The sequence below is a fragment of the Plecotus auritus genome, assembly GCF_963455305.1.
Source record: "Plecotus auritus genome assembly, chromosome: 5".
NCBI lineage: Eukaryota > Metazoa > Chordata > Mammalia > Chiroptera > Vespertilionidae > Plecotus > Plecotus auritus.
The window spans coordinates 121,091,648-121,339,007 of NC_137776.1; the positions used below are offsets into that span (position 1 = coordinate 121,091,648).

General features: G+C 43.4%; 24 protein-coding genes and 2 pseudogenes across 26 annotated transcripts; 1 reads left to right on the top strand and 25 right to left on the bottom strand.

Moving 5' to 3' along the window:
- Positions 1 to 43,897: 43,897 nt before the first annotated feature.
- On the top strand, positions 43,898 to 44,479 carry IFNE (interferon epsilon; the record flags this gene model as incomplete). The annotated part of the gene is made up of 1 exon (XM_080669654.1): positions 43,898 to 44,479. The coding sequence occupies one exon, from the start codon at positions 43,898 to 43,900 to the stop codon at positions 44,477 to 44,479; it is 582 nt and encodes a 193-aa protein (XP_080525780.1).
- A 30,621-nt stretch (positions 44,480 to 75,100) lies between these two features.
- Positions 75,101 to 75,718, bottom strand: LOC308248179 (interferon omega-2-like; the record flags this gene model as incomplete). Its single annotated transcript, XM_080668223.1, is given in 2 exon segments — positions 75,101 to 75,496; positions 75,498 to 75,718. Coding segments are annotated over 2 exon segments (588 nt in total). The 5' UTR covers positions 75,690 to 75,718.
- Positions 75,719 to 76,752: 1,034 nt separating this feature from the next.
- On the bottom strand, positions 76,753 to 77,454 carry LOC308248742 (interferon omega-2-like; the record flags this gene model as incomplete). The annotated part of the gene is made up of 1 exon (XM_080669030.1): positions 76,753 to 77,454. Exon 1 carries the CDS (start codon positions 77,338 to 77,340, stop codon positions 76,753 to 76,755), a length of 588 nt encoding a protein of 195 aa, XP_080525156.1. The 5' UTR covers positions 77,341 to 77,454.
- A 15,273-nt stretch (positions 77,455 to 92,727) lies between these two features.
- Positions 92,728 to 93,429, bottom strand: LOC308248178 (interferon omega-2-like; the record flags this gene model as incomplete). The annotated part of the gene is made up of 1 exon (XM_080668222.1): positions 92,728 to 93,429. The coding sequence occupies exon 1, from the start codon at positions 93,313 to 93,315 to the stop codon at positions 92,728 to 92,730; it is 588 nt and encodes a 195-aa protein (XP_080524348.1). The 5' UTR covers positions 93,316 to 93,429.
- Positions 93,430 to 96,951: 3,522 nt separating this feature from the next.
- On the bottom strand, positions 96,952 to 97,653 carry LOC308248186 (interferon omega-2-like; the record flags this gene model as incomplete). The annotated part of the gene is made up of 1 exon (XM_080668232.1): positions 96,952 to 97,653. Exon 1 carries the CDS (start codon positions 97,537 to 97,539, stop codon positions 96,952 to 96,954), a length of 588 nt encoding a protein of 195 aa, XP_080524358.1. The 5' UTR covers positions 97,540 to 97,653.
- A 23,182-nt stretch (positions 97,654 to 120,835) lies between these two features.
- On the bottom strand, positions 120,836 to 121,348 carry LOC308248702 (interferon omega-1-like; annotated as a pseudogene). The gene has a single exon. The product of its transcript is annotated as an interferon omega-1-like (transcript).
- Positions 121,349 to 125,982: 4,634 nt separating this feature from the next.
- Positions 125,983 to 126,498, bottom strand: LOC308248207 (interferon omega-1-like; the record flags this gene model as incomplete). Its single annotated transcript, XM_080668251.1, has 1 exon — positions 125,983 to 126,498. The coding sequence occupies one exon, from the start codon at positions 126,496 to 126,498 to the stop codon at positions 125,983 to 125,985; it is 516 nt and encodes a 171-aa protein (XP_080524377.1).
- Positions 126,499 to 134,636: 8,138 nt separating this feature from the next.
- Positions 134,637 to 135,152, bottom strand: LOC308248166 (interferon omega-1-like; the record flags this gene model as incomplete). The annotated part of the gene is made up of 1 exon (XM_080668198.1): positions 134,637 to 135,152. One exon carries the CDS (start codon positions 135,150 to 135,152, stop codon positions 134,637 to 134,639), a length of 516 nt encoding a protein of 171 aa, XP_080524324.1.
- Positions 135,153 to 143,090: 7,938 nt separating this feature from the next.
- LOC308248703 (interferon omega-2-like) lies at positions 143,091 to 143,844 on the bottom strand (the record flags this gene model as incomplete). Its single annotated transcript, XM_080668977.1, has 1 exon — positions 143,091 to 143,844. Exon 1 carries the CDS (start codon positions 143,676 to 143,678, stop codon positions 143,091 to 143,093), a length of 588 nt encoding a protein of 195 aa, XP_080525103.1. The 5' UTR covers positions 143,679 to 143,844.
- Positions 143,845 to 147,738: 3,894 nt separating this feature from the next.
- LOC308248701 (interferon omega-1-like) lies at positions 147,739 to 149,069 on the bottom strand. Its single transcript, XM_080668976.1, has one exon. The coding sequence runs from the start codon at positions 148,362 to 148,364 to the stop codon at positions 147,840 to 147,842; it is 525 nt and encodes a 174-aa protein (XP_080525102.1). The 5' UTR covers positions 148,365 to 149,069; the 3' UTR covers positions 147,739 to 147,839.
- A 2,274-nt stretch (positions 149,070 to 151,343) lies between these two features.
- LOC308248740 (interferon omega-2-like) lies at positions 151,344 to 155,240 on the bottom strand. Its single transcript, XM_080669026.1, has one exon. It carries the CDS (start codon positions 155,223 to 155,225, stop codon positions 154,638 to 154,640), a length of 588 nt encoding a protein of 195 aa, XP_080525152.1. The 5' UTR covers positions 155,226 to 155,240; the 3' UTR covers positions 151,344 to 154,637.
- A 4,029-nt stretch (positions 155,241 to 159,269) lies between these two features.
- On the bottom strand, positions 159,270 to 160,600 carry LOC308248766 (interferon omega-1-like). The gene has a single exon (XM_080669055.1). It carries the CDS (start codon positions 159,893 to 159,895, stop codon positions 159,371 to 159,373), a length of 525 nt encoding a protein of 174 aa, XP_080525181.1. The 5' UTR covers positions 159,896 to 160,600; the 3' UTR covers positions 159,270 to 159,370.
- Positions 160,601 to 166,164: 5,564 nt separating this feature from the next.
- LOC308248510 (interferon omega-2-like) lies at positions 166,165 to 166,767 on the bottom strand (the record flags this gene model as incomplete). The annotated part of the gene is made up of 1 exon (XM_080668623.1): positions 166,165 to 166,767. The coding sequence occupies exon 1, from the start codon at positions 166,750 to 166,752 to the stop codon at positions 166,165 to 166,167; it is 588 nt and encodes a 195-aa protein (XP_080524749.1). The 5' UTR covers positions 166,753 to 166,767.
- Positions 166,768 to 170,884: 4,117 nt separating this feature from the next.
- Positions 170,885 to 172,130, bottom strand: LOC308249717 (interferon omega-1-like). The gene has a single exon (XM_080671466.1). The coding sequence runs from the start codon at positions 171,423 to 171,425 to the stop codon at positions 170,901 to 170,903; it is 525 nt and encodes a 174-aa protein (XP_080527592.1). The 5' UTR covers positions 171,426 to 172,130; the 3' UTR covers positions 170,885 to 170,900.
- Positions 172,131 to 177,696: 5,566 nt separating this feature from the next.
- On the bottom strand, positions 177,697 to 179,285 carry LOC308248308 (interferon omega-2-like; annotated as a pseudogene). The gene is made up of 2 exons: positions 179,281 to 179,285; positions 177,697 to 178,379 (listed from the first exon to the last, which is right to left on the bottom strand). The product of its transcript is annotated as an interferon omega-2-like (transcript).
- Positions 179,286 to 182,168: 2,883 nt separating this feature from the next.
- On the bottom strand, positions 182,169 to 182,684 carry LOC308248956 (interferon omega-1-like; the record flags this gene model as incomplete). The annotated part of the gene is made up of 1 exon (XM_080669452.1): positions 182,169 to 182,684. The coding sequence occupies one exon, from the start codon at positions 182,682 to 182,684 to the stop codon at positions 182,169 to 182,171; it is 516 nt and encodes a 171-aa protein (XP_080525578.1).
- A 7,188-nt stretch (positions 182,685 to 189,872) lies between these two features.
- Positions 189,873 to 190,574, bottom strand: LOC308247998 (interferon omega-2-like; the record flags this gene model as incomplete). The annotated part of the gene is made up of 1 exon (XM_080667905.1): positions 189,873 to 190,574. The coding sequence occupies exon 1, from the start codon at positions 190,458 to 190,460 to the stop codon at positions 189,873 to 189,875; it is 588 nt and encodes a 195-aa protein (XP_080524031.1). The 5' UTR covers positions 190,461 to 190,574.
- Positions 190,575 to 194,263: 3,689 nt separating this feature from the next.
- LOC308248157 (interferon omega-1-like) lies at positions 194,264 to 194,779 on the bottom strand (the record flags this gene model as incomplete). The annotated part of the gene is made up of 1 exon (XM_080668182.1): positions 194,264 to 194,779. The coding sequence occupies one exon, from the start codon at positions 194,777 to 194,779 to the stop codon at positions 194,264 to 194,266; it is 516 nt and encodes a 171-aa protein (XP_080524308.1).
- Positions 194,780 to 202,135: 7,356 nt separating this feature from the next.
- LOC308249278 (interferon omega-2-like) lies at positions 202,136 to 202,868 on the bottom strand. The gene has a single exon (XM_080670382.1). The coding sequence runs from the start codon at positions 202,851 to 202,853 to the stop codon at positions 202,266 to 202,268; it is 588 nt and encodes a 195-aa protein (XP_080526508.1). The 5' UTR covers positions 202,854 to 202,868; the 3' UTR covers positions 202,136 to 202,265.
- Positions 202,869 to 206,879: 4,011 nt separating this feature from the next.
- Positions 206,880 to 207,395, bottom strand: LOC308249276 (interferon omega-1-like; the record flags this gene model as incomplete). Its single annotated transcript, XM_080670380.1, has 1 exon — positions 206,880 to 207,395. One exon carries the CDS (start codon positions 207,393 to 207,395, stop codon positions 206,880 to 206,882), a length of 516 nt encoding a protein of 171 aa, XP_080526506.1.
- Positions 207,396 to 212,903: 5,508 nt separating this feature from the next.
- On the bottom strand, positions 212,904 to 215,484 carry LOC308249277 (interferon omega-2-like). Its single transcript, XM_080670381.1, has one exon. It carries the CDS (start codon positions 215,467 to 215,469, stop codon positions 214,882 to 214,884), a length of 588 nt encoding a protein of 195 aa, XP_080526507.1. The 5' UTR covers positions 215,470 to 215,484; the 3' UTR covers positions 212,904 to 214,881.
- A 4,176-nt stretch (positions 215,485 to 219,660) lies between these two features.
- LOC308249275 (interferon omega-1-like) lies at positions 219,661 to 220,884 on the bottom strand. Its single transcript, XM_080670379.1, has one exon. It carries the CDS (start codon positions 220,284 to 220,286, stop codon positions 219,762 to 219,764), a length of 525 nt encoding a protein of 174 aa, XP_080526505.1. The 5' UTR covers positions 220,287 to 220,884; the 3' UTR covers positions 219,661 to 219,761.
- Positions 220,885 to 226,546: 5,662 nt separating this feature from the next.
- On the bottom strand, positions 226,547 to 227,248 carry LOC308247956 (interferon omega-2-like; the record flags this gene model as incomplete). Its single annotated transcript, XM_080667832.1, has 1 exon — positions 226,547 to 227,248. The coding sequence occupies exon 1, from the start codon at positions 227,132 to 227,134 to the stop codon at positions 226,547 to 226,549; it is 588 nt and encodes a 195-aa protein (XP_080523958.1). The 5' UTR covers positions 227,135 to 227,248.
- A 3,923-nt stretch (positions 227,249 to 231,171) lies between these two features.
- LOC308247957 (interferon omega-1-like) lies at positions 231,172 to 232,411 on the bottom strand. Its single transcript, XM_080667833.1, has one exon. It carries the CDS (start codon positions 231,795 to 231,797, stop codon positions 231,273 to 231,275), a length of 525 nt encoding a protein of 174 aa, XP_080523959.1. The 5' UTR covers positions 231,798 to 232,411; the 3' UTR covers positions 231,172 to 231,272.
- Positions 232,412 to 238,069: 5,658 nt separating this feature from the next.
- Positions 238,070 to 238,771, bottom strand: LOC308248187 (interferon omega-2-like; the record flags this gene model as incomplete). The annotated part of the gene is made up of 1 exon (XM_080668233.1): positions 238,070 to 238,771. The coding sequence occupies exon 1, from the start codon at positions 238,655 to 238,657 to the stop codon at positions 238,070 to 238,072; it is 588 nt and encodes a 195-aa protein (XP_080524359.1). The 5' UTR covers positions 238,658 to 238,771.
- A 3,764-nt stretch (positions 238,772 to 242,535) lies between these two features.
- LOC308248624 (interferon omega-1-like) lies at positions 242,536 to 243,051 on the bottom strand (the record flags this gene model as incomplete). Its single annotated transcript, XM_080668757.1, has 1 exon — positions 242,536 to 243,051. The coding sequence occupies one exon, from the start codon at positions 243,049 to 243,051 to the stop codon at positions 242,536 to 242,538; it is 516 nt and encodes a 171-aa protein (XP_080524883.1).
- Positions 243,052 to 247,360: the final 4,309 nt, after the last annotated feature.

Consider the following 247,360-nt stretch of genomic DNA (forward strand, 5'->3'; position numbering starts at 1 on the left):
TGAATTTGGTATTGTAGTTTAAGAGGTCTCACAGACTATTTTTACTTCTCTGAATTGGTTATGTAAGGCAATTAGACTATCCAGTCTAGTCCAATAAAGATTCCAGCCTGGCTGGCATGGCTGAGTGGTGGAGCATCGACCTATGAACCAGGAGTTCACAGTTCAATTCCCCGTCAGGGCACATGTCTGGGTTGTGGGATGGATCCCCAGTGAGGGGTGTGTAGGAGGCAGCCAATCAATGATTCTTTCTCATCATTGATATTTCTCTCTCCCTCTCCCTTCCTCTCTGAAATCAATTTAAAAAAACATTAAAAGCCAAAACCGGTTTGGCTCAGTGGATAGAGCGTCGGCCTGCAGACTGAAGGGTCCCAGGTTCGATTCCGGTCAAGGGCACGTACCTTGGTTGCGGGCACATCCCCAGTAGGAGGTGTGCAGGAGGCAGCTGATCGATGTTTCTCTCTCATCGATGTTTCTAACTCTCTATCCCTTTCCCTTCCTCTCTATAAAAAATCAATAAAATATATTTTTAAAAAAAACAACATTAAAAAAAAAAAAAAGATTCTATCCCAGCTTTCACATCCTAAGATTCTGTTACCCTTCCCTTCAATTGAATTGTGATCTACAATATCCCTGTTAACTTTTCCTCTAGTTTACTATCTTGAAGACTTTTAAGCTTTCAGATGGTTTGGGTGGTAGCTATTTGTCCCTATGATTAGAACTTTTAACAAAAATAGCTATTCGTCCTCGACTCTTCCAGTCTTCACCTCTTAAAAACCCTTGTCTATATACAATAGTACTCCCCTTATCCATGGGGTATATGTTCCAAGAACCCCAGTGGATTCCTGAAACCATGGATAGTACCAGACCCTTATATATAGTATGTTTTTTCCTGTACTTACATATCTGTGATAAACTTTAATTTATAAATTAGACACAGTAAGAGATTAACAACAGTAACTTATAGTAAAATAGAATGGCTTCTCTTTGGCATATCTGAATTGCCAGCATCACTACTCTTGCGCTTTAGGGTAATTATTAAATAAAATAAGGGTTACTGGAACACAAGCACTGTGCTACCACAAGAGTATAGGTCTGATCACTGAGATGCTACTAAATGGCTAGCAGGCAGGTAGCATATGCAGTGTGGATATGCTGGACAAAGGGATGATCCACATCCCAGGTGGGGCAGAGCAGGATGGCAAGAAATTTCATCATGCTCCCCAGAACATGTGCAATTTCAAATTTGTGAATTATTTATTTCTAGAATTTTCCACATAGTATTTTTGGAGCACAAAAACCATGGAAAGGGAAACTGCAGGTAAGGCGAGACTACTGTCTCTCAATAATTGCTGATAACAGGACTTCCTTTTCAAGAAGTAACCCAGAAAGTGCCAAGTGACAAGCTATACTTGCATATTGGTCAAAACAGGTACCTGGTATGCATGCACTTTATAAAAACTCCTGGAAAATGCACTAGGCGAATGGGCACTTTAAAAAGTGGGCAGTTCCTTGGCTTACTGGGAAGGACCAACCCAGCACTGACTTTGCTTGTCCAGACAACATATGCCGCACCATGACTTCTCTCACCATTCCATGGATTTTCTGCTCTCCATCTATGAATGACTTCGTGCATATTTTCTTTTCTGCCGGCTCCTCTGTAGATTGGCACTAACATGTCCAACCATTCGTAGCTTTGCTGGACATTTTATGAAAATGCTCCGATGGGTTTGTTAGGAGTTTAAAAGAGGTGGGAATAGTGACTTTATGGGAAGGTTTTTAAATTGCCATCCTGCATATTGTAGAACACTATCACCACACTTAAAATTCCCACAGCCACTAATTGAGGAAGAAAGCAAACGTTATTCCAATAACACAGAATATAGCAATTTTATCATCTTCCTGGATTTCAAGATATTTTTATTAATTTCAAATCTGCAGTGTTTTAAATTATTGAAATATATGAATTATCTTTTAATATTTACTAATTCAGAAGCATGATCTTTATGAGTCTTAAAGGAGTAAATGCTTTTTAAAATTGTATTCATTTAGCTCTGTTCTACCTTTGAACTCTTAGTATTATTTCTCGCAGATCGTTACAAGCAATGTGCTTTTCACTAAATTTTTGAACATTTGGTAATAGTTTTAGGAAATGCCTGATAGTTACAGACAAAAGCTAAATAAATGCTAATTTGCAAAAATGAATATTGTTTTTTAAATATACCTAAGAATATAAAATGTTTTCATTTACTTTAAAGCAGTTGGTCATCCTTTAAAATATTCTCAAAAAGCCCTGGCCACTGAAGCTCAGTTGGCTGGGTCTGGTTCCATGCACCTAAAGGTTGCTGTTTCATTTCCAATCTGGGCACATGCCCAGGTTTCTGGCTCAATCTGTGCAGGAGGTAGCCCATCAGAGTTTCACTCTTGCCTTTAATGTTTCTCTCTCCCTTCCTCTCTCTCTCAACATCAATTAAAAATCTTTTTTAAAAATTGTGACATTCATCATCAAAGTGAGAGAAAAGTTAAACAATTCAGTTCTGCTTTTGCCAGTAGGCATTTTATGCTAATCAAGTTCATTGAACCGCTGTCAGGTGTTTGACAAGCTGAATTCGGTGAGCCATCTTCTCAGGGAGTAAACCCTTCTAAAAAATTTTCTAGAGTTGAGTCTCCTGATGTGCGCTGTCTCAACAGTGTTCCTCACTTGCTCCACAAGGGCCCTGACCTCCATAAACAACCGCCATGTACTCAACGTGATAAATGTAGTAGATGTGCTGTATGGAAGGCCACAGGGTGGGAAAACTTAATATGCAGGGGTACTGGCTGGTGGGAGGGCATCCAAAATGAGCCTCACCTACAAGGAAATCATTTGAGTTCTTCTGGATTCTTAGATGTAGGTTCTCACTAATGGCTCTACTAGGAGTTTGTATTTTGAGAGATCATTTTTTTAAAGGTACTTTATTAAAGTGTTAATTATATAATCGGTTACATTGTCACGGCCAATCGGCAAATCTGAATTACAGTGTTTGACAGTTGGATACACCTAAATAGGCTGATTTCCAGGGCATGGTTAGTGAGGTAGCAGGGACGCAGTGCTGAGGCTGAGTGGAGGGTGTCTGGGATTTAACCCACCTCTCCTGGTTTGGCTGTTAGGAATTGTGGCCACAATCACAGGGCTCTGAGCGTCGGTGCTGGGACTTAAAACTGGTCGGTTTCCTTCTAGCTGCTTTTTGGTGCAGGGCTTCCTTCATGCTCAAAATAGTGCTTTTTAAGTGTGCTTAATTCGTGCCTAAAAGTTGTGCAGAGTAAAATGTGGTGTGAAAAGTGCTGCTTTATTCTTGGCCTGACTTTGCACTTACTTTAAAGAAAATACAAACGACATGCTTATGACGGCATGCCTCCTGCCTTTGGGGGATATTGAATCAGGCATGGATTAAAAATAATAATAAAGATGCAGAGGGAAAAATTATAGAATGGTAGCTCCTGTGATGTTATTTTTAAAAAATAATTATTACTCTTGACACTTACATGTGCTATCTTCAAAGTGCTTGGCAAATGTTAATTAACTTTTTAGAACTTTAAAGGAACTCAAAGCAACTTGCTTTTTCAGAGAGAATATGCCATTGGAGTCAGGTGGTATAAGATAGAGCTATAATAGAATTATTAAAAGATTCTTAGGTGGATGCCAGACCCGCAAAGAACAGAGATCTAAGAGTAAGGCAATGTACACCTAAGATAGTAGTTTGGTTCATGCTGAAGAAAAACTGAATTTATTGCCCTGACCAAATAAATTAGTGCCCAAGTAAAACCCCTCAATAGTAAGAAATGGACTGGGTTTAATTTGATTTCTGCACTATTGAGGAGGCTGTCGAGAAGCACTTGACATTATATCTACATTGAACTTCTGTAGGTTTTGGCCCATGTCGACATAGTAAAGAATTACCTTTTCATACAAGAGAAGTAGCCAAGAAAACAAGCCCATATTAACCTAGTTTAATAAAAATAAGTGTCCTAAAATGGTTAGCACTAAAAGATATTTTCAAAACATTGAATACAACTATTTAACAATAGTTATAAGTTCTTCCAGATTCCAGAGTTAGAACACCCTGCTATTTTAAAATCATTTAATTCCCATATTGGACTTCTTAAAGATTTGCTTTTATTGAAGGTTTCACTTTGAAGGTGATTATTCCAACATGGCTCACATTAGTTCCTGATTACTCGCTCCCCAGACAGCTTACATTTATGACGTGTGACACACACATGCACACGCTCCACAGGCAGGTATCAGCAGAGTTAATATTTAACTGTGGAGATGAGGAAGTACTCTGGTGAGTAATTCCAAAACCCTGGACACCAGTAATTCATCTTAATCCTTTCTATGTAACGAGGGCAACTGATAGAACACATGATTAAAAACGATTTGTATCAACATAAGAATAATATAAACAAAGCAATGAACTACTCATGAGAGGGTAATGCCAGGGATGGCTAAAGTAGCCCTTATCTGAGCCTCAATTTTCTTCTTTGGAATATGATCTGAGTTTATAAAAACAAAACAAACCCTAACCGGTTTGGCTCAGTGGAGAGAGCGTCAGCTGTGGACTGAGGAGTCCCGGGTTCGATTCCGGTCAAGGGCATGTACCTTGGTTGCGGGCACATCCCCACAGTGGGAGATGTGCGGGAGGCAGCGGATCAATGTTTCTCTCTCATCGATGTTTCTAACTCTCTATCCCTCTCCCTTCCTCTCTGTAAAAAATCAATAAAATATATTTTAAAACAAAACAAAACAAAAACTAGCTGAATTCTTGTCACGTAGTATATTTGTCATAAATGCTTACTCCCCTCAAATTCACAATCATTGCCATTTTTTATTTTAGGAGAAAGAGAGCAGAGCTAATTCTCTTTAGTTCCTGGCGGTTTCATGCCTGAGGTCATTAGCATGGACTGTTTCCTAGAAAAGTTTCATCCTGCCTTATCTGGTTTGGGGACTTCTGTTTAGTCTTCAGAGTCTTGCCTAGTCATTTGATCCTCTGTGAAGCTGTCCATGACCTTCCAGACAAAATTTATCTAGCTTTCTCTGTATTTTTTGAAACTATATATTTCTGTTCTTGCCTGTATCAGAATGATGTGTTCTTTTTTAACCTGTCCACCTTCTCCACCAACATTGTTAGCTTATCGGTGCTGCACTGTTTCAGGTTCATCTCTCTCTTCTTTATTACCTGGTATATAAAAGTTAAGCAATTAATCTTTGTTGGGATGAAATGAAGTGAAAACTCTCATCATAATCACTATAAAGTCTTTAAGATTCAGTTTAAAATGTAATATAGCAACTTGTCTTTTTGCTGTGCTCCATTTTTCAATGGGTCAGTTTCCCAGGGTGGAGAGTTAATTTATTTAAAAGGGTAAGCCCAGAAGAAAGCTGGCACACATATTGAAAATCGGTCTCCAGAAAAATGATGTTTTAGGGCCTCCCATGTAGGCTGTGCTCTGGGCTTGAGTTGATTGCATTTACTTTGCAGGTAATCTGAATGGACTCCTGCGGGAGTACAGTCTGGGACTGTGGTGGGAGGGACTTCTGACTATTGCCTCTATCCTCTTGTATCTACGGAATAGAGCCTTCTCCTGTCACGATCAATCTACCATGGCAGCTTCCCCTCATTTTTTCTCGATTCAGCATTACTGGTTCACCAGGTTGTTAGCAATAATAAGCTGACCATGATGTAACATCCATCTTTCTCTTATGTCTGTGGTTCTCTTTGCTAACTGCACATTATAATCATCTGGGGAGCTTTTATAAACATACCAATGCTCAGGCCTTAACTCTGGAGATTCTCATTTATTCTCTGTGCTGTGGAGTCCAGGCATCAGGAGTTTTTAAAAGTTCAAAGGATTCTGGTGAACAGCAAGGACTGAGAAGGTGTGTTCTGCCTGACACTCAGCAAGCACTAGAATCCCCAGAAAAGAGTTCACTTAGCTCCAACTTCAGGCAGCCCCTTATACTCAGCAGTTCTGATTATCCCTCTGGTCACTGATCATGAAATTTGGAGAAAATGAAAGTAAGCTTATCTGGAAGAAAATTGAGTCTGATTTCATGACCTGGGAATTGTGACTAAATCGCTCATAATTATGCATTTTAAAGACATATTGTAAATCAGAAATTTTATAATCTATACTAATAAAAGGGTAATATGCTAATTAGACCAGACATCTTCCAGACGTCCTTCTGGACAAAGCCACAGTGGTAGGGGCCTAGGCAGAGGCGGTTAGGGGCGATCAGGCCGGCAGGGGGGAGCAGTTAGGGGGCGATCAGGCCGATAGGGGGGAGCACTTAGAGGGCAATCAGGCTGGCAGGGGAGGGCAGTTAGGGGTGATCAGGCCAGCAGGCAGAGGTGGTTAAGGGCAATCAGGCTGGCAGGGGGGACAGTTAGGGGCATCAGGCCAGCAGGCAGAGGTGGTTAGGGGTGGGCAGGCAGGCAGGTGAGTGGATAGGAGCCAGCGGTCCTGGATTGTGAGAGGGATGTCCGACTGCCGGTTTAGGCCCGATCCCAGTGGGGTCCTAGATTGGAGAGGGTGCAGGCTGGGCTGAGGGACACCCCCCCACACCATACATGAGTTTCGTGCACCGGGCCTCTAGTCTATATATATAAAACCCTAATGTGCAAATAGACAGAACGGCAGGACAACCAACCAACCAGTTGCTATGATGTGCGTTGACCACAAGGGGGCACACGTGAAACATGCGGGCATTGGCAGCAGGCAGCAGAGTGCGGAACATGGCGGGCATCAGCCGCGACAGGTTGGTGGAGCAGGTGAGTGAGGGCGCCAGACCAAGGTAGGGCATCAGTTGCTGTCATCGGGGTGAGCCTCTGGTGGTTACTGAAAATTCTTTGCTCCTGCGTGCCGCCATCCCGCTGGGCACTCGCACCCGCTGCTGGCGCCTGGCGCTGGCCCTGATCGCTCAGCGCCATCAGCGGGTGCAAGCGGCGGCTGCCGGCCCCGAATGCCCCTGATGGCTTTTCCACCTCCCCCTGCTCCTGAGGGGCAATCGGGGCCGGCAGCCGCCTCTCACACCAGCTGCTGGCAATGGCCCTGCTCACACTGCTGCTGGTGCCAGCCCCAATCATTCTGCGTTGTCAGAGGGTGCGAGCAGGGCCGGTGCCATCAGCACATGGGAGCGGCAGCGGTGGGAGTGGGGCTGCTAGCAGACAGGGGACCGGGGGCTGTGGCAGGAGGGGCCAGGTGGGGGCACAGAGAATGAGCTGAGACACGCCCCTGTACCCACTGCAGCCTCACGGCCCACAGCTCCTTTCAAGGTGCATGAATTCATGTACTGAGCCCCTAGTAAAACTATAATCTTACCTAATAATAGACAAACATGTAAATTGACTGTACCTCCGCTACACCACCAGCCAATCAGGAGTGCTATGCAAATTAACCCAACAAAGATGGCAGTTAATTTGCGTACACAGGCGCCAAGTGACGGGAGCGGGTGGGATGCAGGCGTTCTGCCCCACCCCCATCTCTCAGGGCCTCTGGGCAGTGTGGGAAGGTGGGGCTGGAGTGGAAAGAGGTGGCTCCCAGAGCAGAAAGAGGTGGCTCCAAGGCCTGAGCGGAAAGGGGCTGGGCTGGAGTGGAAAGGCGGTGCCGGCAGCCAGGGAAAGGAAAACCCATTCTAGCACAAATCTTCGTGCATCGGGCTTTTAGTAAGAAATAAGTATCAGTGCTTACAAAATATGATTGGAGACAAAAAGTTCCATTTCCCAACATTCATCTGTTGATATCCCATCATACACTGTAATAGTTATTATATATATTTTTGCATATATGAAAAATAAATGTAGTTCTTAAAATTTAAATTTATTGGGGTATATATACATTTTTAATTAGAGTCGGTCATATTTTTATGTTTTTGAAATGGCTGGGAAGAATTAACTTAAGAATTATCTTAAGTGCCTAGCCAGTTTGTCTCAGTGGATAGAGCGTCGGCCTGCAGACTGAAAGGTCCCAGGTTCGATTCTGGTCAAGGCATGTACCTTGGTTGCGGGCACATCCCCAGTGGGAGGTGTGCAGGAGGCAGCGGATCAATGTTTCTTTCTCATCGATGTTTCTAGCTCTCTATCCCTCTCCCTTCCTCTCCGTAAAAGAATCAATAAAATATATTTTTTTAAAAAAAATTATCTTAAGTTACAGTAAATTTTTAGTAGGAATTGTTGGCATGATTTAAAAGAATAATATTTGTAAAAACTATACATTTTTCCCTTGGCATAAATAAACATTGTGAAGATTTAAATGGAAAACTATAATTTATTATATGAAGACATTTCCATTATTTGTTACCTAATGTTTCAAATGAAGAGCAACGAGTTGTGTTTTTTTGTATTTTACTGACATTGTATGAAATCTGCACATGCTTGGTTGTAATCTAATCATTCCTATATGTCTAAAATGTACCTTATCACCTATTTGCTTCTTCCAAGTACAGTCCAGCCCATTTCTTGGCTTCAGGTCTTTGCAATGCCGTAAATGGAAGAGTTGGCATTTTCTTCTGAATATCAAACATGATAGAACCCAAGTTGCCTAGTTAGAACATCCTCCATTCATTTTTAAACATCCAACACAAGTTACATCTATAGCAGACAAAGCTAATTATAAGTTAGTAAGGAAAAGATTTTTCATGTATTTCTGTCTTAAACCTGTAACATGTTTATTTGCCTTAGAATGCCATGGACTAATTAAATCTTAATTCGTGGCTGTCATGAGGAAATGAAATCACTGCGATTTGGAGCTGCTTGCATTTCAGAGTGAACATTCTCAGGCTGACACCAGTAATCAAGACCTAGGGCTTTTTAGTAAAAGATTTCGCCTAGCAGTACAAACAGAAGCATAAGCAAATGTACATGGATCGTCAGTATAATAGGAAATGAGGATGGATATATGTAGTAATATTCTCTAGTTCTATGAAAAACAAAAATCCCAAGGGCAGGGGCTTCCTTACCATCTGAGGGGATAAGAACTTTTTCCTTGTGGTCATATCAGATTACCAAATACTGGTAGGAGGAGTAGCATGAAGGCTCGTGATGACAGTTTGAGTGTGGTTGCTGCTGTTGCCCAGAGAGCAGCCGTTCACTACACTGCCAAGTTCATTACTCTGCACTTGCCTCCTCTTCACTGAAGCTGGGCTTCCGTCTTTGGGTCTCCAGGCTTTCTTTTGGTCTCCTTGTTTCTGCTCTTCTGTTTCTTGACTTTATTTGAGATGCTTGTGGACCTTTAATGGGAAAATGATTTATGCACTTTCAGAAGAATTTCCAGAGTACCTCAAGTTGTTTAAAGGAATCATCTAAAAATACACACATTTGCCCTAGCTGGTTTGGCTCAGTGGATAGAGCGTTGGCCTGCGCACTGAAGGGTCCCAGGTTTGATTCCAGCCAAGGGCACATGGCTGGGTTGCGGGCTCGATCCCCAGTAGGGGATGTGCTGGAGGCAGCCGATCAATGATTCTCGTCATTGATGTTTCTCTCTCTCTCCCTCTCCCTTTCTCTCTGAAATTAATAAAGAAATATTTTAAAAAATAAAAATAAAAATACACACATTTACTCTCATTCTTATCTAACATCTATTAATATTTATCTTTCCCTGGTAGGTATTAAAATTAAGTAATTTTAGCCCTAGTTGAGACTTCAGAGATACATTTAGTGAAAGGGTTTCACAACTGGAAAAGGTGCAGAGGGAAAACATGGTATTATTTGCTTTTAAATAAAGATGAACTCCTTATGAATCAGATTTGGGTGATAAAGCATCAATTCAGTATATTGTCTTTAATGTACATTAGGGAGAGTGTTATAGATGTAGGAAATAGCACTTGCAAAGTGCTAGAGACTTAGCATTCTAAGGGGATGCCACTTAGAGGTGATGGAAATATTTGGGAGCCCTTGGTTTTTGGATTTTTTGGAGATTCCCCGGCAATATATACATACTATCTGTCTGACTTTGGCGGTAGTTGGCTCACAGGAAACCATCTAGCCTGATAATAAAAATGTTTTACATTTTAATGATATGTTTATGCAGCATTCCAAAGATCACTGACAAAAAAAGGAAAACAGAGTCATTGATAGTCTTGTTGTGAGTCAACACGGGGGATCATTCCTTAAAGTTCAGAATGCTTCCTCTTAAATGGAACCTTTAGGAATCACAAAGCAGAATGATCATTGATAGAGTTTTTCAGGAGCAGGAGGTAAGGTAGGAACAAAGTGGAACTGGGAGGTGTCTTGCATGTTGGGGCCATGGTGAGGAGATGAATCTAGCCCCAAAGAGGGAGCCCCATTGGCGAGTAGAAGATAAAGCTGGTGTGGTTGGACGTTAGCATGGCACAGAGTACAGACTCTGAGGGGAGACGCGTTGAAGTCTGACTAACGCTTCCTAGCAGGGTGATTATAAACTAATCACCCAACCTTTCTGAGGTTTAGTTTCCTCACGTGTAAACGGGAGAGAGCTTTCCTCCGTGACACTTCAGTGTGGAGTTAGGATTTCATAAAAGAATACATGTCAAGTGCTTGACACTTAATAGATTCTGAATTCATCCTCCCTTTGGTTTAGGGTTTGGAAGATCTCTAGAATGTGAATTCAATGGGAAAGTCGGCCATTATAAAGATTTTATTTTTTTAAGGTGTTTACTGTGCCAGATCTTTAAGGGTGGTGGCTCTCCGGGGATGAAAGGGATCCCTGTGTTTGGGCTTTGAAAGGCACCATCTATTACTGATAAGTCACTGAGCTCCTCCTTTGACTCACAAAGGCCCACATTCTTTACTAGTACATTTGCACACATGAAAATACCGCTCACCCACCATCAGAAAGCACTGATGGGTTTGCACAGATCTATCCCAGGCTCTCAGCTCTGGCCCCTCTGCAGCCAAGAGCACACATTACTTAGGTGTGACGCGCTAGGATTGGGGGTAGGGGAATGGGACATTCTCTGCCTCGAAGCCTGGGGAAAGTAGAATGACTCATTCTCAAATAAAATAATGATCCAGTTGTAAAATAAACATTTTAATTTCATACAGGACGTGTTTTTAAGGGCTTGATTAAGGACTAAAATCTTTAGGAAAGGAGACCAGTTATCAATCTAAGCCAATGTTTCCATCGTGACACAGATTGCAGTGTGAAGGCTATAGCCATGTTCAAGAGGGTAATTGAATCATGACCGTAAACAATTGGATTTTTAAAAATAATTGCATTAGATGAAATTCTAGGGATGTGGAGTTTAGGATGAGTGTGAGGGAGTGAAGTAAATGCTCGTACTTTGTATGGAATGTTCTAAAGTCGAGGTCAGTTTTTAGGTCTCTGGAAAATGTGCAAAGCAGGAAAGGATTCATCCTTCGTCTCTAAAACTGATTTTAAATGTGGCAATACTCTCTTTTCCTCCTTAAGCTTAATTTCCTTTGAAGGTAGCAGGGCTGTATTTTGCTCTCTAACAAAGATCCAGCACAGCCTCCCTTCAGAACATTGTGACCACAAAGGGCAAATGAACTTTACCAGTGCAACAAGGCATAATTTAGTATTCAAGAAACATTAATCTTCAAGTAAATCGATGCTACAGATTCTTTAAATTGAAGTTCCAGATGGTGGTTTTAAACTAGGATTAACTCTAATCAGGAGTCTACATTTTTTAAATATTTCTCCTCTTACAGAATTCCCTATCTCAGTGAAAGTTACCTCTGCCCATCCAGGAGCACAAACCCAAACCTAGATTTTTAATTGGTTCCTTCATTTCCTTGGGCCAAGCATGTCATACTCAAAGGCATGTGGCCCGGGGGCCACGAGTTTGACAGGCTTGCCTTAGGCCCTCAAGTCCTCAGGTTTTCTCCTGTCTGCCTCCCGGGTTTATCTTGAATCCGGGTACTTTTCTCTTCTAATCCAAGCTGCCACCACCTCTGCCTGGACATTCTTGGTGGCTCCTAGCTGGTCTCTGTGCAGCCAGAGTGGCCTTATCAAACACTTGCTTCCTTACAGCACTTCAGCAGCTTCCCACTGATTTTGGTAAAAAAATAATAATAATAACTCAAATCCTTACAATTCCCTCATTCGGCAAATACTGCTTGGTCATTCTGCTGTAAACCTTTTATCACATCATGCAGAAATAAGTGAGACTTAACCTCCTACCCTCAAGAAGCCTCCCAGTCTAGCCAAACAGGGGTTGATCAAAGTTTACTTACTCATTCATTTTCACTGAAATCCTGTAATTGACCAGCAGCACACATGCCAGAATGAACTGAAGTGCCATTTGACACTTTGTTGTGCCTTTATTGAAATGGGTGGCTTGAACAAACATGCCTACTTGATGCCATAATGATCTGGTCAGCCTAAATCCAGAGCACACAGTGTTCATCGTTATGCTTATGACAGTTATCTTTCTATCATAATACTGCATAGCAAACAAATACTTTTTGACTCAAAGGAGTTCAGCAGTAAGTGTTTATTTGCTTGCACACTGAAATGGTCAGCTAAGCAGCTCTGTTCATTTGGTTGGGCTTGCTTGCATGTCAGGGTTGGCTGGGTGTTGGCTGATCTAGGCTGCCTTGGCTGGGATGACCAGGAAGACTTTGCTCTGCTATATGTATCTTATTTTTCAGTAAAGTAGCTTGAATATGTTCTCATAGTGATGGCTAAGGTTCAAGAGAGAGCAGGCAAGCCTAATCTCACAAGTGCTTTTTAAAGTCTCCAGAGTCAGAACATGGAGACAGGGAGAATTGAAGCCATAGTTTTAATCCATCACAATGCTGTGTTTTCTTATTATAGTACTAGAGGCCCGATGCATGAAGATTCATGCAAGAATGGGCCTTCCTTCCCCTGGCTGCCGGCACCGCTTTTGCTCTGGCCCGGAGCCACCTTTCCGCCTTCCCATGCTGCCCAGAGGCCCCAGCTGCTTGGCGCCTGTGTATGCAAATTAACCCTCCATCTTTGTTGGATTAATTTGCATACTCCTGATTGGCTGGTGGGCGTCGCAAAGGTACGGTCAATTTGCATCTTTCTCTTTTATTACTGTAGACTAGAGGCCCGATGCCTCGGCCCTCACAGCCCCAGCTTTGTCCAGAAGGCCGTCCAGACGTCATCTGGATGGTCGTTCTGCTGTTCAGTCTAATTAGCATATTAGTTCTTTATGATATAGGATGTGCATAACTTTATCCATAGAACTTACCAAATTAAGTGGAACTGTATAATGTGGTAAGGGTTTAACCCTGCACCCCCTGCAGTGCCCAATTTGGGAAACCCAGTGTGGACAGAGACCTGGTCTTCAGCATAATGCTTGACATATAAAGATACCCAACACATGTTAAACTAACAAAATTATTAGTAGTAGTTTTGGTTACCTTGGGCTGTTTACTTGAGGTAATTAAACTTTCTCAGCCTCAGCTTAAACCTGTATAAATAGGGGATAATAATACCTATCACTTTCCTGAGAGTTAAATGGGTGGGTGGGGGGGAATGTAAAAGTATATACTGTTGGCTCAAAAAAGAAAATTGCTTCTCCCCTCTTCCCCCACCTTTTTTTCTCACTTGGCTTATATACATTTGAGAAAATAGTAAAATGGTTTGATCTCGGCCTGTTTTAGGTAACAAGTTGTAGGATAGAGATACCCCTATTAAAAATACCTTCTTTATCTTGCCCTTGGTGTGTTACTAAGTGATTAGAGCACCAGAGTGTCACGGGTTCCATTCCTGGTCTAGGGCATGTACCTGGGTTGCAGGTTTGATCCCCGGCCCTGGTTAGGGCGCATGTGGGTGGCAACCAATCAATGTGTCTCTCTCACATTGATGTTTCTCTCTCTCTCTCTCTCTCTCTCTCTCTCTCTCTCTCTCTCTCTCTCCCCCCCCCCCTTTCGTCCCTCCCTCCCTTCTCTCTCTCCCCCCCCCCTTTCCACTCTCTCTAAAAATCAATGGAAAAAATATCCTCAGGTGAGGATTTTAAAAAATCTTCCTTATCTTCTAATTTTGTATAACATTCATCTTCTAAAAAACCCATTTGCACTTCGTCTTAAATTCCTATAACGCAGGGCTAGATTTCTTCTTTCTTTCTATAGAGAACATAGGCAAAGAAGAAAGGGCGTTTAGAATGAATAGAGGAATGTAATTTGGGGAAATGGGGCTCTTTGAGGGAGAACAAGCTTGGTGTAGGTACCACAGTGTATGGGGACGGGGGTTGGACAGGCAGGGAGTATGAGGTCTTCCAGCAGGAAGGACAGGGACTACTGGGGAAGGCAAGGAATAAAAACTTAACCCTTTTGTTTATTTCCTCTTTGCTTTAGTGATTGCAGCCTGGGGCAGTTTCTAATGCCTGATACAGATATTTAGTACTTTATTAATGTTCCTAAACTAAAATATATCATTTTTATTGTTATATATTTTTATGTATAGTTTTATTATATTTAGTTTGTATATAGTTATATAATTATATAAGTATACATATAATTATATGTATAATTTTACTCCTTTCTTTCTTGCACTCCACCCCACCCTCCCCCCATGTAGGCAGACACACATCTGGCTTCTATCAGTTAGGGAGTAAGTAGCTTTAAGCACATCCTGTCAAATTGTCTGTTCCCAAAAGCAGTACCAACACATTCAGTGAATGTTATTTTTTCCCTACAGTTATGTTCTTGATTGGACCACAAATTTTTCCATAATACTGTATTTGAAAAATAGGACATTCTAGCTCTTTATACATAATCAGCCCCCTACCTCCAGCCTCTTTTAGAAAACTTTTCTTTTAATGAAGCGTTAAGTAGATTGTATTCCAGCGCTGGAAAAACACATTGAGGATTAGTTACACCATTTTTTCAGTTGTTGTGATTGAGTTCTCATTCTTTATGTCTGTGTACTAATTGGGGCTGGTATAGCTACCTCCTCTCCCCCACATGTCTGGGATATGCTGCCAGAATAATTCTAGATCAGATATTCACAAAATGAAATAATACTATTCACAACATTAATTTAAAGTTAGTTAAATGATTTGAAGAATTCTAGACTTCAAACTCTTAATTGTACTACTAAAGATTTGAGATATAAAAATTTTCATTATTCTTCTTTTAAAAAAATTAAAAATAGATCCTACATTTTCTTCAGGACATTTTATTGACAGTATTTTACAAAATTTAACACTCGCTACTAAAGGCCGTAGTAATATTTTTTTCTGGTTTCCAGTTGTAGCATAATTCATCGTTAGGCTGTATTTTGCAAGAACTTTGTTTGAGGGGTATGTGGTGAGGAGGTGCATTTTATCAGGGACCTGATAGGAACCGTGGTTCACTAGATGCATGAGAAAAATTCAAAAAAGGACCCAAGTTTCAATAACAACAGCTTCTTTAATAGGGAAGGGGCATGGTCTTCTTCTAGACTTTGAAATGATAACTTGAGAAATTTTTTAATAACTTACAAAATAAGTTTCTTTATTTTAAAAAATATGCAAGTATATTGGAAGAGGAAAGTAGTGTGTGAGTTAGTTGTATTATCCTGTCTTTTCCCATTAGTGATTCTCTTACCAAATAGCCCCGATGACTTCTCATGTACCTGCTACATTTGACTGGTCAATGAGATCACTGTTAGCATTGCTGGTTTTTCTTGCATGTGCAAATGAATCTGAACAAAATCACAAGAAATTACTGTTTTCAGATATGAAGTGTGTACCTTCTAAAATGATGCAACCTATCCTCAGTGGGGCAAAAGTAGGTTTATGGTTGTAAGTATGCAAAACACAGAGTTTATTCTTATGTTATTACTTATTAATTATTGTGTTATTTTTCATACAAACAACTGTACACCTACTTTTGCCTCAGCCTGTACTAGTATATATCTGCCTCTCAATTGTAAATATTAGGAATATTTTAAAAGTGAACTTTTGGGGGAAATTTGATTCAACTAAATCTTCTTGATTCAATGATGTATTTTGTTACTTAATCTGTATTGTATTTGCCATTAATTTTGATCCAATGTTTTGTACATGGTGAACCAAAAATTCTTAAATACCTTGACATTAATAGATCGTGTCATCAAGTTAAATTGTATTCTAAGAAGTCAGTATAGTACCTCTTCCAACAGTCATCTCACCCCAGGATAAGACTTGACAGGGTTTTGTGCAATAGAACCCTCATAACCCCCTCCCTCCCACCAGACACTTTTACCACACACTGTACATGTATAAGTGAATGACCAGTTCCAGACTAGGGAAACTGAACTTTTGTTTCTGGCAAGTGCAATTGATATTCGTCATATTTAAGTGTATGTGCCTCTTTTTTTATCTGTACCTTGGTAGCATTAGGTAACTAAATGTTTTGTCTTTATCTTTTCATTTATTTTTTGTGAATTATATTTGTTAGTATTTTTATTAGAAACATAATGTAAAGAAAACAAATTTAGTTTATAATCTTATCCAATTATTTTTAAAATAATACACCATTATTTAAAATAACAAATCACTCATGTGATACCTTCAAGAAGAAGTGTATATGCCCAGTGATTCCACTTCTGGGAATTTATCCTAAGAATTCCGAAACACTAATTTGAAAGAATATATAGCCAAGATTTGGAAACAGTCCGAATGCCTTTATCCACTCATCTACTGATGGGCATTTGGACTGTTTCCAAATCTTGGCTATTGTAAATAACGAGCAATGAACGTAGGGGTGCATAGGAGGTGAGTGGGCAGCGCCAGGTCAAGGCGGATGCAAGAGGGGGCCCGATCACGCCACAGACAGCAACCAGTGGTGGTGGCAGGGGGCAGAGCCGCTGCCCAGATCCTAGGTGCTGAGGGAGCTGGGTGGGGGGCCTGACCCCAATCGATCACCCCACAGGCGGGATGGTGGAACAGGTGAGAGGGTGGCGTAGGCAGGGCTGCGAGGCTGGGGACGCAAGCTGGGGCCTGATCGCTGCAGTCCACCCTGAGGGATCCCACCCATGCACAAATTTGTGCACCAGGCCTCTAGTAGTCTTATTGTTTAAATACATCAGAGCGGCAGAAATTGGCCAATAGTGTGATTACAGTAAAAATAAAACGATTCAGATTCCCTGGGATGGTGGTGGACTTTAAGGTGGTAATCGCCTATAATTAACTGTCATCAACTTTAGACTTCACTGACTTAAACGTTTCGTCAGAATTTTCCCCCTGTTGTTTCACAAGCAGTCAGTAAACATTCTCAAGGTTCATATTAAATCAAAGACCATGAAAAAAAGGAGAGCCACAGCCTTCTGTGCTTAACTACATCTTCCCAGTTGGATGCTCTAGGAATGCTGTGTTGTAATGTTCAGAAACAAGTTTGCATTTTCAATTAATGAGTGTGTTTTTCCCTCCCTCAGGTGGAAGGGAAGATGTTGGAAAAGTTGAGCACCGAAGAGGCATGGTGTTGCTCCTGTAACTTGGAACTGGAGAGGAGGCAAGATGCTGGCATAGCTGTTGAACTGAGAACCTGCTATGCCAACATATTGCCATCTCTCTTGTCTGACAGCAGCCAGGGCCACCTGCATGTCGCTCCTCCACATATTGCTATGGATAAGTGCCTTTCCTCGGATGTGGGTTTCTCAGACACTTTGCCCTGCTCACTTCCCTGACCTCTCTCCCACTGTGCGCCGAGTCACTCTGTTTTACCCACACCAGCCTTTCTGGCTTTTCCTTGGATACACCCACTGTGTTTCTGCCTCTAAGCTTGCCTGCCTCTTTCTTCTTTTTTGGATTTCAGTGAGGACGTCACCTCATCCGTGAAGCCTTCCTTGACCACACTGTCTAAAATAGCTGTCACAGCCCTAACCAGTTTGGCTCAGTGGATAGAGCGTCAACCTGCAGATTCAAGGGTCCCAGGTTCGATTCCGGACAAGGGCATGTACCTTTGTTGTGAGCACATCCCCAGTAGGGGGTGTGCAGGAGGCAGCTGATTGATGTTTCTCTCTCATCGATGTTTATAACTCTCTCTCCCTCTCCCTTCCTCTCTGTAAAAAATCAATAAAATATATTTTAAAAAATGCTGTCTCATACCCCAGTCACCCTTCACACCAGAGCCTTGCTTTATTTTTTCAAAATATTGGTTACTGCCTGAAACACATTTGTTGAGTTGCTTAGTTGTTTTCTCTCCCACATTAGAATGTAAGCTCCTTGAGAGTTAGGGACCTTGTTTGTCTTGTCCAACCACTTTATTACCAGAGCCCGACACATAGTAGGCACTCAATATGTATTTTTGAAGCTCCATCCTGACTTTTGTCATAAAAGAAAGATGTCAAATAATTACATTTTTCTCATTGCAAATGGCTTTGGTGAAATCCTGATGCACAATAACTGTAAAGAAAGAAACAGATGTTTTATTCTGGGTCTGCAAACTAACTCCTTAAAGCAGTCACAAAATATATGCCATTGGGCCCACAGATTCATGGAAGCCAGCATGTCATAGTGGGAAAGGTATGGGTTCAAAATAAAGCTGAGGGTTGAATCTCACCACTGGTGTTGCCTAGCTGTGTTCTTGTACAAGTCAGTTAACCTTGAGCTATGGTTTTCTCAATGGTAAAGTGAGGATAATACTAACCCATCAGGATTCTTGAGACAAAGAAATAAGATATTTTAGCCAGATGATTCTTACTTCATGTCTAAAATGGGTGGGAGTGGGGGGCGATGGGAGAGATTAACCTGGGAATTGATATGAGTACTAGAGGCCTGGTGCACAAAATTCATGCACGGGGGGGGGGGGGGGGGTTGTCCCTCAGCCCGGCCTGTACCCTCTCCAAGCTGGGACATCCCTCTCACAATCTGGGTCCGCTGGCTCCTAACCACTCACCTGCCTGCCTGATTGCCCCTAACTGCTTCTGCCTGCCAACCTGATTGACGCTTAACTGCTCCCCTGCTGGCCTGATCGCCCCCAACTGCCCTCCCCTGCCAGCCTGATTGCCCACAACTGCCCTCCCCTGCCATGACCTGCCTCCTCCGCCAGGACCTGCCTCCACGCAAGGCAGCGGAAGCACCAGGACCGGCCTCATTTGCGCCACACAGAGCCACGAGACCCCCAGGCCTCATGGCGCAGAGCGGCTGCTGGGCCCTGCCTCCACTGTGCGCATGGCCATTTTGTGGCAACATCGCGCGAGGGTGTGATGCCACCTAGGATTTTATTATATAGGGTGTGCATAGACCATGGCCACAGATAATAGTGTGGTAAAGGCCTGGGAGGGGGCGGTGTAGGGTGGAGGGGGTCAATGGAAGAAAAAACAAAGAGGACATCTAATACTTTCAACAATAAAGATAATTTTTAAAAAATGAAACAAAATAAAATGTTAGGGTCTATAAAATTCCTGATTTATGTATGTATAGTAGTAGACACCCAACAACTTATAATTATTTTACTACCATGAAAAATAATGAATTTCTTCTTAGTTAGAAACAGGTAATCTGACATGGAACGTGTAGAAGTGCTGCCAGAATCATAGTGCATGTAGGATCTGTGTTCAGACAGAGATTGTGAGAGGCCAAGGAGTTAATTGTCCATCATTTCAAATTCTTATCCCTTGGTTGGTTCTTCCTTACCTTCCTTTTTTTTTTTTTTTTCCTGGAGTTACTCATTGTCTATAGATCTCTTTTAAAAGAAACTTTTACAGATTCACTTTACAGAGTGAGAATATTTAGTAAATACTATTTGATCATGTTTTTAAGTATTGAAGCTTTAGGAAATAGTATTGCTTAAATAAACAACTTTATTTTCATTTTGATGCCTTTCTGAGAAACAAAATGACAGTCACTATTCTTGACTCATTATTTATTGTAACATCCAGAAAGTGTTCATTATACCTATGTAATGCCCTTTAGGGTATATTAATCTGAGCTGCTAATTTAACAAAAATATGTAGCACAGAGGTATGGCACTTTTAGTTTTCAAGGTTTATACCTGAGAATGCTTAGTTATAGACATAATTTAAAACTCAATATGATCATTAAGTACCTTAAGGAATATTATGCTACTTTTCTAATCTGAATTATCTACAGGTCAATTGTCTCAATCTTGATGGCTTGAGGATTCATCAGTTCTTTCAATTCTTGAAGTTATCAGCTAGAAATAAATATGCAGAACATCAGCCCTGGAGGGTCATTACATAAGATAACATTGCTCTCGAAGACTTTTAAGGAGCCACGCAGTAGCAATAGCTAAAAATTAGAATCCACATTGCCTTAGTTCTCTCTCTGCCAGGAAAAATAACTGGTGCCGAATCAATAGGCCAAGACATAGAGCTTATTATAAGAACTGCTATTAATACCTATAACTTTGTTCTAAAAACTTGTTTCATGAGTTTTTGGGGGCTTCTTTTGCCTTTTTCAGAGTTTCATCTACCCTCATCTACGTTAATTGATGGGTGTATCCACTGCCCCTTGACTTCAATGCAGTTGATGAACTGGATACCTAATGGAAATTAATGCTGAGCTCACTTAGCTCAGTCCTCCATGGCTTAATGAGTTTTACTGTAATTTGCTAAATACTGGAACCTTTTGGATTCCAAGTGATCATGGGAAAGGAAAGACAAAACTTAGAGGACATAGAAACATCAAAATGAGAGGTTAAGAAATTGATACTCTAAAGTATCCAATAACATTTCTAAGTCAATGGTTTTCACACTTGTGTTGCATCACCAATCTCCTGGAGAGCTTGTTTACAAAACAAACAAAAAAACAGATCCCTTAGACATTGTTACTTAATAGGTCTTGATTGAGACTTAAGAATCTTCACTTTTAACAAGCACCTATTTTGATGCAGTTTGACAATGGACTACAGTCTGAGAACGCTTTCAGCCGTGGCCGTTCGGCTGTTCTATCCGGCCCGCAGAGCCGAAAGAGCGGAGGGTTCTCTTGCTCTCCCCTCCGCTCCTTTACTTTGAATTTATATTAGTTCACACAAACACTCCATCCATGCTTTTGTTCCGGCCCTCCGGTCCAGTTTAAGAACCCATTGTGGCCCTCGAGTCAAAAAGTTTGCCCACCCCTGTTACTGGTAAGTTGGAGGGCAGGATTTTAAAGATCGTGTACAGTTCCCAATATGGGACTTGGGCATGGTCTTGAAAGCAGCCTGCTTTCCCACTGCATCTGTGTGGATGGAAAACTGGAGCAGCGTTTTGTAATTGTGCTTTATACTCTGAGGTTTCTTACATAAACAGCCCCTATGACTACACACAGGAGCACACGGGTTGCCCATGTGCTTCTGCAGAGCTGGTTTTCGCTTCAATCATCTGCTCTCCTCTGGTTCGCATTACAATTCCCAAGATGTTTTATTTTCTTTTCTGATTAACTTGATATTGACCCAAATCCTTTACTTCTAAATATACATTCTTCTCTAGGATTTCTGTCAAATTGTAAATGATATATGAGCTCCTTGAGGCTAGAGACTAGGTCTAATTATGCAGAAGAGGAATTTCCAACATGTATAGGATTCCTATGGTGGTAAATTGTTCTGTAAATCAACGGATCACATTTTAATTGATCTATTTCTAAGTTTAGATTTGTGTGGATTTCTTAAAAAATTGGGACATCTTTTCCTTTCTGAAACAGTATGGTTGAAATAGAAGGAGCTCCAGGGTGAAATGCAGAGAAGATCGAGGCTCTAGTCCCAGTCCTGTCACTTTCTGACTCTGTACGTGACTTTGGGCAGATCATTTAATCTCTTCCCTTATTGGTGATTTGGGGTAATAGTAAGAGACTATATGATATATTAGAAAGAAAGCAAAATACAGCTGTGGAAACTAAGCTGGAAGATAATCTACAAAAAAGAAAATGGAGATTTTTAGTAGTAATTTTACTTAAAATTTTTCAGTGTTTTACTGCTTTGTGTTGCTATTGTGTAATTTAAATATGACCCCAAAAAATGAGTTCTGGATAAAGGCAGAGCTTTGTTCTCATCCAGCCTGAGCCTATTTGCTCACTAATTCCAGTGAAAGAAGAAGAAATGTGATATTCTAGTTAATTTTAAGTTGAGAAAAGGTCCAGCTTTTCCTTTGCTGTTTAGAAGGTTAGAAACAGGTCATAGGCCTTCAAATAGTGATGATAACAATTCTGTGACTCATATACCTGCTTTCTAGCTCATTGGCTTATTATGAGATTCAAATTCGATAAGATATATGAAGCTGCTTTGAAAATGGTAAGAAGCTATGTGTAGTCCTAAGATGTTTACCCCTCCCAACCCCCCCTTCCTCCCTTTAGCCCTCAAGTTTGCTTTTGAAATGATTTAATAAAATTAAAATATGTTATTCTAAACTTGTCTGTAAAGTTTAAATTCCTAGGGTTCTAATTATTTGCCATTACATTTGTAGCAGCTAGACTGACAGACCCTGTATGGATGAAACTGATATTCCATCAACACGTGTCTCGAAACCACATTTAAACCAAAGGACTACTTTTAGTTCCACTGAAGCTTAGGTGATGTTTTTATTGCCGTATAAACATTTTATGTACTTACTGAATGTGTATTAGAAAAATATACAGCAGGGGAAAGCTTTGTGGAATGTGTTAGATGTTTTCTAAAGTTTCTTTCATACATCATTCAAATGGAGAAGTCTGTACAGTATATTACACTTGGATGAAGAAAGTTTCAGTTTTAAGTGAGGATTAATGGACTGTATCCATGCATTGCTTATATGGTCATATATTGCATTGCTGTCAAGAATTACTAATATTTCCCAATGTCTTTCCATCTTAGGTCTTTGAAAGCAAAGCTTAGTTGGTAAATGATGAAGTCCATTTATAAGTCGATTAGCCAATCTGAGCAAGCATTTGAGAATAGGCATGTGTCCCTTTTTTGGAGGTAAGAGTCCTCAGTGCCAAACTGTGGAGTTTCCATTGACAGAGCAGGCATATAATCTGTACATATGCAACAAAAGCAGATACTCTTTCTTAAATAGTCTAAAGGACTTTAAAAGTCTCAGCTTATGTCAAAATGACAGCAGGTGCATTTGCCATACAATGCCTATGCAATACCACGAGTAAAGCAAATTAGAAAAATGTCAGCCAAGATAATTTGCCAAATTTGGAATTCAAAATCTAGAAGCCCACAAAGATCTGTACTGAGGAGAATCCTCAAGCATGCATGAGGAAACCAAACTGGAATGGCATTACAGGAAGATGAGGTAGTTACTGGGAAGTGGCCACCTTCATAGTTTGCATACTTTGGAAATACGTTCCAATTGCTTAACTTTCCAGAAAAAAATGAGTGGTTTAACTTGCTGATTACAGATTAATTACCTGACCATTGAAAGAATTTACAGCCCTAACCGGTTTGGCTCAGTGGATAGAGCGTCAGCCTGTGGACTCTAGGGTCCCAGGTTTGATTCCAGTCAAGGGCATGTACCTTGGTTGCGGGCACATACCCAGTAGGGAGTGTACAGGAGGCAGCTGATCGATGTTTCTAACTATCCCTCTGCCTTCCTCTCTGTAAAAAAATCAATAAAATATATTTTTAAAAAAATTTTATAGAAGAGTGCTCATGGAATTTGTGTGGCCATGAATCAGCTCTGCCCAGGTCTTCTCACCTGCCTTTCCACCTGCAAACCTTTCCTGATTTCTACAACTGTATTAGGGACTCATATACTGGACTTTGGAGACTAGTCATAAAAAAATTAGGTTGGGTCTATTGCTGGCTTGTGTGTGTGTGAGAGAGAGACTGTGTATGTGTGTGTGTGTGAGAGAGAGAGAGAGGAGGTTATCTTGAGGAGATCAAGGTCTAATCTACTTAAAAGAAGTATCAGCTCTTGAGAATGAAAAAGGGGGAAATGAAGGAAGTGAATGTAACTGGTGGCGAGGCCACAAACTGAAAAAAAAGACAAAACCCACCTTTCAAAATTAAAGTGATTAGAGTATTTAGATGAATGTTTCCCTAAATTTAATGCATTCAAAATAAATGTATAGTACTTATAATTATTTTGAATTATATGACTTCTTTGCATCATACTTTCACTAAGTATAAAAGCTCTGTTGGGCGGAAACCAGTTTGGCTCAGTGGATAGAGCGTTGGCCTGTGGACTGAAAGGGCCCGGGTTCGATTCCGGTCAAGGGCATGTACCTTGGTTGCAGGCACATCCCCAGTGGGAGGTGTGCAGGAGGCAGCTGATCGATGTTTCTCTCTCATCGATGTTTCTAGCTCTCTATCCCTCTCCCTTCCTCTCTGTAAAATATCAATAAAATATATATATAAAAAAAAGCTCTGTTGGTCTTTTGAGAATTACAGAAATCCTTTACTCAACTTTCTATGTCCTGGCCTTGATTTTTTTCCAGTTATTTATTACATCATTCAGTATTAAGTACATACCATGTACTGGGTACAGAGTACCGTCCTATGGCTTGCAGTTTAAGAAGATAAGCCATTGCAAGTTTGAGTGTGATAGGGAAGTACATTTTTGCATGAGGAAACATAACAAGGGGACCTGATTTAAACGGAATAGTAAAGGAAAACCATTCCTGGAAAGAGGTGTTTTAAGTTTAGTCAGATCCTCCTACAAGTGCTTCGTGAGGAGAAAAGGCATGTCTCACTTCTTTGTATATCTTCACAGTTCCTAGTATAGAACCTTGCACATATGACGCATTTGATGAATACACCCAGAACATGATGGTTACTAATGTTCTGCTTTATGTACGAAGTTACTTCCAAGGGGTCAGCTTTTATTAAGGTGTAAACACACACAGACAGATGAAGTGCAATTGCTATGCTCCCTTTTGCTAAGTGAGGGCTCATTTTCTGCTTGGGCTTTCCAGGAATGCTTTTCTTCTATAGCTTCTGTGATTAGTTTCTATTGATTTGAAGAATCAGAGACTCACTCAGGTCACCTCAAGAAGAAGGGGCATAGTGTAAGAATTCATGCTGGGGAGATGTAAGGAACCAAAGCAGCCCTAGCCGGGTTTGATTACAGTCAAGGGCACATGCCCAGGTTGCAGACTCAATCCCCAGTAGGGTCATGCAGGAGGCAGCCAATCAATGATTCTCTCTCATCATTGATGTTTCTATCTCTTCCTCTCCCTTCTTCTATATCAATAAAAATATATTCAAAACAAACAAACAAACAAAAAAAAAAAAAAAAAAAAAAGCTCTCCAAGGCTCTGCCCACTCTCCTCTGGTCATTTCACATATGTCTGTTGTTCACTGCTTCCCACTCCCCTCTGAGAGTCTACTTTGGTTCCTTCTTTGGTTTACTTTTCTATTCTTACTCATTTTTTCTTTTACTCAGAACCTTGGCTTAAAAGGGCTCTTGTGGGTACCATCACCTGTTTTAATGGACTCAGCATCACTACCTTTCAGCTTCACCTCCACTATTGATTGTACCATGTGTCCCAATTGTAGTTCCCAAGAGTGAGCACCTGATGGGCCCCTCTCTCCTTTTGTGCAAAACCACGTGATAAGGTCCTTGCTTCATGTGTCACTTTGATCCAATCACCTCTCACCTGCTATACAACATGGCTGCCTCAGTCATAGGAATTGGGGACGGGGTTCCCCTTCATAAGTGTTTAGGGCAGTCTCTGCCTACACTCACCAAGTGCCATCAGTGGATATCATGTATATATCCACATACACTTACAAAAATATAATTATTTTTCTATCCAATATCTAACCAAACTTCCACGAACACTATAATAATTTTTTGATTAAAAAATATAACTCCAATTCTTGTTTTCCCCTTCTCTTTTTCCTCTTTTTTTATAATGTTCTTTGTCCTTTAAGCCACTCATTTATAGGATTTTCTCACATGTGCATAAGATTTCCATATGATGATGTTCCAGAAAGTCTTAAACCTTAGAGATTCCTTGTCCCTCCTCTGCTTCAGCTTTTCATAACAGAGCCCACATAGATTCCCAATGTCTGGTGTTTGCCCTCTCTTATACATCCCCTTATATTGTTTCCAAGAATTTTGGATAACCTGTTTTGAGAACACATGATACTGGGTCTCTTCTTTTCATGTCCTATTTTGATTCATGTTCTTTTAACACTTTCCCTACAAATGAATTTGGTGTTCAGTGATATGTTGAGTGATTGAGTTAGTGAAGTCCTGAGGGGGTGGGGAGGCCGTTCTAGATTAAAGGAATCGAGTCTAATATCTTGTGAAATTTCCAAGATCTTTCAACTTTGACTTAATTCCAAAATTATGTAATAGCAAACATTTATGAAATGAAGCTAAGCCTATAGCACAAATACCCCTGGTTTCTACTTTAATCTCATTTTATACTTTTCTTCATGTGCTCCCAAAAACATCCTTTTGTGGTTGTAGCCAGGATCAGGGGTAAGCATTCTTTCTCTTTGGCCTTCTTTAATTTTAAAACATTAGTGGACTGAGTTTTTAAAATAGTAATCAGGCAGTGTGCTGATATGCAGTCTTTCGTGGCATTTCTCTTGCCTTTAGCTAATATTTGTAATTCCTTGCTAATGTGTTTTGGTATGTGCGTTTATTCTCCCGCGCTTCTTAAGAGATGGCAAAATTACAAGAGAATCTGAAAGCTAACAACATATTCTTTCAGGAAGGCCAAGCGGAGTGATAATTTAGACAAACAGTGCAATGTGTAACATTCAAAACCAATCTCCAAGGATTCAAATGAGGCATATGTAGATTTCACTCCTGTCACTGATAGGCACTCAGTAAATATTTGTTAAAATGACTGACAGAATTTTCTCTTAAGTAAAGTGTATGGTCATTTCAAACGCTCACCACCTAGATTTTAAAGGAGTAACAAGTACATAAAAACCAATTTCTTTTTTGGTGGAACATAGAAAGTAATTAATGGCAGCACCGCCTTCCAGAAAAGTCTCTAAATTTACTAGGTAGCACTTGCTGAAACCACCCTTTGAAAAGGCTGCCAGAGAATCCCACATGCAGTGTCCTCTTCCACACTCCACTTCCAGCGTCCTCTTTTTTGGGGGGCTCAAAAGCACACCTGGACTCCTTTATTTATTTAAGCTTAAATTTACTTATTTGCCAGTAGATCAGCTTATTGTTTTTTAACATCTTTAAAGGCAAGAACATCTAGGAGTCATAGTGTTATTAAAAGAACACCATAAATTATTGCTAGGACAACCTTAATTACATGTTATAGGCAAATCAAATACCACCTTGAGAAGTCAAGATAAATGATTGCCCACACTAATGGTTTAAGACCAGTTTATGAGGAAAACGCTTACAATTGAGAAAGCTCTAGTAACGTACTGTATATGCACTGGGAAATGATTGCTATTATTTGATTTTAACAGTAGATCCTCTAGCAGCTCAGCCGTGGGCAAACTACAGCCCGAGGGCCAGATCTGGCCCGTTCGGCTGTTCTATCCAGCCCGCGGAGCCGAAAGAGCAGAGGGTTCTCTTGCTCTCCCCTCCGCTCCTTTACTTTGAATTTATATTAGTGCCGGAAACCAATCATTGTCTCACTAATTAGAAAGGTGTGGACAAGGAACCTTGGAAGGCTGGTCAACCTTGAAGCTCTGAAAGGTCAGAGCCAACCACTCCCTATCTAATTGAGACAATGGTAATTGAGGCAACTTCCCCATCTTGTAATCATGTAAATCCTTACTGATATGATAATCCGCTTATTACCTGCTTAAGGGCTATGGGTGTTTCCCAAAGCTGCTTAAGGGTAATGGGTGTATCCCATAGCCTCAATAAAACCCCCCTGGGGCTTGACAGGGGACATCAGGCCGGCAGGGCTTGACAGGGGACCTCAAGGTGCACTTCCCGTCCTGGTGCTGGGCTAAGGGACCTCAGGCTGCTCCCTCCGCCCCAGCGCCAGGCTGGGGGACCTCAGGCCATGCCCCCCACCAGGTGGGGCTTGACAGGAGACTTCAGGCCAAACCCCCCACCCCAGCACCAGGCTGGGGGACCTCAGGCTGCACCCCCTGCCCCAGCACCGAGCCAGGGGACCTGAGGCTGCGCCCCCCCTGCCTGGCAGGGCTTGACAGGGGACCTCAAGGTGCACCCCCAGTGCTGGGTTGGGGGAACTCAGGCCGCTCCCCCCGCCCAGGGCGGACCTGAGGCTGCACCCCCCTGCCAATGGGACTTGACAGGGGACCTGAGGCTGTTCCCCCCTCCCAGTGCTGGGCCGGGGGACATGAGGCAGTGCCCCCCCCCCAGCCTGGCAGGGTTTGACGGGGGACCTCAGGCCATGCCCCCCACCCAGTGGAGCTTGACAGGGGATCTCAGGTCATGTCCCACACCTGGTGGAGCTTGACAGGGGACCTCAAGGCACACACCCCCACTTCAGTCTGGGCTGGGGGACCTCAGGCCATGCCCCCCCCATCCTGGCACTGGGCCAGGGGACCTGAGGCTACGTACCCTGCCTGGTGGGGCTTGACAAGGGTGGGACTAGCCAGGTCTGGATCTATCCCAATGAGGAGGGAGGGCGGCCAGGTCTGGGTCTCACAAGATTTTGAGGTGCATGTGGGTGGGCAGGGACTTGACTCTGGGTCCCGTGGTGTGCCTCAGACTCTGACAGGAGGAAGGTTTTCATATACATTTTACTAATTTTCTTTCATCTTTGACACTGCTATTATAGAGAAGGGGCAAATAGCAATATTAAATTGTTTCCTCTAATTAATCCCCTTTTAATGTGCATGAATTTTGTGCACCGGGCCACTAGTATCTTGATAAATTCCAAAGTGCCTTATACCTATTGCCTGATCTTTAAGACCCTCAGCTTCCTACCAACTTCCTCCCCCACCATACATATTTTTTTCTTTCCATATCAGTGTGTGATTTTCTAATTATGGCTGAATAAACATTAATTAGGGATAGAAAAGTTCAATTTTGCTAAAATCTAAAATTAAGCATGATAGTGTTCCGGCTCCTACTCTCCTTTAAAAAAAAAAAATCACTGTTCTTCTTCAACGGTCTGAGGTGGTAATGTGAACGCACAAAGGATATAGCCATGAATATGATTTAAAATTATACATTTTTTAAAGTCCACACTGTGAATATAAAATGTTATCTTCTTTGTCTCTAAAATTCCAACAAATAACCTCCAAGTTTTGTAGTCCTACAATACTGTATATTGAGCTTTCAATCTCAAGCAACAACTGCCTGGCAACATTGTATCATGTCTATCCCCCTCCCTCTACGATATAAATTGCTTGCTTTAAAAATGATATTTTTTGCTTTGTACATAAATATGCATGCTGATGGTTCAAAGGGAAATAATTCTGAGGGCCTCAGAACTGATGTAACTAACCCATCCTGAAAGTATCAGTACACCACCACCAGGGAGTCCATTCATTTCAGGGTGATCTTAATCTGTTCTGACCTTCAGGATGGGTGAGATCAGTAGGAAGAGGCTCAGTTTATATTCCCAAGGCTAATGAATGGCTTCATTATATGACCTGACTGTATCTACTGCACAGTCACAGTGACAAAGAGGACATTTGTTTCTGTGTTGAAAGATTGAAACACACACATACACACAAAACCACCACCACCAACAACAACAACAAAAAACCCACCTTTATTTCTGCCCCAAAGAGAACTGTCACCACCACACAGGATGCTTCTCAAAGACACTGTCATCATTCCAGCTTGCTCCACCCATGCCCCAGTTGCTACCTGTAGTTGGGTGTGAGTTACCATTTCCAAGCCATCTTCTGTCGAATCTCCAGAGGGACCACGCTGGGCAACAGTCTCCATTTCCGTCTTTAGAAATGACCTCCCTCATCTTGCATTCACACGTGACCCAAGGCAGCATGGCTTGAGTTTCCTGGCTTCCTAGGTCTGTCAGAGTGAAGTGTGACACTGATCCATGGGGTCAAGCTGAGTTGCCCTCAGGAAGTTGATCATGAAGTTAAATGGACCCAATGGTAAAAGTGTAATTAAGCCCAGAAAAATTGAAATTAAGTAAATCTGTTCAATAGTCCTCCCTTTTTGTGTTGCAGGCATCGATTTTCAGTTTTTATAAAGAACGTTACAAATCTACTGCACCATTAATAATACATTTTTAAATACCAATAGCTTGTCTTAGTTTTTAGTTTATTTAGAAAGGCAGCTTATTTATTTGAGACAACAGATCTTACCTTCGCCCACAAGAGCATTTTTACCTGGAATTCAGGTGAACTTGGACTCCTGGCATTGCAGTCTCGGGGCCATTTGGATGTTCTCCCACCTCACTGGTCTTCTGATAATATTCGCACCAACGGGAGCATTTCCTGGAGCCACTAGACCATAGCCTCCTTATCCTTCCAGTCCTGGTTGTTGACTGTGCCAAGAGAAATGCGTGACCAGGTAGTCAGACTATGTTACTCAGCAAACTCATTAATCTCCGAGCCAGGTCAGACACTAGTCTTCGTATCTGCTTTCTGGTGGTTATACAAGGCAGCAGTATTGATTTTAGACAACTCTGTCACTTGATAATTGCTTAGAGCCTTGAAAAATGTAGGCCAGATTTAGAAGGCAAAGGACAAAGGTTTCATCTTTTTAATATTTTAGAGTCTTCCAGTTTATTATTTGTCTTTGCTCTACCAGGAAGTGAAGCCACCCAAGTTCTTCTCAAAACTCAGAGATGAGTGAATCCCAAATGTGGCAAAGCCTCATGAGGCAACAGTGACTTCTCTGGTGTTTGTCTCTTTTAATCCCTCAAATGTTTCTTCAGGGAAGGAAGAAGTGACAAAGCCACACTGAGAGTTGACATCAGAGGCCCCTAGGATGGAATCTTAGTTTAATTCCCATCTGAGGAGGATTTCATAATATCAAATAAAATAAATATGAATTGGAGGCAAAAAGGGACTCCAAAATGACAGGACACAAATATTAAATTGCTAGTACTAGGCAATTTACCTGTGTTACTTTATTGAATCCTTATGACTATTCTGCAAGGTTATGATTAACATGCCTGTACAAAACATGGACACTTACTAAGGTTAACTCCCCAAGACTGTATACCTAGTATGCTGGTTTTCACAGCCAGTACTATCTCAGGGTAAAACACAGACTCTTTCAAATGCATCATTTTGTTCCAGGGTTAACAGACAGCATTCATTACAATGTGAAGTTGACTGGCACATTTCATAAAATATGTATTTTGGCAGATCATTTCCATAATGATTTCCATCTAGAATTCTTGCTAACTTTTTTAGGTCAAAAGCATAGTATCCATTAAGAGTTTGTATATCATTCTGGGAGAAAAATGTTCACTCACATCATCTGGCCCATTTAGCTTATTCACGTAAAAGCATTGGACACTGTTAGACTATCCTTCTTTCCTGAAAACTGGTTTTCCTTTTACTGATCTAAACACTCTTTGTTCTAATGCTGCAGGGTCTTATCCGCATCTGCAAGGGGTTCAGGAATCTGGAGAAGGTGCTGCAGCCTAAATTAATAAAGAGACTAGAAATATAATATAAATTTGTAATCCATCGGGGAGCCAGAGGAGCTTAGCTGTAGGAACCAAGTTCTCCGAATCTCCGGACCCCTCGCTCTTTATTAACACAAATTGTCCTAAGGCAAAGCAGATATACACATCAAAGGCAAGGTTTAGTATACAGTAGGCATTGTAGTTTGGGGGAACTGCCTTTGGCTGTTCAGGTGTTTGGCCAGCAGGAGGCAATAACATGTAGATTAAAATGCCCTCAGCTGTCTGGCAACAGGCCATCATTTATGTATCTTTTTCAGGTTTGGGGAAATGCCTTCGGCCATTCCAGTAGGTAATAACATATGATTCAGCCCTGCTGAAGCCTCAAGGTTCCATCAACCTTTTGATGAAACTTCTTGCATTTATGACATGCTGGAATTAGCCTCCGGCCTTGTTCCCCTTGGTGGTTTTCTCTTCTACTCATTTCCTAAATTCCGCTGCTCCTCAGGGATTGATCCTAGGCTGTTTGCTCTTCTCTCTCTGTACATGGAAGTTCTACAGCCAGGGGTCAATAAATAGTGAGGAAAGATGCTCCCAAGATGGTCTTATTCTGATCTCTTTTTATATTATGCTATATCACTTGCTTATATTTTACTATGAATCCCTTTTCATCCTCCTAATCCAGTTAAAACCCATTCCAGACATGTTTATCTCTGGCTCAGTGAATAGGTCTAAAGCAGTGATAGGAAGATAATGAGCCATCAATAAAAATATGTTGAATGAATCAATATAATGAGGCTTCATGGACATTTACTGAAAAGCCATTGGTGGAAGATAGGTTTCATCTTATTTCCAGCTGTGATTGATTAATAGGGGTCTGATTGGAGATCTGTGTTGAAAATACCCAGGGATCGATCAGTGGGAAAGAGTGCTGTAATCTATGAATGCTGGCATGCCTAACACAAACAACATAATAAAATCATTTATTGAGCATGGACCATGCGCCATACACTGTGGTAAGCACATTAACTGGGTTATCTCAATTAGATCTCTCACCAGCTCCTTGAGATAACCATTATTACCCTTGACTTTATACAATGCAGCTAAGACACAGACACGTTGATAGTTAGCCCAAGACCACACAGCAAGCAAATGGTAGCGTTAGGATTTAAATCTAATCTGTCACACTTTAGAGGCCATGGGTTAAGCATCATGCAATACTCATAATAGGGAGGGGTGGCCTTTTCCCCCTACGTTTTTACTATTCTTGACCTAAATTAGACTATGAAGATAAGAAGAAAGAATGATGATAATATGTAGGAAGAAGGATATTCTGCCTTAGGAAGCCTAAGTTAGCACATCTCAAAAATGGGTTTACTGAATTTTTTAAAAAATTTACACACACGCACACTTTTTTTTCCTTTTGAAATAATCTCAAAAGTTGATGGTACATGAGAAAGAACCTTGTTTTAAAACCATTTCAGAGTAAATTGCCAATTGGATGCTCTAATACTCAAATATTTGAATATGTGTTTCCTACAAACAGGTCCCTTTCTCCCACACAATCACACCACCATCATCAAAACTGAAAAGTTACCATGGTCTTCCTTTAACGTTCACAACCTTTAATATTACAGAGCAATTGTTTTATAGCATGTTGGTCAACTTGGGTTTAAGTAATGGTTCCTCATGATGAGATTCAGCGTGTTGACATTTTCCAGGAACGTTGTGTTTTTTGAGGTGCATTTTATCTGCTGATCACTGATTTCAATGTGTCCCATTATTGATGAGGTCCACTTTGATTTCTTGAACAAGATTGTGACTGGACTTACACACTCTGTAAAGTTACTCTTTTGCTCTTTAAAACTAATAATTATTTAGGAAACTTTATGAGGTAAAGGAAATTTTAATTAACTTGACGGTAGTAATTATTTCACAATGTACATGTATATCAAAACATCACATACTATACCTTAAATATATACAGCTTTTATAATTAGACTAGAGGCCTGGTGCACGAATTTGTGCATGGGTGGGGTCTGGCGGGAGGCCCCCATTGGACCAGGGGAGGGGCTGTGGGCAGCTGGCCATGGCCCCCCCCCCCCCCCCCATCAGGGTGATGAACTCCTTTAGCTTTTTCTTGTCTGTGAAGCTCTTTATCTGGCTTTCAATTCCAAATGAGCTTTGCTGGGTAGAGAAGGGCGTGGCAAGAAATATTCAAAGTGAGGAAGAGCAAGGACCTGCAGCCAGGGTGACCTTCCTTCTGAAAGGATGCAGCTGCTCTGGGCCGAGGGTTCAGTCTCGTGAAACCCGGGTCAGTCTTTGCATCAGGCAAGTGGAATCGCTGAGGCCTATTTGAGAGTGGCCAAGGCTGGGAGCCTGATCTCAGAATAGTTAAAAACACGTTCATGAAGGGATGTTATGGGTTCTCTCTCATCAAAAAGCCCACGCGTGTCTGTGCTACACCAACAGGGTTGCTTTAACGCTGAAGCCTCCATCCCCAAGCCCACCCGCCTCCAGGAGCTGGCGGGTGGTTGAAAGTGGCCTTAGATGAGGCCGGTGCCAGGCAACCTGGCAGGTGTCAGAGGCTCAGCCATCTGAGCCCCAGCCGCGGGGAGACCGGCTCTGACATCACCTCAGCGCGGAGGATTTGACGGCAGCGGCAGCGGCTTCAGAGCTTATTGCTATTTTCTTTTATTTTTATCTCCTTTTCCCTTTAAACCTCTCCAGGTTGGGTGCCTTAGAGAGAGGAGCAGCCTTTGCAGGCTCCTCGGTGGAGAGCACGCCTTCGATCTGGGTTCACATGCAGCCAGAGTCCTATTGAGAAACACATGTAGGTCTTGCATTATTTGCGCTATTACCGATAAAGAGGGTTTTAGATTCTGGCACGTAAATATGTTTCCTGCTTATCAATGAGGGCAGGAGGCTTGCACAGCCACAGGCACAGCCACAGTTCTTCCCTCCCTCACAGGGCTCCATCCAAGGGCTACAATGCAGGCGCTTCACACACGGAGGGGGCCGGGGAGCAGAGTCGGGCAGCCCTGCTTTTCCCAGACCTTCTGTCTCAGTCCCGATCTTCCCGCTCCGGGTCTGTAGCGTCTTCCTTTTGAGGCGGATTCAGGCATCTGGGGGACATGATGTCTATCACACGCTGTTTCTCCGTGTGGGTGGTCAGCACGGGGTGTTCCTGAATCAAGCTTCCTTCAGCATTGTGGTTGGGGGTGGGGGAGAGGCAGCATGAAGGTGCAAACACAACCTGTGGGGACTCCTCGCTGAGCGCCTTCTGTACATCTTCCGTATACCTGGTGGGTGTCTCCCCTCAGAAGGGGTGTGGACAGCTCAGTGGGGTGCTCCCTGAGTCTGCGACCAGCAGGTGGGGGGGGGGGGGTTGTAAGGGGAGGGGCTGCGGGAGGTTGCGGGGGATGTTGGGGCAGATCAGGCTGCTTGGCTGCCACAGTGCATAGCCACCAGTCATTCCAGTGGTTCCACTGTAATGGTCACTGGGCTTTTATATAGAGAGACTAGAAGCCCGGTGCACGAAATTCATGCACAGGGGTGTGTGTCCCTCAGCCCAGCCTGCAGTCTCTCCAATCTGGGACCCCTCGAGGGATGTCCGGTGGGATCGGGCCTAAACGGGCAGTCAGACATCCCTCTCACAATCCAGGACTGCTGGCTCCCAACTGCTCGCCTGCCTGCCTTCCTGATTGCCCCTAACCACTTCTGCCTGCCAGCCTGATCACCCCCTAACCACTCCCCTGCCAGCTGATTGATGCCTAACTGCTCCCCTGCCAGCCTGTTTGCCCCTAACTGCCCTCTCCTGCAGGCATGGTCACCCCTAACTGCCCTCCCCTGCAGGCCTTGTCCCCCCCCCCCAACTGCTCTCCCCTGCAGGCCTGGGTCCCCCCCAACTGCCCTCCCCTGTAGGCCTGGTCACCCCCTAACTGCCCTGCCCTGCAAGCCTGGTCCCCCCCCACAACTGCCCTCCCCTGCAGGCCTGGTCACCCCTAACTGCCCTCCCCTGCAGGCCTGGTCACCCCTAACTGCTCTCCCCTGTAGGCCTGGGTCCCTCCCAACTGCCTTTCCCTGCAGGCCTGGTTGCCCCCAACTTCCCTCCTCTGCTGGCTTGGTCACCCCTAACTGCCCTCCCCTGCAGGCTTGATCGCCCCCAACTGCCCTCCCTTGCAGGCCTGGTCCCTCCCAACTGCCCTCCCCTGCTGGCCATCTTGTGGTGGCCATCTTGTGTCCACATGGGGGCAGGATCTTTGACCACATGGGGGCAGCCATCTTGTGTGTTGGAGTGATGGTCAATCTGCATATTACTCTTTTATTAGATAGAATAGAGGCCTGGTGCACAGGTGGGGGCCAGCTGGTTTGCCCTGAAGGGTGTCCCGGATCAGGGTGGGGGTTCCCTTGGGGCATGGGGCGGCCTGGGCGAGGGGCCTGTGGTGGTTTGCAGGCTGGCCACTCCCCCTGGCGACCCAAGCAGAGGCCCTGGTATCTGGGGTTTATTTATCTTCTACAATTAAAACTTTGTAGCCTGGAGCAGAGCCAAGCCTTCTGCTTGCTCCATGGCGGCAGCCATTTCTATTGGGATTTATGTATCTTCTATAATTGAAACTTTGTAGCCTTAAGTGGAGGCCTGGGCCAGCCAGGGTGTGTGGAAAGCTTGGCTTCCTCCATCACCGGGGGCAACCTTAGCCTCCTGCTCTTTCCAGCTCCGTGGCTGCCACCATTTCTGTTTGGGTTTATGTATCTTCTATCATTGAAACTTTGTAGCCTTGCGTGGAGGCCTAGGCCGGCAAGGGCAGGTGGAAAGCTTGGCTTCCTCCATTGCCAGGAAAATCCAAGCCTCGCTCCTACTCTCTGTGGCCCTAGCCATCTTGGTTGGGTTTATTTGCATATCTGCTCCTGATTGGCTTGTGGGCGTGGCTTGTGGGTGTAGCAGAGTGATGGTTAATTTGCATATTACTCTTTTATTAGATAGGATAATAAACATTTCAAGTATTTTATAGGGCAGGACTTTGAAACTTTGTCCACAGGAAACTTTGCTCTTCTTACCCCACTCAGGCTGTGACACTTCATAGCAGCTGCTCAGCGCCCACCCCGTCCCCTTGACTTCCCCCGACATACTCTACTCACTCTTCCCAGGCTCCAACATCCCAAGCCAGATTCTCTTCTTACAGATGTTGCTTAATTCTCCCTGAACTCTTTGAACTGTCCTGGGTCCCTGCTTCTCCCAGCACAATGCTTACTGTTTTCTGTCTACCTGTTGGCTTTAGAACTAAATTTTTCAGGAAGGAAAGGGCAAGAAGAGATTAAATACCCTTAAAAATCACTCCCAACTCCAGTATTTTATGATAGATAAATTAATATGTTTAAATATTGCAAGTCTATGCTCACAAAATGCAGGTAGAGACATGTTAAGCTCATTGGGGACATGAAAATTCCTGAATCATCACTGAGGCCAGAGAATTCAGTATATGTTTCCTCATAGCCCCCAGAAGAGAGAGGGGCAGTAATAGTGGATAGTCAGAAAGCAACACATGTCCATTAGCATACTCAAGGCAAAAAGGAAAATATTCAAAAACACTAACCAGCAAGTAGCATAATAGAAGTTAGAGTGATTAGTAATCTTGGGCATTATGGGAACAATTCATTTGGTCAATAATGTGTTGCTGACCACACATTATTAGACCACTAGAGGCCATGAACTTTTCTATTTCTCTTGCCAACAGTACAAGTTGATACCAGTTCTAGCTAATTGATGTAATACTGCCCTCCTTTGGTTGAATTTAAAGTGTCTTCCTTACTAATTAACTATTTTGGTATATTTTTAACACAGAAAGGTGATCAGGATTTTAATTGCAGCCTTACATTTTTTTAGAGTGACATTTGTTAAATAAATAATTTGTGGAAAAGTGAATAAATACAACATACATTTATGTAATAAATGTAAAAGTCACTGGCAAAGCCATTTTTGTCACAACTACTCCTCTCCTATTATAGCATGAAAGTTTTATATACAATACGTAAATCAATGGGTACAGTTGTGTTCCAATAAAACTTTATTTATAAAAACAGGCAGCCGACTGGATTTGACCTATAGGCTGTAGTTTGCAAACTCCTACTTTAGATCATTAATGTTGAGAGAACTTCTACTCCCAGCCATGATAGATGATCATCATCCTTCCCCCTTTAAACAACTAGAAAATGGAATAAAATATATGAAACAATAGTTTTCTGATGCTGGGAAGCAGGTAGCATAGGATAATAATCCTTGAGAAAAGGGAAATAAATATCATGAGCCCTCAAATTGCTCCAGCTTACTGTGTGGAGAAAGCTTTTAGGCTACAGTAGGAAGAGTGAAAATACAAACAAAACAGTGGTCTCGTTGAATAAATCAGAGATTGCATTCAGAGTTGTAACTAGATATTTAAGGCCAAATACTGGAGAGGAAAGGAGAGAAGAGAAAGAGAGAGGGTTGGGGTGAGGGGAGATCTGTAGAAGGAACTGCCAGAGTCAGTAGCAATTTTGTGTCTATAAATTAGCCGAGACTGGAAAAGAATACCCTGCAAAGAGCAGGCCAACTATCCCCAGGGCTGACACAGGGCTGGAAATATTTTTATTTCCACCACCCCAAAGTACAAAAACTTCCTAATATAGACAGCATTGAGGAGAGTCCTTACAAGGATATTCCCTTGGCAGTGGGATGACATTGTCCTAGACTATGAAGTCTACTCTATCCATTCTAACAAAACTTAAAAGCCAGCACCAACAGAACCAAACATATTCCAGGAAACTTAATTAAATCCTAAAACAAAGCCCTACCACATACAAAGGACTTAACAAATCTAATACCCAGTAAAATAAAACTTACAATGTTCAGAATCTAAGCAAAATCTAATAAGCAAAGGAGTAGGAAAATAGGACCCATAAGCAGTAGCAAAAATAATCAAGAAACCAGACCCCAAAATGGCACAAATGATAGAATTAGCAGACAAGGAGGTTAAAACACATTAACATGCCCCATAAGCTCCATGCAGTAGAAGAAACAATGAAATGATGAAGAAAGAAATGAAAGATGTCAAAAGGAACAAATTTAACTTCTAGAAGATAAAAAATATAATACCTGAAGTGATAACTATATTGGATAGGATTAAGATTAGATAAGACATTGTAGAAGAAAATGTCAATGAACTTGAAGACATAGCATCAGTGACCTGTGTAATAATACTGAGAGGTTTTACATGTTTATTTTAGAATCTTAGAAGAAGATGAAAAAGATTGAAAAAATGAGGTCTAAAACTTCTACAAATTTGATGAAAATTATAAAACCGGATTCAATAAATTTAAGGAACTAGTAGAAGATACAAGAAGAAAATCACACAAAGGCATATCATAATTAAATCACTGAAAAATAATGATAGAAAATCCTAAAAGTAGTCAGAGAAAAAGAAGACACATATGCACAGAGAAATAAAATTAAGAATGACAGCAGTCTTCTCTTCAGAAACAATGCAAGCCAGTGGAGCAACATCTTTACAGTACTGGAAAAAAATGAAAATATATTTCAAATGTGAAGGCAAAATACTTTTTGAGATAAAAACCAAGAGAATTATTTGCCACCATACCTTAGATACAAGACATATTAAAGGAAGTGGAAATATAGTGTTGCAATATCCTTACACTATATGTGGTATATAATATTATTTGAAAGTAAACTGTAATATGTGAAAAAAGATATATGTTTTTAAAACCTAGAGAAACTGCTGTAAAGATAAAACAAAGCAGTATAGCTAATAAATCAATAATGGAGCTAAAATGTAATAACTTTAAAAATCAATCCAAAAGGGAAAAAAAGCAAAAAGAATATATGGGCAATTAGAAAACAAATAGCAAAATGGTAAATGTAAACCAAGCCATCTTGATAATCACATTAAAATAATAGTGTAACCACTTCAACACATAGCAAAGACTTTCAGATTGGAGGAAAAAAAAAACAAGATCCAAATATATGCTATATACAAGAAACTCACTTTCAATATAAAAGGCATGTATAGGTTGAAAGTAAAAGGATACAATAAGATAGATCATGCAAACACTAATAAAAAGCATGAATATATAATATGAGACAAGTTGATTTCAGACTAAGGAATATTAGCAGAGATAAAAAGGGACATTTTAAAATAAAGAGATCAGTTCATTAAGAGAACATAATAATCCAAATTGTGATGTACCTAATAACAGAGTTTTAAAATGCATGAAGCAGCCGAAACCGGTTTGGCTCAGTGGATACAGCGTCGGCCTGCGGACTGAAGGGTCCCGGGTTCGATTCCGGTCAGGGGCATGTACCTTGGCTGCGGGCGCATCCCCAGTGGGGGGTGTGCAGGAGGCAGCTGATCGATGTTTCTCTCTCATCGATGTTTCTGGCTTTCTATCCCTCTCCCTTCCTCTCTGTAAAAATATCAATAAAATATATTTAAAAAAAAAATGCATGAAGCAAAAACTGATAGAACTGAAAAAGGAGACAGACAAATCCAAAATTATAGTTGGCAATTTCAGTGCTTCTCTCTTGGTGGCTGATAGAACAAATAGGCAGAAATCCAGAAAGAATATAGAAAATTTCAACAACAAAGTTGACCTAGTTAATCTACCTATATAAAACCCTAGTAAGCAAATCGACCAAACGGCAGAACGACCAGCAGAACGTGCACTGACCACCAGGGGGAAGATGCTCAATGCAGGAGCTGCCCCCAGCCCGCAGGCCCTGACCGGCAGTGGCAGCAGGGGGCAGGGCCGGCAAGTGGGTGGTGCCAGGCCAGCCAGGGCAGGTGCAAGCAGGACCCCTCCCCCATCGCCCCGCCAGTCACCCCACAGATCGGCGCTGATTGTCGGCCAGCCTAGGGACCCTACCCATGCATGAATTTTGTGCACCGGGCCTCAGGTATTTATATAATAGTCCAATCCACAAAAACAGAATATAATTCTTTTGAGTTTACATGGAACAGTAACCATGATAGACCATATTCTGAGCCATAAAATGTTTCAATAAATGTAAACTATATTCTTTGACATACTACATTCAATTCAGAAAATAATAATAGAAAGATATCTGGAAAAATTCCCGAGTATTTGGAAATTAACACAATTTTACATTATTACAAATTGAATGAAAATGATGTGAAATCTCTTAACTGTAGATTAGAGATTATTTTTATTTATCCTTATAGTGTTTTCCTGAAGCTCTGCACTAAAGCTTTATAGATTTATGTTGAGACCAGATCAAAATTCTGTTGCCAAATAGATTAAGCAGAGTTTTATTGAAACAAGTATTACTCTTTTTGTATGTTAAAAATGACCATAGGTCTTTTCAGAGGGAGGGAGGAAGGGAGGGAGAGAGGAAAGAAGGGAGAGAAATAGAGAGGGAGTGAGAGAGGGAAGGAGGGAGAAAGAGATTTCAAAAATATTTTTTTTTTTTAATATACTTTATTGATATTTTACAGAGAGGAAGGGAAAGGGATAGAGAGCTAGAAACATCGATGAGAGAGGAACATCGATCAGCTGCCTCCTGCACACTCCCCACTGGGGATGTGCCCGCAACCAAGGTACATGCCCTTGACCGGAATCGAACCCGGGACCCTTCAGTCCGCAGGCCGATGCTCTATCCACTGAGCCAAACCGGTTTCGGCAAGATTTCAAAAATATTATTGGAGTTGCTTCCACAATAAAAACTATTCAGACATAAAGAGATCATGCCCTTTCAGAAGCCCAGAGCAACTCAACTTATCCTCAAAAGAGCCACAAGAAGATAACAATGTCTAAGTTTTATTCATATCTTTTAACTGTAAAAATATTTTACTGGCCCTGACCGGTTTGGCTCAGTGGATAGAGCGTCGGCCTGCGGACTCAAGGGTCCTGGGTTCAATTCCGGTTGCGGGCACATCCCCAGTGGGAGGTGTGCAGGAGGCAGCTGATCCATGTTTCTCTCTCATCAATGTTTCTCTCTGTCCCTCTCCCTTCCTCTCTGTAAAAAAATCAATAAAATATATTTAAAAAATATATTTTTACTGTAACTATCTCTAAATCCCCAGGAATAATATGACTGGTTTAGTCATTTGTTAACTGGAAGTGATTATACACTAGTTATATATTAATTTAAGCACAATAGTAGATTTTTATAATCTTTTTATCTCCTAATCCTCTAAAATGTTTTTTAAGTTCGAGTTTAGAGATGGAAAAAACTGAGGCAGAAAGAGATTAAGTAAGCAACTTGCACAAAATCACACAACAGTAAATGGTAGAGAGACTACTCCAATCTAGGTCTTTGACTTCAATACCCAAATTCCAGAATTTAGGTGATAAAAGAGATTTCCTTCTTTTTCTCCATCCATTCCTTAAACATTTTAGCTTCTCTAGCAGCCAGTGAAAAGAACAGAGCCCTTTGTCTGAATGACTTTGTAAAGTTAGTGCTTCCCTCGGTGGAGTGAAAACATGAATGAGGTATTTGTCAGCCTTTGTCCCAAATAGAGGAAAACTATGTGCAGATGCCAAATAACCAGTAACTCTGGTAGAATTATTAGGTAATTTTTGATCAAGTGAAAAGTTTAAAAACTTCTCAAAGAGGATATGCTTTATAGAACAATATCCAGTGTGGAGCATGCATGGCTTAGATGTTAAGTTTGAAGTCATGGGCATATGATGTGACCTACCTTTGAACAACTCTGTTCAATTAGGTGTGAAGTTTTCTTTTCTTTCCAACTCACACTCCTTGGCATGTGAGTTAAAATCTATTTACCTTGTTAACTTACATAAGACATTCCTATAATTTGACTCTCATGGATCTCTGAGTTCAAACTCCATAGCACCCAAAGTGTTAGAAACCTTTTGATGAATGCAATTGGACTTTTGTACAAGAAAAGACTCTTCCATGGAGCATGCTGGCTCGGTGTATTTCAACTTATTAATACCGGACTGGGTGACAAGAACTTAGAGCTGAGCTTGTAGTTAATGAGACCGTACATGATTTCAGAGTGTCTCTTTTCAGCACTTAGGATTCGCCCACCAACTGCCTGCAGAGAAATGGTCAAAGATAAGATGTTACATGTTGTATTACTTTGTGGTAGAACACAGTGATTCACTCCAAGTCAACACATGTATATTAAACTCCTACTATAGTTGCATAGACAGAAAAAGGATGACTGTTTATTCCACAGTCTTAAGAGGTTTTAATGTTGGAATGTTGTAAGACAGGTAAATTAACAGCCATATATAAGACAGCACAAGAAAGGTATCTTAAAGGGGAAACAAAGGGCTGTGAGGATCCGGGGGGGGGGGGGGGGGATACTATATCTCCTTGGTGGGAGATACAGACCCTAAAGGTGAATTAGCCCTTAGTCCTTAGACAGATAGACAGACTAGGATTGAAGAAGGCAAATTGGAAAGATAGATTGGGTGCTTATTTAGGAGGACTTAGAATATGGAACTGGGTATTTGTAGTTCAAGAGACATTATTGATGTAATGGCACTTATTTACCATAGTTCTTGGTACCCCAGGGAATATACATTAACCAAGTGCCCCCAATGTCTTCTCACACATAATTTTGTCATTTATAATGGTTATGTAGCATTTCGTTATATGGATTTATCAACAGTTACTTAACCATTCCCCTATTGTTGGACCTATTGGCTGTCTCTAATATTCCACAACTGCAGTAATTACTTAATGACCTTCTTTTGCTCATTTATTTTTTATCTTTCACATTACTCCCATAGACTAGACGCAGGGGTGGGCAAACGTTTTGACTCGAGGGCCACAATGCGTTCTTAAACTGGACCGAAGGGCCGGAACAAAAGCATGGATGGAGTGTTTGTGTGAACTAATATAAATTCAAAGTAAAGGAGCGGAGGGGAGAGCAAGAGAACCGGATAGAACAGCCGGATCCGGCCCGCGGGCCGTAGTTTGCCCACGGCTGGCACTAGAGTCTTCGATATTAAACTGCTTGGATAAGATATAAAACAACTTACGATAGCTGGAACATATTTTAAGATTAATTTGCTCAAGCATTGGTGCAAATTTTTATTTCTACTTGAGGTTTTAAATTTAGTAGTCTGCGTGAATTTTAGTTTTTGCTCCCACATGCCATATAGATGCTGCTAAGCCTCTGATAAATATTACTCTGGGAAAAACTACCCCTTAAAAATATTACTCTCAGTAAAAGAAGTTTAACAAGCTTAACTAAATATTTAGAAAGCACATTGTGTTGAGTGAAACTTGGTATGTAATAAATAATGGGAGTATTAGAAGGTCTTACTGGATGACTAGTCAGTAATTGTCTCAAGGAAAGCATACAATGAAACAAGTTCTTTTGGTTACTTCCTCAAACAGCCAACACAATGGGGAAAGTGGAGGAAGTGTCCCAAGAACACTATGAATAGGGAACCAAAAAGCTTTGGGTGTAAACTTGGAGAAATGCAGCTTTAGAAAAGAAAACCAACAATGGAAAACACCTTCCAGGACACTCTGAGAGGCATGAAAGGCAAACATTCACTAGAGTTTGGAGCTTTACTAAGTCTGCAGAGAGACAAGTGGCATATTTGACCTTCACCATGATTAGCAAGCACTTCTGCGAAAGTGTGTTGGTGCTGCTGACCTCTTCCACTATCTTCTCCCTAGAACTGAAACTCATTCTCTTCCAACAGAGAAGAGTGAACAGAGAAAGTTTAAAACTCTTGAATAAATTGCGACCCTCATCCATTCAGCAGTGTCTACCACACAGGAAGGACTTCCTGCTTCCCCAGAAGGCTGTGAATCCTCACCAGGACGAGAAAGGATACGCACTGATCATTCTACATGAGATGCTTCAGCAGATCTTCAGCCTCTTCCAGGCAAATATTTCTCTGGAAAGTTGGAAGGAAAGCCACATGGAGAAGTTCCTCATTGAGCTTCATCAACAGCTAGAATACCTAGAAATGATCATGGGGCTGCAAACAGATCAGAAAAGTAGCACTGTAGATAGTGAGAACCTTAGGTTGCTGGTTAAAATGTACTTCCGAAGGATCCGGGATTACCTGGAAAACCAGGAATACAGCAGCTGTGCCTGGACCATTGTCCAGGTGGAAGTCAACCGGTGTCTATTCTTTGTGTTCCCACTCACAGGAAAACTGAGCAAACAAGAAATGGACCCTTGAATCATGTGGAGCCAGAAGCAACTGCAAGCTTTAAAAGCAAAAGGGTAGGTGGTGGGGGTGGGGGTGTGGGTGTGTGTGTGAAGGGCTTCTCCAACCATTTATTAGTTCTTTTTGTCATGAAATGGTAGCATAGTTTTGGTTTTGTGTGTCCACATATATATTTATCTATACCTTAAGATTATGGATATTGACAATTGTTTTTATTTTGTAATGTCACTTTATTTTTTCTATCCATCTTAAATTTTTATGAGTTGAAATAGATTCATTAAGATTCATAAATGGTTCTTCTAATGGGCATATTTTCATAAAAGTTGGCTTGGTAGATACAATGAAATATGTTTTTACTGTACTCATACTTGTCTAGACATAGAACATTATTCCAATGATTTTTCTTATTTGCCAGAAATTGATAGAAAAAATGAGAAATACTAGGAATAATTTACATTACAATGTTTGAAAATATCATTATACACTGAATAATTGTTACAGGTGACACAATAGAAATATAACTGAAATATATGAACACACAGCTTGCAGAGAAAAAAAAAACATGAAAAGAGGTTCGACCTCACTCATAATGATGAAAGTACAAATTAAAAGTGAATAACATGACATTCATAACCTACCAAGTAGGTAAAAGCCAAAAGTTCGATTAAAAAAAAAAAAAAATTCTTGGAGAGACTTTGGGGAGGAATGCTCTTAAATTTGTCCAGAGCACTGGAAATTGGTATGATCACTGTGGAGGCATTTGGTGATACCTATCAAAATTTCAGATGCATGTAATCTGTGATCCATCAATTCCAGGTCTGGAAATATATCCTATAAAAACACTTGTACAGCCAAAACCGGTTTGGCTCAGTGGATAGAGCATCAGCCTGTGGACTGAAGGGTCCCAGGTTCGATTCTGGTCAAGGGCATGTACCTTGGTTGGGGGCACATCCCCAGTAGGAGGTGTGCAGGAGGCAGCTGATTGATGTTTCTCTCTCATCGATGTTTCTAACTCTCTATCCCTCTCCCTTCCTCTCTGTAAAAAATCAATAAAATATAAAAAAATACACTTGTACATATGTGAAATGGTTTACATATAATATTATTCATTGCAGCATTACTTATAATATCAAAACATAGGAAACCACCTAAATTCTTCTAAATAGAGCAACCCTCTTTGCTTGATAAAATGTAGTCAAGCAAAGAGGGTTGCTCTTTCTGTAAAAAAGTCAAAAATAAAGTAAAAAAGTAAAAAAAAAAATTAGGCAAGATGCAGAAGTGTGTATAAAATGCTATATTTGAGATTACAGTTAAAAATAAATTTTATATTTGACCTTACTTGTGTATGAATAAAGAATGTATAAGAAATAAATTACAATGATTACTTGTATTGGGGGGAGGAGGAATGACTAAGGGAGGGAGACAGGGTGGAAGAGGATGTACAGCATGTTTCTATATTTTAATTTTTCATTATGTGAATTTTACCAACTAAAATAAGAAATTGAAATGTACCTAACAAGTCATAGGTACCAGAAATATGGTTGGAGTCTTGGGGAAAGGAAGTGCTGGGTGCAAGCTGGAAGAAACTGGACTGAGCCAGCCTGCCCCTGGTTGGGGTTTCTGGAAGGAGGAGGGCTGGTCAGACAGAAGAGCACCAATCAGAGGGAGAGGTCCCTGCTCCAGGGAGGGGCTGCTGCTGAAGGAGTCCAGCTCTCCAGCCAGCAGCTCCCAGAAATCATTATGGAACAAATGGGGCCAGAGAAACTGACGTCCACCGAGTCTTGGGGACTTTGCTACTGGTAGTCATAGTGACTTTTGCCCAGTGTGAGAAGCAGAGCCATGGCCCCCAAATCTGGAGCTAGTTCTCTTACTTTGCCTTGTTCTGCTTCGGATTCATTGTATAATTTGAGATAAAAGTTATTACTGAATGTAAAACTTGCTGGGGAACAAAATATATTCCATTTCTGTTTAATTAGTGTAATTGAGTAAATGTAGTAGCTCTTGGCTGATGCTTCCAAATTTGGCTTAAAAGGGAGGGCGAGGAACCAAATAGGATCCTAAGAGTGAGGCTGGGCCCTCTGCTCTAGTGAAGGGGGCAGGGAGCAGAGGCTGGCACTCAGGAGGAAGTCTTTGTCAACTTCATATTTCACCCCAAGGGCCGACGTATTTACCTTCAAGTTTACACTTGAAGGAGGTAGGGAAGTGGAAAGAACAGAAATATTTTCCAACACTCAACTGCAAACACAGGTCATTTGCGTCTGATGACTGTTGAATATTTGTTGTTGCTTTCTTTAAGCCAGGAAATTTTTCAAAACAAAATACTTCATTTAACATGTTACTTCTCAAATTAACCTTGCATGGTAGTCACATTATTATCTTTTTTTCTCAGGTGAGGAGAAGAAGACATTCAAGATTAAGTAACTAACAGAGCAAACTACAGAGCTAGCAAATGCCTGAGCAAAAATTCCCTCCCAAGTCCACATGACTCGCAAGCCAGCCCTGTGTTCTCGATGCCACAAACCTGACCGACATCACACAGTATCACTACGAAATAATGGTAACACTAATGATAATAATTTGCTCCTGTCTTTTCTTAGTCAAGTTTACACTCTCGCTGTAGTCTTGGATTAAAGAAAGGACATTTTCTCCCCGTGGACATTTTTTTTCCTAATAATTTAGGAGAACAGAATGGAGGAGCCCCCAAGTGGAAACGTATAGCAGTGTTATACTCATTTTGAAGCCAAAACCACTACTTTACATGCTCATGTGTTTCCAAACATTTAGCTTTAATAAGCTGACATCTTGCTTATATAACTATCTTAACTGCTTCATACAAAATAAAAAGTGCTTGCTTTTAAATATGTGCCCTTTTAAAACTTTAAAACCAGAATTCTAAACATAGAGATATTAAGGAAAGAGAAATACTTTAATAGACTCCCTACTAGTAGTAGGACGTGGGTGGGTGCAGAGTGAAGGTAAGTTCGTTTGTACTCAGAGGCTGCGCCATCTGAGTTATCCTTGTTACATCTACATGTACTTGGCGAAATAGGTTATCAAATCAATAAACAGGTTACAGAAGAAATGCAGTATCACCATGTTTCCCATAAATAAAACATGCAATAAAAATATCCGAAAAGAAAAGCATTAAAATATTCACAGTAGAATTTCCATTCTCTAATACTTTTTAGATTAAAATTTCCCCATGAATATAAAATCTTCGAGAACCAGAAAAAAATTATTTTATTTTTGAAATTTAAAGGAAGAACAAAAAATATGGCCCCTTATAGAGATTTGGCGTAGAGTGCTTGTCACCTGCAGTCAATTAAACCCCGCCTCCAGCATGCACCAGAATTATCTGAGGGTGTGTTAGAACACAGGGACTAGCTTAGCGCCCAGTGTTTCTGATCCAGCTGGTCTGTGGTGGGGCCTAAGTATTTGCATTTCGAACAATTTCTCGATGATGCCGATGATGCTGGTTTGTGACTACACATTATAAACTACACCCCTATTTATTGAAAGCCTCAGTAGACTTTAAATAGATGAGGACATGGTCCCCTTGAGGTTACTCATAACTGGAGAGAGGCAAGCATCCTAGGTAGGAGAGAATTGATAAGAATCGTTCTTTCCTATACCTCTTCACAGCAGCAGATTCAATGGTCTTTTTCCTTCTTAAAGAAGCTGTATGTAGAAACCGTCATATCCCAAGTGCACCCTATAACATTAACTGCCTTTTACAAAAAATGGTCCATACCAAGGTTTTTTCTGTACTAGTAAGGGTTTCTGGTCCTCTTGCCCCTGCTTGAGTGAAATCACTGACAACTGATTGGACAAAGACTATGTTGTGGATACAAAGAAACCAAACCTCTGAGAGACAGAGGATTACAAGGTGAAATATGGCAAGCTGATCCAGTCATCTCCTCTATTGAGAACTACAGATGTGTGGTATATAGGGATTTTAGGGTCATTCTTGGAATTGTTGAAATTAGTCATTTAGCCCAAGTTTTCTCCCCCATCCTGGGGTCCAATGACTGGTTGGTATGGAGGTATAAGGGCTAAGACTTCTCACTCCACCTCTGAAGGGTCATCCAGCTTCAGAGCATCCCCCCATATCCTGTAATAGGCCGGGGCCACTTTGTAACTGCACCGCAGTTCAACTTCCCCTCTGCTTAGTCCTTCCACCTCTTCTTCCCAGAAGTGTTGATCCCACAGCACTCCCTAGTAATCTCCTTGCATGTAATTTCTGTCTCAGAGTCTTCTTTCTTGGTTCCTGACTTCCAATAGCATAGCATACAGACCTTCCATTTTAGAGCCATTGAAAATCCAGCGCATATGCTATTTCCTTGGTCAAGTACATATTCGCTTCCTATTACATGTTATTATGTCATTCTTGCTTCATGACTCAAAGTTTTTCCCTTCCCCAAAAGCCCTTCTATTCTGATTTGTCTGAATCTATTTGTCCCTCCAGAGCACAAAATACATTGTACTAATCTTTCTTTCAACTAGAGTATGACCAACTTCATGGTAGGGAAATGGTTTCTTAATTCTTTAGCACTTTCTTCAACACATAACAGGGACCATCTAAATACTGAATGAAGACATTTAAAATGCAGCATTAAAAGGAAAGGGGTATGTCAGTACCATATTGTCATGGTTAGTTATACATGTGAGGAGACTCTGTGTAGAGATGAGGAAGTCATGTTTACTATATGTGTCTATTAAGAAGTTAAGTTCCTATTTTTGTTTCTCAGTTTCTCTACTCTTCTTGAATGAGCCATTTGGATAAGCTACTTTATGGGGTAAAACATCAAATGTCTTTCTCTGATGAAAGGGCGGTTTTTATTTTTGTATAGTAAGGGCACAATATAATAAGGACATGATATGTAGAGCAGAAGTCCAGGTGGGAGTCTTTCTTCGGACTATTCTGGCCATCTTAAAAAATGCTTTTCTCATGGGCCTTTGGTCCTTGTCAGCCTGATGATGGTCAGTCTGCTTTAAATTGCCAAGTAATATAGAAACCACTGGCACCAACTTGAGTGATGCCAATGAGATCTACTTTTGGTTGTTTATTAAAAACTTAATATATTGGGCCATAGCTGGTTTGGCTCAGTGGACAAAGCGTCGGCCTGCAGACTGAAGGGTCTCTGGTTCGATTCCGGTCAAGGGCATTGGCTCAGTAGACAGAGCATCAGCCTGCAGACTAAAGGGTCCCTGGTTCGATTTCGGTCAAGGGTACATGCCCGCGTTGCAAGCTTGATCCCCAGGAGGAAGCCTATGATTGATATTTCTCTCATCATTGATGTTTCTATATCTCTCTCCCTTCCTCTCTGAAATCAGTAAAAAAATACATATTTTTAAAAACTTAATATATTGGAAAAAATATGAAAACAATACATGCAGATAGTGTAAATGGTTCAATTGTACAAAGTGCAACATTGTTCCTATTGTTCTATTCAAAAGCCTTGTTATTGTCCAAAATGGGTGGCCCCTGGATTGGTTTTTCTACCAGTTATTAGTGAAACGATGACACTTTTCCTCATTTCTTTGGATTGTATACTTGAAACATTATGGGTAAGCAGAAGACGGGAAGCATGTAGTGAGTATTTAATGACCAGATTAATGGGACTCTTAGGAGTGTGGGAACCTGTTCAACCAAGTTTTTGTCACTGAAGCTGGACAGGTGGACCTCTTGGGAAGGGTGGAGCAATGTTTGACTAAAACGAAGGGCAAGGTTCTCTTGACCCATAAATCATGTGTGAGTGTCCCCGCTACGTCCCGCATGGTTCAGGGTTCAGGTTCAGGGTTCGGGTTCTGAGGAGGCCGCACACAAATGAAAGAGACTAGATAAGAAAATATAAATTTGGGAATTGGGGGCCAGGCAGGAGCCCGGCTCAAGAGGAAAGACTCCGCTTTGCTCTGGCCTTGCTATCCCTTTTATTCAGGTTTTGGGATACACCCATAGCCCTTAGGCAGGCAATTCCAATAAAAGCCAATCAGCAAGGATGTACATAAAACTAAAAGGTGGAAGTTGCTTCAGCTACCATTGTCTCAACTCAACAGTGGGTGCCAAGGTCTGACCTTTCAGAGCTCAAGGTCTCCAGCCTTCCGGGTTCCTTGTCAACACCTCTCTGCTAGTGAAGACAATGGGCGGCTTCCAACATCTCCCCCGTTTCTTTTCTTTAGTAAATCTTGCATGGTGAATGCGGCCTGAAGGGTTCGAGTCCTCTTAAGACTCTTCATTCCACATCTGCAGACAAGAAATAAACATATTAGAACAAAAATGAGATTAGCAATTGTGGTTATGCTGAGAGGCAAATGCAAGGACATCCAGTGGAAGGGATTAAATTCTTTCACGTCCTTTTTAAATTGCTGCCAGACATTCAAAGAATTAGTTTATAAGTTTGCTTGGGATAATTGTAATTCTAAAATATCAAGAGTTGTGTTACCTTTGTCTCCAAGCACCAAGAAGATGATTTTTTATTGATTCCCAAGGGTGCAAGGTACTATTATAGGTAACGGGGGTAACACAAATCTGGGAACAATTATAGTGACATTATAAGGATATTCTTTGCTCTCTAGGCCATGGATTTTATCACCCATCCACAAGACTGTAGACCTTAATGCCGTCAATTCAATTTCAAACTGGCTGTCAATTCCTTTTTGTATAGACAAAGTCTTAGTTACATGGTCTGTACCTCTCCCTGGAGCAAGGAGTGATGGTAGATGCATTTGGGCTTTTGCCTCCCCTTCCTTTGGTGTCCATGCTAGCCAGAAGCCTCTCTTTAATTTTACACACAAAGGAGCAGTGGTTTGGTTCTGTGTCATACAAAAGGGAAGCTGGGTGGTGACACCTGTGTAATTATACTTTGCCCATATACTTCCTTGTCCCACCCCTGGTCCTCCTGGATGACCAAAGTGTTTGGTATTATTGGTGACTACATTAGGCAGGGGATCAGCCCACGTAAGGGGTCTTACCCATGGAGGATCAGGAACATAAGTCCAAAATACTTCCCCATTTGCCCCAGGTAATATTACTGCACAGCTGATTACTGCTAGCATGGCAAGAAAGACGTTCTCAGGCATTCTTGGGGTTCTGGTTGCCTCACAAATTCGCTCAGCTTTCTGTACCGTCTTCTTTACCATGCCCCAGGTGACCTTCAGGCTGTTTGTTGTCCGGCTCATCCTTCTCCTGATCCTCATCTTCAGTGGATTGCTTGGAGTCGCTGCTCTCTGTGGCTGAGGTAGTTGATTGTCTGCAGCTGCATGGTGTGGCTCCAGGTGCAAGGTCCTTATTAATCTGGCTAGTTCCTCTCTTGGGTCCATGTTGCAGTTTAATATTTCTAGCAGGAATCCATATGGGTTTGGAAAAATTCTCTGGAAATATACAAGCATACCCTCTGCCAAAGGTTAATAATGGATCAGTTCCCTCCCATAAACCAGATTCGGGATCTTTCCATTTCACTAGACCATTTTCCTTTGTTCTATTCTGACACCAGTGTAGCTCCATAGGTGTCTTGCCATCAGCATCACAAGTGAAAAAATTTAAAGTGATTAAGGCTTGGTGCAGCCTACCCGCAGGTGATTTCTCCATCATCCCCCCTTTTTGTTTTTCAAGTTGGGATTTTAGCCGCTGATGCTGTCGTTCAATAATGGCCTGTCCTTGGGAATTATATGATATTCCTGTAATATGCTGAATTTTCCACCTTTTAAAAAATTCCTGGAAATGACAGCTTGTGTAAGCAGGCCCATTATCAGTTTTAATAATTTTTGGAACTCCCATGACGGCAAAAGCAGCTAGGCAATGATTAATAACCTGTTTTGCCGTTTCTCCTGTAGATGCAGTAGCCCATATGACTTTTGAAAAAGTATCTACAGAGACATGTAATGCCCCAAGGCGTCCAAAGGAAGTATAATGTGTTACATCCATTTGCCAGATATGGTCTCTTAGCAAATCTCTAGGGTTGACTCCTGTGTTAGGCCTTTGAGGTAGATGTAACATGCAAGTGGGACATTCCTTAATAATCTGTTTTGCCTGTTGCTGAATGATTGAGAATTGTTTAGACAACATTTTGGCAGGCTGATGTAAAAGCTGATGAGATTCTAAGGCTTCTTTTAATAAAGCAACCAATTGATCAGCATGTGCATTTCCTTTTGTAAAAGGACCAGGTAATACACTATGAGCCCTGATGTGAGTGATATAAAAAGGATATTATCTCTGTTGTACAATCTGCTGAACTTGTTTAAATAGTAAAAATAAACTTTGGTCACTGAGCCATTTCAACCGGGCAGTTTCAATTCTATTCACTAGGTTCACAGCGTAAAAAGAATCAGACACAATATTAAGAGGCTCTTGGAAATCCTGCAATGCAGCCTTAATAGCTTCTAGTTCGATTCTTTGTACAGAAGTATGACTGGTCAGTATGACTTGGTCTGAATTCATTGTATGTTAGGCAGCTTTCCCATTAGATCAGTGGTCGGCAAACTGCAGCTCGGGAGCCACATGTGGCTCTTTGGCCCCTTGAGTGTGGCTCTTCCACAAAATACCACGGCCTGGGCGAGTCTATTTTGAAGAAGTGGCGTTAGAAGAAGTTTAAGTTTAAAAAATTTGGCTCTCAAAAGAAATTTCTATCGTTGTACTGTTGATATTTGGCTCTGTTGACTAATGAGTTTGCCAACCACTGCATGAGATGATCCATTAGTAAAAACAGTTAAAGCTCCAGGAATAGGTTCCTGCCTAGTATTTTTTGGTATAATGATGGAGGTATTATATAAAAATTGTAGTAATTTATCTTTTAATAGGTGACAACTAAGTTCCCCTGAATATCCACTTAACCCAATTTGCCAATTTATATCAGTCTGAAATAACATTTCTAATTGCTTTCCAGTGAGTGGGAGGTAGATACACTGGGGCTCTTCCCCTCTAAGCTGTTTACAACACTTTCTAATTTGAAATATTAACTGAGCCAATAGTTCTACATATGTAACCACAGTTTTAGAGGATTGATGCCCTAGGTGGACCCATTCAATAATGGCAGGAGAGTTTTTATTTTGAAAGATGACTTCAGTGGGACTATTTGCTGTAGGGTTAATTTGTCCCAATACAGTTAATTCAGGCTGTACCCGTGCTACTTGGGCTGAGGAAATTGCCTGCTCAATTCTTAGCAACTCATTCCTAGCTTCATCTGTTAATGTTCGGAGAGAGGAAAGATTTGAGTCACCTCTAAGTATATTAAATAAATTTGTCATTTCTCCTGTAGAGATCATCAGATAAGGTCTTAACCAGTTAATGTCCCCTAATAATTTCTGAAAGTCATTTAAAGTTTTAAGACAGTCTTTTCTTATTTCCACCTTCTGAGGCCTAATGCATTGGTTTTCAATTATGGTTCCCCCAGATATTGGAAATGCGTTTCTTTATGTACCTTTTCTGGAGCAATTCTTAAGCCCCATTTAGGGAGTTCCTTTTCTAATTGGGAAAACATGGCCAAAGTCTGCTCTTCCCATGGACTTGCTAAGAGCAAGTCATCCATGTAATGAATCAGGGGTCCTCAAACTTTTTAAACAGGGGGCCAGTTCACTGTCCCTCAGACCATTGGAGGGCTGGACTATAGTTTAAAAAAAAAAAAACCTATGAACAAATTCCTATGCGCACTGCGGGCCCGGGACGAGTCGGCTGCTAAGCAGGACAGGCAGCAGCACCCGGCGGGCCGGATAAATGTCCTCGGCGGGCTGCATGTGGCCCACGGGCCATAGTTTGAGGACCCCTGACTTAATTTCTCCTTGGTTAATGGCCACTGATCCACCCATACAGGTCTATCATCTTTCCATTGTATAGGATCAGCATGAGGGTGAGGAGACTGAGCAGTGACCGCTCCTAAAAAAGTTGATATCATAATCCTCGTCTTCCTGGGTTTCCTTTGGCTTGGATGGGCTCTTTAATTCCCTGATCATTTTTTCCTAAGCCTTGACCAGTCTGATATCCCATCTGAGTCATTAACTGCTGTCCTTTGCCGGTAATAATACATGCCTGTAAACCTTCTAAGACATCCCAGCCCTATAAGTTGACTGCAGTTCCAGAGACGATGTAGGGCTGAAACCATCCTGTCTGTCCTTCCTCATCTTACCACCTTAACACTGCAGCACTACGTTGTGTGTTATCAGGAACTCCCACTCCCGCTAACTGAGCCCATAGCTTCTGCCGTGGACCAACTTGGAGGCCAGAATTCTTTGCTGATAACACTGACATCCGCTCCAGTGTCCACTAGACCCCTAAATTGTTTTCCCTCTGTTCTTAAATTAATCATAGGATGGGTTTTGCTAATATCATGTATCCAATAGAGATGTCCGAGCTTCCAAATCCTTGCATTCCTCTTTTCCTATTTATAGCCTCACCTTGCTGAACATAAGGTAGAAGTAGTATCTGAGCAATTCTTTGTCCTGGAATAATTTGCATAACATGATTACATTCTAGTATAACTTTAATTTCTCCCTCATAATCTGAATCAATGACTCCAGGCAGAACAGTTAGTCCTTTTAGAGTGTTTCCACTCCTCCCTAAGATTAATCCCAAAGTTCCCGGTGGCACAGGTCCCCAAATTCCTGTAGGAATAGCTTGCCGAGCAATATCGGGGGTCAAAGTGACCGCTATAGTGCTGTTAAGATCCAGGCCTGCGCTTCCTGGAGTTGCTTGGATGAGGGAATCCACTGTGGGCCTTGCAGGGCAGATTTCCCCTATTGATGACGGGGCTAGGGGGCGCCCCTCTGGCCATTTCCCTGCGGTTGACCATGCCCTATGTCTTGTTCTAGCGGCTGCCCATTTCTATGAAATTTCGATCTACACAGACTGGCCCAATGGTTCCCTTTCTGACATCTAGGACACCGAGAGATTAAATCTGGATGCTGAGTGTTCACGCCTCTCCCTAAAGCGCTACCTTGTGTCCTTCTCGATTGCCTACATTCCTTTTGGAAATGTCCTGTTTTTCCACACTTATAACACCTCTTATTTCCCACTGTTACTGCAGCAGCGAGTAAATTTGCTTGAAAAGCGCCTGATCCCACATTCTGACACGCTCGAATCATTTCTGTAATGGTACTATTTCTTCTCAGAGGTGACAGGCATTTCTTACAGTCAGCATTGGCATTTTCATAAGCTAATTGTTGAATTAAAATATCTCCTGCTGTCTCATGTTGAATCTGTCGTCTCACTGCTCTAGTGAGACGAGCCACAAAATGAGAAAATGACTCTGTAGGTCCCTGCATACATTTACTAAAAGCTCCCTGAGGGCCCCCTTTTGCTGGTAAAGCCCACCAAGATCTCCTTCTACAAAGGCTAATTTGCTCATATGCCCTGTTGCACAGAATGTAGCTGATTTTGTACATCCATATACTGTCCCAGTCCTGCCAGCATTTCATAGGTTATTTGAGCATTCGGCCCTCCGTTTGCGTGGACTTGCTCTCGACATTTCTCCAAATATTCTCCCTTCCAGTAAATAATCTCCTCCATCCAGAGTTGCACAAGCCAGAGAATACCAATCATACGGAGCTAAGAATGCTTCAGAAATATTATTCATAATTTCTCCTGTAAAAGGAGCCTTTGGACCGTTTTGAACAACGCTTTTTCACAAAGCTTTTATTATTTTAAAATCAATTTTTTCATGGTGTCTTATTATCTGATTTGGGAGCTGTGGGTCAGCTACTTGTATAACAGGAAAAGCAAGCTTTTCTTCCACCGACATGTCCTTCATTCCTTCTCTGATGGCTCTCTGTATAGATGATTCTATTGACGTCAAATTAAATGTTTCAGGATTAGAATATGGAGGTGGAGGGGGCCATAAAGGCCATTCCTCCAATTTTTCTTCCTGCTCCTCTCTAGGAGCGGAGGGAGCCAGGGGAGGAGACTCCTCCTCAGCCTCTCTAAAAGGCTCTAGCAAATGCAATATTGTGTTCCCCATGGAGAAACAGTTTGGAGGCAAGTTTTTTCCCTGCTGCTGAGCTTTTGTCAAGTTTTGACCAACTTTTTGCCAAACATTCCAGATCTAATGTACCTTCTTCAGGAAACCAAGGGTTATGTTCTATAACATCAAACAAAAACTGTAAGAGAAGACCTTCTAAAACTTTAATTCCTTAAGCATGCAAGCCAAAAGTTTATAATAAAGTTTACTTTATAACCTAATTCTGCCCCATTAGCCTGGCTGAAAAAGATGTTCCCACTTACAGATCGCAACTTCTGCAGCTGATCATGGGCTTTGCGTGCAGTGAATTTCCCTCACCTATATGGTGAATTCTTCCCCACCTTTTCGGTGAATTCTTCCCTTTTTCGCTCTAGGCGAAATATCATCCCCTCCAGAGGTCCAACATCGAAGGTGCCAGTTGCGAGTGTCCCCCCCACGTCCCGCATGGTTCAGGGTTCAGGTTCAGGGTTCGGGTTCTGAGGAGGCCGCACACAAATGAAAGAGACTAAACAAGAAAATATAAATTTGGGAATTGGGGGCCAGGTGGGAGCCCAGCTCAAGAGGAAAGACTCCGCTTTGCTCTGGCCTTACTATTCCTTTTATTCAGGTTTTGGGATACACCCATAGCCCTTAGGCAGGCAATTCCAATAAAAGCCAATCAGCAAGGATGTACATAAAACTAAAAGGTGAAAGTTGCTTCAGCTACCATTGTCTCAACTCAACAGTGGGTGCAGAGCTCTGACCTTTCAGAGCTCAAGGTCTCCAGCCTTCTGGGTTCCTTGTCAACACCTCTCTGCTAGTGAAGACAATGGGTGGCTTCCAACAATCGTAACTTTTTCTGCATACGAGAGCTAAGTGTACATTGTTCTAGTGAATTTAGTCTAAGTTCCGTTTCAATATAAGCCTTATACTAAATAAGGTATAGGTTTCTGGGAAGACATTCAATTATTTCAAATAGAAATTCATGTCAGATGAACAAGGTGGTCATCAGTCTGATCAAAATGGAGTCGATTTAAGAGAATTAAGAATTGAATTCTTAGTTGGTATATTATTCAGTATAGCAGGCATATTTCTAGTAACATCTTCTAATCTATTCTTACTCCTTGGGAGAAGCTGTAGCTTTCTTGCTTATCTTTGAAAATACATATTTCACTATCAATGAGAAGGTGTCCAATTTGAACAAACACTTCACAAAAGAGGATATCCAAATGATCTGTAAACCTTAAAACAATGTGTTCAACATCATTACTGCTCATAGGTTGCAAATTAAAGACAAAATGTTATACTGCAACACACACACCATAATGGCTAAAACTAAAGAGATTAAGTTAAAAAATTAAGATGACTGACATACAATTCTTGATAATGGGACTGTAAAGTTTTTAAAATTTAGAAAAGTGTTTGGCAGTACTTATAAAGAGAAACAAGTAAACTTACCCTGGGACCAAGTCAGTTCACTCCTGGGTATATGTCCAACAGAAATATTGCTTAGGGAGGTGAAACCAAGATGGCGGCATAGGTAAACACCTCAACTGCTGCCTTGCACAACAATTTCAAAACTACAACTAAAAGACAAAACGGACACCATCCAGAACCACAGGAAAGCTGGCTGAGTGGAAATACTACAACTAGAAGGAAAGAGGAAAGCACATTGAGACTCAGAGGAGCTGCAAAAGGCTGAGGTACAGAGACACGTGCACGCGGAGAGGATGGGCGGCTGAATGCATGGGCGGCGGAGTGCGCGGCTGGCTTTCTAGAGCGGGAGGGAGTTGGAAGCTCCTGACTGCGCTGAACTCCAGTCCCAGGCAAGACTCTGGGAAACCAGATTCATTCGGGGGGGATCTGGACTGTCAGGAAAAGAGAAAGCACACTGAGACTCGGGAGCTGCGGAAGGCAGATGTCTGGAGGCGCGCGCGTGCAGAGAAGACGGACTGCTGAATGCACGGGCGGCTGAGTGCACGGCTAGCTTTCTAAAGCGGGAGGGAGATGGAAGCTGCCGACAGCACTGAACTCCAGTTCTGGGCAAGTTTCTGGGAACCCCGACTCATTTGGTGAGAAACTGGACTGTCTGACTTCGGGCAGAACTCGAGGGCGGCTTTCTCTCAGAGGTGCTTGCAGTGATTACCGAGGGACACTGAGACCCAGGGGCCTCTTAGGGCAGGGTGGACAGGAAGCCAAGGCTGTCAGCTCTACCCTGAAACTCCGCCCCATCCAATCTGAGCACAGAGGCTTTTGCAATTTTGCAAGTCTTGTCCCGTAAGGGTGTCTCCAGCACAAAAGTTCTCCCAGCGTAGACACAGCTGATCCTCAGAGCCAATTGGCCTGGAGGTCAATTCCTCCCAGTGATACCAACAACAATCAAGACTTAGCTACAACAAGGCTGAGCACACAGTCCACAAGGGGTGCACCAAGAGTGTCCACCTCAAGTAACTGGGGAGACTGAGCCACTGTGCCCTATAGGACACCTATCACACAGAGCTACTCCACCAACTCAGGGAAGCAGCAAAAATGCGGAGACAAAAAAACAGATCACAAATGAAAGAAATGGAGGAAAGCGAATGACTGGATATAGAGTTCAAAACCATGGTTATAAGGTTTTTCAAGAATTTCCTAGAAAAGGCCGATAAATTTAGCAAGACCCTCGAGGATTTGAAAAAGGATCAACTAGAAATTAAACATACACTGACTGAAATAAAGAATATTATACGAGACCCAACAGCAGACTAGAGGATAGCAAGAATCAAGTCAAAGATTTGAAATACAAAGAAGCAAAAAACACCCAACTGGAAAAGCAAAAAGAAAAAAGAATCCAAAAATTTGAAGATAGTGTAAGGAACCTCTGGGACAACCTCAAGCGTACCAACATTTGAATTATGGGGGTGCCAGAAGAGAGAGAGCAAGATACTGAAAACCTATTTGCAGAAATAGTGAGAGAAAACTTCCCCCACCTGGTGAAAGAAATAGACTCACAAGTCCAGAAAGCGCAGAGAACACCAAACAAAAGGAATCCAAAGAGGACCACACCAAGACACATCATAATTAAAATGCCAAGAGCAAAAGACAAAGAGAGAATATTAAAAGCAGCAAGAGAGAAACAGTTAGTTACCTACAAGGGAGCACCCATACGACTGTCAGCTGTTTTCTCAACAGGAACTATCAGGCCAGACAGGAGTGGCAAGAAATATTCAAAGTGATGAGTAGCAAGAACCTACAACCAATATTACTCTACCCAGCAAAGCTATCATTCAGAATTGAAGGTCAGATAAAGAGCTTCACAGATAAGAAAAAGCTAAAGGAGTTCATCACCGCCAACCCACTATTATATGAAATGCTGAAAGGTAATTCTTTAAGAAGAGGAAAAAGAATAAAAAGGTAAAGATAAAAATTATGAACAACAAATACATGTCTATCAAGAAGTGAATCTAAAAATCAAGTGAATAAAAAATCTGATGAACAGCCGAAACTGGTTTGGCTCAGTGGATAGAGCATCGGCCTGCAGACTGAAGGGTCCCGGGTTCGATTCTGGTCAAGGGCATGTACCTTGGTTGCGGGAACATCCCCAGTGGGAGCTGTGCAGGAGGCAGCTGGTCGATGTTTCTCTCTCATCAATGTTTCTACCTCTCTATCCCTCTCCCTTCCTCTCTGTAAAATATCAATAAAATATATATTTTTTAAAAATCTGATGAACAGAATAAACCGGTGAATATAACAGAATCAGGGGCATAGAAAGGGAGTGGACTGACAATTCTCGGGGGGAAAGGGGTGTTTGCAGGAAGAGACTGAACAAAGTCGTACACCTATGGATGAGGACGGTGGGGGGGGTGGTGTAAGGGCAGAGGGTGGGTGGGAACCGGGTGGAGGGGAGTTATGGGGAGAAAAAGAGGAACAATTGTAATAATCTGAACAATGAAGATTTATTAAATTTTTAAAATATAAATAAAGTTTAAAACATTAAAAATAAAAAAAGAAATATTGCTTAGGTCACCCATAGAAATGTCCCAGTGTAGTCACTGAAGCTTTAAGCGTAGTAGCCCCCACAGTTGCCAAAGAAACAAAGCAAAAGTACAATAATGCTAGAATTGACACTAGATTCTATTCAAATTGCAATAGTACATAGCAATTAAAATAATGAACTATTGATACATAAAATGATATGGATGGTTTCCCAGACATAACACTGAATGAAAATGCTAGATTTAAATGTACCTGAAAAGGAGAAACCAAGATGGCGGCATAGATAAACACCTGAAATTGCTGCCTCACACAACCACTTCAAAACTACAACTAAAAGACAAAACGAACATCATCCAGAACCACAGGAAGGCTGGCTGAGTGGAAATTCTACAACTAGAAGGAAAGAGAAAAGCACACTGAGACTCAGAGGAGCTGCAGAAGTAAAGTGCAGAGGTACGGAGCCTCGTGTGCGTAGAAAGGGCTGGCAACTGAGGACACGGTTGTCTTTTTCAATCGGGAGGGAGACACAAGCTCCTGAATGCTCTGAACTCCAGTTCCAGGTGAGACTCTGGGGACCCAGACTCATATGGGAAGAAACTGGACTGTCTGACTTCAGGCAGAACTCGAGGGCTGCTTTCTCTCAGAGGTGCTTGCAGCGATTACTGAGGAACACTGAGGCCCAGGGGCCTCTTAGGGCAGGGCTGAAGATCAGCCATAGCTGTTTGCTCCACCCTGTTGATTCCCTGAGACCCTGCCCCACCCAAGCTGTGCACAGAGGTTTTGCATATGAATGGCCTGGCCCTTTGCAAACTAAAATTGCCTAACAACTGCAGCTGGGTCAGAGAGACCCAAACATCCAAAAGAAGGCCCAAGGCCCCACAGCAGCTTGCATGCTTCACAAATGGGCCTCATCTGGGCACCTCCAAACCCCAAACAAAGAAGAGGAATCTGCAGATCTCTCCATAGCTCTTGCTGGGTGGCCTCAGGCAGAGGCTAAATTTGCACCTCCTTGGAGATCCAAGAGCCAGTGTACCCAGTGGTCAGAGTGGGACCATCCAGATTACAACTCCTCAGATCCATAGGGACACACTCAAGGGGCAGACTCAGTGAGCACCAAAGCCCCACTGAAGCAAGTCTTGCCCCATAAGGGTGTCTCCAGCACAAAAGTTCTCCCAGCGTAGACACAGCTGATCCTCACAGCCAATTGGCCTGGAGGTCAATTCCTTCCAGTGATACCAACAACAATCAAGGATTAACTACAACAAGACTTTGCACACAGCCCACAAAGGGGTACACCAAGAGTGTCCACCTCAGGTAACTGGGGAGGCTGAGCCACTGTGCCCTATAGCACACAGAGCCACTCTATCAACTCAGGGAAGCAGCCAAAATGCAGAGACAAAGAAACAGGTCACAAATGACAGAAATGGAGGAAAGCAAACTACTGGATAAAGAGTTCAAAACCACGGTTATAAGGTTTATCAAGAATCTTCTAGAAACCACCGATAAATTTAGTGAGACCCTCGAGGATGTGAAAAAGGACCAACTAGAAATTAAGCATGCACTGACTGAAATAAAGAATAATATACAGAGATCCAACAGCAGACTAGAGGATAGCAAGAATCAAGTCAAAGATTTGAAATACAAAGAAGCAAAAAACACCCAACTGGAATAGCAAAAAGAAAAAAGAATCCAAAAATATGAAGATAGTGTAAGGAGCCTCTGGGACAACTTCAAGCGTACCAACATCAGAATTATGGGGGTGCCAGAAGAAGGGAGAGAGCAAGATATTAAAAACCTATTTGAAGAAATAATGACTGAAAACTTACCCCACCTGGTGAAAAAAATAGACTTACAAGTCCAGGAAGCGCACAGAACCCCAAACAAAAGGAATCCAAAGAGGACCACACCAAGACACATCATAATTAAAATGCCAAGAGCAAAAGACAAAGAGAGAATATTAAAAGCAGCAAGAGAGAAACAGTTAGTTACCTACAAGGGAGCACCCATACAACTGTCAGCTGATTTCTCAACAGGAACTATGCAGGCCAGACAGGAGTGGCAAGAAATATTCAAAGTGATGAATAGCAAGAACCTATAACCAAGATTACTCTACCCAGCAAAGCTATCATTCAGAATTGAAGGGCAGATAAAGAGCTTCACAGATAAGAAAAAGCTAAAGGAGTTCATCACCACCAAACCAGTATTATATGAAATGCTGAAAGGTATTCTTAAAGAAGAGGAAGAAGAAAAAAGTAAAGATAAAAATTATGAACAACAAATACATATCTATCAAGAAGTGAATCTAAAAATCAAGTGAATAAAAAATCTGATGAACAGAATAAACTGGTGAATATAATAGAATCAGGGGCATAGAAAGGGAGTGGACTGACAATTCTTGGGGGAAAAGGGGTGTGGGGGGTGCAGGAAGAGACTGGACAAAAATCGTACACCTATGGATGAGGACAGTGGGGGGGGAGGTGTAAGGGCAGAGGGTAGGGTGGGAACCAGGTGGAGGGGAGCTATGGGGGGAAAAAAGAGGAACAACTGTAATAATCTGAACAATAAAGATTTATTTAAAAAAATGAAGTAACACAAAACAAAAAACCAAAATAATAATAATAATAATAATAATAATAATAATAATAAAATGTACGTGAAAAGTGTTTTCATTTTTACAAAGTTCTCATGTATAGATTGGCTAGAAACCAATCTGGAGTGGTAGAGGACATAAGAGTTTTTAGATTTATGGTGGGGTGGGGGGATGTTGTTAAGAGGGAATAGAGAGAGGCTTTTACCTTAAGGAACCACATTATCTACATAATAAATTCAATTCCTCTTGTTTGTCTTATAGCTTATTAATTTGCTATTATTCCACCACAATATTAAAAACTAGAGGAGAAAATAGGTATTGTTGCATTTTTCCTAACATTTAGAAAGGATATTCTGTTTTATCATTTCTTGTTTAAAAAGAAGCATGTTTGATATGATTCACGTGAATGTGTATATTTCTTTTTAATTTGGAGCCTTAAAAGAAATGATATATATTATTTCTTTTTTTCTTTTTTATTTTGCAAACATCACATCAAGCCTGGCCAGTGTGGCTCAGTGGTTGAGCGTTGATCCATGCACGAAGAGGTCACGGGTTCGATTCCCAGATCCCCAGTAGGAGGCGTGCAGGAGGCCGCTAATTGATGTTTCTCATCATTGATGTTTCTATCTATTCCTCTCCCTTCTGCTCTCTCTAAAATTAATAAAACATTAAAAAACCACAAATATCACATCAAAATATTTGCAATGACAGTGTCTTTTTCCACATTAAATACTGATGAATAGATTCTTCTGAATTGTTTCCAACAGTTGGATCAAAAATCATGTTACTGATCACATTATCCACTGTGGTAACTAGCTTAGAAACAATTTGTACAAAAATGTTCCTAGTATCATTCTATATATGTGTTGTTGTTGTTTAATATATTTTATTGATTTTTTACAGAGAGGAAGGGAGAGGGATAGAGAGTTAGATACATCAATGAGAGAGAAACATCAATCAGCTGCCTCCTGCACACCTCCTACTGGGATGTGCCTGCAACCAAGGCACATGCCCTTGACCGGAATCGAACCTGGTACCCTTGAGTCCACAGGCCAATGCTCTATCCACTGAGCCAAACCGGTTAGGGCTATATATGTGTTTTTTAATGAATATTTTCTTTTTTAAATATTTTTTTTTCTTGATTTTAGAAAGGAAGAGATAGAAACATCAATGAGAATCACTGATTGGCTGCCTCCTGCGCCCCCTACTGGGGATCCAGCCCACAACTTGGGCATGTGCTCTTGGCCAGAATTGAACCCAGGACCTTTCAGTCCACAGGCTGATGCTCTATCCACTGAGCCAAACCAGCTAGGGCCAAATGTCATTCTATTTAAACAACCAATAGGAAAATCTGGAATAGGAAATAATGCAAAATAAAGGGCAAAAGGCAAGCTTCAAAATTGTGATGTCAGCCTAATACAAGTACTATGTTGTCATTTATGATCTAATCTAATTGCATCAGGCCATTCAATATAAGGAATTTATGGGAATTTTTGAATTTGTTTATCTCCTGATTATAGTAGCTTAGCTTTGTCCTCTGGTGTCTCTTTGCTAAGAAGCATATTTGAATGGCTGAGTGTCGGGAAAAAAAAGATACCAGAAAGCCTTAGCTGTGTTCATTACAGATGAACATAACATGGCATTATGTTAATTATCCAAACACAGGAAGACATGAATACCATGTTATTTTATTTGCTCACTGTTGACACACCGAGAAAATGTATTCTGGTAACTAATGTTATTCTGCCATCTAGTGGTGGTTCACATTGCAATCCCCTGTTTTGATACATTCTAATAAAATAGCTTTAAGGTAGCCCTAGCTGGTTTGGCTCAGTGTCAGCGCGTAAACTGCAGGATTCCAGGTTTAATTCCCATCGAGGGCACATGCCTGAGTTGTGGGCTCAACCCCCAGTAGGGGGTGTGCAATCTCCCTCTCCCTTCCTCTCTGTAATCAATAAAAACATATTTAAAAAAAAAAAAGAAAAATGTGATTTGGGGATCAAGTCAAGAACCCTGTAAAAATAATAAAGAAATAAAATAGCATTAAGGTAAAATCTTTATAAAATGTTCCCCTTAAGAAGAGGCCAAAAGTAAATAAAACAGCATCGAAAACTTAATGTATAGACATCATCAAGTAATCAGAATTATTTTTATCCCATTATATTTATACTACAGGCCTCCCTCCCTTCCCCCAGCTGGCCCTGCCCCCTGGTCTAACTCCAGGATGAACTCCTGGTCGAGGGGAAATTTGCATACGACACTTTTATTATATAGGATTTCAGATTTCCATTGTTTAGCCCATTACATCATTCAAAAGCTTTCAAAACTGCAACACTTGGAGAAACCAAAATGGCGGCATAAGTAAGCACCTAAACTGCTGCCTCGCACAACAATTTCAAAACTACAACTAAAAGACAGAACGGACACCATCCAGAACCACAGGAAAGCTGGCTGAGTGGAAATTCTACAACTAGAAGGAAAAAGAAAAGCTCACAGAGAATTGGAGGTACGGCAAAGGGTCTTTGTGCGTGCAGAGAGGAAGGGCGGTTGAGAGCCTGGCTGACTTTCTCTGGCGGGAAGGGGAAGGAAGCCCCCGACTGCACTGAACCCCAGTTCCGACTGCACTGAACCCCAGTTCTGGGCGAAACCCCGTGGACCCAGGCTCATACAGGGGGAGTATGGACTGTCAGATAGAGAGAAAGGCACCCGGAGACCCAGAGGAGACCTGGGGGAGCCCCGGCGGGCAGGGGTCTGGAGGCACGCATGCCAGTGCGCACAAAGACTGCGGAGGTGGCCACAGGCTTTCCCTAGCAGAAGGGAGTTGGATGCTCCTGACTGCACTGAACCCCAGTTCTGACTGCACTGAACCCCAGTTCCAGGCAAGCCCCTGGGGACCCACACTCTTACGGGGGGGAATCTGGACTCTCGGGCGGAGGCTCGGGAGCCGGGGAAGGCAGAGTTCTGGAGGCGCGCACGCGCGCGTAAGGGCAAGGCTGACAGGAAGCCAAGACTGTCTGCTCCGCCCTGAGACTCCACCACATCCAAGCTGAGCACAGAGGCTTTTGCAATTTGGCAAGTCTAATCCTATAAGGCTGTCTCCAGCACCAAACTTCTCCCAGCATAGACACAGCTGATCCTTACAGCCAACTGGCCTGGAGGTCAATTCCTCCCAGTGATACCAACAACAATCAAGACTTAACTACAACAAGGCTGTGCACACAGTCTACAAAGGGGTGCACCAAGAGTATCCACCTCAGGTTAACTGGGGAGGCTGACCCACTGAGCCATATAGGAAACCTAGCACACAAAGCTACCCTACCAACTCAGGGAAGCAGTGAAAATGCGGCAACAAAGAAACAGATCACAAACGAAAGAAATGGAGGAAAACAAACGACTGGATATAGAATTCAAAACCACGATTATAAGGCTTTTCAAGAATATCCTAGAAAAGGCCGATAAATATAACGAGACCCTCGAAGATATGAAAAAGGACCAACTAGAAATTAAACATACACTGACTGAAATAAAAAATATTATACAGAGACCCAACAACAGACTAGCAGGGGTGGGCAAACTTTTTGACTCGAGGGCCACAATGGGTTCTTAAACTGGACCAGAGGGCCGGAACAAAAGCATGGATGAAGTGTTTGTGTGAACTAATATAAATTCAAAATAAAGGAGCGGAGGGGAGAGCAAGAGAACCAGATAGAACAGCCAGATCCGGCCCATGGGCCGTAGTTTGCCCACGGCTGGACTAGAGGAACACAAGAATCAAGTCAAAGAATTGAAATACAAAGAAGCAAAAAACACTCAACTGAAAAAGAAAAAAAAAAAAAACACAAAAAGTTGAAGATAGTGTAAGAAGCCTCTGGGACAACTTCAAGCGTACCAACATCAGAATTATGGGGGTGCCAGAAGAAGAGAGAGAGCAAGATACTGAAAACCTATTTGAAGAAATAATGACCGAAAACTTCCCCCACCTGGTGAAAGAAATAGACTTACAAGTCCAGGAAGCGCACAGAACCCCAAACAGAAGGAATCCAAAGAGGACCACACCAAGACACATCATAATTAAAATGCCAAGAGCAAAAGACAAAGAGAGAATATTAAAAGCAGCAAGAGAAAAACAGTTAGTTACCTACAAGGGAGCACCCATACGATTCTCAGCTGATTTCTCAACAGAAACTATGCAGGCCAGTCGGGAGTGGCAAGAAATTTTCAAAGTGATGAATAGCAAGAACCTACAACCAAGATTACTCTACCCAGCAAAGCTGTCATTCAGAATTGAAGGTCAGATAAAGAACTTCACAGATAAGAAAAAGCTAAAGGAGTTCATCACCACCAAACCAGTATTATATGAAATGCTGAAAGGTATTCTTAAAGAAGAGGAAGAAGAAAAAAGTAAAGATAAAAATTATGAACAACAAATACGTATCTATCAACAAGTGAACCTAAAAATCAAGTGAATTAAAAACCTGAGGAACAGAATAATCTGGTGAATATAATAGAATCAGGGGCATAGAAAGGGAGTGGACTGATAATTCTCAGGGGGAAAGGGGGGTTCAGGAAGAGACTGGACAAAAATCATACACCTATGGATGAGGACAGTGTGGGGGAGGTAAGGGCAGAAGGTGGGGTGGGAACCGGGTGGAGGGGAACTATGGGGGGGGGGGAAGGAAAAACAATTGTAATAATCTGAATAAAGATTTATTAAAAAAAAAACTGCAACACTTCAACTCGATTTTAAGTAATGACAACCAATGTTAGAGTTCAACAATGGCTTCCCATGCCATTTTCTGGGCAGAGTTCCTTATCTTCAGGCCACAATAGAGTCATGTTTTTCAAAGGCAGAAAAATTGGAACATGTGGTATATCCAGACATAAATAAAGGTGAAAAATTCTTAATGTTCTAAGTGCTTTTTATACACTATTTCTGTGTAGAGTCTAACAGGGATCCTCAAACTTTTTAAACAGGGGGCCAGTTCACTGTCCCTCAGACGGTTGGAGGGCCGGACTATAGTTAAAAAAAAAAAACTATGAACAAATTCCTATGCGCACTGCGGCCCGGGACGAGTCGGCTGCTAAGCAGGACAGGCAGCGGCACCCAGCAGGCCGGATAAATGTCCTCGGCGGGCCGCATGTGGCCCGCGGGCCACAGTTTGAGGACGCCTGTCTAGGATTTTTGCTGGTGTAGTCCAGTAGTTTTCACCTAATTCAGGCAAATACACATACACCCACACAAACACAAGAACAAAAGCACATAAACCTGAACACCCTGCTACATAGACCACACACATCCAACCACCTGTGTATGACTGATAAAGAATGGCTTCTTGACAAGCTATCCCAAATTCTCACAGTATTCACACATGTTTAACTGCATCCCCAATTCTACAGCCCACTCTCTCTGCAGGATGTTCTCCTACACTAAGAATTCTCCTACTTAGGATGAGTGTGGCTATAAACGCATGTGCTATTTAATGGTGCTCCCTATTCAGCTTGTCTGAATATAGTTCCATCTTTCTTTTGGAGATATAACTAAAGGAACCCATTTTAATATTGCTTCTTATTTAAACGGGGTCGATATAGAGCAAATGAGAGCTCCCAAGGTCTGACTCGAACCCAGCTGTTATATTATGCATAACCTTTCCTAGTTCTTGTCCATAAAAGCATGTTCAGCTCTTTATATCCCCAAACCTGTTACTACAAAAGTGGGGGCTTATCCTTCTTGGATTTATTTCAGCCAAGGGCCAGTCAACAGCTTTGGGGTATGGACAAAGAGGCTGAGAGGGGGGATTCTAATTACTATTGACTAGTTGATACTCTATTATATAAGGTTTCTTAACCTCATGTAATTGAAATTTTATAATTTTTTTTTCTGGGCAGACTTAAAAAATTAATGTGTTACCAAAATGTGTTGTTCTGTTCTTCTATGGTCTTTGGATCTCAAACTTCTCATATCTTTGCATCTGTTCACAGAACAGGCTGATGTAGGTTCTTTCATTATCCTCATTTTATAGAAAAGAAAACAGAGCCACAGAGAGATTAAATCATTTTTCCCAAGGTCATAGCCTCCTTTGGAATCCAGACCCTCTGACTCCACATCCTTTACATACTCCACAAGGACCAGAGAGATTGCTGAGAATCTGAGCACACTCTCTCCAGGGCAGTCTTAAATAATAAGTGCTTTCTCCCCAATTCCCATTTGTCCCAGTAATGACAAGTACCATTCCCTTGTGACAGACAATTAATGATACAATTAATTTCATCATCACTTTCCTCATACTGATTATAAACCAATCTTGTTGTCCTAAGTTTCACTAACAGTGTTTTCTAAAAATTGAATTTGAGTGGTGTATATATGTTGTTGAAAGGAGTTTTTAGGGGTGAAATAGACAGGTTTAGGAAATTTTGGAAAATTGAGGGGTCCATGGAAAAAGCACAGGGCTACAGAATAGCAGAAGATACATTTCCATAGAATAAGGGGGCTGGGAGCTGCAGAAGGCACATTTCCATCAAGTAAGGGGGCTGGGAACTGCAGAAAGATGTACATTTACAGAATAAAGGGAAGGAAGCCCCTCATTCAAAAGAGAAGAAGAAAGCGCAGAAGGGATAGGAAAACAATGAGGGCGGAGGAGAGGAGAGCCTCAGGTGTCCCACGTGAGGGTGACCTTTGAGCTCAGGAGTTACTATGGTGGCCAAATCAGAAGGGGATAGTAATCAATCAGAGGGGATATCAAGGCACAAAGGTCTGCAGCCTTTATAAACCGTGGGAAAAAGGGACTCAGTGGGACTCTTTCCCCAAACCCACGTGGGAGTCTGTGCTTGGTTCTCAATAAATTTCCACCTTGGCTATACCATCTTCTGTCCGTGGTTTCATTCTTTGACTCCACCGGACAAAGAGCCCGAGAAACCATCCTGCCCAGGGGAACACCGCACGTTCCAGTCCAGTTTTCCCGTATCATTGTGTTATACGAAGTGTTTCTTTTCAGCCTTCATTGAGTTTCCAGTCTCAGGCTCTGATTGCCTCCTCCAACAACCAGCCCTCCTGCAACTTGCCTTCAGCTGTAGCTGGGAGTATAATAGCTCACCAAGCCCTTCCACAGGACCCACCAGCAGACCTCCAACTTGGCAAATCAACACATATGTAACTTAAATGAAACAAACTTGACGTCTTCTATTTTAATTGGCAACCAAGAGCCCAATATACCAGAATTTGCTGAGTTTCTTACATTGCAAATTCTTGAGCTGCTGCTGGCTCTTACGGCGTTTTCATTGTGTTTGAGTCTTTGTTTAGCGAGCAAATGAACATCATCTGACTGGTGCAATCTCCTAGTGGAATCAGAATGTAAAAGCACCTGGATTCTTTATCAGCTTGTGTAGCATAGCTGTGTGGGCAATGTTGGTGCTGCAGCAGCCTTTATTTACTCCTAGAGGCCCAGTGCACGGATTCATGCACATTGAAAGGAAATTAATTAGAAGAAGTATTTTAATATCGCTATTTGCCTTTTCCCTATAATAAAAGTGTCAACCAAATTCACGATTGACAATGACAGATGGAAACACATGTGTGTGATTGGTGCCAGCAAGAGCTTTATATGTACCAAGCATGCGTGAGTCAACTTAGCCTTTTATAGATATAGAATAAACTTGCTTAATTAGACCTACTTTCTGATTTAGCTAAACTTTTTCCAGTCCAGTGAAGCACCCCAACTTCTCTTTCAGGTAATTGTCAGGAACACAGCAGTAAATATCAACACAAAGCAGATTATTATTATAGATCACGCAGGGAGAACAAAGGGTAAAATATGTAACTGCAGCAGTGTTTGACTATATTCTGCACAGTGAGAAAACCTGAAGTCATTTTCAAGGTCCACCATTTCTTACTTCTTTTCAGTCAGGTCAAGTTTCTAAGCTTTCTAAATCTCTGTTTTCCAGCTAATTAAAAGAAAATAGGATTCTACCAAGTCCAGGACTTCTGTGAGGATCAAATGAGATGAGGCATGGGAAGATGCTTCACAGACATTTGGTTAAAGTGTAAATGTTTCCACCTGGCTATAAAGCAAGTCGTGTTCCTGGGCTGAAGAAACTGCAAGGAGGCTAGTTGCTAGGGAGAGGAAGCCAGATGTTGCTATGTGACATCATTATTTGGTGCCCACAGCCACCATTTCCGGGCTGGGCTGGGCTGTGGGGTGCATCTTGCGCCATGGAAATCTTGGCAGTGCTGGCTGCGATTTGGTGGGCTGTCATTCTGGGGTGGTAGCAGGGCCTGTGTCCCACTTGGGGGAAGCCAAGTGTTGCTTTTTCGGCATCAGGTATGCACTGCCGTTTCTCTGTAAATGGCCAGTGCGCATCACAGCAGCTCCTGCGTAGAGCGTCTGCTCCCTGGTGGTCAGTGCACATTATAGCGACTGGTCATACAGGCAGAGGACACTTAGTATATTAGCCTTTTATATATATAGATGTTTCTGTGCCTGGCTGGATATCAGGTGTGCCTTGACCTCTGAAGAGGAGGGCGTGGCAGGTGGGGAGGGTCCAAGTGTGGCCATGTTCATACTCTCACTCCTGCATCCAGCAAAACTCAGCTGCCTCTCGCTGACACTGCATCGTGATCCCCTGCATAAGCTCATCACCACCATAGTCACAATCCCATCTCCCCTCATTCTCTCCCCCAGGTGACCACATGTATCTGAGGTGGCTAAAGTCCAGAGCCTGGGCAGAACTTGTGCATGGCCAGCCAACAGCTCAGAACATCAGAGCTCACTCATCCCAGCCCTGGTTTGCCAGCTGCACTTCTCAGTTCTCCAATACTTTGGAACATACAAATTAATAACAAAATGAACAAAAAGTAAAATACATATACATATACATGTATTGCAACTGCCCAAAGGGTAGATCAATCCCAAATCCTACATTATGAGGTATGGATGATTCCTTAAATTTCACATTATGGATGTCTGTCAACATTTTTAAATTTAAATTTATGCAATCACTAAACTCTCTCTTGCTCCATGTACATTTTTGTGGCTAATGTAATTTTTCCTGCATGTTACTTAATGATTGTTCTTTGCCTTTGGTTTTGGGAGAAAGATTCTCTGATCCAGTTTCTTTCATTCATTTTTATTGGATATCTCATTCTTTTTATAAATAGCTATTTGGGGTTCCATAAATGTTTATGATTTTCATGAAGCCAATGCTCTTGACCTTAGAACAACTCTAAAGTTCAACAGGAAAAAATGAAACAATAATATTAAAAATAGAAAGAAATTCTTGATCTTAGCTACCTCAGCTTTAAATGAGTTTTAAAATATCTATAGTAAAAGAAGTATGAGCAATGAGTAAAGTTCAGTAATCATATTAATAAAGCAAACAATCTAAAAAATAGTTCTATTATCAGAATTAATTAGATTTATGGTAAAAGTGTACATGTTGTCAATAAGGAAGGAATTAACATTTCAATATAACATTCTAGGAAAATTGTCCAACACTCTTAACAGGAATGATTTATATGACATACTGAATTTAATATAAAAATGGATTAACAAGAAGGGATATGAATATGTGTAAAATCAAAAGAGAAATGTGACTAGAAGGAGGCTTAGTTCTATGTCCTAAGGCCTTGGCAAACTATACAAGGAATGGCCAACTTTTTATATACAAGTGAAATTAAAATCAAGTGTACATCAAAAGAATATGGCTAAATAGAAAATGTTTGTCAAAGGTTAGAAATTTAAAAAGTACAAATAATATAAATGACCAACATAAAACTAGAGTAAATGAAGGAACAGATAAAAGAAAATGAGTCTTGATTGTAAAATTTGATTGGGGGGAAAAAACTACAACTAGCAAACAAATGGATGACCATCGAAATTCACTACAGCCCTAGCCAGTTTGGCTCAGTATTTAAAGTGTTGGCCTGTGAACTGAAGGGTCACAGGTTCAATTCCAGTCAAGGACATGAACTTCCATTGCAGGCTTGATCAACAGCCTGTGTGGGAGGCAACCAGTTTCTCTCTCTCTCTGTCTCCCTATTCCATGCTCTCTAAAAGAATCAATGGAAAAAATATCCTCAGGTGAGGATTAACAAACAAAAAAAGAAATTCTATGAAGTGATATTAATTAGAACAATGATAAATTACTTGTTAGCCAAATAAGCAATTATTTTATTTTTTAAAAAATATATTTTATTAACCTTTTTACAGAGAGGAAGGGAGAGGGATAGAGAGCCAGAAACATCGATGAGAGAGAAACATTGATCAGCTGCCTCCTGCACACCTCCCACTGGGGATGCGCCCGCAACCAAGGTACATGCCCTTGACCGGAATCGAACCCAGGACCCTTCAGTCCACAGGCTGACGCTCTATCCACTGAGCCAAACCGATTTCAGCCAAATAAGCAATTATTAAATAAAATACCTAAATAAGCAATAGTTTAAATCAAATATGTCAAATATTAAAAACGTTTTTAAGTTTGTGCCAATTCATTTATTCTTGAAAATGATTCTGAGAAAAAAATAGGAAGAAAAATACACATGGGCATGTTACCCACATTCTCCTCCATGTACCATTTATTTCCTTTTTTTAAAATATATTTTATTGATTTTTTTTTTTTTTTTTTTTTTTTTTTTTTACAGAGAGGAAGGGAGAGGGATAGAGAGTTAGAAACATTAATGAGAGAGAAACATTGATCAGCTGCCTCCTGCACACTCCCTACTGGGTATATGCCCGCAACCAAGGTACATGCCCTTGACCGGAATCGAACCTGGGACCCTTCAGTCCACAGGCCGACACTCTATCCACTGAGCCAAACTGGTTAGGGCAGGTACCATCTATTTCACTCCTCCACTGCACAAACAGGCTTACAAAGATAATTTTCTATGCACAATGTCTCCAATTCTCATTGTGTTTCTTTGTTGACCTTAGTCCCAGCTGGATTCTGTCCCACTAATTCTACTAAACCAGACTATCCTAAGGTCACCACTGGCATCTGTTCTCAGGTCCACTGGGATAGTTCAGCCACACATGCCCTACAAGCACCATTCTGCCTTTTAAACACACTTCTTCCCTTTAGTAGTATCTCTCCCACTCTTCCCTACTTATCCTTCTGACTACACTATCCACTCTGCCTTAGTGTCCTTTGCAGACTATCCTCTGCCCAGCCCCTAACTTGTTGGGGGTCTTCAGGACTAGGTTTAGCTCTTCTTCTCATTGTCCGCTCCATAAGTGACCACATTCTGATGTTCTCATTACCAGATAAGCAATAAGGAATTCAACATAATCCCTCATCATGGCATTTTTGTGAACTTTAGACCCATATTCCCAACTACCAATAAGACTTCTGCACTTATATATCTCCCAGGCTCGTTAGAAAGGACATCTAATATTAATTCTCCTTTTCAACCTCATTTGTGCCTAAAATTTCTGGTGTGAGAACATAATTTTCTTTTCCTTCACAGTGTTTAATACAATAGAGATAAAATAAACATTAGTACTATTTTATGTCTCCTTTCCTGTAACACAAATTTTCAACAACAGAAACTATACATATTTATTTTGTTAACCTGTATTTCTTGACTGTAATTACATATGTCATTTAGGTACACAACTTATATGCATAGAATCTGAATAGAATGAATGAGTAAATAAATTTTAATATCATTTGCACAGTGAGGATTTTGATTTTGATTTTACAATAAACAAATTCAAGAAGTTTTCTTTGATAAGAATTTAATAAATAAAACAAAATGCAAACTAAAAAACATGAAAAGGTAGGTATGTTTTATAAATTTAAATATAATGTAATTATATTTTACTTTTGGATATTATAAATACGATAGGTGCAAGAAAAAATAGATTAAATAAACAAACAAAGATAGGTACATAGAGAAATAGATAGATGATAGATAGATGATAGATAGATAGATAGATAGATAGATAGATAAACAAGCAGTGGGACAGTAACCTCCTAGGGACTGATAAGACTTGAACTGAATTTTTAAACATATTCTTGCTCAAAAGTACTGATGAAAGATTTTCTGAATAAAACTTAATAAAATCTGTGACTAAAGTAGACATAAGAGCCTTTTGACATGACCCAAGACATATGTGCAAAGGTGGTCTGGCACATTCATCATTGAGAATCATTTCAAGGTGACCTCACATCTCCATCGTTATTTCTTAGCCTTTCTTGCAAGGTAATAGTTGAGGAGAAGGATCTCATGTTTTCCACTCTGACAACTTCCCAGGGGCAGTCACTGTATTTCTTCTCCTTCAGGTAGAGACGGATGCCCTGGAAGTACCTCTTCAAGGCCAGGGTAGGGCCCTGCATGGCCAGGGCAGATCCCTCCTCTCCCATCTCCCGCGCCCAGCAGGTGTCCAGGTCTTCCAGCTGCCAATGGAGTCCTGTGCGCAGTTGGTCCATGAGGGTCATGTTCCAGGAGACAGAGGAATTCTCTGTGGGCAAGAGGTTGAAGATCTGCTGGAGCATCTCATGGAGGACAGAGATGGCCTGGGCCTTCTGGACCTGGCTGCCATCCACCTTTGCCCCGGGGGAATCTGAAGTCTTTTCTGTCCTTCAGACAGAAGAGAGGGGAGATTGTGCTCATTTGGCTCAGAAGCACTAAGTTCTCCCTGCTGAGCAGGACGTGGTCCTGAGGCAGGTCACAGCCCAGAGCTCCACCGGGGCCAGAGCTAAACACCACCAGGGCCATGAGTAGAGATAGCAGGAGGGCCATGGGCAAATGAGGGTGCTGCTGGCCTGGCTGAGCTGGGCGTCTTGGACAAAGTGAAAGAACAGGGCTGGCTAAGAGATTTTTCACACAATATGTCAAAACAAAATGAACAAAACTAAAAATTATATACGTGTATTTATGTATAGACTAGAGGCCCGATGCACAAAATACGTGCAAAAGTAGACCTTCCTTCCCCCCAGCTACCGGCACCAGCTTCTCTCTGGCACAAGGGACCCGGGCTTCCCTCGCTTTGCTCTTTTTCTTTGGCTTTTACACTAAGTAGAATCCTTGAAGCTGAAACACAACAGAACCAGAGCACCTGGGGGAATGGGCAGTTAGGTGGGGGAGCCAAGGGATGGTATAAAGGAATGAATGCCTTCAGTAAAGCAGGACCGGGGAGAGGAGAGGAAGAGTATAGCTGCCAGGATATAGGCCAACAAATACCGTGTATCTTTCCTACTCCACTCTAGATGACTCCTCTTGGATTTTTCTACCCACTTCTCCATGGAATATAAATCAGTTTTCAACTCAGGTATAAGTACTGAATGTCTTCCATATTTTCCACGATGCTTCTCAGTTCCATGCTTTTCCAGCTTTTGATAGGCATTTTCTGACTAATGGTGGAGCTGTTCTATAGGACTTAATAGACAGATCTTATTCTAAGATAGATTTATATAGAACAAAATAAGGATTTAGGTTTTCAGAATCAAAGAGCTCAGATTTTTTTAATAAGAATTTAATAAAGCAAAATGCAAACTGATTGACAAAAGAGTAAACATGTTTTGTAAATATTAATATATGTTGAGATCAAATATTCGATATATAAATACATAAATATAATAATAAATAATAAATAAACAATAAATAAATAACATCAGGGCAGGTATTTTTTAGGGACTGATATCCCAGGAGCTAAATTTCATAACATTTTCATGCTTAATAATCTGAGAAAAGATTTGCTGAATAAAACTTAAATTCTGTGACTAAAGCAGAAATAAGAGCCTTTTGACTTGACCCAAGACATACGTGCAAACGTGATGTGGCACATTAATCAATGAGAATTGTTTCAAGGTGACCCCAGGTCTCCATCCTTATTTCTTAGTCTTTCTTGCAAGGTTATTATTGAGGAGAAGGATCTCATGATTTCCACTCTGACAACTTCCCAGGCGCAGTCACTGTATTTCTTCTCCTTCAGGTAGAGACAGATGCCCTGGAAGTACCTCTTCAAGGCCAGAGTAGGGCCCTGCATGGCCAGGGCAGATCCCTCCTCTCCCATCTCCCACGCCAAACAGGTGTCCAGGTCTTCCAGCTGCCGATGGAGTCCTGTGCGCAGTTGGTCCACGAGGGTCATGTTCCAGGTGACAGAGGAGTTCTCTGTGGGCAAGAGGTCGAAGATCTGCTGGAGCATCTCGTGGAGGACAGAGATGGCCTGGGCCTTCTGGACCTGGCTGCCATCCACCGTTGCCCAGGGGAATCTGAAGTCCTTTCTGTCCTTCAGACAGAAGACAGAGGAGGTTGTGCTCATTTGGCTCAGAAGCACTAAGTTCTCCCTGCTGAGCAGGACGTGGTCCTGAGGCAGGTCACAGCCCAGAGCTCCACCGGGGCCAGAGCTGAACAGCACCAGGGCCGTGAGTAGAGAGAGCAGGAGGGCCATGGGCAAATGAGGGTGCTGCTGGCCTGGCTGAGCTGGGCGTCTGTTGAACAACCTTGGGCCTCAGGTTCTCTGATGACCTTCTTTCCAAGGAGGGCCCTTAAATAGGGAACACAACAATTTTCATTTTCTAAATACTTCTTCCCACTTTTACTTCCTATATTGCTTTCATTTATGTGTTCTCTAGGTGGTCTAAGAAGATGTCATCAATCTATTATTAGTTTGCTATTTTGTTTTTAAGTATGTTTTTGTTGATTTTAGAGAGGAAGGGAGAGGGAGAAAGAGATAGAAGCATCAATGATGAGAAAGAATCATTGACTGGCTGCCTCCTGCACATCCCCCACTGGAAATTGAGCCTGCAACCCTGCAACTGGGCATGTGCCCTGACCGAGAATCAAACTGTGACCTCCTGGTTTATAGGTCAATGCTCAACCCCTGAACCACACTGGCTGGGCTAATTTTGCTATTTTAATCTTCAAGTACATTTCAGATAGTGACTTATCCAAGAGGATACTTAACAGTCAAATGAGAAACATCTTTGACCTAAAGTCAAAGTGTAGGTAGGTGTTGGTTGGACTCAAAACAGGCTCATTTTATTTCTTATTATTTTAAAAAAATCTTTATTGTTGAAAGTATTGTATATGTCCCCTTTTCCCCCATTGACCTCTTATAACCTGACTCCATTCCCACACCCCCCACACCCTGTCCCAGGCCTCCACCACTCTATTGTCTGTGTCCATGGGTTATGCATATATAAATACAAGTTCTTTGGGTGATATCTTCCCACCCATCCTCCCTCCCCCGCCTTCCCTCTGAGATTCCACAGTCTGTTCCATGCTTCTATGTCTCTGGATCTATTTCGTTCATCAGTTTATTTTGTTCATTATATTCCACATATGAGTGAGATCATGTGATACTTGTCTTTCTCTAATTGACAAGGGCTGAGTTTTGTTTACTGTTGTGTTCCCTGCAGAGGCTGAGGTTTTAGTGACTGCGTTTCGGGGATGTTTCTCTTCTGGAACCCATTCCTGCAGGGCCACGTGGTTATGCTTCCCGGGTCCACTAGGTCAGGACTTCTGTAGACATTGCCGTTTCCTTCCGGCGTCTGTAGCTGGTTGTTAGGGCTCCTCAGGCTGTGCCAGTACCCCCAGCAGGAATCCGGGTTCTTTGCTGGTGGGTGTAGGTGTGGAGATTCTCATAACAAGACAGTAATATTTTCCCAGCGCCACCCCATTCACGAGGCTGAGATCAGCTCTATTAACCCTTTGCCACTGGAGTGACAGTGTCCTCAACTATAACTCCCCTGGACTCCCCCCTGAGGGCAGGCTCACCCCATCCTGAGGTCCTTAGAATCCTCCCCAGGAGGAGGGGCTTCTGTCTTTGTTGACAAAAGAAGCTGTCAGGATCCTCCTGCTTCCCCCAGGAGGGTGTGTGTGAAGGACCCTTGTTCTTGGTGGTGACCTGCTCCTCTCCTGAGCCAGGACCCAGGTGTCAGTGATGTCCCAAGTCGTCAATGCTGACAGCAAAAGTTTATTTTGTCTAAGTAGGTGGAGGAATTAGTTATCCAATGCATTCATTTTACCTTCTATAGGCCAAAAAAAATGTTATTTTCCTAGTACAGCTTTTATTTTTCAATTTTTATTTAAATTATTGAACACCTGTAATGCTCAAAATTTCTGAGCTCTGCACAGGAGTTTCAGTGAAGATGTCTCTCAGTAGAAACTTGTAGAGCAGAAACTGGTGAACTTCATCTGCTCATTCAGTCTGTGCGTTTCTATTGGGCTTCTCTGTTCATCCCTCTGTCTCATGCTCAGGATGCAGGGCAGTGAGACTCAGGCTACTAAGTCAGCGAGAAACAGCCTTCTTTCCTTTACTTATACATATGCTTCATTTTAAATGTAAATAACAACATAATCATTACATAGTGGTTCATTGAGCATCATCTGTCTTGATCCTGTCCTTACTTTCTATTTCATCCTGAGGTTAATACAAAAGGAAGTAAAGAAAAGAAAGGGAATTCAACATTTTTCTCTATAATTTTCAAGATTTCAGACTTTATTTCTCATTTCAACTTTCCCAGAAAGCAAAATTGACAGTTGTTTGCGGGCAAAAATGAAACAAATAGAATTCTGTATGTCATAAAAGTGAGAGAAGGGAAGTGACAAAGTGTAAGTTGGCAGAATTCCCTGTAGCCAAGTAGGGCCCCTGGTGCTGTGGCAGTGGGAGGATGGAAGCCAGCCCTGAGCTACAAGTCAGGGATGGGCTGGTTCTGCCAGAGGCTCAAAGAAGAGGACCTCCTGGGTCAGTGACCAGCCACGTCATTTTCCTGTCATTTAATCCATATGGGATCAGCCCTGAGGACAGAAGAGAAGAGTCACAGCAATCAACTCTCAAGAGACTAGCAACCCCAACCCCCATCTCGTTAATAAATCCCCTTAGGCAATGAAGAGGCCATGGCATGATAGCACTGAGCAGGGAGGGTGGGGTGATAAAGGATGCCAAGTTCCACTTCAAATGCCCCAGTGGATTGCTCTCTATTGTTTTGTATGACAACACAGGTGTGCTTGAGTCCATTCAACTGACTCAGTTTAAATTCCAAATGAAAATAGACAACATTCCTTTTAAATAGTTTTATGGGAGTAGAATTTTCTTACAATTGAAACAAATTGTCGCTGGTACTGAAGAAACCCCAATATGGAACCAATTATAATTTTTTCCTCCGTTCCAATTCTAAGCTGTCACCTGTGCTGGGGTCACTGCTGTTGGCCACGTCTCTGTGGGAGAGCTCTGCTCTCAGCATCCACTTCCATCTTCTCACCCTTGGAACCAAAATGACCTGCAGAAACAGGTGACTCAGTGCAGGCCCTTCCCATTGTTCCCCTCCTGAGGGCCTGCCTGTTCCAGTCCAGGCTTTACCTGTCTCTGTTCTGCCCAGTTCTCACACTGCTGCTGACTTACATCTCCTTCCTGCTCCTAGGTGTGCTCTGTCTATTTTGGAGCAGATGTGAGTCCTGCACTGATGCAGCCTCCTCCTAGTGGAATCAGAGGGTGAACTGCCTAAACAGAGGCATGATGAGCTCCTGGATTCTGTCCCAAGTCATATGTGGACCTGGCTCCATGCCTTTACTGCGTTTCTGTGTGAGACTACACATCAGGGGTCTGGACAGCTGCAGCCCAGGAATCAGCTGGCAGGGAGGGTGGAGCCTTGGCCACCTTTACTCTCTGGCACTTGAGCCTGGAAATCCTCTGCTGCTTCCAGCTCGTTCTGCACCCTGATCCCTCACAGCACATCCCTCAATGTTAATTTTGTATCCTGCTACTTTGCCAAATTCATTTATTAAATGTAGCGCTTTTTTGTGAAGTCTGTAGGGTTTCCTATGTACAATATCATGTCTTCTGCAAATAATGACAGTTTCACTTCCTCCTTTCAAAAAAACTCTGGGATATGAAACAGGCTGTGGCTATAGAGATTTTCAGGGCAAGATGACAATATGGAACCCAATTATATATTTTTTCACCCTGGAAATATAATGAAGAACAACACCAACCCAAAAACAAACAAACAAACCACAAAGGTACAGTGGGGGAAAAACAACACCAAAAATGGAAGGAATCATAATATGTGAAAGTTGTTGGGCAGTCCCAAAGACAGAGCCCGGTGAATCCATAGTATGTCCTTGTAGTTTTGCTCCTACATGGTCCTTCCCACAGGTAGTGGAGGAAGAAAAAAATGCAAGGGACAAAAATAGGGTGACATGTCCTTTAGAGCCCTTTAAGCCATCAATTGGAAAGAAGCCATCTAAAGATTGAGAGTATAACCTGAGGCAAAGATTTGAGAGATCCCTGCTACCTGAGCAATTCACACACACTTCCTAATTCTCCAACCTTAATACCTCTCATTGTACCCAAATAGATCCTCCAGGGGCTTTCTGTTAACAACAATTATATTCTCTGAAATTCCTTTAAGTATTCCTCTCTCTTACTATTCAGTTAAGGTGAAAGGGATGACAGTGGAGTCATTACTCCAAGTGACAATAAGAATTTTCTCCTAATTATAAAGTCAAACAATGAGATCTGAATGTAGGAATGAATTTTTAAAACTGCTAACTTACTTTTGAGAAAGTGGTAATGCACCTTCAAACTGATTCCCTTGCTTCTCTATACCCAGAGAGGCAAGCTCTAAGCCTCCAAATGGCCCACAGGACTGTCAAGGGAGTGATGATGCTGGAGGCTCTGGCCAGCTGAGCAGCCTGCAGGCAGAAACACATTTTAGTTGGGTAGAGTGTGGTTCCCATACATCCAGGTTGTGGGTTCCATGCCCCATTAGGGCACAGAAAGGGGTCAACCACTGAACACATAAATAAGTGGAACAATAAATTGGTATTTCTCTTTTTCTCTCTCTCTCTCCATTCCTCCCTCTCTAAAATTAATACATAATTTTTTTTTAAAGGAAAGTAAGTGTGGATGAAAATAAAGGGCCACATGCTAACTTGACTAGCTCGGGGAAGGCCTGTATGGCAGTTTTGCAAACTCAAAGACCTAAAGTAACCACAAAGGATGGTCTGAAATTAAAACCTTAACTAAAAGCAGTTTATAGTGGGTAGTCATGTCCTAGGCCAATATCTTCCCTGACAAAGGTCAATCTTTACCTTAGCTGAGCCTATTGTCTTTTTTGCATCTAAGATAACATGCCTGTGAAATGTCAGGGTAACTTGTAACTTCCCTTTTTCTGAATTCCTCTGGGCACAACCAAATGAGCAGGACAGAGACCATAAATTCCTTTTTTGTTATTGAGTTAATTGTTGACTGTTAACTATCCTATACCCACCTGGGTGAAAGTAGTATGTGTCTATCATTTTACGTTTTATTCAATCCCAGAAATTTCCTCCCACCTTTGATTTCTCCAGAATCCCTAATCTATCACCAATGGATTTCATGTAACCCTCTAACTTCTCCTCCTTTGATTGTAGTGTATAAAACAAGGTGAGAAACTGCCATTCTCTGGAGCATTATCCCAATCCATTGAGATTCTGCTTCCTGACAATTGTCCACAGTTTGGCTTCAAATAAACTCACAAAAATTCTTTACAGGTTTTAATTTTTTTTTTACGTTAACAAAAGACATTCTGACTGCTTCTCTCCATATAGGTACTCACTGCTCATAGAGTGTATTTTCCTTCTCTAAGAAACAAAAGCTAAGAAAGTGGGCTTAGTCAAGTATGGGTGCCAGTTCTTTCCAGGACTGGGCTCTTTGTAGCTTGAAGAAGTAGGTGGAAGGGACCAGATCTTTTTGCATAGACAAAGGAGCCAGCTCTCTGCACACTTGGTGGCTGTCTTTGTCTATTTGGGCCAATAGGTGGCTCTCTTCCTGTGTAAATTTTTTAATAATTCAGAGTAAAATGGATCTGACTTTAAATCCCTTATAGCTACAGCTATGGTTAGTTAATCATTGCAACAGGGACATTCCTCAGTTCCAAATGCATTCATCAGAAAGAAAAAAAAAAGTCTCTTCTATAGGAGTTTCTGAAAAACCTAGAACTTTCACTCAAATTTGCTTTTATTTGGTGGTTTTGTACTCTTAAAGGGAAACCACAAGGGAACAGGAAACAGCTGTATGAATGGGGGTGCAGGTGAAGGAGAAGTAAAGAGGGAGAGCACGCTGAGAATTTCTACATTGGAGAGGAAGAAACCGATTGTGATTGGGAATAGAAGAACATGATTTAGAAAAGCCAGGAGAGAAGGCCTAAGTGTGCCAGGTATTATTAATACAATATTTTTCACTTCAGTTTAGGAGACTAACTTCTCTTCCAAATAATTATGCAAGCCACCATTTCCTAACTGAATATATAAATCAGATTTATCTTACATTTGAATATTGACTATACTTTAATCTTGTCCACAACACTTCCCAGAATTTTGTTTTTTGTTTTTAATCCTTACCTGAGAATATGTTTATTGATGAGAGAGAGATAGATAGATAAATGAGAGAGAGAGAGAGAGAGAGAGAGAGAGAGAGAGAGAGAACATCTATGTGAGAGAGTAACATCAGTCTGTTACCTTTCCTACCATCTGTTAGGGTCGCCTAAGGAGGAAGGTACAAGGCCAAAAGGGGTAAAGAATTATGAGTTTATTAGGTCATCTGGGTAACATTTGGTGCCAAAACATAAGGGGGTTCCACGGGGATGGGAGCTATCACCTTGGCTTCAGTCACCCTGAGTTTGCTACTCAGGGATCAGTAGGCAATGGCAGCTTGTCCTGGGCTTACCTCCGAATCCTACTTGGGTGACTTGATTGCCAGCCTCGATCAGGCCTCCCTCCCTTATGGACCCTCCTGAACCAGCCAAGGAAGACCCCAGATCAGGAATCTCTCCTTTTCCATTGCTGACCTTCCATCCCACACCGGCCAATCTTCTCTAGATGAGTGATGTTCCACAATTTCCCTCATCTCGAGTCTTCTGCCCACTCTCCCTTACTGACTTCTCAAAAGTCCTAGTGCAAGACCAGAAGACTCCTCAGCCATTTGGCTTTGGATACTTCTGGATTGGGGACACCCAGTCCAGAGGGTCACCTCTTTTTTCTCATGGTGATTTGTTTAGCCCTAAACAGTCACCTTTGGAGTTGTGGTCTGTCACTCACCCTTCCTCTCTCATGCGCCACGCTACACTACCTCTGCACACTCACAGGGGAGATCATGCCCAACCACCTCATTTTGTTTTGTAACACTGGCCACAATATAAACTAGATAATAAGTCTTAATGTCCTGAAAATGACACTTTTAATTTTAACACATTGATTAATTTAGATAATTGTTGTCACTGCAATGAAAAACAGTCAGAGATTCCTACGGCCAGGCCTTTTTCACCCTTCAGTCCCAATCCTCTCTCTCGGTCCTGCTCTACCCATCAGATCTTTCTCCTTCACACAAAACATTATATCCCTAACACTTCTGTTTCTGAATCTACTCTTGACCCAGCAGACCACTGACCTCCACACCCTTACACACCCACTCCATCATCTGCAGTAGATTCCCAAAACCCAGACCCTCCTAACCAGCAACCATCTTCTCGCCCAGCCCCTAAGAGCCCAAATCTTAAGAATGCAAGCTCCAAACAGCCTTTTCCCATCTAACACTTGCTCTCGGGCCACCCACAGACCGCCTTCCTCAACGACCACTTCTATTCCTGTGCCCATTCTACCCCTGAGGGAGGTAGCAGGAACTGAGGGTATTGTCTGGTACACATCCCATTTTCCATGTCCGACCTTATACAGATTGAGAGGCATCTCAGGTCTTTTTCCACCAACACGACCACCTTTACTAAGAAATTTGAGCAAAGTTAATGAAATCACTCAGGGCCCCGATGAAAACCCAGCTCTCTTCCTCTCCCGACTCATGAAGGCCTTACATAAATTTACCACCTTAAAGTCCAAGTCCCCAGAGGGAACCCTTCTTCTGAACACCCATTTTATATCCCAATCAGCCCCCAACATACACCGCAAACTTTGAAAAATAGACACAGGTCCACAAGCCCCTCAAAAAGATCTCGTTAACCTGACCTTTAAGGTCTTTAATAATTGAAATGAGGAGGCCCAAATCCAAAAACAAAGGTGACATCAGGCCAAGGCTGAGGCCTTCCAGCTCCTAGCCACCACTCTCATGAACCCCAAACGAAGTGCTGGTCCTCCAACCAAGAGTATGTCAGGGGCTAAGCCTCCTCTGGGCCCATGCTTCAAATGCAACAAGGAAGGACACTGAGCCAAGTCCTGCTCAAACCCGAGACCCCCCACTTGGGCCCTGCCCAAGGTGTGGAAGGGAAGGCCTCTGGAAATCAGATTGTAGTCTGGCCCCTCCAGGTCAGACCTTGGCCAGTCCAGCAAGGCCACCCTCTGGATCCGGTTTGGAGCTCCCAGACCTCCTGGGACTGGCCACTGAAGACTGAAGCTGCCCAGGCCCTGACAGGACCCCACAGACTTACATCACCAGGACAAAGCCTCGGGTAAGGATTGTGGTGGCAGGTAAGCCAATCTCCTTTTTAATTGACACTGGGGCCACTTATTCTGCCCTCTCCGAATTCGCTGGGACCCTTGCCCCCTCCTCAGTCTCTATTATGGGGGTTGACGGATTAGTCTCACAGCCATTAGCCACCTCACCTCTACACTGCATCTTACTAAATACCCCCATTCGCTCTTTTCTAGTTCTACTTCAATGCCTGTACCGTGCATCCCCTCATAAAACCCAGGTGTCCCAAGTGACAGTCACCTAATTCAGTTCCACTCTCACCCCACAAAGCCATGCCATTCCTTAGACTATAAACACCTTATCCCTTCCATGACTGTCCCCTCTTCTAAACAAGAAATACTCTCCTTTCTTGGGCTTACTGGCTATTCTCGCCTCTGAGTTCCCAACTTCAGTCTTCTCGCAAAGCTCCTCTATGACATGACATGGTGAAGGGACCCCCTCACTGAGCCTTTAGATTCCCAAGGCCAGCATTCTCAGCCCTTTAATGCTCTGAAAACTGCTCTGACCTCAGCGTCTTCTCACTCCCCTCCCCCTTCCCAAAGGACAACTTTCGTTACTGCAAAACTATGAATGCTTACTTAACAGTCTGGCTACTACTATCAGAAGCTGAACTCATTATCACCCAAACCTTAGCACATTATCTCTAAGGAAAAATGTGGCAGTTTTAAAGCCAAGCCGGTAGAGGCCTGAGAACAGGCTGCTGGGCCTGCTCCCTCCTCGCCCAACTGTCCCCCAGTTTCATATGTCTATACATAATTTTCCAAAGTCTTTGGTAACTTAAAGGCTTTGGAGCATTGTTGGGTTAAGTGATAATACTGAATCATTGATTGCTAGACATGTTTTAATTCACCTGCTCTTAGTTTTTATTATAGAAGGTCTCTTGAAAGTATATTTTCTTAAAAGTAAGAGTGTGTTTAAAGTGTGTTCATAAATGTAAATGCTGATTGTTTACTTTTTGGCTAAAGCTGGTTATTTGTGAATGAGTAGAAGGTTTGTGTTGTCCAGTGAGTCAGAATCTGATCACCTCTGATGCACAAAGGAACCCCTTCTCTCCTAGTAAGCTAAAGCAGCCCCACCTAGCTCTCTCCTGTTGCTTAAGTCCTTATATCTGAGCCTAGACTTTCTTTATTTCCACCGCTCATTCACAGTCCTTGACACTATCATTGAAAGCCTCAACAGGTCTTCCTGCTTGGTATTGAGGAACCTCTCTCCCCTTTTCTAACCTTCTTAAAAGTCATACACTGCAAAGGACACCAACTCAGGAATGATCCTGTAATACAGGGAAATAACAAAGCAGACCAGGAGGCCAAGGCAGTAGCTCAGAGGAAGCCCCGACTCCCTAACTCTTAGCGATACCTCATATAACACCCAGATACACTCCAGAGGAACTTCAGTCCCTAGTAGCTCTTGGAACCACTCAGGAAGATCTGTGGTTAAAATTTTAGGGAAAATATATCCTTCCCCAGGGACAGGCCCATGATATCTTACAGGCTATTCACAATTCCCTACATATACGATAAGACTGCTTTTACAACCCCTAAAACCCCTCATCACATGTTCTAGCCTAGCCTCCCTACTGCAAGGTATCACCAAAACCTGTTCTACTTGTTACTCAGTATCTCCCCAAGGACAGGTTAGACCTCCTTCTTTCCCCGCTCATCAGTCAAGGGGCCAAATCTCTGGATAAGACTGGTGAATTAACTTCATTCACATTACCCCTAATAAAACACACACACACACACACACACACACACACACACAAATATCTTTTAACCTTAGTAGATACCTTCTCAGGCTGGTAGAAGCATTCCCTACTAGGACTGAAAAGTCCTCTGAGGTCACCCAAACTCTCATTCAGCATATCATTCCCAGATACAGCCTACCCACCTCATTAAAATCAGATAATGGACCTGCTTTCATATCTCAAATAGCTCAACAGGTCTCTTCCACTCTGATCATCCAGTGGAACTTATATCCCCCTACCAGCCCCAATCTTCAGGCAAGGTAGAAAAGGCAAATTCCTTAATTAAGTCTCACCTAACTAAATTAATTCTTGAAACTAAAGAACCTTAACCTACTCTCCTACCCCTAGTCTTTAAGCACATCAGGACAATCCCCCCTTCCCACTCCTTTCTTAGTCCCTTTAAACTCATGTATGGAAGACTCTTCTTATTAGGAAACTTCCCTTCTGCAAAGACCCCTCTCAGAAACCAGGTCCCCATTTTAAATATCATCATACAATTACTGAAGAACATGCTGATCAGGTCCTCCCTCGACCTTTTACAGGAGACATCCCCCTACTCCTCCTAAAGGAAATCCATCAATAATTTACAGCCCTGATGGCAAGGTCCTTATCAGGTACTCTTAACTATCCCAATTGCAGCTAAACTATCAGGGCATACCCCATGGTTCCACCTTTCCAGGTTAAAACCCATCTCAGGAACACCTCCATCACATGAGCTGAAGTCCTCTAAGTATTACAGCCACCTGATTGGACCAACCAGACTTCACCTTACTTGCATCCCAGAAGAAGAGGACAAATGAGTGAGTACCCCTGCAGGTGTTCCCTATGTACTCTAATAACTGTGACTTCCCGAAAGCCCACCTCCTCTCCCAATACAAATCCTCCAGGTCCTAGCTACTGCCACCTCTCCCTTTGCATCAGGATTCTCACCTTTCTATGGGACTCCCTTCTACAAAGGGACTTCGATTACCCCTGGGACGAGATTTCCTTCTTTCTAGATCCTAAACATACCCTTTCCCCCCTTGGGACAATCCCAACCCTAGAAGTGTGAATTAGCACTCCTTTTCATCCTATTTCAGCCCTCCTCTCCTATACCCATGAGGAACTTTCTCACCTCCACTCATCTCGAATGAACACTTAACCTTAACCATTCCCTCCTTAGCCAGGAATTGCTGGCTCTGTCTTTCCCTCTCCTCTTCAGCATATACCACCATCTCTATACCAATCAAGAGATGGAATCAGGCAAAAATTACTCTGGCTTATACAAAGGAAAAGGAAACTATATTTCTCAAAAAGGCAGACACCCTACTAGGTAATTATCCTATAGCCCAGGCAAATTAAGCCTCCCTTCTTTTCTGTACTTATATTCTATCTCTTACTAAGGTAGCTCTTTCCTCCCTCCCGGCACAGGTCCTATCACTCTACACACCCCACTAATTGCCCAAGCTCCTTTATGCTTTACAAGGTCATAGGGTAATATAACAAAAGGCTATCTCCCATCATCAGCTTGCAACACCACAGTTAACCAAGAACTGCAGAACTGCCATTGGTCCCAATGGGTTGACTACCAGGTGTTCCCGGAAGCCAATGGTTATTTTCTACAGAAAGTCCATTTTACATCTTATCCAACCATCCAGGCCCGCAGCTTCAACTGCTCCTTTCCTTCCCTTTCTCTTTTCCCTTGGATAACAGCCCATTCTAGCGTTCCCTCCCACTTTAACTGCAATAAAATCTCAACCACTCATCTGTCACCCCTTGTTGGTGGCACCATGGCGACCACCCTCTCAGCTTGGAGCACAGAACCAGGAAAAGGAACCTCATACCCTTTAGTCTACCTCTTTATACCTTTCAGCTTACCTCCATGATCAGGGATTCTTCTTCCTCTGTGGGGAGAACACATATATCTGTCTCTCCACCAACTGGACAGGAACCTGTACTGTCATCTCTCTCTCACCCAATGTACATGTAGTCCCCAATAATCAGTCTTTACCTGTCCCCATAACCCACCATATCTGACAAAAGGGCAGTTAAGATAATCCCTCTCCTAATAACCCTGGGCATCACAGCAAAGGTTGGAACTGACATAGGGGGCCTAACCACTGCTCATCCTATTTTGAAATCCTGTCTCAGGACCTACAAGAAAGCGCTGCATGTCTAGCAAGAGGCAAAACTGGGAAAACAAGGACCTCACCCCCAGGGTAACCTGTCCTCCCCTTTCATATCACTAGTGAAGCAACTTAAACCCCTGATCCTTTCCCTCCTAAAGATAACATCTAGGCCTCAGTTGTATTTCAGCTCCAGGCCCAAAAAAGCAGCAAAACCAGACAAGTGATACTGTGACAGCCTCAGGATAAGCTTTTACCTCCCAAGTCACTCAACAGGACCGTTTTTTGAGTCTTCACCAACCAGTCTCTTGGGGAAATCATGCTGCTGTGACCCATCATCCAGCTGACTACTAGCAAAGTCCATCTCCCTGTGATCTCCTTGTCCTCCCTCAGCAGGAAGTAAATACAGAAGATATGACCTTTGTCCCTAGTCCATAAAACAAAAAGGCTGGACTGTTAGGTTTGATCAAAGAATTGAATCTATACCTCCTCCACTGGGAACTGACCTTTAGGCCACTTTGCAATGGACATTCCACTTGCTTAGACCACATTCCACTTGCTAAGACTATTATCTCTCCCCTTTGGAGTTTCCCAGAATGCAGACTTGCACAGAGAATTCTCTGCCCAGAAAAAGCCCTCCTAGAGTCCTTTAAAAACCTCTGAATCCTCATCTTTGGGGTTGGCGCCATTTTGGGGCTCAGCATTTCTGGTATCCAGATGACCTAATAAATTCACAATTCTTTACCCCTTTTGGCCTCATGCTTTCCTCCTAGAGTTGCCATTTACTGGGGGAGCTCAGCAGGTGCACCCCAGAGTGTTAAAGAAAATGCAATCAAAGCTCCTCATGGCTTGTCTATGCTTAGCTAAATGTGGACCATGCAGATTACAGTATGTTACATCAACACTAGAGACAACAATCATTCTTATGTTCAGATTCTCAGCCTATAATTTGCAAATATTTTATTTAATCTTTATAATTTCCAGTGTGGCCATGAGTAAAGTTGTGTCACTTTTTAAGAAGAGGAATTGAATATCTGACATCATTTAAATTCAGGGGCTACAGACAGATTGTGTCAGAAAGTGAAATTTTACATTAAAGAGTCTCAAGTTCTACTAAGAAAGCCACACAACATGGCCTACTGACTTAAGAATATTTTTTTCCCTGGGAAGAATACATTTAAAAGCAAAAATGGGTCAAATGGAATTTCCATATTGACTTTTTTGAGGAAACTCCATACTGTTTTCCATAATGGTTGAACCAGTCTACATTCCCACCAGCAGTGTACTAGAGTTCCATTTTCTTCACAACTTCACCAGCACTTGTCCTTTCTTGATTTGTTGATGGTAGCCATTCTGACAGGTATGAGGTGATACCTCAATGTTGTTTTAATTAGCATCTCTCTGATGATCAGTGACTTTGAGCATCTTTTCATGTCTCTTGGCCATCTGTATGTCCTGTTTGGAGAAGTGTCTATTTAGGTCCTTTGCCCATTTTTTAATTGGATTGTTTATCTTCCTTTTGTTAAGTTGTATGAATTCCCTATAGATTTTGGATAGTAACCCTTTATCAGATGTATCATTGCCAAATAGGTTCTCCCAAACATTGGGCTCCCTTTTTGTTTTGTTGATGGTTTCTTTTGCTGTGCAGAAGCTTTTTATTTTGATGTAGTTGCATTTGTTTATTTTTACTTAGTTTCCTTTGCCCGAGGAGACGTATCCATAAATATATTGCTATGAGAGATGTCTGAGATTTTGCCTATGGTTTCTTCTAGGATTTTATGGTTTCATGACTGACATGTAAGTCTTTTTTTTAAAAAAACATATTTTATTGATATTTTACAGAGAGGAAGGGAGAGGGATAGAGAGCTAGAAACATCGATGAGAGAGAAACATCGATCAGCTGCCTCCTGCACACCCCCCACTGGGGATGTGCCCGCAACCCAGGTACATGCCCTTGACCGGAATCGAACCCGGGACCCCTCAGTCCGCAGGCCGACGCTCTATCCACTGAGCCAAACCGGTTTTGGCTGACATGTAAGTCTTTTATCTTATTTGAGATTAATCCTGTGTATGGTGTAAGTTAGTGGTCTAGTTCCCTTTTTCTGCATGTATCTGTCCAATTTTCCCAACACCATTTATTAAAGAGACTGTCTTGACTCCATTGTATGCTCTTGCCTCCTTTATCAAATATTAATTGGGCGTAATGGCTTGGGTCCATTTCTGGGGTCTCTGTTCTGTTCCATTGGTCTATATGCCTGTTCTTGTGCCAGTACCAGGTTGTTTTGATTACAGTGTCTTTGTAGTATAACGATATCTGGTATTGTGTTCCCTCCAACTTTCTTCTTCTTTCTCAAGATTGCTGCAGCTATTCGGGATTTCTTTTGGTCCCATTAAATTTTTGGAGTATTTGTTCTAGGTTTGTGAAATATGTCATTGGTATTTAATCAGCATTGCATTGAATCTATAGATTGCTCAGGTCCCAGTTCGTTGTCTCACGAAATCAAAGAAATTAATTGATGGACAAAGACATGAGCAAAAGCAAAGTTATATTACAGAAAAGCTCCTGCTGCAGGAGGGCACCAAACTCGTTGGCCTGCCTACTAAGGATTTGACAAACGTAGAGCTCCCATTCAACTTTACTTTCTCGGTTTGGTTTTTACTGTGAGTAGAAACCTTGAAGCTGAAACCACAGCAGAAGCAGAGCACAGCAGAAGTCTGGAGAGCAGAGAGATTATATAAGGGAGGGAAATAATTCAGTAAAATCGGACTCAGAGAGAGTGGGGGGAAGAGTATAGGTGCCAGGAACAGCCAACAAATACCATAAAGCATTTCCTCTCCACTCTAGATGACTCCACTCAGATATTTCTACGCACTGCTCCTTGCTGACGGAATATAAATCAATTACAACTCAGATATACGTACTGAACATCTTCCATACTTTCTAGGACTCTATCAATTCCATGCTTTCCCAGCTTTTCATAGGCATTTTCTGAGAAGTGATGGGACTATTCTATAGGACTTAATAGACAAGTAGTATGTTGAAGTAGATCTATGTAGAAAAATATAAGGATTTAGGTTTTCAGAATAAAAGAACTCAGGAAGTTATTTTGATAAGAATTTAATAAATAAAGCAGAATACAAATTTAATGGCAAAAAAGTACACGTTTGTAAATTTTAATACAACATAAGGGAAAATGTTGGTTATATAAATATATCAATATGATAACATAAAACAGTAAATACTAAATAAACAAAGAAACAATAGATAAATAAATAAATAAATAAATAAATAAATAAATAAATAAATAAATAAGTAAATAAGTAAATAGCATCACCACAGTAACATATTAGGGACTGATATCCCAGGAGTTAAATTTCATAACATTTTCATGCTTAATACCCTGACAACAGATTTGCTGAATAAAACGTAATAAATTCTGTGACTAAAGCTGACCCAAGAGCCTTTGACTTGACCCAAGACATGTGTGCAAACGTGATGTGACACATTCATCAGTGAGAATCCTTTCAAGGTGACTTCAAGTCTCCATCCTTATTTCTTAGCCTTTCTTGCAAGGCTCTCGTTGAGGAGAAGGATCTCATGATTTCCACTCTGACAACTTCCCAGGCACAGTCACTGTATTTCTTCTCCTTCAGGTAGAGACGGATGCCCTGGAAGTACCTCTTCAAGGCCAGGGTAGGGCCCTGCATGGCCAGGGCAGATCCTTCCTCTCCCATCTCCCGCGCCCAGCAGGTGTCCAGGTCTCCCAGCTGCCGATGGAGTCCTGTGCGCAGTTGGTTCACGAGGGTCATGTTCCAGGTGACAGAGGAGTTCTCTGTGGACAAGAGGTCAGAGATCTGCTGGAGCATCTCGTGGAGGACAGAGATGGCTTGGGCCTTCTGGATCTGGCTGCCATCCACCGTTGCCCGAGGGAATCTGAAGTGCTGTCTGTCCTTCAGACAGAAGAGAGGGGAGATTGTGCTCATTTGGCTCAGAAGCTCTAAGTTCTCCCTGCTGAGCAGGACGTGGTCCTGAGGCAGGTCACAGCCCAGAGCTCCACCAAGGCCAGAGCTGAACAGCACCAGGGCCGTGAGTAGAGAGAGCAGGAGGGCCATGGGCAAACGAGGGTGCTGCTGGCCTGGCTGAGCTGAGCGTCTGATGAACAACCTTGGGCCAAAAGTTCTGCAATGGCTTTCTTTCTAGGCAGGGCCCTTAAATAGGGAACACCACAATTTTCATTTTCTAAACATTTCTTTCCACTTTCACTTCCTTTTTTTGTTTTCATTTAATTTAGGTGTTCTAAGAAGATGTCATCAATCTACACTACTGAATTTCACCATGCACTTCAGATGTGCCATACAAGTGGATACTTAATAGTCAAATGAGAAATGTCTTTGTCCTAAAGTCAAAGTGTAGGTAGGTGTGTAAATACTCACACAGGTACATACTCACATATATAAATATACTGCATAAATATTGCTCTTCTTTGTATTAGAAAAAAAAGTTTGCCTTGACTCTGGGCAACATGGGCATCACACTCCCTCATCTCTGTGGGTTTGTGTATTTTGTCAAGTACTCACCAGACCATGGTTGGTAAATATACTCTTTAGAACCAAGGACTGAGTTTTGTTTACTGTTTTATGCACAACAGGTATGAGATTTTTAGTGAATGAGTTTCTAGGATGTTTCTCTTCTAGAACCCATTCCTGCAGGGCCATGTGGTTATGCTTCAAGGGGGCCACTAGGTCAGGACTTCTGCAGACATTGCCATTTCTTCCCAGCATTTGTAACTGGTTGTTAGGGCTCCTCAGGCTGTGCCAATACCCTCCGCCCCTCCGCAGGAATCCTGGTCCTTTGCTGCTGGGTGTAGGTGTGGAGATTCTCATAACAAGATAGTAATATTTTCCCAGCACCACAGATGATATCAGTTCTAATAACACTTTTTCTCTGGAGTGACAGTGTCCTCAGCCCAAACTCTCCTGGATTCACCCACTAAAGGCAGGCTCACCCCATCCTGAGGTCTTTAGAATCCCCTACGTTAGAGGGGCTTGTGTCTTAGTGGCAAAAGAACCTGTCAGGCCCTAATGGTTTGGCTCAGTGGATAGAGCATCGGCCTGCGGATTGAGGGGTCCCAGGTGATTCCGGTCAAGGGCATGTACTTTTGTTGAAGGCACATCCCCATTAGGGGGTGTGCAGGAAGCAACTGATCAGTGTTTCTCTCATTGATATTTCTAACTCTCTTTCCCTCCCCTTTCCTCTCCGTAAAAAAAATCAATAAAATATATTTTTTTTTTAAAAAAAAAAAGAAGAACCTGTCAGGATCCTCACCCTTTCCCCGGGAGTGTTTGTGTGAAGGACCCTTGTCCTCAGTGGTACCTCCTCCTCTTCTGAGCCAGTACCCAGGTGTCAGTGGTGCCCACAGCCCTAAACGCTGACAGCAAAAATTAGTTTTGTCTAAGTAGGTGGAGGTATTACTTATGCAATTGCAATCATTTATCTTCAGTGGGACTTTGTATCCCCTCATCTATTGATGGGCACTTGGGCTGTTTCTAGATCTGAGCTATTGGAAATTGTGCTGCTATGAACACAGGGGTGCATAAACTCTTCCTGATTGGTGTTTTGGGTTTCTCTCAGGATATATTCCTAGAAGTGGGATCACTGGGTCAAATGGAATTTCCATTTTTAATTTTTTTTGCGGAAACTCCACACTATTTTCTATAATGGTTGTACGAGTCTGAATTCCCACCAGCAGTGTACTAGAGTTCCATTTTTTCCACATCCTCTTCAGCACTGTCATTTGTTGATGGTAGCCATTTTGACAGATGTGAGGTGATACCTCATTGTTGTTTCAATTTGCATGTCTCTGATGATTAGTGACTTTGAGCATCTTTTCATGTGTCTCTTGGCCATCTGTATGTCCTGTTTGGAGAAGTGTCTATTTAGGTCCTTTGCCCATTTTTAATTGGATTGTTTATCTTCCTTTCCTTAAGTTGTATGAATTCCCTATAGATTTTGGATAGTAACCCTTTATCAGATGTATCATTGCCAAATAGGTTCTCCCAAACATTGGGCTCCCTTTTTGTTTTGTTGATGGTTTCTTTTGCTGTGCAGAAGCTTTTTATTTTGATGTAGTTGCATTTGTTTATTTTTACTTAGTTTCCTTTGTCCGAGGAGACGTATCCATAAATATATTGCTATGAGAGATGTCTGAGATTTTGCCTATGGTTTCTTCTAGGATTTTATGGTTTCATGACTGACATGTAAGTCTTTTATCTTATTTGAGATTAATCCTGTGTATGGTGTAAGTTGGTGGACTAGTTCCATTTTTCTGCATGTATCTGTCCAGTTTTCCCAACACCATTTATTAAAGAGACTGTCTTGACTCCATTGTATGCTCTTGCCTCCTTTATCAAATATTAATTGGGCGTAATGGCTTGGGTCCATTTCTGGGGTCTCTGTTCTGTTCCATTGGTCTATATGCCTGTTCTTGTGCCAGTACCAGGTTGTTTTGATTACAGTGTCTTTGTAGTATAACGATATCTGGTATTGTGTTCCCTCCAACTTTCTTCTTCTTTCTCAAGATTGCTGCAGCTATTCGGGATTTCTTTTGGTCCCATTAAATTTTTGGAGTATTTGTTCTAGGTTTGTGAAATATGTCATTGGTATTTAATCAGCATTGCATTGAATCTATAGATTGCTCAGGTCCCAGTTCGTTGTCTCACGAAATCAAAGAAATTAATTGATGGACAAAGACATGAGCAAAAGCAAAGTTATATTACAGAAAAGCTCCTGCTGCAGGAGGGCACCAAACTCGTTGGCCTGCCTACTAAGGATTTGACAAACGTAGAGCTCCCATTCAACTTTACTCTCTCGGTTTGGTTTTTACTGTGAGTAGAAACCTTGAAGCTGAAACCACAGCAGAAGCAGAGCACAGCAGAAGTCTGGAGAGCAGAGAGATTATATAAGGGAGGGAAATAATTCAGTAAAATCGGACTCAGAGAGAGTGGGGGGAAGAGTATAGGTGCCAGGAACAGCCAACAAATACCATAAAGCATTTCCTCTCCACTCTAGATGACTCCACTCAGATATTTCTACGCACTGCTCCTTGCAGACGGAATATAAATCAATTACAACTCAGATATACGTACTGAACATCTTCCATACTTTCTAGGACTCTATCAATTCCATGCTTTCCCAGCTTTTCATAGGCATTTTCTGAGAAGTGATGGGACTATTCTATAGGACTTAATAGACAAGTAGTATGTTGAAGTAGATCTATGTAGAAAAATATAAGGATTTAGGTTTTCAGAATAAAAGAACTCAGGAAGTTATTTTGATAAGAATTTAATAAATAAAGCAGAATACAAATTTAATGGCAAAAAAGTACACATTTGTAAATTTTAATACAACATAAGGGAAAATGTTGGTTATATAAATATATCAATATGATAACATAAAACAGTAAATACTAAATAAACAAAGAAACAATAGATAAATAAATAAATAAATAAATAAATAAATAAATAAATAAATAAATAAGTAAATAAGTAAATAGCATCACCACAGTAACATATTAGGGACTGATATCCCAGGAGTTAAATTTCGTAACATTTTCATGCTTAATACCCTGACAACAGATTTGCTGAATAAAACATAATAAATTCTGTGACTAAAGCTGACCCAAGAGCCTTTGACTTGACCCAAGACATGTGTGCAAACGTGATGTGACACATTCATCAGTGAGAATCCTTTCAAGGTGACTTCAAGTCTCCATCCTTATTTCTTAGCCTTTCTTGCAAGGCTCTCGTTGAGGAGAAGGATCTCATGATTTCCACTCTGACAACTTCCCAGGCACAGTCACTGTATTTCTTCTCCTTCAGGTAGAGACGGATGCCCTGGAAGTACCTCTTCAAGGCCAGGGTAGGGCCCTGCATGGCCAGGGCAGATCCTTCCTCTCCCATCTCCCGCGCCCAGCAGGTGTCCAGGTCTCCCAGCTGCCGATGGAGTCCTGTGCGCAGTTGGTTCACGAGGGTCATGTTCCAGGTGACAGAGGAGTTCTCTGTGGACAAGAGGTCAGAGATCTGCTGGAGCATCTCGTGGAGGACAGAGATGGCTTGGGCCTTCTGGATCTGGCTGCCATCCACCGTTGCCCGAGGGAATCTGAAGTGCTGTCTGTCCTTCAGACAGAAGAGAGGGGAGATTGTGCTCATTTGGCTCAGAAGCTCTAAGTTCTCCCTGCTGAGCAGGACGTGGTCCTGAGGCAGGTCACAGCCCAGAGCTCCACCAAGGCCAGAGCTGAACAGCACCAGGGCCGTGAGTAGAGAGAGCAGGAGGGCCATGGGCAAACGAGGGTGCTGCTGGCCTGGCTGAGCTGAGCGTCTGATGAACAACCTTGGGCCAAAAGTTCTGCAATGGCTTTCTTTCTAGGCAGGGCCCTTAAATAGGGAACACCACAATTTTCATTTTCTAAACATTTCTTTCCACTTTCACTTCCTTTTTTTGTTTTCATTTAATTTAGGTGTTCTAAGAAGATGTCATCAATCTACACTACTGAATTTCACCATACACTTCAGATGTGCCATACAAGTGGATACTTAATAGTCAAATGAGAAATGTCTTTGTCCTAAAGTCAAAGTGTAGGTAGGTGTGTAAATACTCACACAGGTACATACTCACATATATAAATATACTGCATAAATATTGCTCTTCTTTGTATTAGAAAAAAAAGTTTGCCTTGACTCTGGGCAACATGGGCATCACACTCCCTCATCTCTGTGGGTTTGTGTATTTTGTCAAGTACTCACCAGACCATGGTTGGTAAATATACTCTTTAGAACCAAGGACTGAGTTTTGTTTACTGTTTTATGCACAACAGGTATGAGATTTTTAGTGAATGAGTTTCTAGGATGTTTCTCTTCTAGAACCCATTCCTGCAGGGCCATGTGGTTATGCTTCAAGGGGGCCACTAGGTCAGGACTTCTGTAGACATTGCCATTTCTTCCCAGCATTTGTAACTGGTTGTTAGGGCTCCTCAGGCTGTGCCAATACCCTCCGCCCCTCTGCAGGAATCCTGGTCCTTTGCTGCTGGGTGTAGGTGTGGAGATTCTCATAACAAGATAGTAATATTTTCCCAGCACCACAGATGATATCAGTTCTAATAACACTTTTTCTCTGGAGTGACAGTGTCCTCAGCCCAAACTCTCCTGGATTCACCCACTAAAGGCAGGCTCACCCCATCCTGAGGTCTTTAGAATCCCCTACGTTAGAGGGGCTTGTGTCTTAGTGGCAAAAGAACCTGTCAGGCCCTAATGGTTTGGCTCAGTGGATAGAGCATCGGCCTGCGGATTGAGGGGTCCCAGGTGATTCCGGTCAAGGGCATGTACTTTTGTTGAAGGCACATCCCCATTAGGGGGTGTGCAGGAAGCAGCTGATCAGTGTTTCTCTCATTGATATTTCTAACTCTCTTTCCCTCCCCTTTCCTCTCCGTAAAAAAATCAATAAAATACATTTAAAAGAAGAAGAAGAAGAAGAAGAAGAAGAAGAAGAAGAAGAAGAAGAAGAAGAAGAAGAAGCTGTCAGGATCCTCACCCTTTCCCCAGGAGTGTTTGTGTGAAGGACCCTTGTCCTCAGTGGTACCTCCTCCTCTCCTGAGCCAGTACCCAGGTGTCAGTGGTGCCCACAGCCCTGAATGCTGACAGCAAAAATTAGTTTTGTCTAAGTAGGTGGAGGCATTACTTATGCAATTGCAATCATTTATCTTCAGTGGGCTTTTGTATCCCCTCATCTATTGATGGGCACTTGGGCTGTTTCTAGATCTGAGCTATTGGAAATTGTGCTGCTATGAACACAGGGGTGCATAAACTCTTCCTGATTGGTGTTTTGGGTTTCTCTCAGGATATATTCCTAGAAGTGGGATCACTGGGTCAAATGGAATTTCCATTTTTAATTTTTTTTGCGGAAACTCCACACTATTTCCTATAATGGTTGTACGAGTCTGCATTCCCACCAGCAGTGTACTAGAGTTCCATTTTTTCCACATCCTCCTCATCACTTGTCATTTGTTGATGGTAGCCATTTTGACAGATGTGAGGTGATACCTCATTGTTGCTTCAATTTGCATGTCTCTGATGATTAGTGACTTTGAGCATCTTTTCATGTGTCTCTTGGCCATCTGTATGTCCTGTTTGGAGAAGTGTCTATTTAGGTCCTTTGCCCATTTTTAATTGGATTGTTTATCTTCCTTTTGTTAAGTTGTATGAATTCCTTATAGATTTTGGATAGTAACCCTTTATCATATGTATCATGGGCAAATATGTTCTCCCACACTGGGCTCCCTTTTCATTTTGCAGATGGTTTCTTTTGCTGTGCAGAGCGCTTTATTTTGATGTAGTCACATTTGTTTATTTTCTTAGTGTCCTTTGCCCTAGGTGCTGTATCCACAAACATATTGCTCTGAGAGGTGTCTTAGGTTTTACTGCCTATGGTTTCTTCTAGGATTTTTATGGTTATCATGTTTCACACTTAAGTCTTTTATCCATTTTTAGTTTATTTTTGTGTAGTGTAAGTTGGTGGTCTAGTTTCCTTTTACATTGTACTAGTGCAGCGTTTATGGTTCAAATCTCTACTTATATTATGAAAAACTTTATGCTCAAAATTTCTGAGCTGGTCTCAGGAGATTCAGTGATGATGTCTCTCAGTAGAAACTTGTAGAACAGAAACTGGTGAACTTGAGTTGTTCATTCAGTCAGTGCGTTTTTATTGGGCTTCTCTGTTCATCCCTCTGTCTCATGCTCAGGATGCAGGGCAGTGAGGCTCAAGCTACTAAGCCAGGGAGAAACAGCCTTCAATCCCTAATTATTCATGGTGCTTCATTTTAAATTTAAATAACCACTTAGTCAGTACAGTGGTTTCCTGGGCATAGTCTGTCTTGCTCCTCTGTCATTTTTTTAAATATTTATATATATATTAATTTTTAAAATATATTTGTATTGATTTTAGAGAGGAAGGGTGAGGAAGAGAGAGACAGAAACCTGAATGATGAGAGAGAATCATTGATGGGCTGCCTCTTGCATGCCCCCTCCTAGGCATCGAGCCCTGACATGCGCCCTGACCAGGAATCAAACCATGACTTGCTAATTCATAGGCTGATGCTCAACCACTGAGCCTGCCCAGCCGGGCCATCAGACATTACTTTCTACTTCACTGTGTGGTCAATACAAACAATGGGAAGTAAAGAAAGACAAAGGGACTTCACCATTTTTCTCTATAATTATCATGACTTCAGACTTTTAATTTCTCATTTACTTTCCCAGAAAGCAAAATCGATAGTTGTTTGTTGGCAAAAATGAAACAAATAGAATTCTGCATGTCATAAAAGAGAAAGAAGGGAAGTGACTTCTGATGATGAGAGGACAAAGTGTAAGTTGGCAGAATTGACTATGGCCGCATAGGGGCCTGGTGCTGTGGCAGAGGGAGAATGGAGCAAGCACTGAGTTACTCCAAGGCAGGGATGGGCTGCCTCTGCCAGAGGCTCAAAGAACAGGACCTTCTGGGTCAGTGACCAGCCATGTCACTTTCCTGTCATTTAATCCACATGGGATCAGCTCTGAGGATGGAAGGGAAGACTCAGAGCAACCAACTCTCAGAAGACTGGCGACCACCACCCCCACTGCTGGAGCAGGACCCTCCCTGACTGCATAGTGGATATTAACCCTGGTTTGTGTGCTCCATCTAGTTAACAAATCCACTCAGCCACTGATAAGATTGCCTTGAGAAATCTGGATTTGAGAGAAATGGAATTGGATGATCCTAAAAGAGTCTGCCCTTAATCTAAATAATAATTATATTGATATTTAAATGATAACAAAATTTTATTGCATATGCTAACTATGGACCAACCACTGTTCTAAGATCCTTGAAATGGTGAATTCAACCTTCTCAATATCCCTATATGTATTAAACTTGTTTATACCACTATTTTGCAGTATAAATCTGGAGTGATGAATTATTTAGAAGGCACCATGAATCCAAGGTCAAACCCTTAAGGAACTTGAGACACTGGCTGGTCTGGAAGAGCCTGTTAAAAGGAGACAAGGATAGTAATGGACACGGGATTTATGAACCAAGGAGAGGCCACGCCACGATAGCACTGAGCACGGAGGGTGGGGTGATAACAGATTCGAAGTTCCACTTCAAATGCCAGTGGATTGCCATCTATTGTTCTGTATGACATCACCAGTGTGGTCTGAGTCCACAGAACTGACTTTAAGTTCTAAGGAAAAGTAGGCAACATTCCTTTTACATAGTATTAAAGAGTAGAATTTTCTGACAATTAAAATAAGTTTGTCGCTGGCACTGGAGTAACCGTGGTCCCTCCAATTCCCAGCAGGCTGCTGTGGGGTCAGTGTCCCCTGGGCTGGGGACACTGCTGTTGGCCACGTCTCTGTGGGAGAGCTCTGCTCTCGGCATCCACTTCCATCTTCTCACCCTCTGAACCAGAATGACCTGCAGAAACAGGTGACTCAGTGCAGGCCCTTCCCATTGTTCCCCTCCTGAGGGCCTGCCTGTTCCAGTCCAGGCTTTACCTGTCTCTGTTCCTCCCAGTTCTGAAGCCCCTGCTGACTTACATCTCCTTCCTGCTCCTAGGTGTGCTCTGTCTATTTTGGAGCAGATGTGAGTCCTGCACTGATGCAGCCTCCTCCTAGTGGAATCAGAGGGGGAACTGCCTAAACAGAGGCACGATGAGCTCCTGGATTCTGTCCAAGTCGTGTGTGGACCTGGCTCCATGCCTTTACTGCGTTTCTGTGTGAGACTACACATCAGGGGTCTGGACAGCTGCAGCCCAGGAATCAGCTGGCAGGGAGGGTGGAACCTTGGCCACCTTTACTCTCTGGCACTTGAGCCTGGAAATCCTCTGCTGCTTCCAGCTCGTTCTGCACCCTGATCCCTCACAGCACATCCCTCAATGTTAATTTTGTATCCTGCTACTTTGCCAAATTCATTTATTAAATGTAGCGCTTTTTTGTGAAGTCTGTAGGGTTTCCTATGTACAATATCATGTCTTCTGCAAATAATGACAGTTTCACTTCCTCCTTTCAAAAAAACTCTGGGATATGAAACAGGCTGTGGCTATAGAGATTTTCAGGGCAAGGTGACCATAAGGAAACAAATCATTAAACGTTTGCATCGCAATAGTATAATGAAAAGTGACAAAAAATATAGTGACAACGAAAATAAAATCAACCAAAGAGTTAAAGCGGCCATCATATTTGAATGTTGTTAGGGAATCACAAAGACAGAGCCAGGTGAGTAAAAAAATAATGTCCTTTGTAGTCCTGTGCCTACGTCCCCCCTCTTCCCCTGACCATGCTGTGGAGGAAGAATGCAAGGGTTTGGTATGTCAATTAGAGCCCTTTAAACCACCAATTGGAGAGAAACAATCTGAAGACTGTTGGTAACCTGAAGCAGAGATTTGAGAGATCCCTGCCTCTGAGCAATTCACACACGTTTCCTGACTAACTTCCTCAGCCTTAATACCTCGCTATTCTACATGCACAATATTGTCAGATGGATTTTAGTAACTCATATTTTCTTCTTATGGATGTGTACATGTCATGATTGATGTGAAGAAACTAGTCATGGGCCAAAGGTCAAGATACTTCTCTGGGAAATGCTGATGCTGCTCTGCAAAGTCCTACAAAGGAAGTCGGACTTAAGAAAGATTCTCATATGTAAAATATTTTGATCTTGGAAATATAACAGGTGAACGGTAAAATCTTTTGAGAAACATTTTCTTCCTAAAAAAATGATGTAGAAGGTAAATTTTTGGACTCAGTCTCATTATGAAGAAACTAGAGGCCTGATGCACGAAATTCGTGCATGGGGGGGGGGTGTCCCTCAGCCCAGCCTGCACCCTCTCCAATCTGGGACCCCTCAAGGGATGTCCAACTGCCCATTTAGGCCCAATCAGGCCTAAACGGGCAGTCAGACATCCCTCTCACAATCCAGGACTGCTGGCTCCCAACTGCTCGCCTGCCTGCCTTCTTGATTGCCCCTAACTACTTCTGCCTGCCAGCCTGATCACCCCCTAACCACTCCCCTGCCAGCCTGATTGATGCCTAACCGCTCCCCTGCCAGCCTGATTGCCCCTAACTGCCCTCCCCTGCAGGCCTGGTCACCCCTAACTGCCTTCCCCTGCAGGCCTGGTCCCCCATAACTGCCCTCCCCTGTAGGCCTGGGTCCCCCCCAACTGTCCTTCCCTGCAGGCCCAGTCGCCCCCAACTTCCCTCCTCTGCTAGTCTGGTCACCCCTAACTGCCCTCCCCTGCAGGCTTGATTGCCCCCAATTGCCCTCCCTTGCAGGCCTGGTCCCTCCCAACTGCCCTCCCCTGCTGGCCATCTTGTGGTGGTCATCTGTGTCCACATGGGGGCAGGATCTTTGACCACATGGGGGCAGCCATCTTGTGTGTTGGAGTGACGGTCAATTTGCATATTACTCTTTTATTAGATAGGATTGTCCCAGACTATTACACTCATTGCAATTTCGTTGTCTGTGCCTCCCAAAGAGCCAGCGATTTCCATGAAGTTGAAGTTGTCTACATTGTAGATGAAATATCAATTTAACCAAATGTTAAGAATCCAAATAATGTTAAACAACAGAAGAATGCTTGGCAGATCGGTCTCATCTAGAACGTGCAGGGAGATAGTGGAAACAATGTGATAAAGGGAGAAATTAGGTAAACAAATTATAACAGCACAAAATCTCTGAAATGGTATTATCTGTATTCATTAGAGTTATAATACAGAATATATCTGATATTAACATGGTGGTAAGAACTTTTCAATAAATAGTTCTAGCTAGCAATCTAGGAAGAAATCAATGTCAAATCTCCTCTCATACCAAAGGCCTTAAAAGTATCTTGATGGAAAAAAAGAAATGACAGTAAGATTAGATTTTTGAAAGAGAGAGGAGACTCAGAGGAGCAGTATAAGTTCATAAGAAGTAGCTATTTTACAAAAGAAACTGTTGGTTATTTTTAAATGTATACAAATGTCTAACTTCTGCTTATGAAGCAGGACGTGGCCACAGAGACGTTCCTGGCAAGGTGACTAAATGGCACCTCACCTCAGAATTTTCTCACCAACAATATAAGGAAAATTAAGTAAAAAATTAAGTAAAAATTAAGCAGCCATCAAACACTGGAAGAGGAAAAATATTTGAAAAATGTTAAGCAGTGTAACAGTTAATTTTATGTATCAGCTTAGCCAGGCCATAGTAACCAGATATTTCATCAAACATTATTCTAGATGTTTCTGGGAAGGTATGTTTAACCTGAGGTTACAGGCATTTAACCTGAGGTTACAGGCATTTACCATGTGGATTAGTGGACTTTGAGGAAAGCAGTTACCCTCCATACTGTGGGTGGGCCTCATCCTATCAGTAGAAGACCTTAGTAGAAAAACACTGAACTCCCACAATCAGAAGGAATTCTGCCTACAGACTGCCTTTGAACTTGAAATGCAACTCTTTCTAGGGTTCCCAACCTCTTGGCTCTGTTTTTTGGAAAATGCTGACTCATACAGTCTAGGAAATATGTGTTTCCAAGTATTGTCCATCTCCTACATTTTTCTATCTGGTGGAGGGGAGGACAAGACAGCAAGGCACAGAAGTCTGAAAATTTAACAAAGGCCTGGGTAACCCCAAATTGCAGAGCAGCGAATCCAAATGTTGAGTGTGTTCCCTAAGGAAGAGATGAGAGATCCCTCCACAATGGCAGGCCCTCCTGCTACTTTAGCAATTCATACCTCCCTCCAGATGAAATACTTCAATGAAAATATTGTGCTGATTATAATAATTCATTTCAAATTATACCAAAACTGATCCATTGGAATAAATAAGATGTCACTAGCTCTCAGGTTACAATGATACTATCCATTCACATTCTTTAGCTTGTATCAACTTTCTCTCTTCTGCTACCTAGATAGAATTTTTACTAATGAGTGAAAACATGTCAAGATCACAATTGAAAAATATTCAATGAGCATATTGTTCTGTTTAATAATAGTTGAAAAACTAATAATAGTTGATGTTTGCCCAGCCAGCGTGGCTCAGTGGTTGAGCATCGACCCTTGAACCAGGAGGTCAAGGTTCCATTCCCAGTCAGGGCACACGGCCAGGTTGTGGGATTGATCCTCGATAGGAGGTATGCAAGAGGCAGCCAATCAATGATCATCACTGATGTTTCTACCACTCTCTCCCTCTCCCTTCCTCTCTGAAATCAATGAAAATATATTAAAAGTAATAATAATAGTTGATGTTTGATATTAGGAACAAATCTGTGAAACTTTAATTGCACTATTAAGAGTTGTGTACATGAGAGGATCCAAGATGGCAGTGTAGGTAAACACCTAAACTGCTGCCTCACACAACAATTTCAAAACTACAACTAAAAGACAAAACGTCTATCACCCAGAACCATGGGAAAGCTGGCTGAGTGGAAGTTCTACAACTAGGAGGAAAGAGAAAAGAGCATTGAGACATGCACAAGCGCTGAAAAGCTGAGGTAAGGAGGCGCACGATCTGGGCTGGCAGCAGGCGTTGCTTTTTTCAACCCAAAGGGAGACAAGCCCCCGATTACTCTGAAATCCAGTTTCTGGGGAGACGCGGAGGACCCAAACTCCTACGGGGAGAAGCTGGACTGTCTGCCATCGGGTCGGAAAGTGAGGGTGGCTTGCTTGCAGAGCTGAGCACAGGAATAATTGTTTACTGTGTTGGGGTGTGGGGCGCGGGGATGCGGTCGGAGACGCAGAGCCGGCTAACTGGCAGCCATCACTGTTTGCCATGCCCTAGCCTAGTGACGCCCTGAGACCCCGCCCCGCACAACCTACAAACCCACCCAAGCTCCAAGCAGCGGCTTTAGCATATGAATGGCCTGCCCTATCGCAGCTTAACCTAGCAAACTTGCAGCCAGGATCAAACAGCTCCAAAACCTCCAAACCCCAAGCAAAGAGAAGAAAACTGTAGTTCTCGCTGTAGCTCCTGCTGGGTGGCCTCAGACAGCAGCTGACCTGCACCCCATTGGAGATCCAGAAGCCAGTGTACCTAGTGGTCAGTGTGATTCACCATATTTCAACTCCTCACATCCATAAGTGACACATTCAAGAGGCAGACTCAGTGAGCACCAAAGCCCCACTGAAATAAGTCCTGCACCATAAGCGTGTCTCCAGCGCAGCAGTTCTTCCATTATAGACACAGCGGGTCCTCACAGCCCATTGGCCTGGAGGTCAATTCCTCCCAGTGTACCAACAGCAATCAAGGCTTAACTACACCAAGACTTTGCACTCAGCCCACAAAGGGGTGTACCAAAGGCGTCTACCTCAAGTGATTGGGGAGGCTGAGCTACTGGCCCCTATAGGTCATCTACCACACAAAGCCACTCCCTCAACACAGGGAAGCAGCCAAAATGCGGAGACAAAGAAACATGTCACGAATGAAAGAAATGGAGGAAAGCAAACTACTGCACGACATAGAGTTCAGAACCACATTTATAAGGTTACTCAAGAATCTTCTAAAAACCGCTGAGGAACTTAGTGAGACCTTTAAGGATCTTAATGAGGATGCCAAAAACATGGAAAAGGACCAGTCAGAAATTAAGCATACACTGTCTAAAATAAAGAATATACAGAAACTCAACTGTAGATTAACGTACCCCAAGAATCAAACCAAAGATCTGAAATATGAGGAAACAAAAAACACCCAACCAGAAAAACAAAAAGAAAAAATAATCCAAAAATATGAAGATAGTGTAAGGAGCCTCTGGGACAACTTTAAGCGTACCAACATCCGGATTTTTGGGGTGCCAGAAGAAGAGAGAGAGCAAAATATTGAAAACCTATTAGAAGAAATAATGACAGAAAACTTTCCCTACCTGGTGAAAGAAATAGACTTACAAGTTCAGCAAGCGCACAGAACCCCATACAAGAGGAATCCAAAGAGGACCACACCAAGACACATCATAATTAAAAATCCAAGGGCAAAAGACAAAGAGAGAATCTTGAAAGCAGCAAGAGAAAAACAGTTAGTTACCTACAAGGGAGCACCCATACGACTGTCAACTGATTTCTTGGCAGAAACTATGCAGGCCAGAAGGGAGTGGCAAGAAATATTCCAAGTGATGAACAGCAAGAACCTATAACCAAGATTACTCTACCCAGCAAAGCTATCATTCAGAGTTGAAGGTCAGATAAAGAGCTTCACAGACAAGAAAAAGCTAAAGGAGTTCATCACCACCAAACCAGGATTACATGAAATGCTGAAGGGTATTCTTTAAGAAGAGGAAGAAGAAGATAAAGGTAAAGATAAAAATTATGAATAACAAAATAACATCAAATACATACCTACCAACAAGTGAATCTAAAAATCAAGTGAATAAAAAATCTGAAGAACAGAATGGACTGGTGAATATAATAGAATCAGGGACATAGAAAGGGAGTGGACTGACAATTCTCAGGGGGAAGGGGGTGTGAGGGGTGCGGGAAGAGATTGGACAAAAATCTTACACCTATGGATGAAGACAGTGGCTGGGGGTAAGGGCATGGGGTGCAGTGGGGAATCAGGTGGAGGGGAGCTATGGGGGGAAAAAAGAGGAACACCTGTAATAATCTGAACAATAAAGATTTATTTTTTAAAAAAAGTTGTGTATATCCTGTTTAATGACATTTTCCTGATTGCCATGGAGGTTCATTCTGGATTGGCAGCTCTACCTGCCCCACGGAGCCCCATAGTGTATGGAAGGGGTGATTCAGAGGGAGGCTCTGGTCTGCACAGTATGCTGTAGGCAGAGGCTACACCTTCTCTGTCCCTTTAACAGCCCAATGCTGAAGAGTCCATGCCCTGCCTGAAGCCTGAGACTCCCTTTGGAATATACACAACGGTTAAGGAGACAAGCTCCTGACAGCTGTCTGTTGCCAAGAAATAGGCTTTTGTAGCACGAAGGGACATCCCCAGGAAGTGGAGGCTTTCTGTCTAGAGCTGAAGCCTGCCCTCCTATTGGAGGCTACCCTGTAGCACATGGCCACCAGGGGGCTGTCTTCCCTGAAAGGGGTATCATTTCCCCACCCACACCCTGGATCTTGCTTTCTGTTTCTGTTTAGCTACAGGTACTATTACATCATATTCAACAGACACGAAGGAAAGCCTCTCTTGCAGATGTTTCTGCAAAACTTAGAAATGTTAGTCAACTTTCACTTTCAACTTGTGAAGTTCTGCTCTTTAGGGAAACCTTGCATCTGAAACCACAGGAAGCAGTTATGTAATTGGGTGAAGAGGTCACTAGAGTGGATGACAAGGGTGCTGTGGGGATTTCTGCTGGGAGGGAGAGAGGGAAGGCATGTGCCAGGGGCCAGAATCATTAAACATCATGTTCTTCTGTTCTTTATCCGGGCATTTATTCCCCTTTCTCAGAAATTAATACAAATCATCCTTTCATCACTGAAAAAAATAAGACACCTCATTTAAATGAACAGCAGCTTTTTAGCCTTCTCTAGAATTCACGACAGAATTCCATTTTTCAGCAGCCTCCTTTGTAGGTCAGTTACTGAACTGATACAGGTCCTAAGATGTTTTAGAGAGAGAGAAATAATAACCTCATATAGAACTGTCTGAAGAAAACCAGGAAAATACCTACCATATTTAAAGTTCCTTTTCTATGGAAGATCTGATGCTAAGTGCCTTGAAATGAGTAAATTCATTTAATAATCACAAGAAATGTAAATGTTTTGAACTTGTTTGATAATGTGTGGGAAAACTGAGGCTTAGAAAGATAGAGTGGGTTGCTTAACATCACACAAATGTTCAAGAAGAATGGAATTTCAACAAAAAATTCCAAGAGAGGCAGATAAGGATCCAGTGAGTCCTTCAAATCTTGCAGATGAGGAGAAACCAAGATGGCAGCACAGGTAAACACCTAAATTGCTGCCTCACACAACAATTTCAAAACTACAACTAAAAGACAGAACGGACATCATCCAGAACCACAGGAAGGCTGGCTGAGTGGAAATTCTACAACCAGAAGGAAAGAGAAAGGCTCACTGAGACTCAGAGGAACTGCAGAAGGCAGAGGTACCAAAGTGAGCAGAGAGGGTGGGAAAGTGAGTACACGGCTGGCTTTCTCAAGCGGGAGGGAGATGGAAGCTCCTGATTGCACTGAACTCCAGTTCCAGGTGAGACTCTGGGAACCCAGACTCATTCGGGGACAAAATGGACTGTATGGCAGTGGGCGGAACTCAAGGGCGGCTTTCTCTCAGAGGTGCTTGCAGCGATTACCAAGGGACACTGAGACACAGGGGCCTCGTAGGCAGGGCTGATGGGAAACCAATGCTGTCTGCTCAGCCCTGAGACTCTGCCCCATCCAAGCTGAACACAGAGGCTTTTGAAAGTCTTGTCTCATAAGGGTGTCTCAAGCACAAAAGTTCCCCCAGCATAGACACAGCTGATCCTCACAGCGAATTGGCCTGGAGGTCAATTCCTCCCAGTGATACCAACAACAATCAAGGCTTAACTACAACAAGGCTGTGCACACAGCCCACAAAGAAGTGCACCAAGAGTGTCCACCTCAGGTAACTGGGGAGGCTGAGACACTGGGCCATATAGGACACATAGCACACAAAGCTACTCTACCAACTCAGGGAAGCAACGAAAATGTGGAGACAAAGAAACAGATCACAAATGAAAGAAATGGAGGAAAGCAAACTACTGGATATAGAGTTCAAAACCACGGTTATAAGGTTTTTCAAGAATTTCCTAGAAAAGGCCGATAAATTTAGCGAGACCCTCGAAGATATGAAAAAGGACCAACTAGAAATTAAACATACACTGACTGAAATAAAAAATATTATACAAAGATCTAACAGCAGACTAGAGGGTTGCAAGAATCAAGTCAAAGATTTGAAATACAAAGAAGCAAAAAACACTCAACCAGAAAAGCAAAAAGCAAAAAGAATCCAAAAATATGAAGATAGTGTAAGGATCCTCTGGGACAACTTCAAGCATACCAACATCCGAATTATGGGGGTGCCAGAAGAAGAGAGAGAGCAAGATACTGAAAACCTATTTGAAGAAATAATGACCGAAAACTTACTCCACCTGGTGAAAGAAATAGACTTACAAGTCCAGGAAGTGCAGAGAACACCAAACAAAGGAATCCAAAGAGGACCACACCAAGACACATCATCATTAAAATGCCAAGAGCAAAAGACAAAGAGAGAATATTAAAAGCAGCAAGAGAAAAACAGTTACCGTGTTTCCCCGAAAATAAGACAGTGTCTTATATTAATTTTTGCCCCCAAAGACACACTAGGTCTTATTTTCAGGGGATGTCTTATTTTTCCATGAAGAAGAATACGGTACACATTTATTGTTAAATGAAAATAAAGGAAATTTATTACCTGTATACGGTACGGTAGTACAGTAGTTGTCAACACAAACCAGACAAACTGTGAATCCTACAGTATCAAGAATTTACTCATTTATTCAATGACAATCATATCATCTTCTGGAACATCATCATAACAATCCAATTCCTGAATTTCCTGGTGAATTTCTTGTGACTCCATTTCTTTCAGAATCAGTGGACCAAATCTCTCATGTTTAGCAATAGCACTGTCTTTAAATGAGTACTTCTTGTCAAGGTAGCCTGCTCTCAGTGCATTTGCACTGCAACTGTGATTTTCTCCCATGAATTCTTCACCCAAGTCACAACTTCTTGCAGTTTAGGTTTCACAAAGTTTCCACGCTGATTTCTCTCCATTCTATTTTCAATGTAGTCTTTAATTTCCATGTGCAAATTGTCTTTGAATGGCTTGTTTATTGCAATATCAAGAGTCTGGAGATAGGCCGTCATTCCTGCGGGAATCATTATCTGATCTATTTTTCTTTCATGAAGAAATGTCTTTATGTCTTTAGCGCGGTGAGTGCTGGCTGCATCCCAGACTAGCAGACCTCTTTGGCTCCCTCGCATAACAAGCAGCAGCATTAAATCGACCCACTTCCTTATAACTGCTTGTGTGGCCCAGGCTTTTTCAGTTTCAGGAATAAAAACGCCAAAAACACGTTCAATCTTTTCCTTCTTGCCCTTAGAAGTGATTAAAGGTGGGATTTTAGTGCCATCCAGACGAATTGCCAAAATACAGGAAACACGTGCACTTTCGTAAGCAGTGGAGGGAATGTACGCTAAGGAGGCACCCCGCTGTTCAATTGTTGTTTGAGATGATTGGCCCATAAACACTGCAGTTTCATCCATAGCAATCATGTTGGAAAGATTGTATTTGGAGAAGTCAGCATCATCAATAAAGGACTTGAATGCAAGTGCTCGCTTAATAACTTGAGTATCTTCCAACCTAAACAATGTTGTAGATCTTCTTAAAGACAGTTCACTTCGCTGAAGGAAATTATCCAGCCAGTGTTGTGATGCTTTGAAGTCTTCGGGGGCTATGTCAAACTGTGGTGCCATTGCAAGGGCAAATTCTTGAATCTGAGCCCTAGTCACAACCAAAGCCTTTGCTCTCCTGTCAACAACCCATTCACAGATCAGGTCTTCCAGCTCGGAAAATAATGGTTGCCGACCTGATCCACACTTGCGCTTTTTAGCATTCCCCTTGTCCACTTGTTCAATGAGGTTACCATACTCTGCTCGCCATTTTCGGACCAATTGGATACTCAACATCTTCTCTTTGCAGAAAGCAGTAAGATTTTGGCCCCAAGAGTCTTCCATGATTCCTTTCTTGTACTCCACGGAGTAGCTTTTTCTTTTTGCGCTCATTTCTAGGGGTAAAAAAAAAAGAAATTGGGGTATCAAGGTGTGGGGAGGGGAATCATTGAAAATGACACAGGCGGGATCAGAGAGGGGAATCAAAATGGCACAGGAGAATCAGAGGGGGGATTACCATTTTAGTAACCCCTTTTGATCCTCCTGTGTCATTTTGATTGCCCCCTCTGACCCTCCTGTGTCATTTTAAGTGATCCCCCTTCCCCCACCCCTGTGCCACTGAACACCTTCACCAGACATCCCCCCTACCCCTTTATCAGACATTTACCCCCTGGGGCCTGCCTGGGGACTGTCACTGGGCTTGCTGGGGCCTGGATCTGGGCTGGAGCAGGGTCTGCCACTGACTGAGAACCTTCAGTCATCATGAAGGCGGCCGCGAGCACCAGGTAGTGTCATCAGAGACAGACCAGCACTCACCACCTTCGCCGTGTCCCATCCGCTCTAATCCTCCTGTTCTTCTACACGCATCTGCGAAAGTCTCCTCCTCTCTCCCGCCCCACGCTCACCACTCACTCGGACCTCCGCTCCGCCTCCACACAGCAGTGACGTCAGGACTCCGCGTAACGTCACTGGTTGCTAGATGCCAGTCGGGGCGGCCCTAGCGACCAGTTTATGGTAAATTAATTTTCATTCTGAGACAGAGCCTGGGGGCCTTATTTTCGGGAGATGCCTTATATTTCACTCAGAAGGAAACCTGTGTGTAGGTCTTATTTTCGGAGGATGTCTTATTTTCGGGGAAACACGGTAGTTACCTACAAGGGAGCACCCATATGACTGTCACCTGATTTCTCAACAGAAACTATGCAGGCTAGATAGGAGTGGCAAGAAATATTCAAAGTGATGAATAGCAAGAACCTACAAAAGATTACTCTACCCAGCAAAGCTATCATTCAGAGTTGAAGGTCAGATAAGGAGCTTCACAGATAAGAAAAAGCTAAAGGAGTTCATCAACACCAAACCAGTATTATATGAAATGCTGAAAGGTATTCTTTAAGAAGAGGAAGAAGAAGAAAAAGGTAAAGATAAAAATTATGAACAACAAATACATATCTATCAACAAGTGAATCTAAAAATCAAGTGAATAAAAAATCTGATGAACAGAATAAACTGGTGAATATAATAGAATCCAGGGCATAAAAAGGGAGTGGACTAACAATTCTTAAGGGGAAAGGGGTGTGGGGGGTGCGGGGAGAGACTGCACAAAAATAATACACTTATGGATGAGGACAGTGGGGGAAGGGGTAAGGGCAGAGGGTGGGGTGGGAACCGGGTGGAGGGGAGCTATGGGGGAAAAAAGAGGAACAATTGTAATAATATGAACAATAAAGATTTATTAAATTAAAAACATATTTCATATTCCGGATTTTGGGTATACTTTTTTTTTTGTCTTGTATTCTGGATTTCTGCTATAATTATTTAATCTGTTTATACTCCTGAATTATACACAACTTGTCTTGCTCTGTGGATTTCCATTGTTCATTTTCTGTTTTCAGCTGATTAAAAAAAATTTTTTTTAATCCTCACCCAAGGATATTTTTCCATTGATTTTTAGAGCGTGTGGAAGAGAGAGGGAAAGGCAGAGAGAAATATTGATGTGAGAGAAACATGCCTGCTGCACATGCCCCTACCACTGGGGGCCCAGGCTGGGGAGGAGCCTGCAACCGAGGTGCATGCCCTTGACTGGAATTGAACCTTGGTTCCTTTATTCCGCAGACCAACTCTCTATCCACTGAGCCCAACCAGCAAGGGCTGTTTTCAGCTGATTTTAACCATTATTATTTTACCTTAAGTATACATTAGGAAATAGTCATAACATTAGAAAAAATTACCAAGCATATTAAGAAACACTTATCTTATCCAGCTCTACCAGAAAATGGAATATGTTAAAAAGCTGCTGTAGTAAACCAGTGTCACGATGAAGTCAATTAAGTAACTTAATTAAGAATTCCTGGAATCATTATATTATCAGCAGTCGTTAGATGCTTTGATGAGGAACTGAATTAGTTATCTTCCTGCCTAACAAATTAACAAATGAATTCTCTCACCAGCTGCTAGAGTAAAGTAGTATTATACGCAAAGTAGTATTACTAAGATGTGATGAATTATCATTGAAAATAATAAAGAAGGGATGATTTAAAATAAATACAACCTAAAATACATTTATATGATTTACTAGTACATTGATTACATTAAATCATTTATTACAAATATCCTACATAATAAAAGGCTAATATAAAAATCGACGGAACAGTGGAACGACCGGTCACTATGACATGCACTGACCACCAGGGGGCAGATGCTCAACATAGGAGCTGCCCCCTGGTGGTCAGCGCTCCCACAGGGGGAGTGCTTGCTCAGCCAGAAGCCAGGCTCATGTAGCACAGCAGAGGTGGCAGGATCCTCTCTCACCTCCACGGTGGTGCTAAGGACCCCTCGGGCCTAAGCTGGCAGGCAGACATCCCCTGAGGGCTCCTGGACTGTGAGAGGGAGCAGGCTGGGCTGAGGGACCCCCCCTCCTCCTGCCCCCTGTGCATGAATGTCATGCACCGGGCCTTTAGTATACTGCATAAAAGGGAAAACTCTACAGAGAAAAACTAACCCACATTCTTTCCCAGATCCCACACCATCTCCTTCTCTACTTCAGAGTCATTAATGTCTCTTCTCTTACTTCACTTCCAGGTACTTTACTATGAGACTGTTTGTTAACTCCACCAACCATGAAGGTCACCAATACCACTTAGTTTCATGATGTAGTGGGTAGTTTCAATCCACTACTACCATGAATCCACTGATGTTCTTCAGAGAACATTTATATTCTTAAACTAGAGGCCCATTGCTGGAAGATTCCTGCAAGAATAGGGCTTCCTCAGGCCTACTCCTGCAAGAATAGGGCTTCCTGTGACTGAGTGAAGCAGAGAAAGGAGCAAAGCCCACCAAGGCCCCTAGCCCAGCTGACAGGCCCGGACACTTCCAGAGGCTCGGGAGCAGTGAGGCTGGATCCGCCACTGGAGTGGGCGGATCCTGCCTCTCCACTTGGTCTCTGCGAACCCTGGCCGGGCTGACAGGCCCAAACACTCCAGCAGTAGCCGCTCAGCCCCAGACACTCCAGAGGTGGCAGAGCAGCGAGGCTGAATCCTGCCTCGCTGCTCAGCCCCCAAGGCCCCTGGGAGGGCAGACAGGCCCAAACACTCCAGCAGCATCGAGGCTGGATCCGCTGAGGGAGTGGGTGAATCCTGCCTCGCTGCTTGGTCCCCGCAACCCCTGGCCAGGCCGACAGGCCCAAAGACTCCAGCAGCGGGGCTGAGGGGAGTGGGCACCACCATCTTGTGGCTATGGGCGCTGCTACTTTGTGATTGAGTGATGGTTAATTTGCATATTACTCTTTTATTAGATAGGATACACTCTCGTGCCTTTTTTTATATTTATTTTTTTAATTTAATAAATCGTTATTGTTCAGATTATTACAATTGTTCCTCTTTTTTCCCCCCATAGCTCCCCTCCACCGGGTTCCCACCCCACCCTCTGCCCTTACCTCCCCTTCACTGTCCTCATCCATAGGTGTACGACCTTTGTCCAGTCTCTTTCCGCACCCCCACACCCCTTTCCCCCTGAGAATTGTCAGTCCACTCCCTTTCTATGCCCCTGATTCTATTATATTCACCAGTATATTCTGTTCATCAGATTTTTTATTCACTTGATTTTTAGATTCACTTGTTGATAGATATGTATTTGTTGTTCATAATTTTTATCTTTACCTTTTTCTTCTTCTTCCTCTTCTTAAAGAATACCTTTCAGCATTTCATATAATACTGGTTTGGTGTTGATGAACTCCTTTAGCTTTTTCTTGTCTGTGAAGCTCTTTATCTGACCTTCAACTCCGAATGATAGCTTTGCTGGGTAGAGTAATCTTTTGTAGGTTCTTGCTATTCATCACTTTGAATATTTCTTGCCACTCCTGTCTGGCCTGCATAGTTTCTGTTGAGAAATCAGGTGACAGTCGTATGGGTGCTCCCTTGTAGGTAACTAACTGTTTTTCTCTTGCTGCTTTTAATATTCTCTCTTTGTCTTTTGCTCTTGGCATTTTAATTATGATGTGTCTTGGTGTGGTCCTCTTTGGATTCCTTTTGTTTGGGGTTCTCTGCACTTCCTGGACTTGTAAGTCTATTTCTTTCACCAGGTGGAGTAAGTTTTCGGTCATTACTTCTTCAAATAGGTTTTCAGTATCTTGCTCTCTCTCTTCTTCTGGCACCCCCATAATTCGGATGTTGGTATGCTTGAAGTTGTCCCAGAGGATCCTTACACTATCTTCATATTTTTGGATTCTTTTTGCTTTTTGCTTTTCTGGTTGAGTGTTTTTTGCTTCTTTGTATTTCAAATCTTTGACTTGATTCTTGCGACCCTCTAGTCTGCTGTTAGGTCTCTGTATAATATTTTTTATTTCAGTCAGTGTATGTTTAATTTCTAGTTGGTCCTTTTTCATATCCTCGAGGGTCTCACTAAATTTATCGGCCTTTTCTAGGAAATTCTTGAAAAACCTTATAACCGTGGTTTTGAACTCTATATCCAGTAGTTTGCTTTCCTCCATTTCTTTCATTTGTGATCTGTTTCTTTGTCTCCACATTTTCGCTGCTTCCCTGAGTTGGTAGAGTAGCTTTGTGTGCTATGTGTCCTATATGGCCCAGTGTCTCAGCCTCCCCAGTTACCTGAGGTGGACACTCTTGGTGCACTTCTTTGTGGGCTGTGTGCTCAGCCTTGTTGTAGTTAAGTCTTGATTGTTGTTGGTATCACTGGGAGGAATTGACCTCCAAGCCAATTGGCTGTGAGTATCAGCTGTGTCTGCGCTGGGAGAACTTCTGTGGTGGAGACAGCCTTATGAGACAACTTGCAAAATTGCAAAAGCCTCTGTGTTCAGCTTGGATGGGGCAGAGTCTCAGGGCTAAGCAGACAGCCTTGGCTTCCCATCAGCCCTATCCTATGAGCCCCCTGGGTCTCAGTGTCCCTCAGTAATCGCTGCAAGCACCTCTGAGAGAGAGCCACCCTTGAGTTTCACCTGCTGCCAGACAGTCCAGTTTCTCCCCCAATGAATCTGGATTCCCAGATTCTCACCCGGAACAGGAGTTCAGCGCAGTCGGAAGCTTCCGCCTTCCTCCAGCTAGAGAAAGCCAGCAGCACACTCAGCAGTCAGTCCTCTCTGCGCACACTCGCGCGCACGTGCCTCCAGACCTCTGCCTTCATGGCTCCCCTGAGTTTCCATGCACTCCTCTCTATTCTTGACAGTCCAGACTCCTCCCTTATGAGTCTGCATCCCCAGGGTTTCACCTGAAACTGGGGTTCAGTGCAGTCGGAACTGGAGTTCAGCGCAGTCGGGAGCTTCCGCCTTCCTCCCGCTGGAGAAAGCCAGTGGCACACTCAGTAGTCAGTCCTCTCTGTGCGCACTTGCGCGCGCGCCTCCAGACCTCTGCCTTTCGTGGCTCCCCTGAGTTTCCGTACACTCCTCTCTTTTCCCGACAGTCCAGACTCCCCCCATGTGAGTCTGGGACCCCAAGGTCTCTCCCAGAACTGGGGTTCAGTGCAATCGGGAGCTTCCATCTCTCTCCCGCTAGAGAAAGCTAGCCAGGTACTCAGCCACCCGTCCTCTCTGCACACGTGTCTCTGTACCTCAGCTTTTTGCAACTCTGAGTCTCCATGTGCACCTCTCTTTCCTTCTAGTTGTAGAATTTCCACTCAGCCAGCCTTCCTGTGGTTCTGGATGATGTCCATTCTGTCTTTTAGTTGTAGTTTTGAAATTGTTGTGCGAGGCAGCAGTTTAGGTGTTCACCTATGCTGCCATCTTGGTTTCTCCCCACTCTCATGCCTTTTCACTCTTGTTATCCTACTAATGTATGGCCAAAATACCTCTGTTTGCTTTGTAGCTCTTTTCTTCCTTCCCATTAAACAATGAAGGGCCTCAGAATCAAGTTGAAGCCTCTTACTCATTCCACACTGCCTCCCCACATGACCACTTATGTTCCTGGCTTACAATTGCCACACATGTAACTCCACCCATTGAATTCCTAGTGATTTGCAAACTCACATATCCAACTGACAATGGACATTTGCATTTGGATGTCAACCAAGCAACTGTAGAGCATATTTACATTGTCTTTCCTGACATTCTTCACTCTAGCAGCTGGCAAGAGAATTCATTAGCTTTTCCTTCTCCTCAATATAGCATTTAACATAACTGATATTAATTTTAATTATTGTTCTTTTGTGTTTTTCTCCCCACAAAAATCAAAGATACCAGAGAACAGCACTTGGGACATTCAAGTTGCAAGAGCAGCAGCGTAATTTTCAGCCTTTGCCTAACGTTATATTAATCTCACATGTATGCTGTCATCTCTAATTGGCTCTCCACTTTGTCATTAGAAAAATAACTGGCCTGGTGTCAGATACAGAGCCACAAATCTAAACTCAAACTCTCTCTGATTCATACAGCTCATAGCAATGAGACAATGGACCACATTACTTTTTGGTGGATCTTTCCTCAAGTGGCAAGTACCTACCTTTATGCTGAGATTCTTTGGAAACCCCCTCACAAAGAATGATGAGTGATCATATGCTTCCTGTTTTCTCCATACATTTCTGTGGGGTAGTGATTCCACTTCACTTTGAATTCCAGCATTTGGCATGTAATAATTAGAGCATTTCTTTGGGTCACAAAGCAATAGTTTAGATCCTGAGTCTTTTGCTGCTTTTATTTACCTCCAAACCTGCTCATCCTTCTTTATTTTCTAAGCATGGCTGTAGTCTCTCTTCTAGATGTCAGGTACATAGACTTAAAGCTTATGACCTGTTATGTCTGAAAGTTTGTGTCCCCATGAAATTCATATGTTGAAGTCCTAACCCCCAAAGTGGTGGTATAATGTGGTGGGGCCTTTTGGAAATACTTAGATCATGAATGTGGAGCCCTCATGAATGGAATTAGTGCCCTCATAGAAGAGGCCTGGATGGATCCCTCAGACTTCTGCCATGGGATGATAAAGGGGGAAGTCAGAGGTGTGTGACCCAAGATGCAGGCTCTCATCAGAAACTAACCATGCTGACACCCTGATGTGAATTTCAGCCTCTACAACTGTGGGCAAAAGAGTTCTGTTTTTACAAGCTGCTCAGTCTTTGCTATTTTGTAAAAGTAGCCCAAATGAACTAAGCTATGACAGGAACTATTTTCTCCTAAAAGATCTACCAGATTCGGTGAAATACTCAAGGAGAAAGAAATCACTTTATCCAACCTTCTTTCCTAGTCCAGTCCCTATCATTTTAGGAGCTCAGTCAATATTCATGAAAAGGATAATCATGGTAATAATATCAAAAAAAATAATACCAACATATAATTCATATCTATGTTCATGTAACTCATGTGTAGAAGAGCACAATAGAGCTAAAGTTACTTTGTAAATACTTCATGATTCTATAAGGGAAATTATGATTGAATCTGGTGTGAGCTGCTATTTAAAAAAATAACTCACTTGGTTGTGGGATATTTTCTTCAATATATATTTTCAGTATTTAGAATATCAGGATGAGAATCCTGGGCCTGGTCATAAATGGAAGACCCATTCATTATTATTTCCCTAAGGACCTGCAAGGTGTTGCCCAATCATACTTATTTCCCTCAGGTGATGAAGAAACAACTTGAAAATGGCCATGTGTCTTGAGACCTCAACTAAACATATGTGGACATTTTCCAACTTTGGTCTTTACCTCTGGGAATCAATCTGAATGCTTCTTTCAAAAGGTCAATGATGCTGGGAACTCTAACCAGTGATATCCATGCCTTCTCCCCCAGGTTTTAATTTCCGCAATCACTTTCAGTGTTGTTCTTGATGATGATTAACAAGAACATTGGTTATTTTTTTCACCAAAAAATCTTTAGTGCAAATAGAATAAAGAAAAAGAGTAGTTTTATTCAATAACTTTATGTCCTGTTCCATTGATTAGCAGATTAGAGTCCATTTCTCAATTTCTTTGCACTTAATGCATCACCTGAGAAGAGGTTCAGAGCAACTAATGGAGCATAAGTGATAGAACCCTCTACACTCCTGGCCTTAAAAATACCCCATGTGATTTACCCTAATTTCCTTCTGCACAACTGGATAGAATAGACTGGAGTTCCCAGAGAAATTTGGCAACACATGTTGAATATGGCAAAGATTCAAAATAGAAGGTGCCCATGATCTTCAATAACTATTTAAACAAAGCCAAACAGAAGAGTCCTCTGATCAGGAGTGCTTCACTGTGCTCTTATACAAATGAAAACTAAAGTTCTATAATGATCAATGTGTGGATAGTTTTCTGTTGATAGTTACAAGAGCCAGCGTGAACTTAACTGGCAAATGTTTTTAACAGAACATTATCCTGGAAAACATTTCCATTTAATAGCCAATGTGAACTTAACTGGCAAATGTTTTTAACAAAACATTATCCTGAAAAACCTTTCCATTTTAAAAAAATTTGGAATGTAGTTTAGAAACAAGAAATAGGGCATACCTCCTACAACACTTTCCTCCCAAAAGATGAAACAGATTAAAAAAATTATGTCATAAAATTGTTTATTTAAGAAAGCAGATCTTGTACCTCTCTCTAAACATCTTTTGTAAATTCATGATGTACAAGATATTTTTAAAATTACCCCTTCATTTATGTGTCAGGTATTTCTCAGCTGGTGCAGAAATGTGAGTGGAGATTGTTTGGGGATTAACAAGCAATGCAGTTGAAGAGAGAGTCACCAGGATAAATTTCTTCTGCATTTCTTGACTTTCCTTTGAGGATTGCTATAGGACTAAAAGGCAGACTGTTACCTCCACTCTGAGGACCTCCCAGGTACAGGCGCTGTATTTCTTCTCTCTCAGGTAGTTATGGATTCTTTGGAAGTACTTCGGGACTAGAATTCCCACATTAGGACAAGCCCGATTTTCTCCTTCCCTCTGCTCCAGGTGCTCCAGGCTGTGATGAAGGCTGGAGAGTAGTTGAGAGAGGAGGGTGTGGTCCCATGCAGCAAGGCTGTGCTGTGTTCTGAAGAGGGTGAAGATCTGCATCATCATCAGATGGTGGAAACAGGTGCGTTGTGTCTTCTGCATCTGGGTGACTGTCCCCCTATTCCAAGAAAATTTGAAGTCGTTTCTGTCATCCAGGCATAAATGAGGGGGGTCCTTTGCAGTTGCCTCAAAGATTGAAGACTCTCAGGTTGTCTCCTCTGTGGATCCAAAGTAAGTCCTCCTCAAGAGAACCAGCAGGGCTGGAGCAGAGCATGCCCCCGCCACCAGCCACAGAGAGATCTGGGCCATTGGGAATTCCAGGGGGATCTCAGGCAAGATGAGCAGCAACTTATCTTCTTGGGTTCCCTGGAAAGCGCGATTCTCCAGTTGGCCGCAAGGGGGCGAGCAAGTGCCCTTTTCTGATGCTGCGTTTCTGAAAAGCAGTCTTAGGAACCTTTTCAATCAGTCTGGTCTCAGAGTAGAAGAGTGTTCTGTGCCCTACCAAGCAACTTTCTGCTGCTTTTTTTTTTTATGTTTTTATTTATTTTTATTTACTTTACTTTTATTTTCTTTTTTAAATTGATTTTTAGAGTGAGGAAGGGAGAGGGATAGAGAAACATCATTAATTGACTGCCTCCTGCACATCCCACACTGGAGATTGAGCCCACAACCTGGGCATGTGCCCTGATCTGGAATCGAACCCACCACCTATTGGTTCCTGGGTCAATGCTCAACCACTGAGCCATGCCGGCCGGGCTCTGCTGCTTTTATAGTGAGTGAAAAACCTTCCATTCTGCAGCCCATTCTGCGTTTTGAAAAAGGGTACTTGTAAATGGGTGCGTTTTGTTAAAGACGACTTTTGGGGGAAAGGCTCCTTTTTGACACAGGGTGTGTTTTGTGAAGGGCTGCCTTTTGAAAAAGGGTGCACTTTGGTAAAGGCAAGAGGCGGGGGGGGGGGAGGGGGGGGAAAGGCTGAGTTTTGGAAAGGCTGCGATTTTCCAAGGACTGCGTTTTGGGGAAAGGCTGGGTTTTGGGAAAGGGTGCATTATGGCAAAGGCTGCATTTGGGGAAAGGCTGGGTTTTGGGACAGCTGCCATCTGGGAAGGACCGCGTTTTGAAAAAGGGTGCGTTTTGCTAAAGTCTGCATTTTGGGAAAGGGCTGCATGATGAGAAAGGCTGCGTTTGGGAAAAATCTGGTTTGGGGAAGGGCTGCGTTTTGGAAAAGGCTGATAGGGAAGGGGCTGCGTTTTAAGAAAAGCTGCCTTTGGGTCCGGCTCCATTTTGGGATTAGCTGCGTTTTGCAAAAGGCTGCCTGCCTTTGGGGAAAGGCTGCGCTTTGGGAAACACAGTATGGGGAGTATTCTTGTGGGAGAGTCTGCGCTTGGGGAAGGTGTGTGTTTTGGAATAGGGTGGGTTTTGTGAGATGCTGCTGAACCTAGGCACAAGGAGCTGGCAGGTGGTCTTTTCTTCGTTTTGGCAAAGGCTGCGTTTGGAAGGGCTGATTTTTGGGAAACATGGTATTGGGCGTATTCTCTTGGGAAAGTCTGCGCTTGGGGAATGGGTGCGTTTTGGAATAGGCTGTGTTCTGTGAAGGGCTGCGTTTTGAAAAAGGGAGCATTTTGCCAAAACCGGTTTGGCTCAGTGGATAGAGCGTCAGCCTGTGGACTGAAGGGTCCCAGGTTCGATTCCGGTCAAGGGCATGTAACTTGGTTGCGGGCACATCCCCAGTGGGAGGTGTGCAGGAGGCAGCTGGTCGATGTTTCTCTCTCATCGATGTTTCTGACTATCTATCACTCTTCCTTCCTCTCTGTAAAAAATCAATAAAATATATTTTAAAAAAAAGAAAAAAAAAAGAAAAAGGGAGCATTTGGCAAAGGCAGTTTTTGGAGGGAAAGGCTGGGTTTAGGTCCTGCAATAGAAGAACAGGTGTGTTTAGAGAAAGGCTGCGTTTTGGAAAAGGCTGCTTTTGGAGAACCTTTGCCTTTTGGAAAAGCCTATTGTTGGGGAAAGGCTGTGTTTTGGGGAAGGCTGTATTAGGGGAAACACTGATTTTGGGGAAGTGCAGACTTGGAGCCTCTGTGTGAATCAGTGTGATCTCAGACTGGAAAAGCGGTCCAGTCCCAACAGAGGAACTTTGTGCTGCTTTAGTGTTGGTGAAAAGGCCTCCATAGGCAGCTCTGACTGCTGAAGACGGAGCTCTGCCTGCGCCTCGCCGCGGACATGATTCTGAGGAAGCCAGCACAGAACCTGGCCTTTGCTGCGCTTCCCCAGGAGTTTGGGGCTTTCCTTTGACACAGAAAGTCTCGCGAGGCCATTTCTACCTAGAATCCCATTGCTGAGGGATCAGAGGCTGGAATGAGAGCGTGTGGGGTGGTTTTCACGGATTGGGGATGGTTTCTGCAGGAGATGCCCACAGATTCAGAGCCAGGAACGTGGGAACCACAGGCTGCACCAGCACAGTGCCGGGGACGCCCCGGACTTGAGTTGGGGTGTGGTCTTATGGGGTCACCAGGCCCAAGAGAGCCAGCAGGGATGGAGCAGAGCATCACCCCTGCCACCAGCCACTGAGAGATGTGGGCTATTGAGGATTCCAGTGGTTCAGGGGACCACCGCCAGGGGGAGACGCGGGCACAATTAGCGGCAACTTCCCTTCTGGAGATTCCTGGAAAGCGCGGTTCCCCAGCTGGCCAGAAGCAGGCAAGCAGTTGGTTGGCCTTTTCTCATGCTGCGTCTTGGGAAAAGCTGCGTTTTGAAAAAGGGTGCGTTTTGGGAAAGGCTGCGTTTTAGGACACGCTGCCATTTGGGAAGGGCTGAGTTTTGGGAGAGGCTGGGCTTTGGAAAGGGCTGCGTTTTGAAATGGCTCTATTCTAGGGGAAACACTGTTTTAGGGGAATGCAGCCTTGGGAGCCTTCTTTGTGTATCAGGCTGATCTCAGAGTAGGAAAGTGGTCAAGGACACACCAAGCAACTTTCTGCTGCGTTTATAGTGAATGAACCAACTTCCTCCCTTCAGCAGCCATGGCTGAGGAAGGAGGCACAGGAAGGCGGTCAGGTGGACTTTTCTGAGGCTGCGTTTTGGGAAGGGCTGGGCTTCGGGAAAGGCCGTGTTTGGGGAAAGTTTGCCTTTGGGGAAAGACTGGGCTTTGTGACACGCTGCCGTTTTGAAACGAAAATTTGGGGCTGGAACCCGCATTCTTTGTCCGCTGGAATCAAAGAATGAATCCATGGGCAGAAAGTGATATAGCAAAGTGGAAATGTATTGAAGAACAAGTACAGACTCCCATGTGGGGAGGGGGAAAGAGTCCCACTGAGTTCCTTTTCCCTATGGCTTATAAAGGCTGCAGATCCTGGTGCCTTGATATCCCCTCTGATTGTCACTATTCCCTTAGGCTGGTCACTATAGTAACTTCTGGGCTCAAAGGTTGAACCTCACATAAAATGCCTGAGGTTCTACCCTCCCCGCCCCTGCCCCTTTCCTTATTGTTTTCCTATTCCCTTTGGGCTTTCTTCTCCTCCTTCTGGGTGAAGGGCTTCCTTCTCTTTATTTTATAAATTTAGACCTTTTGCTGTTCCCAGCCCCCTCATTCTATGGAAATGTACCTGTTGCAGCTTTCCAGCTTCCCCATTCTATGGAAATATACCTTCTGTGCTCTGCAGCCCTGTGCTTCCCCCATGGTCCCCTTAATTTCCAAAATTTCTAAAATTTCCTAAACCTATCCCATTTTATCCCTAAAATTCCTGTTTCAATGTGGGAGGGGCTGCATTTTGAAAAAGGGCGCGTTTTGGGAAGGGCTTCTTTTGGGGAACAGCTGGGTTTTGGGACAGGCTGCCATTTGGGAAGGGCTGCGTTTAGGAAACGGCTGTGATAGAATAAAAGATACGTCTAGAGAAAGAAAGCCTGCTTCCTTCTGTACAACGGGGTAGAACGGACTGGAGTTCCCAGAGAAATTTGGCCACACATGTTGCATATGGCAAAGTGTCCAAGTAGAAGGTGCCACCATGACCATCAATCACGATTTACCAAGAGCCAAACAGCAGAGTCCTCCGATCAGGAAGAGTGTTCGCTTTGTGCTCTTACGTTACAGAGAACCTGAATAAATCAAGCAATGCTCGGAGAGTTTGGAGTCACACTTTATTCACCGCGGTGGGCTTAGAGAAAATGAATTCAAATTCTAAGCAAGGCTACAAGCAGAACTTGCCTTTTTCTTAAAGAGCCAGCCCTATGTGCGCTTAGTGGTTATATTGCTGCTGGCCTTAAAAACAACACAGTTCTATCCAATTTTACACCTGGCATGGCATTGAGAGTATGGGCATTTCTAGTCTCTGGCCTACAAGGTCAGACAGCTAAGTTTATCTTCCTCATTATTCAAGCAGGCTAAAGCAGGCTAGAAAGCAAAGTTTTTTTTTAGGATAAGAGACCGTCTAAAAAAAACAGCAGAGAATTCCAAACAGTAGTTTTACAAAATAGGGGTTAGCCTTCTCACTTATACGAATGAAAAGTAAATTTCTATAATGACCACGGCCTGGGAAGTTTCCTGTTGATCAGTTACAAGAGCCAGTGTGAACTTAACTGGCCAATGTCTTTAACCAAACATTATCCTGAAAAACCTATCCATTAATAAAAAATTGGAATGTACAGTTTGGAAACAGCAAATATCCCCCCCCCCAACACCACCCTTCCCCAAAATGAAACACACAAACAATTATGTCATAAAATTGTTTATTTAAGAAAGCAGATCATGTACCTCTCTCTAAACATCTTTTGTAAATTCATGATGTACAAGGTATTTTTAAAATAACCCCTTGATTTTGGTGTCAGGTATTTCTCAGCTGGTGCAGAAATGTGAGTGGAGATTGTTTTGGGGCTTAGCAAACGATGCAGTTGAAGAGAGTCAGTCACCATAGAAAGTTATTGTGAATTGGTTGACTTTCCTGTGAGGATTGTTACATGATTCCAACGCGTAGTGTAATTTCCACTCTGAGGACCTCCCAGGCACAGGCGCTGTATTTCTTCTCTCTCAGGTAGTTATGGATTCTTTGGAAGTACTTCCGGATGAGAATTCCCACATTAAGACAAGCCCGATTTTCTCCTTCCCTCTGCTCCAGGTGCTCCAGGCTGTGATGAAGGCTGGAGAGTAGTTGAGAGAGGAGGGTGTGGTCCCATGCAGCAAGGCTGTGCTGTGTTCTAAAGAGGTTGAAGATCTGCATGATCATCAGATGGTGGAAACAGGTGTGTTGTGTCTTCTGCATTTGGGTGATTGTCCCCCTATTCCAAGGAAATTTGAAGTCGTTTCTGTCACCCAGGCATAAGTGAGGGGGAGTCCTTTGCAGTTGCCTCAAAAGATTGAAGACTCTCAGGTTGTCTCCTCTGTGGATCCAAAGTAAGTCCTCCTCAAGAGAACCAGCAGGGCTGGAGCAGAGCATGGCCCCCGCCACCAGCCACAGAGAGATCTGGGCCATTGGGAATTCCAGGGGGATCTCAGGCAAGATGAGCAGCAACTTATCTTCTTGGGTTCCCTGGAAAGCGCGATTCTCTAGCCGGCCGCAAGGGGGCGAGCAGGTGGCCTTTTCTGATGCTGCGTTTCTGAAAAGCCTTCTTGGGAGCCTTCCTTTTCTATCAGTCTGGTCTCAGAGTGGAAGAGTGGTCTGAGCTCTACCAAGCGACTTTCTGCTGCTTTTATAGTGAGTGAAAAACCTTCCATTCTCCGTTTTGAAAAAGGGTGCTTGAAAATGGGTGCGTTTTGTTATAGACGACTTTTGGGGAAAAGGCTCCTTTTGGGCACAGACTATGTTTTGTGAAGGGCTGCCTCTCGAAAGAGGGTGCGCTTTGGTAAATGCAACTTTAGGGGAAAGGCAGGGTTTGGGAAAAGTTGCGTTTTGGAAACGGCTGCATTTTTTGCAAGGACCTCATTTTGGGAAAGGCTGCTTGTAGGGAAAAGGCTGCTTTTTGAGAAAGGCTCGGTTTGGGGAAAGGCTGCGTTTTGGGAAGGGCTGCATTTTGGAAAAGGGTGCATTATGGCAAAGGCTGCATTTGGGGAAAGGCTGGGTTTTGGGACAGCTGCCGTCTGGGAAGGACCGCGTTTTGAAAAAGGGTACGTTTTGGTAAAGTCTGCATTTTGGGAAAGGGCTGCATGTTGAGAAAGGCTGCGTTTGGGAAATATCTGGTTTTGGGAAGGGCTGCGTTTTGGAAAAGGCTGATAGGGAAGGGGCTGCGTTTTAAGAAAAGCTGCCTTTGGGTCCGGCTCCATTTTGGGATTAGCTGCGTTTTGCGAAAGGCTGCCTGCCTTTGGGGAAAGGCTGCGCTTTGGGAAACACAGTATGGGGAGTATTCTTGTGGGAGAGTCTGCGCTTGGGGAAGGTGTGTGTTTTGGAATAGGGTGGGTTTTGTGAGATGCTGCTGAACCTAGGCACAAGGAGCTGGCAGGTGGTCTTTTCTTCGTTTTGGCAAAGGCTGCGTTTGGAAGGGCTGAGTTTTGGGAAACATGGTATTGGGCGTATTCTCTTGGGAAAGTCTGCGCTTGGGGAATGGGTGCGTTTTGGAATAGGCTGTGTTCTGTGAAGGGCTGCGTTTTGAAAAAGGGAGCATTTGGTAAAGGCAGTTTTTGGAGGGAAAGGCTGGGTTTAGGTCCTGCAATAGAAGAACAGGTGTGTTTAGAGAAAGGCTGCGTTTTGGAAAAGGCTGCTTTTGGAGAACCTTTGCCTTTTGGAAAAGCCTATTGTTGGGGAAAGGCTGTGTTTTGGGGAAGGCTGTATTAGGGGAAACACTGATTTTGGGGAAGTGCAGACTTGGAGCCTCTGTTTGAATCAGTGTGATCTCAGACTGGAAAAGCGGTCCAGTCCCCACAGAGGAACTTTGTGCTGCTTTAGTGTTGGTGAAAAGGCCTCCATAGGCAGCTCTGACTGCTGAAGACGGAGCTCTGCCTGCGCCTCCCGGCGGACATGATTGTGAGGAAGCCAGCACAGAACCTGGCCTTTGCTGCGCTTCCCCAGGAGTTTGGGGCTTTCCTTTGACACAGAAAGTCTCGCGAGGCCATTTCTACCAAGAATCCCATTGCTGAGGGATCAGAGGCTGGAATGAGAGCGTGTGGGGTGGTTTTCACGGATTGGGGATGGTTTCTGCAGGAGATGCCCACAGATTCAGAGCCAGGAACGTGGGAACCACAGGCTGCACCAGCACAGTGCCGGGGACGCCCCGGACTTGAGTTGGGGTGTGGTCTTATGGGGTCACCAGGCCCAAGAGAGCCAGCAGGGATGGAGCAGAGCATCACCCCTGCCACCAGCCACTGAGAGATGTGGGCTATTGAGGATTCCAGTGGTTCAGGGGACCACCGCCAGGGGGAGATGCGGGCACAATTAGCGGCAACTTCCCTTCTGGGGATTCCTGGAAAGCGCGGTTCCCCAGCTGGCCAGAAGCAGGCAAGCAGTTGGTTGGCCTTTTCTCATGCTGCGTCTTGGGAAAAGCTGCGTTTTGAAAAAGGGTGCGTTTTGGGAAAGGCTGCGTTTTAGGACACGCTGCCATTTGGGAAGGGCTGAGTTTTGGGAGAGGCTGGGCTTTGGAAAGGGCTGCGTTTTGAAATGGCTCTATTCTAGGGGAAACACTGTTTTAGGGGAATGCAGCCTTGGGAGCCTTCTTTGTGTATCAGGCTGATCTCAGAGTAGGAAAGTGGTCAAGGACACACCAAGCAACTTTCTGCTGCGTTTATAGTGAATGAACCAACTTCCTCCCTTCAGCAGCCATGGCTGAGGAAGGAGGCACAGGAAGGCGGTCAGGTGGACTTTTCTGAGGCTGCGTTTTGGGAAGGGCTGGGCTTCGGGAAAGGCTGCGTTTTGAGAAAAGCTGAAGTTTGGAAAAGGCTGCGTTTTGGTAAAGTCTTTGGTAGGGGAATGGCTGCATGTTGAGAAAGGCTTCTTTTTTAGAAAGGCTGCGTTTGGGAATGGCTGGGTTTGGGAAAGGCTGCGTTTGGGGAAAGGCTGTGTTTTGGGAATGGCTGGGTTTGGGAAAGGCTGTGTTTGGGGAAAGGCTGCGTTTGGGAAAGGCTGTGTTTGGGGAAAGGCTGCCTTTGGGAAAGGCTGTGTTTTGGGAAAAGTTGCGTTTTGTGAATGATTGGGTTTGGGGAAAGGCTGCGTTTGGGGAATGGCTTTGTTTGGGAAAGGCTGCGTTTTGGTAAAGTGTGTGATGGGAAGGGCTGCCTATTTGGAAAGGCTTCCTTTGGGGAAAGCTGCCTTGGGGGAAAGGTTGGGTTTTGGGACAGGCTGCCATTTGGGAAGGGCTTCATGTCAGCTCCCGCACGAGGCCAGAGTGGTGAAGGATTATGAATTTATTTGATCACCTGCAGATCAGGTGGCTGAGCCTGGATGGCTCCAGCCCTCAGTGACAGGAGTCAGTGGCTTTTAAAGGACTTTTGGCGTGCTTTTTTCTGGGCGGAGACTTCTTTATGCATACCCAGAGGGTAGATAATGGATTGTGGTCTTGGCAAATGAAATGTGGTCTTCAGCAAAACCTTTCCCCATAGTGAAATGACCTGATAAGCCAGTTCCTGGGAGAAGGGTATCAACTCAAACCTAACATTCCAGCCTTTTTGTTTTATGGAATAGGGACGAAGGTCATATTTTCTGTAATTATTTCCTGCTGAGTGGGGGGAATGTGGAGATCACAAGGGAATGGACTTTGATAGTGGTGGGCTGGACGAGGGGTGCAGCAGCATGATTTCCCCAAGAGACTGGTTGGTGAAGGCTCGTAAACGGTCCTGTTGAGTGACTTGGGAGGTAAAAGCTGGTCCTGAGGCTGCCACAGCGTCACTTGTCTAGTTTTGCTGCTTTTCTGGGCCTGGAGCTGAAATACAACTGAGGCCTAGATGTTATCTTAAGCGGGGGGGGGGGGGGGGGGGGGGAGATTAGGGGTCTGAGTTGCCTGAGTAGTGATAGGAAAGGGGAGAACAGGTTACCCTGGGTTTGAGGTTCTTGTTTTCCCAGTTTTGCCCCTTGCTGGGCATCCACAGGTTTCTTGTAGGTCCTGAGACAGGGTTTCAAAATAGGTACAGCAGTGGTTACGCTCCCTATGGCATTTCCAGCCCCTGCTGTGATGCCCAGGGTTATTAGGAGAAAGGACTTTTCTTTTGTGTTAGATATGATGGGTTATAGGAACAGGTAAAGACTGATTATGGGGGCTGCATCTATTAACCAAGGGAAAAGAGAATGGGAAGGGAAGGAGCAGTTGAGGCTGTGGGCCTGGATTGTTGGATAAGAAGTAAGACAGACTAGACTGGCTGTAATCAATTAGTTGTAAGACACCACTGCACTTGGACCAGCCAAATTTAGTACTTTAAATTTCCTGACATTATAATCTCCTGTTCACTAGCTTAACTTCTTATTTTTATGAACCTTAATCCTTACTGTTTTTATTTTTAAACCTTAACTTACTTTTACTTTCTTTCAAACAGAGCAACCAACTTGGTTGCCTTCCAGAAAAACAGGTAGGAGAGAGACATACTGCAATGCATACATCTCAAGTAAAAGTAACTTTCTTTTTTACTTATGGTGTCTCATTAATGGTGAGATTTAATGCTTGGATAATAACTTTTAGTTTACTCGGTAAATAGTAGTGGAAGAGATTTTTAAATTTCTTCTTTTTAAGCTTAAATTTACTTCTAAACAGCATTCTTTTTGATTAGTGCTCATTTGCATATGTATGCAAATTTTACTTTGGACTTTACTAGAACCAGTTGCTCATAAAATATTGGCTTCTCATATGAATGAGTTTATATGAGACCTTGATTATATTATGAAAAGCTAACTTATCAAGTAATTAAAGTATGCTCCTTTATTGAAAAGCAAAGTAACCAAACGTACATTTAACCCATGAAGTACAGATGCCTCCCCCCACCACCACCCCCCCAATCTGATGAGCAGGCTGAGTGGGGGTCTGAGACATTATGTACGCTCCTGTCTTAAAATTCTGCTGCTGAATATTCTGGCTTAGCTTAAAGAAGTATCCAGCAACCTGCCAGGCTTGGAGACTGAAACCTCAGTTTCTTGCTCAGAGTAAAATGGCCCTTTTACAATTCTTGTAAATAGTTAACTTCAGAACTTCTTTCTTTCAACATTTCTCTTTTCCTTCTCATCACATATTCAACCTTCACAAATTTCACACTTTCAGATTAGCCTTCAAACCTTCTTTCTATGTCCTTCAAAAATGCATAACCATGCCTCAGACCTTCCATTAAGTATTTCTACTCTAATATTCTTTCTTTCTGTCATACCTTCAGCAACGTGTACAGACCTTTTCTTCCTTTTTTCTTTAAAATGTATTAGATTTCTTCACTCTTAGAAATCTTAATTTTCCAATGATAACCAAAAAGTAAACAGCCAACATTTCTTAGATTGACATTTATCAACACACTTTAAGCGCACTCTTACTTTCAAGAAAATATACATTCAACGAAGTATAGATCTTCTGCAATAAAAACTAAGAGCAGGTGAATTAAAACATGTGTAGCAATCGATGTTTCAGTATTGTATGCTACTTTAAAATATTTACATTTAACCCAGCAATGCTCCAAAGTCTTTAAGTTAATAAAGACTTTGGAAAATTATGTATAGGCAGAAGAGGCTGGAGAAAAAGGCAGGGGGAGGAGGAAGCAGGCCCCGCAGCCTGTTCCCAGGCCTCTAGCTGCTTGGATTCGAAGCTGCAGGATTTTTCCTTAGAGATAATATGCTAAGGTGGGAGATAATGAGCTCAGCTTCTGATAATATCCGGACTGTTAAGTAAGCCTGTGCAGTCAAGAAAGTTGTTCTTTGGGAAAGGTGGGAGGGGGGGTCGGGGGATAAGGCGCTGAGGTCAGAGTAGTTTTCAGAGCATTAAAGGGCCTTGGGAATCTACAGGCTCAGTGAGGGGGTCCCTTCGCCATGTCATGTCATAGAGGAGCTTTGCAAGAAGACTAAAATTGTGAACCCGGAGGTGAGAGTACCCAGTGAGGCTGAGAAAGGAGAAAATTTCTTGTTCAAAGGAGGGCACAGTCATGGAGAAGATAAGGAGATAAGGTATTTACAGCCCAAGGAATGGCTCTGCCTTGTGGGGTGAGAGAGTGAAACTGAGTATAGGTGACTGTGGTTTGGGACAACTGGGCTTTACAAGGGGATGCATGGTAGCCCTGGCTGGGCACCGAGGTAGAATGAGAAAAGAGTGAATGGGGGGATTTAGTACGATGCAGTGTAGAGGTGAGGTGGCTAATGGCTGTGAGACTAATCCATCAACCCCCATAATAGAGACGGAGGAGGGGACAAGGGTCCCAGCGAATTCGGAGAGGGCAGAATAAGTGGCCCCAGTGTCAATTAAAAAGAGATCGGCTCACCTGCCACCACAGTCGTTACCCTAGGCTCTGTCCTGGTGATGTAAGTCTGTGGGGCGCTGTCAAGGCCTGGGCAGCTTCTTCGGTGGCCAGTCCCAGGAGGTCTGGGAGCTCCAAACTGGATCCAGAGTGTGGCCTTGCTGAACTGGCTGAGGTCTGACCCAGAGGGGCCAGACTACAGTCTGATTTTCAGTGGCCTTCCCTTCCACACCTTGGGCAGGCCCCAAGTAGGGGTCTCGGGTTTGAGCAGCACTTGGCTCAGTGTCCTTCCTTGTTGCATTTGAAGCATGGGCCCGGAGGAGGCTTAGCCCCTGGTTGGAGGACCGGCACTTCATTTGGGGTTTATGAGAACAGTGGCTAGGAGCTGGAAGGCCTCCTTCTGGGCCTCAGCCTTGGCCTGATGTCACCTTTGTTTTTGGATTTGGGTCTCCTAGTCTCCATTATTAAAGACCTTAAAGGCCAGGTTAATGAGGTCTTTTTGAGGGATTTGTGGACCTGTGTCTGTTTTTCGAAGTTTGCGGCATATGTCGGGGGCTAATTGGGTTATAAAATGAATGTTCAGAAGATTTCCCTCTGGGGAGGTGGAATCTAAGGTGGTAAATTTCTGTAGAGGAGGACAGGGGGACATAGATGTCATGCCAGGTTAGGACATAGGACTGGGTTGGATTCCTTAGTAAAGGTGGTCGGGTCAGTGGAAAAAGACCTGAGATGCCTTTCAATCTGTGTGATGCTGGACATAGAGAATAGAATGATGTGGACTCAGACTATGCCCTCAGTTCCTGCTGCCTCCCTCAGGAGTAGAATGGGCACAGGAATAGAAGAAGCTGTTGAGGAGGGTGGTCTTTGGGTGGCCTGAGAGAAAGTGTTAGGTGGGAAAAGGCTGTTTTGGAGCTCATATTCTTGGGATTTGGGCTCTTAGGAGCTGGGGAGAGGGTGGAGGTCAGTGGTCTGCTGGGTCAAGAGTAGATTCAGAATCAGAAGTGTTAGGAGTAAGATGTTTTGTGTGAAGGAGAAAGATCTGATGGGTAGAGCAGGACTGAAGGTTTGAAAAAAGGCCTAGATGTAGGGAATCTGACCATTTTCCATTGCAGAGACAACAATTATCTAAATTGCTCAGTGTGTTAAAATTGAAAGTGCTGTTTTCAGGCCATTGAGACTTATTATCTAGTTTATGTTGTGGCCAAACCGTGTTACAAAGTAAAGTGAGGTGGTTGGGCATGATCTCCCTCCCGAGTGTGCAGAGGGAGTGTGGCATGGCCCACGAGAAAGGAAGGGTGAGCAACAGACCACAAATCCAAACGTGACTGTTTAGGGCAGGCGTCCCTGCTGCTAAACAAATCACCACGAGAAACGAGAGGTGACCCTCTGGACTGGGTGTCCCCAATCCAGAAGGACCCAAAGCCAAACGGCTGAGGAGTCTTCTGGCCTAGCGCTAGGACTTTCGAGACGTCAGAGAGAGAGAGTGGGCAGAAGACCTGATAGAAGGGAAATTGTGGAATGTCACTCACCTAGCGAAGATCGGCTGGTGTGGGATGGAGGGTCAGCAATGGAGGAGAGATTCACAGTCCAGCGTCCTTCTTGACTGCCTGGGGAAGACCCCATGAGGGAGGGAGGCCTGATCGAGGCCGGCAATCGAGTCCCCCGAGTAGGATTCGGAGGTAAGCCCAGGACGAGCTGCCGCTGCCTACTGCTCTCCGAGTAGCAAACTCGGGGTGACCGAAGCCGGGATGACGACTCCCCTTCGGCGCTGAATGTTAGGTCACAAAATGTTAGGTCGCCGAAGGAGGAACCCACAAGGCCAGTGGGTGAGGGATTACAAATGACCAAGGTCTGAAAAGTTCCTGTTGATCAGTTACAAGAGCCAGCGTGAACTTAACTGGCAAATGTCTTTAACAAAACAGTATCCTGAAGAACCTATCCATTAAAAAAAAAAATTGGAATGTACAGTTTGGAAATAGCAATTAGCCCCTACCTCCCCCCCCCACCAACCTCCCCCAAAATGAAACACACAAACAATTATGTCATAAAATTGTTTAAGAAAGCAGATCATGTACCTCTCTCTAAACATCATTTTGTAAATTCATGATGTATAAGACATTTTTAAAATTACCCCTTGATTTTGGTGTCAGGTATTTCTCAGCTGGTGCAGAAATGTGAGTGGAGATTGTTTGGGGCTTAGCAAATGATGCAATTGAAGAGAGTCACCAGGATGAATTTCTTCTGCATTTGTTGACTTTCCTTTGAGGATTGCTATAGGACTAAAAGGCGGACTGTCACCTCCACTCTAACGACCTCCCAGGCACAGGCGCTGTATTTCTTCTCTCTCAGGTAGTTATGGATTCTTTGGAAGTACTTCGGGACTAGAATTCCCAAAGTGGGACAAGCCCGATTTTCTCCTTCCCTCTGCTCCAGGTGCTCCAGGCTGTGATGAAGGCTGGAGAGTAGTTGAGAGAGGAGGGTGTGGTCCCATGCAGCAAGGCTGTGCTGTGTTCTGAAGAGGGTGAAGATCTGCATGATCATCAGATGGTGGAAACAGGTGTGTTGTGTCTTCTGCATCTGGGTGATTGTCCCCCTATTCCAAGGAAATTTAAAGTCATTTCTGTCACCCAGGCATAAGTGAGGGGGGATCTTTTGCAGTTGCCTCAAAAGATTGAAGACTCTCAGGTTGTCTCCTCTGTGGATCCAAAGTAAGTCCTCCTCAAGAGAACCAGCAGGGCTGGAGCAGAGCATGGCCCCCGCCACCAGCCACAGAGAGATCTGGGCCATTGGGAATTCCAGGGGGATCTCAGGCAAGATGAGCAGCAACTTATCTTCTTGGGTTCCCTGGAAAGCGCGATTCTCTAGCCGGCCGCAAGGGGGCGAGCAGGTGGCCTTTTCTGATGCTGCGTTTCTGAAAAGCCTTCTTGGGAGCCTTCCTTTTCTATCAGTCTGGTCTCAGAGTGGAAGAGTGGTCTGAGCGCTACCAAGCGACTTTCTGCTGCTTTTATAGTGAGTGAAAAGCCTTCCATTCTCCGTTTTGAAAAAGGGTGCTTGAAAATGGGTGCGTTTTGTTATAGACGACTTTTGGGGGAAAGGCTCCTTTTGGGCACAGGGTGTGTTTTCTGCAGGGCTAGGTTTTGGAAAACAGTGCTTGAAAATGGGTGAGTTTTGATTAAGACTACTTTTCAGGGAAAAGGCTGCTTTTTAGCACAGGCTGTGTTTTGTGAAGGGCTGCGTTTTGGAAAAGGGTGCTTGAAAATCGGTGCATTTTGGTGAAGGCTACTTTGGGGGGAAGGGCTTGGTTTTAGAAAAGACTACCGCCAGGGTTATTCGAGGACACAATTAGCAGCTACTTCCCTTGGGATCCCTAGAGAGCGCGGTTCTCCAGCTGCCTACCAGACGGCTAGCTGGAGGCCTTTAAGGAAGCCGCTTTTCGCGAAAAGATCAATCAGTCTGGTCTGAGAGCAGGGGAGCCGGCCCGCCCCGCGGAGCCGCTTTGTGCCGCTTTAATAGTGAAGGCAAAACCTCCCTTCGGAGGCCGCCGCTGCTGAGGACGGAGCTCTGCCGGCGCCTCGCCGCGGCCATAGTCCTGAGGAAGCCGGCACAGAACCTGGCCTTCGCTGCGCTTCCCCGGGAGCGTGGGGCTTTCCTTTTGCGCGGAAACCCCGGCGAGGCCATTTTTACCGAGAATCCGTTTGCTGCGGGATCAGAGGCTGGAATCAGAGCGTGCTGGGTGGTTTGTACAGAATCGGGGCACTTTCTGCGCGAGATGCGCCCAGATTCAGAGCCGGGGAAGGCGGGAAGGACGGGCCACTGCTCCGCGCTGGGGACATTTCGTGTGATGTTTCCACTTTACAACCTTAGAGAGCCATGGAGTAAAGTTAAAAAAAATACGGAAAAGTGCGAACTTTAAAACGGCTCTTCGTGAAGCTACTATAAATATTAAAATACTTTAATATTAAATATAAATATGAAGTCTAATATTTAAAATATTTTATATTAGAGCATAACAACCGTTTAATATAGTTAAAAGTTTAGTATTAAATAAATATCGCTGTAAATGTGTAAATATATTTTAAACGTAGAAACTATTAAAACATTCTCTTAAACTTTAAAAAATATTTAAATATTAAATAAAATATCTACATAAAATTTAAAATATTTTCATCTTACGACATCCTTCTATTAGAATTTTTAAAATACTAATATGTTGAATATTAACTAAGTATTAACTGAAATTTTTAAATGTTTTAATTTTTAACATTCAGACTATAAAAACTCCATGTATGAAACTTGCACTTTATTTCAACTGTATTTTATTTGTACCAAAACTAGGATTTAATGTAATTTTACTGCCTTGGCTGGAGTGGAAGCTAACAGTTTAGTATTTTCACGATGACTTGTTTTCAGCCTGGCCTGCCTGCCTGGCTCAGCGCTGGAGCATCAGCCTATGAACCAGGAAGTCCTGGTCTGATTCCTGGTCTGGGCACAGGTCCTGGTTGCAGCTAGATCCCTGGGTGGGGCTTGCAGGAGGCAGCGGATCAATGTTTCTCTCTCATCATTGATGTTTCTATCTCTCCCTATCTTCCTCTCTGAAATCAATACAAGTGTTTTATTGAAGATATTATTTTTTCTAAAAGGGATTACTTGTTTTCAGTTGAGAGTATTGCCAATGTTGGACAGTTTCTTGTAACCATGTGACAATGGTGAGTCATTTTTCTTTAATTTCACTTTACTGAAACGTCTTCACAGGAACTTATCTTGAATGAATCGTTACAAGTAAAAATTGGGGTTGTGGACAGGCTGGAGAGGACATTTAGCAGGTCAGATCTTTTCCTTTACTTTGGTTAGAATTTTGTAGACTGAATGGAACTTGCTAACATATTTGCACCTTGTTCCACCCCTTCCCTTTGTAAGCCTCTCAGGGACTTGCAAGTGGAAGGTTATTTCATGTCTCTAAAACGTTGGTATTTTGTTAATCATTTCCTGGCATTAATTCATTTTGTTTTTAATTTTTAAAAGATATATTTTATTGGTTTTTTTATAGAGAGGAAGGGAGAGGGATAGAGAGTTAAAAACAAAATGATAGAGAAACATCCATCAGCTGCCTCCTGCACACCCCCTACTGGGGATGTACCCACAACCAAGGTACATGCCCTTAACTGGAATCGAACCTGGGACTCTTCAGTCCGCAGGCCGACTCTTTCTCAGAGCCAAACCAGTTAGGGCAATTCATTTGTTAGTATTGCCTGGAAGTATTGTGTATCTTGATGACTCAGATGTGAGTCCTTCTTAAACTCTGTGCTTGAGGGAAGTACTCTACCCTTCTACTACCCCAGGAAGGAGCTTTTGAATTAGTGTTGTGATCTTCAAGGGCTGAAAACCTAGGTATGTCCCCTTTCTTATCAGCTTCACCCTCTGCCTCTTTCCTGCCTGTTTGTTTATGTTTTCCTGTGCCTCACATAACATCCCCAGAGGTGGTCTGCTTCTGAGGCTGAAAGAGGGATTATTTAGCTCATTGTTACCACTCACAGAACAGCAGTGTTTTGTCAGGAACCTTTCCTCAGAGCCGGTTCTCTGCAGAGTGGGCTCTGAGATTCCTCTGTTCATGTGCCAGGCACTGATCCCTCTGTAACTCACTGCTGTCCAATTTTCCCAACACCATTTATTGAAGAGCCTGTCTTACTCTGTTGTATGATCTTCTCTACTTTGTCAAATACTATTTGTGGGTAATCACATGGGTCTACTTCTGGGGTCTCTGATCTGTTCCAGTGATCTATATGCCTGTTCTTGTGCCAGTCCCAGGCTGTTAAGATTACAGTGGCTTTGCAGTATAACTTGATATCTGGTATTGTGATTCCTCCCAGTTTGTTCTTCTTTCTCAAGATGGCTGTGGCTATTTGAGGTGTTCTTTTGTTCCAAATAAATGTTTGGAGTATTTCTTCTAGATCTGTGAAATATGCTGTTGGTATTTTAATAGGGATTGCATTGAATCTGTAGATTACTCTGAGTAGTATGGACATTTTAATGATGTTAGTTCTATGAATCCAAGAACACTGTATGTTCTTCCACTTATTTATACCTTCCTCTAGCTCTTTTGTTCAATGTCCTGTGATTTTCTGAGTACAAGTCTTTTACCTCCCTGGTTAAATTTATTCCTAGGTATCTTAATTTTGGGGGGCACTATGGTAAATTGGATTGTTTGTTTAGTTTTTCTTGCTGAGAATTCATTATTGGTATATAACGCCCTAGAGTAAAGAAAACCTGTTCAATAAAAGGTTCTGGGATCAATGGAAAGCCACATGCAAAAGAATGGACTGGATTACAGTTTGTCCCCATGAATAAAACTTTACTCAAAAGGGATCCAATAAATAAACAGAAGGTCTCAAACAATAACATCAATAGAAGAAAGCATAGGTACTAAGTGTATGGGCCTTGGCTGTAGAGAACATTTTAAGAACTTGACTCCAAAGGCAAGTGAAGGAACGGCAAAAATACATGAATGGGACTATATCACACTAACCAGCTTCTGCACAGCAAAAGAAACTGACAACAAAACAAAGAGGCAACCAACAAATAGGAGATAATATTTGCAAACAATAGCTCCGACAAAGGTTTAATACCCAAACTATATAAAGAACTCCTAAAACTCAACACTAAACAAACAACCCAATTAGAACATGGACACAGAACCTGAATAGACACCTCTCCCAAGAAGAGATACAAACATCCAACAGATATATGAAAAGATGTTCAATGTCACTAGCAATTAGGGAAATGCAAATCACAACTACAATGAGACACCACCTCACACCTGTTAGACAAGTAATAACAAGTGTTGGAGAGGCTGTGGAAAAGGGGGAACCCTCATTCACTGCTGGTGGGAATATAGACTTCTGCAGCCACTATGAAAAACAATGGCGTGAATTCCCCTAAAATGAAGAATAGAGCTACCTACCATATGACCCAGCAATACCTCTCTTGCTTATATACCAGAGAAATCAAAATCTTGTTCATTGCAGCATTGTTTTTTAAAATATATATTTTATTGATTTTTTACAGAGAGGAAGGGAAAGGGACAGAGAGTCAGAAACATCGATGAGAGAGAAACATCTATTAGGTGCCTCCTGCACACTTCTGCTGGGGATGTGCCCACAACCAAGGTACATGCCCTTGATCAGAATCGAACCCAGGACCCTTCTGTCCGCAGGCTGATGCTCTATCCACTGAGTCAAACCAGTCAGGGCTCATTGCAGCATTATGCACTGTGGCCAACACATGGAGAGAACCAAGGTGTCCGTCAATAGAGAACTGGTTAAAGAAGACGTGGTACGTAGACACAATGGAATAGTAATAGGAAAAGATGAAATTCTGCCATTTGGGACAACGTGGATGGGTCCTGAGAATATTATGCTACGTGAAATAAGTGAGGCGGAAAAAGCTGAGCACCACGAGATCTCGTAGGTGGGATGTTACACTAAACTCGTGCACACAAACAGTAGTGTGGGGGTTGTCAGAGGGAAGAGTGTGGGAGGGGGGGAGTGAAGGGGGCCTAATATATAGTGACAGAAGAGGATTTGACTTTGGGAGGTGTGCATACAGTGCAATATACAGATCTTGTAACAAATCTGCACCTGAAACCAATATGATCCTATGAAGCAATGTCACCCCAATACATTTTTTAAACAAAAGAAAGAGAAAAATGAATAAATAAACAAACCCTTAAATCACTCTTGCAGTGTTGCAGAGAATGTTCACATGTGCCTTTATGTCAGGTAGAAATGGTATAACCAAATTCAACAGAGTATCTGGGGTTATAGAGATACAGGTTTAGAAATCCACTGGGCGCTACAGTATTTTATCTTAGATCCTTGCGATGATTAATTTTAAGTTTCAATTGGATTGGACCATGAGGTGCCCAGATACTTGGTCAAACTTTCTGAATGTGTCTGTGAAGGTGTTTTGATCTGAGATTGACAATTAAGTAGATGGACTGGGAAAAGCTATTGTTCTCCCTAATATGAGTCCACCTCATCTAACCAGTTGGAAGCCTTGAATAGAACATGATGGCTGACCTTGGAGTAGAAAACGATAATTTAGCTAAATTCTATGTAACAAAACTTATAGCAAAGGGGAGGATGAAGGGCACAGTAGGGGTAAGAAGAGAGCACAAGCTGTCTGCCCTGGCTGGGGATAAAGGAGAGGAACTTTTGTCCCGTGGCCAACCTTCAGCTCTGCAAAACCAGCCACATGCTTATTGTTTCATTTTTTTCCCAGATGTAATCCGTTGGGAACAAGGAATGGGAATCACACCAATCAACTCACAAAAGACTCACTTTAACTAAGAACACCAAATTACTAATACTATCTAGCAAAATCATGGTGTTACTCATTCTCAATGTGCATTTCATATGATTAGTGAATCCATCAGAAACTTGGATCATCTGCTAGTAAATATAATTACTACTCAAGATGACATAGAAGTGACTGATGTCTCTTAGTGGTTCGTGTTGACCCTCCCATGGAAAGGTGGAGGGCTTGATTCCAGCTCAAGGGCATGTACCTAGGTTGCAAGTTCAGTCCCCAGGCTAGTCAGCTTGCAAGCAGAACCCAACCAATATATGTCACTCTGACATTGATACTGTTCTCTCTCCCTTCATCTCTGAAAATCAATTTAAATAATCAATATGAGAATGACATTATTGAGCACCTGCGATGGTGTAGGCACTATTCTAAGCATATTAACTCATGGTTCATTCCTCTGAACACTTCTTTGAAAACATGCATTTATAAAACAGGAGTTTCTCAAGCACCTTCATGTGTCAGTCTTGTTCGTCTAACTTAGTACACATGAGTTAACAAAAGAGGAAGATGTTGTTCCTTTCATTAATCCCCTTTTTATGAAGAAGAAGACAAAGCCACAGGGACATTAGCTTTCCCAAGTTCATAGCAATACTTGAAAATCTAGGAGTTCTGACTCCATAGTCTAAGCTCTTAACATTCTAGGAATTTCCCTCTTCACTGGAACTAAGAGACTACTGAGAATCAGAGCATCCTTTCTCCAGGACAGTGGTTGTGATGGTTAATTTTTTAAAAAAATTTATTTTATTGCTTTTTTACAGGGAGGAAGGGAGAGGGATAGAGAGTTAGAAAAATCGATGAGAGAGAAACATCGATCACCTGCCTCCTGCACACCTCCTACTGGAGATGTGCCCACAACGAAGGTACATGGCCTTGACTGGAATCGAACCTGGGACCCCTCAGTCCGCAGGCCGATGCTCTATCCACTGAGCCAAAACAGTTAGGGCGTGATGGTTAATTTTATGTGTCAACTTGGCTGGGTCAACCACCGGTCATCCTGAATTTTGCCTTAAAATGTACGTGGAGGTAGAGAAGCATAAATGCAGCTGCTCAGGTGGTCACAGTTTAGACCAGCAGAACTCAAATGGCCAAACAACCTATCTGTAACTTAAAAGTAACACAGTTGACTTCCATTAAATCTGTAAGCAAGTAGCAAGGATCCTACCATTCAACAGGTGATAGGCAATGAAAGAAAGGAAAAAGTTGAGAATTGGCAAGTTTTTCTCCTTCTAAACTGGTCCATGAAGTAGAGGAGTAGAGGAGAGAAAGATAAAGAATAAAAATGTATTAAAATACTACCCACAATTTATTTACAAGTGAACTGAAGCATTGACTAGGTCACCTGAGGGACAGGTTCAAGAAATCCTCCCGAATTGGTCTCTCTCCCTGCTCTCTGAGATATTCACACAGCACACACGCAGCTATCTGAATTTGGCTGATTCCTTTCTCTGTCATCATTGTAACAATGGCATTTGCTCAGGGCCCAGAAACATCCATCAGCACACTCCTAGAAACAGAACTGTCTACAACCGTTTTGAAGAACATAGAGCTGCCACTCAACAGTTGCTGTCTCCCTTTGGCTTTTCTTCTGATTAGAAACCTTGAAGCGGAAACCACAACAGAACTAGAGGCAGCGAGGTCGGGGCGGGAAGGGAGTGAATACATCCAGTAAAGCAGGGCTGGGAGACTGTGGTAGGAGGAGGACCAGATGCCAATATCAGCCAACAAATACCCGATATCGTTTCTGCTTCACTCTAAAGACTCCTCCCAGATATTCCACCCTCTCCTCTTGCTGACGGAATAGAAATCGGTTACAATTCTGACATAACCACTGAACATCTTCCGTTTTCCAGGGCTCTTCTCAATTCCATGCGTTTCCAGCTTTCGATAGTCCCACCTGAGAAGTGGGAGAACTGTTCTAAAGGACTTAATAAAAGTGTACTATTTTGAGATAGATTCAAAAAATAAGGATTTAGGTTTTCAGAAGTAAAAAACTCAAGATGTTTTCTGTGATAAGAATTGAATAAACAAAGCAAAATGCAAATTTAATAACTTAAAAAAGTTATATGTTTTGTAAATTTTAACACAAGATAAGAGCAAATATTGGTTATATAAATACATAAATATGGTAAGATGAAAGAATAAATAATAAATAAATAACAATAACCATTATGGCAGTAACCTATGAGGGACTGTTGACCCAGGAGCTGAGTTTTGTAACATTTTCTCACTTAATGCTCTGACAACAGATTTGCCGAGTAAAATTCAATAAATTATGTGACTGAAGCAGATGTAAGAGCGTTTGCACATGACCCAGGACATATGGGCAAAGGTGATGCGGCACATTCATCCATGAGAATCCTTTCAGGGCGATCCCACGACTCCATCGTTATTTCTTAGCCTTTCATGCAAGGCTGTTATTGAGGAGAAGGATCTCATGATTTCCACTCTGACAACTTCCCAGGCGCAGTCACTGTATTTTTTCTCCTTCAGGTAGAGACGGATGCCCTGGAAGTACCTCTTCAAGGCCAGGGTAGGGCCCTGCATGGCCAGGGCAGATCCCTCCTCTCCCATCTCCTGCGCCCAGCAGGTGTCCAGGTCTCCCAGCTGCCGATGGAGTCCTGTGCGCAGTTGGTCCACGAGGGTCACGTTCCAGGTGACAGAGGAGTTCTCTGTGGGCAAGAGGTCGAAGATCTGCTGGAGCATCTCGTGGAGGACAGAGATGGCCTGGGCCTTCTGGACCTGGCTGCCATCCACCGTTGCCCGGGGGAATCTGAAGTGCTGTCTGTCCTTCAGACAGAAGAGAGGGGAGATTGTGCTCATTTGGCTCAGAAGCTCTAAGTTCTCCCTGCTGAGCAGGGCATGGTCCTGAGGCAGGCCACAGCCCAGAGCTCCACCGGGGCCAGAGCTGAACAGCACCAGGGCCGTGAGTAGAGAGAGCAGGAGGGCCATGGGCAAACGAGGGTGCTGCTGGCCTGGCTGAGCTGGGCGTCTGGTGAACAGCCTTGAGCCAAAAGTTCTCCAATGACCTTCTTTCTGGGCAGGGCCCTTAAATAGGGAACACCACAATTTTCATTTTCTAAGCATGTCTTTCCACATTCACTTCCTTTTTTGTTTTCTTTTAGGTGGTCTAAGAAGATGTCATCAATCTGCAATATTAATTTTCTATTTTAAATTCCCAACAAACTATTTTTTAATATATTTTATTGATTTTTTTTTAATATATTTTATTGATATTTCACAGAGAGGAAGGGAGAGGGATAGAGAGCCAGAAACATCGATGAGAGAGAAACATCGATCAGCCGCCTCCTGCACGCCTCCCACTGGAGCTGTGCCCACAACCAAGGTACATGCTCTTGACTGGAATCGAACCTGGGACCTTTCAGTCCACAGGCCGACGCTCTATCCACAGAGCCAAACCCGTTAGGGCTCCCAACAAACTTTAGATGTGTCAGTCTGGGCACCGTGCTGCCCTCCTTACTTTGCACAGGGCGTCAGGCTCCCTCACCAAGTGGGATAGTGTATTTAGTCAGGTCCTCGCTGGACCACGTGTAGTACATAAGCTCTTTAGAACCAAGGGCTGAGTTTTGTTTACTGTTGTGTTCACTGCAGAGGCTGAGGTTTTAGTGACTGCGTTTCGGGGATGTTTCTCTTCTGGAACCCATTCCTGCAGGGCCACGAGGTTATGCTTCTCGGGTCCACTAGGTCAGGACTTCTGTAGACATTGCCATTTCCTTCCAGCGTCTGTAACTGGTTGTTAGGGCTCCTCAGGCTGTGCCAGTACCCCCAGCAAGAATCTAGGTTCTTTGCTGGTGGGTGTAGGTGTGCAGATTCTCATAACAAGACAGTAATATTTTCCCAGCACCACCCCATTCACGAGGCCGAGATCAGCTCTAGTAACCCTTTGCCTCTGGAGTGACAGTGTCCTCAACTATAACTCTCCTGGACTCCCCCCTGAGGGCAGGCTCACCCCATCCTGAGGTCCTTAGAATCCTCCCCAGGCGGAGGGGCTTCTGTCGTTGTTGACAAAAGAATCTGTCAGGATCCTCCTGCTTCCCCCGGGAGGGTGTGTGTGAAGGACCCTTCTTTTGGTGGTGACCTGCTCCTCTCCTGAGCCAGGACCCAGGTGTCATTGGTGTCCACAGCCCTAAACGCTGACAGCAAACGTTTGTTTTCTCTAAGTGGGTGGAGGCATTAGTTATTCATTTGCAATAACTGATCTTCAGTAGGCCAATGATTTGTTTTGGCAAGTGCAGCTTTATTATTGAATTCTCTTTTTAAATTATTGAACACACTAAGCTCAGAATTTCTGAGCTGGGCACGGGAGATTCAATGACGTCTCTCAGTGGACTTGTAGAACATAAACTGGTGAACGTCAGCTGCTCATTCAGTCTGCGTGTTTCTATTGGGCTCTCTGTTCATCCCTCTGTCTCATGCTCAGGATGCAGGGCAGTGAGGCTCAGGCTGCTAAGTCAGGGAGAAACAGCCTTCCATCCCTAATTATTCATGGTGCTTCATTTTAAATGTAAACAACCACATAGTCATTTCACTGGTTTCCTGGGCATAGTCTGTGTTGCTCCTCTGACATGATTTTCTACTTCATCCTGAGGTTCATATAAAGGGAAGTAAAGAAAGTCAAAGGGACTTCACCATTTTTTTCTATAATTATCATGACTTCAGACTTTTTCTTTCTCATTTCAACTTTCCCAGAAAGCAAAATTGACAGTTGTTTTTGGCAAAAATGGAACAAATAAATTCTGCATGTCATAAAGGTGAAAGGACGGAGGGGCTTCTGCTGACAAAAGGACAAAGTGTAAGCTGGCAGAATTGACTAGCCACATGGGGTCCCTGGTGCTGTGGCAGAGGGAGGATGGAAGCCAGCCCTGAGCTACACCAACGCAGGGATGGGCTGCCTCTGCCAGAGGCTCAAAGAGCAGGACCTCCTGGGTCAGTGACCAGCCACATCATTTTTCTGTCATTTAATGCACATGGGATCAGCTCTGAGGACAGAACAGAAGACTCACAGCAACCAGCTCCCAGAAGACTGGCGACCACCACCCTCACTGCTGGAGCAGGACCCTCCCTGCTGCATAGTGGATATTGACCCTGATGTACGTGCTTGATCTGGTTAATAAATCCACTCAGCTGCTGGAAGATTGCCTTGAGTAATGTGGATTTGAGGGAAATGGAATTGGATGATCCTAAAAGAGTGTGCTCTTAATCTAAATAATAATTATATTGATATTTTACAGTAAATGATAAAATTTTATTGCATGCTAACTATGGTCCAATCATTGTTCTAAGATCTTTGAAATGGTGAATTCAACCTTCTCAGTAATCTATTTGTATTAAACTTATTTATACCACTATTATGCCGTATTGATCTGAGCGATGATTTATTTGGAAGGCACCACAAATGCAAGGTCAAACCCGTAAGGAATTTAAGATACGGGGTGGTCTGGAAGGGCCCGTTAAAAGACAAGGATAGAATTGGACATGACATTTATGAACCAAGGAGAGGCCACCCCATGAGAACACTGAGCAGGGAGGGTGGGGTGACAACTGATTCCAAGTTCCACTTCAAATGCCAGTGGACTGCTGTCTATTGCTCTGTATGACATCACCAGTGTGGTCCGAGTCCACAGAACTGACTTTAAGTTCTAAGGAAAAGTAGTCAACATTCCTTTTAAATGGTTTTGAAGAGTAGAATTTTTTGACAATTGAAACAAGTTTGTCTCTGGCTCTGGAGTAACCGTGGTCCCTCCAATTCCCAGCAGGCTGCTGTGGGGTCAGTGTCCCCTGTGCTGGGGACACTGCTGTTGGCCACGTCTCTGTGGGAGAGCTCTGCTCTCAGCATCCACTTCCATCTTCTCACCCTCGGAACCAGGATGATCTGCAGAAACAGGTGACTCAGTGCAGGCCCTTCCCATTGTTCCCCTCCTGAGGGCCTGCCTGTTCCAGTCCAGGCTTTACCTGTCTCTGTTCTGCCCAGTTCTCACGCTGCTGCTGACTTCCATCTCCTTCCTGTTCCTAGGTGTGCTCTGTCTCCTGTTCCATGATCACCAGGTCAGAGTCTACTTCTCACCTCTTTGCACTTAGTGCATCACCTGAGATAGGTTCAGCCCCACTGCTGGGAGCATAAGTGACATTGCCCTGTACAGTCGTGGAAACATCCCAGGTGACCTACCCTCATTTCTCTCTGTACAACTGGGTAGAATAGACTGAACTTCCCACAGAAATTTGGCAACACATGTTCAGTATGGCAAAGTTTCCAAATAGAAGGTGCCCATGAGTTACAATCATTGTTTACACAAGAGCCAAACTTAAGAGTCTTCTGATCAGAAATGCTTGCATTGTGCTCTTATACAAACACAAAATAAAGTTCTATAATGATCAAAGTCTGGATATTTTTCGGTTGATCAGGTACAAGAGCCAGTGTGACCTTAACTGACAAATGTATTTAACCAAACATTATTCTGAAGATCCTTTCCATTTAAAAAAAAAAAAAAAGTGTAATTTGTCATTTAGAAACAGCGTATAGCCCCTACCTCCTCCACCACCGCCCTCCCAAAAAATTAAACAGTAAAAATATCCTATATAATAAAAGTGTAGTGTACAAATTGTCCCCTGGACCGAGAATTCATCTGAGAGTTTGACCAGGGGGCGGAGCTGACTGGGGTAATGGAGGTGGACCTCCCAACTCCCCCCTCACCCACTTTACCACTGCGGCACCAGGAGGCAGGGGAAGGGAAGGAGGCCCCAAGTTCGATAGGCATCCGGAGGAAGGGAGGAGGTACTCGGCCGGCTGTCGGCATCAATCCACTAGGGACCCTACCGGTGCATGAATTTTGTGCACTGGGCCTCTAATTATGTCATAAAATTGTTTATTTAAGATAGCAGATCATGTACCTCTTTCTAAACATAAATTTGTAAATTCATGATGTACAATGCATTTTTATAATAACCCTTTGATTGTGGTTTCAGGTATTTCTCAGCTGGTGCAGGAATGTGAGTGGAGATTGTTTAGAGGCTTCGCAAACACTGCAATTGAAGAGAGAGAGCCAGTCACCATACAAATTTATTCTGAATTTGTTGACTTTGCTTTGAGGATTGTTACATTGTTCCAAGGCGTCTCATCATTTCCACTAAAACGACCTCCCAGCCACAGGAGCTGTATTTCTTCTCTTTCAGGTACTTATAGATTCTTCGGAAGTACTCGCGGATGAGAATTCCCAAACTGGGACAAGCCAAATTATTTCCTTCCTTCTTCGCCTGGTCCTCCAGGTCCACCAGGCACTGATGAAGGCTGGAGATTAGTTGAGAGAGGAGGCTGTGGTCCCATTCAGCAAAGCTGCGCCTTGTTGCGAAGACGTACAAGATCTGCGTGATCATCACATGGTGGAAACAGGCGCGTTGTGTCTTCTTCATTTGGAGGATTGTCTCCAAATTCCAAGGAAATTTGAAGTCGTTTCTGTCAGCCAGGCATAAGTAAGGGGGGGTCCTTTGCAGTTGTGACAAAAGAATTAAGACTTTCTTGTTGTCTCTTATATCGAGCCAACGTATGTCCTCCTCAAGAGAACCAGCAGGGATGGAGCACAGCATCACCCCTGCCACCAGCCACAGACACATCTGGGCCATTGCGAATTGCAGTGATTCCGGGGACTACCGCCAGGGGGAGTCGCGGGCAAAATTAGCAGCAACTTTCCTTCTAGGGATCCCTGGAAAGCGCGATTCTCCAGGTGGCCGCTAGAGGGCGCGCAGGAGGCCTTTTGTGACGTTGCCTTTGCGAAAAGCTGAGCGGTGAACATTCGTTTTCAATCAGTCTGGTCTGAGAGCAGAGAAGCCGGCCCGGCCCCGCGGAGCCGCTTTGTGCCGCTTTAATAGTGAAGGCAAAACCTCCCTTCGGAGGCCGCCGCTGCTGAGGACGGAGCTCTGCCGGCGCCTCGCCGCGGCCATAGTCCTGAGGAAGCCGGCACAGAACCTGGCCTTCGCTGCGCTTCCCCGGGAGCGTGGGGCTTTCCTTTTGCGCGGAAACCCCGGCGAGGCCATTTTTACCGAGAATCCGTTTGCTGCGGGATCAGAGGCTGGAATCAGAGCGTGCTGGGTGGTTTGTACAGAATCGGGGCACTTTCTGCGCGAGATGCGCCCAGATGCAGAGCCGGGGAAGGCGGGAAGGACGGGCCACTGCTCCGCGCTGGGGACATTTCGTGTGATGTTTCCACTTTACAACCTTAGAGAGCCATGGAGTAAAGTTAAAAAAAATACGGAAAAGTGCGAACTTTAAAACGGCTCTTCGTGAAGCTACTATAAATATTAAAATACTTTAATATTAAATATAAATATGAAGCCTAATATTTTTAAAAAATTCTATATTAAAGCATTACTTATTTAAACTTTTGAAATAGTTTATTAGTTTAGTATTAAATAAATCCTGAAATATTTTAAATGTATTTTAAACGTAAAAACTATTCAAGCATTCTCTTACACTTTAAAAAATATTTAAATATTGATTTAAAATCAACTTAAAATTTAAAAATGTTAACATGAAAATATCATTCTATTAGAATTTTTAAAATACTTATATACTGACTATTAAGTAAATATTAACTGAAAATTTTAAAAGTTTTAATTTTTAACATTCATACTATAAAATCTGCATGTATGAAATTTCCACTTTATTTCAACTGTATTTTATTTGTACCCAAACTAGGATTTAATGTAATTTTACTGCCTTGGCTGGAGTGGAAGCTAACACTTTAGTATTTTCACGATGACTTGTTTCAGCCTGGCCTGCCTGGCTCAGCGCTGGTTTGATTCCTGGTCTGGGCACAGGTCCTGGTTGCAGCTAGATCCCTGGGTGGGGCTTGCAGGAGGCAGCCAATCAATGATTCTCTCTCATCATTGATGTTTCCATCTCTCTCTCCCTCCACCTTCCTCTCTGAAATCAATACAAACGTTTTATTGAAGATGGTATTTTTTATCAAAGGGATTACTTGTTTTCAGTTGAGAGTATTGCCATGTTGGACAGTTTCTTGTAACCATGTGACAATGGTGAGTCATTTTTAGTTAACTTTAAAAATGTATTTGGGCCTCCCTGGCTGGTTTGGCCCAGTGGCTAGAGCGTCAGCCTGCAGACTGAAGGGGCCCGGGTTCAGTTCCGGTCAAGGGCACATGCTGGGCTTGCCAGCTCCATAGATCCCCAGTATGTGGCATGCAGGAGGCCGCCTATCAGTGATTCTCCCTCATCAGTGATGTTTCTCTCTCTCCCTCTCCCCTCCTCTCTTAAATCAACGAAAATATATTTTAAAATAATGTATTTGGGCCAACAAGCTGTGGGAAACCAAATACCAGCATACTCTTCCTCTAGCCTCATCATACTTCTTGCTGTTTCCTTTCTCTCATTAATACTCTATGCCTTTTAGATGGGGCAATCATTCCCCTTCTCTTTGATGCTGCATCGGTGTTTCTTACTTATGAGCAGAGGTATCAGGTCTTCTTTGAAAGAAAGGAGTTGAAAGTCATTGTACACGTCAGTTTCCTCTCTGTCATTTCGGATTTCAACGTGAAATATTCAGGCCTGGTCTCAACTAGTGTATTGTAGGTGCTAAATGAATGATGCCATATGTCTTAGTTGAGGCTGCTATAGAATTCAGAGAAAGGGGAAAACATCTGCATTATGGACAGGAAGCTCCATGGAATGTCTTGGGGGCATGGCTGAGACCTAAAGGAGCTATGGACTTATGGGAGAAAGTGTGTGTGTGTGTGTGTGTGTGTGTGTGTGTGTGTGTAATATATAGTGCTTTCCACATTAATGGCTAATTTCACCACAGCGTTAAAGTGGTAAAAAATGTATCATAAAGGTTAAAATTAAGTCTTAAAATTTGTATTAATTTGAAATAATTAATTTTTGACGCAACCAGACTTTATTGTGATTTCCTGGCTTTAAGGGCAGCAAACTCATCAGTAATATTTTCAAAATTACTACTTCCCTGCTTATCTCATTTTCAATGGAAAGAATAGCTGTATTTGGCAATATCTTTTTTTTTAAGTTTAATGACGTGTATACCTCCTGTATACTGTATATGGTAGATACTGAAGGGTAGAAGAGTTTGCTACCCCAAAGCATGCTTTTTGGGATATTAACTATTTTAAGCAGGTTATTATTATTTTGTGTTAATATATTTTATTGATTTTTTTTTTTTTTTTTTTTTTTACAGAGAGGAAGGGAGAGGGATAGTTAGAAACATTGATGAGAGAGAAACATCAATCAGCTGCCTCTTGCACAACCTCTACTGGGGATGTGCCCGCAACCAAGGTACATGCCCTTGACTGCAATTGAACCCAGGACCCTTCAGTCCTCCAGCTGATGCTCTATCTACTGAGCCAAACCGATTAGGGCTTGGCAGTATCTCATGACCTAGTGACTGTCATCACTTCACCTTACAACATCTTTTTCCCGTCAATTGTTTTAAGCCAAGATTTTGTAGTAAGCATTCCACTACGTATACAGTCATGGTTTTTCATTGGAGAGTGTTACTGACTTTTTCAAAATGTCATCTCGTATGGGTGAGTAGCATAAAAGTTTGTAATCTATTTGTGTGAAGTGCCTTCCGGGTGAGCTCTCCAAACTGGGAACAGGGAAGCCTGGGTGTGTCAAGTGGCAGGAGGAGCAGAGAGTCTGTAGGAGGCTGAGTGAAAGCTTCCTTGGGAATAGACCCTTTCAAGACTACTGCCCAGGAATTAAAATTCAAGGTCAAAGGATGCATGACAATAATAGTGAGAGCCACATATGCACAGAGCTATTCCATTTTAAATGTTTTCACACACATTGTCCCAGGTGATCATGACAGCTCCCGGAGGTTTGTGAGTCAGGTTCTCTCTCAAGGAGTCTGAAACTTAGAGAATTTAACTTGTCCAAAGATATTACCTCATCATTTTGCCACCAAAATAATCATTCTTCCACCACATCTCACACTGTCACCTACGGGTAGGGCCCATGGCTCCTTCCTCGTTTCCTCCAGGTGGAGGAGCAGAGCGAGGATCCGGAGGGAGGGGCCAGGTTCTGATTCCTTTGCTTTCCTGCTGTGAGTCTGTCCTCTCGGCACCACTGAGAAGGGCCTGCTCTAGGAAGTGGCATGTCTGTCAGCAGCTGTGTCCCTGGGACTTTATGGAAAAGTGAAATGCGATCAACGCTGGGTGAGCCCCGGGTTGAAGAGCAGAACCTGACTTGTTGGAGCTCCGTGTCCTTCCTGCCTCTGCATGGCTGCAGAGAGACCCACAGAGTCCAAAAGCTGCTGTTTGCTGTTCTCGTTCTAAAGAAGCAACAAACCTGACTAATAATCATGTGACTTTCTCCACTGATTTTATGCACACCTCTTGTATTTCCATTTTATTCAGTTTTAAAGTCGATCAAAACATTTTCAATTGAAGTTTGTTTGTTAAAGTCAAATACCAAGGGTTTATGCACGTGGTCCTCTACTGATATTTCAGACAGCGGTCCCTTCCTGAAAAGGGCACAGACTCTGACATTCTCACTGACACGGATGCTCCATCCCAGCGGATTCTGCTCCCTGAGGGCAAATCTACTCGTGTCTGATCAGAGTATTTCAGAGGCTCAGTGTGGCTCTTTTTGTGTCAGATCCAACGCAACAGAGAGGCCTGGCCCAGAGGCCCCGAGAGGGGAAAGTGGGTGGTGAACAGTGGAGGAACTCTGGCCCTCAGGTGACCTGAACTCTCTTAAGAAGCCATTCCATGGCCCAGAATCATTTGTTGGGATTTATATGCTGGAATCTTCTACCACAGCCAAGTTTGTGGTTACCGGTTTTCAGTTGAAGCCCTGGTGTCTACCCTGTGCTCTGACCTTCCAGGTCTCACAGATGGATAATGGTTTCATCTCTCCTGAGAATTCCCATTCCTCATGTCTCTTTTCTAACTGTTGGTTTGGAATAGTGGGAAGAAAAGGGAAAACAAGACTCAATCTTTTGGGGGCTGAACATTTGGTTCCCTAGCCTGACCTTTTTAAAAAGGAAATTGCTACACATGGGCATCACTGAATGTCGTAATTCCCAAATATGATTCCAACGCTATAGAAATGAAACGAAGTTAGAAGCAGAATAAACCAGGCAAAGTTCTCCGTCTGCAGCACAGCGCTGCCCCCAAGGAAACAGCAGAGAAGAAGCCTGTGCCCCCAGGGTTCCAGGCCCAGTCCCAGTTCTGGAACACTCCCAAAGGGTTCTTGACAAAAGGGGACACAACTGGAACGTCAACAGAGGCCACCCCCCACATCCAATCTAGCAGATGCCACCACACTTCGTGGCCACTGGACTGAGTTCACTGGTCCAAACTCCTTTCAAACCACAACCAATGAGCATCTCATATATGTGTGTGGCATCTATAACATGTACATGCATCTGAGACATCTTTGGCATGTTTAAAGTGTAAGTGTGTGTGAGTTCAAAGGTTATATGTGGAAAGTAGTAAAGACCATCAAAGAGAAGAGGGAAATTCATTTTGCTTTACTGCGGTTTTAACTCCACATATAGGTGAGTTTCCCTTGTTGCCTTCAAACAATCAGCCTGGAACCCATCACCGCTCAGCTTTGGGAAGTCCAAAATTGACCAACAATTTCTACTAATTTCCAAGAGCACTTTTAGAAGGATAATGCACAGAAATTGCACGTATCTCCAGCAAACAGGACAAGGAATATTCATTCATTGAATGTACTGTGACACTAATACCCGCGTAAAAACACAGGAACAAGACCGGTTATGCCCAGGGCCTCGCAGCCTCCCCAGTGTTGCCTTCTAGGCCCTACCTCAACCAGCTCACTGGGCTCCTGCCTGAGGATCGCCCTTCTATCGTGATTATGTTTGCCAGGCACTGCTTTATGCTTTTTGTGTGTATTTACTCAAAACAGGACAAGGAATATTCATTCGGGCAAAAATCCTATCAAAATAAACTGTAATTGTCCCCACATTAAACCCAGGACCATGGGAGTTTACATTGTTTATCAAAGTCCCGCTGCTGTTAAATAGAGGTAGGATCCAGCCCAAATCTCTGGATGCTGAATGGGCTGCAGAATCCCATTCTTTCACGGATAAAAACCGCCATGAGAGGGGTGACAAACTGGAGACACAGTCCCATTCCACAGAGTTAAGTGTGTGAAAAATGACCACTAACCTCCTCATCTCACTTCTCAGATGTGTCCACACGTACCTTTAATGATCTTATTTCCAGCCAACGAAGACCATATACCTTTCCCACTCCACTCTAGGTGACTCAGATGTTTCTTCCCACTGCTCCTTGTTGACGGAACAGAAATCAGTAACAACTCAGACATGACCAGTGAACGTCTCCCATGCTTTCCAGGGCTCTTCTCAATTCCATGCGTTTCCAGCTTTAGATAGGCATTTTCTGAGATTTGGTGTAACTGTTCTAGAGGACTTAATAGACAAGTAGTATGTTGAAATTGATCTATGTGGCAAAAAATAAAGATTTAGTTTTTCAGAATAAAAGAACTCGGGAAATTATTTTGATAAGAATTTAATAAAGCAAAATGCAAGTTTAATGCCAAAACAGTAAACATGTGGTGTAAATTTTAATACAAAGTAAGGGCAAATATTGGTTATGTAAATATATCAATATGATAACATGAAATAATAAATAGTAAATGAAGAAGAAACAATAAATAAATAAATAAATAAATAAATAAATAAATAGCATCACCACAGTAATCTATTAGGGACTGATATCCCAGGAGCTAAATTTCATAACATTTTCTTGCTTAATACCCTGACAACAGATTTGCTGAATAAAACATAATAAATTCTGTGACTAAAGCTGACCTAAGAGCCTTTGATTTGACTCAAGATGTGCAAACGTGATGTAGCACATTCATCAGTGAGAATCCTTTCAAGGTGACCTCACGTCTCCATCGTTATTTCTTAGCCTTTCTTGCAAGGCTCTCGTTGAGGAGAAGGATCTCATGATTTCCACTCTGACAACTTCCCAGGCGCAGTCACTGTATTTCTTCTCCTTCAGGTAGAGACGGATGCCCTGGAAGTACCTCTTCAAGGCCAGGGTAGGGCCCTGCATGGCCAGGGCAGATCCCTCCTCTCCCATCTCCCGCGCCCAGCAGGTGTCCAGGTCTCCCAGCTGCCGATGGAGTCCTGTGCGCAGTTGGTCCACGAGGGTCGCGTTCCAGGTGACAGAGGAGTTCTCTGTGGGCAAGAGGTCGAAGATCTGCTGGAGCATCTCGTGGAGGACAGAGATGGCCTGGGCCTTCTGGACCTGGCTGCCATCCACCGTTGCCCGGGGGAATCTGAAGTGCTTTCTGTCCTTCAGACAGAAGAGAGGGGAGATTGTGCTCATTTGGCTCAGAAGCTCTAAGTTCTCCCTGCTGAGCAGGGCATGGTCCTGAGGCAGGCCACAGCCCAGAGATTCACTGGGACCAGAGCTGAACAGCACCAGGGCCGTGAGTAGAGAGAGCAGGAGGGCCATGGGCAAACGAGGGTGCTGCTGGCCTGGCTGAGCTGGGCGTCTGGTGAACAGCCTTGAGCCAAAAGTTCTCCAGTGACCTTCTTTCTGGGCAGGGCCCTTAAATAGGGAACACCACAATTTTCATTTTCTAACCATTTCTTTCCACATTCACTTCCTTTTTTGTTTTCTTTTAGGTGGTCTAAGAAGATGTCATCAATCTGCAATATTAATTTTCTATTTTAAATTCCCAACAAACTTTTTTTTAATATATTTTATTGATTTTTTTACGGAGAGGAAGGGAGAGCGACAGAGAGTTAGAAACATCGGAGAGAGAGAAACATCAATCAGCTGCCTCCTGCACACCTCCCACTGGATGGGTTGGGATGTGCCCACAACCAAGGTACATGCTCTTGACTGGAATCGAACCTGGGACCTTTCAGCCCACAGGCCGACGCTCTATCCACTGAGCCAAACCCGTTAGGGCTCCCAACAAACTTTAGATGTGTCAGTCTGGGCACCGTGCTGCCCTCCTTACTTTGCACAGGGCGTCAGGCTCCCTCACCAAGTGGGATAGTGTATTTAGTCAGGTCCTCGCTGGACCACGTGTAGTACATAAGCTCTTTGGAACCAAGGGCTGAGTTTTGTTTACTGTTGTGTTCACTGCAGAGGCTGAGGTTTTAGTGACTGCGTTTCGGGGATGTTTCTCTTCTGGAACCCATTCCTGCAGGGCCACGTGGTTATGCTTCCCGGGTCCACTAGGTCAGGAGTTCTGTAGACATTGCCATTTCCTTCCAGCGTCTGTAACTGGTTGTTAGGGCTCCTCAGGCTGTGCCAGTACCCCCAGCAAGAATCTAGGTTCTTTGCTGGTGGGTGTAGGTGTGCAGATTCTCATAACAAGACAGTAATATTTTCCCAGCACCACCCCATTCACGAGGCCGAGATCAGCTCTAGTAACCCTTTGCCTCTGGAGTGACAGTGTCCTCAACTATAACTCTCCTGGACTCCCCCCTGAGGGCAGGCTCACCCCATCCTGAGGTCCTTAGAATCCTCCCCAGGCGGAGGGGCTTCTGTCGTTGTTGACAAAAGAATCTGTCAGGATCCTCCTGCTTCCCCCGGGAGGGTGTGTGTGAAGGACCCTTCTTTTGGTGGTGACCTGCTCCTCTCCTGAGCCAGGACCCAGGTGTCATTGGTGTCCACAGCCCTAAACGCTGACAGCAAACGTTTGTTTTCTCTAAGTGGGTGGAGGCATTAGTTATTCATTTGCAATAACTGATCTTCAGTAGGCCAATGATTTGTTTTGGCAAGTGCAGCTTTATTATTGAATTCTCTTTTTAAATTATTGAACACACTAAGCTCAGAATTTCTGAGCTGGGCACGGGAGATTCAATGACGTCTCTCAGTGGACTTGTAGAACATAAACTGGTGAACGTCAGCTGCTCATTCAGTCTGCGTGTTTCTATTGGGCTCTCTGTTCATCCCTCTGTCTCATGCTCAGGATGCAGGGCAGTGAGGCTCAGGCTGCTAAGTCAGGGAGAAACAGCCTTCCATCCCTAATTATTCATGGTGCTTCATTTTAAATGTAAACAACCACATAGTCATTTCACTGGTTTCCTGGGCATAGTCTGTGTTGCTCCTCTGACATGATTTTCTACTTCATCCTGAGGTTCATATAAAGGGAAGTAAAGAAAGTCAAAGGGACTTCACCATTTTTTTCTATAATTATCATGACTTCAGACTTTTTCTTTCTCATTTCAACTTTCCCAGAAAGCAAAATTGACAGTTGTTTTTGGCAAAAATGGAACAAATAAATTCTGCATGTCATAAAGGTGAAAGGACGGAGGGGCTTCTGCTGACAAGAGGACAAAGTGTAAGCTGGCAGAATTGACTAGCCACATGGGGTCCCTGGTGCTGTGGCAGAGGGAGGATGGAAGCCAGCCCTGAGCTACACCAACGCAGGGATGGGCTGCCTCTGCCAGAGGCTCAAAGAGCAGGACCTCCTGGGTCAGTGACCAGCCACATCATTTTTCTGTCATTTAATGCACATGGGATCAGCTCTGAGGACAGAACAGAAGACTCACAGCAACCAGCTCCCAGAAGACTGGCGACCACCACCCTCACTGCTGGAGCAGGACCCTCCCTGCTGCATAGTGGATATTGACCCTGATGTACGTGCTTGATCTGGTTAATAAATCCACTCAGCTGCTGGAAGATTGCCTTGAGTAATGTGGATTTGAGGGAAATGGAATTGGATGATCCTAAAAGAGTGTGCTCTTAATCTAAATAATAATTATATTGATATTTTACAGTAAATGATAAAATTTTATTGCATGCTAACTATGGTCCAATCATTGTTCTAAGATCTTTGAAATGGTGAATTCAACCTTCTCAGTAATCTATTTGTATTAAACTTATTTATACCACTATTATGCCGTATTGATCTGAGCGATGATTTATTTGGAAGGCACCACAAATGCAAGGTCAAACCCGTAAGGAATTTAAGATACGGGGTGGTCTGGAAGGGCCCGTTAAAAGACAAGGATAGAATTGGACATGACATTTATGAACCAAGGAGAGGCCACCCCATGAGAACACTGAGCAGGGAGGGTGGGGTGACAACTGATTCCAAGTTCCACTTCAAATGCCAGTGGACTGCTGTCTATTGCTCTGTATGACATCACCAGTGTGGTCCGAGTCCACAGAACTGACTTTAAGTTCTAAGGAAAAGTAGTCAACATTCCTTTTAAATGGTTTTGAAGAGTAGAATTTTTTGACAATTGAAACAAGTTTGTCTCTGGCTCTGGAGTAACCGTGGTCCCTCCAATTCCCAGCAGGCTGCTGTGGGGTCAGTGTCCCCTGTGCTGGGGACACTGCTGTTGGCCACGTCTCTGTGGGAGAGCTCTGCTCTCAGCATCCACTTCCATCTTCTCACCCTCGGAACCAGGATGATCTGCAGAAACAGGTGACTCAGTGCAGGCCCTTCCCATTGTTCCCCTCCTGAGGGCCTGCCTGTTCCAGTCCAGGCTTTACCTGTCTCTGTTCTGCCCAGTTCTCACGCTGCTGCTGACTTCCATCTCCTTCCTGTTCCTAGGTGTGCTCTGTCTCCTGTTCCATGATCACCAGGTCAGAGTCTACTTCTCACCTCTTTGCACTTAGTGCATCACCTGAGATAGGTTCAGCCCCACTGCTGGGAGCATAAGTGACATTGCCCTGTACAGTCGTGGAAACATCCCAGGTGACCTACCCTCATTTCTCTCTGTACAACTGGGTAGAATAGACTGAACTTCCCACAGAAATTTGGCAACACATGTTCAGTATGGCAAAGTTTCCAAATAGAAGGTGCCCATGAGTTACAATCATTGTTTACACAAGAGCCAAACTTAAGAGTCTTCTGATCAGAAATGCTTGCATTGTGCTCTTATACAAACACAAAATAAAGTTCTATAATGATCAAAGTCTGGATATTTTTCGGTTGATCAGGTACAAGAGCCAGTGTGACCTTAACTGACAAATGTATTTAACCAAACATTATTCTGAAGATCCTTTCCATTTAAAAAAAAAAAAAAGTGTAATTTGTCATTTAGAAACAGCGTATAGCCCCTACCTCCTCCACCACCGCCCTCCCAAAAAATTAAACAGTAAAAATATCCTATATAATAAAAGTGTAGTGTACAAATTGTCCCCTGGACCGAGAATTCATCTGAGAGTTTGACCAGGGGGCGGAGCTGACTGGGGTAATGGAGGTGGACCTCCCAACTCCCCCCTCACCCACTTTACCACTGCGGCACCAGGAGGCAGGGGAAGGGAAGGAGGCCCCAAGTTCGATAGGCATCCGGAGGAAGGGAGGAGGTACTCGGCCGGCTGTCGGCATCAATCCACTAGGGACCCTACCGGTGCATGAATTTTGTGCACTGGGCCTCTAATTATGTCATAAAATTGTTTATTTAAGATAGCAGATCATGTACCTCTTTCTAAACATAAATTTGTAAATTCATGATGTACAATGCATTTTTATAATAACCCTTTGATTGTGGTTTCAGGTATTTCTCAGCTGGTGCAGGAATGTGAGTGGAGATTGTTTAGAGGCTTCGCAAACACTGCAATTGAAGAGAGAGAGCCAGTCACCATACAAATTTATTCTGAATTTGTTGACTTTGCTTTGAGGATTGTTACATTGTTCCAAGGCGTCTCATCATTTCCACTAAAACGACCTCCCAGCCACAGGAGCTGTATTTCTTCTCTTTCAGGTACTTATAGATTCTTCGGAAGTACTCGCGGATGAGAATTCCCAAACTGGGACAAGCCAAATTATTTCCTTCCTTCTTCGCCTGGTCCTCCAGGTCCACCAGGCACTGATGAAGGCTGGAGATTAGTTGAGAGAGGAGGCTGTGGTCCCATTCAGCAAAGCTGCGCCTTGTTGCGAAGACGTACAAGATCTGCGTGATCATCACATGGTGGAAACAGGCGCGTTGTGTCTTCTTCATTTGGAGGATTGTCTCCAAATTCCAAGGAAATTTGAAGTCGTTTCTGTCAGCCAGGCATAAGTAAGGGGGGGTCCTTTGCAGTTGTGACAAAAGAATTAAGACTTTCTTGTTGTCTCTTATATCGAGCCAACGTATGTCCTCCTCAAGAGAACCAGCAGGGATGGAGCACAGCATCACCCCTGCCACCAGCCACAGACACATCTGGGCCATTGCGAATTGCAGTGATTCCGGGGACTACCGCCAGGGGGAGTCGCGGGCAAAATTAGCAGCAACTTTCCTTCTAGGGATCCCTGGAAAGCGCGATTCTCCAGGTGGCCGCTAGAGGGCGCGCAGGAGGCCTTTTGTGACGTTGCCTTTGCGAAAAGCTGAGCGGTGAACATTCGTTTTCAATCAGTCTGGTCTGAGAGCAGAGAAGCCGGCCCGGCCCCGCGGAGCCGCTTTGTGCCGCTTTAATAGTGAAGGCAAAACCTCCCTTCGGAGGCCGCCGCTGCTGAGGACGGAGCTCTGCCGGCGCCTCGCCGCGGCCATAGTCCTGAGGAAGCCGGCACAGAACCTGGCCTTCGCTGCGCTTCCCCGGGAGCGTGGGGCTTTCCTTTTGCGCGGAAACCCCGGCGAGGCCATTTTTACCGAGAATCCGTTTGCTGCGGGATCAGAGGCTGGAATCAGAGCGTGCTGGGTGGTTTGTACAGAATCGGGGCACTTTCTGCGCGAGATGCGCCCAGATGCAGAGCCGGGGAAGGCGGGAAGGACGGGCCACTGCTCCGCGCTGGGGACATTTCGTGTGATGTTTCCACTTTACAACCTTAGAGAGCCATGGAGTAAAGTTAAAAAAAATACGGAAAAGTGCGAACTTTAAAACGGCTCTTCGTGAAGCTACTATAAATATTAAAATACTTTAATATTAAATATAAATATGAAGCCTAATATTTTTAAAAAATTCTATATTAAAGCATTACTTATTTAAACTTTTGAAATAGTTTATTAGTTTAGTATTAAATAAATCCTGAAATATTTTAAATGTATTTTAAACGTAAAAACTATTCAAGCATTCTCTTACACTTTAAAAAATATTTAAATATTGATTTAAAATCAACTTAAAATTTAAAAATGTTAACATGAAAATATCATTCTATTAGAATTTTTAAAATACTTATATACTGACTATTAAGTAAATATTAACTGAAAATTTTAAAAGTTTTAATTTTTAACATTCATACTATAAAATCTGCATGTATGAAATTTCCACTTTATTTCAACTGTATTTTATTTGTACCCAAACTAGGATTTAATGTAATTTTACTGCCTTGGCTGGAGTGGAAGCTAACACTTTAGTATTTTCACGATGACTTGTTTCAGCCTGGCCTGCCTGGCTCAGCGCTGGTTTGATTCCTGGTCTGGGCACAGGTCCTGGTTGCAGCTAGATCCCTGGGTGGGGCTTGCAGGAGGCAGCCAATCAATGATTCTCTCTCATCATTGATGTTTCCATCTCTCTCTCCCTCCACCTTCCTCTCTGAAATCAATACAAACGTTTTATTGAAGATGGTATTTTTTATCAAAGGGATTACTTGTTTTCAGTTGAGAGTATTGCCATGTTGGACAGTTTCTTGTAACCATGTGACAATGGTGAGTCATTTTTAGTTAACTTTAAAAATGTATTTGGGCCTCCCTGGCTGGTTTGGCCCAGTGGCTAGAGCGTCAGCCTGCAGACTGAAGGGGCCCGGGTTCAGTTCCGGTCAAGGGCACATGCTGGGCTTGCCAGCTCCATAGATCCCCAGTATGTGGCATGCAGGAGGCCGCCTATCAGTGATTCTCCCTCATCAGTGATGTTTCTCTCTCTCCCTCTCCCCTCCTCTCTTAAATCAACGAAAATATATTTTAAAATAATGTATTTGGGCCAACAAGCTGTGGGAAACCAAATACCAGCATACTCTTCCTCTAGCCTCATCATACTTCTTGCTGTTTCCTTTCTCTCATTAATACTCTATGCCTTTTAGATGGGGCAATCATTCCCCTTCTCTTTGATGCTGCATCGGTGTTTCTTACTTATGAGCAGAGGTATCAGGTCTTCTTTGAAAGAAAGGAGTTGAAAGTCATTGTACACGTCAGTTTCCTCTCTGTCATTTCGGATTTCAACGTGAAATATTCAGGCCTGGTCTCAACTAGTGTATTGTAGGTGCTAAATGAATGATGCCATATGTCTTAGTTGAGGCTGCTATAGAATTCAGAGAAAGGGGAAAACATCTGCATTATGGACAGGAAGCTCCATGGAATGTCTTGGGGGCATGGCTGAGACCTAAAGGAGCTATGGACTTATGGGAGAAAGTGTGTGTGTGTGTGTGTGTGTGTGTGTGTGTGTGTAATATATAGTGCTTTCCACATTAATGGCTAATTTCACCACAGCGTTAAAGTGGTAAAAAATGTATCATAAAGGTTAAAATTAAGTCTTAAAATTTGTATTAATTTGAAATAATTAATTTTTGACGCAACCAGACTTTATTGTGATTTCCTGGCTTTAAGGGCAGCAAACTCATCAGTAATATTTTCAAAATTACTACTTCCCTGCTTATCTCATTTTCAATGGAAAGAATAGCTGTATTTGGCAATATCTTTTTTTTTAAGTTTAATGACGTGTATACCTCCTGTATACTGTATATGGTAGATACTGAAGGGTAGAAGAGTTTGCTACCCCAAAGCATGCTTTTTGGGATATTAACTATTTTAAGCAGGTTATTATTATTTTGTGTTAATATATTTTATTGATTTTTTTTTTTTTTTTTTTTTACAGAGAGGAAGGGAGAGGGATAGTTAGAAACATTGATGAGAGAGAAACATCAATCAGCTGCCTCTTGCACAACCTCTACTGGGGATGTGCCCGCAACCAAGGTACATGCCCTTGACTGCAATTGAACCCAGGACCCTTCAGTCCTCCAGCTGATGCTCTATCTACTGAGCCAAACCGATTAGGGCTTGGCAGTATCTCATGACCTAGTGACTGTCATCACTTCACCTTACAACATCTTTTTCCCGTCAATTGTTTTAAGCCAAGATTTTGTAGTAAGCATTCCACTACGTATACAGTCATGGTTTTTCATTGGAGAGTGTTACTGACTTTTTCAAAATGTCATCTCGTATGGGTGAGTAGCATAAAAGTTTGTAATCTATTTGTGTGAAGTGCCTTCCGGGTGAGCTCTCCAAACTGGGAACAGGGAAGCCTGGGTGTGTCAAGTGGCAGGAGGAGCAGAGAGTCTGTAGGAGGCTGAGTGAAAGCTTCCTTGGGAATAGACCCTTTCAAGACTACTGCCCAGGAATTAAAATTCAAGGTCAAAGGATGCATGACAATAATAGTGAGAGCCACATATGCACAGAGCTATTCCATTTTAAATGTTTTCACACACATTGTCCCAGGTGATCATGACAGCTCCCGGAGGTTTGTGAGTCAGGTTCTCTCTCAAGGAGTCTGAAACTTAGAGAATTTAACTTGTCCAAAGATATTACCTCATCATTTTGCCACCAAAATAATCATTCTTCCACCACATCTCACACTGTCACCTACGGGTAGGGCCCATGGCTCCTTCCTCGTTTCCTCCAGGTGGAGGAGCAGAGCGAGGATCCGGAGGGAGGGGCCAGGTTCTGATTCCTTTGCTTTCCTGCTGTGAGTCTGTCCTCTCGGCACCACTGAGAAGGGCCTGCTCTAGGAAGTGGCATGTCTGTCAGCAGCTGTGTCCCTGGGACTTTATGGAAAAGTGAAATGCGATCAACGCTGGGTGAGCCCCGGGTTGAAGAGCAGAACCTGACTTGTTGGAGCTCCGTGTCCTTCCTGCCTCTGCATGGCTGCAGAGAGACCCACAGAGTCCAAAAGCTGCTGTTTGCTGTTCTCGTTCTAAAGAAGCAACAAACCTGACTAATAATCATGTGACTTTCTCCACTGATTTTATGCACACCTCTTGTATTTCCATTTTATTCAGTTTTAAAGTCGATCAAAACATTTTCAATTGAAGTTTGTTTGTTAAAGTCAAATACCAAGGGTTTATGCACGTGGTCCTCTACTGATATTTCAGACAGCGGTCCCTTCCTGAAAAGGGCACAGACTCTGAGATTCTCACTGACACGGATGCTCCATCCCAGCGGATTCTGCTCCCTGAGGGCAAATCTACTCGTGTCTGATCAGAGTATTTCAGAGGCTCAGTGTGGCTCTTTTTGTGTCAGATCCAACGCAACAGAGAGGCCTGGCCCAGAGGCCCCGAGAGGGGAAAGTGGGTGGTGAACAGTGGAGGAACTCTGGCCCTCAGGTGACCTGAACTCTCTTAAGAAGCCATTCCATGGCCCAGAATCATTTGTTGGGATTTATATGCTGGAATCTTCTACCACAGCCAAGTTTGTGGTTACCGGTTTTCAGTTGAAGCCCTGGTGTCTACCCTGTGCTCTGACCTTCCAGGTCTCACAGATGGATAATGGTTTCATCTCTCCTGAGAATTCCCATTCCTCATGTCTCTTTTCTAACTGTTGGTTTGGAATAGTGGGAAGAAAAGGGAAAACAAGACTCAATCTTTTGGGGGCTGAACATTTGGTTCCCTAGCCTGACCTTTTTAAAAAGAAAATTGCTACACATGGGCATCACTGAATGTCGTAATTCCCAAATATGATTCCAACGCTATAGAAATGAAACGAAGTTAGAAGCAGAATAAACCAGGCAAAGTTCTCCGTCTGCAGCACAGTGCTGCCCCCAAGGAAACAGCAGAGAAGAAGCCTGTGCCCCCAGGGTTCCAGGCCCAGTCCCAGTTCTGGAACACTCCCAAAGGGTTCTTGACAAAAGGGGACACAACTGGAACGTCAACAGAGGCCACCCCCCACATCCAATCTAGCAGATGCCACCACACTTCGTGGCCACTGGACTGAGTTCACTGGTCCAAACTCCTTTCAAACCACAACCAATGAGCATCTCATATATGTGTGTGGCATCTATAACATGTACATGCATCTGAGACATCTTTGGCATGTTTAAAGTGTAAGTGTGTGTGAGTTCAAAGGTTATATGTGGAAAGTAGTAAAGACCATCAAAGAGAAGAGGGAAATTCATTTTGCTTTACTGCGGTTTTAACTCCACATATAGGTGAGTTTCCCTTGTTGCCTTCAAACAATCAGCCTGGAACCCATCACCGCTCAGCTTTGGGAAGTCCAAAATTGACCAACAATTTCTACTAATTTCCAAGAGCACTTTTAGAAGGATAATGCACAGAAATTGCACGTAACTCCAGCAAACAGGACAAGGAATATTCATTCATTGAATGTACTGTGACACTAATACCCGCGTAAAAACACAGGAACAAGACCGGTTATGCCCAGGGCCTCGCAGCCTCCCCAGTGTTGCCTTCTAGGCCCTACCTCAACCAGCTCACTGGGCTCCTGCCTGAGGATCGCCCTTCTATCGTGATTATGTTTGCCAGGCACTGCTTTATGCTTTTTGTGTGTATTTACTCAAAACAGGACAAGGAATATTCATTCGGGCAAAAATCCTATCAAAATAAACTGTAATTGTCCCCACATTAAACCCAGGACCATGGGAGTTTACATTGTTTATCAAAGTCCCGCTGCTGTTAAATAGAGGTAGGATCCAGCCCAAATCTCTGGATGCTGAATGGGCTGCAGAATCCCATTCTTTCACGGATAAAAACCGCCATGAGAGGGGTGACAAACTGGAGACACAGTCCCATTCCACAGAGTTAAGTGTGTGAAAAATGACCACTAACCTCCTCATCTCACTTCTCAGATGTGTCCACACGTACCTTTAATGATCTTATTTCCAGCCAACGAAGACCATATACCTTTCCCACTCCACTCTACGTGACTCAGATGTTTCTTCCCACTGCTCCTTGTTGACGGAACAGAAATCAGTAACAAATCAGACATGACCAGTGAACGTCTCCCATGCTTTCCAGGGCTCTTCTCAATTCCATGCGTTTCCAGCTTTAGATAGGCATTTTCTGAGATTTGGTGTAACTGTTCTAGAGGACTTAATAGACAAGTAGTATGTTGAAATTGATCTATGTGGCAAAAAATAAAGATTTAGTTTTTCAGAATAAAAGAACTCGGGAAATTATTTTGATAAGAATTTAATAAAGCAAAATGCAAGTTTAATGCCAAAACAGTAAACATGTGGTGTAAATTTTAATACAAAGTAAGGGCAAATATTGGTTATGTAAATATATCAATATGATAACATGAAATAATAAATAGTAAATGAAGAAGAAACAATAAATAAATAAATAAATAAATAAATAAATAAATAGCATCACCACAGTAATCTATTAGGGACTGATATCCCAGGAGCTAAATTTCATAACATTTTCTTGCTTAATACCCTGACAACAGATTTGCTGAATAAAACATAATAAATTCTGTGACTAAAGCTGACCTAAGAGCCTTTGATTTGACTCAAGATGTGCAAACGTGATGTGGCACATTCATCAGTGAGAATCCTTTCAAGGTGACCTCACGTCTCCATCGTTATTTCTTAGCCTTTCTTGCAAGGCTCTCGTTGAGGAGAAGGATCTCATGATTTCCACTCTGACAACTTCCCAGGCGCAGTCACTGTATTTCTTCTCCTTCAGGTAGAGACGGATGCCCTGGAAGTACCTCTTCAAGGCCAGGGTAGGGCCCTGCATGGCCAGGGCAGATCCCTCCTCTCCCATCTCCCGCGCCCAGCAGGTGTCCAGGTCTCCCAGCTGCCGATGGAGTCCTGTGCGCAGTTGGTCCACGAGGGTCGCGTTCCAGGTGACAGAGGAGTTCTCTGTGGGCAAGAGGTCGAAGATCTGCTGGAGCATCTCGTGGAGGACAGAGATGGCCTGGGCCTTCTGGACCTGGCTGCCATCCACCGTTGCCCGGGGGAATCTGAAGTGCTTTCTGTCCTTCAGACAGAAGAGAGGGGAGATTGTGCTCATTTGGCTCAGAAGCTCTAAGTTCTCCCTGCTGAGCAGGGCATGGTCCTGAGGCAGGCCACAGCCCAGAGATTCACCGGGACCAGAGCTGAACAGCACCAGGGCCGTGAGTAGAGAGAGCAGGAGGGCCATGGGCAAACGAGGGTGCTGCTGGCCTGGCTGAGCTGGGCGTCTGGTGAACAGCCTTGAGCCAAAAGTTCTCCAGTGACCTTCTTTCTGGGCAGGGCCCTTAAATAGGGAACACCACAATTTTCATTTTCTAACCATTTCTTTCCACATTCACTTCCTTTTTTGTTTTCTTTTAGGTGGTCTAAGAAGATGTCATCAATCTGCAATATTAATTTTCTATTTTAAATTCCCAACAAACTTTTTTTTAATATATTTTATTGATTTTTTTACGGAGAGGAAGGGAGAGCGACAGAGAGTTAGAAACATCGGAGAGAGAGAAACATCAATCAGCTGCCTCCTGCACACCTCCCACTGGATGGGTTGGGATGTGCCCACAACCAAGGTACATGCTCTTGACTGGAATCGAACCTGGGACCTTTCAGTCCACAGGCCGACGCTCTATCCACAGAGCCAAACCCGTTAGGGCTCCCAACAAACTTTAGATGTGTCAGTCTGGGCACCGTGCTGCCCTCCTTACTTTGCACAGGGCGTCAGGCTCCCTCACCAAGTGGGATAGTGTATTTAGTCAGGTCCTTGCTGGACCACGTGTAGTACATAAGCTCTTTAGAACCAAGGGCTGAGTTTTGTTTACTGTTGTGTTCACTGCAGAGGCTGAGGTTTTAGTGACTGCGTTTCGGGGATGTTTCTCTTCTGGAACCCATTCCTGCAGGGCCACGAGGTTATGCTTCTCGGGTCCACTAGGTCAGGACTTCTGTAGACATTGCCATTTCCTTCCAGCGTCTGCAACTGGTTGTTAGGGCTCCTCAGGCTGTGCCAGTACCCCCAGCAAGAATCTAGGTTCTTTGCTGGTGGGTGTAGGTGTGCAGATTCTCATAACAAGACAGTAATATTTTCCCAGCACCACCCCATTCACGAGGCCGAGATCAGCTCTAGTAACCCTTTGCCTCTGGAGTGACAGTGTCCTCAACTATAACTCTCCTGGACTCCCCCCTGAGGGCAGGCTCACCCCATCCTGAGGTCCTTAGAATCCTCCCCAGGCGGAGGGGCTTCTGTCGTTGTTGACAAAAGAATCTGTCAGGATCCTCCTGCTTCCCCCGGGAGGGTGTGTGTGAAGGACCCTTCTTTTGGTGGTGACCTGCTCCTCTCCTGAGCCAGGACCCAGGTGTCATTGGTGTCCACAGCCCTAAACGCTGACAGCAAACGTTTGTTTTCTCTAAGTGGGTGGAGGCATTAGTTATTCATTTGCAATAACTGATCTTCAGTAGGCCAATGATTTGTTTTGGCAAGTGCAGCTTTATTATTGAATTCTCTTTTTAAATTATTGAACACACTAAGCTCAGAATTTCTGAGCTGGGCACGGGAGATTCAATGACGTCTCTCAGTGGACTTGTAGAACATAAACTGGTGAACGTCAGCTGCTCATTCAGTCTGCGTGTTTCTGTTGGGCTCTCTGTTCATCCCTCTGTCTCATGCTCAGGATGCAGGGCAGTGAGGCTCAGGCTGCTAAGTCAGGGAGAAACAGCCTTCCATCCCTAATTATTCATGGTGCTTCATTTTAAATGTAAACAACCACATAGTCATTTCACTGGTTTCCTGGGCATAGTCTGTGTTGCTCCTCTGACATGATTTTCTACTTCATCCTGAGGTTCATATAAAGGGAAGTAAAGAAAGTCAAAGGGACTTCACCATTTTTTTCTATAATTATCATGACTTCAGACTTTTTCTTTCTCATTTCAACTTTCCCAGAAAGCAAAATTGACAGTTGTTTTTGGCAAAAATGGAACAAATAAATTCTGCATGTCATAAAGGTGAAAGGACGGAGGGGCTTCTGCTGACAAGAGGACAAAGTGTAAGCTGGCAGAATTGACTAGCCACATGGGGTCCCTGGTGCTGTGGCAGAGGGAGGATGGAAGCCAGCCCTGAGCTACACCAACGCAGGGATGGGCTGCCTCTGCCAGAGGCTCAAAGAGCAGGACCTCCTGGGTCAGTGACCAGCCACATCATTTTTCTGTCATTTAATGCACATGGGATCAGCTCTGAGGACAGAACAGAAGACTCACAGCAACCAGCTCCCAGAAGACTGGCGACCACCACCCTCACTGCTGGAGCAGGACCCTCCCTGCTGCATAGTGGATATTGACCCTGATGTACGTGCTTGATCTGGTTAATAAATCCACTCAGCTGCTGGAAGATTACCTTGAGTAATGTGGATTTGAGGGAAATGGAATTGGATGATCCTAAAAGAGTGTGCTCTTAATCTAAATAATAATTATATTGATATTTTACAGTAAATGATAAAATTTTATTGCATGCTAACTATGGTCCAATCATTGTTCTAAGATCTTTGAAATGGTGAATTCAACCTTCTCAGTAATCTATTTGTATTAAACTTATTTATACCACTATTATGCCGTATTGATCTGAGCGATGATTTATTTGGAAGGCACCACAAATGCAAGGTCAAACCCGTAAGGAATTTAAGATACGGGGTGGTCTGGAAGGGCCCGTTAAAAGACAAGGATAGAATTGGACATGACATTTATGAACCAAGGAGAGGCCACCCCATGAGAACACTGAGCAGGGAGGGTGGGGTGACAACTGATTCCAAGTTCCACTTCAAATGCCAGTGGACTGCTGTCTATTGCTCTGTATGACATCACCAGTGTGGTCCGAGTCCACAGAACTGACTTTAAGTTCTAAGGAAAAGTAGTCAACATTCCTTTTAAATGGTTTTGAAGAGTAGAATTTTTTGACAATTGAAACAAGTTTGTCTCTGGCTCTGGAGTAACCGTGGTCCCTCCAATTCCCAGCAGGCTGCTGTGGGGTCAGTGTCCCCTGTGCTGGGGACACTGCTGTTGGCCACGTCTCTGTGGGAGAGCTCTGCTCTCAGCATCCACTTCCATCTTCTCACCCTCGGAACCAGGATGATCTGCAGAAACAGGTGACTCAGTGCAGGCCCTTCCCATTGCTCCCCTCCTGAGGGCCTGCCTGTTCCAGTCCAGGCTTTACCTGTCTCTGTTCTGCCCAGTTCTCACGCTGCTGCTGACTTCCATCTCCTTCCTGTTCCTATGTGTGCTCTGTCTCCTGTTCCATGATCACCAGGTCAGAGTCTGCTTCTCACCTCTTTGCACTTAGTGCATCACCTGAGATAGGTTCAGCCCCACTGCTGGGAGCATAAGTGACATTGCCCTGTACAGTCGTGGAAACATCGCAGGTGACCTACCCTCATTTCTCTCTGTACAACTGGGTAGAATAGACTGAACTTCCCACAGAAATTTGGCAACACATGTTCAGTATGGCAAAGTTTCCAAATAGAAGGTGCCCATGAGTTACAATCATTGTTTACACAAGAGCCAAACTTAAGAGTCTTCTGATCAGAAATGCTTGCATTGTGCTCTTATACAAACACAAAATAAAGTTCTATAATGATCAAAGTCTGGATATTTTTCTGTTGATCAGGTACAAGAGCCAGTGTGACCTTAACTGACAAATGTATTTAACCAAACATTATTCTGAAGATCCTTTCCATTTAAAAAAAAAAAAAAGTGTAATTTGTCATTTAGAAACAGCGTATAGCCCCTACCTCCTTCACCACCGCCCTCCCAAAAAATTAAACAGTAAAAATATCCTATATAATAAAAGTGTAGTGTACAAATTGTCCCCTGGACCGAGAATTCATCTGAGAGTTTGACCAGGGGGCGGAGCTGACTGGGGTAATGGAGGTGGACCTCCCAACTCCCCCCTCACCCACTTTACCACTGCGGCACCAGGAGGCAGGGGAAGGGAAGGAGGCCCCAAGTTCGATAGGCATCCGGAGGAAGGGAGGAGGTACTCGGCCGGCTGTCGGCATCAATCCACTAGGGACCCTACCGGTGCATGAATTTCGTGCACTGGGCCTCTAGTTATGTCATAAAATTGTTTATTTAAGATAGCAGCAGATCATGTACCTCTTTCTAAACATAAATTTGTAAATTCATGATGTACAATGCATTTTTATAATAACCCTTTGATTGTGGTTTCAGGTATTTCTCAGCTGGTGCAGGAATGTGAGTGGAGATTGTTTAGAGGCTTCGCAAACACTGCAATTGAAGAGAGAGAGCCAGTCACCATACAAATTTATTCTGAATTTGTTGACTTTGCTTTGAGGATTGTTACATTGTTCCAAGGCGTCTCATCATTTCCACTAAAACGACCTCCCAGCCACAGGAGCTGTATTTCTTCTCTTTCAGGTACTTATAGATTCTTCGGAAGTACTCGCGGATGAGAATTCCCAAACTGGGACAAGCCAAATTATTTCCTTCCTTCTTCGCCTGGTCCTCCAGGTCCACCAGGCACTGATGAAGGCTGGAGATTAGTTGAGAGAGGAGGCTGTGGTCCCATTCAGCAAAGCTGCGCCTTGTTGCGAAGACGTACAAGATCTGCGTGATCATCACATGGTGGAAACAGGCGCGTTGTGTCTTCTTCATTTGGAGGATTGTCTCCAAATTCCAAGGAAATTTGAAGTCGTTTCTGTCAGCCAGGCATAAGTAAGGGGGGGTCCTTTGCAGTTGTGACAAAAGAATTAAGACTTTCTTGTTGTCTCTTATATCGAGCCAACGTATGTCCTCCTCAAGAGAACCAGCAGGGATGGAGCACAGCATCACCCCTGCCACCAGCCACAGACACATCTGGGCCATTGCGAATTGCAGTGATTCCGGGGACTACCGCCAGGGGGAGTCGCGGGCAAAATTAGCAGCAACTTTCCTTCTAGGGATCCCTGGAAAGCGCGATTCTCCAGGTGGCCGCTAGAGGGCGCGCAGGAGGCCTTTTGTGACGTTGCCTTTGCGAAAAGCTGAGCGGTGAACATTCGTTTTCAATCAGTCTGGTCTGAGAGCAGAGAAGCCGGCCCGGCCCCGCGGAGCCGCTTTGTGCCGCTTTAATAGTGAAGGCAAAACCTCCCTTCGGAGGCCGCCGCTGCTGAGGACGGAGCTCTGCCGGCGCCTCGCCGCGGCCATAGTCCTGAGGAAGCCGGCACAGAACCTGGCCTTCGCTGCGCTTCCCCGGGAGCGTGGGGCTTTCCTTTTGCGCGGAAACCCCGGCGAGGCCATTTTTACCGAGAATCCGTTTGCTGCGGGATCAGAGGCTGGAATCAGAGCGTGCTGGGTGGTTTGTACAGAATCGGGGCACTTTCTGCGCGAGATGCGCCCAGATGCAGAGCCGGGGAAGGCGGGAAGGACGGGCCACTGCTCCGCGCTGGGGACATTTCGTGTGATGTTTCCACTTTACAACCTTAGAGAGCCATGGAGTAAAGTTAAAAAAAATACGGAAAAGTGCGAACTTTAAAACGGCTCTTCGTGAAGCTACTATAAATATTAAAATACTTTAATATTAAATATAAATATGAAGCCTAATATTTTTAAAAAATTCTATATTAAAGCATTACTTATTTAAACTTTTGAAATAGTTTATTAGTTTAGTATTAAATAAATCCTGAAATATTTTAAATGTATTTTAAACGTAAAAACTATTCAAGCATTCTCTTACACTTTAAAAAATATTTAAATATTGATTTAAAATCAACTTAAAATTTAAAAATGTTAACATGAAAATATCATTCTATTAGAATTTTTAAAATACTTATATACTGACTATTAAGTAAATATTAACTGAAAATTTTAAAAGTTTTAATTTTTAACATTCATACTATAAAATCTGCATGTATGAAATTTCCACTTTATTTCAACTGTATTTTATTTGTACCCAAACTAGGATTTAATGTAATTTTACTGCCTTGGCTGGAGTGGAAGCTAACACTTTAGTATTTTCACGATGACTTGTTTCAGCCTGGCCTGCCTGGCTCAGCGCTGGTTTGATTCCTGGTCTGGGCACAGGTCCTGGTTGCAGCTAGATCCCTGGGTGGGGCTTGCAGGAGGCAGCCAATCAATGATTCTCTCTCATCATTGATGTTTCCATCTCTCTCTCCCTCCACCTTCCTCTCTGAAATCAATACAAACGTTTTATTGAAGATGGTATTTTTTATCAAAGGGATTACTTGTTTTCAGTTGAGAGTATTGCCATGTTGGACAGTTTCTTGTAACCATGTGACAATGGTGAGTCATTTTTAGTTAACTTTAAAAATGTATTTGGGCCTCCCTGGCTGGTTTGGCCCAGTGGCTAGAGCGTCAGCCTGCAGACTGAAGGGGCCCGGGTTCAGTTCCGGTCAAGGGCACATGCTGGGCTTGCCAGCTCCATAGATCCCCAGTATGTGGCATGCAGGAGGCCGCCTATCAGTGATTCTCCCTCATCAGTGATGTTTCTCTCTCTCCCTCTCCCCTCCTCTCTTAAATCAACGAAAATATATTTTAAAATAATGTATTTGGGCCAACAAGCTGTGGGAAACCAAATACCAGCATACTCTTCCTCTAGCCTCATCATACTTCTTGCTGTTTCCTTTCTCTCATTAATACTCTATGCCTTTTAGATGGGGCAATCATTCCCCTTCTCTTTGATGCTGCATCGGTGTTTCTTACTTATGAGCAGAGGTATCAGGTCTTCTTTGAAAGAAAGGAGTTGAAAGTCATTGTACACGTCAGTTTCCTCTCTGTCATTTCGGATTTCAACGTGAAATATTCAGGCCTGGTCTCAACTAGTGTATTGTAGGTGCTAAATGAATGATGCCATATGTCTTAGTTGAGGCTGCTATAGAATTCAGAGAAAGGGGAAAACATCTGCATTATGGACAGGAAGCTCCATGGAATGTCTTGGGGGCATGGCTGAGACCTAAAGGAGCTATGGACTTATGGGAGAAAGTGTGTGTGTGTGTGTGTGTGTGTGTGTGTGTGTGTGTAATATATAGTGCTTTCCACATTAATGGCTAATTTCACCACAGCGTTAAAGTGGTAAAAAATGTATCATAAAGGTTAAAATTAAGTCTTAAAATTTGTATTAATTTGAAATAATTAATTTTTGACGCAACCAGACTTTATTGTGATTTCCTGGCTTTAAGGGCAGCAAACTCATCAGTAATATTTTCAAAATTACTACTTCCCTGCTTATCTCATTTTCAATGGAAAGAATAGCTGTATTTGGCAATATCTTTTTTTTTAAGTTTAATGACGTGTATACCTCCTGTATACTGTATATGGTAGATACTGAAGGGTAGAAGAGTTTGCTACCCCAAAGCATGCTTTTTGGGATATTAACTATTTTAAGCAGGTTATTATTATTTTGTGTTAATATATTTTATTGATTTTTTTTTTTTTTTTTTTTTACAGAGAGGAAGGGAGAGGGATAGTTAGAAACATTGATGAGAGAGAAACATCAATCAGCTGCCTCTTGCACAACCTCTACTGGGGATGTGCCCGCAACCAAGGTACATGCCCTTGACTGCAATTGAACCCAGGACCCTTCAGTCCTCCAGCTGATGCTCTATCTACTGAGCCAAACCGATTAGGGCTTGGCAGTATCTCATGACCTAGTGACTGTCATCACTTCACCTTACAACATCTTTTTCCCGTCAATTGTTTTAAGCCAAGATTTTGTAGTAAGCATTCCACTACGTATACAGTCATGGTTTTTCATTGGAGAGTGTTACTGACTTTTTCAAAATGTCATCTCGTATGGGTGAGTAGCATAAAAGTTTGTAATCTATTTGTGTGAAGTGCCTTCCGGGTGAGCTCTCCAAACTGGGAACAGGGAAGCCTGGGTGTGTCAAGTGGCAGGAGGAGCAGAGAGTCTGTAGGAGGCTGAGTGAAAGCTTCCTTGGGAATAGACCCTTTCAAGACTACTGCCCAGGAATTAAAATTCAAGGTCAAAGGATGCATGACAATAATAGTGAGAGCCACATATGCACAGAGCTATTCCATTTTAAATGTTTTCACACACATTGTCCCAGGTGATCATGACAGCTCCCGGAGGTTTGTGAGTCAGGTTCTCTCTCAAGGAGTCTGAAACTTAGAGAATTTAACTTGTCCAAAGATATTACCTCATCATTTTGCCACCAAAATAATCATTCTTCCACCACATCTCACACTGTCACCTACGGGTAGGGCCCATGGCTCCTTCCTCGTTTCCTCCAGGTGGAGGAGCAGAGCGAGGATCCGGAGGGAGGGGCCAGGTTCTGATTCCTTTGCTTTCCTGCTGTGAGTCTGTCCTCTCGGCACCACTGAGAAGGGCCTGCTCTAGGAAGTGGCATGTCTGTCAGCAGCTGTGTCCCTGGGACTTTATGGAAAAGTGAAATGCGATCAACGCTGGGTGAGCCCCGGGTTGAAGAGCAGAACCTGACTTGTTGGAGCTCCGTGTCCTTCCTGCCTCTGCATGGCTGCAGAGAGACCCACAGAGTCCAAAAGCTGCTGTTTGCTGTTCTCGTTCTAAAGAAGCAACAAACCTGACTAATAATCATGTGACTTTCTCCACTGATTTTATGCACACCTCTTGTATTTCCATTTTATTCAGTTTTAAAGTCGATCAAAACATTTTCAATTGAAGTTTGTTTGTTAAAGTCAAATACCAAGGGTTTATGCACGTGGTCCTCTACTGATATTTCAGACAGCGGTCCCTTCCTGAAAAGGGCACAGACTCTGACATTCTCACTGACACGGATGCTCCATCCCAGCGGATTCTGCTCCCTGAGGGCAAATCTACTCGTGTCTGATCAGAGTATTTCAGAGGCTCAGTGTGGCTCTTTTTGTGTCAGATCCAACGCAACAGAGAGGCCTGGCCCAGAGGCCCCGAGAGGGGAAAGTGGGTGGTGAACAGTGGAGGAACTCTGGCCCTCAGGTGACCTGAACTCTCTTAAGAAGCCATTCCATGGCCCAGAATCATTTGTTGGGATTTATATGCTGGAATCTTCTACCACAGCCAAGTTTGTGGTTACTGGTTTTCAGTTGAAGCCCTGGTGTCTACCCTGTGCTCTGACCTTCCAGGTCTCACAGATGGATAATGGTTTCATCTCTCCTGAGAATTCCCATTCCTCATGTCTCTTTTCTAACTGTTGGTTTGGAATAGTGGGAAGAAAAGGGAAAACAAGACTCAATCTTTTGGGGGCTGAACATTTGGTTCCCTAGCCTGACCTTTTTAAAAAGAAAATTGCTACACATGGGCATCACTGAATGTCGTAATTCCCAAATATGATTCCAACGCTATAGAAATGAAACGAAGTTAGAAGCAGAATAAACCAGGCAAAGTTCTCCGTCTGCAGCACAGCGCTGCCCCCAAGGAAACAGCAGAGAAGAAGCCTGTGCCCCCAGGGTTCCAGGCCCAGTCCCAGTTCTGGAACACTCCCAAAGGGTTCTTGGCAAAAGGGGACACAACTGGAACGTCAACAGAGGCCACCCCCCACATCCAATCTAGCAGATGCCACCACACTTCGTGGCCACTGGACTGAGTTCACTGGTCCAAACTCCTTTCAAACCACAACCAATGAGCATCTCATATATGTGTGTGGCATCTATAACATGTACATGCATCTGAGACATCTTTGGCATGTTTAAAGTGTAAGTGTGTGTGAGTTCAAAGGTTATATGTGGAAAGTAGTAAAGACCATCAAAGAGAAGAGGGAAATTCATTTTGCTTTACTGCGGTTTTAACTCCACATATAGGTGAGTTTCCCTTGTTGCCTTCAAACAATCAGCCTGGAACCCATCACCGCTCAGCTTTGGGAAGTCCAAAATTGACCAACAATTTCTACTAATTTCCAAGAGCACTTTTAGAAGGATAATGCACAGAAATTGCACGTATCTCCAGCAAACAGGACGAGGAATATTCATTCATTGAATGTACTGTGACACTAATACCCGCGTAAAAACACAGGAACAAGACCGGTTATGCCCAGGGCCTCGCAGCCTCCCCAGTGTTGCCTTCTAGGCCCTACCTCAACCAGCTCACTGGGCTCCTGCCTGAGGATCGCCCTTCTATCGTGATTATGTTTGCCAGGCACTGCTTTATGCTTTTTGTGTGTATTTACTCAAAACAGGACAAGGAATATTCATTCGGGCAAAAATCCTATCAAAATAAACTGTAATTGTCCCCACATTAAACCCAGGACCATGAGAGTTTACATTGTTTATCAAAGTCCCGCTGCTGTTAAATAGAGGTAGGATCCAGCCCAAATCTCTGGATGCTGAATGGGCTGCAGAATCCCATTCTTTCACGGATAAAAACCGCCATGAGAGGGGTGACAAACTGGAGACACAGTCCCATTCCACAGAGTTAAGTGTGTGAAAAATGACCACTAACCTCCTCATCTCACTTCTCAGATGTGTCCACACGTACCTTTAATGATCTTATTTCCAGCCAACGAAGACCATATACCTTTCCCACTCCACTCTAGGTGACTCAGATGTTTCTTCCCACTGCTCCTTGTTGACGGAACAGAAATCAGTAACAACTCAGACATGACCAGTGAACGTCTCCCATGCTTTCCAGGGCTCTTCTCAATTCCATGCGTTTCCAGCTTTAGATAGGCATTTTCTGAGATTTGGTGTAACTGTTCTAGAGGACTTAATAGACAAGTAGTATGTTGAAATTGATCTATGTGGCAAAAAATAAAGATTTAGTTTTTCAGAATAAAAGAACTCGGGAAATTATTTTGATAAGAATTTAATAAAGCAAAATGCAAGTTTAATGCCAAAACAGTAAACATGTGGTGTAAATTTTAATACAAAGTAAGGGCAAATATTGGTTATGTAAATATATCAATATGATAACATGAAATAATAAATAGTAAATGAAGAAGAAACAATAAATAAATAAATAAATAAATAAATAAATAAATAGCATCACCACAGTAATCTATTAGGGACTGATATCCCAGGAGCTAAATTTCATAACATTTTCTTGCTTAATACCCTGACAACAGATTTGCTGAATAAAACATAATAAATTCTGTGACTAAAGCTGACCTAAGAGCCTTTGATTTGACTCAAGATGTGCAAACGTGATGTAGCACATTCATCAGTGAGAATCCTTTCAAGGTGACCTCACGTCTCCATCGTTATTTCTTAGCCTTTCTTGCAAGGCTCTCCTTGAGGAGAAGGATCTCATGATTTCCACTCTGACAACTTCCCAGGCGCAGTCACTGTATTTCTCTCCTTCAGGTAGAGACGGATGCCCTGGAAGTACCTCTTCAAGGCCAGGGTAGGGCCCTGCATGGCCAGGGCAGATCCCTCCTCTCCCATCTCCCGCGCCCAGCAGGTGTCCAGGTCTTCCAGCTGCCGATGGAGTCCTGTGCGCAGTTGGTCCACGAGGGTCGTGTTCCAGGTGACAGAGGAGTTCTCTGTGGGCAAGAGGTCGAAGATCTGCTGGAGCATCTCGTGGAGGACAGAGATGGCCTGGGCCTTCTGGACCTGGCTGCCTTCCACCGTTGCCCGGGGGAATCTGAAGTGCTGTCTGTCCTTCAGACAGAAGAGAGGGGAGATTGTGCTCATTTGGCTCAGAAGCTCTAAGTTCTCCCTGCTGAGCAGGGCATGGTCCTGAGGCAGGCCACAGCCCAGAGATTCACCGGGGCCAGAGCTGAACAGCACCAGGGCCGTGAATAGAGAGAGCAGGAGGGCTATGGGCAAATGAGGGTGCTGCTGGCCTGGCTGAGCTGGGCATCTGGTGAACAGCCTTGAGCCAAAAGTTCTCCAATGATCTTCTTTCTGGTCAGGGCCCTTAAATAGGGAACACCACAATTTTCATTTTCTAACCATTTCTTTCCACATTCACTTCCTTTTTTGTTTCTTTTAGGTGGTCTAAGAAGATGTCATCAATCTGCAATATTAATTTTCTATATTAAATTCCCAACAAACTTTTTTTTAATATATTTTTTTGATTTTTTACGGAGAGGAAGGGAGAGCGACAGAGAGTTAGAAACATCGGTGAGAGAGAAACATCGATCAGCTGCCTCCTGCACACCTCCCACTGGGGATGTGCCCACAACCAAGGTACATGCTCTTGACTGGAATCGAACCTGGGACCTTTCAGTCCACAGGCCGACGCTCTATCCACAGAGCCAAACCCGTTAGGGCTCCCAACAAACTTTAGATGTGTCAGTCTGGGCACCGTGCTGCCCTCCTTACTTTGCACAGGGCGTCAGGCTCCCTCACCAAGTGGGATAGTGTATTTAGTCAGGTCCTCGCTGGACCACGTGTAGTACATAAGCTCTTTAGAACCAAGGGCTGAGTTTTGTTTACTGTTGTGTTCCCTGCAGAGGCTGAGGTTTTAGTGACTGCGTTTCGGGGATGTTTCTCTTCTGGAACCCATTCCTGCAGGGCCACGTAGTTATGCTTCCCGGGTCCACTAGGTCAGGACTTCTGTAGACATTGCCGTTTCCTTCCGGCGTCTATAACTGGTTGTTAGGGCTCCTCAGGCTGTGCCAGTACCCCCAGCAGGAATCTGGGTTCTTTGCTGGTGGGTGTAGGTGTGCAGATTCTCATAACAAGACAGTAATATTTTACCAGCACCACCCACCCCATTCACGAGGCCGAGATCAGCTCTAGTAACCCTTTGCCTCTGGAGTGACAGTGTCCTCAACTATAACTCTCCTGGACTCCCCCTTGAGGGCAGGCTCACCCCATCCTGAGGTCCTTAGAATCCTCCCCAGGCGGAGGGGCTTGTGTCTCTGTGGCAAAATGATCACCAGGATCCTCTTCTTCCCCCGGGAGGGTGTGTGTGAAGGACCCTTGTTTTTATTGGTGACCTGCTCCTCTCCTGAGTCAGGACTTGGGTGTCAGAGGTGTCCACAGCCCTAAACGCTGACAGAAAACGTTTATTTTGTCTAAGTGGGTGGAGGCATTAGCTATCCATTGCAATCATTTACATTCAATAGGACGATAACTTTTATTATGCCAGCACCGCTTTTATTGTTCAATTCTTTGCTGAAAGGATGGAACACACTATGCTCAGAATTTCTGAGCTTTGCACAGGAGTTTCAGTGACGATGTCTCCCAGTGGAAACTTGTAGAACAGAAACTGGTGAACGTCAGCTGCTCATTCAGACTGACTTTAAGTTGGGCCTCTCTGTTCATCCCTGTCTGTCTCATGCTCAAGATGCAGGGCAGTGAGGCTCAGGATGCTATCTCAGCCTTCTTTTCTTAATTATTCATGGTGCTTCATTTTAAAGGTAAATAACCACATAGTAATTACAGTGGTTTCCTGGGCATAGTCTGTCTTTCTCCTCTGGCATTACTCTCTGCTTCATCCTCAGGTTAATACAAACAATGGGAATAAAGAAGGGCAAAGAGACTTCACCATTTTTCTCGATAATTATCAGGACTTCAGACATTTTATTTCTCATTTCAACTTTCCCAGAAAGCAAAATTGACAGTAGTTTGTGACAAAAATGAAACGAATAGAATGCTGCATGTCATAAAAGAGAAAGCAGGGAAGTGACTTCTGATGATGAGAAGACAAAGTGTAAGTTGGCAGAATTGACTGTAGCCACACGGGGTCCCTGGTGCTGTGGCAGAGGGAGGATGGAAGCCAGCCCTGAGCTACACCAACACAGCGATGGGCTGCCTCTCCCCAGAGGCTCAAAGAGCAGGACGTCCTGGGTCAGTGACCAGCCATGTCACTTTCCTGTCATTTAATGCACATGGGTTCAGCTCTGAGGACAGAAGTTAAGACTCACAGCAACTAACTCTCAAAAGTTTGGCAACCACCACCCCCACTGCTTGAACAGGACCCTCCCTGGCTGCCTAGTGGATATTAACCCAGGTTTGTGTGCTCCATCTAGTTAACAAATCCACTCAGCCACTGAGAAGCTTGCCTTGAGTAATGTGGATTTAAGAGAAATGGAATTGGATGATCCTAAAAGAGTGTGGTCTTAATCTAAATAATAGTTATATTGATATTTTATAGTAAATGATAACAAAATTTTATCGCATATGCTAACTATTGACCGACTGTTGTAAAGTCTTTGAAATGCTGAATTCAACCTTCTCAGTAATCCTATTTGTATTAAACTTTTTATACCACTATTATGCAGTATAAATCTGGAGCGATGAATTATTTGGAAGGTACCAAGAATCCAAGGTCAAATCCTTTAGAAGATTAAGATAAAGGCTTGTCTGGAAGGGCCCGTTAAAAGACAAGGATAGAATTGGACATGGGATTTATGAACCAAGGAGAGGCCATGGCATGAGAGCACTGAGCAGGGAGGGTGGGGTGACAATGGATTCCAAGTTCCACTTCAAATGCCTGAGGACTGCTGTCTATTGTTCTGTATGACATCACCAGTGTGGTCCGAGTCCACAGAACTGACTGACTTCAAGTTCCAAGGAAAAGTAGTCAACATTCCTTTTACATAGTTTAAAGAGTAGAATTTTCTGACAATTGAAACAGGTTTGTCTCTGGCTCTGGAGTAACCGTGGTCCCTCCAATTCCCAGCAGGCTGCTGTGGGGTCAGTGTCCCCTGTGCTGGGGACACTGCTGTTGGCCACGTCTCTGTGGGAGAGCTCTGCTCTCAGCATCCACTTCCATCTTCTCACCCTCGGAACCAGGATGATCTGCAGAAACAGGTGACTCAGTGCAGGCCCTTCCCATTGCTCCCCTCCTGAGGGCCTGCCTGTTCCAGTCCAGGCTTTACCTGTCTCTGTTCTGCCCAGTTCTCACGCTGCTGCTGACTTCTATCTCCTTCCTGCTCCTAGGTGTGCTCTGTCTCCTGTTCCATGATCACCAGGTCCGAGTCTACTTCTCACCTCTTTGCACTTAGTGCATCACCTGAGATAGGTTCAGCCCCACTGCTGGGAGCATAAGTGATATTGCCCAGGACAGTCCTGGCCTTGAAAACATCCCAGGTGACCTACCCTCATTTCTCTCTGTACAACTGGGTAGAATAGAATTAAGTTCCCAGAGAAATCTGGCTACACACGCTGAGTTGGCAAAGTTTCCAAATAGAACGTGCCCATGACCTACAATCATTGTTTACAAAAGAGCCAAACTTAAGAGTCCTCTGATCAGAAATGCTTGCATTGTGCTCTTCTACAAACGCAAAATAAAGTTCTATAATGACCAAGGTGTGGATAGTTTTCTGTTGATCAGTTACAAGAGCCACCATGAACTTCACTGTCAAATGTCTTTAACCAAATATTATCCTGAAGAACCTTTCAATTAAAAAAAAAGATGGAATTTATAGTTTGGAAACAGCAAATATCACCTACCCCCTCCACTACCACTGTCCCAAAAAATTAAAAACAGTAAAAAATAAAATGATGTCATAAAATTTTTTATTTAAGAAAGCAGATCATGTACCTCTCTCTCTCTAAACATAATGTTGTAAATTCATGATGTACATTGTATTTTTTAAAATAACCCCCTGATTCGGGTTGTAGGTATTTCTCAGCTGGTGCAGAAATGTGAGTGGAGATTGTTTTGGGGCTTAGCAAGCAATGCAATTGAAGAGAGAGAGTCAGTCACCATAGAAAGTTATTGTGAATTGGTTGACTTTCCTGTGAGGATTGTTACATGATTCCAACGCGTAGTGTAATTTCCACTCTAACGACCTCCCAAGCACAGGCGCTGTATTTCTTCTCTCTCAGGTAGTTATGGATTCTTTGGAAGTACTTCGGGACATGAATTCCCAAAGTGGGACAAGCCCGATTTTCTCCTTCCCTCTGCTCCAGGTCCTCCAGGCTGTGATGAAGGCTGGAGAGTAGTTGAGAGAGGAGGGTGTGGTCCCATGCAGCAAGGCTGTGCTGTGTTCTAAAGAGGTTGAAGATCTGCATGATCATCAGATGGTGGAAACAGGTGTGTTGTGTCTTCTGCATTTGGGTGATTGTCCCCCTATTCCAAGGAAATTTGAAGTCATTTCTGTCACCCAGGCATAAGTGAGGGGGGATCTTTTGCAGTTGCCTCAAAAGATTGAAGACACTCAGGTTGTCTCCTCTGTGGATCCAAAGTAAGTCCTCCTCAAGAGAACCAGCAGGGCTGGAGCAGAGCATGGCCCCCGCCACCAGCCACAGAGAGATCTGGGCCATTGCGAATTGCAGTGATTCAGGGGACTACCGCCAGGGGGAGTCGCGGGCCCAAGTAGCTGCAACTTTCCTTCTTGGGATTTCTAGAAAGCGCGATTCTCCAGCTGGCCACCAGAGGGAGCGCAGGAGGCCTTTATGAAGCCGCTTTTTGGGGAAAGTTGGATCAGTCTGGTCTGAGAGCAGAGAAGCCGGCCCGCCCCGCGGAGCCGCTTTGTGCCGCTTTAATCGTGAAGGCAAAACCTCCCTTCGGAGGCCGCCGCTGCTGAGGACGGAGCTCTGCCGGCGCCTCGCCGCGGCCATAGTCCTGAGGAAGCCGGCACAGAACCTGGCCTTCGCTGCGCTTCCCCGGGAGCGTGGGGCTTTCCTTTTGCGCGGAAACCCCGGCGAGGCCATTTTTACCGAGAATCCGTTTGCTGCGGGATCAGAGGCTGGAATCAGAGCGTGCTGGGTGGTTTGTACAGAATCGGGGCACTTTCTGCGCGAGATGCGCCCAGATTCAGAGCCGGGAAGGCGGGAAGGACGGGCCACTGCTCCGCGCTGGGGACATTTCGTGTGATGTTTCCACGTTACAACGTTAGAGAGCCATGGAGTAAAGTTTAAAAATACGGGAAAGTGCGAGCATTAAAACTTGTCTTCCTGAAGCTACTATAAATATTAAAATACTTTAATATTAAATATAAATATGAAGCCTAATATTTAAAAATACTTTATTTTAAAGCATCAGTTAATTAAACTTGTAAAATAGTTTAGTATTCAATAAACATCGCTGTAAATTTTTAAATATATTTTAAACGTAGAAACTAAACACATTCTCTTAAACTTTAAAAAATATTTAAATATTAAATAAAATACATAAAATGTAAAATATTTTAATCTTAAGAAATCCTTCTATTAGAATTTTAAAAATACTTATATGTTGAATATTAACTAAGTATTAACTGAAATTTTTTAATGTTTTAATTTTTAACATTCAGACTATAAAAACTCCATGTATGAAACTTGCACTTTATTTCAACTGTATTTTATTTGTACCAAAACTAGGATTTAATGTAATTTTACTGTCTTGGCTGGAGTGGAAGCTAACAGTTTAGTATTTTCACGATGACTTGTTTTCAGCCTGGCCTGCCTGCCTGGCTCAGCGCTGGAGCATCAGCCTATGAACCAGGAAGTCCTGGTCCGATTCCTGGTCTGGGCACAGGTCCTGGTTGCAGCTAGATCCCTGGGTGGGGCTTGCGGGAGGCAGTGGATCAATGATTCTCTCTCATCATTGATGTTTCTATCTCTCCCTATCTTCCTCTCTGAAATCAATACAAGTGTTTTATTGAAGATATTATTTTTTTCTAAAAGGGATTACTTGTTTTCAGTTGAGAGTATTGCCAATGTTGGACAGTTTTTGTAACCACGTGACAATGGTGAGTCATTTTTCTTTAATTTCACTTTACTGAAACGTCTTCACAGGACCTCATCTTGAATGAATCGTTACAAGTAAAAATTGGGGTTGTGGACAGGCTGGAGAGGACATTTAGCAGGTCAGATCTTTTCCTTTTCTTTGGTTAGAATTTTGTGGACTGAATGGAACTTGCTAACATCATATTTGCACCTTGTCGCACCCCTCCCCTTTGTAAGCCTCTCAGGGACTTGTCAGTGGAAGGTCATTTCGTGTCTCTAAAATGTTGGTATTTTGTTAATCATTTCCTGGCATTAATTCATTTTTTATTTTTCTTAAATTTTTAAAAAATATATTTTATTGTTTTTTTATAGAGAGGAAGGGAGAGGGACAGAGAGTTAGAAACATCAATGAGAGAGAAACATCCATCAGCTGCCTCCTGCACACCCCCTACTGGGGATGTACCCGCAACCAAGGTACATGCCCTTGACTGGAATCGAACCTGGGACCCTTCAGTACGCAGGCCGACTCTCTTTCCACTGACCCAAACCGGTTAGGGCAATTCATTTGTTAGTATTGCCTGGAAGTATTGTGTATCTTGATGACTCAGATGTGAGTCCTTCTTAAACTCTGTGCTTGAGGGAAGTACTCTACCCTTCTACTACCCCAGGAAGGAGCTTTTGAATTAGTGTTGTGATCTTCAAGGGCTGAAAACCTAGGTATGTCCCCTTTCTTAACAGCTTCACCCTCTGCCTCTTTCCTGCCTGTTTGTTTATGTTTTCCTGTGCCTCACATAACATCCCCAGAGGTGGTCTGCCTCTGAGGCTGAAAGAAGGGATTATTTAGCTCATTGTTACCACTCACAGAACAGCAGTGTTTTGTCAGGAACCTTTCCTCAGAGCCGGTTCTCTGCAGAGTGGGCTCTGAGATTCATTATTGGTATATAACGCCCTAGAGCAGCTGTGGGCAAACTACGGCCTGGCGGGATCCGGCTGTTCTGTCCGGTTCTCTTGCTCTCCCCTCCCTCCGCTCCTTTACTTTGAATTTATATTAGTTCACTCAAACACTTCATCCATGCTTTTGTTCCGGCCCTCCGGTCCAGTTAAGAACTTATTGTGGCCCTCGAGTCAAAAAGTTTGCCCACCCCTGCCCTAGAGTAAAGAAAACCAGTTCAATAAAAGGTTCTGGGATCAATGGAAAGCCACATGCAAAAGAATGGACTGGATTACAGTTTGTCCCCATGAATAAAACTTAACTCAAAGGGGATCAAGTATATAAATAGAAGGTCTGAAATAATAACATCAGTAGAAGAAAGCATAGGTACTAAGTGTATGGACTAGGCTGTAGAGAACATTTTATGAACTTGACTCCAAAGGCAAGTGAAGGAACGGCAAAATAAATGAATGGGACTATGTCAGAGTAACCAGCTTCTGCACAGCAAAAGAAACTGACAACACAACAAAGAGGCAACCAACGAATAGGAGATAATATTTGCAAACAATAGCTCCGACAAAGGTTTAATACCCAAACTATATAATGAACTCATAAAACTTAACACTAAACAAACAACCCAATTAGAACATGGGCACAGAACCTGAATGGACACCTCTCCCAAGAAGGAAGACAAACATCCAATCGATATATGAAAAGATGTTCAATGTCACTAGCAATTAGCGAAATGCAAATGACAACTACAATGAGACACCACCTCACACCTGTTAGACAAGTAATAACAAGTGTTGGAGAGGCTGTGGAAAAGGGGGAACTCTCATTCACTGCTGGTGGGAATATAGACTTCTGCAGCCACTATGAAAAACAATGGCGTGAATTCCCCCAAAATGAAGAATAGAGCTATCTACCATATGACCCAGCAATCCCTCTCTTGCATATATACCAGAGAAATCAAAAACTTGTTCATTGCAGCATTATTTTTAAAAATATATATTTTATTGATTTTTTACAGAGAGGAAGGGAAAGGGACAGAGAGTCAGAAACATCGATGAGAGATAAACATCGATTAGCTGCCTCCTGCACAATTCCAAGGTACATGCCCTTGACCAGAATCGAACCCAGGACCCTTCAGTCCGCAGGCCGATGCTCTATCCACTGAGTCAAACCGGTCAGGGCTCATTGCAGCATTATGCACTGTGGCCAACACATGGAGAGAACCATGGTGTCGTCAATAGAGAACTGGTTAAAGAAGACGTGGTACGTAGACACAATGGAATAGTAATGGGAAAAGATGAAATTCTGCCATTTGGGACAACGTGGATGGGTCCTGAGAATATTATGCTACGTGAAATAAGTGAGGCGGAAAAAGCTGAGCACCACATGATCTCATATGTGGGATATCACACTAAACTCGTGCACACAAACAGTAGTGTGGGGGTTGTCAGAGGGAAGGGTGTGGGAGGGGGAGAGTGAAGGGGGCCTAATATATAGTGACAGAAGAGGATTTGACTTTGGGTGGTGTGCATACAGTGGAATATACCGATCTTTTAACAAATCCGCACCTGAATCCTATATGATCCTATGAAGCAATGTCACCCCAATACATTTTTTAAACAAAAGAAAGAGAAAAATGAATAAATAAACAAACCCTTAAATCACTCACGCAGTGTACAGAGAATGTTCACATGTGCCTTTATGTCATGTAGAAATGATATAATCCAATTCAACAGAGTATCTGGGGTTATAGAGATACAGGTTTAGAAATCCACTGGGCGCTACAGTATTTTATCTTAGATCCTTGCGATGATTAATTTTAAGTTTCAATTGGATTGGACCATGAGGTGCCCAGATACTTGGTCAAACTTTCTGAATGTGTCTGTGAAGGTGTTTTGGTCTGAAATTGACAATTAAGTAGATGGACTGGGAAAAGCTATTGTTCTCCCTAATATGAGTCCACCTCATCTAATCAGTTGGAGGCCTTGAATAGAACATAATGGCTGACCTTGGAGAGAAAACGATAATTTAGCTAAATTCTATGTAGCAAAACTTATAGCAAAGGGGAGGATGAAGGGCATAGTCGGGGTAAGGAGAGAGCACAAGCTGTCTGCCCTGGCTGGGGGATAAAGGAGAGGAACTTTTGTCCCGTGGCCAACCTTCAGCTCTGCAAAACCAGCCACATGCTTATTGTTTCATTTTTTCCCAGATGTAATCCGTTGGGAACAAGGAATGGGAATCACACCAATCAACTCACAAAAGACTCACTTTAACTAAGAACACCAAATTACTAATACTATCTAGCAAAATCATGGTGTTACTCATTCTCAATGTGCATTTCATATGATTAGTGAATCCATCAGAAACTTGGGTCATCTGCTAGTAAATATAATTACTACTCAAGATGACATAGAAGTGGCTGATGTCTCTTAGTGGTTCGTGTTGACCCACCCATGGAAAGGTGAGGGCTTGATTCCAGCTCAAGGGCATGTACCTAGGTTGCAAGTTCAGTCCCCGGGCTAGTCAGCTTGCAAGCAGAACCCAACCAATATATGTCACTCTCACATTGATACTGTTCTCTCTCCCTTCATCTCTGAAAATCAATTTAAATAATCAATATGAGAATGATATTATTGAGCACCTGCGGTGGTGTAGGGCACTATTCTAAGCATATTAATTCATGGTTCTTTCCTTTGAACACTTCTTTGAAAACATGCATTTATAAAACAGGAGTTTCTCAAGCACCTTCGTGTGTCAGTCTTGTTTGTCTAACTTAGTACACATGAGTTAACACAAGAGGAAGATGTTGTTCCTTTCATTATCCCCTTTTTATGGAGAAGAAGACAAAGCCAAAGGGACATTAGCTTTCCCAAGTTCATAGCTATACTTGAAAATCTAGGAGTTCTGACACCATAGTCTAAGCCAGCCGTGGGCAATCTACGGCCCGCGGGCTGGATCCGGCTGTTCTATCCGGTTCTCTTGCTCTCCCCTCCGCTTCTTTACTTTGAATTTATATTCGTTGACACAAACACTCCATCCATGCTTTTGTTCCGGCCCTCTGGTCCAGTTTAAGAACCCATTGTGGCCCTCGAGTCAAAAAGTTTGCCCGCCCCTGGTCTAAGCTCTTAGGATTCTAGGAATTTCCCTCTTCACTGGAACTAAGAGGCTACTGAGAATCAGAGCATCCTTTCTCCAGGACAGTAGTTGTGATGGTTGATTTTTTAAAAATATATATTTTATTGCTTTTTTACAGAGAGGAAGGGAGAGGGATAGAGAGTTAGAAACATCGATGAGAGAGAAACATCAATCAGCTGCCCCCTACACACCTCCTACTGGAGATGTGCCCGCAACGAAGGTACATGCCCTTGACTGGAATCGAACCTGTGACCCCTCAGTCCGCAGGCCGATGCTCTATCCACTGAAAAACCAGTTAGGGCGTGATGGTTAATTTTATGTGTCGACTTGGCTATGTCAACCACCGGTCATCCTGAATTTTGCCTTAAAATGTATGTGGAGGTAGAGAAGCATAAATGCAGCAGCCCAGGAGGTCACAGTTTAGACCAGCAGAACTCAAATGGCCAAACAACCTATCTGTAACTTAAAAGTAACACAATTGACTTGCATTAAATCTGTAAGCAAGTAGCAAGGATCCTACCATTCAACAGGTGATAGGCAATGAAAGAAAGGAAAAAGTTGAGAATTGGCAAGTTTTTCTCCTTCTAAACTGGTCCATGAAGTAGAGGAGTAGAGGAGAGAAAGATAAAGAATAAAAATGTATTAAAATACTACCCACAATTTATTTACAAGTGAACTGAAGCATTGACTAGGTCACCTGAGGCACAGATTCAAGAAATCCTCCCAAATTGGTCTCTCTCCCTGCTCTCTGAGATATTCACACAGCACACACGCAGCTATCTGAATTTGGCTGATTCCTTTCTCTGTCATCATTGTAACAATGGCATTTGCTCAGGGCCCAGAAACATCCATCAGCACACTCCTAGAAACAGAACTGTCTACAACCGTTTTGAAGAACATAGAGCTGCCACTCAACAGTTGCTGTCTCCCTTTGGCTTTTCTTCTGATTAGAAACCTTGAAGCGGAAACCACAACAGAACTAGAGGCAGCGAGGTCGGGGCGGGAAGGGAGTGAATACATCCAGTAAAGCAGGGCTGGGAGACTGTGGTAGGAGGAGGACCAGATGCCAATATCAGCCAACAAATACCCGATATCGTTTCTGCTTCACTCTAAAGACTCCTCCCAGATATTCCTACCCTCTCCTCTTGCTGACGGAATAGAAATCGGTTACAATTCTGACATAACCACTGAACATCTTCCGTTTTCCAGGGCTCTTCTCAATTCCATGCGTTTCCAGCTTTCGATAGTCCCACCTGAGAAGTGGGAGAACTGTTCTAAAGGACTTAATAAAAGTGTACTATTTTGAGATAGATTCAACAAATAAGGATTTAGCTTTTCAGAAGTAAAAAACTCACCAAGTTTTCTGTGATAAGAAATAAATAAAGCAAAATGCAAATTTAATAACTTAAAAAAGTTACATGTTTGTTAAATTTTGATACAAGGTAAGTGCAAATATTGGTTACATAAGTACACAAATATGATAAGATGAAAGAATAAATAATAAATAAATAAATAACAATAAATAACCATTCAGGCAGTAACCTATCAGGGACTGTTGACTCAGGAGCTGAATTTTGTAACATTTTCTCACTTAATGCTCTGACAACAGATTTTCTGAGTAAAATTCAATAAATTCTGTGACTGAAGCAGATGTAAGAGCCTTTGCACATGACCCAGGACGTATGGGCAAAGGTGATGCGGCACATTCATCCATGAGAATCCTTTCAGGGCGATCCCACGACTCCATCCTTATTTCTTAGCCTTTCTTGCACGGGTGTTATTGAGGAGAAGGATCTCATGATTTCCACTCTGACAACTTCCCAGGCGCAGTCACTGTATTTCTTCTCCTTCAGGTAGAGACGGATGCCCTGGAAGTACCTCTTCAAGGCCAGGGTAGGGCCCTGCATGGCCAGGGCAGATCCCTCCTCTCCCATCTCCCGCGCCGAGCAGGTGTCCAGGTCTTCCAGCTGCCGATGGAGTCCTGTGCGCAGTTGGTCCACGAGGGTCGTGTTCCAGGTGACAGAGGAGTTCTCTGTGGGCAAGAGGTCGAAGATCTGCTGGAGCATCTCGTGGAGGACAGAGATGGCCTGGGCCTTCTGGACCTGGCTGCCTTCCACCATTGCCCGGGGGAATCTGAAGTGCTGTCTGTCCTTCAGACAGAAGAGAGGGGAGATTGTGCTCATTTGGCTGAGAAGCTCTAAGTTCTTCCTGCTGAGCAGGACGTGGTCCTGAGGCAGGTCACAGCCCAGAGCTCCACCAGGGCCAGAGCTGAACAGCACCAGGGCCGTGAATAGAGAGAGCAGGAGGGCCATGGGCAAACGAGGGTGCTGCTGGCCTGGCTGAGCTGGGCGTCTGGTGAACAACCTTGGGCCAAAAGTTCTCCAATGACCTTCTTTCTAAGTAGGGCCCTTAAATAGGGAACACCACAATTTTCATTTTCTAAGCATGTCTTTCCACTTTCACTTCCTTTTTTGTTTTCTTTTAGGTGGTCTAAGAAGATGTCATCAATCTGCAATATTAGTTTTCTAGTTATAATTTCCAACAAACTTTGCATGTGTCAGTCCACGTGGGTACTTAGTCAAATGAAAAGGTCTTTGTCCTAAAGTCAGAGATTCGGTAGGTGTGTAAATACTTACACACATGCCCATCCATATGTTTTTATTATATAAATATTGCTCTTCTGCTTTAGAAACAGAATTGGGCCTTGACTCTGGGCACCGTGCTGCCCTCCTTACTTTGCACAGGGCGTCAGGCTCCCTCGCCATGTGGGATACTGTATTTAGTCAGGTCCTCGCTGGACCACGTGTAGTACATAAGCTCTTTAGAACCAAGGGCTGAGTTTTGTTTACTGTTGTGTTCCCTGCAGAGGCTGAGGTTTTAGTGACTGCGTTTCGGGGATGTTTCTCTTCTGGAACCCATTCCTGCAGGGCCACGTAGTTATGCTTCCCGGGTCCACTAGGTCAGGACTTCAGTAGACATTGCCGTTTCCTTCCGGCGTCTGTAACTGGTTGTTAGGGCTCCTCAGGCTGTGCCAGTACCCCCAGCAGGAATCTGGGTTCTTTGCTGGTGGGTGTAGGTGTGCAGATTCTCATAACAAGACAGTAATATTTTCCCAGCACCACCCACCCCATTCACGAGGCTGAGATCAGATCTAGTAACCCTTTGCCTCTGGAGTGACAGTGTCCTCAACTATAACTCTCCTGGACTCCCCCTTGAGGGCAGGCTCACCCCATCCTGAGGTCCTTAGAATCCTCCCCAGGCGGAGGGGCTTGTGTCTCTGTGGCAAAATGATCACCAGGATCCTCTTCTTCCCCCGGGAGGGTGTGTGTGAAGGACCCTTGTTTTTATTGGTGACCTGCTCCTCTCCTGAGTCAGGACTTGGGTGTCAGAGGTGTCCACAGCCCTAAACGCTGACAGAAAACGTTTATTTTGTCTAAGTGGGTGGAGGCATTAGCTATCCATTGCAATCATTTACATTCAATAGGACGATAACTTTTATTATGCCAGCACCGCTTTTATTGTTCAATTCTTTGCTGAAAGGATGGAACACACTATGCTCAGAATTTCTGAGCTTTGCACAGGAGTTTCAGTGACGATGTCTCCCAGTGGAAACTTGTAGAACAGAAACTGGTGAACGTCAGCTGCTCATTCAGACTGACTTTAAGTTGGGCCTCTCTGTTCATCCCTGTCTGTCTCATGCTCAAGATGCAGGGCAGTGAGGCTCAGGATGCTATCTCAGCCTTCTTTTCTTAATTATTCATGGTGCTTCATTTTAAAGGTAAATAACCACATAGTAATTACAGTGGTTTCCTGGGCATAGTCTGTCTTTCTCCTCTGGCATTACTCTCTGCTTCATCCTCAGGTTAATACAAACAATGGGAATAAAGAAGGGCAAAGAGACTTCACCATTTTTCTCGATAATTATCAGGACTTCAGACATTTTATTTCTCATTTCAACTTTCCCAGAAAGCAAAATTGACAGTAGTTTGTGACAAAAATGAAACGAATAGAATGCTGCATGTCATAAAAGAGAAAGCAGGGAAGTGACTTCTGATGATGAGAAGACAAAGTGTAAGTTGGCAGAATTGACTGTAGCCACACGGGGTCCCTGGTGCTGTGGCAGAGGGAGGATGGAAGCCAGCCCTGAGCTACACCAACACAGCGATGGGCTGCCTCTCCCCAGAGGCTCAAAGAGCAGGACGTCCTGGGTCAGTGACCAGCCATGTCACTTTCCTGTCATTTAATGCACATGGGTTCAGCTCTGAGGACAGAAGTTAAGACTCACAGCAACTAACTCTCAAAAGTTTGGCAACCACCACCCCCACTGCTTGAACAGGACCCTCCCTGGCTGCCTAGTGGATATTAACCCAGGTTTGTGTGCTCCATCTAGTTAACAAATCCACTCAGCCACTGAGAAGCTTGCCTTGAGTAATGTGGATTTAAGAGAAATGGAATTGGATGATCCTAAAAGAGTGTGGTCTTAATCTAAATAATAGTTATATTGATATTTTATAGTAAATGATAACAAAATTTTATCGCATATGCTAACTATTGACCGACTGTTGTAAAGTCTTTGAAATGCTGAATTCAACCTTCTCAGTAATCCTATTTGTATTAAACTTTTTATACCACTATTATGCAGTATAAATCTGGAGCGATGAATTATTTGGAAGGTACCAAGAATCCAAGGTCAAATCCTTTAGAAGATTAAGATAAAGGCTTGTCTGGAAGGGCCCGTTAAAAGACAAGGATAGAATTGGACATGGGATTTATGAACCAAGGAGAGGCCATGGCATGAGAGCACTGAGCAGGGAGGGTGGGGTGACAATGGATTCCAAGTTCCACTTCAAATGCCTGAGGACTGCTGTCTATTGTTCTGTATGACATCACCAGTGTGGTCCGAGTCCACAGAACTGACTGACTTCAAGTTCCAAGGAAAAGTAGTCAACATTCCTTTTACATAGTTTAAAGAGTAGAATTTTCTGACAATTGAAACAGGTTTGTCTCTGGCTCTGGAGTAACCGTGGTCCCTCCAATTCCCAGCAGGCTGCTGTGGGGTCAGTGTCCCCTGTGCTGGGGACACTGCTGTTGGCCACGTCTCTGTGGGAGAGCTCTGCTCTCAGCATCCACTTCCATCTTCTCACCCTCGGAACCAGGATGATCTGCAGAAACAGGTGACTCAGTGCAGGCCCTTCCCATTGCTCCCCTCCTGAGGGCCTGCCTGTTCCAGTCCAGGCTTTACCTGTCTCTGTTCTGCCCAGTTCTCACACTGCTGCTGACTTTCATCTCCTTCCTGCTCCTAGGTGTGCTCTGTCTCCTGTTCCATGATCACCAGGTCCGAGTCTACTTCTCACCTCTTTGCACTTAGTGCATCACCTGAGATAGGTTCAGCCCCACTGCTGGGAGCATAAGTGATATTGCCCAGGACAGTCCTGGCCTTGAAAACATCCCAGGTGACCTACCCTCATTTCTCTCTGTACAACTGGGTAGAATAGAATTAAGTTCCCAGAGAAATCTGGCTACACACGCTGAGTTGGCAAAGTTTCTAAATAGAACGTGCCCATGACCTACAATCATTGTTTACAAAAGAGCCAAACTTAAGAGTCCTCTGATCAGAAATGCTTGCATTGTGCTCTTCTACAAACGCAAAATAAAGTTCTATAATGACCAAGGTGTGGATAGTTTTCTGTTGATCAGTTACAAGAGCCACCATGAACTTCACTGTCAAATGTCTTTAACCAAATATTATCCTGAAGAACCTTTCAATTAAAAAAAAAGATGGAATTTATAGTTTGGAAACAGCAAATATCACCTACCCCCTCCACTACCACTGTCCCAAAAAATTAAAAACAGTAAAAAATAAAATGATGTCATAAAATTTTTTATTTAAGAAAGCAGATCATGTACCTCTCTCTCTCTAAACATAATGTTGTAAATTCATGATGTACATTGTATTTTTAAAATAACCCCCTGATTCGGGTTGTAGGTATTTCTCAGCTGGTGCAGAAATGTGAGTGGAGATTGTTTTGGGGCTTAGCAAGCAATGCAATTGAAGAGAGAGAGTCAGTCACCATAGAAAGTTATTGTGAATTGGTTGACTTTCCTGTGAGGATTGTTACATGATTCCAACGCGTAGTGTAATTTCCACTCTAACGACCTCCCAAGCACAGGCGCTGTATTTCTTCTCTCTCAGGTAGTTATGGATTCTTTGGAAGTACTTCGGGACATGAATTCCCAAAGTGGGACAAGCCCGATTTTCTCCTTCCCTCTGCTCCAGGTCCTCCAGGCTGTGATGAAGGCTGGAGAGTAGTTGAGAGAGGAGGGTGTGGTCCCATGCAGCAAGGCTGTGCTGTGTTCTAAAGAGGTTGAAGATCTGCATGATCATCAGATGGTGGAAACAGGTGTGTTGTGTCTTCTGCATTTGGGTGATTGTCCCCCTATTCCAAGGAAATTTGAAGTCATTTCTGTCACCCAGGCATAAGTGAGGGGGGATCTTTTGCAGTTGCCTCAAAAGATTGAAGACACTCAGGTTGTCTCCTCTGTGGATCCAAAGTAAGTCCTCCTCAAGAGAACCAGCAGGGCTGGAGCAGAGCATGGCCCCCGCCACCAGCCACAGAGAGATCTGGGCCATTGCGAATTGCAGTGATTCAGGGGACTACCGCCAGGGGGAGTCGCGGGCCCAAGTAGCTGCAACTTTCCTTCTTGGGATTTCTAGAAAGCGCGATTCTCCAGCTGGCCACCAGAGGGAGCGCAGGAGGCCTTTATGAAGCCGCTTTTTGGGGAAAGTTGGATCAGTCTGGTCTGAGAGCAGAGAAGCCGGCCCGGCCCCGCGGAGCCGCTTTGTGCCGCTTTAATAGTGAAGGCAAAACCTCCCTTCGGAGGCCGCCGCTGCTGAGGACGGAGCTCTGCCGGCGCCTCGCCGCGGCCATAGTCCTGAGGAAGCCGGCACAGAACCTGGCCTTCGCTGCGCTTCCCCGGGAGCGTGGGGCTTTCCTTTTGCGCGGAAACCCCGGCGAGGCCATTTTTACCGAGAATCCGTTTGCTGCGGGATCAGAGGCTGGAATCAGAGCGTGCTGGGTGGTTTGTACAGAATCGGGGCACTTTCTGCGCGAGATGCGCCCAGATTCAGAGCCGGGAAGGCGGGAAGGACGGGCCACTGCTCCGCGCTGGGGACGCTGTGGGGTGAGCTGGGGCGCCAGGCCCCGGGAGTGGCGGCTCCGTGGGGGCTTTGGCGCTTTCGTGTGATGTTTCCACGTTACAACGTTAGAGAGCCATGGAGTGAAGTTAAAAAAAATACGGGAAAGTGCGAGCATTAAAACTTGTCTTCCTGATGCAGCTCAAAATATTAAAATATTTTAATATTAAATATTAATATGAAGCCCAATGTTAAAAATATTTCGTTTTAAAGCATCACTTAAACTTTTAAAATACTTGAGAAGTTTAGTATTAAATAAATATTGCTGTAAATGTGTAAATGCATTTTAAACGTAGATACTATTAACACATTGTCTTAAACTTTAAAAAATATTTAAATATTAATTTAAATTTCTACATAAAATTGAAAATATTTTAATCTTAAGACATCCTTCTACTAGAATTTTAAAAATACTTATATATTGATTATTAACTGAGTATTAACTGAAAACTTAAAATGTTTTAATTTTTTACATTCAAGCTATAAAAGCTCCATGTATGAAACTTGCACTTTATTTCAACTGTATTTTATTTGTACCAAAACAAGGACTTAATGTAATTTTACTGCCTTGGCTGGAGTGGAAGCTAACAGTTTAGTATTTTCACGATGACTTGTTTTCAGCCTGGCCTGCCTGCCTGGCTCAGCGCTGGAGCATCAGCCTATGAACCAGGAAGTCCTGGTTTGATTCCTGGTCTGGGCACAGGTCCTGGTTGCAGCTAGATTCCTGGGTGGGGCTTGCAGGAGGCAGGAGATCAATGATTCTCTCTCATCATTGATGTTTCCATCTCTCTCTCCCTCCACCTTCCTCTCTGAAATCAATACAAGCGTTTTATTTAAGATATTATTTTTTTTCTTTTTTTTTTTTTAATATATATTATTGATTTTTTACAGAGAGGAAGGAAGAGGGATAGTCAGAAACATCGATCAGTTGCCTCTTGCACACCTCCTACTGGGGATGTGCCCACAACCAAGTTACATGCCCTTGACCGGAATCGAACCTGGGACCCTTCAGTCCGCAGGCTGACGCTCTATCCACTGAGCCAAACCGGTTTTGGCAAGATATTATTTTTTATAAAAGGGATTACTTGTTTCAGTATAGAGTTTTGCCATGTTGGATAGTTTCTTGTAACCACGTGACAATGGTGAATCATTTTTCTTTAATTTCACTTTACTGAAATGTCTTCACAGGACCTCACCTTGAATAAATTGTTAAAATAAAAATTGGGGTTGTGGACAGGCTGGAGAGGACAGTTAGCAGGTCAGATCTTTTCCCTTTCTTTGGTTAGAATTTTGTAGACTGAATGGAACTTGCTAAGATTATATTTGCACCCTTCCCTTCGTAAGCCTCTCGGTGACTTGCAAGTGGAAGGTCATTTCGTGTCTCTGAAATGTTGATATTTTGTTCATCATGGATGTCCTGGAATAATTGATTTTTTAGTATTGCCTGGAAGTATTGTGCATCTTGATGACTCAGATGTGAGTCCTTCTTAAACTCTGTGCTTGAGGGAAGTACTCTACCCTTCTACTACCCCAGGAAGGAGCTTTTGAATTAGTGTTGTGATCTTCAAGGGCTGAAAACCTAGGTATGTCCCCTTTCTTATCAGCTTCACCCTCTGCCTCTTTCCTGCCTGTTTGTTTATGTTTTCCTGTGCCTCACATAACATCCCCAGAGGTGGTCTGCCTCTGAGGCTGAAAGAAGGGATTATTTAGCTCATTGTTACCACTCACAGAACAGCAGTGTTTTGTCAGGAACCTTTCCTCAGAGCCGGTTCTCTGCAGAGTGGGCTCTGAGATTCCTCTGGTTAATGTGCCAGGCACTGATCCCTCTGTAACTCACTGCTGTCCAATTTTCCCAACACCATTTATTGAAGAGCCTGTCTTACTCTGTTGTATGATCTTCTCTACTTTGTCAAATACTATTTGTGGGTAATCACATGGGTCTACTTCTGGGGTCTCTGTTCCGTTCCAGTGATCTATATGCCTGTTCTTGTGCCAGTCCCAGGCTGTTAAGATTACAGTGGCTTTACAGTTTTACTTGATATCCGGTATTGTGATTCCTCCCAGTTTGTTCTTCTTTCCCAATATTGCTGTGGCTATTTGAGGTGTTCTTTTGTTCCATTTAATGTTTGGAGTATTTCTTCTAGATCTGTGAAATATGCTGTTGGTATTTTAATAGGGATTGCATTAAATCTGTAGATTACTCTGAGTAGTATGGACATTTTAATGATGTTAGTTCTATGAATCCATGAACACTGTATGTTCTTCCACTTATTTATACCTTCCTCTAGCTCTTTTGTTCAATGTCCTGTGATTTTCTGAGTACAAGTCTTTTACCTCCCTGGTTAAATTTATTCCTAGGTATCTTAATTTTTGGGGGCACTATGGTAAATTGGATTGTTTGTTTAGTTTTTCTTGCTGAGAATTCATTATTGGTATATAACGCCCTAGAGTAAAGAAAACCTGTTCAATAAAAGGTTCTGGGATCAATGGAAAGCCACATGTAAAAGAATGGACTGGATTACAGTTTGTCCCCATGAATAAAACTTTACTCAAAAGGGATCCAATAAATAAACAGAAGGTCTCAAACAATAACATCAATAGAAGAAAGCATAGGTACTAAGTGTATGGGCCTTGGCTGTAGAGAACATTTTAAGAACTTGACTCCAAAGGCAAGTGAAGGAACGGCAAAAATACATGAATGGGACTATATCACACTAACCAGCTTCTGCACAGCAAAAGAAACTGACAACAAAACAAAGAGGCAACCAACAAATAGGAGATAATATTTGCAAACAATAGCTCCGACAAAGGTTTAATACCCAAACTATATAAAGAACTCCTAAAACTCAACACTAAACAAACAACCCAATTAGAACATGGACACAGAACCTGAATAGACACCTCTCCCAAGAAGAGATACAAACATCCAACAGATATATGAAAAGATGTTCAATGTCACTAGCAATTAGGGAAATGCAAATCACAACTACAATGAGACACCACCTCACACCTGTTAGACAAGTAATAACAAGTGTTGGAGAGGCTGTGGAAAAGGGGGAACCCTCATTCACTGCTGGTGGGAATATAGACTTCTGCAGCCACTATGAAAAACAATGGCGTGAATTCCCCTAAAATGAAGAATAGAGCTACCTACCATATGACCCAGCAATACCTCTCTTGCTTATATACCAGAGAAATCAAAATCTTGTTCATTGCAGCATTGTTTTTTAAAATATATATTTTATTGATTTTTTACAGAGAGGAAGGGAAAGGGACAGAGAGTCAGAAACATCGATGAGAGAGAAACATCTATTAGGTGCCTCCTGCACACTTCTGCTGGGGATGTGCCCACAACCAAGGTACATGCCCTTGATCAGAATCGAACCCAGGACCCTTCTGTCCGCAGGCTGATGCTCTATCCACTGAGTCAAACCAGTCAGGGCTCATTGCAGCATTATGCACTGTGGCCAACACATGGAGAGAACCAAGGTGTCCGTCAATAGAGAACTGGTTAAAGAAGACGTGGTACGTAGACACAATGGAATAGTAATAGGAAAAGATGAAATTCTGCCATTTGGGACAACGTGGATGGGTCCTGAGAATATTATGCTACGTGAAATAAGTGAGGCGGAAAAAGCTGAGCACCACGAGATCTCGTATGTGGGATGTTACACTAAACTCGTGCACACAAACAGTAGTGTGGGGGTTGTCAGAGGGAAGAGTGTGGGAGGGGGGGAGTGAAGGGGGCCTAATATATAGTGACAGAAGAGGATTTGACTTTGGGAGGTGTGCATACAGTGCAATATACAGATCTTGTAACAAATCTGCACCTGAAACCAATATGATCCTATGAAGCAATGTCACCCCAATACATTTTTTAAACAAAAGAAAGAGAAAAATGAATAAATAAACAAACCCTTAAATCACTCTTGCAGTGTTGCAGAGAATGTTCACATGTGCCTTTATGTCAGGTAGAAATGGTATAACCAAATTCAACAGAGTATCTGGGGTTATAGAGATACAGGTTTAGAAATCCACTGGGCGCTACAGTATTTTATCTTAGATCCTTGCGATGATTAATTTTAAGTTTCAATTGGATTGGACCATGAGGTGCCCAGATACTTGGTCAAACTTTCTGAATGTGTCTGTGAGGGTGTTTTGGTCTGAGATTGACAATTAAGTAGATGGACTGGGAAAAGCTATTGTTCTCCCTAATATGAGTCCACCTCATCTAACCAGTTGGAAGCCTTGAATAGAACATGATGGCTGACCTTGGAGTAGAAAACGATAATTTAGCTAAATTCTATGTAACAAAACTTATAGCAAAGGGGAGGATGAAGGGCACAGTAGGGGTAAGGAGAGAGCACAAGCTGTCTGCCCTGGCTGGGGGATAAAGGAGAGGAACTTTTGTCCCGTGGCCAACCTTCAGCTCTGCAAAACCAGCCACATGCTTATTGTTTCATTTTTTCCCAGATGTAATCCGTTGGGAACAAGGAATGGGAATCACACCAATCAACTCACAAAAGACTCACTTTAACTAAGAACACTGAATTACTAATACTATCTAGCAAAATCATGGATGATACTCATTCTCAATGTGCATTTCATATGATTAGTGAATCCATCAGAAACTTGGGTCATCTGCTAGTAAATATAATTACTACTCAAGATGACATAGAAGTGACTGATGTCTCTTAGTGGTTCGTGTTGACCCACCCATGGAAAGGTGGAGGGCTTGATTCCAGCTCAAGGGCATGTACCTAGGTTGCAAGTTCAGTCCCCGGGCTAGTCAGCTTGCAAGCAGAACCCAACCAATATATGTCACTCTCACATTGATACTGTTCTCTCTCCCTTCATCTCTGAAAATCAATTTAAATAATCAATATGAGAATGACATTATTGAGCACCTGCGATGGTGTAGGCACTATTCTAAGCATATTAACTCATGGTTCATTCCTCTGAACACTTCTTTCAATACATGCCTTTATAAAACAGGAGTTTCTCAAGCACCTTCATGTGTCAGTCTTGTTTGTCTAACTTAGTACACATGAGTTAACAAAAGAGGAAGATGTTGTTCCTTTCATTATCCCCTTTTTATGGAGAAGAAGACAAAGCCACAGGGACATTAGCTTTCCCAAGTTCATAGCAATACTTGAAAATCTAGGAGTTCTGACTCCATAGTCTAAGCTCTTAACATTCTAGGAATTTCCCTCTTCACTGGAACTAAGAGACTACTGAGAATCAGAGCATCCTTTCTCCAGGACAGTGGTTGTGATGGTTAATTTTTTTAAAAAATTTATTTTATTGCTTTTTTACAGGGAGGAAGGGAGAGGGATAGAGAGTTAGAAAAATCGATGAGAGAGAAACATCGATCACCTGCCTCCTGCACACCTCCTACTGGAGATGTGCCCACAACGAAGGTACATGGCCTTGACTGGAATCGAACCTGGGACCCCTCAGTCCGCAGGCCAATGCTCTATCCACTGAGCCAAAACAGTTAGGGCGTGATGGTTAATTTTATGTGTCAACTTGGCTGGGTCAACCACCGGTCATCCTGAATTTTGCCTTAAAATGTACGTGGAGGTAGAGAAGCATAAATGCAGCTGCTCAGGTGGTCACAGTTTAGACCAGCAGAACTCAAATGGCCAAACAACCTATCTGTAACTTAAAAGTAACACAGTTGACTTCCATTAAATCTGTAAGCAAGTAGCAAGGATGCTACCATTCAACAGGTGATAGGCAATGAAAGAAAGGAAAAAGTTGAGAATTGGCAAGTTTTTCTCCTTCTAAACTGGTCCATGAAGTAGAAGAGTAGAGGAGCGAAAGATAAAGAATAAAAATGTATTAAAATATTACGCACAATTTATTTACAAGTGAACTGAAGCATTGGCAAGGTCAGCTGAGGGACAGGTTCAAGAAATCCTCCCGAATTGGTCTCTCTCCCTGCTCCCTGAGATATTCACACAGCACACACGCAGCTATCTGAATTTGGCTGATTCCTTTCTCTGTCATCATTGTAACAATGGCATTTGCTCAGGGCCCAGAAACATCCATCAGCACACTCCTAGAAACAGAACTGTCTACAACCGTTTTGAAGAACATAGAGCTGCCACTCAACAGTTGCTGTCTCCCTTTGGCTTTTCTTCTGATTAGAAACCTTGAAGCGGAAACCACAACAGAACTAGAGGCAGCGAGGTCGGGGCGGGAAGGGAGTGAATACATCCAGTAAAGCAGGGCTGGGAGACTGTGGTAGGAGGAGGACCAGATGCCAATATCAGCCAACAAATACCCGATATCGTTTCTGCTTCACTCTAAAGACTCCTCCCAGATATTCCTACCCTCTCCTCTTGCTGACGGAATAGAAATCGGTTACAATTCTGACATAACCACTGAACATCTTCCGTTTTCCAGGGCTCTTCTCAATTCCATGCGTTTCCAGCTTTCGATAGTCCCACCTGAGAAGTGGGAGAACTGTTCTAAAGGACTTAATAAAAGTGTACTATTTTGAGATAGATTCAACAAATAAGGATTTAGCTTTTCAGAAGTAAAAAACTCAAGATGTTTTCTGTGATAAGAATTGAATAAACAAAGCAAAATGCAAATTTAATAACTTAAAAAAGTTATATGTTTTGTAAATTTTAACACAAGATAAGAGCAAATATTGGTTATATAAATACATAAATATGGTAAGATGAAAGAATAAATAATAAATAAATAACAATAACCATTATGGCAGTAACCTATGAGGGACTGTTGACCCAGGAGCTGAGTTTTGTAACATTTTCTCACTTAATGCTCTGACAACAGATTTGCCGAGTAAAATTCAATAAATTATGTGACTGAAGCAGATGTAAGAGCCTTTGCACATGACCCAGGACATATGGGCAAAGGTGATGCGGCACATTCATCCATGAGAATCCATTCAGGGCGATCCCACGACTCCATCGTTATTTCTTAGCCTTTCATGCAAGGCTGTTATTGAGGAGAAGGATCTCATGATTTCCACTCTAACAACTTCCCAGGCGCAGTCACTGTATTTCTTCTCCTTCAGGTAGAGACGGATGCCCTGGAAGTACCTCTTCAAGGCCAGGGTAGGGCCCTGCATGGCCAGGGCAGATCCCTCCTCTCCCATCTCCCGCGCCCAGCAGGTGTCCAGGTCTCCCAGCTGCCGATGGAGTCCTGTGCGCAGTTGGTCCACGAGGGTCGCGTTCCAGGTGACAGAGGAGTTCTCTGTGGGCAAGAGGTCGAAGATCTGCTGGAGCATCTCGTGGAGGACAGAGATGGCCTGGGCCTTCTGGACCTGGCTGCCATCCACCGTTGCCCGGGGGAATCTGAAGTGCTTTCTGTCCTTCAGACAGAAGAGAGGGGAGATTGTGCTCATTTGGCTGAGAAGCTCTAAGTTCTCCCTGCTGAGCAGGGCATGGTCCTGAGGCAGGTCACAGCCCAGAGCTCCACCAGGGCCAGAGCTGAACAGCACCAGGGCCGTGAGTAGAGAGAGCAGGAGGGCCATGGGCAAACAAGGGTGCTGCTGGCCTGGCTGAGCTGGGCGTCTGGTGAACAGCCTTGAGCCAAAAGTTCTCCAATGACCTTCTTTCTGGGCAGGGCCCTTAAATAGGGAACACCACAATTTTCATTTTCTAAGCATGTCTTTCCACATTCACTTCCTTTTTTGTTTTCTTTTAGGTGGTCTAAGAAGATGTCATCAATCTGCAATATTAATTTTCTATTTTAAATTCCCAACAAACTATTTTTTAATATATTTTATTGATTTTTTTTAATATATTTTATTGATATTTCACAGAGAGGAAGGGAGAGGGATAGAGAGCCAGAAACATCGATGAGAGAGAAACATCGATCAGCCGCCTCCTGCACGCCTCCCACTGGAGATGTGCCCGCAACCAAGGTACATGCCCTTGACCGGAATCGATCCTGGGACCCTTCAGTCCGCAGGCCAACGCTCTATCCACTGAGCCAAACCAGTTTCGGCTTTATTGATTTTTTTACAGAGAGGAAGGATGAGCGACAGAGAGTTAGAAACATCAGTGAGAGAGAAACATCAATCAGCACACCTTTCAGTCCACAGGCCGACGCTCTATCCACAGAGCCAAACCGGTTAGGGCCCCCAACAAACTTTAGATGTGTCGGTCTGGGCACCGTGCTGCCCTCCTTACTTTGCACAGGGCGTCAGGCTCCCTCACCAAGTGGGATAGTGTATTTAGTCAGGTCCTCGCTGGACCACGTGTAGTACATAAGCTCTTTAGAACCAAGGGCTGAGTTTTGTTTACTGTTGTGTTCACTGCAGAGGCTGAGGTTTTAGTGACTGCGTTTCGGGGATGTTTCTCTTCTGGAACCCATTCCTGCAGGGCCACGAGGTTATGCTTCTCGGGTCCACTAGGTCAGGACTTCTGTAGACATTGCCATTTCCTTCCAGCGTCTGTAACTGGTTGTTAGGGCTCCTCAGGCTGTGCCAGTACCCCCAGCAAGAATCTAGGTTCTTTGCTGGTGGGTGTAGGTGTGCAGATTCTCATAACAAGACAGTAATATTTTCCCAGCACCACCCCATTCACGAGGCCGAGATCAGCTCTAGTAACCCTTTGCCTCTGGAGTGACAGTGTCCTCAACTATAACTCTCCTGGACTCCCCCCTGAGGGCAGGCTCACCCCATCCTGAGGTCCTTAGAATCCTCCCCAGGCGGAGGGGCTTCTGTCGTTGTTGACAAAAGAATCTGTCAGGATCCTCCTGCTTCCCCCGGGAGGGTGTGTGTGAAGGACCCTTCTTTTGGTGGTGACCTGCTCCTCTCCTGAGCCAGGACCCAGGTGTCATTGGTGTCCACAGCCCTAAACGCTGACAGCAAACGTTTGTTTTCTCTAAGTGGGTGGAGGCATTAGTTATTCATTTGCAATAACTGATCTTCAGTAGGCCAATGATTTGTTTTGGCAAGTGCAGCTTTATTATTGAATTCTCTTTTTAAATTATTGAACACACTAAGCTCAGAATTTCTGAGCTGGGCACGGGAGATTCAATGACGTCTCTCAGTGGACTTGTAGAACATAAACTGGTGAACGTCAGCTGCTCATTCAGTCTGCGTGTTTCTATTGGGCTCTCTGTTCATCCCTCTGTCTCATGCTCAGGATGCAGGGCAGTGAGGCTCAGGCTGCTAAGTCAGGGAGAAACAGCCTTCCATCCCTAATTATTCATGGTGCTTCATTTTAAATGTAAACAACCACATAGTCATTTCACTGGTTTCCTGGGCATAGTCTGTGTTGCTCCTCTGACATGATTTTCTACTTCATCCTGAGGTTCATATAAAGGGAAGTAAAGAAAGTCAAAGGGACTTCACCATTTTTTTCTATAATTATCATGACTTCAGACTTTTTCTTTCTCATTTCAACTTTCCCAGAAAGCAAAATTGACAGTTGTTTTTGGCAAAAATGGAACAAATAAATTCTGCATGTCATAAAGGTGAAAGGACGGAGGGGCTTCTGCTGACAAGAGGACAAAGTGTAAGCTGGCAGAATTGACTAGCCACATGGGGTCCCTGGTGCTGTGGCAGAGGGAGGATGGAAGCCAGCCCTGAGCTACACCAACGCAGGGATGGGCTGCCTCTGCCAGAGGCTCAAAGAGCAGGACCTCCTGGGTCAGTGACCAGCCACATCATTTTTCTGTCATTTAATGCACATGGGATCAGCTCTGAGGACAGAACAGAAGACTCACAGCAACCAGCTCCCAGAAGACTGGCGACCACCACCCTCACTGCTGGAGCAGGACCCTCCCTGCTGCATAGTGGATATTGACCCTGATGTACGTGCTTGATCTGGTTAATAAATCCACTCAGCTGCTGGAAGATTACCTTGAGTAATGTGGATTTGAGGGAAATGGAATTGGATGATCCTAAAAGAGTGTGCTCTTAATCTAAATAATAATTATATTGATATTTTACAGTAAATGATAAAATTTTATTGCATGCTAACTATGGTCCAATCATTGTTCTAAGATCTTTGAAATGGTGAATTCAACCTTCTCAGTAATCTATTTGTATTAAACTTATTTATACCACTATTATGCCGTATTGATCTGAGCGATGATTTATTTGGAAGGCACCACAAATGCAAGGTCAAACCCGTAAGGAATTTAAGATACGGGGTGGTCTGGAAGGGCCCGTTAAAAGACAAGGATAGAATTGGACATGACATTTATGAACCAAGGAGAGGCCACCCCATGAGAACACTGAGCAGGGAGGGTGGGGTGACAACTGATTCCAAGTTCCACTTCAAATGCCAGTGGACTGCTGTCTATTGCTCTGTATGACATCACCAGTGTGGTCCGAGTCCACAGAACTGACTTTAAGTTCTAAGGAAAAGTAGTCAACATTCCTTTTAAATGGTTTTGAAGAGTAGAATTTTTTGACAATTGAAACAAGTTTGTCTCTGGCTCTGGAGTAACCGTGGTCCCTCCAATTCCCAGCAGGCTGCTGTGGGGTCAGTGTCCCCTGTGCTGGGGACACTGCTGTTGGCCACGTCTCTGTGGGAGAGCTCTGCTCTCAGCATCCACTTCCATCTTCTCACCCTCGGAACCAGGATGATCTGCAGAAACAGGTGACTCAGTGCAGGCCCTTCCCATTGCTCCCCTCCTGAGGGCCTGCCTGTTCCAGTCCAGGCTTTACCTGTCTCTGTTCTGCCCAGTTCTCACACTGCTGCTGACTTTCATCTCCTTCCTGCTCCTAGGTGTGCTCTGTCTCCTGTTCCATGATCACCAGGTCCGAGTCTACTTCTCACCTCTTTGCACTTAGTGCATCACCTGAGATAGGTTCAGCCCCACTGCTGGGAGCATAAGTGATATTGCCCAGGACAGTCCTGGCCTTGAAAACATCCCAGGTGACCTACCCTCATTTCTCTCTGTACAACTGGGTAGAATAGAATTAAGTTCCCAGAGAAATCTGGCTACACACGCTGAGTTGGCAAAGTTTCTAAATAGAACGTGCCCATGACCTACAATCATTGTTTACAAAAGAGCCAAACTTAAGAGTCCTCTGATCAGAAATGCTTGCATTGTGCTCTTCTACAAACGCAAAATAAAGTTCTATAATGACCAAGGTGTGGATAGTTTTCTGTTGATCAGTTACAAGAGCCACCATGAACTTCACTGTCAAATGTCTTTAACCAAATATTATCCTGAAGAACCTTTCAATTAAAAAAAAAGATGGAATTTATAGTTTGGAAACAGCAAATATCACCTACCCCCTCCACTACCACTGTCCCAAAAAATTAAAAACAGTAAAAAATAAAATGATGTCATAAAATTTTTTATTTAAGAAAGCAGATCATGTACCTCTCTCTCTCTAAACATAATGTTGTAAATTCATGATGTACATTGTATTTTTAAAATAACCCCCTGATTCGGGTTGTAGGTATTTCTCAGCTGGTGCAGAAATGTGAGTGGAGATTGTTTTGGGGCTTAGCAAGCAATGCAATTGAAGAGAGAGAGTCAGTCACCATAGAAAGTTATTGTGAATTGGTTGACTTTCCTGTGAGGATTGTTACATGATTCCAACGCGTAGTGTAATTTCCACTCTAACGACCTCCCAAGCACAGGCGCTGTATTTCTTCTCTCTCAGGTAGTTATGGATTCTTTGGAAGTACTTCGGGACATGAATTCCCAAAGTGGGACAAGCCCGATTTTCTCCTTCCCTCTGCTCCAGGTCCTCCAGGCTGTGATGAAGGCTGGAGAGTAGTTGAGAGAGGAGGGTGTGGTCCCATGCAGCAAGGCTGTGCTGTGTTCTAAAGAGGTTGAAGATCTGCATGATCATCAGATGGTGGAAACAGGTGTGTTGTGTCTTCTGCATTTGGGTGATTGTCCCCCTATTCCAAGGAAATTTGAAGTCATTTCTGTCACCCAGGCATAAGTGAGGGGGGATCTTTTGCAGTTGCCTCAAAAGATTGAAGACACTCAGGTTGTCTCCTCTGTGGATCCAAAGTAAGTCCTCCTCAAGAGAACCAGCAGGGCTGGAGCAGAGCATGGCCCCCGCCACCAGCCACAGAGAGATCTGGGCCATTGCGAATTGCAGTGATTCAGGGGACTACCGCCAGGGGGAGTCGCGGGCCCAAGTAGCTGCAACTTTCCTTCTTGGGATTTCTAGAAAGCGCGATTCTCCAGCTGGCCACCAGAGGGAGCGCAGGAGGCCTTTATGAAGCCGCTTTTTGGGGAAAGTTGGATCAGTCTGGTCTGAGAGCAGAGAAGCCGGCCCGGCCCCGCGGAGCCGCTTTGTGCCGCTTTAATAGTGAAGGCAAAACCTCCCTTCGGAGGCCGCCGCTGCTGAGGACGGAGCTCTGCCGGCGCCTCGCCGCGGCCATAGTCCTGAGGAAGCCGGCACAGAACCTGGCCTTCGCTGCGCTTCCCCGGGAGCGTGGGGCTTTCCTTTTGCGCGGAAACCCCGGCGAGGCCATTTTTACCGAGAATCCGTTTGCTGCGGGATCAGAGGCTGGAATCAGAGCGTGCTGGGTGGTTTGTACAGAATCGGGGCACTTTCTGCGCGAGATGCGCCCAGATTCAGAGCCGGGAAGGCGGGAAGGACGGGCCACTGCTCCGCGCTGGGGACGCTGTGGGGTGAGCTGGGGCGCCAGGCCCCGGGAGTGGCGGCTCCGTGGGGGCTTTGGCGCTTTCGTGTGATGTTTCCACGTTACAACGTTAGAGAGCCATGGAGTGAAGTTAAAAAAAATACGGGAAAGTGCGAGCATTAAAACTTGTCTTCCTGATGCAGCTCAAAATATTAAAATATTTTAATATTAAATATTAATATGAAGCCCAATGTTAAAAATATTTCGTTTTAAAGCATCACTTAAACTTTTAAAATACTTGAGAAGTTTAGTATTAAATAAATATTGCTGTAAATGTGTAAATGCATTTTAAACGTAGATACTATTAACACATTGTCTTAAACTTTAAAAAATATTTAAATATTAATTTAAATTTCTACATAAAATTGAAAATATTTTAATCTTAAGACATCCTTCTACTAGAATTTTAAAAATACTTATATATTGATTATTAACTGAGTATTAACTGAAAACTTAAAATGTTTTAATTTTTTACATTCAAGCTATAAAAGCTCCATGTATGAAACTTGCACTTTATTTCAACTGTATTTTATTTGTACCAAAACAAGGACTTAATGTAATTTTACTGCCTTGGCTGGAGTGGAAGCTAACAGTTTAGTATTTTCACGATGACTTGTTTTCAGCCTGGCCTGCCTGCCTGGCTCAGCGCTGGAGCATCAGCCTATGAACCAGGAAGTCCTGGTTTGATTCCTGGTCTGGGCACAGGTCCTGGTTGCAGCTAGATTCCTGGGTGGGGCTTGCAGGAGGCAGGAGATCAATGATTCTCTCTCATCATTGATGTTTCCATCTCTCTCTCCCTCCACCTTCCTCTCTGAAATCAATACAAGCGTTTTATTTAAGATATTATTTTTTTTCTTTTTTTTTTTTTAATATATATTATTGATTTTTTACAGAGAGGAAGGAAGAGGGATAGTCAGAAACATCGATCAGTTGCCTCTTGCACACCTCCTACTGGGGATGTGCCCACAACCAAGTTACATGCCCTTGACCGGAATCGAACCTGGGACCCTTCAGTCCGCAGGCTGACGCTCTATCCACTGAGCCAAACCGGTTTTGGCAAGATATTATTTTTTATAAAAGGGATTACTTGTTTCAGTATAGAGTTTTGCCATGTTGGATAGTTTCTTGTAACCACGTGACAATGGTGAATCATTTTTCTTTAATTTCACTTTACTGAAATGTCTTCACAGGACCTCACCTTGAATAAATTGTTAAAATAAAAATTGGGGTTGTGGACAGGCTGGAGAGGACAGTTAGCAGGTCAGATCTTTTCCCTTTCTTTGGTTAGAATTTTGTAGACTGAATGGAACTTGCTAAGATTATATTTGCACCCTTCCCTTCGTAAGCCTCTCGGTGACTTGCAAGTGGAAGGTCATTTCGTGTCTCTGAAATGTTGATATTTTGTTCATCATGGATGTCCTGGAATAATTGATTTTTTAGTATTGCCTGGAAGTATTGTGCATCTTGATGACTCAGATGTGAGTCCTTCTTAAACTCTGTGCTTGAGGGAAGTACTCTACCCTTCTACTACCCCAGGAAGGAGCTTTTGAATTAGTGTTGTGATCTTCAAGGGCTGAAAACCTAGGTATGTCCCCTTTCTTATCAGCTTCACCCTCTGCCTCTTTCCTGCCTGTTTGTTTATGTTTTCCTGTGCCTCACATAACATCCCCAGAGGTGGTCTGCCTCTGAGGCTGAAAGAAGGGATTATTTAGCTCATTGTTACCACTCACAGAACAGCAGTGTTTTGTCAGGAACCTTTCCTCAGAGCCAGTTCTCTGCAGAGTGGGCTCTGAGATTCCTCTGGTTAATGTGCCAGGCACTGATCCCTCTGTAACTCACTGCTGTCCAATTTTCCCAACACCATTTATTGAAGAGCCTGTCTTACTCTGTTGTATGATCTTCTCTACTTTGTCAAATACTATTTGTGGGTAATCACATGGGTCTACTTCTGGGGTCTCTGTTCCGTTCCAGTGATCTATATGCCTGTTCTTGTGCCAGTCCCAGGCTGTTAAGATTACAGTGGCTTTACAGTTTTACTTGATATCCGGTATTGTGATTCCTCCCAGTTTGTTCTTCTTTCCCAATATTGCTGTGGCTATTTGAGGTGTTCTTTTGTTCCATTTAATGTTTGGAGTATTTCTTCTAGATCTGTGAAATATGCTGTTGGTATTTTAATAGGGATTGCATTAAATCTGTAGATTACTCTGAGTAGTATGGACATTTTAATGATGTTAGTTCTATGAATCCATGAACACTGTATGTTCTTCCACTTATTTATACCTTCCTCTAGCTCTTTTGTTCAATGTCCTGTGATTTTCTGAGTACAAGTCTTTTACCTCCCTGGTTAAATTTATTCCTAGGTATCTTAATTTTTGGGGGCACTATGGTAAATTGGATTGTTTGTTTAGTTTTTCTTGCTGAGAATTCATTATTGGTATATAACGCCCTAGAGTAAAGAAAACCTGTTCAATAAAAGGTTCTGGGATCAATGGAAAGCCACATGTAAAAGAATGGACTGGATTACAGTTTGTCCCCATGAATAAAACTTTACTCAAAAGGGATCCAATAAATAAACAGAAGGTCTCAAACAATAACATCAATAGAAGAAAGCATAGGTACTAAGTGTATGGGCCTTGGCTGTAGAGAACATTTTAAGAACTTGACTCCAAAGGCAAGTGAAGGAACGGCAAAAATACATGAATGGGACTATATCACACTAACCAGCTTCTGCACAGCAAAAGAAACTGACAACAAAACAAAGAGGCAACCAACAAATAGGAGATAATATTTGCAAACAATAGCTCCGACAAAGGTTTAATACCCAAACTATATAAAGAACTCCTAAAACTCAACACTAAACAAACAACCCAATTAGAACATGGACACAGAACCTGAATAGACACCTCTCCCAAGAAGAGATACAAACATCCAACAGATATATGAAAAGATGTTCAATGTCACTAGCAATTAGGGAAATGCAAATCACAACTACAATGAGACACCACCTCACACCTGTTAGACAAGTAATAACAAGTGTTGGAGAGGCTGTGGAAAAGGGGGAACCCTCATTCACTGCTGGTGGGAATATAGACTTCTGCAGCCACTATGAAAAACAATGGCGTGAATTCCCCTAAAATGAAGAATAGAGCTACCTACCATATGACCCAGCAATACCTCTCTTGCTTATATACCAGAGAAATCAAAATCTTGTTCATTGCAGCATTGTTTTTTAAAATATATATTTTATTGATTTTTTACAGAGAGGAAGGGAAAGGGACAGAGAGTCAGAAACATCGATGAGAGAGAAACATCTATTAGGTGCCTCCTGCACACTTCTGCTGGGGATGTGCCCACAACCAAGGTACATGCCCTTGATCAGAATCGAACCCAGGACCCTTCTGTCCGCAGGCTGATGCTCTATCCACTGAGTCAAACCAGTCAGGGCTCATTGCAGCATTATGCACTGTGGCCAACACATGGAGAGAACCAAGGTGTCCGTCAATAGAGAACTGGTTAAAGAAGACGTGGTACGTAGACACAATGGAATAGTAATAGGAAAAGATGAAATTCTGCCATTTGGGACAACGTGGATGGGTCCTGAGAATATTATGCTACGTGAAATAAGTGAGGCGGAAAAAGCTGAGCACCACGAGATCTCGTATGTGGGATGTTACACTAAACTCGTGCACACAAACAGTAGTGTGGGGGTTGTCAGAGGGAAGAGTGTGGGAGGGGGGGAGTGAAGGGGGCCTAATATATAGTGACAGAAGAGGATTTGACTTTGGGAGGTGTGCATACAGTGCAATATACAGATCTTGTAACAAATCTGCACCTGAAACCAATATGATCCTATGAAGCAATGTCACCCCAATACATTTTTTAAACAAAAGAAAGAGAAAAATGAATAAATAAACAAACCCTTAAATCACTCTTGCAGTGTTGCAGAGAATGTTCACATGTGCCTTTATGTCAGGTAGAAATGGTATAACCAAATTCAACAGAGTATCTGGGGTTATAGAGATACAGGTTTAGAAATCCACTGGGCGCTACAGTATTTTATCTTAGATCCTTGCGATGATTAATTTTAAGTTTCAATTGGATTGGACCATGAGGTGCCCAGATACTTGGTCAAACTTTCTGAATGTGTCTGTGAGGGTGTTTTGGTCTGAGATTGACAATTAAGTAGATGGACTGGGAAAAGCTATTGTTCTCCCTAATATGAGTCCACCTCATCTAACCAGTTGGAAGCCTTGAATAGAACATGATGGCTGACCTTGGAGTAGAAAACGATAATTTAGCTAAATTCTATGTAACAAAACTTATAGCAAAGGGGAGGATGAAGGGCACAGTAGGGGTAAGGAGAGAGCACAAGCTGTCTGCCCTGGCTGGGGGATAAAGGAGAGGAACTTTTGTCCCGTGGCCAACCTTCAGCTCTGCAAAACCAGCCACATGCTTATTGTTTCATTTTTTCCCAGATGTAATCCGTTGGGAACAAGGAATGGGAATCACACCAATCAACTCACAAAAGACTCACTTTAACTAAGAACACTGAATTACTAATACTATCTAGCAAAATCATGGATGATACTCATTCTCAATGTGCATTTCATATGATTAGTGAATCCATCAGAAACTTGGGTCATCTGCTAGTAAATATAATTACTACTCAAGATGACATAGAAGTGACTGATGTCTCTTAGTGGTTCGTGTTGACCCACCCATGGAAAGGTGGAGGGCTTGATTCCAGCTCAAGGGCATGTACCTAGGTTGCAAGTTCAGTCCCCGGGCTAGTCAGCTTGCAAGCAGAACCCAACCAATATATGTCACTCTCACATTGATACTGTTCTCTCTCCCTTCATCTCTGAAAATCAATTTAAATAATCAATATGAGAATGACATTATTGAGCACCTGCGATGGTGTAGGCACTATTCTAAGCATATTAACTCATGGTTCATTCCTCTGAACACTTCTTTCAATACATGCCTTTATAAAACAGGAGTTTCTCAAGCACCTTCATGTGTCAGTCTTGTTTGTCTAACTTAGTACACATGAGTTAACAAAAGAGGAAGATGTTGTTCCTTTCATTATCCCCTTTTTATGGAGAAGAAGACAAAGCCACAGGGACATTAGCTTTCCCAAGTTCATAGCAATACTTGAAAATCTAGGAGTTCTGACTCCATAGTCTAAGCTCTTAACATTCTAGGAATTTCCCTCTTCACTGGAACTAAGAGACTACTGAGAATCAGAGCATCCTTTCTCCAGGACAGTGGTTGTGATGGTTAATTTTTTTAAAAAATTTATTTTATTGCTTTTTTACAGGGAGGAAGGGAGAGGGATAGAGAGTTAGAAAAATCGATGAGAGAGAAACATCGATCACCTGCCTCCTGCACACCTCCTACTGGAGATGTGCCCACAACGAAGGTACATGGCCTTGACTGGAATCGAACCTGGGACCCCTCAGTCCGCAGGCCAATGCTCTATCCACTGAGCCAAAACAGTTAGGGCGTGATGGTTAATTTTATGTGTCAACTTGGCTGGGTCAACCACCGGTCATCCTGAATTTTGCCTTAAAATGTACGTGGAGGTAGAGAAGCATAAATGCAGCTGCTCAGGTGGTCACAGTTTAGACCAGCAGAACTCAAATGGCCAAACAACCTATCTGTAACTTAAAAGTAACACAGTTGACTTCCATTAAATCTGTAAGCAAGTAGCAAGGATGCTACCATTCAACAGGTGATAGGCAATGAAAGAAAGGAAAAAGTTGAGAATTGGCAAGTTTTTCTCCTTCTAAACTGGTCCATGAAGTAGAAGAGTAGAGGAGCGAAAGATAAAGAATAAAAATGTATTAAAATATTACGCACAATTTATTTACAAGTGAACTGAAGCATTGGCAAGGTCAGCTGAGGGACAGGTTCAAGAAATCCTCCCGAATTGGTCTCTCTCCCTGCTCCCTGAGATATTCACACAGCACACACGCAGCTATCTGAATTTGGCTGATTCCTTTCTCTGTCATCATTGTAACAATGGCATTTGCTCAGGGCCCAGAAACATCCATCAGCACACTCCTAGAAACAGAACTGTCTACAACCGTTTTGAAGAACATAGAGCTGCCACTCAACAGTTGCTGTCTCCCTTTGGCTTTTCTTCTGATTAGAAACCTTGAAGCGGAAACCACAACAGAACTAGAGGCAGCGAGGTCGGGGCGGGAAGGGAGTGAATACATCCAGTAAAGCAGGGCTGGGAGACTGTGGTAGGAGGAGGACCAGATGCCAATATCAGCCAACAAATACCCGATATCGTTTCTGCTTCACTCTAAAGACTCCTCCCAGATATTCCTACCCTCTCCTCTTGCTGACGGAATAGAAATCGGTTACAATTCTGACATAACCACTGAACATCTTCCGTTTTCCAGGGCTCTTCTCAATTCCATGCGTTTCCAGCTTTCGATAGTCCCACCTGAGAAGTGGGAGAACTGTTCTAAAGGACTTAATAAAAGTGTACTATTTTGAGATAGATTCAACAAATAAGGATTTAGCTTTTCAGAAGTAAAAAACTCAAGATGTTTTCTGTGATAAGAATTGAATAAACAAAGCAAAATGCAAATTTAATAACTTAAAAAAGTTATATGTTTTGTAAATTTTAACACAAGATAAGAGCAAATATTGGTTATATAAATACATAAATATGGTAAGATGAAAGAATAAATAATAAATAAATAACAATAACCATTATGGCAGTAACCTATGAGGGACTGTTGACCCAGGAGCTGAGTTTTGTAACATTTTCTCACTTAATGCTCTGACAACAGATTTGCCGAGTAAAATTCAATAAATTATGTGACTGAAGCAGATGTAAGAGCCTTTGCACATGACCCAGGACATATGGGCAAAGGTGATGCGGCACATTCATCCATGAGAATCCATTCAGGGCGATCCCACGACTCCATCGTTATTTCTTAGCCTTTCATGCAAGGCTGTTATTGAGGAGAAGGATCTCATGATTTCCACTCTAACAACTTCCCAGGCGCAGTCACTGTATTTCTTCTCCTTCAGGTAGAGACGGATGCCCTGGAAGTACCTCTTCAAGGCCAGGGTAGGGCCCTGCATGGCCAGGGCAGATCCCTCCTCTCCCATCTCCCGCGCCCAGCAGGTGTCCAGGTCTCCCAGCTGCCGATGGAGTCCTGTGCGCAGTTGGTCCACGAGGGTCGCGTTCCAGGTGACAGAGGAGTTCTCTGTGGGCAAGAGGTCGAAGATCTGCTGGAGCATCTCGTGGAGGACAGAGATGGCCTGGGCCTTCTGGACCTGGCTGCCATCCACCGTTGCCCGGGGGAATCTGAAGTGCTTTCTGTCCTTCAGACAGAAGAGAGGGGAGATTGTGCTCATTTGGCTGAGAAGCTCTAAGTTCTTCCTGCTGAGCAGGACGTGGTCCTGAGGCAGGCCACAGCCCAGAGCTCCACCGGGGCCAGAGCTGAACAGCACCAGGGCCGTGAGTAGAGAGAGCAGGAGGGCCATGGGCAAACAAGGGTGCTGCTGGCCTGGCTGAGCTGGGCGTCTGGTGAACAGCCTTGAGCCAAAAGTTCTCCAATGACCTTCTTTCTGGGCAGGGCCCTTAAATAGGGAACACCACAATTTTCATTTTCTAAGCATGTCTTTCCACATTCACTTCCTTTTTTGTTTTCTTTTAGGTGGTCTAAGAAGATGTCATCAATCTGCAATATTAATTTTCTATTTTAAATTCCCAACAAACTATTTTTTAATATATTTTATTGATTTTTTTTAATATATTTTATTGATATTTCACAGAGAGGAAGGGAGAGGGATAGAGAGCCAGAAACATCGATGAGAGAGAAACATCGATCAGCCGCCTCCTGCACGCCTCCCACTGGAGATGTGCCCGCAACCAAGGTACATGCCCTTGACCGGAATCGATCCTGGGACCCTTCAGTCCGCAGGCCAACGCTCTATCCACTGAGCCAAACCAGTTTCGGCTTTATTGATTTTTTTACAGAGAGGAAGGATGAGCGACAGAGAGTTAGAAACATCAGTGAGAGAGAAACATCAATCAGCACACCTTTCAGTCCACAGGCCGACGCTCTATCCACAGAGCCAAACCGGTTAGGGCCCCCAACAAACTTTAGATGTGTCGGTCTGGGCACCGTGCTGCCCTCCTTACTTTGCACAGGGCGTCAGGCTCCCTCACCAAGTGGGATAGTGTATTTAGTCAGGTCCTCGCTGGACCACGTGTAGTACATAAGCTCTTTAGAACCAAGGGCTGAGTTTTGTTTACTGTTGTGTTCACTGCAGAGGCTGAGGTTTTAGTGACTGCGTTTCGGGGATGTTTCTCTTCTGGAACCCATTCCTGCAGGGCCACGAGGTTATGCTTCTCGGGTCCACTAGGTCAGGACTTCTGTAGACATTGCCATTTCCTTCCAGCGTCTGTAACTGGTTGTTAGGGCTCCTCAGGCTGTGCCAGTACCCCCAGCAAGAATCTAGGTTCTTTGCTGGTGGGTGTAGGTGTGCAGATTCTCATAACAAGACAGTAATATTTTCCCAGCACCACCCCATTCACGAGGCCGAGATCAGCTCTAGTAACCCTTTGCCTCTGGAGTGACAGTGTCCTCAACTATAACTCTCCTGGACTCCCCCCTGAGGGCAGGCTCACCCCATCCTGAGGTCCTTAGAATCCTCCCCAGGCGGAGGGGCTTCTGTCGTTGTTGACAAAAGAATCTGTCAGGATCCTCCTGCTTCCCCCGGGAGGGTGTGTGTGAAGGACCCTTCTTTTGGTGGTGACCTGCTCCTCTCCTGAGCCAGGACCCAGGTGTCATTGGTGTCCACAGCCCTAAACGCTGACAGCAAACGTTTGTTTTCTCTAAGTGGGTGGAGGCATTAGTTATTCATTTGCAATAACTGATCTTCAGTAGGCCAATGATTTGTTTTGGCAAGTGCAGCTTTATTATTGAATTCTCTTTTTAAATTATTGAACACACTAAGCTCAGAATTTCTGAGCTGGGCACGGGAGATTCAATGACGTCTCTCAGTGGACTTGTAGAACATAAACTGGTGAACGTCAGCTGCTCATTCAGTCTGCGTGTTTCTATTGGGCTCTCTGTTCATCCCTCTGTCTCATGCTCAGGATGCAGGGCAGTGAGGCTCAGGCTGCTAAGTCAGGGAGAAACAGCCTTCCATCCCTAATTATTCATGGTGCTTCATTTTAAATGTAAACAACCACATAGTCATTTCACTGGTTTCCTGGGCATAGTCTGTGTTGCTCCTCTGACATGATTTTCTACTTCATCCTGAGGTTCATATAAAGGGAAGTAAAGAAAGTCAAAGGGACTTCACCATTTTTTTCTATAATTATCATGACTTCAGACTTTTTCTTTCTCATTTCAACTTTCCCAGAAAGCAAAATTGACAGTTGTTTTTGGCAAAAATGGAACAAATAAATTCTGCATGTCATAAAGGTGAAAGGACGGAGGGGCTTCTGCTGACAAGAGGACAAAGTGTAAGCTGGCAGAATTGACTAGCCACATGGGGTCCCTGGTGCTGTGGCAGAGGGAGGATGGAAGCCAGCCCTGAGCTACACCAACGCAGGGATGGGCTGCCTCTGCCAGAGGCTCAAAGAGCAGGACCTCCTGGGTCAGTGACCAGCCACATCATTTTTCTGTCATTTAATGCACATGGGATCAGCTCTGAGGACAGAACAGAAGACTCACAGCAACCAGCTCCCAGAAGACTGGCGACCACCACCCTCACTGCTGGAGCAGGACCCTCCCTGCTGCATAGTGGATATTGACCCTGATGTACGTGCTTGATCTGGTTAATAAATCCACTCAGCTGCTGGAAGATTACCTTGAGTAATGTGGATTTGAGGGAAATGGAATTGGATGATCCTAAAAGAGTGTGCTCTTAATCTAAATAATAATTATATTGATATTTTACAGTAAATGATAAAATTTTATTGCATGCTAACTATGGTCCAATCATTGTTCTAAGATCTTTGAAATGGTGAATTCAACCTTCTCAGTAATCTATTTGTATTAAACTTATTTATACCACTATTATGCCGTATTGATCTGAGCGATGATTTATTTGGAAGGCACCACAAATGCAAGGTCAAACCCGTAAGGAATTTAAGATACGGGGTGGTCTGGAAGGGCCCGTTAAAAGACAAGGATAGAATTGGACATGACATTTATGAACCAAGGAGAGGCCACCCCATGAGAACACTGAGCAGGGAGGGTGGGGTGACAACTGATTCCAAGTTCCACTTCAAATGCCAGTGGACTGCTGTCTATTGCTCTGTATGACATCACCAGTGTGGTCCGAGTCCACAGAACTGACTTTAAGTTCTAAGGAAAAGTAGTCAACATTCCTTTTAAATGGTTTTGAAGAGTAGAATTTTTTGACAATTGAAACAAGTTTGTCTCTGGCTCTGGAGTAACCGTGGTCCCTCCAATTCCCAGCAGGCTGCTGTGGGGTCAGTGTCCCCTGTGCTGGGGACACTGCTGTTGGCCACGTCTCTGTGGGAGAGCTCTGCTCTCAGCATCCACTTCCATCTTCTCACCCTCGGAACCAGGATGATCTGCAGAAACAGGTGACTCAGTGCAGGCCCTTCCCATTGTTCCCCTCCTGAGGGCCTGCCTGTTCCAGTCCAGGCTTTACCTGTCTCTGTTCTGCCCAGTTCTCACGCTGCTGCTGACTTCCATCTCCTTCCTGTTCCTAGGTGTGCTCTGTCTCCTGTTCCATGATCACCAGGTCAGAGTCTACTTCTCACCTCTTTGCACTTAGTGCATCACCTGAGATAGGTTCAGCCCCACTGCTGGGAGCATAAGTGACATTGCCCTGTACAGTCGTGGAAACATCCCAGGTGACCTACCCTCATTTCTCTCTGTACAACTGGGTAGAATAGACTGAACTTCCCACAGAAATTTGGCAACACATGTTCAGTATGGCAAAGTTTCCAAATAGAAGGTGCCCATGAGTTACAATCATTGTTTACACAAGAGCCAAACTTAAGAGTCTTCTGATCAGAAATGCTTGCATTGTGCTCTTATACAAACACAAAATAAAGTTCTATAATGATCAAAGTCTGGATATTTTTCTGTTGATCAGGTACAAGAGCCAGTGTGACCTTAACTGACAAATGTATTTAACCAAACATTATTCTGAAGATCCTTTCCATTTAAAAAAAAAAAAAAGTGTAATTTGTCATTTAGAAACAGCGTATAGCCCCTACCTCCTCCACCACCGCCCTCCCAAAAAATTAAACAGTAAAAATATCCTATATAATAAAAGTGTAGTGTACAAATTGTCCCCTGGACCGAGAATTCATCTGAGAGTTTGACCAGGGGGCGGAGCTGACTGGGGTAATGGAGGTGGACCTCCCAACTCCCCCCTCACCCACTTTACCACTGCGGCACCAGGAGGCAGGGGAAGGGAAGGAGGCCCCAAGTTCGATAGGCATCCGGAGGAAGGGAGGAGGTACTCGGCCGGCTGTCGGCATCAATCCACTAGGGACCCTACCGGTGCATGAATTTCGTGCACTGGGCCTCTAATTATGTCATAAAATTGTTTATTTAAGATAGCAGATCATGTACCTCTTTCTAAACATAAATTTGTAAATTCATGATGTACAATGCATTTTTATAATAACCCTTTGATTGTGGTTTCAGGTATTTCTCAGCTGGTGCAGGAATGTGAGTGGAGATTGTTTAGAGGCTTCGCAAACACTGCAATTGAAGAGAGAGAGCCAGTCACCATACAAATTTATTCTGAATTTGTTGACTTTGCTTTGAGGATTGTTACATTGTTCCAAGGCGTCTCATCATTTCCACTAAAACGACCTCCCAGCCACAGGAGCTGTATTTCTTCTCTTTCAGGTACTTATAGATTCTTCGGAAGTACTCGCGGATGAGAATTCCCAAACTGGGACAAGCCAAATTATTTCCTTCCTTCTTCGCCTGGTCCTCCAGGTCCACCAGGCACTGATGAAGGCTGGAGATTAGTTGAGAGAGGAGGCTGTGGTCCCATTCAGCAAAGCTGCGCCTTGTTGCGAAGACGTACAAGATCTGCGTGATCATCACATGGTGGAAACAGGCGCGTTGTGTCTTCTTCATTTGGAGGATTGTCTCCAAATTCCAAGGAAATTTGAAGTCGTTTCTGTCAGCCAGGCATAAGTAAGGGGGGGTCCTTTGCAGTTGTGACAAAAGAATTAAGACTTTCTTGTTGTCTCTTATATCGAGCCAACGTATGTCCTCCTCAAGAGAACCAGCAGGGATGGAGCACAGCATCACCCCTGCCACCAGCCACAGACACATCTGGGCCATTGCGAATTGCAGTGATTCCGGGGACTACCGCCAGGGGGAGTCGCGGGCAAAATTAGCAGCAACTTTCCTTCTAGGGATCCCTGGAAAGCGCGATTCTCCAGGTGGCCGCTAGAGGGCGCGCAGGAGGCCTTTTGTGACGTTGCCTTTGTGAAAAGCTGAGCGGTGAACATTCGTTTTCAATCAGTCTGGTCTGAGAGCAGAGAAGCCGGCCCGGCCCCGCGGAGCCGCTTTGTGCCGCTTTAATAGTGAAGGCAAAACCTCCCTTCGGAGGCCGCCGCTGCTGAGGACGGAGCTCTGCCGGCGCCTCGCCGCGGCCATAGTCCTGAGGAAGCCGGCACAGAACCTGGCCTTCGCTGCGCTTCCCCGGGAGCGTGGGGCTTTCCTTTTGCGCGGAAACCCCGGCGAGGCCATTTTTACCGAGAATCCGTTTGCTGCGGGATCAGAGGCTGGAATCAGAGCGTGCTGGGTGGTTTGTACAGAATCGGGGCACTTTCTGCGCGAGATGCGCCCAGATTCAGAGCCGGGGAAGGCGGGAAGGACGGGCCACTGCTCCGCGCTGGGGACATTTCGTGTGATGTTTCCACGTTACAACCTTAGAGAGCCATGGAGTAAAGTTAAAAAAAATACGGAAAAGTGCGAACTTTAAAACGGCTCTTCGTGAAGCTACTATAAATATTAAAATACTTTAATATTAAATATAAATATGAAGCCTAATATTTTTAAAAAATTCTATATTAAAGCATTACTTATTTAAACTTTTGAAATAGTTTATTAGTTTAGTATTAAATAAATCCTGAAATATTTTAAATGTATTTTAAACGTAAAAACTATTCAAGCATTCTCTTACACTTTAAAAAATATTTAAATATTGATTTAAAATCAACTTAAAATTTAAAAATGTTAACATGAAAATATCATTCTATTAGAATTTTTAAAATACTTATATACTGACTATTAAGTAAATATTAACTGAAAATTTTAAAAGTTTTAATTTTTAACATTCATACTATAAAATCTGCATGTATGAAATTTCCACTTTATTTCAACTGTATTTTATTTGTACCAAAACTAGGATTTAATGTAATTTTACTGCCTTGGCTGGAGTGGAAGCTAACACTTTAGTATTTTCACGATGACTTGTTTCAGCCTGGCCTGCCTGGCTCAGCGCTGGTTTGATTCCTGGTCTGGGCACAGGTCCTGGTTGCAGCTAGATCCCTGGGTGGGGCTTGCAGGAGGCAGCCAATCAATGATTCTCTCTCATCATTGATGTTTCCATCTCTCTCTCCCTCCACCTTCCTCTCTGAAATCAATACAAACGTTTTATTGAAGATGGTATTTTTTATCAAAGGGATTACTTGTTTTCAGTTGAGAGTATTGCCATGTTGGACAGTTTCTTGTAACCATGTGACAATGGTGAGTCATTTTTAGTTAACTTTAAAAATGTATTTGGGCCTCCCTGGCTGGTTTGGCCCAGTGGCTAGAGCGTCAGCCTGCAGACTGAAGGGGCCCGGGTTCAGTTCCGGTCAAGGGCACATGCTGGGCTTGCCAGCTCCATAGATCCCCAGTATGTGGCATGCAGGAGGCCGCCTATCAGTGATTCTCCCTCATCAGTGATGTTTCTCTCTCTCCCTCTCCCCTCCTCTCTTAAATCAACGAAAATATATTTTAAAATAATGTATTTGGGCCAACAAGCTGTGGGAAACCAAATACCAGCATACTCTTCCTCTAGCCTCATCATACTTCTTGCTGTTTCCTTTCTCTCATTAATACTCTATGCCTTTTAGATGGGGCAATCATTCCCCTTCTCTTTGATGCTGCATCGGTGTTTCTTACTTCTGAGCAGAGGTATCATGTCTTCTTTGAAAGAAAGGAGTTGAAAGTCATTGTACACGTCAGTTTCCTCTCTGTCATTTCGGATTTCAACGTGAAATATTCAGGCCTGGTCTCAACTAGTGTATTGTAGGTGCTAAATGAATGATGCCATATGTCTTAGTTGAGGCTGCTATAGAATTCAGAGAAAGGGGAAAACATCTGCATTATGGACAGGAAGCTCCATGGAATGTCTTGGGGGCATGGCTGAGACCTAAAGGAGCTATGGACTTATGGGAGAAAGTGTGTGTGTGTGTGTGTGTGTGTGTGTGTGTGTGTGTAATATATAGTGCTTTCCACATTAATGGCTAATTTCACCACAGCGTTAAAGTGGTAAAAAATGTATCATAAAGGTTAAAATTAAGTCTTAAAATTTGTATTAATTTGAAATAATTAATTTTTGACGCAACCAGACTTTATTGTGATTTCCTGGCTTTAAGGGCAGCAAACTCATCAGTAATATTTTCAAAATTACTACTTCCCTGCTTATCTCATTTTCAATGGAAAGAATAGCTGTATTTGGCAATATCTTTTTTTTAAGTTTAATGACGTGTATACCTCCTGTATACTGTATATGGTAGATACTGAAGGGTAGAAGAGTTTGCTACCCCAAAGCATGCTTTTTGGGATATTAACTATTTTAAGCAGGTTATTATTATTTTGTGTTAATATATTTTATTGATTTTTTTTTTTTTTTTTTTACAGAGAGGAAGGGAGAGGGATAGTTAGAAACATTGATGAGAGAGAAACATCAATCAGCTGCCTCTTGCACAACCTCTACTGGGGATGTGCCCGCAACCAAGGTACATGCCCTTGACTGCAATTGAACCCAGGACCCTTCAGTCCTCCAGCTGATGCTCTATCTACTGAGCCAAACCGATTAGGGCTTGGCAGTATCTCATGACCTAGTGACTGTCATCACTTCACCTTACAACATCTTTTTCCCGTCAATTGTTTTAAGCCAAGATTTTGTAGTAAGCATTCCGCTACGTATACAGTCATGGTTTTTCATTGGAGAGTGTTACTGACTTTTTCAAAATGTCATCTCGTATGGGTGAGTAGCATAAAAGTTTGTAATCTATTTGTGTGAAGTGCCTTCCGGGTGAGCTCTCCAAACTGGGAACAGGGAAGCCTGGGTGTGTCAAGTGGCAGGAGGAGCAGAGAGTCTGTAGGAGGCTGAGTGAAAGCTTCCTTGGGAATAGACCCTTTCAAGACTACTGCCCAGGAATTAAAATTCAAGGTCAAAGGATGCATGACAATAATAGTGAGAGCCACATATGCACAGAGCTATTCCATTTTAAATGTTTTCACACACATTGTCCCAGGTGATCATGACAGCTCCCGGAGGTTTGTGAGTCAGGTTCTCTCTCAAGGAGTCTGAAACTTAGAGAATTTAACTTGTCCAAAGATATTACCTCATCATTTTGCCACCAAAATAATCATTCTTCCACCATATCTCACACTGTCACCTACGGGTAGGGCCCATGGCTCCTTCCTCGTTTGCTCCAGGTGGAGGAGCAGAGCGAGGATCCGGAGGGAGGGGCCAGGTTCTGATTCCTTTGCTTTCCTGCTGTGAGTCTGTCCTCTTGGCACCACTGAGAAGGGCCTGCTCTAGGAAGTGGCATGTCTGTCAGCAGCTGTGTCCCTGGGACTTTATGGAAAAGTGAAATGCGATCAACGCTGGGTGAGCCCCGGGTTGAAGAGCAGAACCTGACTTGTTGGAGCTCCGTGTCCTTCCTGCCTCTGCATGGCTGCAGAGAGACCCACAGAGTCCAAAAGCTGCTGTTTGCTGTTCTCGTTCTAAAGAAGCAACAAACCTGACTAATAATCATGTGACTTTCTCCACTGATTTCATGCACACCTCTTGTATTTCCATTTTATTCAGTTTTAAAGTCGATCAAAACATTTTCAATTGAAGTTTGTTTGTTAAAGTCAAATACCAAGGGTTTATGCACGTGGTCCTCTACTGATATTTCAGACAGCGGTCCCTTCCTGAAAAGGGCACAGACTCTGAGATTCTCACTGACACGGATGCTCCATCCCAGCGGATTCTGCTCCCTGAGGGCAAATCTACTCGTGTCTGATCAGAGTATTTCAGAGGCTCAGTGTGGCTCTTTTTGTGTCAGATCCAACGCAACAGAGAGGCCTGGCCCAGAGGCCCCGAGAGGGGAAAGTGGGTGGTGAACAGTGGAGGAACTCTGGCCCTCAGGTGACCTGAACTCTCTTAAGAAGCCATTCCATGGCCCAGAATCATTTGTTGGGATTTATATGCTGGAATCTTCTACCACAGCCAAGTTTGTGGTTACTGGTTTTCAGTTGAAGCCCTGGTGTCTACCCTGTGCTCTGACCTTCCAGGTCTCACAGATGGATAATGGTTTCATCTCTCCTGAGAATTCCCATTCCTCATGTCTCTTTTCTAACTGTTGGTTTGGAATAGTGGGAAGAAAAGGGAAAACAAGACTCAATCTTTTGGGGGCTGAACATTTGGTTCCCTAGCCTGACCTTTTTAAAAAGAAAATTGCTACACATGGGCATCACTGAATGTCGTAATTCCCAAATATGATTCCAACGCTATAGAAATGAAACGAAGTTAGAAGCAGAATAAACCAGGCAAAGTTCTCCGTCTGCAGCACAGCGCTGCCCCCAAGGAAACAGCAGAGAAGAAGCCTGTGCCCCCAGGGTTCCAGGCCCAGTCCCGGTTCTGGAACACTCCCAAAGGGTTCTTGACAAAAGGGGACACAACTGGAACGTCAACAGAGGCCACCCCCCACATCCAATCTAGCAGATGCCACCACACTTCGTGGCCACTGGACTGAGTTCACTGGTCCAAACTCCTTTCAAACCACAACCAATGAGCATCTCATATATGTGTGTGGCATCTATAACATGTACATGCATCTGAGACATCTTTGGCATGTTTAAAGTGTAAGTGTGTGTGAGTTCAAAGGTTATATGTGGAAAGTAGTAAAGACCATCAAAGAGAAGAGGGAAATTCATTTTGCTTTACTGCGGTTTTAACTCCACATATAGGTGAGTTTCCCTTGTTGCCTTCAAACAATCAGCCTGGAACCCATCACCGCTCAGCTTTGGGAAGTCCAAAATTGACCAACAATTTCTACTAATTTCCAAGAGCACTTTTAGAAGGATAATGCACAGAAATTGCACGTATCTCTAGCAAACAGGACAAGGAATATTCATTCATTGAATGTACTGTGACACTAATACCCGCGTAAAAACACAGGAACAAGACCGGTTATGCCCAGGGCCTCGCAGCCTCCCCAGTGTTGCCTTCTAGGCCCTACCTCAACCAGCTCACTGGGCTCCTGCCTGAGGATCGCCCTTCTATCGTGATTATGTTTGCCAGGCACTGCTTTATGCTTTTTGTGTGTATTTACTCAAAACAGGACAAGGAATATTCATTCGGGCAAAAATCCTATCAAAATAAACTGTAATTGTCCCCACATTAAACCCAGGACCATGAGAGTTTACATTGTTTATCAAAGTCCCGCTGCTGTTAAATAGAGGTAGGATCCAGCCCAAATCTCTGGATGCTGAATGGGCTGCAGAATCCCATTCTTTCACGGATAAAAACCGCCATGAGAGGGGTGACAAACTGGAGACACAGTCCCATTCCACAGAGTTAAGTGTGTGAAAAATGACCACTAACCTCCTCATCTCACTTCTCAGATGTGTCCACACGTACCTTTAATGATCTTATTTCCAGCCAACGAAGACCATATACCTTTCCCACTCCACTCTAGGTGACTCAGATGTTTCTTCCCACTGCTCCTTGTTGACGGAACAGAAATCAGTAACAACTCAGACATGACCAGTGAACGTCTCCCATGCTTTCCAGGGCTCTTCTCAATTCCATGCGTTTCCAGCTTTAGATAGGCATTTTCTGAGATTTGGTGTAACTGTTCTAGAGGACTTAATAGACAAGTAGTATGTTGAAATTGATCTATGTGGCAAAAAATAAAGATTTAGTTTTTCAGAATAAAAGAACTCGGGAAATTATTTTGATAAGAATTTAATAAAGCAAAATGCAAGTTTAATGCCAAAACAGTAAACATGTGGTGTAAATTTTAATACAAAGTAAGGGCAAATATTGGTTATGTAAATATATCAATATGATAACATGAAATAATAAATAGTAAATGAAGAAGAAACAATAAATAAATAAATAAATAAATAAATAGCATCACCACATTAATCTATTAGGGACTGATATCCCAGGAGCTAAATTTCATAACATTTTCTTGCTTAATACCCTGACAACAGATTTGCTGAATAAAACATAATAAATTCTGTGACTAAAGCTGACCTAAGAGCCTTTGATTTGACTCAAGATGTGCAAACGTGATGTAGCACATTCATCAGTGAGAATCCTTTCAAGGTGACCTCACGTCTCCATCGTTATTTCTTAGCCTTTCTTGCAAGGCTCTCGTTGAGGAGAAGGATCTCATGATTTCCACTCTGACAACTTCCCAGGCGCAGTCACTGTATTTCTTCTCCTTCAGGTAGAGACGGATGCCCTGGAAGTACCTCTTCAAGGCCAGGGTAGGGCCCTGCATGGCCAGGGCAGATCCCTCCTCTCCCATCTCCCGCGCCCAGCAGGTGTCCAGGTCTCCCAGCTGCCGATGGAGTCCTGTGCGCAGTTGGTCCACGAGGGTCGCGTTCCAGGTGACAGAGGAGTTCTCTGTGGGCAAGAGGTCGAAGATCTGCTGGAGCATCTCGTGGAGGACAGAGATGGCCTGGGCCTTCTGGACCTGGCTGCCTTCCACCGTTGCCCGGGGGAATCTGAAGTGCTGTCTGTCCTTCAGACAGAAGAGAGGGGAGATTGTGCTCATTTGGCTCAGAAGCTCTAAGTTCTCCCTGCTGAGCAGGGCATGGTCCTGAGGCAGGCCACAGCCCAGAGATTCACCGGGACCAGAGCTGAACAGCACCAGGGCCGTGAGTAGAGAGAGCAGGAGGGCCATGGGCAAACGAGGGTGCTGCTGGCCTGGCTGAGCTGGGCGTCTGGTGAACAGCCTTGAGCCAAAAGTTCTCCAGTGACCTTCTTTCTGGGCAGGGCCCTTAAATAGGGAACACCACAATTTTCATTTTCTAACCATTTCTTTCCACATTCACTTCCTTTTTTGTTTTCTTTTAGGTGGTCTAAGAAGATGTCATCAATCTGCAATATTAATTTTCTATTTTAAATTCCCAACAAACTATTTTTTAATATATTTTATTGATTTTTTTTACGGAGAGGAAGGGAGAGCGACAGAGAGTTAGAAACATCGGAGAGAGAGAAACATCGATCAGCTGCCTCCTGCACACCTCCCACTGGGGATGTGCCCACAACCAAGGTACATGCTCTTGACTGGAATCGAACCTGGGACCTTTCAGTCCACAGGCCGACGCTCTATCCACAGAGCCAAACCCGTTAGGGCTCCCAACAAACTTTAGATGTGTCAGTCTGGGCACCGTGCTGCCCTCCTTACTTTGCACAGGGCGTCAGGCTCCCTCACCAAGTGGGATAGTGTATTTAGTCAGGTCCTCGCTGGACCACGTGTAGTACATAAGCTCTTTAGAACCAAGGGCTGAGTTTTGTTTACTGTTGTGTTCACTGCAGAGGCTGAGGTTTTAGTGACTGCGTTTCGGGGATGTTTCTCTTCTGGAACCCATTCCTGCAGGGCCACGAGGTTATGCTTCTCGGGTCCACTAGGTCAGGACTTCTGTAGACATTGCCATTTCCTTCCAGCGTCTGTAACTGGTTGTTAGGGCTCCTCAGGCTGTGCCAGTACCCCCAGCAAGAATCTAGGTTCTTTGCTGGTGGGTGTAGGTGTGCAGATTCTCATAACAAGACAGTAATATTTTCCCAGCACCACCCCATTCACGAGGCCGAGATCAGCTCTAGTAACCCTTTACCTCTGGAGTGACAGTGTCCTCAACTATAACTCTCCTGGACTCCCCCCTGAGGGCAGGCTCACCCCATCCTGAGGTCCTTAGAATCCTCCCCAGGCGGAGGGGCTTCTGTCGTTGTTGACAAAAGAATCTGTCAGGATCCTCCTGCTTCCCCCGGGAGGGTGTGTGTGAAGGACCCTTCTTTTGGTGGTGACCTGCTCCTCTCCTGAGCCAGGACCCAGGTGTCATTGGTGTCCACAGCCCTAAACGCTGACAGCAAACGTTTGTTTTCTCTAAGTGGGTGGAGGCATTAGTTATTCATTTGCAATAACTGATCTTCAGTAGGCCAATGATTTGTTTTGGCAAGTGCAGCTTTATTATTGAATTCTCTTTTTAAATTATTGAACACACTAAGCTCAGAATTTCTGAGCTGGGCACGGGAGATTCAATGACGTCTCTCAGTGGACTTGTAGAACATAAACTGGTGAACGTCAGCTGCTCATTCAGTCTGCGTGTTTCTATTGGGCTCTCTGTTCATCCCTCTGTCTCATGCTCAGGATGCAGGGCAGTGAGGCTCAGGCTGCTAAGTCAGGGAGAAACAGCCTTCCATCCCTAATTATTCATGGTGCTTCATTTTAAATGTAAACAACCACATAGTCATTTCACTGGTTTCCTGGGCATAGTCTGTGTTGCTCCTCTGACATGATTTTCTACTTCATCCTGAGGTTCATATAAAGGGAAGTAAAGAAAGTCAAAGGGACTTCACCATTTTTTTCTATAATTATCATGACTTCAGACTTTTTCTTTCTCATTTCAACTTTCCCAGAAAGCAAAATTGACAGTTGTTTTTGGCAAAAATGGAACAAATAAATTCTGCATGTCATAAAGGTGAAAGGACGGAGGGGCTTCTGCTGACAAGAGGACAAAGTGTAAGCTGGCAGAATTGACTAGCCACATGGGGTCCCTGGTGCTGTGGCAGAGGGAGGATGGAAGCCAGCCCTGAGCTACACCAACGCAGGGATGGGCTGCCTCTGCCAGAGGCTCAAAGAGCAGGACCTCCTGGGTCAGTGACCAGCCACATCATTTTTCTGTCATTTAATGCACATGGGATCAGCTCTGAGGACAGAACAGAAGACTCACAGCAACCAGCTCCCAGAAGACTGGCGACCACCACCCTCACTGCTGGAGCAGGACCCTCCCTGCTGCATAGTGGATATTGACCCTGATGTACCTGCTTGATCTGGTTAATAAATCCACTCAGCTGCTGGAAGATTACCTTGAGTAATGTGGATTTGAGGGAAATGGAATTGGATGATCCTAAAAGAGTGTGCTCTTAATCTAAATAATAATTATATTGATATTTTACAGTAAATGATAAAATTTTATTGCATGCTAACTATGGTCCAATCATTGTTCTAAGATCTTTGAAATGGTGAATTCAACCTTCTCAGTAATCTATTTGTATTAAACTTATTTATACCACTATTATGCCGTATTGATCTGAGCGATGATTTATTTGGAAGGCACCACAAATGCAAGGTCAAACCCGTAAGGAATTTAAGATACGGGGTGGTCTGGAAGGGCCCATTAAAAGACAAGGATAGAATTGGACATGACATTTATGAACCAAGGAGAGGCCACCCCATGAGAACACTGAGCAGGGAGGGTGGGGTGACAACTGATTCCAAGTTCCACTTCAAATGCCAGTGGACTGCTGTCTATTGCTCTGTATGACATCACCAGTGTGGTCCGAGTCCACAGAACTGACTTTAAGTTCTAAGGAAAAGTAGTCAACATTCCTTTTAAATGGTTTTGAAGAGTAGAATTTTTTGACAATTGAAACAAGTTTGTCTCTGGCTCTGGAGTAACCGTGGTCCCTCCAATTCCCAGCAGGCTGCTGTGGGGTCAGTGTCCCCTGTGCTGGGGACACTGCTGTTGGCCACGTCTCTGTGGGAGAGCTCTGCTCTCAGCATCCACTTCCATCTTCTCACCCTCGGAACCAGGATGATCTGCAGAAACAGGTGACTCAGTGCAGGCCCTTCCCATTGCTCCCCTCCTGAGGGCCTGCCTGTTCCAGTCCAGGCTTTACCTGTCTCTGTTCTGCCCAGTTCTCACGCTGCTGCTGACTTCCATCTCCTTCCTGTTCCTAGGTGTGCTCTGTCTCCTGTTCCATGATCACCAGGTCAGAGTCTACTTCTCACCTCTTTGCACTTAGTGCATCACCTGAGATAGGTTCAGCCCCACTGCTGGGAGCATAAGTGACATTGCCCTGTACAGTCGTGGAAACATCCCAGGTGACCTACCCTCATTTCTCTCTGTACAACTGGGTAGAATAGACTGAACTTCCCACAGAAATTTGGCAACACATGTTCAGTATGGCAAAGTTTCCAAATAGAAGGTGCCCATGAGTTACAATCATTGTTTACACAAGAGCCAAACTTAAGAGTCTTCTGATCAGAAATGCTTGCATTGTGCTCTTATACAAACACAAAATAAAGTTCTATAATGATCAAAGTCTGGATATTTTTCTGTTGATCAGGTACAAGAGCCAGTGTGACCTTAACTGACAAATGTATTTAACCAAACATTATTCTGAAGATCCTTTCCATTTAAAAAAAAAAAAAAGTGTAATTTGTCATTTAGAAACAGCGTATAGCCCCTACCTCCTCCACCACCGCCCTCCCAAAAAATTAAACAGTAAAAATATCCTATATAATAAAAGTGTAGTGTACAAATTGTCCCCTGGACCGAGAATTCATCTGAGAGTTTGACCAGGGGGCGGAGCTGACTGGGGTAATGGAGGTGGACCTCCCAACTCCCCCCTCACCCACTTTACCACTGCGGCACCAGGAGGCAGGGGAAGGGAAGGAGGCCCCAAGTTCGATAGGCATCCGGAGGAAGGGAGGAGGTACTCGGCCGGCTGTCGGCATCAATCCACTAGGGACCCTACCGGTGCATGAATTTCGTGCACTGGGCCTCTAATTATGTCATAAAATTGTTTATTTAAGATAGCAGATCATGTACCTCTTTCTAAACATAAATTTGTAAATTCATGATGTACAATGCATTTTTATAATAACCCTTTGATTGTGGTTTCAGGTATTTCTCAGCTGGTGCAGGAATGTGAGTGGAGATTGTTTAGAGGCTTCGCAAACACTGCAATTGAAGAGAGAGAGCCAGTCACCATACAAATTTATTCTGAATTTGTTGACTTTGCTTTGAGGATTGTTACATTGTTCCAAGGCGTCTCATCATTTCCACTAAAACGACCTCCCAGCCACAGGAGCTGTATTTCTTCTCTTTCAGGTACTTATAGATTCTTCGGAAGTACTCGCGGATGAGAATTCCCAAACTGGGACAAGCCAAATTATTTCCTTCCTTCTTCGCCTGGTCCTCCAGGTCCACCAGGCACTGATGAAGGCTGGAGATTAGTTGAGAGAGGAGGCTGTGGTCCCATTCAGCAAAGCTGCGCCTTGTTGCGAAGACGTACAAGATCTGCGTGATCATCACATGGTGGAAACAGGCGCGTTGTGTCTTCTTCATTTGGAGGATTGTCTCCAAATTCCAAGGAAATTTGAAGTCGTTTCTGTCAGCCAGGCATAAGTAAGGGGGGGTCCTTTGCAGTTGTGACAAAAGAATTAAGACTTTCTTGTTGTCTCTTATATCGAGCCAACGTATGTCCTCCTCAAGAGAACCAGCAGGGATGGAGCACAGCATCACCCCTGCCACCAGCCACAGACACATCTGGGCCATTGCGAATTGCAGTGATTCCGGGGACTACCGCCAGGGGGAGTCGCGGGCAAAATTAGCAGCAACTTTCCTTCTAGGGATCCCTGGAAAGCGCGATTCTCCAGGTGGCCGCTAGAGGGCGCGCAGGAGGCCTTTTGTGACGTTGCCTTTGTGAAAAGCTGAGCGGTGAACATTCGTTTTCAATCAGTCTGGTCTGAGAGCAGAGAAGCCGGCCCGGCCCCGCGGAGCCGCTTTGTGCCGCTTTAATAGTGAAGGCAAAACCTCCCTTCGGAGGCCGCCGCTGCTGAGGACGGAGCTCTGCCGGCGCCTCGCCGCGGCCATAGTCCTGAGGAAGCCGGCACAGAACCTGGCCTTCGCTGCGCTTCCCCGGGAGCGTGGGGCTTTCCTTTTGCGCGGAAACCCCGGCGAGGCCATTTTTACCGAGAATCCGTTTGCTGCGGGATCAGAGGCTGGAATCAGAGCGTGCTGGGTGGTTTGTACAGAATCGGGGCACTTTCTGCGCGAGATGCGCCCAGATTCAGAGCCGGGGAAGGCGGGAAGGACGGGCCACTGCTCCGCGCTGGGGACATTTCGTGTGATGTTTCCACGTTACAACCTTAGAGAGCCATGGAGTAAAGTTAAAAAAAATACGGAAAAGTGCGAACTTTAAAACGGCTCTTCGTGAAGCTACTATAAATATTAAAATACTTTAATATTAAATATAAATATGAAGCCTAATATTTTTTAAAAATTCTATATTAAAGCATTACTTATTTAAACTTTTGAAATAGTTTATTAGTTTAGTATTAAATAAATCCTGAAATATTTTAAATGTATTTTAAACGTAAAAACTATTCAAGCATTCTCTTACACTTTAAAAAATATTTAAATATTGATTTAAAATCAACTTAAAATTTAAAAATGTTAACATGAAAATATCATTCTATTAGAATTTTTAAAATACTTATATACTGACTATTAAGTAAATATTAACTGAAAATTTTAAAAGTTTTAATTTTTAACATTCATACTATAAAATCTGCATGTATGAAATTTCCACTTTATTTCAACTGTATTTTATTTGTACCCAAACTAGGATTTAATGTAATTTTACTGCCTTGGCTGGAGTGGAAGCTAACACTTTAGTATTTTCACGATGACTTGTTTCAGCCTGGCCTGCCTGGCTCAGCGCTGGTTTGATTCCTGGTCTGGGCACAGGTCCTGGTTGCAGCTAGATCCCTGGGTGGGGCTTGCAGGAGGCAGCCAATCAATGATTCTCTCTCATCATTGATGTTTCCATCTCTCTCTCCCTCCACCTTCCTCTCTGAAATCAATACAAACGTTTTATTGAAGATGGTATTTTTTATCAAAGGGATTACTTGTTTTCAGTTGAGAGTATTGCCATGTTGGACAGTTTCTTGTAACCATGTGACAATGGTGAGTCATTTTTAGTTAACTTTAAAAATGTATTTGGGCCTCCCTGGCTGGTTTGGCCCAGTGGCTAGAGCGTCAGCCTGCAGACTGAAGGGGCCCGGGTTCAGTTCCGGTCAAGGGCACATGCTGGGCTTGCCAGCTCCATAGATCCCCAGTATGTGGCATGCAGGAGGCCGCCTATCAGTGAGTGATTCTCCCTCATCAGTGATGTTTCTCTCTCTCCCTCTCCCCTCCTCTCTTAAATCAACGAAAATATATTTTAAAATAATGTATTTGGGCCAACAAGCTGTGGGAAACCAAATACCAGCATACTCTTCCTCTAGCCTCATCATACTTCTTGCTGTTTCCTTTCTCTCATTAATACTCTATGCCTTTTAGATGGGGCAATCATTCCCCTTCTCTTTGATGCTGCATCGGTGTTTCTTACTTCTGAGCAGAGGTATCATGTCTTCTTTGAAAGAAAGGAGTTGAAAGTCATTGTACACGTCAGTTTCCTCTCTGTCATTTCGGATTTCAACGTGAAATATTCAGGCCTGGTCTCAACTAGTGTATTGTAGGTGCTAAATGAATGATGCCATATGTCTTAGTTGAGGCTGCTATAGAATTCAGAGAAAGGGGAAAACATCTGCATTATGGACAGGAAGCTCCATGGAATGTCTTGGGGGCATGGCTGAGACCTAAAGGAGCTATGGACTTATGGGAGAAAGTGTGTGTGTGTGTGTGTGTGTGTGTGTGTGTGTGTGTGTAATATATAGTGCTTTCCACATTAATGGCTAATTTCACCACAGCGTTAAAGTGGTAAAAAATGTATCATAAAGGTTAAAATTAAGTCTTAAAATTTGTATTAATTTGAAATAATTAATTTTTGACGCAACCAGACTTTATTGTGATTTCCTGGCTTTAAGGGCAGCAAACTCATCAGTAATATTTTCAAAATTACTACTTCCCTGCTTATCTCATTTTCAATGGAAAGAATAGCTGTATTTGGCAATATCTTTTTTTTAAGTTTAATGACGTGTATACCTCCTGTATACTGTATATGGTAGATACTGAAGGGTAGAAGAGTTTGCTACCCCAAAGCATGCTTTTTGGGATATTAACTATTTTAAGCAGGTTATTATTATTTTGTGTTAATATATTTTATTGATTTTTTTTTTTTTTTTTTTACAGAGAGGAAGGGAGAGGGATAGTTAGAAACATTGATGAGAGAGAAACATCAATCAGCTGCCTCTTGCACAACCTCTACTGGGGATGTGCCCGCAACCAAGGTACATGCCCTTGACTGCAATTGAACCCAGGACCCTTCAGTCCTCCAGCTGATGCTCTATCTACTGAGCCAAACCGATTAGGGCTTGGCAGTATCTCATGACCTAGTGACTGTCATCACTTCACCTTACAACATCTTTTTCCTATCAATTGTTTTAAGCCAAGATTTTGTAGTAAGCATTCCGCTACGTATACAGTCATGGTTTTTCATTGGAGAGTGTCACTAACTTTTTCAAAATGTCATCTCATATGGATGAGTAACATAAAAGTTTGTAATCTATTTGTGTGAAGTGCCTTCCGGGTGAGCTCTCCAAACTGGGAACAGGGAAGCCTGGGTGTGTCAAGTGGCAGGAGGAGCAGAGAGTCTGTAGGAGGCTGAGTGAAAGCTTCCTTGGGAATAGACCCTTTCAAGACTACTGCCCAGGAATTAAAATTCAAGGTCAAAGGATGCATGACAATAATAGTGAGAGCCACATATGCACAGAGCTATTCCATTTTAAATGTTTTCACACACATTGTCCCAGGTGATCATGACAGCTCCCGGAGGTTTGTGAGTCAGGTTCTCTCTCAAGGAGTCTGAAACTTAGAGAATTTAACTTGTCCAAAGATATTACCTCATCATTTTGCCACCAAAATAATCATTCTTCCACCACATCTCACACTGTCACCTACAGGTAGGGCCCATGGCTCCTTCCTCGTTTGCTCCAGGTGGAGGAGCAGAGCGAGGATCCGGAGGGAGGGGACAGGTTCTGATTCCTTTGCTTTCCTGCTGTGAGTCTGTCCTCTCGGCACCACTGAGAAGGGCCTGCTCTAGGAAGTGGCATGTCTGTCAGCAGCTGTGTCCCTGGGACTTTATGGAAAAGTGAAATGCGATCAACGCTGGGTGAGCCCCGGGTTGAAGAGCAGAACCTGACTTGTTGGAGCTCCGTGTCCTTCCTGCCTCTGCATGGCTGCAGAGAGACCCACAAAGAGTCCAAAAGCTGCTGTTTGCTGTTCTCGTTCTAAAGAAGCAACAAACCTGACTAATAATCATGTGACTTTCTCCACTGATTTCATGCACACCTCTTGTATTTCCATTTTATTCAGTTTTAAAGTCGATCAAAACATTTTCAATTGAAGTTTGTTTGTTAAAGTCAAATACCAAGGGTTTATGCACGTGGTCCTCTACTGATATTTCAGACAGCGGTCCTTTCCTGAAAAGGGCACAGACTCTGAGATTCTCACTGACACGGATGCTCCATCCCAGCGGATTATGCTCCCTGAGGCCAAATCTACTCGTGTCTGATCAGAGTATTTCAGAGGCTCAGTGTGGCTCTTTTTGTGTCAGATCCAACGCAACAGAGAGGCCTGGCCCAGAGGCCCCGAGAGGGGAAAGTGGGTGGAGAACAGTGGAGGAACTCTGGCCCTCGGGTGACCTGAACTCTCTTAAGAAGCCATTCCATGGCCCAGAATCATTTGTTGGGATTTATATGCTGGAATCTTCTACCACAGCCAAGTTTGTGGTTACCGGTTTTCAGTTGAAGCCCTGGTGTCTACCCTGTGCTCTGACCTTCCAGGTCTCACAGATGGATAATGGTCTCATCTCTCCTGAGAATTCCCATTCCTGATGTCTCCTTTCTAACTGTTGGTTTGGAATAGTGGGAAGAAAAGGGAAAACAAGACTCAATCTTTTGGGGGCTGAACATTTGGTTCCCTAGCCTGACCTTTTTAAAAAGAAAATTGCTACACATGGGCATCACTGAATGTCGTAATTCCCAAATATGATTCCAACGCTATAGAAATGAAACGAAGTTAGAAGCAGAATAAACCAGGCAAAGTTCTCCGTCTGCAGCACAGTGCTGCCCCCAAGGAAACTGAGCAGAGAAGAAGCCTGTGCCCCCAGGGTTCCAGGCCCAGTCCCATTTCTGGAATACTCCCAAAGGGTTCTTGACAAAAGGGGACACAACTGGAACGTCAACAGAGGCCACTCCCCCATCCAGTCTAGCAGATGCCACCACACTTCGTGGCCACTGGACTGAGTTCACTGGTCCAAACTCCTTTCAAACCACAACCAATGAGCATCTCATATATGTGTGTGGCATCTATAACATGTACATGCATCTGAGACATCTTTGGCATGTTTAAAGTGTAGGTGTGTGTGAGTTCAAAGGTTATATGTGGAAAGTAGTAAAGACCATCAAAGAGAAGAGGGAAATTCATTTTGCTTTACTGCGGTTTTAACTCCACATATAGGTGAGTTTCCCTTGTTGCCTTCAAACAATCAGCCTGGACCCCATCACCGCTCAGCTTTGGGAAGTCCAAAATTGACCAACAATTTCTACTAATTTCCAGGAGCACTTTTAGAAGGATAATGCACAGAAATTGCACGTATCTCCAGCAAACAGGACGAGGAATATTCATTCATTGAATGTACTGTGACACTAATACCCGCGTAAAAACACAGGAACAAGACCGGTTATGCCCAGGGCCTCGCAGCCTCCCCAGTGTTGCCTTCTAGGCCCTACCTCAACCAGCTCACTGGGCTCCTGCCTGAGGATCGCCCTTCTATCGTGATTATGTTTGCCAGGCACTGCTTTATGCTTTTTGTGTGTATTTACTCAAAACAGGACAAGGAATATTCATTCGGGCAAAAATCCTATCAAAATAAACTGTAATTGTCCCCACATTAAACCCAGGACCATGAGAGTTTACATTGTTTATCAAAGTCCCGCTGCTGTTAAATAGAGGTAGGATCCAGCCCAAATCTCTGGATGCTGAATGGGCTGCAGAATCCCATTCTTTCACGGATAAAAACCGCCATGAGAGGGGTGACAAACTGGAGACACAGTCCCATTCCACAGAGTTAAGTGTGTGAAAAATGACCACTAACCTCCTCATCTCACTTCTCAGATGTGTCCACACGTACCTTTAATGATCTTATTTCCAGCCAACGAAGACCATATACCTTTCCCACTCCACTCTAGGTGACTCCTCTCAGATGTTTCTTCCCACTGCTCCTTGTTGACGGAACAGAAATCAGTAACAACTCAGACATGACCAGTGAACGTCTCCCATGCTTTCCAGGGCTCTTCTCAATTCCATGTGTTTCCAGCATTAGATAGGCATTTTCTGAGATTTGGTGTAACTGTTCTAGAGGACTTAATAGACAAGTAGTATGTTGAAATTGATCTATGTGGCAAAAAATAAAGATTTAGTTTTTCAGAATAAAAGAACTCGGGAAATTATTTTGATAAGAATTTAATAAAGCAAAATGCAAGTTTAATGCCAAAACAGTAAACATGTGGTGTAAATTTTAATACAAAGTAAGGGCAAATATTGGTTATGTAAATATATCAATATGATAACATGAAATAATGAATAGTAAATGAAGTAGAAAATAAATAAATAAATAAATAAATAAATAGCATCACCACAGTAATCTATTAGGGACTGATATCCCAGGAGCTAAATTTCATAACATTTTCTTGCTTAATACCTTGACAACAGATTTGCTGAATAAAATATAATAAATTCTGTGACTAAAGCTGACCTAAGAGCCTTTGATTTGACTCAAGATGTGCAAACGTGATGTAGCACATTCATCAGTGAGAATCCTTTCAAGGTGACTTCACGTCTCCATCGTTATTTCTTAGCCTTTCTTGCAAGGCTCTCGTTGAGGAGAAGGATCTCATGATTTCCACTCTGACAACTTCCCAGGGGCAGTCACTGTATTTCTTCTCCTTCAGGTAGAGACGGATGCCCTGGAAGTACCTCTTCAAGGCCAGGGTAGGGCCCTGCATGGCCAGGGCAGATCCCTCCTCTCCCATCTCCCGCGCCGAGCAGGTGTCCAGGTCTTCCAGCTGCCGATGGAGTCCTGTGCGCAGTTGGTCCACGAGGGTCGTGTTCCAGGTGACAGAGGAGTTCTCTGTGGGCAAGAGGTCGAAGATCTGCTGGAGCATCTCGTGGAGGACAGAGATGGCCTGGGCCTTCTGGACCTGGCTGCCATCCACCGTTGCCCGGGGGAATCTGAAGTGCTGTCTGTCCTTCAGACAGAAGAGAGGGGAGATTGTGCTCATTTGGCTCAGAAGCTCTACGTTCTCCCTGCTGAGCAGGGCATGGTCCTGAGGCAGGCCACAGCCCAGAGATTCACCGGGACCAGAGCTGAACAGCACCAGGGCCGTGAGTAGAGAGAGCAGGAGGGCCATGGGCAAACGAGGGTGCTGCTGGCCTGGCTGAGCTGGGCGTCTGGTGAACAGCCTTGAGCCAAAAGTTCTCCAGTGACCTTCTTTCTGGGCAGGGCCCTTAAATAGGGAACACCACAATTTTCATTTTCTAACCATTTCTTTCCACTTCCTTTTTTGTTTCTTTTAGGTGGTCTAAGAAGATGTCATCAATCTGCAATATTAATTTTCTATATTAAATTCCCAACAAACTTTTTTTTAATATATTTTATTGATTTTTTACGGAGAGGAAGGAAGAGCGACAGAGAGTTAGAAACATCGGTGAGAGAGAAACATCGATCAGCTGCCTCCTGCACACCTCCCACTGGGGATGTGCCCACAACCAAGGTACATGCTCTTGACTGGAATCGAACCTGGGACCTTTCAGTCCACAGGCCGACGCTCTATCCACTGAGCCAAACCGGTTAGGGCTCCCAACAAACTTTAGATGTGTCAGTCTGGGCACCGTGCTGCCCTCCTTACTTTGCACAGGGCGTCAGGCTCCCTCACCAAGTGGGATAGTGTATTTAGTCAGGTCCTCGCTGGACCACGTGTAGTACATAAGCTCTTTAGAACCAAGGGCTGAGTTTTGTTTACTGTTGTGTTCCCTGCAGAGGCTGAGGTTTTAGTGACTGCGTTTCGGGGATGTTTCTCTTCTGGAACCCATTCCTGCAGGGCCACGTAGTTATGCTTCCCGGGTCCACTAGGTCAGGACTTCAGTAGACATTGCCGTTTCCTTTCGGCGTCTGTAACTGGTTGTTAGGGCTCCTCAGGCTGTACCAGTACCCCCAGCAGGAATCTGGGTTCTTTGCTGGTGGGTGTAGGTGTGCAGATTCTCATAACAAGACAGTAATATTTTCCCAGCACCACCCACCCCATTCACGAGGCCGAGATCAGATCTAGTAACCCTTTGCCTCTGGAGTGACAGTGTCCTCAACTATAACTCTCCTGGACTCCCCCTTGAGGGCAGGCTCACCCCATCCTGAGGTCCTTAGAATCCTCCCCAGGTGGAGGGGCTTGTGTCTCTGTGGCAAAATGATCACCAGGATCCTCTTCTTCCCCCGGGAGGGTGTGTGTGAAGGACCCTTGTTTTTATTGGTGACCTGCTCCTCTCCTGAGTCAGGACTTGGGTGTCAGAGGTGTCCACAGCCCTAAACGCTGACAGAAAACGTTTATTTTGTCTAAGTGGGTGGAGGCATTAGCTATCCATTGCAATCATTTACATTCAATAGGACGATAACTTTTATTATGCCAGCACCGCTTTTATTGTTCAGTTCTTTGCTGAAAGGATGGAACACACTATGCTCAGAATTTCTGAGCTTTGCACAGGAGTTTCAGTGACGATGTCTCCCAGTGGAAACTTGTAGAACAGAAACTGGTGAACGTCAGCTGCTCATTCAGACTGACTTTAAGTTGGGCCTCTCTGTTCATCCCTGTCTGTCTCATGCTCAGGATGCAGGGCAGTGAGGCTCAGGATGCTATCTCAGCCTTCTTTTCTTAATTATTCATGGTGCTTCATTTTAAAGGTAAATAACCACATAGTAATTACAGTGGTTTCCTGGGCATAGTCTGTCTTTCTCCTCTGGCATTACTCTCTGCTTCATCCTCAGGTTAATACAAACAATGGGAATAAAGAAGGGCAAAGAGACTTCACCATTTTTCTCGATAATTATCAGGACTTCAGACATTTTATTTCTCATTTCAACTTTCCCAGAAAGCAAAATTGACAGTAGTTTGTGACAAAAATGAAACGAATAGAATGCTGCATGTCATAAAAGAGAAAGCAGGGAAGTGACTTCTGATGATGAGAAGACAAAGTGTAAGTTGGCAGAATTGACTGTAGCCACACGGGGTCCCTGGTGCTGTGGCAGAGGGAGGATGGAAGCCAGCCCTGAGCTACACCAACACAGCGATGGGCTGCCTCTCCCCAGAGGCTCAAAGAGCAGGACGTCCTGGGTCAGTGACCAGCCATGTCACTTTCCTGTCATTTAATGCACATGGGTTCAGCTCTGAGGTCAGAAGTTAAGACTCACAGCAACTAACTCTCAAAAGTTTGGCAACCACCACCCCCACTGCTTGAACAGGACCCTCCCTGGCTGCCTAGTGGATATTAGCCCAGGTTTGTGTGCTCCATCTAGTTAACAAATCCACTCAGCCACTGAGAAGCTTGCCTTGAGTAATGTGGATTTAAGAGAAATGGAATTGGATGATCCTAAAAGAGTGTGGTCTTAATCTAAATAATAGTTATATTGATATTTTATAGTAAATGATAACAAAATTTTATCGCATATGCTAACTATTGACCGACTGTTGTAAAGTCTTTGAAATGCTGAATTCAACCTTCTCAGTAATCCTATTTGTATTAAACTTTTTATACCACTATTATGCAGTATAAATCTGGAGCGATGAATTATTTGGAAGGTACCAAGAATCCAAGGTCAAATCCTTTAGAAGATTAAGATAAAGGCTTGTCTGGAAGGGCCCGTTAAAAGACAAGGATAGAATTGGACATGGGATTTATGAACCAAGGAGAGGCCATGGCATGAGAGCACTGAGCAGGGAGGGTGGGGTGACAATGGATTCCAAGTTCCACTTCAAATGCCTGAGGACTGCTGTCTATTGTTCTGTATGACATCACCAGTGTGGTCCGAGTCCACAGAACTGACTGACTTCAAGTTCCAAGGAAAAGTAGTCAACATTCCTTTTACATAGTTTAAAGAGTAGAATTTTCTGACAATTGAAACAGGTTTGTCTCTGGCTCTGGAGTAACCGTGGTCCCTCCAATTCCCAGCAGGCTGCTGTGGGGTCAGTGTCCCCTGTGCTGGGGACACTGCTGTTGGCCACGTCTCTGTGGGAGAGCTCTGCTCTCAGCATCCACTTCCATCTTCTCACCCTCGGAACCAGGATGATCTGCAGAAACAGGTGTCTCAGTGCAGGCCCTTCCCATTGCTCCCCTCCTGAGGGCCTGCCTGTTCCAGTCCAGGCTTTACCTGTCTCTGTTCTGCCCAGTTCTCACACTGCTGCTGACTTTCATCTCCTTCCTGCTCCTAGGTGTGCTCTGTCTCCTGTTCCATGATCACCAGGTCCGAGTCTACTTCTCACCTCTTTGCACTTAGTGCATCACCTGAGATAGGTTCAGCCCCACTGCTGGGAGCATAAGTGATATTGCCCAGGACAGTCCTGGCCTTGAAAACATCCCAGGTGACCTACCCTCATTTCTCTCTGTACAACTGGGGAGAATAGAATTAAGTTCCCAGAGAAATCTGGCTACACACGCTGAGTTGGCAAAGTTTCCAAATAGAACGTGCCCATGACCTACAATCATTGTTTACAAAAGAGCCAAACTTAAGAGTCCTCTGATCAGAAATGCTTGCATTGTGCTCTTCTACAAACGCAAAATAAAGTTCTATAATGACCAAGGTGTGGATAGTTTTCTGTTGATCAGTTACAAGAGCCACCATGAACTTCACTGTCAAATGTCTTTAACCAAATATTATCCTGAAGAACCTTTCAATTAAAAAAAAAGATGGAATTTATAGTTTGGAAACAGCAAATATCCCCTACCCCCTCCACTACCACTGTCCCAAAAAATTAAAAACAGTAAAAAATAAAATCATGTCATAAAATTTTTTATTTAAGAAAGCAGATCATGTCCCTCTCTCTCTCTAAACATAATGTTGTAAATTCATGATGTACATTGTATTTTTAAAATAACCCCCTGATTCGGGTTGTAGGTATTTCTCAGCTGGTGCAGAAATGTGAGTGGAGATTGTTTTGGGGCTTAGCAAGCAATGCAATTGAAGAGAGAGAGTCAGTCACCATAGAAAGTTATTGTGAATTGGTTGACTTTCCTGTGAGGATTGTTACATGATTCCAACGCGTAGTGTAATTTCCACTCTAACGACCTCCCAGGCACAGGCGCTGTATTTCTTCTCTCTCAGGTAGTTATGGATTCTTTGGAAGTACTTCGGGACATGAATTCCCAAAGTGGGACAAGCCCGATTTTCTCCTTCCCTCTGCTCCAGGTCCTCCAGGCTGTGATGAAGGCTGGAGAGTAGTTGAGAGAGGAGGGTGTGGTCCCATGCAGCAAGGCTGTGCTGTGTTCTAAAGAGGGTGAAGATCTGCATGATCATCAGATGGTGGAAACAGGTGTGTTGTGTCTTCTGCATTTGGGTGATTGTCCCCCTATTCCAAGGAAATTTGAAGTCATTTCTGTCACCCAGGCATAAGTGAGGGGGGATCTTTTGCAGTTGCCTCAAAAGATTGAAGACACTCAGGTTGTCTCCTCTGTGGATCCAAAGTAAGTCCTCCTCAAGAGAACCAGCAGGGCTGGAGCAGAGCATGGCCCCCGCCACCAGCCACAGAGAGATCTGGGCCATTGCGAATTGCAGTGATTCAGGGGACTACCGCCAGGGGGAGTCGCGGGCCCAAGTAGCTGCAACTTTCCTTCTTGGGATTTCTAGAAAGCGCGATTCTCCAGCTGGCCACCAGAGGGAGCGCAGGAGGCCTTTATGAAGCCGCTTTTTGGGGAAAGTTGGATCAGTCTGGTCTGAGAGCAGAGAAGCCGGCCCGCCCCGCGGAGCCGCTTTGTGCCGCTTTAATAGTGAAGGCAAAACCTCCCTTCGGAGGCCGCCGCTGCTGAGGACGGAGCTCTGCCGGCGCCTCGCCGCGGCCATAGTCCTGAGGAAGCCGGCACAGAACCTGGCCTTCGCTGCGCTTCCCCGGGAGCGTGGGGCTTTCCTTTTGCGCGGAAACCCCGGCGAGGCCATTTTTACCGAGAATCCGTTTGCTGCGGGATCAGAGGCTGGAATCAGAGCGTGCTGGGTGGTTTGTACAGAATCGGGGCACTTTCTGCGCGAGATGCGCCCAGATGCAGAGCCGGGAAGGCGGGAAGGACGGGCCACTGCTCCGCGCCGGGGACATTTCGTGTGATGTTTCCACGTTACAACGTTAGAGAGCCATGGAGTAAAGTTTAAAAATACGGGAAAGTGCGAGCATTAAAACTTGTCTTCCTGAAGCTACTATAAATATTAAAATACTTTAATATTAAATATAAATATGAAGCCTAATATTTAAAAATACTTTATTTTAAAGCATCAGTTAATTAAACTTGTAAAATAGTTTAGTATTCAATAAACATCGCTGTAAATTTTTAAATATATTTTAAACGTAGAAACTAAACACATTCTCTTAAACTTTAAAAAATATTTAAATATTAAATAAAATACATAAAATGTAAAATATTTTAATCTTAAGAAATCCTTCTATTAGAATTTTAAAAATACTTATATGTTGAATATTAACTAAGTATTAACTGAAATTTTTTAATGTTTTAATTTTTAACATTCAGACTATAAAAACTCCATGTATGAAACTTGCACTTTATTTCAACTGTATTTTATTTGTACCAAAACTAGGATTTAATAAAATTTTACTGTCTTGGCTGGAGTGGAAGCTAACAGTTTAGTATTTTCACGATGACTTGTTTTCAGCCTGGCCTGCCTGCCTGGCTCAGCGCTGGAGCATCAGCCTATGAACCAGGAAGTCCTGGTCCGATTCCTGGTCTGGGCACAGGTCCTGGTTGCAGCTAGATCCCTGGGTGGGGCTTGCGGGAGGCAGTGGATCAATGTTTCTCTCTCATCATTGATGTTTCTATCTCTCCCTATCTTCCTCTCTGAAATCAATACAAGTGTTTTATTGAAGATATTATTTTTTCTAAAAGGGATTACTTGTTTTCAGTTGAGAGTATTGCCAATGTTGGACAGTTTTTGTAACCACGTGACAATGGTGAGTCATTTTTCTTTAATTTCACTTTACTGAAACGTCTTCACAGGACCTCATCTTGAATGAATCGTTACAAGTAAAAATTGGGGTTGTGGACAGGCTGGAGAGGACATTTAGTAGGTCAGATCTTTTCCTTTTCTTTGGTTAGAATTTTGTGGACTGAATGGAACTTGCTAACATCATATTTGCACCTTGTCGCACCCCTCCCCTTTGTAAGCCTCTCAGGGACTTGCAAGTGGAAGGTCATTTCGTGTGTCTAAAATGTTGGTATTTTGTTAATCATTTCCTGGCATTAATTCATTTTTTATTTTTCTTAAATTTTTAAAAAATATATTTTATTGTTTTTTTATAGAGAGGAAGGGAGAGGGACAGAGAGTTAGAAACATCAATGAGAGAGAAACATCCATCAGCTGCCTCCTGCACACCCGCTACTGGGGATGTACCCGCAACCAAGGTACATGCCCTTGACTGGAATCGAACCTGGGACCCTTCAGTCCGCAGGCCGACTCTCTTTCCACTGACCCAAACCGGTTAGGGCAATTCATTTGTTAGTATTGCCTGGAAGTATTGTGTATCTTGATGACTCAGATGTGAGTCCTTCTTAAACTCTGTGCTTGAGGGAAGTACTCTACCCTTCTACTACCCCAGGAAGGAGCTTTTGAATTAGTGTTGTGATCTTCAAGGGCTGAAAACCTAGGTATGTCCCCTTTCGTATCAGCTTCACCCTCTGCCTCTTTCCTGCCTGTTTGTTTATGTTTTCCTGTGCCTCACATAACATCCCCAGAGGTGGTCTGCCTCTGAGGCTGAAAGAAGGGATTATTTAGCTCATTGTTACCACTCACAGAACAGCAGTGTTTTGTCAGGAACCTTTCCTCAGAGCCGGTTCTCTGCAGAGTGGGCTCTGAGATTCATTATTGGTATATAACGCCCTAGAGCAGCTGTGGGCAAACTACGGCCTGGCGGGATCCGGCTGTTCTGTCCGGTTCTCTTGCTCTCCCCTCCCTCCGCTCCTTTACTTTGAATTTATATTAGTTCACTCAAACACTTCATCCATGCTTTTGTTCCGGCCCTCCGGTCCAGTTAAGAACTTATTGTGGCCCTCGAGTCAAAAAGTTTGCCCACCCCTGCCCTAGAGTAAAGAAAACCAGTTCAATAAAAGGTTCTGGGATCAATGGAAAGCCACATGCAAAAGAATGGACTGGATTACAGTTTGTCCCCATGAATAAAACTTAACTCAAAGGGGATCAAGTATATAAATAGAAGGTCTGAAATAATAACATCAGTAGAAGAAAGCATAGGTACTAAGTGTATGGACTTGGCTGTAGAGAACATTTTATGAACTTGACTCTAAAGGCAAGTGAAGGAACGGCAAAATAAATGAATGGGACTATATCAGAGTAACCAGCTTCTGCACAGCAAAAGAAACTGACAACACAACAAAGAGGCAACCAACGAATAGGAGATAATATTTGCAAACAATAGCTCCGACTAAGGTTTAATACCCAAACTATATAATGAACTCATAAAACTTAACACTAAACAAACAACCCAATTAGAACATGGGCACAGAACCTGAATGGACACCTCTCCCAAGAAGGAAGACAAACATCCAATCGATATATGAAAAGATGTTCAATGTCACTAGCAATTAGCGAAATGCAAATGACAACTACAATGAGACACCACCTCACACCTGTTAGACAAGTAATAACAAGTGTTGGAGAGGCTGTGGAAAAGGGGGAACTCTCATTCACTGCTGGTGGGAATATAGACTTCTGCAGCCACTATGAAAAACAATGGCGTGAATTCCCCCAAAATGAAGAATAGAGCTATCTACCATATGACCCAGCAATCCCTCTCTTGCATATATACCAGAGAAATCAAAAACTTGTTCATTGCAGCATTATTTTTAAAAATATATATTTTATTGATTTTTTACAGAGAGGAAGGGAAAGGGACAAAGAGTCAGAAACATCGATGAGAGATAAACATCGATTAGCTGCCTCCTGCACAATTCCAAGGTACATGCCCTTGACCAGAATCGAACCCAGGACCCTTCAGTCCGCAGGCCGATGCTCTATCCACTGAGTCAAACCGGTCAGAGCTCATTGCAGCATTATGCACTGTGGCCAACACATGGAGAGAACCATGGTGTCGTCAATAGAGAACTGGTTAAAGAAGACGTGGTACGTAGACACAATGGAATAGTAATGGGAAAAGATGAAATTCTGCCATTTGGGACAACGTGGATGGGTCCTGAGAATATTATGCTACATGAAATAAGTGAGGCGGAAAAAGCTGAGCACCACCTGATCTCATATGTGGGATATCACACTAAACTCGTGCACACAAACAGTAGTGTGGGGGTTGTCAGAGGGAAGGGTGTGGGAGGGGGAGAGTGAAGGGGGCCTAATATATAGTGACAGAAGAGGATTTGACTTTGGGAGGTGTGCATACAGTGGAATATACCGATCTTTTAACAAATCCGCACCTGAATCCTATATGATCCTATGAAGCAATGTCACCCCAATACATTTTTTAAACAAAAGAAAGAGAAAAATGAATAAATAAACAAACCCTTAAATCACTCACGCAGTGTACAGAGAATGTTCACATGTGCCTTTATGTCATGTAGAAATGATATAATCCAATTCAACAGAGTATCTGGGGTTATAGAGATACAGGTTTAGAAATCCACTGGGCGCTACAGTATTTTATCTTAGATCCTTGCGATGATTAATTTTAAGTTTCAATTGGATTGGACCATGAGGTGCCCAGATACTTGGTCAAACTTTCTGAATGTGTCTGTGAAGGTGTTTTGGTCTGAAATTGACAATTAAGTAGATGGACTGGGAAAAGCTATTGTTCTCCCTAATATGAGTCCACCTCATCTAATCAGTTGGA

What these genes read in the sequence shown, in the direction of transcription:
- LOC308248701 (XM_080668976.1), bottom strand. Translation starts at nt 148,364, where the DNA reads ATGGCCCAGATGTGTCTGTGGCTGGTGGCAGGGGTGATGCTGTGCTCC.
- LOC308248740 (XM_080669026.1), bottom strand. Translation starts at nt 155,225, where the DNA reads ATGGCCCTCCTGCTCTCTCTACTCACGGCCCTGGTGCTGTTCAGCTCT.
- LOC308248766 (XM_080669055.1), bottom strand. Translation starts at nt 159,895, where the DNA reads ATGGCCCAGATGTGTCTGTGGCTGGTGGCAGGGGTGATGCTGTGCTCC.
- LOC308249717 (XM_080671466.1), bottom strand. Translation starts at nt 171,425, where the DNA reads ATGGCCCAGATGTGTCTGTGGCTGGTGGCAGGGGTGATGCTGTGCTCC.
- LOC308249278 (XM_080670382.1), bottom strand. Translation starts at nt 202,853, where the DNA reads ATGGCCCTCCTGCTCTCTCTACTCACGGCCCTGGTGCTGTTCAGCTCT.
- LOC308249277 (XM_080670381.1), bottom strand. Translation starts at nt 215,469, where the DNA reads ATGGCCCTCCTGCTCTCTCTACTCACGGCCCTGGTGCTGTTCAGCTCT.
- LOC308249275 (XM_080670379.1), bottom strand. Translation starts at nt 220,286, where the DNA reads ATGGCCCAGATGTGTCTGTGGCTGGTGGCAGGGGTGATGCTGTGCTCC.
- LOC308247957 (XM_080667833.1), bottom strand. Translation starts at nt 231,797, where the DNA reads ATGGCCCAGATGTGTCTGTGGCTGGTGGCAGGGGTGATGCTGTGCTCC.